Source organism: Notamacropus eugenii, chromosome 3, assembly GCF_028372415.1.
Source record: "Notamacropus eugenii isolate mMacEug1 chromosome 3, mMacEug1.pri_v2, whole genome shotgun sequence".
Lineage (NCBI taxonomy): Eukaryota > Metazoa > Chordata > Mammalia > Diprotodontia > Macropodidae > Notamacropus > Notamacropus eugenii.
In genome coordinates this window covers 480,440,094-480,728,451 of record NC_092874.1, presented here as the reverse complement: position 1 = coordinate 480,728,451, position 288,358 = coordinate 480,440,094, and the positions used below count along the sequence as shown (strand labels likewise).

The 288,358-nt window shown below is 41.2% G+C and overlaps 1 protein-coding gene across 1 annotated transcript; it reads right to left on the bottom strand.

Annotated features, from left to right (window-relative positions):
* Positions 1–45,893: 45,893 nt before the first annotated feature.
* On the bottom strand, positions 45,894–176,456 carry POU6F2 (POU class 6 homeobox 2). Its single transcript, XM_072650708.1, has 4 exons — positions 176,429–176,456; positions 175,653–175,747; positions 168,970–169,198; positions 45,894–46,375 (listed from the first exon to the last, which is right to left on the bottom strand). The coding sequence occupies exons 1-4, from the start codon at positions 176,454–176,456 to the stop codon at positions 45,894–45,896; spliced, it is 834 nt and encodes a 277-aa protein (XP_072506809.1).
* Positions 176,457–288,358: the final 111,902 nt, after the last annotated feature.

The window sequence follows — 288,358 nt, the reverse complement described above, 5'->3', positions numbered from 1 at the left end:
CCATCCTAGAGTCAGCGAGAGAGGAGAAATCATCTGGACTTAATTTGACATGAATCCAAGATTTGGGGGAAACCAGTTTCAAAGGGTTTGGAGGAAAGATAGGTATCCTATCAGGAGTGACATTAAAATGAATTTCTTAATGGAGGTGAGGATAGACAGCTGTTCTGCAAAGGATTTTCACCCACTGGAGTGGGCTACAAGTTCAACATGAGCCAGCAATGTGATGGGGAAGGACTAATGATGTGGGTAGAGAGGACTGAGAAGAGCGATGTGGTGGTGCCACCACTTTTTGTCTTATTTACAACCTCATCTGGAGCATTGTGTTCAGGGCATCCCAGTTTAAGAAGGATGCTGACAAGGTGGGAAACATACAGTAGAGGTTAAGGAGGATGGTGAAGAGCTCCTATGTCCTAGCATGAGAGGCTAAGTTGAAAGAATTGGGAATATTTAGCTTTCTCTAGAAGACTCAGAGGGATAATCACTTTGTTTGGATATTTGAAAGGTTGTCATATGGAGGGATTAGCTTTGTTGTATTTGGTTCTCGAAGGAAGAATCAGAAACAATGGTTAGAAACTGCACTTTGGGTTTCATGTGGGGGGGCATGTCCTAACCACTAGAGCCTCTCCAAAGTGGAATGGGGACCTTGTAAGGCTCTGGGGTTGAGCTGTCCCTTGGGCCTTCATGTGGAGGCTAAGTGACTCATTATAACTAAATAGTAATTGTTTCTCTTTTACCCAGGAACCCTGATGGTCTTTCCCTCCCAGTTTGATTTTTTTTTTTTTGATTAAAGGGGTCATCCCTCGAATAACTTAAAGAAGTCTATTAATTGAATGGGTGTATCTCATTCAAGATTGTGATTGTGATAAGACCTTAGCCTGAAAGGGTTAAGGTCTCACATTGCATCCTGGGCCATCTGAATATCAGGCCACTGGACCCAGATGGCTCAGGAGAAGAAATTGAGGTTGGTGACCTTGCCCTCCCTCACTCAAAGCAAAGTCAACTGCCAGTCTTGTCATCATCTTGATGTCATGGTCCTCTTTGAGAACAAAGGACAAATACAACCCATGAATGAGTAGCAGCTCCTCTCCTCTCCTCCCCTCCCCTCCCCTCTCCTCTCCTCTTCTCTCCTCTCTTCTCATCTCACATTTCATATCCACCTTGGACATCTTGCAATCTGTCTGCTTTTCCTAGCACATGCCATCCCCCTTCCCATCTCCCCCTCTTGCTTTGGGCATAGTAATCAAATCAATAGAGCCATTGCTTCTGGAAAGGGCATGTCAATCAATTACTCTTTCGATCCACTTACCATTCTTCCCTAGACTCCCTAGACAAAAACTTCCTTCCCTGGCCAGTCTTCCTTTTATGTGTTATCTCCCTCTCTTTCAGGCCCTTGGAGGCCAGGGTTCCTTCTTTCCTTCCTTCCTTCCTTCCTTCCTTCCTTCCTTCCTTCCTTCCTTCCTTCCTTCCTTCCTTCCTTCCTTCCTTCCTTCCTTCCTTCCTTCCTTGATATGAAGAGTGTAAGGTCTGAGTTTTGCGTGATTAGGAAGTTGCTGGTGACATTGGAGAGGCTTCAAGATGGTGATGAGGGAAGAGTCACACTGCAAGAGGCTGGTAATGTAAACTGTCTTTGGTTTGAGATAAAATGGATTGAAACTGCCTCTCCCCCTCCTGAAAAGATCCTAGTAAGAGGTAAGACAAGAAGCCATTTCTAATGGTACTTTGAAAGGGCCAGCAAATGAGGAATGTCTGTATATGCATATGCATAATAATAGTATTTTATTTTACTGTGTTATGAAAATGCTTGCTTTATTCCATAAAATAAAAATAAAATGATCATGAGGATTCCCTTTCATTGTCATTGTCTCTATATCCATATAGATACCTTTTACTATAACACAAGATACTTTCTAAAAAAAAGGGAAAGACGTACCTTTGTAGAGAAAGAGGGATTGAATCAAAGATAAAGAATGAAAAAAGGGGAAGGAGCCTCTGTGGTAGAATGCCCCAAGATCTAACACAGGTCTATATATCAGTGGCAAAAAGCCTAGCCCTACCCTCCTGCATCTTTATTGCCTTGTACTTGTCATTATTCAGCATGGATTTGTTGAAATTGGCCCGTGAAGTGCTGAGCATGGCAAAAAAAAATAAAGTCTGTTAAGACTTGAGTTTTCTTCAGTGGAAATGGAAGCATATCAGAACATATTTTAAATCCTCTCTTAAAACCTTGGTTGTACCAGTTCATAGAATCAGGAAGTACATTCTAATATATTTATAGCATTTCCTCCTCCATCTCCTCACCCCCATACTTCCAGCAGAAGCATATACATTAAAGATAACAAGCAAATGGGTTGGGGATCCTACAGAAATGAACATATATGGCTGTAGGAACTGTAGCAGTTGAGAACTGAATGGAAATCTAGAGGTCATCTAGCTTAACCCTCCAGGGAAAAGAAGATTAAGTGCATTGCCAAGATTACCTAAATGCAAGTGTTCTTTCATTACTCTGATTTCCATAAGACAAAGAATTAGATAATCACAGGATTAAAAAACAATAGCATCCTGGAAATACGAAAGATGGACCAGATTTGTGTGTAGGTATCCACTGTTTGTGACTCACTATTGCAATGCATAATGAGTACCTACACTTTCTATTTGAGTTCTGTCCAAGGTCCTATAAACCGCTTTGCCACGAACTACCGTAGTTCACAGATTTAAATAGGATGGGACTTCTGAAGATTATTGAGTTCAATACTCTCCTTTTACAGATGATGCTGAGAAAGACTTAATGACATCTCAGGGTCACACAACTATTAAATTCCTGGATCAGAGTTTGAATTCAGGCTTCCTGACTGCAGGTTCAGTGCCTTATTCATTATGCACACTGCCTCTAAATAGCTTTTAATTAAATCATACAATTAAAAGCCTGACTCTTAAAAAGGAACCATGACACATTTTACTCTGTCAGTGATATTACTGTTGAAGAAAATTGGATGAAAGCCATCACACTTGGCATTATTCTTCTGAAAAAGAAATTTATATAAAATATGAAGCAATTATGTATCCTTTTCTTTCCCTGTAAGCTTTCTGACTGCATGCATTTGAAATAGTAAACAAAAGAGGGAACTTTGTGCTTCGGTTCTTTGTCCCTATTACAGTTATCATCTCTAAGAATATGACTACCCAGGATGGATTTCTCTACAACCAACTTCTCCTCAAAAAAGGGGTCAATAATCTATTTGCTGTATGAAAGTTTATAAAATGTTCAATATAAAACAATAAAATTATGGGAAATAATTCCAGGAGATGCAGAGAAAATTGCATTCCATTTCAGAAATTCTTGAGGCAATCCTGTAATCTTCTGAAGATATTTTTTAATGCAATTCTCTTTGAAGAACTTTGTAAACTAGTATTCAAGCAGTAATAGTGCTGAACATTAGAAAACAGGTTATCTCAGAGAGAGATGGTTCCAGATTTAAGATTGGGTTCATGAACTAAGCACTGCTAATAATCATAGAGACCAAGTAGGCAAGAAAAAACTTTTCTAGAAGAGGAAGTCCTGGAAACTCAATGTATTCTACAGCAGGTGCCAGGAGCTTGTTGGCTGTTGTTATTCTCTCCCTTTCTTAACTTTTAGTTTCCACGTGATAGGAAGAAAAGTCATTATGGATGTAATGGATATTAGGCTGTTCTCAAAATCAAGGAGTTGGAGGCTCAGTTATGGCCCGCCTTAGGGCAGGAAGTCAGTCAACCTCCCTGAACCTCATGCCACTCTCTAAGAAGTATCTGCCACATTGTAGAAAGGATGCAATCTCTACTTTGCCTCTGCTGCTCTGTCTGGTTTCACATCCATGGAATAAGATGCACTGCCTCCTACCCCAAGGTTAAGCTTATCATATCATTACCATGCTGGGAACTCAAACCTTGGACACCACCTCCCTCATTCTTCTCTCCTCTCTGATTGGAGGGCTGGGGGAGGGAGGGAAGTACCAAATTCCTTCCAATACCTTACTTTATAGAGGGCAGAAGCTAGACTCACCTTACTCCACTTTTCATCTACTTCCATTGCTAGTTTCAACTCTTTGGAAGGAGTACTCCTTGTTGTCCCATCCTGCCTCCCTCCTTTGTGACTTCTTGTATGTTGCCTAATCTGCCCGTTTCCCACCCATTAAGTCCCTTGAGGACAGAGGCTATCTTTCCTTTTATTAATTGTATTCCTAGCACTTTTTACATGCCTGTAACTTACTACACACACACACACACACACACACACACACACACACACACACACATATATATATTTATTATCCTGGGCAAGTCAACTTACTTCTCAATGTTCTAGGCAACTTTCTAACATTCTAAGGTATAGAGCAGATGCTAAGTTGCATTAGTGGAGGAAGATTCTCATCTGGGAGTTCTCTGTCAGTGAAAGCACGCACACATATGTATATATTACAGTCCCTCTTCCTAATGACCCTACATATGTAAAATAATGTGTTTCATGGGTAGATTGCAACCTAAATTTGGACTCCATTTATTCACAGATTTCTCATGTGTTCGCTAATAACACACAAACAACAGACTGAAGGCTTGGAAACAAAGTTCCTTTCCAATATATTTATTGCTACGATGGTAAATTGCAACTCTGTCACTTATTGGCTGCATGATATTGGGCAGGTTGCATAGCTTTGATTAGATTCCATTTCTTCATCTGTAAAATGGAGCAATAATGAACACACTATTTACCTTGCAGGGTTATTGGGAAGTTCAGATGAGATAATGTGTGTAAAAGGGATTGCATAAGATGCATTGCCACATATGTCAAAATATTTGTAGCAACACTTTTGTCCTGGCTTCTAAGAACTAGAAACAAAGATGCCCATCAACTGGGGAATGACCAAATAAGTGCATAAGTATAATGTTATGTTACTGTGTTCTAAGAAAATATGTATACAAGGAATACAGAAAACTATGGGAAGGCTTGCATGAACAGATGCAAATCAAAGTAAGCAGAGCCAGGAAAACAGCAGACACCAGGGCTACAACAACATAAATGAAAAGAGAGGAAACGGCAAACTAAACCAAACTGAATGCTGGGAAATTTTAATGACAAAGTTTGACTTCCAAGAAGAGATATGAAAAGGCATCATCCCTCGCTTTTTTTGTGTGGATGAATGGTTAGTTTTGTTGAACTGTTTCTTATTCTCTTTAATTCTTTGTCATGAAAGATCACTGGGAAGGAAAGGGGGAAAATGTTTTGGAAATGTAGGTGATACAAAACCAAAAGGTGTTAATGACTTTTTAAATGGGAGATGCTTTGGAAGAGTAAACATTGTAAAAATGTTAAATTTCAACTGTTAATGAGTATAGGGTGAATTATTTCTTTAACTTCATTTCATCAATATGTCAACAGATTTCGGTGTGACTCCCCCTCCCCCTTGATTATATCTTTGTCTATAGCCATTGATATGGATTATTATTTTCATGCCTTAGTAGACAAGTTTCATGAGTTGCTGCTTTCCTCAGAATCTTGGTGGCCAGCTCTCTGGTGATAAATGTCTCTGACTTGTTCTGGCTTGTAGTGAGATGGTAGATCATTCATTTTCCTATCCCTGGTGCTGTATTGGAAGGCCTGAAGGTCATATATTCTTCTGCCCCTGGTCCTGAACTTTAAGGCTTTCTGGTTTTGGACCTGCTGGAGATGGTTTTCCTCATGGCTTTCATGAAGCTAAGGATATCTCCATGCTTCAATGAGTCATCCCAGGAGGACTTAAGCACAGGATTACCCCCATAATCCACATGTTTGCTCTTAGGCTAAGTATGGATAATAGCATTTCTGGGTTGATAGAGGATTCATAATATGGAAAACATGTTCTCTTGGAATCAGTAGCTCCTGCCAAATTTTTTCCTGATTCTTAATGGGACTTTCATGTGCTGATACTTATCTAGAATTTAACTCTGCACCTTAAAGAATTATTTTAAGCATGTCTAAATTATTCTGTCATTTTATATACAACTCCTTCTCCTCCTTTTATTAGAGGATGTTAAAGATGAGGTAAGAGGTGAGGGAGCCCTGAGTCATTCAGTTTAGTAAAGGACTTTCTTCTGGACACTCTACTTAGTACACAGAGACAAAGATACTGAGAAAAGGGGAGGAAAACTCAGAGGAAAGGGTGAAATGAATATCCACATGGGTTGTTTGCTGAACCCCAAAGAGCAGGATTTTTGGAAATACCCTGATAATTGGCTATTTCAAAGTTCATCCAGATGATTTGGTTAGTGACAACCTGGTCCACAATAGATGCCTGACTCTCAGTTTACTCTCAGTTTGAGAATTTTAGACTGGAAGGAACATTAGAGATCCTCAGCTTCTAGAACCTTGCAGTCTCATCTCAGAACTGGAGGAGATCTCAGTGTCAATGTAGTGAAACCCATATGTAAGCTTGGATTCTCTCTATAGCCTACCCCACAAATGGTCATCCAGTCTTGGCACAAAGACCTCCAAAGCCCTGATTTTATAGATGCAGAAATCGAGGTCTTAGGACCTGAAGTTAGGTTTCAGTCTCCAAGGCCATCACTTTCTTCACTCTACATGTTACCTCTTCTCACACTAAACTTTGGTCTCTTGTCAAGGCATTTGTGGGCTATCTAAGGAGCAGCTTGATTAAGGGAGATTCAGGATTTTGGGGAAATTGCAAGATAGCTTTTGGAGATTGACTAGTCCCCTTGATTTCTGGGCAGATATAACTATTTGCCTTATGTTCACCTGGGAGACAGAAATTTGTAATCAACTTGGAAACTCGGAGAATCACAAAATAAGTAGTGAAAGCTTTTTGTGTGTGTTTTGTCACTTAGTAATGGCTCTAGCAGGGTGATTTGTCAGTGTTACCATAAAGAGAGAACAACCCAGCCAGAATATGGGAGCCAAGCCCTGAAGCATTGGATCTGAACTGATTATAGGTATTCCTACAGATGAAACATCTATTGTTTTATGTGTCACAACTAATAAACTGTTTTTTCTTTCAATGCTCCTGGCCCAAATTAGAACCGTTGGGGATACTCTGGGTTTATTCTACCACTTTCTGACCTCTCACCAGACAGTGCCATGGATTATTGAACCAGCCTTGGGATCAAAGGTCTCTAGACTTTACTGTTTCTATGTTTTGCTACTATTTAAGATACATTTAAACAGTCTTATCTAATTATTTTGAGGCTCAAATTTTGTATTCTATTACAAAGGTTTTGGTGAAAGATGGACTGCAATTCTGTCTTTCTATAAACATGTTGGGAGAAAGGGATGGAAAACCAGGCCCCAGTTTGTCTGGGAACTCCCATGGTAGTTCCTCTATAACTACGAGAAGAACCCAGGGTGGCTGCATTGGTACGTTTCAGAAGAAGTAAGCAGGATGACTGGGCTCAAATCTCCACTTACCAAGGAAGCCTTTGATCCAGCTCTACCCTGTGTTCCATTTGAGGAATTCACAATCTCATAAGAAGCTAGAAAAAGTGCTGAAAGAAGCCTTAAAAGTCATCTTGTCTACCACGCTCATTTTATAGAGGAGGAATTACCACTAAGAGAGGTGATTAGATTCACCCAAGCTCACATAGGTTAGCAGTATCAAAACCAGGATTCAAATCCATGTCCATTGACTCCAAGTCCTGGGCTCTTTCCATGGAACCCGTTTGCTTACTTAGTCCAGTGTTAATTCAGCTAAGAATCTCTGACCAGTTCTGAGGTGAAAAGGCACTGAGGGAGGTTCTGGTGACTGACTGACCAAGGCTCAGGCTGCTTTGGTATGGACAGGCCCATTTTCCAGAGGTTGACCACCAGGGCATAATTTTTAGGTTACACCAATTCAGGAAGTCCAATAATATTGTTTTGTATTCAGTAGGTCCTTAGCAAATACTTTTGAAATGAATAAATGAATAATAAATATGTGGTATCCCAAAAGTCAGTACACTTTGAAACTATTAACATTTTGAAACAGTACTAAGACCTTCGGGACACCTAAATGTTGTTATTAGTAGCTAACATTTCTCAGACTTGGTTGAAAAATATTTCTTCTAGGTTTTTTTTTTTTTAAAGACAGCATCTTCAGCAGGGCCTGTTCCATCAACACCTCTACACTTTGGGAATACATGGGCAAAGAGGCAGGAAAGTGGGCTGAGTCTGATTAACATAGGCAGTGAAATTAATGGCCAAAAGGCCATTGGATATCTTGGATGTCTGAATGTGCCTCGTGTGACAGGGGATGACTCCAGACTCCAGGCCACATCCCAGATGAAGTCTCAGTGAATTCCCCCACTATAGCAGACTCTGGACTGATCCTGTAAATTATGTGGCATAGGGACAGCCCAGAGAGATACTCCCTCTACCAATGCAGCTGAGCTCCTTCTCAGTAACATCTAGTCTTATAGAGTTGCCTGGAGACAGATGTCTAATGGTGGGGCCCCAACATTCCCCAGGGCACTATAACAAAATAAATGAAGATACAGTACAACAGAGATAATGGCAATGTGTGGTTTTCAAAGGCAATATACAGCTGGCAAGGATCCTTACATATGGTTTACTGGATCCTGTTCTATTTGAGTTTAATGCCATGGGCCTAGAGCCTAGAGATGATGTGACTCATGAATGTATCAGATGCCAGCATGTGTCAGAAGCAACAAGTGGCCAGATCTCCCTGCTCCAAGGCCAGTTTTCCCTCCACTAGGCTGGGCTGCTTCTCTCCCCACCCTACTGAATATCATCATAATAACTGGAATTTCCATAGATTTTTTTAATAGTTGCAAATAGTTTTACACATATCACCTCATTTGATCCTCACAGCAACTCTGTGGAGACTAAAGGCCCGAAGCATCATTGTTCTCCTTTTACTCAAAAGGAAATCAAGTCTGAGAAAAGTGAAGTGATTTGCTCAGAACAGTCATCAGATGTGGAGAATGTATCCTAGTCCAGTGGGCTTCACAATGGGCCTGGGGCATCACCCTAAGGAGGCTGTGGCCAAGGAACATAGGACTCACCCCACACACATTCCTAGAGTCATTTCTAAGGCTCACTTCCAATACAACCACACCTACAGTTGTCTCTGAGTCTGCCCCACTCCCCTCCCCTGTACCCTTCCTCTGCTCATCAATTGCTAAACTTTCCCCTTTTGTACTCTGTATGGCTCCCTCCAGACAATCATCATGTGGGGAGTGGTCTTTGGGAAAATCCCAGCAAGTCTTCTTGCCCCCTAGTCAGGGCGAGGCTGCCACAGGGCTCCTTGGAGAGCAGTCTCTGAGAGGTAAAGACTCCACCTCCCCCACTGTCATTTGGGTGGAACAGACAGAATTTCGCCAGATGAACAGCTATGGGTGGATTGGGATTTGCATGTTGTGTTATCTTTTTTTTGTTATCTTTTCCTCTAATCCCAATGATCTTTCAGCTTCCCCTCCTTCCAGTCATGCAGGTTCCTGACATTATATCATAGTCTGTTTCATACTCTCCCTTAACCCATATCCATCAAATGAACCAGTTCCCAAATCTAAACTAGCTTCTGCCTCCACAGTTCTACGTGTCAGAGTGGGTAGAGTGCTGGGTCTGGAGTCAGGAAGACCTGAGTTCAAATGTGAACTCAGGCATTTACTAAGCAAGGCAGTGACCCTAGGCAAGTCACTGACAGATAGGTGAGCTGCTTAGCTAGAAGCTAATTGAGATTTGGGACCTGACTGGTTTGATGGATGTGGTTTGGGGGAGGGTGAAGAACTGAATGTGACAGCATGTCAGAAGCCTGAGTCACTAGAAGGATGGTCCTCAACCATAAAGGAGAAGTTTAAAGACAGGTAGGATTTAGGGTGGGGGGAGGGGAAGAGAATGTAAGATCTACAATACAAATCCCAACTTGTCCAAACTGCTCATCCTGTGTGACTTACTCTGAAAGAGGGGCTGTTATCCCCATTTTACACTTGAGTAAACTGAGTCAAATAGAGGTTAAGTGACTTGAAAATTCTGATTCTAACACTAAGTAAGCTATAGCTTAGTGCCTGGCACATAGTAGGCATTCAGTAAAATATGTGATCCTGTGCAAGTCACTTTACCTCCATAGGCCTCAGTTTCTTCAACTGTAAAATGGGGGGTATTACACTCAATGACCTTTAAAGTTCTTTCTGGCTCTAAACTGATGACTCTCTCAATCCCAGCATTGGAATTAAAACTGGAGCCAGCTTCTTCACTCCCTCCTCCATTTCTGAAATTAGAGTCTTTTAAAGCTTCAGGTATGTTGGCTTGCTTTTTCACAACTAGCTTCTTAGACGTCACCAAACAATATGAATAGTCCTGGGGTGTTGAGATTTTTTTCTACATCTCACCAGCTACTTTAGACTCCCATTTGCATATCTACAGTACAGATGATATGAGAGTTCACAATTCATAATTATTTTTGAAGATGGGGCAAGGGCAGAGAAGATGCTATTGACATACAGACCCCCAAGTGAGGATGAATAAATGATGACCCTGAATGGCAAATCAGAAAGGTCACTGACCTCTGCTCAAGGCTTTCTCCACTGATTCATTCCATCATTTCCTCTTAATTCTTGATTGACCCTTCACTTCCCCATGGGGAAGGATGAACTCAACCATCACTCCAGCTTCACAGTGGATTTAGGATGTGGACTCCCACAAGCCAGTCATGTAACTCAATTAAAGTATAATGCCAAAGAAGTTAACCTGTTCAAAAAGGAAGTCCTTGAATGGGATCTTCTTTACCTTGTGCCTGACTCACAAACCCTGAGATGGCTAGAGTGCCTTGTGTCAGCCGAGTTCTGGCCATTTAAAAATATTTCAATTATAGATAAGCAAATGTATTGAAATGGCATTTTGAAACTCTAGGTATCTATTCCAGAGACCAGGGGCTCCTAAACTATGTCTGTGGATATTTGGAACATGAAAATATGAATGCCTTCCATGCATAATCTTAAAACTGGGGGCTCCAAGAGGACTTTGGGAGCATTTAACCCCAATATTGCATTGAAAAGATAAGGAAATGGGGACCCAGCATCATTCAGTGACTCATCAGAGGTCACACAATTTTCTAGAAGCAGAAGTGAAACAAAGGCATCTGGTTTCTAGCCCCTGAGTGTGGCATTCTTTCTCCTTCAGGGCAGATTCCTTCTCTTTGTATCTGAAGGAAGGATAAACAACAAACAAGAGGCAGCTGGTATGGTGCCCAGTATACAGCAGGTATCAAATAAGTGCTTGCTGAATGGGATTAAATTGGACTTGAACCTCACCTCAGTGGCAGCTCCCCCAGAGCTCTATGCAGAAATGTTGGTGTAGTAGAGACCTAGAATGGGTTTCTGACAAAGGTGAACCACAGGAGTAAGGACAAAGGACCAGGGGACATACAGCTGGTGACTGGGCATCCCCATGTGTGCTTATTACACCTCTGCATTCCCTTACCAAGGAGGGAGAATGTGAGAATGTCCCCAGAAGCACTGGGGATGCACTACACACGCTTTGATTTTCAATGTCCTTTTTAGGCTGGTCTCGCTTAGGCTTACAGTTTGACTATGGAGGAGTAGCTACTTTCCCTTCTTTTTATTTAATTAAAGAATAGCTGTCCTTGGAGAAAGGAAATGCATTAAATATGAACCTTTACTTGTGACCATAAAAACACTATAAAAATTTGGAAAAAATTTGGATGAAAGCAATAGCCAAGAAACAAACCCAAACATCAGCTTCATTATCAGGGTAGATGACCAAGAGAACAGGAAGAAATGGTTCAGAAAGAAGGGCTCTTGGATGGTAAGATGGTAGCTGGGCTTTGGAAGTTCTGGGCATGCTGGGAAAACACATGTCCGTCATATCCTCCAAGGGCAGCAGAGAGGGGGCCAGGACATGCTTAGCCTTGTAATGAATTTTAAATTTCCTGACATCACTGTTCATCACCTGAGGAAGGGCTGGAGAGTAAATGAAGATAGCCATTCCCCAGGAGAAGAAATATTTATTCGTTTAATGGCTGAAACAAAATGCCATCTCTGTTGTGATAACCAAAGGTTTCGAGTGCATTACTGTCATTTCTCTACCCACTCACAGGCTGATGGCTGGGTCAGATGGCGCAACAGTCCATGTAATCTCCTGAATGGAAAAAAATTAGGCCCCGAGTGCCAAATAGATGCCCACAATAGAATACCAGGTAAAACAAGCATATTCCTTCTCTCCCCACCACCCCCTTTCCAACCCTCCCCAAACGTTAGAGAAATTCCAGTCATTTCTCATTACTGTGAAGGTCAGCCTAGCTGGGGAAATTGTTTCTGCTTTACAATTCCCCAAACTGTAGAAAGCAGTTAGACTTCTGGACAAAAACTAATGTTGCATTCACAGGGAAAAGAGGCTGAGACGGCAGGGCCGTGGTAATAAGAGAATTTTTTACTCTCTCCACTTCCCTGTGAACCTAATCAAGTGTGACATGAGAAAATATACTGGGCTCACCCAGCCAGAATCTGACTGCCACCTGAAAATGTCCTCAATACTCCACTGTTTGGGACTTTACAATGATCCTTCCGACATCAATTTTGGGCATGTACATCAAAATGCCATTAGAAATGCTTCCAAATACCTCCCCGAGGCTGGCGGGTCTGCACTTAGGCTCCAATCGAAGGCCAGCCGGAAAGACTCCCTGGCGATTGACAAAAGGTTTCTTTCGATTATTCATTTGAAAGCATTTGGTTATGGCCAGATGTCTGGGGAGGAACTGGGGGTCTCAGGATTTCTGGGCAGTTCTCTCCCCCAAGGATGCCTGAATGCTGTTAGAGGTGACAGTTATTGCAGAAGCAGTCAGAAGCTGCCTTAAACATTTAATTAATATTTGTTGACTTACTGAGTTCTCTGCTTTTCCCCCCAGATCCAGCTAATAGGTTAGCACCTGCCCAGGAAGATTGTACTTTGGCAAAGACACATAAACCAGAGTGAGAAACATAAACCAGTGTGTACATGTACAGGGTGTGTGTGTGTGTGTGTGTGTGTGTGTGTGTGTGTGTGTGTATGTGTGTGTGTGTGACATACCTTGCTTGTTTTATTATGGATACAACAAAGAGTAATAGGTTGTGCATACACGCCCACCCACATACATACTGGGGATCATATATCAGTTTTCACAAAGTTAAAATTGTCTTCTACACATATAGAGTATGTAATAGGTATGTTTCTCCAGGGGACTGCCTGGAATGCTCTTCCTCTTTACCCCTGCTTCTTGGGAACTCTAGCTTTCTTCAGAGCTCAGCTCAACTCCTTCCCCAAGCCCTACCCCAAGCCTTTCCTGGTCTTCCAGCTGTGAGTGATCTACCTCTTTCCTCCCCATCAGATTCTGTACATATTTTGTATGCTGTACGGTGTTGGGCAAATCCCTTAACCTCTCAGTACCCCAGGGAACTCTCTGAGACAGTAAATTGCAGAATTTGCATTGGTCACTGGAGTGAGGAATTCCCTACTCCAATCGAAGGCACAGGGCTAGTGAAAACAAAACAAAACAAATATATCTTCATGTTGTACACACAATATATACATATGCACAATATAATAGACACATAATATTTAGATATAATACTCACATGTGTTTGTATGGCATGCACATATATGTGTACACACATATATGTACATGCACACACATATACATATGCACATGTGCACTTCCTGCTAGAATGTACATTCAAGTGTTTCATTTGTGTCTCTTCACAATGTGTGGCATACAGTAAGTGTTTAATAGATGCTTGCTGATTGACTGATTGGTACCCATTTACCAGAACCATAAATAAAGAGGGGTAGCTGGGGCTCTATCCAGGGTATCAAATTTTGAGTGTACTGATAGTAATTTGAAATCCCTTTGCAGAGCTTAGCACCTAGCCTGCAGGGATTATGAGGTGAAATAGGAAGCGCCCAGGGAGTTGACTGAGGGAGTTCCTCCCCCATCCCAACCTGCTTAGGTTCCCTTCTTCCCCTTAAAGAGGCCATGGCAACAGGGCAAACACTTCATGTTGTCTGCCCCAGGTTCTTTGTCCTATTTGCCACAGGCACAAAAGTTCCTACTTATGGCTCTGTCATAGGCAGACTCACACATCCCTGTAGAAATGAGCAGTTTGGGGACCAATGCTTGGCATCGATAATGAAATTCTTGATGACAATTTCATTACTGTTCAGTGACAAAAAGCTGTATGAATCGAACATGACAGCCCTCAGTGGCATTATCATCCCCTTCCTTTGCCCTAATATTTACAGGAAATATTACAAGTGTTTGACATATAAATCCAGCATTTGACTGACTTTAATAACCATGTGATCAATAAGGAGTGATATTTTTATAGCCTCAGGTCAATATTTAAAGGGTCACGGGTGGCAAATCTTTATCAAAGCAATAAGGCAAAATCTTTTTATTTGGGGAATCCATAATTACTTTCTCATGTTCTATTTGAAATGGGTAGATTTAAGAGGCAAGATCTATTCTAGTATTGGGCAATGGTGCAATAGATATGGGCATCATAGGAGGGCAGGAGTATGAACATATTTCTCCATTTCTTCTTTTTAGAAATGTGAAGAAGAAATTCAGCAAAGACATTATAGGTGGACAATTTCATTAATGCAAATCTGAGAGCTGAGCTTTCATTTACTAAGCACATCAATTCCCAATCTCTTGGAAAAATCGTGACTTCTCTGTCCAACTCTCCTGGCTGGACTCAAGGTCTGGGCAGGCAGGTCTCTAGTCACTATGGTGCATTCAACTTCCATCCTGACAGTGAGTAAAGAAATTCACCAATCCTTGCTTCCCTCTCTTCTTCTCAAACTTGAGATCTGCCACCTAGGCCAAAATAAACAACATCTCAGGTCTAGCCTGTTGGTCAGCCATGAATTACAATCCCTCTTTAGAAGGTTGGGAATACAGCTCTTGGTCAAGTTGTAGAGAAGATTGGCCTGCCTTGACTTGGGGGGAGGGTAGAGAAGAGGGAGGAGGTCATTTCTCAGGTGGGGAGGGGGAGACACAGCTGTAACTTACAAATTTAGGACATGGCCTGGGGCTGTTGAGAAGTTAAGTAACAGACTCATGATCCCAGGGCCAAAATATCATAGTATGACCAGAGGCGGAGGACTGGAAGGGACCTTTGAGGTCATCTTGGCTAACCCCTCTTTTTTTTTTTTTATGAAGCTCAGAGATTGTGTGACTTGCCCAAGGTCATACAAGTTGTGACAGAGGAAGTCTTGAGTCTAAATCTTCTTCCTCCAAAGAGGGTCCCTTTGGCCTCTGGGGCATGCTTGTTTCCTATTTTCTTGCATGTGTCACATATGAAATGAATGTTTTTCCAGTTGGATTGGATTATCCTCCCAGGTATTCTGTGAGTGCTACTGGTGAGTGATGTTAGGGAGAGCTGTAGGGCAGAGTCCAGCCAAAAATCAGTCCAGGTTAAATAGTAGCTAATGAACTACACGTTAATGTAGAAGAGGCTGGGAAATGGAGAGAAAAAGAAAGCAGGTCAATGCTCTAGATCTAGATTGCCTCCAAAATCAGATTTGTGGAATTATGCCTTCTGCTCAGGAGTCCACAAAATGCCACTCGGATTTCCATAAAAAAAGCCTCATCCATTCTTTTCTCTGGGTTATGTGGCATATATTCATTCCCTTTCCTGTGTTCCATGGGACCAGAATCTACAGAGCCAAAGGTCCCTTTCTGTAGAGTTTTTGTAAACTCAAATTATCCTGTGTGTGAGAGATAAGAAGGGGAAGGAAGGAGGTAGAAGTGGCCTATACATTTTTATCAATAAACCTTGTACACCCTGAAGACAGATGAGCCCCAAGGTGAATAAGCGTATGGTCTGTATGATCTGCAATGTTTTTTCAAGAGACTGTGCCAGGTTTAGAGTGAGATTCTGGGTAGTGCCTCTTCCATTGGCAACTGTATCTAACCTTCATTTTACAAGGTGTTCCTAGAGTTGCTGCTTATAATGATGACCCAGAAAGGGCAGAAAGTACATAGAGTATTTTAGAACTCTTTCCACTTAACCCTCACTTCAGCATTTAGAGGGCTAACACCAAGTACCTGAAAATGGTGACTAGTCACATTCATTCACTCCCTCAGGTTCCACATAACTGAGCTTGTGTTGGCTGTGCCAGGCTCTCTTTAGCTGACTTTTTTTCCCACAGTAACATTCTTCGACTTTCAAACTATATTTATCTTCACTGATGGAGTTTTAGGAGACAAGTATACTTTGAGATTAAGTTAAATGCACCAACATTCTCATGTTGGGGGAACAAACTGAATCTAAAACTATGGCTCCTTCTGTAGTTTGAAACTTTGGAGGGACCCTGGGAGTGAGGAACCATGGAAACTTGGGGAATAGAGGAAGTCCCTCGGTGTCTCTGAGACTCAGTTTCCTAGAATGCAGAATGGGAGATAAGAATGATCACACTTGTGATCTCACAGGCTTCTCATGATAATCAAATGAGGTAATAGCTATAAAATGACTTGTAATAAATAAAAAACCCATGTATATCTTTCTCTACTGTCATTGCATAGGAATAGTCATTAGACAATAATTTCATTCGTATATGGAAGTCTTAGATGAAGAAACACCCCAGAGGTTGGCAGGTAGGGCACTGAGAAGTTAAGTGACTGACCCATGGTCACATGTACAGACCAGGGACAGGACCTGAACCCAGGTCTTCCTAGCTCCAAGATTGTCTTTCTATCCACTTTCTATTCACACCAATAGTTCTCAAACTTTGTAGTCTCAGGATCCCTTTATACTCTTAAAAATGATTGAGGACTCCCCACAGAGGTTTAGTTTATGTGGGTTCTATCTGTTGATATTTACTCTACTGGAAATCAAAATGTGTTAGTATTTTTATGAAAACAATTTGGATCTTGCATCCCCCCCAAAAGTGTCTGAAGAATTTGAGGGTCTGTGAACCACACTTTGAAGATCAGTACCATGCTGCTTCTTAAATTAGATTGAAATGTGTTATTACTGCCATATAACACGGTCAAAATAATGAACTAAAGGATAAAAATTGTGCCATAAATTGAATGGTAAAACTTTAAAAAGTCCTCTGATGGATGGGTGATGAGATCTGAGTTGGTTTTATGGCAGACACCCATTCTGTCTGGGCACTGAGTAGGTTTTCTTCCCTAGAGCTCTGTAATGGGTCTGGGAACAAGAGTTGTCTAACTGCTAGGCAGATTCCAGTGGGCCATGTCTCATTTCCCTCATACCTCATGTTCCACAGGCATCCCCACTTGCATATTTCCTTTTTACCCATTATTGATCACTTTAAATAGGAAATAAGAAAGCATTGCCACAGTGCATGATGCTTGAAATTTGGTCACGAATGAAAAACCAAGGTGCATTTGGGTTGGAAAGTGTTTTTCAAGCAATTCAAATCTCAATTATAATTTGGCATGAATTCACTGATAAAGCAGTTTTCTTTTCAGGATGATGGGATGAGGGGGAGGATTGGATTACCCTGGAACAGTTGACTGAGGAACAGGGGCTCCAAAGCTAGCCCCAGATATTTGTACAAGAAGGCCAGGTGACCACTGATGATGGACTGGCTAGCTCACTCTCTTCCTGCTCACTCCACCTCACCATGTGACCTGAGCATAGCTCTTGAAAATAGCCTGGATCACTCTTGAAGAAGCCAGGGCTAAAGCCATCCAGGAAGTCTGTTCTCTAAGGTTAGGGACTTAACATTTCCCTACTTCTGAGTTTCCAGATTATTGTTAAGTGGTTGTTAAGGTGAGAAAAATATATCTTTTGTTGCTATTCCCCGGAAATTAATGGAAGTTACTCCCAAAGAAAAAACCAAATTTTAAACTGTTTTCCCCCCCCTTCTTCTGACAGTTGCTGACTTGCTCAGTAATCTTTAGAAAATAGGTGCATGCTATGATTACAATAGGGGAAAAATGAATTAAATCAAAGTTCTCAATCTGACAAGTTGTCACTCCGTGATCTACTTCTGGAACCCCCAGGTGCCTCTAAATAGGACTCCAGGCTCCCTGCTTTGGGGGTGGGGGATGTGGAACAACATAGACTAATATCATCATGAAAAGAAATAGAGAATAACAAAGAGATTGACTTATGAGTTAGAAAAAAAGAAGCCAAAAGGAACTTTTTTTGTTTTGTTACTTTGAGCATGAGTGAGTTCTCTGCTTCTTTCTCAAAGCCCACCACAATGACAGGAGCCCAGATCCTGAGCAGGAAACGACTTCAGAGGTGATCTAAACCAATGACTTTATTTGACAGGAGGGGAAACTAAGCCCCAGAGAAGCTGAATGAGTTGCCCAATGTCACACCAGCAGAAAGGGGGAAAGTCAGAAAGGAAACCAGTACTTGGGACTCTTTTCCTTTCACTGAATAATCAGTTTTGAGAAAACTGCAAGGAGATGAATGCTTTTTAACAGTATTTGGGTAGAAAAGACTCTAGTTTAGATGTGATTTAGAATTAGGAGAGACCTTGCCTTAATAGAATGTCTTTTCCCAGGGACTATTTTGTTTTTGGCTGGTGGATAGCACAGTGCCTCTCACCTAGCAGGTCCAAGAATGGACAAATGAATGAATCTAGTTCAATTCCTGTAATGTAAATATAAGATTAATGGTGGGTGGGGAGGAAGAGTTAAGGATCTTCCCCATCTATTAATTGGCCTCAGATATCTTTTGTTAATTTCTAACAAGACCCCTGCTTAGGTGAGGTTTTACTTTGGGCTTATTTTTTGGAAGAAAGTTGGTGTGCCAGATGAGACTCTGGGTAGCTTCGGAGGAGTCCCTTGACTTTGAAAACCTAAATGTTGGTGCTTCTTTCTCTGGGAACGATGTATGTATTGTCTAAGGTCAGACAGCTGGAAGCCCTGTCTGTTGGTCTTTCTGTTTGTATTTTCTCTGAAGCTCAGGAGGCTGACTTTTTCCCCTGAACTAAGTGAAAGATATATGTGCTTGATTAAAGTAGACTGTTAACCCCTGAGAAGTTGTTTTCCTTTTAGAAAAGCAGATCTAAGAACCTGTGCAGCAGGTCCTCCTGTGTATGCCAGGGTGCTTACTGCTACAATTCCTCCCTCATTTTATAGAAAATGAAATTGAATCCTAAAGAAGGGAAGGACTTAGTCAAGGCCATCCAGGCACTAAACAACTACATGAATATCCCAACTGAGGTCCTCTTGGCTTTCAAATCAGCAATCTTTCCACTATACCACGACTATCATTAATGTAAGGATAATGACGGTGGTGGGAAAGAGTTAAAGATCTTCCCTGCTCATTAATAGGCCCCAATACCTTTTGTTAATTTCTATTGAGGCACTGAGTGAGAAGATAATTTCTTCCAGCTCTGAAAAGTGTATAAGTACTCTGAGGTGAGGTTTTACTTTGGGGCTTACTCATTGGAAGTGTTCCTTTGGCCAGATGAGACTCTGGGTAAGCTGTTAAGGAGCCCCCTGGCTTTGAAAACTCAGATGCTGGTGCTTCTCTCTCTTGTAACTATGTATGTATGTAATGGTCAGACAGTTGGATTTTTCTGTTGATCTGTGATGTATGTATTGCTTATGATCAGACAGTTGGAAGCTCTGTCTGTTGGTCTTTATTTCTCTGCTTGTATTTTCTCTGCTGGTATATGTGTTTGATTAAACTGATTGTTGACTCCTCAAAAGTTGCTTTCCTTTTAGAAAAGCAGATCTAAGAACCTGTACAGCAGACCCTCGTGTGTATGCTGGGTTCCTGGCTATTACACCATGTGGCTGGTTTGTGTTGATAGGAAAACAGGGAAAATAATTGGAACACATATCATATTTATAAACACTCTTAGGATCATAGATGCAGAACTATAGGGAATCTCAAAAATAATCTCATCCAATCCCTTCATTTCATTGATCAGAAAAGTGAGGCCCAGAGAGGTGGTGACTTGGCAGAAGAGGAGAGAAGTAAGGAGAATGTAAGTAGTAAGTTATAGTAACTAGACTTGAACCCAAGCTCTTCTACTCCAAATTCAATATTCTTTCCACTACAACCTGTTGTTTCACTATCAGGGGAAAATACAGGCATTACATAATGGCAGTATTGGCTCACTTAAAATAGGCAGAATGTCTAAGAAACAAAGAAGGGAGCTTCACACCAGGGCCTTGCTAGGCTCACCTTAGTTACTTCATTACAGCCAGTCCTTCCTTTCCAGGTGGATCTCTAAGTTCACACAGATCAAGAGAAGGAAGGAATCTTATCTCAGTTCTCTGATGAACTAAGAATGTTCAGGGTAAGGGAAAAAAAAAAATAACCCCACCCCACAGTTGGAAAACAATGTAATAATGAACACTATGGTCAATAATCTGTAACAGTGTAACAATAAATAGTATCTAGTATAGCTATAACAATGTAACAATGAATTACCTACTCTATATCTATAACAATGTAACAAATAATATAGAACAATATAACAATGTAACAATGGACAGAGCTGTTCCTGCATATAGTACAATCTCAGAAAGACACAATATTTCACAGTGGTAAGGGAGATAGAACCCAAAGCCCTGGGTTCATATTCTAGCTCTGCCACTACCTACCTAGCTGACCTTAGAGAAGTCACTTTTTTTCCCCTGGGTCTTTTTTGCCCTTTCTCTAAAATCAAGGGATTGCGCTCAATGCCTTATAAAGGCTCTTTCCTTTCTCTTGAAAATTCTAAGAAATATCACCTTCAATGTCTATAGGATTACATGTTTCTTGTAGTAATTAAAGTGGCTGCTTTATGGTACTTTCCACTCATCCATTCAAATCCATCCAAATAGAATTTGGGATACCTCCTATATGAAAGGCAATGTGAACCTCTAAATGTAAGCATTTAGAAAATGTTTCAGCCTTGGAAATACTTGATGAGGCCTGTTAAATATGAGTGAACTACAAAGAGAAGACAATTACATCAGGGCTTCATGTCAGAGACTTTCTTTTCTGGTTGATAATTCACATGTGGTTTATATATACATTTCTGGACTGGATCTATGATTTTAGATATAGATAAAGAACTGCCAATGAGGAAAATTCTACCAGGGCAGGGCTGACACCCTCCCTGCAACTTATGGTATAAGAGAGTTGTTCAAAGCACTGAGAAATTAAGTTACTTTGGCTACAGTCACATAGCAAGTATAAGTGAGAGGCAGGCTGGGAACTTCTGACTCTGAGGGCATTATACTAAACTCCCTCTTTATGTCTACATATAGTCATAAATACATGACAAAAATTCATTCACTCATTGCTAAAGCACTATGGGCCTATAAATGTGAGCATTAGTTTTTTCCCCTTCAAACTTTGTAGTATTTAATGAGTACGTTTAATGTGACTGAGTCCCATTTAAAAGATAGCTGCACTGGGGTGCTTCACGCCCTCCAAGAGCCTTTTCCTTTGCCTGAAAATTCACATGCATTTTAACATTAAGTAGACAATATCTGAAAATGCGATTTTAAATAAGGATGTCACCCACCCCTTGAGAAGTGGTTGAATACTTCAACGCAAATACATCTTGCATGTAAAATATAAAAGTCTTCGTGTTGCATTTGAAATCTGATAAATATTTATCATCAATGCTGTTTGCTTTTAATCTGTTCAAGAGATCATTCCTCCAGCTTTTTAGTAGTTAAACAAAAATGGCATTTACATTACAATATTGCTTGCCAACAATCTCATTTTCTGGTTTAGTCAGCAGCCCTTCATGCTTGATTAGTCTTTAATTATACAAATACCTACATATTTTTTTTTAAAAAAGTTTCCTTCTTTCCATACTTTGAGCATGTAATTATTTTCTCTTGCATGCAATAACCTTTAATTTTAGGATTAAGCAACTGATTCTCTTTAGTATGGATGGGCTTTTTCAAGTGTTAAAGTAAATTTGGTTATTGTATTATGAGGAGAAATATTAACTTTTGGGAAGCCTTTCATTAGAACATCTGTCAAGGTTCTGATCAGCAGCAGGCAGGGTTTTCACAACACCTACACAGCAGCTTTGAGTCGCTATCCCTCCAACTTTCTTCTTCGGTTCAGACCCAATTTTACCTCAGCAACAGATCTTGATGGGCCCATTTCCCATGTGGTTCCATAAAAAAAGTCAGAGCCCAGGGAAAAATATCACATTCTGTGCTTATAATAATTTCTTAAAACTGAACTTAAGAACAGAGAGAAAAGAAAGAAAGAAACATTGATTAGGAACCTACTTAGTGCCAGACACTGTGCTAAGTGCTTTACAATTATCATTTCATTTGCTCCTTGCAATAGCCTTGGGAGGAAGGTGCTGTTATGACCCCATTGTACAGATGGGGAAACTAAATCAGACAGAGATGAGGTGACTTGAGCTCATAAGTGTCTGAGTCTGGATTCAAACTCAGGTCTTCCTGACTCCAGGTTCAACACTCTATCCACGGTGATACTCGGCTGTCTTATTAAGGAATCTTTGATAGCATTTAGCCAAAATATCTCATTTTAAAAATGAGGACACTGATGCCCAGGGCAATGAGGTGAAAAAACAAATCCAAAAAGATAGAAGTCCCTAAGGCAGGGAGCTGAGCGGTGCAGCACTTTCTGAAAGTTCACCTTATTTGAGCAAGATGCCCCCTCCTTATCTGCCATTCAAGGAATCATTTCCTACCCAGTTCTTGTCCACAGAGGCCAGATCGCCTCTTCTGAGGAATTGCCAGGTAAAGAGAATGACGAATATTTGGAGTATGTTTATTCTTTCATTAAATTAGGAAAGCTGTGAAAAGTAAAATGGTCTAGTTGATGGACTGACCATCCCTCCATCTGTGGGGCAGCTCATGAATGAGTGGGTCTTTTTTATTTAATCCAATCCAACAAACCTACATTTACGACATCAGGGTTAGGTTTGAACTGAGCTCATCCAGGGCATCTCTGGAAGGCACAATAATTTGTTGTCCAAATGACAGTCTGCACTTAAAAAATGGAAATGTAAAAGCAGGTACAACACAGCCCTGAAGAAGGCTAGCCTAGGTGACAGGATTACCACTAGCTTCTAGGGCTAGCCCTCTAAAGAAGGGCAACGGGCCCTGTTATATGTCACTTGGCAGCATTGAAATAGAGTGCCAGATGTGGAGTAAGGAAGACCCTTGAGTACAAATGCAGTCTTAGATACCTTCTGGCTGAATGACCCTGGGCAAGTCACTCAATCTCTCTCTGCTTCATCTGTAAAATGGGGGTAGTAGTAGTACCTCCCTCCCAGGGTTGATGATCAAAGGAGAGATATCACATAAAGCACTTTGCAAACCTTAAAGTGCTATATATCAATGCTGACCTTTATTCTTAGGTCATTAACATGTGAATACATTGCACATATATATACATTACATGCAGGTATATTCAATATAAAAATATTTGACAAGCACTGTCAAGTTGGTGCTCACTGTAGTGGGATTTCTACCGTCCTTTTATGTTAGAGCTCAAGTATTTTTGATAAAGCTGTAGGCAGATGGAGAGACTAAGAGGGAGTTGCTAGGTCAGCTCTGCAGGTGGCTCTTACAGATGAAGGGGGGAATTTCAAAGTTTATCTTGAAATAAATCTTGCTTTAAAAAGGGCAAGTGGGTTTTATGATTTGTATAGAAGACAACATTTTTCAAGATTGGTGTTAAAAACACTGTTCATAATCCACACCGCCCAGGTAAAAGCAGGAAATTAGATGCACAGAATCTTTTGACTTGTGGGGAGGAGCTCAGACATCCTTTGGAGGAGAGCCAGCTGCTATCCTGGAAAAAATGCAGGACTGAAGCTGAGAAGACCTGGGTTCAAATCCTGTCTTTGCCACTTAACTAGCTGTATGATGGTGGGCAAGCCACTTAACCTGTCTGAGAGTCAGTTTCCTCATCTACAACATGGGGATGATGACAGCATGTGTAGCATCTCCCTCACAGGGCTGTCACGAGCCTCAGATGAGATAATGTATGTTAAGTACTCTGAAAATTTTAGGGCACCATGTAAGTATAAGTTATTATTTTTCATCAAAATCCTATAAGTCAAGGGTTCTAAATCTTTTTATATGTATCATAGACTCCTCTGGCATCACTCTGGGGAAGGCTGTATAAGGTCTTTGTCTCAGAATCATGTTTTTAAGTGAGGAAAACAAAATGCATAGGACTACAAAGGAAATCATTGAAATCATGAAAACATTGAAATACAGTAATCAAACTAATTTTTAAAAAAGTCCACAAACTCCAAATTTAGAACTCTCTGCTTAAAGTCTGAGATAGGGCTCATCTTATTGGGAATATATGATGGGTCTGGGAGCTTACATCACTAAGGAGGAGTGATGCCTGGACATTACATGCAAGGTCCCTCTATGTTGACCTGATTTTATAGGCAACTTGTCCTCTGCAAGGTGAAAAGTATGGGATGGCCTGGCCATGTCCCTCCCCTACTCCACACCTTGGAAACAAGTCCCCTCTATGTTCTGTTCAGTCATTTTTCAGTCACATCTGACTCATTGTGGCCCCATCTGGGGTGTTCTTGGCAGAGATACTGGAGTGGTTTGCCATTGCCAGCTCATTTTACACGTAAGGAAACTGAAGTCACGAGGATTAGATGAGTTGCCCAGGATCACACAACTACTAAGAGTCTGAGGGTGGATTTGAACTCAGGAAGATGAGTTTTCCTAACTTCAGGGCTGGTGCTCTATCCACTGTACCACCTAGTTGTCCTCCTTCCCCTCTAGCTACCTATAGAACAAAGGACAAGCTTCTTATCCTTGAAGCTAGGTGATGTAGTAGAGAGAGTGCTGGACCTGAAGTCAGGAAGACTCCTGAATTTTGCCTCAGAGACTCATGGTGTGAGCCTGAACAAGTTTATTTGCCATTCTAAGCCTCAGTTTCCTCATTTGTAAAATGGGGATACTAATAGTAGTAGCAATGTCACGGTGCTGTGAAGACCAGATGAGTTGTCCCTATTAAGTATTTTGCAAACCTGAAAGGAATTTATAAAAGTCAGCACGACAAGCATGATGGCATTTAAGGCCCTCTCCAATCTTACTTTTGCCTCCCTATCTAGTCTTCTTTCACCAGTACTCCCCTTCAGTCACTCTGCATTCCAGACACACTGGACTAGTGGCCATTCCCCACACTCCATTCTGCATCCCCCCTGCTGTGCTTTTCAGGAGTCAATCCCCTTAACTGATGCACTTCTTTCTCATCTCCACTCAGCTCAGGGGCTGTTACTCCATGAGGCCTTCTTCCCCCTCCACACCCAGGTCTTTGGTATTCTCTTTCCCTCAGTTTCTTTCTACTGGACTTATTTGTATGCTTGTACACAGAGTAGAAAATAGACTCTTCGAGAGCAAGGACTTTTTGGTTCTTGTCTTTGTATTACGAAGGCCGGGCACAGTGCCGGGTACGGAGTGAGTGCTACCCAAGGCACGCTGAATTGAATTGTGTCCTGAAGATGTAGAAAAGGAAGGTTATGTCCTAGAAACCTGAAAATTACCAGAAATGTTCAGAAAAATGTCAAATACTCAAAAGTGTAACAGAGCTGGCCATGAACCCACACTTCTACGCATATGTGTATGGGTGTATGTTTGGGTGGTAATCCTTATATGCGTTTATGTACACATGGGGGAGGATTCGTCTTATAGATGTGAATTTGTATATATACATATATCATCTTTTTGTGGAGGAAGGGTGTTCCAGATCTGTGACCTGATCAGTCTGGAAAATTCCCAGTATTCAAACTCCCTCTACCAAAGCAGGTCAGTGACCTGTCAGTAAGCAGTCTTAGAGGGTTGTTTGGGGACATTGGGAGATTGCATCATGGAGGCGTCCAAAGCAGAACTAAAATCAGGAGGGGGGAACCTGTGCCCTTGAGGCCACATGGCCCTCTGGGTCCTCAAATATGGCTCTTTGACTGAATCCAAACTCCACAGAACAAATCCCCTTTATAAACAGATTTGTTCTGTAAAACTTGGACTCAGTCACAAGATTGCACCCAAGGACCTACAGGGCCACATGTGGCCTTGAGGTGGAAGGTTCCCCACCCTTGACTTAAATGCAGGTCTTCTTGACTCTCAGCTTTCTCTCTTTTCTACTAGGCTTCTTCATATTATCACAGGGAACATCATTGATATTAGAACTTGAAGGGCACTATAGGCCATTGAGGTGAATCTCCCTATTTTATAGATGAGGAAACTGGCACTTCCCAGGGAGGTTAAGTGACTTTCTCAGGGTCACACCACTTGTGAGTATCCAAGACAGGATTCAAACTTAAGTCTTCCCAAGTGTCACTTCCTGACACTCTATGTGTCACACTAATAATTAGCATGGCATCCTCATGATCCTGTCATCTAGATACCCAGAAGAATAGTGGTATAGTACATAGAGAGCTGGGGCTGTCAGCCCTTTCTGGTTTGTGGCATCACTTATTGTGAGACAGCTTTTCCTTATGTAATATCCACTCATTCTTAGTTCTTCCCCCACTTCTCCCCACCCCAGGTCCAAATGGAACAAATCCCTTGGATGGAAGAGGCCCTGAACATGAGCAGATAGACATCCTAGGAAATCATGTAGCCATTTTTAGGATGACACAAGGTGAGGCTGAGCTGGAGAGGAGCTTAGAAAGGAGAATATGTGCCTCTTGGGAGTTTCCTACCTTAACTAATTCTTTCTAACTAGTTTCTGCATTACTTGAGGGAAAAGGTCTGTCAGAATATAAATACAACCAGTTTTTAAATTTTACAATCTTTTAAATTTACTCTTTGAAGTTTTTGGATCCTCTAAACTCCAGTGCCTAGGAACAAAGTCCACTTGCCTTGTCCTGATTATGGTAATGTCACCTGGGATTCTCACTTGGTAAGGATACAACCTAGGCCAGTGTACAGGATGTATTTCTTTGATTTATATGTGCAACTCTCGCTAAGATTGAAGGACTGTGACTTTCTATGATGGATCTGTGCTTTCTAGTGTCCAGGATTGCTGTCTTCTTGGCTGGGGCTTGTCTTCATACTAGCTGATGAGGGGGAACATTACTCTGAAATATACCCTGGGGAAGTGGGGTGGGTGAAGAGGATAAAATCTCTGAGACATGGGAAGAGGCAGAATACAGAACCAGGCCCAATGTACTACAGATGGTCCAATTAAGGGGATTCTCTGCCAGTTGCATGGTTGGATCTGAGGTTAATGTTTGGTTGGTTGTCCCACCCCCATGTCCCCCATGAAGTCCAATTAGCCAGCCCTTCATAATCCTTCTCCACAAAAGGGGTTCTTTCTACTCTCATCCCTTATGAGAAGAAGAAAGGTCAGCTTTAAAATTTAATCCTGGGGGATTTCTAATCCAATTCAAGTGAACCTAATTCAGTCCAATCCAACTCAACCCAACCTAATCTAGTCTGATCCAATCCAACCCAACCCAATCTAGTTTAATCCAATCTAAGTCAGTCCAGTTTAATCCAATCCAGTCCAATCCAGTCCAAGCCAAGAAGCACTAATTTAGCACCTATTATATGCAAAATCCTGTTCTGGGTTCTTCAGATACAAAGATAAACAAAAAAATGTTCCCGCCCTCAAGATGCTTATATTTTGCTATTGGGGAAATGACCAGGAAAAAGATGAACACATGTATGGTAGATAATTTGAGGTAGGAAACAAGTAGAGAGAGTTATCAGGAAAGGAGGAGGCACATGAACTGTAAGGTATGAACCTGAACCAAATCTTAAATAAACTTCTGAACTCTAAGAGGTAGAGGTGAAAAGGGAGAGCATTCCGGGCATTGGGCCTGGAACTAGGAGATGAAGCACTCAGTTGCCAGATCAGGATATTGGATGCCTAAATCCTATCTTTCACTTCAATTCTAGCGGAACTTCTTTAAGGATTAACCCTGTTTAGATGGTATCTCATGGTTGTTAGGAGAAATATGGATATTATTTTGTTTTGTAATTCACATGATCAGGTAGGAGACAATGACCAAATTTATGTTTATTTAAGAATGAACATTTATATAATGCTTACAGTATCCAAAGTACTTTAGAGACATTGTTCACTGTTCACAAGAACTCTATGAGGTCAGTGGTATCATTGGTCCCATTTTACAGCTGAAGAAACTGAGGCTCAGAGAATGACTCAGCTAGAGTGAGAACACTAGTAAGTATCTCAGGAAAGATTTGAGCCCTTGATTTTCTGACTCTATGTCTACTGCTCTATTTAATAATCAGACCCTGTTCTAAGTCCTGGGGATAAAAAAAAGAAAAAAAACCATTGGCCTGTATCTCAAGGAGACTTCCATTTTATTGGATGGAGGGAGGAGGCAACATATATCTTTATTAGTCTATGTAAATTACATAGAATACAAGATGATTTAGTCAGGAGAGACTGAAAAGCCATTCAAGGAGTAGGCAGTAAGCTTTGAGGGAAACTTGGGATTCTAAGAGACAGATATGAGAAGGGATGGAAACTTATATTGGGGATGGACTGTACTAGTGTACAGAGCTGGAAGATGGAAGGCTGTGTGAGGAACAGTTAAGAAAGCTGGACAATCAGCTTAGAAAGGTAGGTGAGAGATAGATTGTGAAGCTTTGAATGCACCCTCTCGCTTTGATTGTGAACTCCCTGAGGGCAGGCAGTATGCCTCTTCTGATATCACCAGGACAATGCTTAATAAAAAAACTAAGGAATTTCTATTTGATTCTAGGGATAAAAGGGAATTTATCCCAGGGGAGCCATATGGTCACTGTGCATTAGAAATAGAGCTATCCACTACCACTACACCTAGCTACAGTCCCTCTCAATTCTGTTTAATTAGACTCAATTCCATTCCATTAAACCAGCATTTATTAAGAGCTTCCAGTGGGTGGGCACCCTGCTAGGCACAGAGGAGTACAAAGACAAAAATGCAAAGAGGCCCAGCCTGCAAGGAACTTGCCCTTCTCTGCTCCGACTGCTCCGGTCTGCCCCCCAGGGGGAATTTGGGAAGGCTTCCGGTGGGAGGGGCACCCAAGCTGCCTTCTGGACTCCCAGCAGCAGTTTTCTCCCTGCTCTCTTGTGGCCTCTCGTTGGAGGGACAGGTTGGCTGCAGGAGACCCCCTCCCCTCCTTCCCCCTTCGCTGGGAACTAAATGTCTCGTCTTTTGACCTTTCAAGTCCCGCTGGCTTGGCACAAATCGTTAGGTCAGCTCCAGCCAAAAATACCAGGAGGTGAAGCAAAGAACAAACAATCAAAATTCCCCCCAGATCCCGCTGCCGGCTCAGTCTGAACGCTCCCCGGGGCCCCCGGGAGGACTTGGCTGAAGCAAAAGCGGAAAAAATTCTGGTCTTTGTCGGCGCTGCATTTGTGTCCCGGCGCGGCAGCGGCAGCGGCGGCGGGGTCAACCTAAGCCAGGGCATGAGTGGAGAGAGGCAGTGCCAGGCCGCCTGGAGCTGGCGGGGTCACGGATCAGCGTGGAAGCCGCTCCTGCCCTGCCTGGGCCGATGTAACTCACTGGAGTGGCAAATTACATCAGACCTACAGCTGTAACCCGCCATTATGATTAATTCGATCCGTAATTTCTCCTGTTTTTCATTTTAATCGGTGTGACCAGTCTGCTGTGGCAGGCCCTTCCGATCTCATTAAGATAAATTTCTGAGGAAAAGACTTGGCAGAATTTCCGAGTCAAATCCCAGCGTCAAGTGCGAAGGCCCGCGGCACCAGTCAATCAACTGCAGGCAGGACTGTGGGGGCTCCGGCTCGGGACCAACCCATTAGCACTTAGGCAAATTTCCGAATCTCTGGGGCTGCTTAGTCATTGTCTCCGAACAGCCTGGCGCCCAGAGAGAAAGGCAGGGGGCCAGCAAAAGCACACACAGTGGCGCGCTGGGCTGGCGCGCTGGGCTGGCATGCTGGCCTTGCCCACCAGGCTCACACTTCGCTGAGTTTCCCTGTACCAGCAAAGAGACCCTCCAAGTGAACACTTTACATAATCTCTGTTTGCCGTGTTTCTGAAAAGGGGTTTAAACTAACACACTAGTACACACACACACACACACACACACACACACACACACACACACACACACACACACACACACTAGATCTCGTCATAAAATAACAAAATAAATGATGAAGAAGTACACGTCCTCGCTCAAACATATTTCAAATAGCTCTTTGGCCTTGGTAAGCAGATGCGACCTGGTGCTTTTTCTTTTCATCTTTCTTTTTAATAGGCAACTCCTGATATCCCAGTGAGTGTTGTTTGTCCCCATTATTATAATAAGAAGTTTTTAACATTTTTTCTGTAGAGCAACAAACTTTGCAGAGGCCATCTCTCCATGGCTGGAATTCCCTTCCACTGTGTCTCTACCTCTTGGCCTCTCCCTTCCTCTCCAAGACTCAGTTCAAATGCTACCTTCTACACAAAGTCTTGTCTGATCCTCCGATTAGTGATTCCCCTGGAAACTGCTTTATAGTAAATATTTAATATTTACTGTCTATCTGTCTATCTACCTAGCATTTATTTATCCATCTGCCATTTATCCATTACTTATCTTTCTCTACCTCTGTCTCTCCACATAGGGTTTCCACAAAAGTCTTGAAGCAATTTTAGGTTATTAAATCTTATATACATATATGTGTATATGTATATGCATATGTGTTATGTGTGTACATACACAACACACACAAACACATACACATATAGTTTACCAAACTGTGCACAGGCAATTTTCATCCAATAGACTCTAACTTCTTTGAGAGAAGGAGTCATTTTCCCTATTTGTTTTTGTCTTCCTGGTCCACACTTAGGACAGTACCTGGCACACAGTAAAGGTCTGGTCACTGCTTGCTGAATTGGATGCTTCTCAGTCTTCAGGAGGCCCTTCAGTGAGACCTAGGAGGGACTTTCCCTTTCTGGGCCTTAATTTCCTTGTCTATAAAACGAGAAAATTGGACTGGATGAAGTCTGAGATCTCTTCCAGCTTGAAAACTAGACACCTGTGACCCTATGAATCACTGAAAACCTCTCAGCCCCCTGCCTACTTTGCTGTGTCTACAAATGCCTCTGGGCCAGGAAAAAGAGCCTTACAAGAGACCAAATACACACCTAGGTGGGGCAGGATAATTATAGGGCTTCAGCTGCTCTCATAAAGAAAACTCTGATTCCCACCAGGCGTCCCAGCTCCCCATTCTAACAGGAATTTTCTATTTCTGACAAGAAACCTGAGATTCAGGGAAATCTCATGAAATCAAAAGGATGGCTAGAAAGCCATGACCAAGAAGTCCCCTCCTTCCTGTGTCAGCTATCTTAATCTATCTGTCTTGATCTTGTCACATTCTAACTTGTATGTGAGTTTGTGTGCACATCTTTTGCCCCAACTAGAATGTGGGGGAGGGAGGGGGAGAAAAGGGAAAGTGAAGAAGGATTGGTTAAGCACCTTCTGTGTGCTTTACAAATATTATCTCATTTGATCCTCACAATAATCCTAGGAGGTGGTGCTCTTATCACGCCCATTTTACAGTTGAGTAAACTTAGGCAGACCAAGGTGATATGGTTTGCCCAGGGTCACAAAGCTAGTGTGTAAGCTCAGTTCTCCTGACTTCAACCGAACACTCTATTCACCAAGGTACATAACTGTAAGTCCCTTGAGTTCAGCCTGCCCTGCATGCCCAGAATTCACTCTTCTTTCCTGCTTCCACCTCTCAGTCTTGGCCTTCTGACAGGGTTCAGTTTAGGTGCTGCTTCCTATAGGAAATCTTTCCTGATTTTCCCCCACCCTGAGGCGATTAGTGCTTTCTCTTTGTTTAAATTACCTTGTTTTTACTTCTTCTGTTTATATTTTATATTTCTCTAAGGAATTCAAGCCTCTTGAGGGCAGGAATTTCACAATTTTTACTCCATACCTTTGGCACAATGCCTTCCATTTGGTAGATCTGTCATAAATGTTTATTGAACTGAAGTTTAATTTTTAACTCCTCATCATTAGAGTAAGGGAATTCTGAAGATCACCTGGAAGGATAAGGTACCAGACACAGAGGTCATTCCTCGAACTAAACTGCCAAGCACTCAGCCTTCAGACAGGGCCCCTCCGATTGGCTGGCCATGTTGTTTGAATGTAAAACACATGCTTGCCAAAAAGACTGTTTTATGGAGAACTCACATAGGGCAGGTGCTCACATGGAGGTCAGAAGAAGCCATACAAGGACACTCTCAAGGTTTCTCTCAAGAACTCTGGAATTGATTGTGTGACATGGGAGACACTGGCATAGGACCACTCAGCATGGCACACCCCCGTCAGAGAAGGTGCTGCTCTCTATGAGCAAAGCAGAAATGAAACAGCACAAAGGAAACATAGGATGTGCAAATTTGGAGCAACCACCCCCAACATTCACACGGACTGTCTGTGCCCCATCTGTGGGAGAGCGTTCTGAGCTTGAATTGATCTGATCAGTCACAGTCAGATGCACTGAAACTTGACTCTTGAATAGTGATGTCATTTTGGTCCTCTTCGAGAATGAAGGACAGCAACCAACCAACCAATGAGATTTCATAGTCCCTGAATGATGAAAGCTAAATGTTGCCTATGGCCAATGAAGAGGTAAATGGTGGGCTGGAATAGGCCACAGTACATTACCAAACAAGACTGGCATGACCAAAGTGGCACTGAGAGGCAGCCAGGTGACAAAGCACATGTCAGGAAGACCTAAGTCTGACTCTTGCTTCAGACATTAATCAGTTGTGAAAGTTGTTGCCTCAGTTTCCTCTTCTGAAAAATAGGGATAATAGCTTCTATATCACAGGGTGTTGGTGAAGGTCAAATGACAAATATGTAAAGGGCTTTGAAAACTTTAAAGCACTATATACATTTTGTTGAGGTGTTTTTCAGTTGTATCCAACTCTTTGAAAACCCATTTGGGCTTTTCTTGGCAAAGATACACAAGGGGAAAAGAGGCAAAGACGGTTAAGTGACTTGCCCAGGATCACACAGCTAGTAAGTGTTTGAGGCTGGATTTGAACTCAGGAAGACGAGTCTCCTGGCTTTTCTAGGCCCAGCACTCTATCCACTGCACCACCTATACAAATACTAGCTGTTAAAAGAAATGTCATCAGAAAGATGTCTGGCTGGAAAGGACTGTGAGAACAAGGAATGGGCAATAATCAGATAGATATTCCATTGGCATCCACTTAATGTCGAGAGATGTAGAGGACAATGCTCAGCACAGTGGATGGACCCCTTGGGGAGGATTTCTGGGAGTGCTTAATTTATGGGATGACAAGAGTCCCACAGGGTGAAGAAGAGCTGGGCTGCAATGTGCAAAGCTCAGGGAGTCTCCATCTTGTTCCTGAAGAGACCTCAGATCTGCTGAAGCATATACAAACATCCCCTGGCTCCCACAGTGTAATGCATGTAGTAGGTGCTTAATCGATATTTGTTGTTCCTATTTACAACTACTAAGGCTTGGGATCCGAAGTCTGTCAATCCTCTGCTTCACTCCAGCTTTCCTAATGAACTCACTGAGTTCTCCGAAAACTGGAAAGCCCCAGACAGATGTAATTTATCAATGCCATCAGCATCAGACAATTATTGGTTCAGTCTCTGACACAGGAGGTGGCCCTTTTCCCTTCTGAGCCTGAAGTCTTGAGACTGAAAGTCTCGCTGAAAGTCCTGAGAGTAGGTAGAGTCCACCAGTCCCTGGGACTTAACCCTACCCCTAAATGCACTCCAATGATATCTCAGGCCCTTGGCTTGTGGTGTGGCCCTGGGCAAAGTGCTTTGTTGTTTGGCCTCAGTTTGCACATCTGTAAAATAAGGGTATTAAACTCAGTGGAAGGCTCTAAAACCATGAGCCTGAGAGAGTCTCAGTTCCAGACAGGAAGCTCAACTGTCTATAAAATAAAATTCTCTTACCAATTTATCCACAGATACTAAGAGGATTTTGGATGGTCCCTTGGGGAGTTCTCTGCTCTTAAGTCCATTCTCTATGGAAGGATGCTCACCAGGGACTTGTTTCTGAGATCAGAAGTTGGGAAAGTTTTTTTTTTTTTAATAAAAATTTGAACAAAATTCTTCTAACAAGAGAAAAGAAGTGAGCTAAGCTCAGCGAGTATGAAGAAAAGAAGTAAGGATTGGTTTTGTTATTGGTCTAGAGATACCCTTTTAATTTTCAAAAGAGCAAAGAAGATAAAGGTTCATTCCCACTAGAGCAGCAATGAAATGGCCACCAAGGAAGCTCTGAGCAGGCCAACCATCCCCCAGGTTGTGGTGCTCATCTCGAGATCTGGCCATTTGGCCACTTAGGGAACAGTCGGTGGTCTCATACAGTGCCTTGTCTACTATCCAAAGGTCTCACGACCTTGGCCTCAGACTCCCAGGATCCAAAGGTCCCGTGACCTTGGCCTTATCCCCCATCTGGGAGTTGTGGTCAGATGCCTCTTGTAGGTCAAATTGCCCTATTCATGGTGGCATTGATCAGGATGGTTAATTTCTAGGTTGTTATAGAGAAAGTCAAGAGGCAGTCTTGCTTTGATTTTGAAATTCTTTGCTAACCGCAGCAGCTAGGCAGTGTTCCCTCTCCAGCAAATCTTCCTTAGGGACCCCAAAGGTGTCTTTTATACTCTCTCCTTTTTGAACCCTTAAACATGGCTTTGTTCCCTTTAAATGCAGTATTCAGAGCCTCACAATTGGAAGATCAAATGTTTCAATGCCAGAAATAGCAGCAAGTCTTTGGGAGGAGAAGGAGCCCTGCTGAGAAAAACAAGGGGATCCCTAACTGAACCTCTTTTCATGACAGACAAGTACTTTCTGGTATATAAAGCAGATGGTTGATGTGAGGCCACCACCATCAAGGATGCAGATTAGACAAAATGTGTCTGTTTAGAAAGGTGGCATTGATCAGAGCCCAGCCAGGCACCTCAGCCATCATAAAGGGCTGACTCTGAGGCATGACACAAATGCAACCTCTACCCTTGGCACTTGATCATCACTGTGCAGGCTGAGCCCACTGAGAGATGGGCCCAAGAAATGCTACTGCTCCATAAATTTGGATCAGTCATGGGCAGGCCAGGGCACCTTGCCAAGCTAGGACAAGGCATGCAGACACTTTAACCTTCAGAGCAGACTGGTCCCTGGAATGCTTTTACTTGTATCCATTTGTGCTTTCAGAGGCCCCATGGTCTGGCTTTGAAACTGGAAAGGTTAGATTTAATTACTAAATGCTGGGTACACATAGATGGGAAAAGAAACGTAACTTAGGACCAGTTTCTCAACAGGAAATGTGAGGAAGGATGGGACTGAGAGAAGTTCAGCATTCAGGCAGAACCCTTGGTTTTTTAAATCCTATGATCTGGTCAGAGTTCTCACTCTGGGTCTCAGAATAAGTCTTCTTGATTGGAATTCAAATTAAGGGAGCAAAAGGAAATCTCCAAATACAAATACCCCAGTGGGGGTAATGGAGAGAGAGAAAGAGAGAAAGAGAGAGAGAGACAGACAGACAGATGAAGAATGAGGAGGAGGAGGAGAGAGGGAGAGAGAGGGGAGGGAGGGGGAGAGACAGAGAGGAAGTGGGGAGATATGTAAGGGAAAGAAACTCCTTTCTACTTCACCCTCTTGCAGGTGAGGTGTGCCTCTAAATATCTTGTGATAAGATGGGAAAAGAGTAGGCAGCCTGGCACTGGGGACTCATACTATTCTCAGAGTGATGACCTCTTGGAAACTATATGGCCACAGAAGGGGCAGTCTTTCTGAAGTTGCCCAGCTGCATTTCCCAATACTAAAAGACTTTACTTGGGGCCAGTTGTGTTTGTCACAGATTAATCCCTTCTTCCTTTCTCCCCTCCTACCTTAGCCTGCTTGAGCCCCTTCCCTCTGTGGGGGGGGTGGGGTGGGGTGTCTTCTTTTTTCTCCATTTCCTCCTTTCAAGTCTTACCCATTCTCTAATTCTCTGGCTTGTTGATGTTTATTGTTACTGTCGCAGCTACTGTGGTTGTTGCCTTGTCTGAAGGACGTTTATTGGACGCTGCTTCTACCAAGGCAGGGATGAAGCACACCTGAGTCACCCTCCCTACAGTTTACTAACCAACCAGACTTCTCCCTTGTGCTCACGTGGGCGAGGACAGGGATCCCTCTGGATCCAATATCCCTTGGAAGCTGATCCCAAGTTGAGACTGCTCTTCATGTGCTCTTGCAAGGTTTCCATAAATCATGCTTGCCACTCCCTGGAAGGCTGCACTGCCCGGATAATTGATGGTAATGTCAGGGGAGGGTTTGTTTGGTGTCTTCTTTCTAAAACAGTCCAATTATCAGAATCAGAAGTGTCATGTTTTGAAGAATAAAATGTCAGAGTTGGAAAGGACTTGGAAGGCTCTATAGAAATAGTAATAATAACTTGTCCTTGTATAATTTCTTTAAGTTGTAACTTAGGTGGGGTGATTGGAGCTTTGTTCAGGGCACTGAGATTCAGGGGAGTGCTGATGCTCCTTCGAAGTGCTGAAATGACTTAATTTGTTACCTACTTTGCAAGAATAATTAATTAAAATAGGAAGCTACTGGATGGCTTAATTCAGCTTCTTGTCCAGGTTGCTACCATGTCTATCTGCCTGCCACCCACTCCAATTTGTACCTGAACAATTATTCCCTCTATAACACACACAACAATTAACATCCATGCTTTGTTTGAAGACCTCCAATGAGTCAAAGAGCCCACTGCCTCCAGAAGCATCTGATTCTATCTGAGAGAGCTAAAATTTCTGGGAAGTTTTTTCCTTAAGTCAAACCTAAATCCCTCTTTTTGTAACTCTTACCTAGTGCTTCTATGTCCTCCTGTCTCAGGCTAAACAAACAGCTTCAGAGATGTCTCCTTGTAAATGGAACCTGAAACCGTGTCTACAGAACAAAGAGTCATGGAAGGAATGCTGGCTTGGAGCTAGGAAACCTAGCTGTGAACCTTCCCTCTGACATAACAACTGGACAACCACCTCTTTGAGCCCCAAGTTCCTCACCTGGAAAATGAGGGTGACCATTTCCATGCCACTTGCCTCATAAGGTTGTCAGGAAGAAAGATAGCAAATGTCTGCAGATCACTCTAGAAATGTGAACTGGGATTTAATCCTGTTACCCCAGGCCCATTAAGGAACAAAGAGGCAACATAACCATCCTACCAGACTCTAAGATGATCTGCCTGTTGGGCCACCTGTCCAACTCTGTCAGGATGAGATAATGGTGAGGTCTGAAGTGCTCCTCCTTCTCCATCCCCTGATCACAGAAGCCATGAAGGTGGAAACACACACAACACACCTTGTGAGTGTGTCTGATGCTCTGCATGTTGCTTTGCCATGACCCAAACTTGGGGAAACTGGAACTTTGGGATGTCCCATTACATCTGTCCTCAGTATGGGCCTTGGGTCCTTTTGCCAGTTTCCATACTCAGTATCATGTGTCTATAGACTTGTTTTCCAGAGTCTTTTTCTAGAGCATTTGAATGACATTCTCAGCATCTAAGAATAATAAATCTCGGGCACGGTCCAAAGGAGCCACTCCTGGCATTCTCAATAAACTCTCTCCCCTCCCCATCACACTGAGAGTCATGGAATTCATATTTTGCTTTTCTTGGATTGCAAATGCTTGGAATACAGTTTTGAAAGGTAAGTACTGTTTAAATGAGACTTTAAAAAAGAGATTTCCACAGAGCCCAGCACACAGTAGGTGCTTCATAAAGACCTGTTGAATTGAAATACTGAATTGTCATCGTGACTCCCAAGTCTGGTTTGCGATCTCATGCCAAGTGTAGAATGGAGGCAGGGAGCCATCTCACTGAGATTTAGCCCACCTTGTCCTGGATTACTTGAAGAACAGTTATGATTGACAACTTAAAATATTTCTTCAATCATATCAAGTAATGGTTTTCTAAAATGCCACTTGTTATGCAATGGGAAAAAAAAACCACCTTACTCTGGAGATGGAATTCTTGTGTTGTGTCAATGGCCTAATGATCCACAAAGAAGCAGGTTCCAAAATGCCCCAATGGGTGTTCCACCATTTTGGATTCCATTGCCCAGGTTGATATATAAGAATAATAAATCTCCTTTTAGTTTGATTCCCTCCACTCCCCCATCCATAACCCTGAGAGATGTTTAGTATAGGTAAAGGGTTGAGTTCAATAGGATAGGGACAATCTCAGAGTTGAACCTCCCTGTACTAATGAACATCAGCAGCTCATCTATAATTAAGTCTTTTCTGGGGCCCACAGTAACAAAGTAACTTGCCCGTGGTCACACTGTCAGAATATGTCAATGATGGGACTTGAACCCTCATGTAGCTGATTCAAATACCAGTCTTCTATCACCAATGAGCTGGAGAAGGAAATGGCAAATCACTCCAGTACCTTTGCCAAGGAAACCCCAAATGAGGTCACAGAGAGTAGGACACAACCCGGAATTACTTAACAACAAAAATACACTATACTATGTTGCTTCTCATAGCAAGAATTATCACACCCATCTTACTGATGAGGAAATTGAGGCTCTAAGAGCTTAAATGACTTGCCTAAGATAGCATTGGTAGTGAGTGTCAGAGGAAGGATTCCAGTCCCAGTCTCTTGATGGGAAATCTCTTCTGCTGTCCACCCCTACTCTGGTCCCTCTCATGTTTGATTCTGTCTTCAGCATAACCACTCTTCCATGCTATCAGGGAATTGAACTATTTCTCCCCACCTATGTGAACTGAGACCCTATTGTAGGACAGCTAGAAGTGCTGTCTATATAACCTCTGATTATACCAGCTTTTGGACCAAAAAGATGGAGCAGTCCCATAACACTGGTTACCTTGGAGAAAATGAGCTTTTGGGATGGATGAATCTTTTAATTCAGCCAGAAGGCTTGATTTGCTATACTCTGATGTAGGCATAGCTTTAAATGTCTTAGATTCTGTGAGTTTTCTCCTGCCCCCTTCCCTCCCCCATCATCTGCCTTTCTAGAGAACAGCCATTTATGAACTCCTCAAGCTGAGCAGGGGATGCAAGATGCTTGGCAGATAGGTAGCTGGGAGAATCAGGACTGTCATGCTTCCCAGATGCCCAGGTAGAGTTTTATATTCCCTAGAAAATTGAGTGCGTGATTGGACATCTTTGTGCCTCCCTGGAAAGGTTGGGAAGACACTCATGGCACAGCATGAGATAAGAAAAGAAGGCAGGTCTTTAGCATTCTCACAGAGGTCACTGGCCACAGTAGCAATGCTCAGGTTTTGGATTGGAGCACTGGAGATTTCTGGAGATCTAAGAACTCTGAAGATCTAAGAACATCATTTGATTCAATCCCCTTCACCCCCACGCCCAGCTGCTGCCGCCTCATGTGGACAAAGCAAAGGAAGTACAGTGAGGTTAAATAATGGTTAATAGAAAGAGAAAATGGATAGGAAGAATGGGGAAGAATGGGGAAGGGGGCAGCAAGAAGGAGCCAGGGTTTGTGACTTCATATCTTTTGGTCTTTACGTGGGGAGTTCATGGATTGGAGCTCTTTTATTTTAAATGGGATAAAACACCATAGTGGCTTCCTGGTTCTCTGCAGTCCAAGGTGATTGCACAGAAGGAGCTGGACACAGATGAACTAGCCTTAGAGGCATGTCCCTAAGAGCTGGGAAAGAATACTCACAGAGCAGTGGATCTAGTGGGTGGGTGGCTTTGTACGGTCTGCACTGGCAGAGGGAGAAAGTCCAGGCACTAGTATTAGTCTAATTTCCTTGAACAATTGGCAGCAAGGTCTTTTCGCCATACGAACATCTATATGGGTGAAAACATGCATTTAAACTCTCTTCTGTGCAACTTTAGCTCTCAGGGGGTTTCAATGTCCCTCCTTCCTCCAAAGAAGAAAGAGAACTTTCTGACCTCAAAGGCTCTGGCAGGTGCTCTGCTTCCTATGTTTTATATTAAAATGGGCAAAGCATGCAGAGAGGAAGATTATCCTATTTCCCAAAGGCAAGGTGGTACCTAGACTGCTGGTGTTAAATGCAGCCTTGGGCATCTTAAGCTTCTCTACTGGGGAGCTTGGGGTTCCCTGGCTGAGTGAAGAGGCCACTTTTGGGGGGGGTCACCTAGTCCCTGCCTGGGTCCTCCTCCTCTGCCAAGGCAGTCAATGGCATAAATCTTGAGGAGGACTCGGGGACTCAGAGCAGTTGAACTCCTCTTCATGCCAAGACAACTCTAGTGGCCCACCCAGAGTTAGGTCCTGGAGTTCTAGAGCTGGAGGAAAACCCAGAAATAGCCTCATTGAATCCTTTCATTTAGCAGATAAGCCTTTGGTAGCCAGAGAGGGGAATACACTTGACCACAGTCACACAATGAATCGGACTAGAAAAGAGTGGATGACCAAATCAGCCAGTTAGAGCCAAAGGGGATCTTAGAGGTCAATCAATACAATCCCTTTACTTGGTCATTGATTGTTTGACACCTCAATGCTGTTAGTGCTAATATTTGGTAACAATTTCAGGAAGGTGGGTTTTTCCAGGGTTATTTCACCCTGCCCTCTCCCTGCATTCTTCTTTTCTAGGTGGACTTGTTTGCTATCTGGTTCCTGTATGTGATAATCTATCTCCTGATTTATGTATTTGCACACGTGGTGCCCATGACTGGAGTGTACCCCCTCCTCACCTTGGCCTATTAGAATCCCTAGCTTCCTTCCAGACACAGCTCAAGTCCCACTTCTGATTAGAGGCCTCTCCTAATTCTTCCTAGCTGAACTGCCAACATTCTCTCTTTGAAATTACTCTGATGTTTTCTCCATGTACTTTGCATTAATTGATCCGTATATGTGTTAAGTTCCCCAGTGGAAGACATGCTCCTTGAGAGCACATTTTATCTTTGTATTGCTATCACCTAACACAGGACTTTTCCTTTCTCTCCTCTCCTCTCCTCTCCTCTTTTCTCCTCTCCTCTCCTCGAACCCTTTCATTTAGTAGATAAGCCTTTGGTAGCCAGAGAGGGGAACACACTTGACCACAGTCACACAATGAGTTGGACTACAAAAGACTGACTGACCAAATCAGCCAGTTAGAGCCAAAGGGGACCTTAGAGGTCAATCAATCCAATCCCTCTACTTGGTCATTGATTGCTTGACACCTCAATGCTGTTAGTGCTAATATTTGGTAACAATTTCAGGAAGGTGGGTTTTTCCAGGGTTATTTCACCCTGGAAATCTTTTCCTTTCCTTTCCTTTTTCCTTTCCTTTCCTTTCCTTTCCTTTCCTTTCCTTTCCTTTCCTTTCCTTTCCTTTCCTTTCCTTTCCTTTCCTTTCCTTTCCTCTCCTTTCCTCTCCTTTCCTTTCCTTTCCCTTCCCTTCCCTTCCCTTTCCTTTCTCCTTTCTTTCCCTTTCCTTCCCTTCCCTTCCCTTCCCTTTCCTTTCCTTCCCTTCCCTTCCCTTCCCTTCCCTTCCCTTCCCTTTCCCTTTCCTTTCTCCTTTCCTTTCTCCTTTCCTTTCTCCTTTCTCCTTTCTCCTTTCTCCTTTCTCCTTTCCTTTCCTTTCCTTTCCTTTCCTTTCCTTTCCTTTCCTTTCCTTTCCTTTCCTTTCCTTTCCTTTCCTTTCCTTTCCTTTCCTTTCCTTTCCTTTCCTTTCCTTTCCTTTCCTTTCTCCTTGCCTTGCCCTTTTCTTTTCTTTCCTTTCTCCTTGCCTTGCCCTTTTCTTTCCCTTACACTTGTTATTTCACTGGCAGTCTCTAAAAACTCCCAATGTGGAAATTCTGTCCAATAATGACACTCAGCAACTCAGTTGTAACTTATAGTCTTTGAAGTTGGCTGGGGCATTCAGGGAAAGAACTACGGAGTTGGAAAGCAGAATGAAACTGATTGTTTTCTCTTTTGTTAAAAAAAAAAGAAAGTTGGCTGGTGCATGGAGAAGTTAAATGATTTGCCCAGGGTCACACAGTCAATACATATTATAAGCAGGGCTTGAATCCAGGGTTTTCAGATTCCAAGGCTAGCCCTCTATCTCCTATGTCATGCTGCCTCTCCTACATTTTGCACATGGCAGGTGCTAAATAAATATTTGTTGAAAGGATCACTTTCTTTCTAATGAAGTCCCACTGTTAGAAGGGGATCTGCCTGAGGCCTCATCTCCCATTCTAACTTGACCTTGTAAGGATGATAATACTGGAGGAAGAACACTCATCCATGGCCAGGGATTCTTAACTCTGTGTGTGTGTGTGTGTGTGTGATTGACCCCTGTAGCATTCTGGTGAAACCTACGAACGCCTTCTCAGAATCATGTTTTTTTTTTAAACTCATAATTGAAGAAAATACGAAATTTTAGTTACAGCTTAATGAAAACAAAGATGGGATTTTTTTTCCATTCAGGTTCACAAACCCCTTGAAATCTGTATATGACTTACACACTCCCAAGTGCTACTTCCCTGTAAATAATGTACCTCTCCAACTCCTAGAGATCAGAGGAACTGACTGAAACCATTCCCAAAGTGGAACCTTTTCTGAGGATACTGTGGTCTCCTCTCTGGCTCAAGAGCAAGAACCTAGCTTGGCAAACAGTCGAGCCAAAGAGCTAAACCAAAGTGCAGATAGCTGCACTGCTGAGAGCCCCGAGGACAACTCTGGTCATCCCCAGAAATATTATGAAGTTTTGTTCAGCTGGAGAAGCCACCCCACCTAGGTAAGCAAGTCACTTTCATTTAATTTCCTTCCTGAAGACATGACAGCATCTATAGATTTCAAGAAATAATTGTTGTTATCCTTCAGAGTTTTTGAAACAAATGCAATCATCCTTCTGAATTACTGCCTTTCCCTGACAATCTTTCCAACCTGCATTGTTCTAAACTAATATCTTTCAGACAGATTCTGAATAATGGAAGAGGAGAAAGCCCACATGAAAAATCCAGAATTCAGAGATGAAATCTAAGCTGTCAAATTTGAATTTAGTTGGTCTTTATTCCCTTAATAATCTTCAGACAAAAAACATTTCATTCGAGTTCATAAAGATCATTACCTTAGAGACTTCAATATCTTTGTATTTTGTTCCAAATAGTTTTTTTAAAGAAAAAGTTACACCAGACCCTGTATTTTCAAACGTAAAAGCCAGCAGCTGTTGTGTTGTAGAAAATACAATTTGCAACAAAGTGGTTGGCATTTCCACTGTGCTCGAGGGTACGTTTGCAGCAAACTAACTTAGACATGAATTTCCTTTCATGTATATTAAAAGGGGGTTTCTTCTTATTTCCCATGGCCCCCTCTCATTAAACCTTTGGTCACTTTTTACCAATCATCCTTCACTTAGCATGAACCAAAAGACAGGATGGAGGTAACCACTTGTCCCACTAAACTCACCCCCAGCCCTAGAGGTAGTTCATTTTATAAAACCATCCACTAGATACCAAGGACAGGAGAAAATCACATCCTTAAACTAACTTTATTTAAATTGTAAACTAAAATCCTAACAGCTCAAATGTGGGAAAATTCCATTTTTATGGGATTGCAATTTAGCTAAAGGCTTCATTCATTGTAAATAGAAACTGTATTCCTATAGGCTTTCTCTAGCACAGTAGCCCTGGAAGACAATATATCTGTGGGCAGTTTCAAGTCCAACCCATCTTAGGACATGTCAACACTTATTCAACCATCCTAGAAAAAGACTTGTCTACACTAGGCTTTTGCTGCTCAATAGAGATTTATAGGCTGCTGACAGTGCTTGGAAAAGGTTAATGTCCACCAGCACCTATGCTTTTACCTCCAAATGAAAGGAATATTGCACTCAGATTCAATGGCAAAAGACAAAGGAAAAGATTTCCATCCTTAGGGGGAGAAGATTTTTTCCCTCCTGGTCCTGGTATAGATTTCATTGTCAGAGGCAGAGGGAATGTTGGAACGTTGGAATCTTGGCATCTTTTGGAATGTGTATGTCTAACCTTAGCCCCATCAAGGTCTTAGCTAGACTTTCTTTCAGAATTAATTAGCTAAAGGATAATTCAAACCACCAAGAGTGCTGTAATGACCAAGGCTCATAGCATAGATTTCAGCCATGAAATGGATATGCCTGCCCTTTGGAGCAGATGTTTGCTTGATGCTAGATCCTTTGGGCCAACATCCATCCCAGTCCTATATGCTTGCAAGTTATGAGATCAGATATAGAAAACTCTCGTAAGCCTTAGCAAAAATGCTAGTTATCATTGTCATTATCATTACATAACTTTGAAGGTCAAAGTTAATCAGAAGACTCTCCAGCTCTGACTCCAGCAACATTGCAACATTTGGGAAGTGACATCAATGGTCATGAAAACATTCTAACTGTTTTTGCAAAGTTGCTTTCATTTTGCAGGAACAATGACTCCTAAGGGCCCTTCCAGCTTTCAACCTAGGCTCCAGTGGCCCTTTGGTTTGCCATAAGTACATCCTTCCACAAGAACCTTTACCCCATCCCCTCCTTGGCCAAAGCACCCCAAATGGTGAGAGTTCTTTTATGCCTAAGGAGCCAATCACTGAAGTCATTTTCAAGCACCAGCTGGTAACAGTGAATATGCTGACTCTTCCCCATGCCTTAAGGAAGGCAGTTAGGGATCTGATTAGCAAAGGGTCTTGCCATTCTATCATAAATTATTGGTTAGGATCATAGCATCAGGCCTAGAAGTACCTCAGCAACTATCTAGTCCACTTCCTCATTTTATAGATGAGGAAACTGAGGCCCAGGGGAGTTAACTGACTCACAAAAGATCATAATTTTGGAACATGTCCAAAGTCACCCAGGTAGTGACAGAAGAAGCATGGTCCTATTCCAGAACCAGCATCTTTTTCACTATCGTACACAAAAGTCTGTGTCTCTGAGGGGGGCAGAAGAGACACTCAGTTGATGAACTAGACTGGGCTAGAGTAGTTAAGGTAGCTAACACATGTGGGCAAACCCTAGGATCATGGAGCTAGAGTAGGAAGGGACTGTCCAGGTCATTGAATTCAACCCTCTTCATTTTATGGGTGAGGAAACCAGGGCTTGGAGGGGTGAAGGAATGTGCCCAAGGTCACACAGGTAGCAAGTAGAAGGTCTCTGATCTGAGTCTAGGTCCTCAGAGGCAAGCCTATCTTGTCTGTTGTGTTGGGGAGGTAGCCATAATCAAGGAGCTGATTGTGTTTATTAAGGGACATCTCATGAGAGAATTGCCTGAAATTCTAAGCTACAGAGAGACCTGAGACCTTCTTCTTAGCCCTGAAGACACTTGCAGTTAATGCTTCAATAAGGAGCTTCTTTTACCCTGAGGAATAACCACAGTTTCTTATGCTAAATGGAGGAAACTGAAGGGCTTCTCATTGGAATTTCTCCATGTCAGTGCTCCTTCTGAGCTTCTCTGTAATGCTAGTGCTCCTTCTGAGCTTCTCTATAATGCCAGAGCTCCTTCTGAGCTTCTCTATAATGCCAATGCTCCTTCTGAGCTTCTCTATAATGCCAGTGCTCCTTCTGAGCTTCTCTATGGGCGTTTCAGACCCACCATGCTTTGGTGAGATGGGCCAGAGAGCATCTGGGCTGGGACCCCAGTGCCCAACTCCCACAAACCGTGCAAGGCTTGGAGGAGAATGGCTCCTCCAGTGTACCAATTGTTTACACTAAGACCTGAGTGGATTCATAATGCAGACTAATAACCACTGTGCCCATTGGGCGGCCCACTGCAGCCTCTGCGGCCAACAGAGCTGGGCCAGTAATAATTTTAATTGGACACTCTCTTTGCTGCCTTTCAGAAAGTATCATAAAGTGGAATTATTGCATTCTACAAGTGCACTTACTGCGTGGGCCTCTCTAAGGAGAAGAGAGAGCCCATTTATCCTGGGGGGGGGGTTAAGGGGGAGGGAGCTTCCATGTGGGTCCAGTAGTTTGACTTGCATGCACTCCCAGGTGCACACTGCTTTCTTCCTCTTCCATATATCTAAGAGACCAGTTTGAATTAGACAACCCAGAGCTGGAGGCATGCCTAGAACTAGGAGGAATTTTATCTTTTAACCTCTCCAGAAGCAGATGCCCCCAGTTGGTGGCACGATGTCACTCTATCCTGCCAAGAAGAGCTTTCTGCTCCCCTGGGGGGTAGAAGGGGTGAGCATAGTGAGGAGCCTACCTGCAGTGGGTTTGATGGAGTGAGAGGTGATGGAAGACCATGACCGGGGGACTGATTGGGTTTCTGGGGAGAGCTGGAGGTCTGCTGGGCTGGAGACTGGTTTGATGTTGGAGTCTGGGTTTGGTTCTGCTGGGGTTGCTGAGATGGTGCTGGTGGCTGCGGGGGTTGCTGAGGTGGAGGTGGGGGTTGCTGGGGCGGAGGTGGCTGCGGCTGTGGCTGCGGCTGTGTCTGAGGCTGGGGTGGCTGCTGAGCTGCTGGTGGGTGCTGGTTGGTCTGCTGGGGTGGGGGTGGAGGCTGCTGCTGCTGGAGTTGCTGGAGATGCTGAAGCTGTTGGAGCTGGGAATTCAGGGATGAGGTAGCTACAAGCAAAGAGAAGGAAAAGGGATTAGCTTAAAGGAAACAAGCCATGGTGCTAAGTGTTTTACAAATAGTATTTTATTTGAGCCTTCATGAAGCCATCATATGAGGGAGGTGCTGTTTCTATTCCACTTCAGAGTTAAAGAAACCCAGGCCAGTAGGGGTGAAGTGACTTGTGTAGGGTCATACCACTATTAAGGTCTTTCTGACTCCAGGCTGCCTAGGCGTCCAGGGCCCCACCGGGGAGTGGATGGCCTGCCACTCTCAGGAAAACCTGAGCTCTGAGCTGTCCTCTTAAGTAAGCTTGGTGGAGGAAACTGAGTGCCAGAATAGATTCAGATCCTGACTCTGATGTACCCACCTGTGGCATCGGGGGTAAATGACTTTATATCCCTGAGGCTCTGTTTCCTCATCTGCCTTTCTGGGCTCTGAGGTCTCCTCTGATCCTACTAGATCTATGATCCTACTATGGGGTCCTATGTCACCAGTGACACTTCTTAGCTGGGTGACCATAGGCATGACCCTTAACCTGTCAGAGCCTCAGTTTCCTCATCTATAAAATGGGGGCAATGATACTTCTAGGACTACTTAACAGAGTAGTTGTCAACCTCCAATAAGAGAGTGCTTGGAAAGTGCTTTGCTGACTTTCTGGAACAGTTGAAATGTTACTGCTTATTATTTCATGGGTAGAGCTGAGGACCTGAGTTTGCTTTGAAGTTCATAGCAATTAGGGTCACAGGTCTAGAGATTTATAGCTGTTCAGTTCAGAGGCCATCTAACCTAACCCTTTTCTTTTATAGGTGAGGAGACTGAGGCCAGGTGAAGTTAAGTGAACTGCTTAAGGTCTTACAGCTTGTAAGTATTAAAGGCAGGCTTTGAAACCAGCTCCTTTGAACCCCAAGGCAGTGCATCTTCTCCTTCGGCTTCAGTTACTTTTCGAAGAGCTCAAGAGTTCGTGTGGTAGTATATGGGGAAGAAAGTTACTCAGCTCACAATCTAGGATACAAACCCCAGGGAGGGATTTCTGTACTCTGGGCCCTCTTTTCCACCTGCAGAATTACTTTACAGATAACACAACCAACCTTGGCCCACCCAGCCAGAGACAGTTAGCACGATTCTAACTTGGGTTGGCAATGGCTCAAGGGAAGACACTTCGAATATGGTGAGGCAAGGGTGAAAAGGTGAGCTGGACAGCAAGTATGATCTTGCTGGCAAAGTGGGGTGGCCCAGGCTTCCCTACCTCAGCCTCCATGGGGGCGAGGCCAGACTCATCCATCTCTCTTGGTGTGAAGGTAGCTTGGACTGCATGGTGACCTAAGCCAGCAAGGACCATGAAGTAAAGACCCTCTTAATTCTAGGAACTTCCCTCTAGTTTTTATTTCCCATTCATTCTACATATAGCTCTCATTGTATATGTTTGTTTGCATGTTGTCTCCCCATTAGGCTTGAAGCTCCTTGAGGACGGGTATTGTATTTTGCTTCTTTTTGTATCCTTAGAGCCTGGCACAGTGCCTGGGACATAGTGGGTCCTGAATAAATATTGGTTGATTGATCACATAAGACATGGGGGTGGTGGGCATTGGGAGAAGAACTTCCTAGAAATGAATTGGGCCTCTTGCCATGTGGACACTCTGGGAGAAAGTCTCATTTGTCCCATATTGTTTGTGGTGCTGCCCCCAGGTAGCCCAGAAGCGTATCGCTGAGACCCCTATTGGTCACTCCCTCACCACCTCTCTTCATTAAACTGAGACAATGCCATCTGTCATTCCAGTCTTTTCCTCCCCAAAAGAAGCACACTGGGTGTCACAAAGAAGATAATGATAAAGTGTATAGGCAAGCATGTGAGAGACAGTACAAATGCAAATAACCACTCAGTTCTGGCCTTCTATATACTCTCCTCCCACCCCTCCTGCCCCGCAAGGAACTAGGCTGAGTCTTCTCGTAGTTTCTGGCCAATCATTCACTTTCAATCTTATCTCCAGCCAGTGGGAGACACGTTGGTTTAGGACCTCGGTTCAAATCTCAGCTCCATTATTTACTGCCAATGTGATCCTAGGGGCAGCCATTTCTCCTCTAGCTCCCTGATCTACAAAATGAGGGAGCTGGCCCAATTGGCTCTGAGGTTTCTGCTAGCTCAGCATCTATGATCCTAATTACCCAGTTTTGAGCCAATGGATCTGGTTTAGAAAAACTACCAGTCAGAAGGCCATCCACTCTTAGATCTAGAATCCGAAGGGACTTCCACTGCCCCCTCATTTTATAGATTTTAGCTGTGTTTGGATGTGTTGGACTTAACTCCTTGAAATTAAGCTTCACCTTTTTTTTTGAGAGTCCTATAAGTGACTAATAGGAGTGGAAAGCAGTAAGAGAATGGTTTGTAATTTTTGATTATTCTCTCCATTTCCCTGGATCAAGTAGCTCTGGAGGCAGGGTCTGAGCCTCCAGAGATGTCTTGTAAACACAGCTCCCAGCTCCCCCTTTGGCTCAGCTCTAAAGCACTGGTCCCAATCCCCCAGCAGCTCTGCTGAGCCCTGGGAGAGAGCTAGCTAAATAGAATGGCTTAGCGCGGTGATGGGAATTGACCGTAATTCAGCAGTGCGCTTCCTCCTACTTCTCTGGAAGGCAGGAGCATGTATTAGCAGCCTCAAGGGCAGAGAAGGAATTGAAAGAATGAAATAATCTTTCAAGAGCTTCTTGTTCTATGAAAAGTAAGGATGGGCAGGAGAGGCCTTTGCAGCACTTGGCAAATTCAATTTTCTCAGCTGCCTCCTTGAAATGCTGCCCATTTTCCAAAGGAGGGAAGCCGCATAAAGTGGATGGCCTGGCTGAGGACCCTCAAGATGAGAATGTGGAACCTTTCTCCATAGAAATCTCAACCCAAGGGTCATTGTGAGGAACTTCTGGTAAAACAGAAGAACTCCAGAAGAGGCGACCTGGAGCAGGGCTGCAACTGTAAATTCTTTATCTGCTGTGGATGGGAAGGGCCATTTTACTCATTCCCGACACCTGCTCTGCATGCCACTATTATGTGGAATGGTGTGTAATAAAAAGTTTCAAAGTCACCTTGAATGCCTCTTCCTCTCTAGTAGTGTGGCACAGCTAGAGGGTAGGACTTTGGGGCAGGAGGACCCCTTAAAACAAAAAACTTTAAACACTCCAAAAAACCATTTGCTAGCTGTGTGATCACAGACAGATCCTAGAACCACAGATTTGGGGCTGGAAGCTTCAGGAGGGAGGAAGCAGAGAGAATGATGTCCCAGAGACCTAGGGGGACATGTGCGCAGAAGAGAAGGTGGTGATCGCCAGTGTCAAAGGTTAACGGCAGCCTTTCTGTGCAGCTGAGCAGTGCAAAGCATAGAGTACTGGACCTTGAGTCAAGAAGGCCCAAGTTCAAAACCTGCCTCAGATGTGTACTAGCTTTGTGGCTCTGGTCAATCCCTTCACCTTTCTGGGCCTCAGTTTCTTCATCTATAAAACTGAATCAGAGCTCCTATCTGATAGGGTAGGTGTGAGAATCAAGAAAAATTGTAACATGCTTTGCAGATCTCAAAATGCTATCTGTTAGAACAACTTCCTCATTTTGCAGATGTGAAAACTGAGGCCCAGAGAGGTGAAGGGATTTGCCAAGATCAGAAAGCTGTCAGTTGTTGTGCTAGGATTGGGCCCATGTTCTCATGCCTCCAAGTTCAGCCCTCCTCCCACTGCCCTCCCCACCAACCTCTTGGAGATGCTGTTTCTTCATATGGAAAATGGTGACAGCAATCATTGCTTCCACCCATCTCTCTGAAGTCTCAGTTGCCCTCACAGGTCAGTCTGAAACCACCTGCTATATGATCCTCTGCTTGTCCCATGAGCCCCAGCACCTAACACTGCACCATGAATACAGTAAGCACTTAAGGAAAGCTTAGTGATCCATGAAAATCTCTACCCACTGGGTTGTTGGGAGACTCAAATAAGCAGCAAAATGGTTAACATACCTTGAAGCCCTAGAGAAAGTCAGCTGCTCTTACCATTAATGATGATCATCTTGATTATTACACTACCTTGGGCATGGAGAAGGGATCTGGGCAAACCAACAGTTTATTGAGCAAAAAAAGGCTGCGTTTCTGTAGCTCTTTAAGGTTTGCAAGACATCATAAAAATATGCACATACACATACGTATGTGTATGGATATATATATATATATATATATATTCTACTAGGAACTCACTACAACACTTTAAGGTAAGTATCATAGGTATTGTGATCACCTCCATCTTACTGATGAAAAAATTAAGACTCAGGTTTAGGGACTTGTCCATGGTAGCACAGTCAGTATATGTAAGAGGCAGAATTTCAACTTAGGTCTTCCTAACTCCAGGGCCAATGTTCTACCTGTGCCAACATGCCACCTCCAAGAAAGAACTGTGGTCCAAATAAAGCATGCTTCCTATTCTTGGATTTCAGATAATTTTTGTTAATATAAAAGCCAACATGAAAATGGAGGCTGAATGAAGGGATTGCCAAGATGGCGGGTGACATGGATTTCACTTCCCATCCGAACCATTTCCTTTCCCTGCCTTTCAGACTTGGCTCTTTCTGCTGAATGTCTGCACAATGTAATGCAGCTCCACCATCATGCCTTGCTTGTAACACTGGAGGTAGCTTTTAAAGGACTTCAGATGAAAGATCACACACGAAGACTGCCAAAATAGCTTGGAAAGATTTGCATTTTGCAAGGGCAGAAACATATTTAGACACGAGGTGACACAATTCTAGGGAGAGAAGTGGGCTATCTTTATGAACAATGCAGTGCGTGTTTACTGACTCATGGGAACAACTGGCAGTGAATTCTTCATATACCTGCACAGAAATTCTAACTACTCCTCCAGGCTCCTCTTGGGTCATGTTTAACATGATCCTTTTGGTATAAGACAATACTCTGGGCAGTCTAACACCTCATAGCCTGGGAAAAAGGAATGGACTAAAGCATCACAGATGCTAAAAGTCACTCAAAATTGACCTTAATGGCTCAAAGTATATGTATATATGTATGCATGCATATAGACAGTTTGTATCTGCCTACTTATACTCTTAAGTCTGCATGTAAATCTACATGCATGTAAATCTACATACACCCAGATATGTACAATGCACACACATTATAGACATATACATGCATGTAAAACAATGTGTATATGTAATATAGACCTAGAGATTGAACACATACATGACACATACTACATGCATGTGTGCACCTAGTGCACACAAACACATATACATGTGTATATGTGTATACATGTCTGTGTATGCATGTGTATGCATGCCTATATATACATTTATATATGGAGATGCAGGTATAAGGAAGGGAGAGAGGCAGCATGGAGTAGTGGACAGAGAGCTAGCCTCGGAGTCAGGATGCCCTGGTTCAAGCCCCAGACTGGTTTGGTGACCTTGTCAGGGCCCTGGGCAAATGTCTAACACTTCAAGTTTCATAGAAAGTACCAACCTGCATTGAGAACAGTTTCCTCATGTGAAAGTTCACTTTGCTAGTGAAATCACATCTAGTTCCTATCCATATATGTATATGGATGTATACGTAATATATATGTGTATACACACATATACATACCTACAGACATGGAGAGCTAGGTGGCACAGTAGATAGACTGCCAGCCCTGGAGTCAGTAAGACTTGAGTTCAAATCTGGTCTCAGATACTTTACTAGCTATATGACCCTGGGCAAGTCACTTCACCCTGTTTGTCTCATTTTCCTCATCTGTAAAATGAGCTGGAAAAGTAGTCAAACTACTCCAGTATCTCTGCCAAGAAAACCCCAAATGAGGTCACATGACTGCAATGACTTGACAACAGCCAGCACAACATACGCACATATATACATATATGCAATATATATCTATTATATGTATGTATAAATATCAAGGCCTTTGAGTTAATGAAAATCCATTTATAGATACCACTTATACCAATACTGATTAGTTCCTGCTCTGCCATTTTGAGTCTGGGGTTTTACCTAGGACACTGAGAGGTGAAGGGACTTGTCCAGGGTCTTATTTAGCCAGAAAGTGTCAGAACTTGAAACCTCGTCAGCCTGACTCTGAGTAGTGCTGTCTGTTTGTCTGTCTATTGTCTCTATAGAATTTATAAGCATTGGATTATATTCAATCTTTTTAGTGTATATTATCTATGTTTTAATTTTTTAATGTATATTATCTATGTAATCATTTTAATGTATATTATTTATGTAAGATATAAATTTTATCAAGACCTTTTTCTTTCCAGTACTAAGTACAAATTCAAATTGAGAACTCTCCAGCCATAAATTCCAAATCAGTGAATACATCAGGCTTCCAATTTCCATCTTGAACCTGCCCTTGTAGATAGGTGGCCTGTTGCTTTCACCTTTGTAACATCTTTCTCTTCTCTGATGCTGCCCCAAGCCTGGTGCAGTGCCTCATCACCTCATGACTGGCCCACTGCAATAGTTGTTGGGTCTGATCATATCACATGTTACTCAATAAACTCGTGTCTCTTTGTAGTCTTCAGAAGCAAATGTAAAATGCTTTGTTTGGCATTCGAAGTCCTTCATAACCTCCTTCCCTCCTACCTTGCCAGTCTTCTTACACCTTACTTCCTGACATGTACTCTTTGATCCAGTGACACTGAACAAGACACTCCATCTGTCACTCTAGGTATCTCTCTGACTGTTCCCCCATGCCTGGGACACATCCCTCTTCCACCAGCCTACAGATCTCCCTGGATTACTTTAAATCTCAACTAAAATCCCACCTTCTGCAGGAAACCTTCCCTAAACCTCTTCATTCCTGAACCTCCCTTCTGTTAATTATTTCCTATTTATCCTGTCTAGAGCTTGCTGTGCATAGATTTGTTTGGTTGTCGTCTCCCCCTTAGAATGAAACCCCTTGAGGGCAAAGCCAGCATATTGTCTCTTTTTGTATCCTTAGCACTTAGCACGGTGCCTGCCAGGCACGTAGTGGGTGCCTAATAAATGTTTATTGATTCAGCACCTTCTGTAAATCTGTCCCATTAATATTTCCACAACCTACGGAATTGTGGGGAAAGCCCACAGACCACACAGCTTGTCGATGTTTACCAAGTACCTACTATGTGCAAGATATGTGCTGGCCATAGATGATACCAAGAGGAAATACTGCCTCCTCCCTGTAACACAGAACCTCCAAGGGACCACAGACAGAGGGCAAAGACACAGCAGATATATTCTACAAAGGCGACAACAGGAAACTATGACCAATCTCCCTAAGGAAAAAAAAAGAAGAGAGCTCTGTAGGTAGGAAGTAATCAGGGCAGGCTTCACGAAGGAGGTAGCATTTCATCGTTCCTTGAAGGACGAGAAAAATTTCTTTAAGAAGACAAGAACCGTTTCTAGGTTGGGGAGCAGCCCATAGGAATTCAATTCAACTCACTTGAACAAGCGTTTAAATATCTCTTTGGGGGACGCATTGTGCTAGGTGCCAAGGGTACAAAGAGGAACATAAAGAAATAAAAGGGAGAAGTCCTGTTCTCAAGGAGCTCAGAAGAGGCCAGACAGCACAGGGCAAGCTTGAGGAGGGTCTCCTGGCCTCATGGAGAGCATGCTAGAGACTCGGAGTAAGGGAAACTGAACTGAATCCTACCCTAGGCGCTGAGCAGCTTTGTGACCCTGGCCAAGTCCCTTCATTCCTTTCAGGCTCAGTTTTTTCATCTGTAACATGGAGATAGTAATAGCACTTACCCCACAGGGCTGTTGGGAGAATCAAATGAAAGCACTTAGAAAGCACTTTGCAAATGGCAGAATTCTATATAAATGCTATTTTGTCATCATCATGACCAATATTATTAATGTTGCTAATCCAATTTATTTTTTCATTTACTAAGTTTATTTGGGAAAGTATTTGGGATTCCAACTCTTCATGATCTCCTTACTCTCTATTCCCCTGGAAACTATTACAGGGCTTCTATTACCCTAGGAAACTGAGGCTTGGCATATACATCTATATGTATATGTATGTGTCTATATAAATAAGAATATGTGTATATAGTGCAGATATTTTAAAAGTTCACCAATATCGTCCCATCAATCCTCTCCTCATTCATGAGAGTTTAGGCCTGGGAATGACTTCACATTTTATAAAATGGTGAAAGGAAACAAGGCCAAACCATCCTGTTGTAGAGAGAGTGAAGGACCAAGGCAAGTCTAGCTTTGAAAGATGTCACCCATTGAGCCTCTTGACAAAGCGCAGGGGATCAGTAGATTGGATGAGATTGCTGGCATGGAGGGAAGGCGCTCTCCAGGGACCTGGCAGTACCTGATCAACCACATTGTACCCTTTTACATAAGGGTGAGTGTAGAACATTTTAATTAAGTGTGGCCAGAATGTAAGCTCCATGAGGCAGTCATTTAACTTTGGTCTTTGTATTTCCAGTACCAAACATGGGACCTGACCCACAGGAGCTTGATAAAGCTTGTTGATTACTTTGGAAAGAAACATTTTCTTTCCTTTCTCCTGAAAAAAGTACCTAGGATTCACTGAAAGAGAGGTTTAGAAAGTGCTGGCTGTAGAGCCAGAGAATCTTGTTTCAAATATTGGCTCTGAGTGAATTTGGACAAGACTTCACCTTCCAGGGCCTCTGCTCATCTGTAAAGTGAGACAATTGGACTAGTTGGCATCTCTCATGGCCTTTACAGCTTGAAACCTATGCACCTATGTGAAAGGGGAAAAAACCCATCCCCTCTCCAAAGTCATCTGTGAAATCACAAATATCTTAGACTCACTAAACAATGGAAAGCATTATCCTGCTTTCAAAGCATTGGTTTGTGTCCAACTGGAGCAATCTCTAAGAAGAAGCTGGCACTGGTCATCTCAGGGATATCAAACTGACTCAGGATTCTTCGAGACTCCAGTGACATGGGCTATTTCTGATTTTCATGGTTGGTTTAATTCATCTCCCCTGCTAGCACTCTGTCTGATTCAGTTTAATGAAAGTCAGGTGACAAGGCCATGGGTGCTGCTCTCAGATCAGATGTAGGGTACATATTGCTAGGACTCCTGGGATGAGGTTCTCCTGAGAACTTGCCTCTCTGGTTTATTTACCCCATGACACATATCAGCTATCCTTATCTATTGTAAGTTTTCAAAATCTCTGAATGTCCAACTTAATTTTTGTTCCCAAACTTCATTTTGGAGTTGCCAAAAAGACTTACAAGTTATACATCCTTTATCTTGGCATCCTAAGATGAGGAAACAGCCTATATTGGACCCTTCTTACCCACAGGGAAGCTCAGATTCATGGATTAGCAGAGGCTCACTGGACTCATGGATTCATTCCATGCCCTTGACAGAAAACCGTCATACTCCCTCTTCCAAAATCTCTTCTATTCTGTCCTTATATTTTGAGATTTATGAATCTTGAACAAAATGACTAGTTCGTACAATTGCAAGACTGGCTATCCCAAGGCAGATTCCCCAGTAACAGATGAAAGTGATTTTAATAGCACAACAAAAATGTTAGCGATGAAAATGTGCCCACCCATGTTCCACAGTAAATGTTATGACTTTGCCCATAAATTCAGAAGGGGATTCGCTCCACTGGTACTCTCCTTTTTCTCTTCTTTCTAATCTCTCTGTCCTCAAAGATTCCTTCCAATGACATAACAAATTTATTGCATGGGAAACCTGGTCATTTTGTATTGATATCTGCATGAAGCTTTCTATTAATTTAATTAATTTTAAAGATTTTTACACAGAATAAAATAAAAAAGGAAGACAGCATAATGACATATTAAAGTGATTAAGTGGGTAAATAATAAAATTCCAACAAGAGAAAATAGCTGTTGCTAGGAAGGATTGTGAACTCATAAGAACTCATAAGAAACAAGAAACTCCAAGTGATGCTATGCATTGGTGCTAGAATGACAGTCCCAAACTATGTGCCATGGTACCAATGGGCACCACAGCAAATTTGCAGAAATATTGTGGGACATTTCAAAATTTCAAACTATTTACTTAATGAACCAATATGTTAAATATTTATTTTTACCTAGAGACTGAGACACAAACTGCATCTCAAACCAAGAAAGTTTGGGGACCTCTGTGCTAGAGGGTAAATGAAACGTAAGTGCATGTTCTTTAGCTTGATGAGATTTCTGTCCATTGAAAGGATATCCAAGAAATCACAGTTGGGAGAACCCTTAGTGGCCAGCTACTCCCAAAACAAGAGTCCTTCTCAACATCATATCCCAAGTGGTGGTCATCTAGTGCTTGCTTGAAGATTTCCCCCATCTCTTTGCTCCCATGCCAATTCCACTTTGGGATAGATCATGTCTAATTGTTAGGAAGAGTTTTCCTTAGTTTAAATATGTATATATATTTGAATATTCCACTCACTGCTCCTAGTTCTAACCCCTATAGAAGCACAAAACAAAGCTAGTCCATCTTCCATGTGACAAGCCTTGAAATATATGAAGACACACCTGCCTTGCTCTCCCTTCCTTGCCACACCCCAAGTTATGTCTTCTCCAGTCCCTTCAATTTACTCCCACAGGGAACAGTTATACAGGTAGAGTTATCATCATCACAATCTGCAATAACATTGTTTTATGAAAGTCTCCTGAAAAATCAAGCTTAAATCTGTATTAATCAGTCAATCAATGAACAATTTACCTACTATTTGCCAGGCACTGTTCTAAACTCTGAGGATACAAAAAAACAAGCAAAAGTAGCCCCTGTTCTCAAGGAATTGACTATCTAATTGAGGAGACAACATGCAAACAACAATGTCCAAACAAGCTACATTTAAGATAAATTGGGATGACACTAACATTAAAGAGCATCAGGAAAGACTTCTTGTAGAAGGTGCCATCTTGATTAGGACTTGAAGGAAGTCAGGGAGTCAGGAAGCAGAGAGGAGGAGGGAGAGTGTTCCAGGCATGTGAGACAGTCAGGGAAAAATGTCCGAAGTTGGGATATGGAGTGTCTTGTTCAAGGAACAGTAAAGGAAGCAGTGTCACGAGATTGCATAGTACTTTCTCTCATGTTTTAGAAGATTGGAAAAGTAGGAAGAAGTCTGGCAATGAAGGACTTTCAAAAGAAGACATTTGATCTTGGAGATAATATGGAGACATCTGATTTTATTGGTTGGTTTGGTGGTGATATGGTCAGATCAAGTCTTTAGAAAGATCAGCCGGACATATGAGTAGAGCATGGATTACAGTGGGGGAGAGATTTAAGTCAGGGAGACCCTCAGGCTATTCTGATAGCCCAGGTATGAGACAGATGATAAGGTCCTGCACTGGGGTGAAGGCAATGTAGGTGGAGAAAAGGGGAGATTTTATGAACGTAGACAGGACTTGACAATATGAGTCATCAGAGATACAGACTGGGGGCTCTACCCATCTGAAATCTAATCACTTTGTAGCTCAGATGAACTCACAGAACAAGAGAAAAAGAGACACAGAAGCCAAGAAAATGAAGGAAAAAATAAAGACTCTTACAAAGGCGGGGTTAGAACTACCTTATCCCATATTTTAGTCTGATTCCTTAAATTAATGAGAATAATTTCAAATTAATCAACCAAAACACTTTATAATAAATTAAAAATTAAATGTAACAGAAAGACCTTAGATGAATTGTGAAAAGTCTCTGAAAGCCACTTGATGAAACAAAAGTCATCAGACAAGAGATCTATTCCAATTGGCTGTTGGATCATTTTCGGCTCTCTGGAACCATTCTAGAAGCACTGAGTTAGCTGGAATAAGAGATTACTCCAAAAACTGGAGCAAGTGTGACTTTTCAACATACCACTGAGGAGGAACTTGCTGGGGAGTGGGAGGAATTGATTCAACTGTGGTCAAGCTCCTCCCTCCAAGACCTTCCAACTTGGATGGGGCCAGAGGATGTTGGACTCTCCACCTTCCCCATGGATTGCCTACATGCCACCCCCAGATCAATTGGTGACCGTGTCTACCACAGGAACCAAGGACAAAGATGGACATGAATTCACCGTGCTTGGGGTCCATTTCTTGAGTGCCCCCCAATTGGGTGTAAAGGATTTCCAGCAAAGAGGAATTAGTTGCCCCTTTGAAATTTATGCTCTCTAAGTCTGAACCCGCCTTTCCTCAGACTCTGCATGTACTTGTGGGAAAGTATGTCCCAAATGTTTGGGAGGATGGCTTATATAAACTGTTCCACTGTACCACCTTAGTAAGAACCACTTTAAAAAACTACTTAAGGTGGGATGACTAAGTTGATTCTCACTAGATGGTCTAGGGAGCAGTGAACACTGTTTGGGGCTTGAGCCAAAGGCATCAAAGAATTACCTTTGACCTTTAAGAGAGACTTCTAGAATAATGAAGGGGAAGATTTGGCCAAGTTATGAGGACCCAACCCATCATTGAGAATAAAAGTAGGATTTGGCATAAGGATTTTCAGAGCTTGCATGCACTACACATTAATACATAATCAGAGTGAAAACTCATTCATGAAAGTCTCTGGAATTTCTTACAGGTCAAGTAGTCACTTAGCCACCTGAAGCTCCTCCAAATGCCTAGGACACTTTGAAATCAAAGGACATTAAGGAAGGGCATATTTAGGGAAAATTACTTACTTGAGGCAATCTTAATTTACCCATTAATGCAATACAAAATACTTGTCTGCCAACAGATGGTCAGTCCAAAAATGTAATTTAAAATCATCTTTTATAGCCCCCAAATGTAAATTAAAATAGCAGTGACATCTTTTTCATTTAAAAAAATCCTTTCTTTTGAACTCACATTCTTAATTTTGCTTTAGTTGACCATGCCAGATGCTTTGTAGTATGCTGGTAGGGCTTCCATATGTGCTTTTTCTGGGAAAAGAATAACTGAGAGGGGAAGAGAGGGGGGTGAACAAGTTTCTCATTTACCTGTCTGCTGCCTGTGAGTGACGATTAGCCCTTATTCTCTACAAATTTAGAAAAACTAAAACATAATAAGACACTGAAGTATAACCACACAAACTCTCTTACACTTGCTTAGTGTTTCCTTAAATTTTTGTAAATGGAATGAAATTCACTCAACCCAATTTTCCCATCCAGAAAGACTGTATTTTTGATTGTGTGTGTCTAGTACGGAAATCTGAATTCTTCTTTGTAAACTTTTGCAGAGGAGCTCACCATGTTGCTAAGTATCCTGGATTGTCCTAGATACTAGCCATTCTGGGTTGAAGTCTAAACTATCATGTTCCTGCTGCCTCAGTGCAGGGTAATGTCAGCCTTTTGTCAAAGGATCACACGACCCAGAGAGTACAATTCTCCCTACCCTTATCTTCCTTTTCTCCTACACAATCCTCTCTGAGGTCTTTTAGGGTCTTGTGCACTCAGAACCAAGAAACACAAGGAGAGAATTCAGCTTCATATGTGCATAACACAAGGTGATACACATAGGTGGGCATCTTATTTGTCAAGAAAGACTTCAAAGGCAAAATCTCATTTCTTAACAGTGTTTTAAGACAAGAGGTATTACAATAAGTTAAAACCACTGAGCTTTTCAGTAGAAACTAGTCAGGTTACATGTTTTTCCCCAACATATTTTTTTTTATAGGGGAATGGAATAAAAAGTTTGGTTGTACAAAAAATTGGAGAGAGAAGGAAAGGAGTGATTTGAGAACTTTTTTAAAATCCTTGTTGTAATTAAAACATGGACCTCAAAGGGCCACAATGTCTTCTTTTGTCTTTGGTATCTTTTGAATTCTTAATCAGGAAAATTAAAAATGAAAAGTGTGAATAGCATTGACATAACATTTTAAAACTGGGCCAGATTGGATAAAACAATAGAAGGGAAGATGAAAAATGTTAGCAAATATGGAAAAATCAGGGCACTAATGCATAGTTGGTGGAATTGTGAACTGAGCTAACCATTTTGGAGAGCAATCTGGAATGACACCCAAAGAGTTATTAAACTTTGACCCAGAAATACCACTACTTGGTCTATTTCTGAAGATAAATAGGGAAAAAGGGAAAGAACCTATATATTCTAAAATGTTTACAGCTGCTCTCTTTGTGGTGGCAAAGAATTGGAAATTGTATGGATGCCCATCAGTTGGAGAATGGCTGAACAAGTTGTGGTATATGATTGTGATGCAATATTACTGTCCTATAAGAAAAGAATGAGATCAATGATTTTAGAAAAACATGCAAATAAAGAGCAAAATGAACAGAACTGAGAGAACATTGTATACAGTAACAACAATATATTTTAAAGAATGACTTTGAATGAATAAGTTATTTTCACTATTATAAATACCCAAATTAACTACATAGGGCATATGAAGAAAGATATTATCTGCATACAGAGAAATAACTGGGAAAAAGAAGTATCTATTGAATAGTTTTATTTATTTGTGTCGAATGGTAGCCATCTCTAGAGTGGGGAGCAGGAAAAAAGAAATTTACATGATAATTTCAAAGGAATAGCAAGTTGTGAATAGTAGATTCACAATTTCATGCACAATCATCTTTTTTATTGTATTATATTATGGAAATGCTCATTTTATTCCACAAATTAAAAAAAATTAATAATGATTACAAAAAGACTTGGCCAGCCATCTCAGAAATAGTGCTTGCTGTGATCGCCAGAGTGGGTGTGAGTGAAGGAGAAGGCCAGTGATTAACTGATCTTACAAACAACTTTTTTAAAATTTAGAACCACTTGTACTTGGAGACCCCGAACTACCCAAGCAGATTATGCAGGAACTTAGCCAATATCCAGTTCTTGGTCTGAGCTGTGCCTGTTTGCCTGTGCTCTTTTTGGTATGAGATATTCTTATCCACAGCCCACATGTGTTCATACCCCTATGTATCTCATAGACACCATGGCATAGTGGATAGAGAGCTGCCCTCACTGTTGGGCATATCTTTTCTTACATACACTGGCCATGTGACTGTGGGCAAGTCATTTAACCTCTTCGTTCCGCAGGCAGCTCTTTAAGACTATGAGTTGCAGAGCAGGTGTTGATCTATATTAAGAGAGGGAATTACTCACTGAGAGTTTCCTACATGAAAATCCCAGGTTCAGATAAAAAATATGAATAATGACAATACCGGAATGGGCAGGATGTGGGGGAAACAGATGGGCTTGTTATGTAGTGAGAGTGAGAGAGGACCAATGGGCAGCCCATGGCCTCCACAGACATGCTGCCAGTGCCAAGTTCAGAGCAAGACGGTTTACATATTGGGTAGACCTCTACCAGTGAAATCATGGTCTAACCTGTCTGAGGTTTCCACAGGAGGGGTAGGCATAGAGGGGTTGTAATCTGCATTGCTGAAGATAGTAACCGGATCGATAAAATCAATGATCCTTCACAAAGACAACATACGGACACACACACATAAACAGAAGCATATATTTCCCCACAAATTTTTATTCTTTGGGCCTCAAACACAGATGAGGAAACTGAGGCAAACAGATTTTCACTGAGTCCAATTAGGATAGGGACTGAATCTGTAATTCCATTGGTTCAGGGAACTTCCAAATGAGGATACTTTCTCTACCCATGGAGGATAATACCTTTTCTGAAACATTCCCTTTTGAGATGACTTTCATTGTTTTGCTTGGGGATCTCCAGTGATGGCAGTCCACTCTGGGCAGAGGCATCTCAATTCTGCTTTCAGATGGCTCTCATCATTAGGAAGGTTTTACTGACTCCCAGAATAACTTGGCCTCCTTGCAATTTATAACCATTTCTCCTGGTCTTGCCCTTTGGAGCCAAGCAGAAGATTCCCCCTCTGCCATCCATGACACCCGAAGAGGGATAGCATGTCTCCCTCTACCTACTCTCTCTCTTCTCAATAGTTGTAGATACTTAGTATCTTATTCTAACAATGAAGGCCATCTTACCAAAGCAGTCTAGGGCCATGTTTATCTTTGTTCTTTTTCCTCTAGAAACATGACATGAAAATCACACATGTGCCAGTCTGGTGGCTCACACTTTAAGATTTTTAGTACATGGAATCAAATAAGTAAATAAATATTCACTCCCAGGTACCCATTTCCTGAAGTGTACCATTTGTTATTTTAAGTCAACTTCTTTTTTTTCCATGGTATATGTCAGAATCATTTACTCTCATTTCTAAGTTCAATAGAAGGAAAAGAGAAAAAAACAATATAGTGGCTTTTAAAAGTAATTGAGAGGGAGTTGGGAATTTTCTTAAAATATTGAACCAGGAAGTATAAACATTTTGATGGGCAGCTATCTGAGCACAGAGACAGCATGCTGTGGATGGAGTAGACTGGAACCAGGAAGACTGTGGCTCAAATTCTGTTGCAAAAGAAAACAAATGAATCCAGAGGGAGGATTAAATCCCTGGCTATGAATCTCAGCTTTGTCATCTTCTGCCTTCAGACCTTGGGGAAGCCATATAACTTTTCTAAGCTTTAGGCAACTCTCACAGATTTACCTGATTGGTTTTAAGTATTGTGGTGCAATGAGGCTTTCAAAACAAGGTGGTATAGTAGATAGATTGCTGGGCCTAAAGTTAGGAAGTTTAATCTTCTTGAGTTCAAATCTGGCCTCAGATTGGTGACCCTGGACAAGTCACTTAACCCTGGTTTCCTCACTTCTGCATCTGTAAAATGAGCTGGAGAAGGAAATGGTAAACCATTCCAGTATCTTTGCCAAGGAAACCTCATGTGGGGTCATGAAGAGTCACATATGACTGAAACATGACTGAACAAAAGCACTGAGTTTTATTCACCATCTGGAGATAGTTCCAAGTTTTTCCGCTTCTCAGTAAGAAACTTTCTTTTGTTTGGTTGTGTCCTGCTCTTGGTGACCTCTTTTGGGGTTTTCTCAGTAAAGATCCTGAAATAGTCTGCCATTCCATTTTCCAGCACATTTTACAGATCAGGAAACTGAGGCAAACAGGTTTAAGTGACTTGCCCAGCATCACACAAATAGCATCTGAGGTCAGATTTGAATTTAGGAAGATAAGTTTTCCTGACTCTAAGCCTAGCACCTAGGTGTCCCATGATGAGAGTTAAGCCTGATTCTGGCTGCTGAACTGGGCAACCCTGAGACATGATAAAGCTCCTGGATAGGGGCATGGAGGCTACATCTGCCTTGTGGCAGAAAGTTGGCCCAGAAAGAAGCTGCCTGAGGCAAGGAGCCTGGGGCTATGTCCTGGTATTTTTTCTCTTCCCACAGTAAGAATCCTTCTTAGCCTTTTCTGCCTGAGAGATCCTGTAAACAGCAAAGGATCTTCTAGAGCACACACATACACACACACATCATCATCACCATCATCATCATCATCATCATCATCACCATCATCATCATCATCATCATCATCATCTCCTCTCAGGGCTGCCCAGTTCAGCAGTCAGAGTCAGGCCTAACATTCTCTCTCTCTCTCTCTTTCTCTCTCATACACACACACACACACACACACACACACACACACACACACACACACACACACACACACACACATACACACACACATACACACCCCCCAAATATTGAAGTGGCACAATGTTATGGGCCTGGGGCTAGAAAGACTTGAGTTTAAATATGACCTCTGACACTTACTAGCTGTGTGACCCTAGGCAAGTCACTTAACCCTGTTTGCCTCAGTTTCTTCATCTGTAAAATGATCTGGAGAAGGAAATGACAAACCACTCCAATATCTTTGCCATGAAAACTCCAAAATGGAGTCACCAAGAGTCAAACATCACTGAAAAATGACTACCAACATATATATTGTCTCAGGTGAACCTGATAACAATGCTAAGTGCTATTATCTCCATTTTACAGATGAGAAAACCTGGATTTAGAGAGATTAACTTACTTGTCTAAGATCATAGCTAGTGAGAGTCTGAGACAAACTTTGAAATCAGGTTTTAACTGACTTGGGCTTCAGTTTCCTCATCTGCAACAGTAAGTCAGTTAGTTGGTAACCTATGTGCCAGGCCAGATGACCTCTGGGCTGCCTCATAACTCTAGGGTTATGATCTTTTGAAACAATGACTCCATGTTCAGCACTCTTTCTCTGATGATACCTACAGTACCGTTTGGTAGACGTGAATTAATTGAATGACCCAACCCAAAGACGACTCAACACCAACTGGGAAATCAGGCTTTAGTAGATAGCTCCAGAGATCTGTGTTTAGACTGGTGCTATTCAATACATCCATGCCTTTTTCTATGACTTGGATACAGGCATAGCTGGTGGGCTGACCAGCTAATGCCAGGTTGGCAATGAAGCCAGAGTTATAAGGATAAGAGAGTCACAATATCCCCGGATCTGGACAGGCTAGAATACCATGGCTAGTCCTCAGTACACAGGGCTAGATGAGTGAAATGAAATTCAGCAAGGAGAAATTTAACATCTTCTGCTTAGGCTTAAGAAATTACCTTCACAAACAGCAGCTCAGCGTGATGGAGTTAGGTCACCACTCATCTCTAAAAGATCTGGGGGTTTCAGATGGACTACAAACACAGAATGCATCAATAATACGACATGATGGCCCAAAGAGCTAATATTTATATTATACATAATTATATTTATTATATCCTATATTTTTTGTTATATTACATTATATATATGTTATATACACATGTGTGTGTGTGTATATATGAAATATAAGCTCCTGCTTGGCACATAAAGACCTTTATAACTTGGCCTCTTCCTCCGTTTCCAGTGTTTTCCCATATTACTCCCCTTGGCACATTCTACAGTCCATCCATGTCAGTTTTCTTTCTTTTCTTCACACATGCTTCTTCATCTCCAATCTCCATGTTCTGTGTCTAGAATGCTCTCTCTCTTCTTATCTCTGCCTCTTAGAATCAATCCCTGGCTTCCTTTAAAATGTGGCTCAAGGACCACATTCTGTAGGACACCTTTCCTGGTCCCCTTTTTCCTCTCTTTTCCCTCTAAGATTACCTTGAATTTACTTTGTATGTGTCTTGTATAAATATCTATATGTGCAAGTTGTCTGCCTCTATAGCATGGAACTCCTAGTGTACTACTTCACTTTGGTCTTTGTATCACCAGTGATTGGTATAGTGCTGATACACGGCAAACACTCAAGAAATGCTTCTTGATTTACTCACTAGCTTCAGAGGCTAGACTTTTAGTCTCTATTTCTTCCTTTTTCTCTCCCCTCCTCTCTCTTGGTCTGTCTCTTCTTTCAGTAATGCCCAAATTCATTTGATAGATGTCGATGGATAGAACTTAAACTAAAGATTAGGTGATTCCCATGGAAGAACAAGGTGGCCAGCTTTTCTCTAGCCTTTTTCTTATATCATTGGGTGATTTGTTTCTTTTTCTGGCGTTCAGGGCTTCCCTTCTTCTTACTTATTCCTCTGTCTGGAAGCTATAAACTTCAGCAGTCTTTCTGATAGCTTGCTATGTTATGTTTTAGAATGACAGAATCACAGGATCTTGGAATTGCAAGGGTCCTCTTTGGAATTCTACTCCAACCTATACTAGACATGCAGCTCTTAAAGTGTGGTTCAGGAATCTGAGAGTCTCCAAGACTCTTTCTAGGGGGTCCACGAGATCAAAACTATTTCCATAAATTAAGAGGTTTTCATTTCAAATATGGTAAATATTGATAGCTATAAAACTCACATAAACAAAAGTTCTTGGGGTCCTCAAAAATTTTTTGAGTGTAAAGGGGTCCTGAAATCAAAAGTTTGTGAACCACTGCACTAGACTAATTATTCCCGCCCCCCCCCCCCATAGCATCTTGAATAAGTGATAGTCCAGCCTCTGTTTGAAAGACTCTCTAATTAGGGAGACTCCCCCCATTTCCAGAAACAATGCATTCCACTTAGGAACACTGTTGTTAGAAAGGGTTTTCCTGACATTAAGATTACTCTGCCATTTGGATGTGTTGACATTCAGGCAGCCCAGCCCAGTTTAGCTCACTCTAGTCCAACCTTAATTTAGGCTGTAAAGATTGATTTTAAGCCTTTATGGAGTCTGAATTTTTGCTTTGAGAAAAATTTCCTTCATTGATAACAGTTTTTGGTGTTGAGCTGAACGTACTTTCCACAATTTTCTACAATGTTGCTTTGCTTATAATTTATTATCTTTTTTATAGAAACCAAGAGCATGCCGTATCTGGTGGGGGCGTGTCTGTACTTGAAAATCCATCAATGGTGGGGGTGGGGGGAGTAGAACCTGTTCCTTGCTTAATACCACTTCTTTAATACTACTAATATTGTGATTTCACTAGTCATCCTTCCACAGATGTAGATAAAAATCCTTTTACAACTTTGAGGATTAACATTAATCAATCAACAAACATTTATTAAGTAATTCCTACGTGCTAGATACAGTCTTTGGAAATCTTCTGTGGCTGGCAATTTTGTCCCACTTCGGCCAGAGAGGGAAAACACAGGGAGCCAGCTTGAACAAAGCTGGTGTTGAGCAAGCACTCTGCTGGATAAGGCTTCCTTTCTTTTGAAAATTTGTTCTAAAATAAAACTTCCATCAGGTCTGCAACATGTTCTCACTCTTGGACTTGGTGTCAGATCAAGCTCTTCACCCAACTAGCCCAAAAGACTTAGAAAAGTCACTTAACCTCTAGGTCTCAGTATCTCCATCTGTGAAGTGCAGACAATGATCCCTGCCCTACCTCTCTCACAGAGCTATTATGTGGATAAAATAAATGCTTTGAATGGAAAAAATGCTATAGCCATTCCAGGTCCTTTAAAATAAAGCTTCAGGAAGTGAGAGTCCCCTTCAATCTTGGTAAAAGTGATGCCAGCCTTTAGGACAAGGTCTTGGTCCCATGTTTGGATTTTTCATGGTCTTGAGCAGGGGTCCTTGTCCCAGTTTCCTGACACACAGCAGCTAACTCCTTCTCCACAAAGAGTTTAAGCCCCCAGCTCAGAGAGCTCACTAACGAACCTCACCGAACCAGGAGTGCTTAATTACCTCAGCTAAGACAGCTTCAAAAGTGTCGGTGAGAGGCCAGCGCAATGGGCAGGCAACAAAAGCCAATGAAGAAAGGAAAACACATTCACGAGGAATGAAGATGGGCCCCAAGTGGGCTTATTATATGAAGAGGCTGCAGGTAACTGCGGCTGTCAGCTGGGGCTCTTCATAAATCCTGTTGTCTCGTTAGGATGGTCAAGACCACTGACCTCACTTCCTCCTTTAATGAGGCTGCCCCCATTTTACTCTAGGACTTAAAGGAGACAGAGAAGCATAACCCAGACTAAAAGTATGAATGTCCTGTTGCCTCTCCCCTGTCGCTTCAGAGGCAAGGAGCTCATTGTTATCAGATGCAAGGGAAGTCAACCAGGGAGATCCAGAGAACCAGCTGGTCATCTAAAGGTAGCCAGACTAGGATGATGACGATGACAATGACAACAGACATTTCTAAAAGATTTTACATTCATTATATCATTTGCACCTTGAAACAACGCTTGGAGCTAGCGAGTCCTGGTACCCCAATTTCACCAGTGAGAAAACCAAATGAGGAGATGAAATGACTTGTCTACTGTCACACATCTAGAGTCAGCAGCACTTTGAAGTCAGCTGTTCCCAACACCAACTCCCCACTCTCTCTGTGACTCAACAGTAAAACAAAAGAAAGTGTTTAGATGTGTGATGTGAGAGAAGTCGGGCTCATCTACAGAAAAGGCAGCTGGAGGTAGATGGGGAGCTGCTATATGCTGGCTGGGGCTATTGTGGTTTGCTTACACAGTTTTTCCTCCTTAGTAAGACAAAAGTTGCTGCTGCTGACCATGATTTCTGTTTGCAAAAGAATTCCTGAGAATATAAAGCACAATTCTCTTCAATAGTGGCCCTAGGACCAGAAGACAAAAAGAGAGAATCTATGATGGTATCTGTGTTGGGTTCAAGTTGGTTATTGTTTAGTTGTTTCACCCATTTGGGGTCTTGTTGGCAAAGATACTGGAGTGGTTTGCCATTTGCTTCTCCAGCTTATTTTTCAGAATTGGAAACTGAGGTGAACAGGGTTAAGGTGAACTACCCAGAGTCACACAGCTAGTAAATGATTGAGGGTAGATTTGAACTCAGGAACATGATCAAGTTAACAACCATTAACTTAATGCTTACCATATACCAAGAGTTGAGGATACAAACAAAATATGATGGCCCCTGCACTCAAGGACCTTTATCCAATTCTACTGGGGAAAGGGGTAAGAGTGTAGGACACATTCAGAAGGAAATAAAACAAAGCAATTTCCAGAGTGTTAACAAGTAGGGGGCGGGGGCAGAGTGGGTTTAGGGAATCTGGAATGACCTTGGGTAGGAAGGCCTCAGATGAAGCCCTGGAATCTACAAGATGGAAAATGTGAGGAAAATAACAGAAATGTTCAAATGTTAGTGGGTGGACCAAGTGCTCTCCCTCACTGCTCTGTGAGCCTGGACCTTTTGCTAGAGTCTCCCTCACAGCCATGAAAAAGAATCTCAGGTCCATAAAGGTGAGAAAATGTCCCTGTGGTCAGTTTGTGTACTGGGTAAGCTACCATAAAGTTACACTTGCTGAGTAGCTGAGCCTTTTTTATGTCTCCAGGCAAAAATTCCAGGGAAAAAAAGAAGAGCTGTTGTTGAAGAGGACCTTATCTCTTATTCCTAAGGTGTTCTCCACTCACCCCCTCGGCTCCACTTTCTGCCTAGGCAGAATGATTCATGCCACACTCTCAGAATACACCAGGGTAGGCTCAACATAATACAAACTGCTTAGTATTGGCACTAACACCTTTAACAGATAATGAAAGCAGCTCGGTGGCCTAGACACATTGCCCTTTTACCAAAACCCACAATAGCCTACACCGCCATCCAGGATGGATAAGGACAACTAATAAAGTTCTTATGATTTCTCTAATGCTTTCTGGGGCTTTGGTAGGGAGGGGGAGCTTCGGGGGCTGGGAAAGCACCTTCAGAATGAGATTGAGTACTTCCTATAGAGAGGAGCACTAGGAGGAAGGATGTTTGGGGGTCATCCGTTATTTCCACTTTTTCTTTTGATCAGCCACATTAAAAACCCCTGACAGTTCTGAGATGCACATAGAAAGCTCTTTCTGTCTCTGTCTCTCTGTCTCTGTCTCTCTCCAGTATTTTCTTCTCCACTAGGCATCCCATATTTCCTATCCACTGGTACATACAACATAAACGTTTATCTTCTTAGACCATGCGTTCAGCAGGGAAAGAAGGTAAAGGGGATGGTAAGACTCCAGAGTCAAATGTGAGTGGCATAGCTATAATTCTTTATGAAGTAGCAGGTAAGATTGATTGTCAAAGGTCAAAAGGCTAGGTCAAACTCTGCTCATTCATCAGCTGAATGTCATTTTTGTTTTCCCTGTCACCAGATCGCTTTTAAAAAAATGGCAACTCCTCCCTCATTATCTGGGACTTGGCTCCATTCCTGCCATCCGGTATTAATGAAATCGTGCTTCAAGCCTGGCCTTCATCTTCTGAGACCCTCCTTCATGTCCTGCTTTCCTTCTCAAGCACTGCAGAGCAAGCCTGGGTTCAAAGGGCATCTCTTCACACAGCCTCACCGGGAAATTGCCACCAGAGTGAGGATGATTTGAAAACAGAAGCAGAGCATAAACGTTTGAATGAACAAAAATGTAATTAACTCATAGCGGGTCCAAAGCTCCGTGCTGGGGTAATTGAATCACAGCGATGACCCTGCGGCTCATAAAGGGAAAGGAGGACAAGATGGGAGGTCTGGACGCCATCTGAAATTAGGCAGCATAAATAAAAGAACAAATATGTTTCCCCCCCTTCTAATTACAAGCTGGACAGAAACAATATAATGTCAAGTCTGGAATAATCCATTGATTGGATGTGAGTCTGACATGTTGTCTACAGCAGGTCAGATGTAGGTTAAAACAATCCAATGATTTCAGCTCAAAGAGTAGCAAAAAACCATTCAATTAGCTCAAGTTTAATTATCTGAAAGTGGAAGGGAATGATGAATATTTATTTGGGAATGACTAGGTACATTTGAAAGTGTGGAGCTGCAAAATGTGATTGTAACATGTGAAAAGGAGTAACTGATGGAAGAATATAGTTGTGTCCACTGTGAGGTCGACACTGAAGATCGGACTGAGGAGTCAATTGTTTGTTTTGCATCATTAGAGAGGGAACCTGGATTCAAATCCTATCTCTGTCACTTCTGCCCTTGCCGAATCACTTCATATCCTCTGTAAAATAAGGGAGGTGGGAAAGGACTCTGAGGTCCTTTCCAGATATAGTTCTATGGGCCTCTGAAGAGTTGAGAGGATCTCAGAGACCTTATGCTCCAGCCCACATTTCAGTAAGAATCCTCTATAAAACAAAGAAACAAAAAACAAAAAGAAGTGGTCATTCAATTTGGAGAGCTCCACTTAATCAGATACTAGCTGTGTGACCTCAGGCAAGTCACTTAATTCTGCTTGCCTTAGTTTTCTTCTCTGTAAAATGAGCTGGTAAAGTAAATGGCAAACTACTCCAGTAACTTTGCCAAGAAAGCCTCAAATGGGGTAACAAAGCGTTGGACACAATTAAAAGTTATTGGACAAAGAACCTATCACCTCCTGAAGTAACTCATTCTATTTTGGGAAATTTTCTTTATATTGGGTGAAATCTGGCTCTCTTACGCTCCACCTGAAGCTTCTAGTTCTCTCCTCTGGGGCTAAACAGAAGAAATCTTATCGTTCTTCAGTAGGACAGTCCTTCAAAAGTTGAAGATGTTATGTCTGCCCTTAAATCTTCTCTTCTTCCAGCTAAATGTGTCCACCCCCACCAATTCTATATCTAATTTTCTAGTCCTCTCACCAGCCTGTGTGGCCTCTCGCGGACACTCTTCACTTTGTCTATTTGTTTCCTAAAAATAAAAAAAATTGACTGGAGCTGGCCATGGTACTGCAGTGCAGCAGGACTAGGACAGATTATATGGGGAGAGACTAAGCAATTTTCTGACCTCCTCTCTCTCCCCTGTAAGACTATAATTTTAATGAAACATGAGAGGCAATGTGGTGTGGTAGGTAGAGAGTCATTTTTTGGGTCAAGAAGATCTCAGTCTAAGTCTTGCCTCTGACTGCCATCAGTTATATGACTGGAAAAGCTCAGTTGATAAATTACAGATGAGTTGCCAATCTGGACCAGAGGAGGGAGCTTCCATACTGGGAGTATTCTATGCATTAAATGGCCACAGCTTACTAAGAGTATGTGTGTGAGGGGAAGGCTACCTTCGTTCTGATGATTAGCCACTTCATGGTGCTGTTGAGTCTATACTTCAATTCCCATATGAGTCAATTAGTTTAACTCTATTTCATGGTCCTGGACTTGGACCCCATAAGGCAGGCCTGCCATCTTAAAAAGTTGAGGTATTTATCTCAAAAGGTATGGCTCAAGAGGGTGTGGATAGATTATTACAAATCTATAACTAGTACAGTAATAACCACTCAAAGGACACACCTTACTGAAAGTGGGTCAGTCATGGCATGAAGTATAGACCATAATCTCTTCCCTAAAGGAAAAAAAAATCAAAGATTTCTACATGAAGAAATGTCTCTGCCTAAAATGGATAAATGAGAAACATTGACTATAACCTATTTTGATTCTGTATCAGAATAATTCAATTTCCTTAAAAAGCCACCTTGCAAAGCCATCCATCAGCTTCACCAGGTCCAGTTGAACTGCTCTGGGATCAAGAGAAACAAGTGATGTCACTATTGACCTCTAGGAGGTCTCAGCTGGGGAGAGACAAGATGCAAGCCAGATTCTAAGAGGGGAGACTTGCTCCAACTCCGAAACTCAGAGCCCTTTTCCAGATGTAAACTCCTAGGGAGAGGAAAAGGGGGACCAGGAACAATGACAAAAGACAGATTTTATTTGAAAATCAGGAACGCAATTGAAGAAGTTTTTGGAAAGAGGAGACTGGTGAGCCAGTCCCAGGCACATAGTAGGTGCTTATTTACTTGACTTGACCATGAAATCTTAATGGAATAGGACAAATGGACTTGGACAGATTAGAGCTAACCTGTGAAAGGCCATGTTGGACAGGCAAAGTGCAAATGAATTCACTCTAAGTTGAAGCTAAAAAAAAAAGATAGTCTCCCTCTTCCTCTTAGGAGAGGAAAATGGAATGGTATGGGTGGGGAGATTACCCAATAACTCTCCTTCACATATTTTATGTTCGATTCCATCTCCCATCTCTGTGTCTCATCCCTGGCTATCCCATACTCCTGGAAAAGCCCACTGACTTAACTCCATCTCTTAGTTTCTTTCCCTTCCTGCAAAACCCAACTCAGGCACAACCTCCCAAAAGAAAATTTTCCTGATCTGACTGGTTGTTGATGCTTTCCCCCAAACCCCAAACTCATATTTACTCTATATGAATGTGCATATACATACATATACACATATAAATACACATATATTTCATATGTATCATTTTTGTATCATATAAGTATATGCTAATTAAGACTTAAAAACTGCACAAAGATTTTTGTGACACCCTCCTACATACCTATGTACCTATACATATAAATAGGTACACATACATATTATATATGTATGTATATGTAAGTACATAAATACAACGTATCTACAAATAGCATATACACATATGTTGTGGCTATACATTTGCACCATATAGAGAAGCAGTATGACAATGTATAGAGAGCTGATGTGGGACTCAGGAAGACCTGGGTTCTCTGGCAAGTGACTTAATCTCTTGGTGCCCTCAGGAACTCCCTAAATGCTACAGGATGGGTACAAGTCCAACAGAAGGAGTTTTCTGTGCAGGAGCTCCCTGCATCCATGAAGTCACAGATCAAGGCCTCTTTTATACTATGTATGTGTGTATATGCCTGTGTATGGAGAAATATATGTAATGTATATACATACTACACATAGAAGCATTGGCATGCATGTGTCCACACACATACCATACATACAACATGCAATGTGGTATGTATGTGTATGTATATATGATATATGTATATATACACACATACAAATTCCATGTAAACAGACACACAGAAGACATACATACACATGCAATGCTTTTTTACATGCATATTGTTCCTTCTCCAGATAATGTCAGTTCCTAGAGGGCAAGGATGGTTTCATGTTTGCCTTAGTGCTCTTAACCCCTAGCTCTGTTCTTCGCACAAAAGAGGCACTTCAGAAATATTTCTTAAATTGGACTGAATACATGCATTGAAATAAATTTCAATGTAAACGGTTACATCTGGAGCAAGTGTAGTATTTGTGTTGGCATCAAATGTTTGCTCTGTTTAATATATTAAAAAAGAAAAGGAAAGCCAAATGCCCCTAAATCTACTTTGCTAATACACAGATTCATTATTTCCCTGGTATGGGGGCACTCCCCACCCCTGAAGGTTTGAACATGCCTCCATAATAATAGCTAACATTTATATATGTACCACCTACTGGGTTGTGCACTTTACAATTATTTTTTTCATTTGTGAATCAGGTGCAGTTATTACCCCCATTTTACAGATGAGGGAACTGAGGTAAACAGAGGTTAATTAACTTGTCCAAGGTCACAAAGCTAGGAAGTATATGAGGCTGTATTTGAATACAGCTCTTTTTGACTCCAGACCCACCGCCCTATCTATTATACCACCTAGGTAACTCCACAGATCTGCTTCAATGTCTCATAAGAGGAACTACTAAGAATACATCTGCTCTTATTATTGTTAGACAACGATCTAGCACTAAACAGTCTGCAAAGGGCTTTACCCACATTAATTCATTTGATCCTAATAATAAACCCTCAAAATCACAAAAAGTTGGCCATATCCAAACAGACAGAAAATAAGCTAACTAGTTGGATGGAGTCCTTTCAGAATCAGCTGTGGACAGCAAGACCATCCATGATTTTGAGCAAAAAGTCGATACTAAAATGGAAGCATAAAGATGAGAAGACACAAAGTGGAATCAGAGCAGCTCTCCCCCAACTTATCGAAACGTGATGATCACTGAAAAATGGGAAATGAATAAAGCTCAAAATATTGGCCTTGACTATCACCAAGTCCTACAGACGTTTTTAGATGTGAAGAGGTCTACAGAAAAAGGAGGTCAAAAACTCAAAAAACACTTGAGTTCTTGCCAAGTTGAGAGACAGCAGTGAGAAGGAAAGGAGAAAAAGGAGGAGAAGCAGAGCAAGAGAAAGGAGTCAGGAAAAGCAATAGTACTGGATGAAACAGAGCCACAAGGACTGTGCGCTGTAGGGGAAACAGTTTGGAAAGTGCACACAGGGAGATTTTCAAGGAATTTCAGAGAACTGAAAAGATGAAAAGAATGAAAAAATAATAGATGGTCATATCATCCTAAAATGGTGACCAGGAGAACATTATAAAGTACTAATCCATAGGCTTATTTTCTCATACTCATAATATCTTTATGAGAATCGTCTACACAAGTATTGACAGTTGATACCCTTAACAACATATGAGAAGAGAAATGGGGAGGTTTATATGTATATAATTTCCCTACAATAATCCATATCTTCACAGTTGCACAAGTGATTGAAGTACGTGGAGAATATAAATCCATCTGTCTTTGGTTTTTTTTTGTCAACGAAAATAAAAAGCATTTGATTGAGGAAATGAGGTGGCACAGTTGATAGAGTGTTGTACTTGGAGTCAGGAAGGCTTTGGATACTAGTTGTATAACTTGGTGCAAATCGTTTAAGTACTCTGTGCCTCAGTTTCCTCCTCTGCCAAACGAAGATAATAATAGCACCTGCCTCCCAGGGTTGCGAGGATAAAACAAGAAACATTTAAAAAGTCTTGCAAATCTTAATGTGATACATATTACTATCATTGTTGCTGTTGATGCAGACAAGCACAGCCTTGAAGGCTCTCTTCCAATAAACTGTGACTTCTGTGCAGGGATTAAGAAAATACGAGATTCCTTAAAGAATAAAATCATAATGTCAACTTGCTTGATTGCAGAATGGCTGAATAGCCAACTACTCCATCCTTCCATATTCCCCAAAGGTATCCAGAGGCAAAATTGTGAAGGGGTCATTTGCTTTCACTTCTGCGAGTTGATCATGGCTTCTTATGTGGAAGCTGGTGACTCAGTGAAGGCTTCTGGTTTCCTCCTGCATGCTTTAGATGCATACAAGAAAAACTACAGTCACCAAATGGTGATATTATACTCATGGTCTGGACAGGTAGCTTCCTGTGGGTATGGTTAACTGAGACAGAGAGAAGGGCAAAATGTTTCATTCAATTATATTTTTTAAGTCATTAAAAAACCTTTACTGAAAAAATAAACATAAACATTAAGCCCACTTGGGTTTTTTAACCCTGTTTAATGCTAGTTGGTCCACTGGTTTTTTGCATGTCATGGGCTAGATTGTGGGCTCTCTGGGAACAAAGACTGTCTTTTGTCCCTCAGGGATAGGCTAAGTGCAATTCCTAACACAGAGTAGGTACTTAACAAATGTTAATTGACTTGCTGGATGACTGAATAAGAACCATCATTTAGAGTAAGGATTAGAGAAGGCAACTTCCTTATCATTTACTGTTCTCAAGACCAACTTAATCTAACCCTAAAGTCTCCCCCTACCTTCCCCAATCCTCTACACCAAGTAAAATGAACTCTGCGTCTTTTCTTTGAAAGTTGGAATCACCAAGCTCTAAAGAGAATTTAGTTATTTTTAGGACTAGAAATAGGCCTGCTACTCCAGGTAGATGGGGTGATAATGGATGATGGTGAGAAGGATGAACTCTTCAGTTCTTATTTTGCCTCTGTTGTATCTTCCAAGAAGAATGACCATTGAAATGTGAAAGGTCAAACGAAAGTAATTAGCAGGGAGTAGAAACCCAAGACGAGATGGAAAGTAACTAGTTGTCTTTAATAAATTCAAGTCACCAGGCTCAGATGGACTGTGTTATTGAGAACTGAAAGAATTGGCAAAGGTCATCGTTGAGCCACTGTCAGTTACCTTTGAAAGACTGTGAAAAAATAGAAAGGGACACAGGGCTGGAGATGGAAACTGTATGCGTAGCTTTCAAAAAAGGGCAGGCTAAGAGCTAGAGGGTAGAGAGTTTAGTCCATACTCCCGGCAACATTTTTGAGCACAATCTTCATTGGGCAGGCAATTAGAAGGAAAGCAAGGACTGCAAAGAACTAACCTCGTTGCTTCAAGAATGGGTCATACCAGACTAATTTTATTTCCCTCACTACTTTTTTTTTTGGACAGAGATGTCTAAGATCTACTGAGCAGATAGATGAGGGGAATGCAGAAGATTAGATTAACCTATACCTTAACAAAGGATAAGACCAAGCCTCTCATGCTATTCTTTTGAATCAGGTAGAGAGCTGTGGGCTAGATAATGTAGAAATTCAATGAGGTGGAATTAGAACTGTTCAAATGACTAGACCCAAAGAATAACCACTAATGCATCATCAATCAGGAAGGAGATCTCCAGTGGGGTATCCCAGGTCTTTGTGTAGGACCCTGTTCAACACCTTTCTTAATAAGATGGAGGAATCCATTGAAGGTATTCTTATCAGATTTGAAGAAGACACAAAACTGGAGAAAATAATCAGCTTGGATGAGAGTCAGGATGACAGGACTATAGATTCGCAACTATTAGGGTCCTTAGAAGCCACTGACTCCAAATCTCTTATTTTGCATGTGAGAAAATTGGGGCGTAAAGAATTTAAGTGGTTTTCCTTAGGCCATACAGCTGCTAAGTGCCTGAGGCAGGATTCAAATCCTTGTCTTCCTGACTCCAAATTCAGTGATCTATTCACTATATGATGCTCCCTCCTAGAAGAAAGCAGTATTTGACCAGAAAGACCTTCCCACACTGAAGTTAAATACTTCCAGTTTATTCAACTGCTCCTCATGGGACATGATTTCTAGACTCCTCACTTTCTGCTGGACTCCCCAGGCAAATTCTGGCATGTCAAAATCCCACTTAAAGCATGACACTGAGAACTAAATACAAGTCTGCAGATTTTGTCTGATAAGTGCAGAATCCATTGAGATTATTCCTCATTTACTTTTGACCTTATTTATCCCTGTTTATTGCTTCAAAATCATAGTCATGAAATGGCAAACTCTCATTATTAGTAGTAAGGCAGTAGAAATTTGCTTTGATTGAAAGTCATGTTGCATGGTTAATTTATATTAAGCTTGTGGTCCACAGAAAATGGAGGATCTTTTTCACATGCTTTGTTTTTAAGCATTGTCTCCTCTGATCTATATAAAAGGGGTTTTTAAATTTCATGTGTGTGTGTATCATGGACCCCATTGGAAGTTTGGTACAGTCTATGGATTCTTTTCAGAATGATGTTTTTAAAAGCATGTATATGTATATATATGTATACATATACACATATACATATATATGTATACACACCACACATGTATATGTATATATGGAAATATATTAACAAGGAAATGTTCATGGACTACTTGTCAGCATTATTATATAATTCGTTGTTGATAAAAACCAAACATACTTTTAGGGATCAAATGAGGGAGTACAGATGCTAGGGACATTAGGTTCAGAATGCAAAGCCAGACTTCATTCTTGCCGTCACTTTTCTTTCAAGCTTTGGCTCCCATGAAGCCTCTAGACAAAAGCCCTGCTATTCATTGTCAGTGAGTCAGTCCTAGACAGACACATGGATAAAACTCATTTCTGAGGATGAAGGGATCCATTCCTGTCTTCCTGAAAGCAGTGAAGGAATTTGATTCATTGAACATCAAACAGACTAATTCCATGTGCCATGTCAGCATGCAAAGGATTGTAGCATGAATAAAAAGCAGTATGTAGTTCTCAAAGGGAGGTACCACATTTCTGTCCAGGTAGCTGTCTTACTGTTGTAGGGGAAGAAGATCAAATGAAATGTTTACTGCTGCAACCTGCTGTCAGTAAATTTATGAACGGTATATAATTCTATTTCTTTCAGAGAGACGGCTTGGTTGGTCATTTGTGCATGAATGTAGTCATAAAAACCTGTTAGCAGAAATTTCTTCAAAGTACATTCATTGGAGAAGAGCTTGTAGATAGTGTGCCACTTCTGAGGTTTGGCTGCTTTTCTCTGGTAAAAGGCTGCAAACATATAGAAAAAAGTAATGCAAAGGACCCAGTTTGTGAAGCAGAATGGTCAAAGGTTTATTTTTTCTTATAATCTTGCTCCCTACTCCAGAACATTTGGGTCATTTGTATGTCTATAAATACATGAAAAAATATACAGGAAACATCTGGTACATATTAATAGGCTCTATCAGGACTCCAAAGGGTGTACTGAGAATTTACCATCACAAAATGGGTATTAGAAATATTTCTGTCATTATTCAGCCACGATTTTTTGGGATACCTTTTCCTGTTTCATTTATGTTGAGAACTGATCCCTCCAAGCTTTCAGCTAAAATCCTACTTTCTGAAAGAAGCCTTTCCCAGTCCTCCTTAATCTCAATGCCTTCTCTCTGTGATTTTATACAATTTATCATGCATATGTCTTGTTTGTAGATGTTTACATGATGTCTCCCCCTTTAAATTGTGAGCTTCTTGAGGACAGAGACTGGTTTTTGTCTTGCTTTGTATCTCCAGGACTTAGCCCATAGTAAACACTTAGTAAATGCTTGTTGATTCACTTTTAAAATTGAGTCACCTCCAGCAGAGTTGTTCTGTGTGTGCTTAATCTAGTTCAGCCATGTTTCCCATCTCTTTCCCAATCTCTTTATCTGAGATTCCTTTTTGTTTCCTCTGGGAGCACATCAGATTCAGAGGTATTAGGATCCAAATATAGGGGTTTCATTGTCCTCAATTGGTACAATGAAGAGACCTGACTTAGGCTCCAACATTTCTGCTGTTGCTGCCTGGGTGCAGGCAGTCACTTGACCTCTCTGGGTCTCAGTTTCCATGTTAAATCAGGAGATTGGACTTGATGGCCTTTGAGGTTTCCTCCAGCTTTAAATCTATGATTATATGAATAGCAATGCTAGCAAGTCTGTCCTTTCTTCTGTTCATTTTTTGTCTTTTCAGTTTTATTTCTAAATGCTTTGGGGATTACTGGAGCAGCTGGGTCTCACTCCCAGCTTTCCACACATTCATTTGCTTACCTACTTACTTTGCTATCTTGTAGGACAATACTGCCTATAACCTTCCTCCGTAAATTTGAATTGTGATTTTTATTGGACGGCAAATATGCTACGTAGAATGGATCTGAGACGTAAAAAGCAGACTAAAAAAATAAGTCGCTAAATAAAATTTTAAAAAAACAAGTAACAATAGAAGGAAATGTGTTCTGATACGGGAAGGAAGGAAATGAGTACTTATTTAGTGACTACTGTATGCCAAACATATGCTAAGTGCTTCCTCACCACAATAGATAGCTGCTATTATGATTCCCATTTCACAGTTGAGAAAAGTGAGGCACATGAAGTTTCATGACTTGCCCAGGGTCACACAGTTAGTAAATCTCTGAGGTCAAATTTGAATTTGAGTCTTCCTGATTCCTGGCCCACAGCTGCCACCTAGCTGCCTCTTTGGGATCAGCAGCAGTACAAAAACTGCCTGCATGTTGTATAACACCCTCATTTTGCAACAGGCGACTTTAAGTGCCTACTGTTGACTAGCCATTAATAAGTCCATGCAGAGATACAACTCCCCACTTCAACCACAGATATTTCCTCATCTGATTCATTCCATCTACGTTTATACGAACAAAAGAGTTCGTATAGAGTAAGCCACATGCAACACAGTAATTGAATAATTTTCCAAATAAAGTTCCAAGACAATGATAATAGAAGAAAAGAAGCAAAAAGCATGGTGGACTAGAGTCCCATCACGATCCACCATTTCCTTTCAACTCATTTCATTGAATGGTGGTAGATAGATAGGGAGAAACCTTTCACAGATAAATTACAAAGAAAAGGCAAATACATTCTATACAAGAAACTGTTCTAAAAATTATTTTCATAGTTGGGGTCATCATTTGTACAAATCAGGTGACACAGGGGTAGAGTGCTGGGTCCAGAATTAGGAAAAATTGAGTTAAAATCTGTCCTCAGATACTAAGCTGGGTGATCTTGAACAGTCACTTAACCTCTGTTTGCTTCAGTTTCCTCAACTGTAAAATGGAACTTCATAGGGCTGTTGTGAGGATCAAATGAGATGACATATGTAAAGCCCTTAGAAAAGTGCCTAGCACATAGTAGGCACTTAATAATTGCTTGTTCCCTCCACCCTTTCCCATTCTCTAATTGACTTGATCATTACATCCACATCTGCTTCTCTCATCATTTTATCAATCTTTGATATGTCTCTCCAAGGTTTATCATCCCATCTGCTCTGCTAACAGAGCCATCGCCACCCTTATCAAACACAGAATGCTTCTGTAACTTCTTTTCTGGCTATATTTAAAATTTTTCTTGACATCACCAGAAATTCTGGAAAGTCACTTATGCCATTACCATCCAAATCTTCTGCATTAACCGCATCCTGTAATTCAGCTTCTGAGGGTTTTGCCTAAGTGATTCCATAATAACCCCCAAGTATTTGTTGTGGTGCTACCATTTCCATCTTTGTCAAATAGCGAATGGGCTCCTCTGAATTTTCAATCTGCTTTTCTCTCAACTGATGAGCCACACTGTAAGAGCTACTTGAGCTCAAGCTTTGATCAGATGCGCTCCACATTCTATGGCTTGAGCTCAGACTCATTCCGAAAATTTTGCAAATGAACTTATAGTATAAATTAGCACTGGCACTGATACCTCCACCTCTTTACTTGGTGAGGAGAACAACAATTTGCTAGATTAAATGGTTCATGAACTCTTTAGCATCTTCAATGTGGTCTACATAAAAATCAGTTAAACTGCAGAAACTGATAGCTAAATTATCTTTTCTTTTATCCATTTCCTATTTTTCATCCTCAAAAGCTTGTTTGAATAGGTCAGTTTGGAGCTGCTGTCTTTGTGCACTGTGTCTTCTTATCTTTAGTCTTTCTTCGATTTTGGTATTGATTTTGATATTTGTATAGTTAATGGTCTTACTGTATACAGAGAGATGATTCTGGAGTGACTTCTAAAGCAGCAATCGCTAATTTGATATCGGTTAAAATGTAGTCAGTTTTATGTTTTTTTGCGATGTTATTCAGTGCTTGTCACTCCCTGAGCACCTTCTAACTTTCTTCAACTAAAAGAGTATTTATGAGATGAGAGGGTGAGTCTTCTGAATCTTTACATCTTCACCTATGGAATTTCATTGTGTTAGATAAAGCCCGTCTTTCTAACCTGTCAAGATATTTCTGCTTACTGACACTGTCATTTGCAATATTTGCTTTCTCTTCTAGGTTTTTCATCTGCAAATTTGATAAGCATCATTTTTTTTGTAAGTTATGTGGTTGTAAAACAATGTAACCAAGAGGGAATAGACAAACAACTTTGTGATTTCAAATCACTTTGTGATTTCACTGGAACTCATAGCTTAAATACGGATAAAGAATACTGAATGAAGACATTTCATTTTTACCCCACCCAACAGGTATACCCTAATGAATGTCTATCACCTGGAGGCACTTACTGGAATCAAATCAATCAATTAATAACTCAGTCAATCATCAAGCATTTATTAGCTTCTACTATGTGCCAGGAACTGTGTTCGTTAATGAGGATCCAAAGAAAAAAATGAGATAAATGTTGTCCTTATGGAACATGAATTTTAATAGGTATATAGCCCATAAAAATGTAGGGGATCTGTATTTCAGCTTTCACTCACATGCTTGAACTTGGGTCATGGAGCAAGGCCATAACTCCTCCACAAGATTTGGGGGATATCCCATTAGGAATCAGGGGTGATGCTCCAGTGCCATTGATATGAATCCTACTGGCATCCTTCTCCTCAAGGTGATTAGTTAAGATTTAGTCAACCAACCTTAAATTGTTTTTGAGAAAGAGATTTTTACTTATGTGGGTGACATAGTTGGTACAAAACATCACCTCCCTTCCCCCTCACCTCTGGTCCTGTGGAAAATGGACTCAGGTTTAGAAATCACAAGTGGCAAAGGCATGACTCAATGGTTCTTGTGTGCTAGATATTTTTTTGTCACATTTTTAGAGGTATTCAAGAAATTCTCCTAGGCATGGGGAATTGGCATCTATCCATTGTTAGCTCCTGATACAGGCACTACCATCAACTGATCTGGTGACATGGGCAAGTCTCTTCAACCTATTCAAATGTGCTTCTTCTGCAAAGTCATTTTTTTCAGTCTGAAGTCTATGATTGGCTGGTCATCTTACCACTTACTTTAAGTGGTGTGAGGTGGATTGATTTACTCCATATTGGCGGATACAGCATATTCACAGATAGAAAGGACATATATCAAACAAATAAGGTACAAGGATTTGGACAGCAATAATTGGGCAAACCAATAAAGGTACTTTGAAACAGGTGATATCGCGAGTCCAGCCTTGAAGGGAGCTAGAGCCTCAGAGAAGGGAGGAAAAAGAGGATTGCAGGCATAAGGAACTGCCTAGAGCCACATGGAGCAACATCAACTTAGTGATGGAAACAATTTCAGCAGTCGCACAGTCCAATCCTTACCGGAATCATGAATTCTTATCTCAAAATCCTCAACAACTGATCACTGAGCTTCTACTTAAAGACTTCTATCAATGAATAAATAAGTAACCTGCCCCCAAACTGCCCATTCTATTTTGTTTGGGGTCATTTCTAACTGATAGGATGTTTTCCTTATCTGTTTCTCTGTAACTTTTCCTTATTGCTTCTAAGTGTGTCCTCTGGTTCAACAAAGCAGAGCTAGTCAAATTCCTTTTCTATATGATAACCTCTCAAGGAGTTAAAAACCACTCTTAAAGATCACACACCTTATTTTCTAGGCCAGACAATCACAGTACCTTCAACTGGTCTTTTAATGGCAGTGATTCAAGACCCTTTGCCATCCTGCTCATCCAGAAGAAGGCTCTAAGACTCCAAGTGGATGTGGAGATTCCCTGAATTTTATAAGGAAAAGGAAACAAATCTTAAGTATCAACCCCCCTTCTTCAATCATTGGTGAATATTCTCTCTGTCTCTGTCTCTCTGTGTCTGAAAAATATTTATAGCCCCATTTAGAATATGCTTTTATCTTAAGAATAAAAAAAATTGCTAAAGAAGACAGAAATGAGGAGCTATAGAGCATGATTAACTTTTCTACTGATTGATGGGTAATGTTGGGTTAGTTACTTTGCTTCAGCAAATGTGGGTAAGAATATCAAATATTAATGAAGGTCACTGAGGGCAGACCTAGAGGATTACTAATTCCTCTCCTCCTGTCAGGAGGACAATGTCAGGGGGCACAGGTATGGGGGAGGGGAAGCTGGGAGCCAATAACAATTTCTTAGGACCGTCCTTTATCCTGGACAGCAACCTTTTAGAAAAATATCATCCCTTCTGGATTGAAAAACAATGCACATCAAATTGCGCTAATGGTCCACTATATATATTGAACATTCAATCGATTTTCTAGATATGCCATTGGAAGGTTTAAGTATAAAACACTTTTGATCAAAAATTGGCTTGTAAAGATATAAGGCTGGGCTCCATACAGCATTTCTTTCCATACCTTTTAAAGGAAATATTTCAAAATAGGCCTAATTGGTTATTTGAGTGCTGCATGTAATTGGGTCAAATTGATGACCGGCTCAAAATCAGACCATGTATGGAAAGCACTTAGAAACCTTATGGAACAATATGAATGCTTAGCTGTTCTTAATATGTCTAGTGGGTGATGTCTGGAGCCCCTTTGGAGACAGTTATGTTGACCTAAATTCACTCCATAACAACAAAACAATTAATTGACTTATCTTTCAGTTTCAGAGTTTCCCGAGTATTTTCTAAGTCACCAACATATCAAAGCAGCAACATGATAGAGTGAAAAGTGAGAAATGGATTTTGAGTGAGAAGACTTGGGTTTTAATTCTACCTCTTCCTGCTTATTTTCTGTGTGGCTGGAGTCAAGCCCCTTAACCTCTCTGAGTTCAGTTCCTTCTGTAAAATGATGGTATTGGATAAGATGGCCTCCAAGATCCTTTCAGCCCTAGTTCTATGGGGTAGCATGGCAGAGTGGGTAGAGAGTTAGGCTTGGAGATGAGAAGGCACAATTTCAAATGCCACCTCTGACTCTTAGCAGCTGTGTGATCACAGGGAAGCCACTTCACCTCTTGGGGTCTCAGTTTCCTCACCTGTAATAATAATTATACCTGTACCACTTATCTCACAGGATTGCTGTGAGGCTCAGGTAAGTTAATCGAGGTAAGATGCTTTGCAAGATTTTAAAGACCTATATAAATGCCACGTACTATTACTATTTAAAATTCACTTTTTGCAGATGAATCTGTCATGAAAAAGCTTAAAAAAATTTCCCCCAAGAAGTACTTGATCCTTTGCATTCAGGTCTTTCAGGGAGAAGGCTACTCATGCAGTCCCTTTGGATCCTTTGGAAACAAGGCAGGAAGGAGGAAGGAAGGGAGGGAGGGGAATGGAAAAGAAGGGAGGGAGGGAGGAAGGAAGAAAGGAAAGAAGGAAGGCATATCAGCGTTCTGTTTGATCACAAGCCATCTGACCTGCTGTGTCTATTCCTGCATCAAACTGGGCTTGCTGAAAACATTTGCTTTTCTTAGGATTTGGGTTAAAAAAAACAACAACCAAAAGCAGAAGTGGGCTGACTGACTGACCTGCTCCCAACATCCCAGTAAATGATCACTTTGATTAGAGAGAAGGCTTGCTACTGAGAATTTAGGCCCTTCCCAAACTGAGTTCTGTGGCTCAAAAGCAGGCTCTCCACCTGGGAGAGGAAGGGGATTGGGGAGGCCTGGCTGTTGCCACCGTGTCTACCTGAGACTCCCTAGAGCATATACACTCACAGCATCCACTGTTGCAGCTAGACTGTGGGGCCTTCCATTATTCCTAACTATGGGGAACGGTCCATGCCCAGAAGGGCTTTCCATTTTGCTGAGCAGCTACAAAATTGTGCCTGATTTGTTTCTGTTTTTGAAATCTCATTAAACTGCAGCTGGAAAGTTCTCTTGTTGTTTTCTATGGTGTGTCATCAGGCTGTCTTCCTCAACCGGCCTCAAGAAAGACTTGGAAGTTCTTGTCAGGGAGAAGATCCTCCATATTGTCTCTCATGACTCCAAATCAAGGCTTCTTTCCTCTGTCATGATAACAGTTCATTTGCATAGCACTTTGAGGCTTACCAAATACTTTTGTTACAACACCAGCTGAGTCAGCAGAGACACTTGTTGGTGTGATGGGCTCATGAGTAGGGTCACTCATAAAAATGATGTCAGAATGAGCTAAGCATGTCAAGGGCCACCCTAGGATGGAAGTTACAACCTGATGAGTGGAGAGTACATAGTGATCTTTTATCTGATCTCCCTTAGCCTCTCTGTTCCTTGAGGTCCCCACCACATTCCTCCAGCCACCCAGAATCACAACATCCACACCATCCTAACTCTTCAGACTCAATCACAAACACAGTCATTTAACAAATCTTGTCATTTCTGCCTTCATAGTATCTCTTCTGTAATCTCCATTTTGTTACTCACCAAGTCAGCACCCTCATGAAAAGTTCTCATTACTTCTTACCTGAACTACCTCAATAACCTTCTTATCAGCCTACTTGTCTTGTTCCTCCCCACTCCAATTCATCCTCCATTCAATGACCCAGGTGATTTTCCTGAATAAAGTGTAGGTCATGTCCATGTCACACTCCCCTCTGTAAACTCTAGAAGCTCCTCATCCTCTCCAGGATGAGATCCAAAGTCCTCTCCCATTGAAGGCTCTTCATAATCTTGCCCCTTCCTGTCTTTCCAGGCTTCTTGCCCCTTGTCCACCTCCATGAACTTTTTGGTCTGGCCATTCTGGCCTGCTTGCTTTTCCTTGTACAAACATATTCTATCTCCCATCTTTGTGCCTTTGCATCAGCTCTCCTCTGTCCTTGGCTCTTTCTTTCTCTTCACCACCACATCTTAGAAACTCTGCTTTCCTTCAGTCCCAGTGTCTCTCTTGGCAGAAGGCCTTTCTCCATTCTCCCAGAGGTTAGAGTCTTCCTCTTTAAGGCTACCTTCCATCTACTCTCAAAGTATTTTGTATGTACCTTTGCCTGTTACACACCTCCATGTAAGGTTTTTGAGGACAGAGACTATGTTTTTGTCTTTCTTTGTATCCCCAGTACTTAGCATAGTGCCTGGCACAGAGTAAGTCAAAACTTGATGATGGATTGAAAAGTTTTCCCTTAAATCAAGTTTAAACATGTTTCCATTTAACTTCCATCCATCGTTCTTAGTTCTGCCATCAGGAGCCAAGAAAAACAAGCCAAATTCCTATTGTACCTGATTTCTCTTCAAATAAGAAAATGGTGCCTGAAAATGAAGTTTTAACTCCAGAATCTTACATCTTCCCCTCTCCTGGTTCCTTCTCTGTTGCCTTCAAACACATCCAAATCTTTTCCTATCCTTCATGTTAATTCCTTTATTAGCCCCAACCATCCTTTCAAAGTGTTATCTAATATTTCTCCTCCATATCTCAACCAAACACCTTGGAAAAAGCTGTCAACACTCACTGTATGCATTTTCTCTTCTCTCTACCACTCCTCATATTCTATAAGCTGGCTTCTGACCTCATCCCTCAACTGAAACTGCTCTCCCACAGTTACCAGTGATCTCTTAATTGTCAAATCAAATTGTCTTTTCATGCATATTATCCTTTTCTACCTACCTGCTACATTTGACCCTGTTGACTCCCATCTCTTCCTTGATACTGTCTCCCCTCTGGGTTTCTGTGACACTATCCTATCCTGGTTCTGCTAAATGTCTGACCATTCCTCAGTCTCCATGGTTGATTATCATCCATGTTCTGACCCTTACTGGTATGTTATCCAAAACTTTGCCCTAGGTTTTCTCCTTATTCTTTCTACCCTCTCTTGGTGACCAAGAGACTTACATGACTTATTCAATGCTTACTGGCTAACTGAAGTAGGAATTTTTTCATTCTTCACATTTTTATCCCTAGGATCTATTATCATGCTGTTGAATCCTGGGCCATCTCCAGTCATCCTGATGAATATCTGGTCACTGGATCCAGATGGCTCAGGAGGAGAAAGTGGGGCTGGTAACCTCCACATCCCTCCCTCACTCAAAACAAAATCACGTGAAGTCATGTCATCATTTCTCTGATGTCATGGTCTTCTTCGAAAACAAAGGACAAACATGACAACAATCATGCCTGACAAAGAGTAGATGCTCAAATACGATGTTTGATTGACTGAAGATAGAAGTTAGAATTTCTTCACATCCCGACACTCTTTACAACACCATCTTTGAGAGTTCCCCATTCTTTCTCCCACTTGCCCATTTGTATCAACATTTCATCAGTATTCATTTATCTATCTATTATTTATCTAATAAAGCTCTTTATTACCCCCCCCTCATTCCAGTGAATATTTAAGATATATTTAGCCAATTCATGCCACTGAAAATGGCATCAATGTATAAGCCATGACACTTGGAGTTCTGGACTTATATAGACTGCCCAATATTAGGGTGAGGTGGCTTTTGCCCTCATCCAAACTTCTCTCTGAAAAACCTCAGAATATAACTCATATTTTGATATATGTGGACCAAAGGGTCCCTAGATTCTATAGAATTACTCAAGGATATAATACATGTTGGGTAGGGACAGCTTTATTCTCCCCCTTACCCCCCTCACCCATGTGAGCCCCATCCCATCCTGAGAGTATCTTCTTATCAATGAAGGAGTTGACCTTTGAAGGGTTAAACAGCCTTGGGCCAACTGTGAAAGGAGAGTTCTTTCTTGAAGTTCCTTGGAGACAGTTGTAATTAATTTGATCTTCTGCAGTCATTAACTCAGATTCATTGTGAGCTCTCTGAGTGTGGCTGCTCAAGGAATTCACCGGAGATCAGTTTTCAGGTCTTCATTTACTTAAGCAATACCATTGGATTCACAAATCCTTAAAACTGGTAGTAATTGACATCTGTTGAGAGAAGCTTACTTTAATGGAGTCCCAGTGCAGACAACACTCAGGCAGGCTGAGATACTATCTTGCTATTTATAGAAAACCCGACTCAGGGATCATCTTAGTGAGTGCATGTGTAAGGAAGGCACTGGGCTGAGGTCTAGGAATATTCTCTTTCCCTCCATTGTCTCTGGCACAGATCCTGATTTCAAAGAGCTTCCATTCTAATGGGGATAGGGGGATGGAATGTACATTTATATGTAAAACACAGTAGAGGGTGATGAGAAAAATGAAAGATCCAGACAAAATGTTGGAGGCAGATTTGAGGAGGGAAAAAAGGTTTTTAGATGAGGAATTACAGAATTGGAGAGTTGGAAGGGCCCTTGGCAACCAACCATACACCAAGGAGTCCCAACTCTAGCAGAATCTTAAAAGTGGCTGTCCAGGCTCTGTCAGTTCTGTAGCAGTGAATTTCCCTTTTGTATGCTTCTTATAGCTAGGATGTTTTTCCTTACATCAAGCGTACCTTTGCCTCAGCAATTTAGGATCATAAGATAATAGCTAGCACTTTAAAGTTTGCAGAGAACTTTATAAATATTATCTCACAACAACCCTGAGACATAGCTGCTATTATTACCCCATTTTACATATAAAGAAATGGGGACAGACAGACATTAAGTTACTTGCCTAGGGTCCCAAAGCTTGAAAGAGAGTGAGACCAGATTTGAACTCATGTCTTCCTGACTCCAGGGCCTGTGTGCTATCCACTGTACCATCCAGTTGCCAGATTAAGAGATAGGGAAGAATTTAGAGATCATCTAGGTCAACCATGTCATTTCACAATTAAGGAAAGGGAGACCCAAAGAGGAGCCTTTTTCATAGTCATATGGGGGTATTAAGTAGCAGCCCTAGGAATGAAGCAGAGGCCTCTGATTCCAAATCCAGCCATTCTTCCTCCATTGAACACTCGCTCATCCTTGAGTTGTTGTCATTTCTCCATCCTGAAATGCGCCCCCCTCTTCTTTACACTTATTCAGATCCTATTAATCCTTCAATGTCCAACTCAAGGACAGTCCTTTCCATGGGTCTTTCCTCAATGATCTCAGCCCTCAACAATCTCTCACCCTATTTGCTATAGAAACAATAAGGAAAACACCAGCTGGGATTTGTCCAGCGCTTCCTACGTTTTCAAAATAAGATCATCATATCTTTTGAATTTCGCAGCAATCTTCCAATGTAGATAAGGTACCATTACTTCCATTTTTCTGAAGCTGAAGCTCAAGGTCCAAATAACTATGTAATGTATATGATATCACTATATGTGATATATAATTCAACATTCAACAACACTTTGCAAAACTGTAATGATTAATTTTAGTTTTGAAGAAAAGGTCTGGAAGTACCTGTCCCTTCTCTGCAGAAGGTGACTCTGGGTATAGATTGGAACGGAGAATGTCGTGTTGGTTAATGTGCTGTCCAGTTTTGCTGAACTGGTTATACACACTCATACATATGTGCACTCACCTATCCAGGCACACACATGCATGCACGCACATGTGCACACACACAATGGTTTTCTAGGAGATGATAGGAGTTGTATATGAAGAAATGCAGTTGATATTAAAAACAAAAGAAATCAAAAAAATTTAAAAATGACTTAAAGAAACTATTGCACTCCTTGTGTCTAGTAACCATGTGGTAATTATATAGTGACTTGCATTATCACCTTTCATATTGCTGTCCTATATTATTATTTCTTAGGATGCCAAACAACAATCAACAAGCACTTAATAAGTGCTCTCTCTTTTTCTCTCTCTCCTCTCTTCTTCTTCTTCTTCATCATCATCAGCAGCAGCATCTTCTTCTTCTTCTCCTCCTCCTCCTTCTTCTGTCTCTTCTCTCTGTCTCTCTCTTCTTCTCTGTCTGTCTCTGTCTGCCTGTCTTTCATTTCAGGCATGGACAAGAGATTTAGGAGAACTTGCCCACCATATTTGGTGGATTCCCTTTGGTTAACTTACAGGAGAACATAGACAAGAGTTGTGTCTGACTGGGTTGCAGTCTTTCAAAACGAAGGAAGCAGTCACACTGAAGTCTCACACTCATGCTCTTCTCTGTTCCAGTCGAACTGTCCCGTTGCCCGTGCTCTGTATAGAATGTTCCATTTCCCTGTACCTTTGCACAAGCTGTCTCCTTCTCCTGCAAGGCACTCTTTTCTTACTGCTGATTCTTAGAATCTCTTATTGCCTTCAAAGGAGAGTGGCCAAGTGCCAAATCTTACATGAAGCCTTTCATGATTTCCCCTGTCTTTAATTCTCTCTCCCTCTGGTGCATGTCATTTTGTATTCATTTATTCAAGTATCCCAATCCCCCTGATACAAGGTAAGCTCGTGGAAGGTTGTTGTTGTTCAGTTGTTTCAATCATGTCTGATTCTTTGTGATCCCATTTGGGGTTTTCTTGGCAAAGATACTGGAGTGGTTTGCCATTTCCTTCTCCAGCTCTTTAAGAAAAGGAAACTGAGGAAAACAGGGTGAAGTGACTTGTCCAGGGTCACATAGCTAGTAAGTGTCTGAGGCCAAATTTGAACTCACGAAGAGAAGTCTGCTGACTTCTGGCTTGGCTCCGTATCCAATGTGCCACCTAAGTTTGGGCTTTTTGTTTTTTGCCTTTGTATCTCTGAAGCCTGTAAAGGACCTTGCACATATTTGGGACCTAATACATATTTGTTCCACTGAATTGAATCATCTCCATAGAATCAGTGAAGAATTCATATTTAACTTTTCCTTTCTCAATGCCCTATTTCCCCTTCAGGAATTTAAGGATGGGGGCCTGTCTGTTCCTTCATGTTTTGGTGTGTCTGCTTATCAGTGTCATTCACAGAGTGGGGCCTCAACAAATCCTTGTTGAAATAATAAATGTGATACTGAACAGTGACCATTTCCTGAAAAAAACCCCATCATTAAGTCCTTTGTCTTCTGGACACCATGAAGTTGAACTTGAGGATTTTTTATGGATGATGAATGCTCAGGTGCCTGAGTAACTGAATGTTCTACAGCAGATTTTTCAAACAAACACATCGGATTTCCAGATTAGAAAATTTATTTTCAGAATCACAGAATCTCAAAGTGGGAAAGGAGCCCCAAAACCACCCAACCCAGTGTGGAGAGCATGCTGGACTCAGTGTCAGGAAGACCTGAATTTAAATCTCACCTCACACACTTAGTAGTTAGTTATGCAGCCTCAGGCAAATCACTTCACCTCTACTCCATTTGCCCATCCTTAAAATGGGGACATTGATAGCAGCTCCCTCCCAGAGCTGGTGTGAGAGTAAACTCAGATGATATTTAATAACTTTTGTAAATCAGATAATATTTGTAAAGTGCTTCACAAACTTTAACATGCTAAGTAAATGCTAGTTAGCTATAAGACTTCTAAGGCAAGGATTGTGAGCCTTTTTAGTATCATAGTCTCTTTTGGCAGTCTGTGAAACCCAATCCCTTCTCAAAATCATGCGTTTAGATGAATAAAAAAAGGTAAAGTGTCACAAGGGACAGCTAGATGGTGAGATGGATAGAGTGCCAGACCTGGAGGCAGGAACACTTATCTTCCTGAGTTCTAATTTAGGCTCAGGCACTTGCTAGGTGTGTGACCCTGGGAAAGTCACTTCACCCTGTTTGCCTCAGTTTCTTCATCTGTAAAATGAGCTGAAGGAGGAAATGGAAAACCATTTCAATATCTTTGCCAAGAAAACTCCAAATGGGACTGTGAATAGTTGGACATGATTGAACTAAATGAACCAAAATAGAGTTGCAAAGGAAATCAAGTATTGAAATACATTTCTCAAAAGTGAAATAAAAAACAATCAACTCCATGGTCCTCAGGTGAAGAGCCCCTTCCTAAAATCTGTTCTGTATCTTCACCGATGATCTTAGGAATTGCCTACGGAGGGCCCTGCCTAGGAGCAAGGGGCTGCCTTCTCTGCACTGAATTTGATCCAAGAATGATACTGGTTGGACCGAGTTGAGAAAAGGGTGAACAACAATGGACGTGAACATGTTAGAGAAGCAGACACTCTGAGAACCCGTAGCTGAATCTTTTCTGAGAATGTGCCCTTTTAGTCCAAGAGTAATGATGTGTTCTGTCCCCAGACGATGCTTCTAGGTTACCTCAGCATCTTCTTTGTTTTTCTGCTTGGGCTCTATGTGATCCCATCCTGGCATATACAATGCTTGAGCCTATGAAGGCCACTAGGGATCTGGGGCTCTGTATAATATGACTGTAGTTTACAGGGACACTGGGCACTTTCCAAACACCATGGGCAAATTGGCCCAATCTTCTTTAATGCCATCTCATACAAGATGAGTTCAACGCGGGACCTCAGGAAACCAATAGAAAACTTGACTGTTTTCAACCAAATAAAAGTGAGGTGGAAATGCAGGTCAGTGATTTTTCTGGGCAATCGCATTCTTGTCAGAAGAGAAGTGAAAGGCAGCCGGGCACCATTCACGGCAAATGCACTGGGTAATTTTGTTAAGTATATGTTATTTCTCTCAATGCATTTTAGCTTAAAAAAATGTCTATGATTCCTGGATGTTGGAAGAAGTCTACAGCTACAACCTAAATTTGATGCATACTGTAAAGTTAGAAAGTAGAGATGTTTATTCTTTCATAGGAGAATTACAGATTAACTGATGGATTTTTGACTGATCACTTAAAGGCAGGCTTTCTGACAGAGAAAGTGTGGTATAGTAGGAGGAGCAGGACGTTACAATGTAGCATGGGCCAATTGGCAGCCAGAGCCTAGGTGCAAATCCCACATTTACCTTTTACTACCTGCATAACCTGGGCCAAGGCCTTTCCCTTCTCTAGGTCTCAGTTTCCTCATCTGTAAAATGAGGGGATTAGATTAGCTGGCTTCTAAGCTCCCTTTAATTAGAAAGTTTTAGGATTTGATTAATGCACCTTTGTCATTTCTGCAAATATTTACAAGCAGACTATTAAAAATAAAAACATATCTAAGACCTCAGATTTTTCAGTGTGGGAGCTTCCTTGACCTAAACAATAATTTGTCATCTCAGAGAACTTCCCAAGGCACAGGGTCTTGTCCATAGAATTTGTCATAGGCAGTATGTGAACCACTGTCTTCTTGAATTTAGCAGCTCCCTATTGCCCCTTGAGTAAAATACAATACCTCCCTCTCTCTCCCTTCTTCAACCTGATATTTGAAGTTCTCTATGATCTAGCTAGGTGGCTCAGTGGATAGAGCGAAGGCCTGAAGGGGCAGCTAGGTGGTGCCATGATACATAGAGCCCCAGGCCTGGTGTCAGGAAGACTCATCTGGCCTTAGACATTTCCTAGTTGTGTGACTCCTGGGCAAGTCACTTCACCCTGTTTGCCTCAGTTTTCTCATCTGTAAAATGAACTGGAAAAAGAAATGGTGAACCACTGGTTGGGGTCACGAAGATTCAGACATGACTGAAAACAACTGAACAAGAAGTGATCTAGCTCCCACTGGCATATTATTTCCCTTCACACTCTTTTCCTTCTGGTCTAATTGGAACTTTCTAGTTACATGACACCCCATTTCCTGCTCCTATGTCTTTGCACAGTCTGTCCCCTCAGTCTAGAATGTACTCCCTCCCTCCTTGTTTTCTCTTCCTACAGTCACTAGGTTCATTCCAAGCACTTCTTGACTCCATCTCCCACCAAAGAGCTTTTTCCAATTCTTCTCATTGTTAAGGCTTTTTCCTTCTGGAAATTATTCTGTGCTGGTTTCTGCATACTTTGAATTTTCTTATTCAAATGTATAGTCATCTCCACAAATCAAGCATAAACTCCTTGAGGGCAAGGACTATTCCTTTCATGTCTTTACATCTTCTAAACTGAGCTCAGTGCTTTAAATACAGTAAAGTTGTTTAAGAGTTAAGACAAAGTCTATCACTATATTCACTAGGCTAGGCTCTTTGGTTCTATGATAGCTGGTGTGGGCATGACCATTTGGGAGGGGCAAAAAGGCAAATAGTTAGCTATCAATTCAATAAAGATCAGGAGACTTCAAGTCCAGTCCTCTACCCACTGAATGTAAAAGGAAAATCATGCAAGTTTGCCTGAAAAAAACAAACAAGGCTGGAAATTGGATAACAATGGAACAGCTACAGTTTTTGTAAAACTTATAGGAGCTTGTTTCTCAAATGGGAGAGTTAATATATATTGTGTACTTCCCAATTTCTGTTGAAGGACCTACTTTCTCTCAGTTACCCAGACTTTCAACCTTCAAGTCATCCTAGACTCTTTACCCTTGTCCCATAAATCCAATTAGTTGGCAAACTCATGATTCCACAACCATAACAGCTCTTGTCTTCATCCCTTCCTCTCCACACATCTGGCCATCTTAGACCCGACCTCATCACCTGTCTCAACCCAGATCTGTCCCCTTTCAGTCCATCCTTCACATAGCTGTCAAATCACAAATCTTATCACCTCCCTTCCCAGCTGAATAAATTCCAGTAGCTCCTTATTGCCTCTAGTATGAGACACATAAAGTCCTTCCCAATCTTGCTTGTCCAACTTTTCTCCAACCCTATTATAGATGACTTCTGTGAACCCTCTCTGGTCCAGGCTGACTGCTCTCATAGTTGACATTTTATCCCATGTATCTGTTTCCATAGGCCTATATTCCTCAATGGAATACCCTCCCTCCTCACCTCAGTTCACCTAGTGACATTGTGAGCTTTCTTCAAAACTCAGCTCAAGCACCATCTTCTACATGATTTCCCTCCTAACCAGCTTCCAGTGCCTCCCCCGAAGGTTACCTTATGTCTGTTTGGTATGTATTTAGAGTTGTATGTTAGGTTAGATTAGATAATTCATCAAGTGCTTGCCACGTGCCAGTCACTGTGTTAAGTGCTGGTAATGCACACACAAATAAAAGAAAAATAGTCCAGGCTCTCCAGGAGACGACTTGTAGAGGAGGAAGACAATGCATCCAAAGGAGCTGAGAGGTGGAGGAAAGCTATAATATGGGGTGGGATGGGATGGGGTGGGTTAGGGTGGGGTGGGCAAGGCTTCTGGTGACTAAGAGCCTAAACAGGTTAGGAAGGAGGATACCTGAGGAGGCTGCTTCCTCAGAGGGAGGTTTCTAAGGTGAACTTATCCACTGGTGGAGGAGGCAGCAAGAGCAGACATGTGGTCAGCGCGAGGAGGTCACTAGGGCAGCCCAGGGAGTCAGGGGCTGAGCTGGGTTAGGTCTTATCTCCCCTAAGAAAATGTAAGCCCCATGAGAGCAGAGACTCTTTTTCATTTTGGCCATTATTTCACTAGTGCTTAGTAAGTACCTTGAACATAGTAGGTCCATCATCAAGGCATGGTGGACTGACCCGTGAAATTCAGTCCTTTTCTTAAGACATCTAATGAGGAAAAAGCTATCTTCCAAGACAATTCACTGCAATTTGTGACAGCACTTATTTGTTTTCCTTTATATGCAGTCTAAACTTGTCTCTCTGTAACTTCCTCTAGAGGAGAGATTTTTCTTGGTGTCATGGACCTCTTTGTTAGTCTGAAGAAATTTCTGGACTCCTTCCTAGAATAATATTTTAATATGCATAAAAGAAAAATAGAGAGGATTACAAAGGAAATTAATTATAGTGAAATATAGACGCAAATTTTTTCCCATCAAAGTTCCTGGTCTTCCTGAAATTTCTTCTCAGACTCCTTGAGAATCAGTGGCCCAAGGTTAAAAGCCCATTCTCTAAATCATCTGGTACAGTTAAGGTGGGATACTCTGGCCATGCTCTTTTTTTGACTCTCTGTTATGACTAGCCTTGCCCACCACTTGAACTTCAGGTTTCAAGGGTACACCTTAAAGGACATTCCTGTTGCCAGGTCAACGCATCCAGGGGCAGCTGCTGGTTAGGTTAGGCTAAGTTCTGTCCTCAGGTATGTTTGTCTTTCATTACCAAAGAAGACCATGCCATCAGAGAAATGATGACATGACTTGCACTGACTTTGTTTTGAGTGAGGGAGGGCTGTGCAGGTCCCCAGCCTCACTTCTCGTCAGGAGCCATCTGAATCCAGTGGCCAAATATTCATCAGGATGACTGGAGATAACCCAGGATGCATTGGGAGACCCTGGGCCCTTTAGGCCAAGGTCTTTGCAGATACTCACTTAGGGTGAGGCAACACCCATTTGAATAGGCCTGTTTCAGAAGGAGCCAGGGCATGGCCCCTTTAATGAGGCCAAGAAAAAGAAAGACATCAGGCTGGGTGGGAAACAGCAACAGTTACTACTGATAATCACTAGAAAGCCAGGAGGGTCCAGAGGAGCCCTTAGGCAGGGGCCGTTGGGGTCCCATTTTCAAAGTGCAGTAAGTTTAAGGTTTTGGGAGAGGACAGGACAGGACAGGAGAAAGGAAAGGAAAAGAAAGAAAAAAAGGAAAGGAAAGAAAAGGAAGTCATTTGAACAAGGCCTGACCAATTTCCAAAGTGATGGCCATGATAAAGTACTTTTTTAATGATGATTTTGGGCATGGGAAGAAATAGAGAATTAGGTGAAAAAAATTCCTACTGTTTTATTCTTAAGTTAACAAAGGGTATTATTACTCAAACCTGCAGCAGACCTGTTAGCAGCAGATGAAATTCATAGACTGGAACATTCAGAATGAACAGCTCTGTCTTTATCAATCTACAGCCTTTTCAATATCCCTGTTTAATGCATCTCTGAGATAATCATCACCTTTTGATAGAGTGATTACCAGGTAATGTTATCAAATCACTCTAATGATTAAACAAGGTACAAGAGCCCTGGGGCAATGCTTGTGAAGCAGGAGTTTGTCCTTCAAGTGGCAAGAAAAGGTAAAGAATTTGAATCAGTTTAAGCTGAAGAATGAATTTGACTGGGAGGTGGGCACCATGTTTATATATGTCTAACAGGGAAAAATGTTTTCTAATTAGCTCCGTTGCCTCTCAGAGTCTTTCTTTTTCATTCATTCTTTTGTTTGCTTTAGGATGAGATGAGCAGTGAGAAGGTGATGGCTGTCATGGTGGCTTTCTACACGCCTGGGCTATTTCCCAACATTTCACATTTTCTATTCTTCGTCCACAGTGGAAATCTACAAATCAGCCAGAAAACAATTTGTGGCTATTTGTGAGTTTTACATCCAAGATGTCAAAAAAGCTGTTAAGCATAATTGGAGCCCAGACCCACGTATAATCCCATGGTTAAGGCTGAAGAATTAGCAATCAACTACAGTGTTACTGAACCACAGCACACGGGAAGGCAGATTGCCCTGTGGTAAGAAGAAGCTCCCCTACCAGCTGAAATGGCCAGAAAATAGGTGGCTTGCTCAGTTTATTACATATGATATATAAATAGAAGGCAAAGGAGTTCTTATTATGTGAAACTTTACTGATACATAACCACCAACTAAGGTAGATCTCTGGGACCAAGGAAAGCACCAATATAAGGCTATTACCCACATTTGGGATTCTTTCGCTAAATTCCAGGACTCCAGAACAAAGACTCTACAGAGGTTCCTATTTAGTTGATGGACTCCCATTACCCGCCCCTCTAAGATAGAAGTCAGGCCCCCTCCACCTCCAAATCTCATCAGATATAGTCGATTGCCAGAACTTCCGCCTAATTTTTTGTGCAGTTTGCTTGAAAAGAAAACATTTTAGTAAGAACAAAGTCATGACATTTCAGAGCTGGAAGAGACTGGAGAGATTAAGCAATCCAGCCTCTTCATTTTACAGATAAGGGAAGGATAATCTGGAAAGACGTAGGGTCCAGTCTAGATTCACACAGTGAGTTGGGTAAGCTAGGGAGAGAATGCAATCCTCTGGCTCCAAGCCCAAGGCTCTTTCTACACATGTAACTACTTGGTCTTTCTTATTCTGTGTACTCATAGTGTAGGACTGTTTTCCCTCAGAACTGGAAAGGACCTTAGGGAACATGAAAGTCAACCCCCTCATTTTATAGATAAGGAAAATTATTCCCAGAGGGGCTAAGGAACTTGTCTGGGGTCACACAACTAACAAATGTCTTAGGTGAGATTCGATCCCAGGTCTTCCTGACTTTAATTCTACATTCTATCTACTGTTCCATGCAGCTTCCCAATCATTTAATCCTTTTTCCATGTTTTGGAGCATTACATTCCCATTAATCCAATAAGCATCTATTGAATGCCTACTGTATGCAAAACACTATGCTAGGCTTTGGGAATACAAAATAATAGTGACTTTCTTTTTGAAGAATAGTGACAGTTCTTTTTGAACTGACTTATGTCATTTCATTTTCATTTTCATTATATGGAATATAATGTGTAAGTCAGATGGGCTATCTATTGTCAATCATCCTTTCTGTAAGAGCCATACAGCTTTTAAAGCAATCTTGTCCTGGTCACCACTGCTAAGAATTCTCTACTGATCCCTCCAGATTGATGTCCAGCCCTTTAGGCTGAGAGCCAGTAAACAGTGTGGCTTCTCACTGATGACAAGTGGAAGACGCTGTAGTTTGAGACACACACCTGAGCTACAGTTAGGGATAGGGCCTCCAATCAGTTAGAGTCAACTGAGAAGAGCCAGTAGAGCTTAAAAGAGCCAGAAATCAAGAGGGCATCTGGGGTATGTGAGCCTTCAAGCAGTCTAGATGATGGTCCAACTAACCATACCCCTCCTTAGCTGACCCTTCCATTGGATGCATAAGGTGCTTAAATGATGCAGTACCAGGATGTGACCTAACAGTAGGGACCCACTGTTCTCCTGGTACTTGCTTTCTCAGATTGTAGGGAAGGATTTCTGCCATAGCGGGAATGCTTTGTGATTCCTGTTGGGATGCTAATGAAAGAGATTTTAGCCCAAGCAGCCTCTTTCTTTGTAGTGTCCTGGATTCCTCCCTCAATCAGCCCTTGGTACAAATATATATGTCTTCCTCTGGGTCATGCCATTATGTACTGGAAAAAGGTCCCCATGTCTTATATAGCCTGTGGTTACCTTTGTGTATGTGCTGGTCAAGTTGCCTGGATGGTAGCAAACACTGGCAACTGGAATAAGACCAGGTTTCTCACACTCTTGTCTGAGAAAGGCTCTCAGATTTCCTCTGTGCCTACTTCAAAAAGAAAATATACAGGGAAGATGAGGGCACCCACTCTGTTTATTTCCTAGGGTGAAAATGAGGCCAATATGATGAAAGGTGAACACATTGGTGGGGATATTAATTTAGTTCCAAAATTATAGATCTTCATCCTCTTAGCTATTGATACGTTCATTTCTTTTTCATTTTGTTGCCTCTAGATAAGAGTTGAATATATAAAGAAACTGTTTCAATTAAAAAGATGTATATGTACTATATACCTTCTCTATATACATGAAGTGTCCAAACATATATGTTTATGTATAAATGTAATTTTATGTGTGAGTTTATGTTTTGAGAGAAAATGCTGGCAGGTAGGAATTGTTTCATGAATTTCATTTTGTGAAATTCACCAGTGCCTAGTAGAGTGCCTGGGACACAGGAGGTACTTAATAAATGTTCATTTGCTCACTTGCCTGAATTAGGCTCCAGACTCCTGGAGACTCAGGACTATCCTGATTTTGTATTTTCTACCTCCCATCTACCCTCTGTGCCCAATACAGAGTAAGCATTTAAAGCATTCTTTTTGATCAAGTGATTGACAAAGGTTAAATCAGCAGACCACAGGCTCTGGAAAGCTCAATGATTCTGGAAAGACTTTGAGGAAGACCCCAACAACAGTTCAAACCACCTTTTAAAGGAACTGCCTACCACCAGGAGGTTGGCCACTTGCTGGTAGATACTTTGGTTATGATAAGCCATGGAACAAAACAAAACCAAATTTATACAATCCAGTGTGCAATCTTACTTGTCTCCTTTCTGCTTCTGCAATGAGTGGATCAGAAGGCATTAAGATTCTTGGTGTTTTCAACCCATTTAAAAACGTTAACTTTTCTGGTGGTTGGGAAATAGTCTTGCAAGACAGGAAGGCATGGAATGAGTTGCAACCTGTATCTTTAGAGACATTATTCCCACATCAATCAGAAACAATTTACTGTAGGTAGTAATTTAAGATACTTTGAGATTTTATTTCAATGCCTAAGTATTATGCTTTTAATTTTAATTTGTATTTGGTTTGAGGTCAGCATTTAAAGGCACCATCTTGAGTTTCCTTTTCTTCCCTATTTAAACTTCTTTTTCTTCCCAGAGGATCCCATCTGGGAGCCTTGTCATATGCACATACTAACCATCATTGTGCACTTCACACAATCAAGAATGCTTGTGGGCATGCCATGGGGGATGGCGTTGGTTTTTAGAAAACTAAAGGAATGTTAATTATGGCCAAGAGGGATGTGTGTGACTTTTAGAAGGACAATAGAAAAAAACCAAAAGTGAAGAGTGGTGTCTAATCTCCCCCTCTCCTTTCCCTATCTCTTTTTCTGGTCCATATACTTTACTTGTTTGTTTGTTTATTTATTTAAAATAGCATTTTCCTCCCAATTACAAGTAAAGATAATTACTGATATTCATTTAAAAGTTTGAGTTCCAAATTTTCTCCCTCCTTCCGCCTTCCTTAAAAAGGTAAGAATTTTAAGTAGGTTATATATGTGCAGTGATGTAAAACATATTTCCATATTAGTCATGCTATTGAAGAAGAAACAGACCAAAAGCAAAAAAAATGTAAAGAAGAAAATAGCTTTGATCTGAATTCAGACTCCATCAGTTCTTTCTCTGGATGTGGAGAGCATTTTCCATCATGAGTCCTTTGGAATTGTCTCGAATTGTTGTCTTGCTAAGAAGAGCTGCATCCATAGTTGTTCATCATACAATATTGGTGTTACTATATGTAATGCTCTCCTAGTTCTGCTCACTTCACTTTGCATCAATTCATGTAAATCTTTCCAGGTTTTCTGAAATCTTCCTGTTCATCATTTCTTATTGCACAATAGTATTCCATTATATTCATATGCCAAATTTGTTGAGCCATTTCCCAATTGATGGGCATCCCTTCAATTTCCAATTCTTTGTCACCACAAAAAGAACTGCTACAAACATTTTTTTTTGTACACATGGGTCCTTTCCCCTTTTTGCGATCTCTTTGGCATACAAACCTAGTAATGGTATCTCTCGCTCAAAGGGTATACACAGTTTGATTACCCTTGGGATATCCAATTCCCTTTTGTTCCCCAAGCTGATTCCATCATACCTGGAAATTATGTGCAATAACTGCTCACTCCCAGAGAAGCACAGTCAGACTTTAGTCGGACTCGGGTGCTTTTTGAGAATAATCAGAAGTACCACAGGATCTCTTTCAGGTATTCTTGATTTTCAGGTACATACACTGGTCCTCCAAAGATACCAGGAAACAAGAGAAGAGACCTATCATCTGTCCTTTAAGTACTTCTGCATGCCAGTCCCAGAATCTGAATATGTTGAAAAGGTCCTGCCAGACCATTTAGTCACACATCCCCCCAAAAGAATTCTACTGCCACAAACCCAGTAAGTGGTCATCCAGCCCCTACTGAAAGACCTCCAATAAGTGGGAACTCACTATTTTCCAAACCATTATATTTTTCAATAAAATTGACTTCAGCTAAACAAGAAAAGTGCCTACTGTGTGGCTGAGATATAGGCAAATACAAACAATTCATATTCTTCTGGAAAGAAACAACTTATAGACATATATGTAGATATCGAATAAATGGAAAATAATTTGGGGGAAGCAGCACTAGTGTACGGGGTTTGGGAAATATCTAATGTAGGAGGTAATATTATAGGGATCCTATCAAACCCCAGAACACTGTAGAGCCTCCTAAATGACAATGATAATCACACAACCAACCACACTGGAAAAGCCAAGTGGATGACAAGTCTATCCTTAATTCTAGTAACTTCCCTCTGTTAACTATTTCCTATTTATTCTATGTATAGGATAAATTTATATCTATAACATCTATAGGATTTTGTTTGTACATAATTTGTTTGTTATTGCCTCTATTAGATTGTGAGCTCCGCATGGCAGAGGTTATCTTTTGCCTTTCTTTGTATCTCTAGTGCTTAGCACAATGTCTGCTACATCGTAGATGTGTTAAATGTTTATCGATTGACTGGATGACCATCATTTAGACTACGATATGTAATTGGATGAATGACCCAGAGAACTTACCCATGAGAGCACAGACCATGGACAGACACAATAGAAGGATTACAAGCTGTGACCACGGGTTAATTACAAAATTAACAAATTTGAATAGTGGTCATCTAACAGACAGTGACGGGGAGCTCACCTCCCCTTAAGGTGGCCCATTCTAATTTGGAGAAGTTCTAATGATTAAGAAGAGTTTCCTGGCATTGGGCCTAAGTGGGTCTTTTTTTTTTTTTTTTTAACAACTTCCCTACAATTTTCCTTCTGTGGTCACGCAGAACAAGTATAATCTCTCTTTCATGCACCAATCCTCCAAATGCTCAAACTCAGCTCTCATATCTTCCCCCAATCTTCTTTTGTTTCTACCTTTCTCTCAGTGATATTCTATAGCTGCAAGTTCTGGAGCACGAGAGTCTCTGAAGAATTAATGCTGAGGGCCACCCAAGGGAAATGGAGGAAGTGTGAAGAGGCTACAACTCAATCCGAACTAAGAGCTGCCTACAGGAAGCATCATGAAGTAGATTATCAGAGAAATGTGTGATCAGAAATGAAAGTAGGCTGGTCACCTGGGCAGAACAAGGGGCCAACAATAAGACAGCCTGGAGCATTAGAAAGAACCACGAGAATGTTGGGAGGATTTGGACAAGGATGGGCACATGGTGGCAGGAAGGGAAGGGGTGGCATCTGCATTGCTTCAGTGAGCAACCAACTGGATGAGAACATCCACAGAGGAAGCAAGGTAGGTGGAAAGCCAATGACAGCCACCACCACCACCATCACCACCACCATCACCGCCACAGAAACAAAAAGAAATCTGAGAGGCTTTCATGCAGGAGGGGAAAGGACAGCTGAGAGCTGAAGAATGCGGAGGTGAGTAAGAGAGCATTCTAGGCATGACAGGCAGCCTGTGTAGAGATGTGGAAGTGAAAGAAGGCAGTCTGAGTCTGCTCACTCCTAGGAGGGTGTTTTGGCCAGAATGTCAAGTGTACCAAGGGAAGAACTATTCAGAGGTGCTTGGGATGGCCTCTATTTTTCTTACCCTTCCCACTGCTTCCCTCATCCAGTTTAGTTTCCAGGCAAACTCTCCAAGGACCAAAAATGTAGAGTCGGCAAGTATAGCCTGGTATATTGAAACATTCTGATGTGAAAAAAATATAGGTGGGGAGTGATGGGAATTATTTCCATGAGGGCTGACTGAAGCATAGTCAAAACCTAAACAAGGCTGCCTAAACATTTCTCTTTGCAGCTCTATGCTCGTACCCAGACTGAGCCTTGCTCTGGTTTCCCTAGCTCCACTCTCGCCCACTAGCAGAGGCTCATCCAGCTTTGCTCTTCACTCCTACTTCCCCTTTCCTTCTGGATGCTAAGCTTTCAAGTCAGATTGGAGCCTTGTTTCAAACCACAGATTTGAGTGATGGGGGTACAGTAGATCAATTCTCCTTAACCTTTCTAATCTCTAAGTGTGTTGGCTCAAGGAATCCGAGAAAGCAGTGGCAAAAGGGAATAGACAGTCATGGTTCTTGCTCCTTCTTACCTAGGATACATTCAGAAACCCTAGATTAGATTTTTACCTGGAAGGAGGCTTAGAGGCCATCTCTCAGGTCTGAACCTCTCATTTTACTAATGAAAACACTAGAAGCCAGAGAGATGAGAGGATTTGCTCATTGATTCATTCCAGAAATAATCCTTGAGTCTCTTTGTCAGGATGCCAAACTCCGTGTTATGACAAGGACCCACAGATGTACCAGGCATGGTCTCTGCCCAGCAGCAGCTCACTCTACCTCCAGCAGGGGAGTAAGTTCTGACTTCAGGGCAAGAGAGTAAGCACTCAGTACTCTCTGGGCAGTGAAGGCAGGGCCTGGGAGAAGGAGAAGGAGCAGAGGCAGCAAGGATGATCGATCCGATTAGCCCTGTGCTGCAGCACCCGGGGTCAGCTGGGAATTCACAGGAACATCCCTGGAAGGACAGTAATCAACCCAGTCCTTTTAACCACTCAAGTCAATTAATCCTGCTCACTTTTCATCTCCTCCACATACAGAGCTTCCTGAGAGGGTAAAAGGGGGGCTCTCATGTTCACAAAAGATGGGGGAAAGGTTCCTTAAAGGAGACACACCATTTTCTTATTAACTGGCAAGAGAATTTTGCCCTGTTCTTCATAGGTTCCATTTCCCTGCTTTGTTACTGATCACTCCATTGCCACTGACTTTTGCCAGGGGTGAGCCTTGCCTTTTCCTGGTTAGTGGACTTACAGAGGTGCCACTTTTTGAAGATTCACGGTCATCGGTGGCCCTGGGCCATTCTGGTGGTACTCAAATCTATGCCTTCTTTCAGAGGGCTGAACTTGGTTAGCTATGGCCCACCCCCATGAATGGGTACACTTCTCATGTGTATACCCCTAATGCTCTCAAGTAGTCTTTACCTCCTGGGGCAGAAGCATCAGACAAGGCTTGGGCCCATATTACATTTGCCCTGGCTTCCTTACTAACAAGATGGTTTCATTTACCTGGCATCAGAAATCTGAGTTTTGAGACACGTCCCCAGTATTTCTGAGCTGCGCGTGTCCCTTCGTCTCTCAGGAGCTGACTTTCCTCTTTGGTAAAATTGATAAAAGTGGTTGGAATAGCTGACTCATAAGTATTGATGTAGTTATGGTTTGATTCATTTCTCTTTTTTTTATTAGACAGAATGAGCATATAAGAAATTATCTCCAGAAGAGCTGATGGCCTGCCCTTATTCCCATTCTCTCTTCTTTACAGACTCGTTAGATGCTCTCATGGTTGTCCATCCACCCAGATACACTCTGTGGTGGGGAAAATTCATATCACTGTTAGTTCTCCCGACGTTATCCAACCTGGCATTGTCCAAATGCAGATGGGCACGGGGGCATTGATCCAGGACCAACACGTACTCTGCTCCTTCCATTTCTTACACAAAAGCCATCACAATGCTACATGTCCAATTCTGAATGCATCATGTCCACCCTGGCACTACCCCTCCTCCTGGGATTGACTTCACCTTTTTACCCCAGTTGAAATTGCAGTGTTCTCTCTGATTCCTCCTTCTTTCCCTCATTTCCTACACCTAAGCCACCACCAAATCCTGTTAAGCTGACCTCCATAAGTTGTCTCCAGGTCTTCACTTGTCTTCACTTCACATGGTCCTAGTTAAGACTATTATAAATACCCCTTTAATTAGATTGCTTAAGGAAGGATCCATGTGTCTGATTTCTCTTTTGCAAACCCAGCTGACCATAAAAACCTCTGAGCATAGCATCTCTTAAGCAAAGGCTGTACCCTTAAGCAAAAATCTTCCAAGACTCCCTCCCAACAGCTGAATCAGGCCCAGGCTTCTTTTCTTGGGACTAAGGGCTCCTACCATCTGACTCCAAGCTTCCGTTCCAGTCTAATCTCATACAACTGACCATTTCTTGCCTCTGTTTTAATTGAATCAAGGTCTTTACTGTACCCTCATCTCTTCTGGCCCCCTCAGGTTTTAGTACAGGTCATGTTGTCCCCAAGTATGGAACTGATTCCCCAGTCCCCCTCCCCATCTAGGCTTAGTACAGGGGACAATTTTCCACCAAGTCTCCCCTGGCCTGACTGACCAGCTGGAAGTGAGATCTCCCTCAACTTATCTCCAAAAGGACTCTGGTGGGACCTCTCTTAGCCACTAACTAAAATAATAATGGTGATGAAAATGTCATTTCCAGGGCCCTCGAAAGTCTGGAAAGCCCTTGCATCATCTCATTTGAGCCTCTAACCAGCCCCATGAGGCAGATACCATGACTATTATTACACTTATTTTCTATATGAGGAAACTGAAGATAAGAGAAGCATCACATCTTTACTATGATCACAGCTAGTAAATTGCTGGTGGGGGACCTGCACCCAGGTCTCTCTTGACTTCCATGCTCTTAACCATCCTACTAGGCTGACTTTCTTAGCCTATGACCTCATTCCACTATTAGACTATAACCTCACTGATTATTAGAATATAACCTCACTGAGCCATGTCTGTTCTATCCCCAGCTCTGAAGAGAATTCATTACATGAACTGGATCCTTAAGCAAAAGTTGTTTAGTTTGCTATTTTGAACTGGAACTTTTTATGGGTTTGAGGAGGATCATGAGTTGGAATGAAATTAGTTTGTGGGGAAAAAGTTGGGGGTAAGAAAGACAGAAATAGAAAAAGAGAAAGATAGAATGAGGGAGGGATGGGGAGAGAAGAGAGAGAGACAGAGAGGCAGAAACAAAGATAGGGACAAAGAGGAACAGACATAGAGATAGAAACAAAGACAAAACAGATACAGAGAAATTCTGTTGCTGTGTTCTTGGACTATGATACCAATGCAAATCTCCAGCTCAGATGGCATATTGGCTACTCCTCCATCTCCAACATTCCATTTCCCTGCTCTGTGGCATGATGCCAAAGGCCCATACACTGATGTGCCACCAAGCTGACCACAGCAAGAAAGAGATAAGGCATGGTGGTTAGCCTCTACCTGATGACGGGTACTGAGTCAGTATATGTTGATTTGACATCACCAACATCATCCTCCATGGCTGACATTTCTAGAAGACTTTAAGGTTTGCCAAGCACTTTATACATATTTCATTTGATTCTCTCAATAACCTGGCAAAGCAGGTATTAATATTATCCCCCTTTTTTAGATGAGGACACTGAGGTTAGGAAGTAAAACATCTGGTCCAACTTTATAGAGCTGAAGCAGGCAGAAGCTGAACTCAGATCTCCCTAATTCTGTGTTCAGTACTCTGTACAATAAACCATCTGGCTGCCTCCAAGGAGCACTTAGTTGTGTTGCCTTCCTGGGGTGTGTACCTGGCACTCGTAACTTTCTAGGTCTTATTACCTGAGGACAGATGATATTACTAGAGGAGATCTGGAAGGCAGCTCTAGGAAAGATGAAATCCAAGGTGAAACAATGAGAATCTTAGGGATAAGAGTGTTTAGAAAAGACAGGAAATCGTAGTGGGGGAGAGGGGAAGAGGAAGGTGGTAGCATCATGTTCTGAATATGTTTAACTTTTTCCTTCCTCATGGATCATAAGAACATACATAGCTTTTTCTACCCTGCTTTTAATCTGACCAAGTGTGGAAGTTTGTTATCCTTCTTTCAGACCTGAATGACTGAGAGTTGGACTGTGTAATGATGAGACAGCTTCCTCTTGTGTGCAGAGCTAAAGATGTTAATGGCATACCGCATCACACACAACGATCAATATGTCCCTCCCTTGACCCTTCCTGTGAGTCAGTGTCATCTGCTGGGTGGGAAGAGGCAGTCATTATCTTCTCCTATCTTCCATTCTTGTGTCCCTGAATATATGGAGCCAGTGTTTCTTTTGTGTTTATTCTTTCCTGATTTTAGGTGAATGAATATCTGGAGACTGAATCAATCAGTTTATGGCTTTACAAACTGCAAAAGGTCAGAAGAGCCATCACATTCCTCCTGGCAAGTAGAGGCAGTGATAGATTCTAGAGCTGGTGGTCATGGCCAATGAGAAAGGAAGTACCCAGAAAGTTTGTCACCCAAGTATAGACAGGCCCAGGGATCTACTAGGGTGGAATACCAGCTATGGACTCTAGAAAAACATCAATTCCCAGGACCTACTTAAGAAGGCCATCATGAGGATGCCATAAAGAAGACAAGGTCTATGAAGGCTAGGAGACTCGATGTACCCTCTAGTCCTAGATGCTCTCAAAATATGTGCCTCATTACTACCATACTTTAAATTTAAGCCCACTATCCTTGGGGAACTTGTATGTGCGACAAAGCACATATCTTCAGTTGAGGGACAGCTACCTAACTTTCTAAAGTATTTAATTAAACCCTATGTGCTAGGCACTGTGCTACAGACAATACAAATTACAAGGAAAAGGAAAGACATTCCCTACTCTCCAAGGCAATTATAAAAGGGAAAGGAAAGGCATGGAGGAGAAGACAAAGGACTAACTTAAGCAAAAGGTGTCAAAGTCCTGAGTCAGGAGCAGAACTGGGTTAGAAGTGAGCATGGCTGCCTGGGCACATCTTCACGTGGAGTCTGCAGGAGAAGAAGAGGAGTAAGCCACCCAGGCATGTCCAGCTTGAGAAAGCAGCTGGGCTGGAGGCAGAGAGTCTTAAATGGAAGTTCTGTTCTGGACTTTTCCTGTCTTCTATTTTGGCTACACCTTCTCAGTAAATCCCCTTTTCTAGAAACTAGTAGAATTCTGCTGGCCGATTGATATTGAGGGGGCCCATCCGATAGGTCCTCAGGCTTGCCCCTGGAACTCTGAGGAGAGAAGTAGTCAGCTAACGTCTGATGACCCAACTTGCCAATCTGAGTGTGGGTGTGGGTGTGATTTGGGAGAGTGAGCCCAGAGAGAAGGCTACATGGGAAGTGGAGAGCTAGTTAAGAAGACTGTGTTGGAGAATTCAATTTGTATCAGATAAATGCAGCAGATAAAGGAATAATAAGCTTTTGGGTCAAGGATACATTGTTCCTAATAAAGGTCAATAAAGATGGATTTTCCTGGAGACTTGTGGATCTTTAGGGAAGACTTTGAAGAGGAAGGGGAGGAGAGGGACAGAAGTATCCATCCAGACAATGCAAAAAAGTGAACTAATAACAGACAATATAAAACATAGCAAGGATGAGATAGGAAGAAAAATAGTAGGAAAGGGGCCCAACAGTGAGTGTTGAAGAACCAGGTCAAGACTGTTCATGGCCTTTGATGTCTATGTACAAATGCAGAGCACAAATAATGAACACAGCAAGCTGGAGACATTAACTCAAGTCAATAAATCTGACCTCATCAGTGCCAATGAGATTTTTTTGGGGAGCGATTCATGTCTGGAAGATGGCAGTGGATGGGAATGCCTTATAAAAAAAGGGACAGAGGACATAAAAAGAGCTCAGTGACACACACCAACAGGGCATAATCTTCTGAGGGTATCTACAAACCAGGATAGAGAAGCATCAGGAAGATCATATGGGCGAGGACCAGTGTCTGGATAAAACAGAGTTGAAACTCTGGTAGGACAATAGACCACCTGGCCAGAAGGAGAAAATAAATGATGACTTAGATAAACAGATCACAAACTTGGCAGCAAGCCATGAAGCAATAATAATGACAGTTAGAATTTGTATAATACTTAAAGGTTTGCAAAGTATTTTTATCACTTTGCAATATCTCATTTAATCCTTACAACAACCATGGGAACTGAGTACTATTATTTTACAGAATTTTACAGAAAATAAACTGAGGAAGAGAGAGAATAAGCAATTTGCTCAAGGTCACATAGCTAATAAGGGCCTGAGGCAGGATTTGAACTCAGGGCTTTCAGACTCTGAGTGCAGAGCTCTAGTCATTGTACCAACATCTGAGGATCTTCTGGAATCCATTTTATGCTAATGGTAGAACAGCCCGTTTGTATCCCTCGCATCAATTGGCTTACATTTTCATTCTTCAAAAACAGAGGAAGTGATAAAGAACATGGAGATATGGCCCATTTTGCACACATGGGGACTTATTTTTTTACTTCTTTGGGCTACAGGCCTAGGAGTGGTACTATGTCCACTTGTGTGCAGTTTGGCATAGTTCCAGATTGCTTTCCAGACTGGTTTCATCAACAGTGCATTAGTGTGCGTCTTTTCTTCATCATGCATCGTTTTCATTTTTTCATAAACTTTGCTAATCTGAGGACTATAAGATTGACTGCAGAGTTGCTTTAAGTCACATTTCTCCAATTGTTAGTGATTTGGAGCATGCTTTCATATGGTTTTTGATAGCTTGGATTGCTATCATGCTGCAACAAAAGATGAAAGTGATGGTTTCAGAGAAACCTGGCAAGATCTGTAGGACATGATACAATGCAAAGTTAGCAGAACCAGGACTACAATGGACCGTACACAAAAAGAACAACATTGTAATTTTGAAAGACTTAAGAGATCTTATCGACACAATGATCAACTGGGGGACTGATGATGCAACGCACGACCCGCCTCCTGACAGAGAAGCTATGGGCCAGAGTGCAGAATAAGGCAAATCTATTTTGGACATGACCAATGCAGAATTTGTTTTGCTTAAGTATGGATATTTAATACAAGAGTTTTGCCTTTTTGCGTGCGTGTGTGCGTGTGTGTGTGTACGTGTGTGTGTGTGTGTGTGTGTAATGGAAGAGAGAGCAAATAGATTTTTCTTAATTAAAAAATAGTTTAGATTAAAAAGATGCCAGGAAACAGAAACAAGGGATCAAGTCATTTTTTAATTCAAGAGAGAGAAGAGAACAAATGGAGATGGTTTGGCTTGGATTTAAGAAAGGATTTGTAAAAGTTGAGGGAAAGAATGACTGGGTCCCATTCCCAAACTCTCCAAGAGTCCTTGAGAGGGATGTAATGTTTTCAGGAAAAAAGTTTGAGGATTTTCTTCCTTCAACATACCACCTAAGTTCCATCTTCTCTAGAGAGTCCTTGATGATCTCAGAAACTGCTCATGCGCTATCTCTCTCTCTCTCTCTCTCTCTCTCTCTCTCTCTCTCTCTCTCTCTCTCTCTCTCTCTCTCTCTCTCTCTCTCTCCAGCTACCTTCTATTAGCTATTTTCTATTTATTCTTTTTATGCCCACCTATACCATTATTGTTACTCCCATTAGAATATAGGCTCCTTCAGAATAGGGACTGCTTCCTTCTTGTATTTATGTCTCTAGCATCAAGTACAATGCCTAGCATATAGTAGGCACTTAATAAATGCCTATGGATTTATTAATTGATTGTCACAAGCCAGCTGATGTCAATGTGGAGAAAAGGAGGTGCTGTCAAAACATGCAGAAAATGTTACAGCTGCAATGGATTTCAGAGGCAAATATAAGCCCTGCATTTTACAGAAGAAACTGAGTTGATCATGATCACACAATAGGTTATGAGAGAGTTGGGATTTGAGTATGAGGCCAATGCTCTCTTTGCTACATGACAGATTCATGTAGCCTCATAGGAAATTCACCTATATATATATATATATATATATATATATATATATATACACACATACACATATATGTATATAAATCATATACACATATACCCTCAGTTTACCAATGAGGGGTGGGAGATCAGAGAGGCTAAGTAATTTGTCCAAGGTCAGACAGGTAATAAGAGCTGAAATTCAAATCCAGGTCCTCTGATCTCAGATCCAGTGTTCTTTCCCCTCCATCATACTCTTCTAAAGCTTAGAATGAATAGGAGTTATAATTCAAGCTATAGATGACAGATAATGCCCCCTTTAATTATGCTGGGCAGCTAGGTGGTGTAGTGGATAGAGTGCCAGGTCTAGTATCAGGAAGACTCATCTCCCAACTTCAAATCTGTCCTCAGACACTTACTAGCTGTTTGACCCTGGGCAAGTCACTTAACCCTATTTGCCTCAGTTTCCTCACTTGTAAAATGAACTGGAGAAGGAAATGGCAAACCACTCCAGTATCTTTGCCAAGAGAATCTCAAATGGGATCATGGAGAGTTGGATATGACTGATATTGACTGAAAAACAACAACTATGTTGGGGGCAAAAGGAAAATAAATGAAGGGATAGAACACTGCTTGGGGTGATAGGTTATAAAGGATGTCAGAGACAAGGCAGACCTGGTTAACCCTTATTTTGATTTTGATTCCTCTCTGGAACCCAAGATAGAAGGAAAGAGTAAGAGTGACTAGATGCTCTCAGTCTCTTTAAGTTCAAGCCTGCTGGCCCAGATAAAGTAGATCCCAGGGGAATTAAAGAGTAGGTGGATGTGACCACTGAGTAACTGAGGGAAATGACAGAGAAATGGATTTAGATTTGATGTCTGCAAAACCTTCACAACAATGGGAACTGTTCCAAAGTGGACTGAACCACCTTGGAGGACTCGGATCCCCTTCTCCCTCCCACCATCCCTGTAGGGCACCAAGTAGAGGCTGGATGCCTACTTGTTCAGAATATTGTGGTGCATATTTCTGTTCACATAGGCATTGTACTACATGGACCTCTGAGGTCTATTATAGCTTTGAAATTTGACAATTCCCTGCTGACTTCAGACATTACTCTGGTCCACTTGGGCAGCTAAAAGAACATCTCTGGTTGGAGGCAGCAACCATCTTCTGTACTGATGATAGAGAAAAAGAGAACACAGCAAGAGAACCATCACAGTGCCTTTCATATCTGTTCACAGACTCACACAAAGACTTCCAGGGAGAGAGACCTTGCCACCTTTCCAGGCAGTCCATTCAACTTGGGTCTAGCTCTCATCATTAGCGAGTTCTTTCTGACATCTAGACTAAATCCTCCTCTTTGTGACTTCCTCTCACCTATTTCTTCCCTCTGGGGTGATGTAGAATGAAGCTAAGCCCTTCATGTGATGAAGGCTTTCCCAGAACTGGGAAGATGAGATCTGCCTTCTGGAGGAGGCAGCCTTTGGTGGTGGACCTTGAAAGGCAGAGGGGATTTCAAGAGGTAGAGATGAAGGAAGAAAATTCCTGGCATAGAACATGGCGAGCCAAGATGTAGAACACATCTCAAAGTTGGTTTCATTCTTCTGTTTTCATTTTTCTAGTGTCCTTAGAGAAATGTGACCATTTGATAGAATGAACTGAGGAATGAAGATCCGGGCACCCTTTTTAGCTCTAACATGTTTTAGCTGTGTGACCTTAAACAAGTTACTTATCACCTTCTCCCCCTCCCCCCCCCCAACCCTAGGCAACTCTCTCAGAATAGGGTTTTTGATTTTGGCAATCTGCTCAAGCCTACGAATACTTTCTCAGAATGTTCATAAATGCATAAAACTATATAACAAAAGAAACTAATTATATTGAAATACAATTATCAAAATATGAAAATTTCCAAGTTCTTAAATGTCTTGAAATTTATCCACAGATCCCTGGGCTCTATCAACTCCATGTGAAGAACTCTTCCTCAAAAAAAATAATGAACAGAGAAATTGCTGGTCTTCATCCATGGAAGTAATTTCCATGCCTCAAGTTCCATATACTCAGATCCAGATCCCAAACAAAAAAATCCAAGAGTCATCTATTTCAACCAATCCATCCATCAATAAATATTTACTTCATACTTTTTGAATACCTACAAATCCTCCTGCCTATTTCCCCTAGCCTCCATTAGGAGGCTCAAGAGTGTAGTGGGAAAAAAAGGCTCATTTCACACTCATAGGACCTGGATTTGAATCTCAGCTTTCCCAATCACTATCTGTGTGACCTTGGGTCACACTTAATCTCTCTGGGCCTCAGTTCCAGCATCTGTAAGATGAGGTGCAGTGAGAGGAAGGGGTTGTTGGGCTAGATGACTTGCAAGCTCTTGTAGCTCTAAATCCATGAAAGCAAACAATTTCCTTCTTTTATATTTAGATGAATTCAATTGGGAAGAAACTGATGCCTCCCTGTTTTGTTTTGTTTTTTTTTTGGTTCTCAATGTATTTTCAATATTTTTAGAGTCTTGGCAAGAAAAAACACTATCTTCTTGTCCAATGCTTAAGGTTTCAGTAATCAAAGCAAATACGAAGAGGTAAAGATTACAGTGAGTGAATGATTTCCTCATTCCCTGCTCTCCTTAGGGTTCACCTTGGGGATTCTTTATCCCAGGAAGATCTGGTGAGGCCCAAAACAATCCCAAACCACCCCCATTTCTGAATCACAACTTAGTAAGTTCTTTGTATGTTCCAAGACTTATACTATGGGATGAGGATACCAAGTCTGAAGTACAATAAATAGTCTACTTCATGGAGTGCCCATTCTACAGGGGCTCAGGATCATAAGAACTGACTGTCATCTTTATAGTGCATTAGGATTGCAGAAGACTGTGCCTGTTATCCCATTTGATCGTCACAATCATCCTGTAAGGTAGGTGCTATAACTATCCACAGTTTATAGATAAGGAAACTGAGGCTGACAGATTAGCAACTTTCCTAGGATCCCAGACCTAGGAGTTGTTTAAGACAGCATTTGAACTCCAGATCTAACATTCTATCCACTTTGACACTTAGCTCCCTTAAAAACACAAATCAATCAACTGGCTAGCATTTATTAGATATCTACCAAGTGTTGGGCACTATACTAGGCACTGGAGATACAGTAAGAAATAAGAAAGTTACATGCTAATAGAATAGCCCCCAGGTGCCAGGACAGTGTCAGAGCTGATCCCAATGAGTTTTATGTCTTTTTGTACACTGCAAGGGGTTGTTCTGGGAGTAGGGAGGAAGATATCCAAAGATTGCTTTAACTTGTTCTTACACCTGGCACCAGACCAGCCTCTAGGGCTGTGGGACAGAAGGCCAGGTGAAATTCTGAGGGCAATACACATCTCATCTATAACCTCCTCCCAATACTCAAGGGGTAATTCGTGACAGGGAGCGTCCTTGCCCATTAGAAGCCTTATCCTTCTGTTGAAACTTGGGCAGAGGGAAAGAGGTGACAAAGAGAGCAAACACTAGGAAAGTGATGGAGATGGCCATCACACCTCAGACAGGCCATTGAATGGACAAGCACAATTTTCAGACACTCTCAACTCAGAGAGGGATTAATAATAAGAGACTCAGAAATAAACCACTGCCAATCCCTTTACCAGCCCCTTAGGTCTTCAAGTCTCCCTACAACTACATTTCCCTCCTACAGGCAGAGCAATATATCACAAGGGCATTGAGGCTAAAAAAAAAAAGAAAGAAAAGAAACCTCATCACAACACTCCCCAACCCTCTTAGTCTATTAAAACAGATTATTTTTTATGGTTCACTCTCTGTTAAATCCTAACTCATTTTATAGACTCTGGTCTTTTTTGGGTAGAATCTAGCCGGGTCTGAGATTCATGATTGCTTTGGCTCCATGTGAGAGAGGCGGCTGGCAAGTGTATCCTGAGCTCAGCTAAGGGTCCATTTGTTTTACTTTCCTATTTATTTATTTATTTCACCTTAAATGCCTTGTACATCTTTGCCCTTTTCCAACTGGAATCTTAGTTTGATTTAATGGGGAGAAACTGTAAGCAAGGTATATAGCTGAAGCAAGAGAATGCTTTCTCTTAAATGAAGTGAGGTTTTTTCCCCCCTTTTCCATAAAGGACAAACATAGCAGCCCTTCCCCTCTTCACTCCTTGCCCTTCTGAATAAGCTCTCCCCAGGCTTTGGTTCTTAAGGATCAGTTTGCTCATTGTCCCCAGCCCGAGCTCATCTTAGAGGACGTCATTTACTGTAATAGCTTTGGTTTTAAGTAGAAATATCTCCAGTGATGCCACCAACCGGAAATAAAAATAGTAATTTTCCAACGTCTCCCATCAGACAATGAGCGGCGGACCCAGAGCTGGCCGATAAACAGGCCAGCATCCCTGGATGAGGGGGGCCAAAATGCATGAAATGAACAACAGGACAATGGATGGATACATTTCTCCTTCCTACCCAGCAGGGGATTTCAGAGAAAGACCAGAACTACTTCCCTTTAAAAATATATCAAGAGCTCGCTCACACCAACCATAAGTTAATTTTGTCCATGTACATGAAGCTTAAACACTTAACTGGATATTGGGGGGGCGGGGGTGAGGTTGGCATCTCTTTTCCTACAGCAGTGTAGGGTTTATAAATGATTGTTACCCCAAGCGTCCACACCCAAGGGACAGAGAATAAGCCTCCTCTTGGCCCCCAGACTGTGATTTAAAACAACAACAAATGAGGTTCTCTTATTAAAATTGGTGATCAAGGATTATGTCATAAAGATAACTTTCCCTCCAGGTCAAATCATCTCAATCAATCAATTAAGCAAGCAAACTGTACTACACACCAGTCACTGTACTAGTACTGGGCACATAAAGAGAATATCACCTGCCCTGTCCTCAAGGAACATTCAAATGGAGAAGCACTATGTAAATAAATGAGCACATCCCGGATAGATACATACAGTAATTTTAGAGGAGAAAGTTGAAGTGACTGGAATGACTGGCAAGGCCTATGAGAGGTAGTTTGAGGTGAGTCTTCAAAGAAGCCAAGTCTGTGCCAAGAGGAGGAGGCAAGAGGGGAAAGTGAGCATCAAATTTTAAATGAATTACATATTGGCCCTGGAGCTAATCTCCTCCTCTCCTCCCCCCACTGTGGATCCCAGGATCATAGACTGGCTGCTGCAAGGGAGCTTGAATGCCTCCCAGTCTAACATCCTCATTTTACAGAGAAGCAAAATGAAATCCCGAGAGTTAGAGTGACTCGCCCATGATCACACAGTCAATCAATGTTCCAGCAAGTATTTATTAAGCTTCTACAGAATCCCAAGCACTGTGCTAAGGTCTGAGGATACAAATGAAAAACAACATCTTCTCATCCCAAATCCAGGTTCTTTTCACTGCACCTTTGGGAGGATGCCTTCAGGATAAGTAGGTGACTCTGGGCCATTGACAGTCTATCTTTGGTATTCAGTTTGCATATGTCGGGCATGTACTTATTTGTGCACTTGGGGGGTCCCCTGGCTGAGGTCTCCTGGAGTGCAGGGGCTGGTTGATGGTCTTAGTGCTTAGGACTGCACTTGGGGCACAGTAGATGTGGGGGCTCCACACATTATTGTGGATTGGGTGCATCTAGTTCCATTGACATAATCCTTGAGCAGTCCAACTGTATTTTTAACAGCACGTTTTCAAACAGCAATAACCTTATGGGTGAAAAGGAAAAAAACAGAAAACTAACAATGAAGGCAAGCAGCATTAGGGGCAGCAGGCCAGGCTGAATGGGAGGTGGCTATTAAGGAGCCTGTTTGCTTCTGCCTGTCTATCAAGGGGCCCCATCTTGAGATAAGGCTTTTCCAGCATGATCCGAGATGTTATCAAATAGTGTTGTACAAGATTCAGTCTCAAGGGCGGCCTTAAAAGAAATGGCATCAAGTACAAAGCAAAACATCAGTGAGAGGCAGAGGGAGAGAGAGAGAGAGAGAGAGAGAGAGAGAGAGAGAGAGAGAGAGAGAGAGAGAGAGAGAGAGAGAGAGAGAGAGATGAGAGGGGGGAGACAGAGACAGAGACACAGAGACAGAGACACAGAGAGACAGAGAGGAGAGCTGAGAGGAGAGGAAGAAGAGGGTAGGATAAGAGGGCTGTGAGGACACATTTCTGTTCAGGCATATGGGTGGGGGTTGCTAGGTGCATGCACATAGGTGTCTACAGGGGTGTGTGTGCATGTTTGAAGGCGGATGTAAGCAAAAGAGAAAGCTACAGACACCCAGAAGCAGACAAATATATGTGTGTATATATATCTCAAGAGAGACAGAGAGAGAGACAGACACACAGAAACAGATGCATACATACATGCATATATATATCTATACTATATGTGTGCTTGTATGTATATACAAATTCAGATAGAGAGACAGATAGGGACAGACACACACACACAAACACAGAGACACAGACACAGAAACAGATGAATGTGGGAATATTTTTGAATACACATACATACAGAGAGACAGAGACAAATACACGCAGAGACACAGAGAGACAGTTACCCAGAAACAGAGATAAAAAGATATGCGTGTGTATGTTGCTATGTGTATGGTGTTGTCTATATGTGTGTGTATACACACACCCACATACACATACACACACATATGCATACAGACTGAGACTGAAAGACACACATGGAGAGACCCAGAAACAGAGAGACGGAGACAGAGAGAAGAAAATTGAACAGCAAGACACACATGGAGAGACCCAGAAACAGAGAGACGGAGACAGAGAGAAGAAAATTGAACAGCAGCTGGCAAGATGGAAATGATACTTGTTTTTTCTCTTCCACCGGCAGAGCCGCCCCCTCTCCCCACCCGGCTTTTGTCCTTCAAAGCTGGGCGAGGCAGCTCCGTTTTCATGCCTGCAGGTTGACCACGCATTGTTATTATACAGTCTTCATGTTCCCATCATGTGTCATCTGACCAAAGTAGAGCCTACAAAGTGAAAGGCTCATGCAAAATTTATGCTTATATGGGCTGTTTCAGTCAGAGGAAAAATCAATAGGGTGGGTTCGCTGGCCAGGAGCGCTGGCGAGGGCTGAGTGACACTAACGACAGACGAGATGGAGAGGCGGCTTGGCGGGGCCGTCGCCCGGTGGATGGGGGCTCTCATAATGGTCTGCTCACCTTATATTAGCCTTTCCTGGGGATTATTTTTTGATAACAATTATGATTGCGGGGTTTAAGGCAATTACACGATTACGAAGAAAAAGCAGCTTTTTATGCCCCGTAAAGCTGTCATATATTTCACACCACAACTGCTTTCCAATTATTTTGCTACAATGCACTTTGGAAGCAAAATGTCCCAACTGATATATATTAGTCCTTTATGTTTTATAAATAAAAATCTAAGCTGTACTGTAATCCTTCAAAGGGTGCTTCTCCGGTTCCCCCCAGACGAGACTTTAAGGAGAGCAGAGAAGGAAAAAAGAAAAAGAGGCAATGGTGGGGGCGGGTATTTGGTGGGGGTGGCTGGGAGTTACAGATGTGGGTGTATGTGAGAGACAGCTAGGGAGGTGTAGACAGATCTAGTCAGAGATAATAGACAGACAGAGACAGACACACAAAGACAAATACAGACAGAAGCAAAGAGGGACTAAGAGAAAGAAAGAGACCCACAAAGAGACAATACAGAGACAGAGATTAAGGGAGAGACAGGAGCAAAAAAACCCCAAGAGACAGAGTGATAGATACACAGACAAATAAAAGGGACAAAGACAGAGCCAGAGATGGTGAGACAGAGATTGAGAGGGAGAGAGAGAGAGAGAGGGAGGGAGAAAAGGAGAGAGAGGGAGAGAGAGAGTGTGAGGGAGAGAGAGAGAGATAAAAGGCAGCTCTCATTTAAAATGCTAATGGAATTTGTTAAGTGGAGCTTTATGGATACTCACCAATAAGAATTTAATGATGAAGGAAACAATCCTTGAAATTAATTGAGTATGAATGAGGGTCACAGGCCTGTTGTGACAGCACATTAAATAGTCTGGGATAATGGGGCAAGGAAACAGTAGATGCCAGTGGCCAGATAGTGGTGGTTGCTGGAGGTGGGGGTGGGGACACTTTGGCTGGCCAGGGAAACAGGAGAGGAACTCCAAAATGAAAAGTCTTCCCTGAAAGGTGAGTAAAAATAAAGCTAATTTAATGAAAATCTAGATGCTAAATTGTGCCTCAAGGGCATGGTGTGCCAGTATAGTCGAAGCTAGGGAGAGACAAAGAGAGACCAAGAGTTGGAGAGATAGATGATAGAGAGACAGACAGACATAAAGAGAAACAGGGACTAAGAGATAGATAACAGAGAAATAGAGAGAGAACAAGAGAGAGTATGAGACAAGGATAGATCATAGATAAACAGATAGATGGAGAGAGACAGAGAAGCAGAGACCAAGAGATACACAGAAGATAACTAGATAGAGAAACAGAAGCTAAGCAACAGAGAGAAATCAAATGATAGAGAGACAGTAAAAGAGACAGAGAGAGCAAGAGATGAAAGAGATACAGAGAGTCATAGAAGAAAAAGAGATGTAGAGACAGAAAAACAGAGAGGTGGGCCTGATTATCACATCCAATCTTATATGTTCTCACAGGACACGTAGCCTCCTTTATCCTGTGTGCAGCTGGGACACCTTGTGAGAAGGGAGACGGGTTGGGCTGAGCGACTGCAGTAGCGTAAGTGGATGACCTAAGTGAGTACTGAAAGATTAAATGATAAAATATCTGATTCCACATGAAGAGAATTTGGAAAGAACACCCAAGTCTTCAGCCCATCTTTCCAATAGAATTAAGGACAGTTCAGAAGCCACAGCTTTAAAAACAGATGTCAAAATGTACTGAGGCTTCTGTCATGCACCATCCCAGCACACGAGAAGGTTTTATTCTTGCCAGGTTCTGAAAGGGAAGGCAAGTGTAAGGGAGCAGCGAAGAAGGAAAGGGAAATGATATTGGGAGTAGAACTTGGGCTCACAGTCTGGCACATCCGTCTTCATGGCTACGTGACCAGGTTTGGTCCTTAAGGTCTGTAGACAGGACCAAGGGAATTTTCACATTTCTGTAAATGAGGTTTTGATATGGCCCTATGATTTCACTGATAGCGGGAACTTCCACTGCAGAATTTCCCTGAGGAGCTATGTGGCACAGTAGATAGAGGACATTAGTACTGGGACTTAGGAAAATTTGAGTTCAAATCTGGTCTCAGAATTCAGTCGTGTGACTCTGGGCAAGCCACTTAACCTCTCTGTCTCTGCTTCCTCAACTGTAAGATAGGGATAATAATAGTCCCTATTTCACATGGCTTTTGTGAGCATCCAATGGGATATTTGCTAAGCGTTTAGCACATAGGAGTCACTTAATGAGTACTTACTTCTTCCTTCATCCTTCCAATGTAGATTAACAACTCCTGTATTAGAAAACTGCCAGAAATCACCACTGGAAAGGTAAAGAGATTTGTCCAGGTTTCTATAAGTGCTGTGTTGGGATTTGAACTCAGGTTTTTCTGAGTCCCAGGCTGGCCACTATGATGTTTTGCCTCACTGTGAACTTTTCTATGAGAGATATTTGTTCTTTTTTTTTTTTTTTAATTTGGCTTTTCTCCATATCTGGTAAAGTGCTTTGAACTCTGACATGTCTCTGGTGAGTAAGGAAAGGGCTTTTACTAACGCCCAGGCAGGACAAGCTGGGGAAGCTAAAGTACGGCAGAGAGTTAGCAGAAAAACTTGCGGAGAACCTCTGTGCTTCCTTAGCAAATCTCCTCACTTCAGGAGTTTCTTTATGACAGGGATGGTGGGCTCAGAAATAGGAGAAAATGCAAGCTAGGTAGGATTCACATGGCTGACATCAATTGCCATGATGTTTACACACCAGCGTTGGAGCCATAGTCCAGGATTTTTGGTCAGGTCCAAGGCCAAGGCCAAGGAATAAGAAATGACTTGTAGAAGGAGAGAAGAGCACTTGGCAAAGCTTCCGGTACTGAGTTCAGCCTTGTGTGGGATGCTGGAGACTCACAATAGCTTTGACTGTTCCAACACTTACTTTGACAAGGTTCTCTTGTACCATATATTTGACAAGTGGTTGGCCAGCTTTTATCTGAATATCTCCAATGCCCACTGGCTCCCAGGGGAGTCCTTTCCGCTCTGAAACTTGCCTCTTTATAACTGCCTATTTCATTCTTTGGAGCCAAATAAATCAAAACTTAACTCCCCTTGCCATTCAAAGACTTAAAGACAGGTTAAAGGATCCCTCTAGGAGCAGCTAGGTGGTACAGTAGATACAGTTTCTGGTCTGCAGTCAGGAAGACTCATCTTCTTGAGTTCAAATCCAGCTTCAGACACTTACTAGCTGTGTAACTCTGGGTAAGACACTTACCTCTGTTTGCTTCAGTCTTCTTATCTGTAAAACAAGCTAGAGAAGGAAATGACAAACTCCTCCAGTATCTCTCACAAGAAAACTCCAAATGGTACACAACTGAAAAATGACTCAACAATCAGAAAAATAATCCTTTGCTTTGACTTCCCTGACCAAAACACCTCACTGTCTCTAGCCACCACTCCTGTACATATACTGTTTTCCTCTGATAGAATGTGGGCTTCTTAAGGATTTTTGTATTTGCATTCTTTGCCCATAATTTAGTGCTCAGTACACTGTAAGGACTTAAATGTTTCTTCCTCCTTCTCTCCCTTCCTTCCTTCCTTCCTTCCTTCCTTCCTTCCTTCCTTCCTTCCTTCCTTCCTTCCTTCCTTCTTTCCTTCCTTCCTTCCTTCCATCCTTCCTGTTCTGCTGTATTTAGAATGTGGAGATTCTTGGAGGCTGTGTTGAGAAGGTTCCCAAGAAAGTCCTGGTAACAGACTATTTTCTGAATTGTCTATTTTCTGAAGACTAGTCTATCCAAATTCAGTAAAGTTCTTTGCTTAGCAGGTTGACTCCCAGCTAATATATAACTTTGGGTCACATCAATTACAGGAGACCCTTTGTGAAAGTGTGTAGGGTCTGCAGGCATTTTGTTGGCAGAGTATGTGCTTGTATGGGGGAAACCAAGGCTTTTAGGGAGTACTGAAGAACTTTGTCAAGTTCCTGATTTCCAATCAGCCATGGTTCATGTTTCTCTGACACCCCCCATTATTTGGTATTTCCTCTAACTTTTTTTTGTATTTACTTATTTATGTACCACAGAATGCAGTTCCCTGGGGGCAGAGATTATTTTGTTTTGGATTGCATTGCCAGTGCTTAACACACAATCTAGGTGCTTAAGAAATACATGCCAAATTGGATTGAATTTGACAGAATTCTGGTATTGGGTAACAATTTCCTATAATCATTAAGGACGAATTCTAAGAGTGAAGAGTTGATCATACATAAACTTGGAAGATAAGAATGGCTTTTCAAAATGGTAGACGTTCTACTTTGATGGTTCCAGAGGAGAAGTGAGGCTGGTGACCTGCACAGTCCTCTCTCACTCAAAACAAAGTCAAGTGCAAGTCATGTCATCATTTCTCTGATGGCAATGGTCTTCTTCAGCAACGGAGGATGAACACAACAACAACATATTTCTACTTTACTGACACCCAATCTGTCAATTTCACATTCTCTCTAGTGAGTCAATATCTAGATAACAATTCACAGAATGTCAGTGATAGAAGGAGCCTCAGAGACCATGCCATCTAATGAACACCTGAACAAGAATTCCCTGCGATGTTAGGCAAGGCTGGGAGACTTCCACCGATTGGAACCAACTCCCTCCTTTCCTTACCTATTACAATTTGGTACATGCCAATCATCAGGAATGGTTTTTTTTTTCCTATTTCAGATCTAAATCTGCCTCTTTACCATTGATTCTTCCCAACCATCCCTTCATTACTCCTAATTCTACCCCCTTGAGCCAAGAAATTCAATTCCACAAGCTTTTGTTGCTTACCTGACAGATAGTAAGTGCTAACCCAATGCTTGTCGACTGCCTATTATTTGCAAGGCATAGTTGGGGATACAATGACAAAAGTGCAAACCAGTCCCTGCAGACAAGGAGTTTCAATTCTTTGGAACAACTTGAATTCTTCTTCCATATCACAGCCCTCCAAGTACTTGATAATCACTGTCACATTCCCCCTGAAGCTTCTCTGCCTGAGGTTACACATCCACATGCCCTCCAACATCATTTCCTTCAGCCTGGGGGCTTGGCCTCATCATCCATGTTAGGATAACAGCGAAGAATGGTTCTGGAGCCAAGTACTGTAAAGGCCTCATTCCAGAACCATCACTTTAGGGATAAGCATTTAGAGCCAGGCCAGGTTATTATGAAGAGCAATGCCTAATTTGGAATGGACTTAAGTTTAACTGTCAATTTTAAATAATGGCAAAATGTCTAGTAGTCTGTTTCTCTAATTTCGAAATTTGTTCCTTTGATCTATAGGACTGATGTAGACAAATGCTTCAGTTAATGTCAAATCACTTAACTTAATTCTGAACATAAGAAATTCATGAGTCATACCTCACACTGGCTTTGAGGAAGAGTGTCTACATTGATAGGATTGAGATCTCCCTGGCTTTTCAAAGATTATGATGAGGGCTGAAAGCCCCTAACGTTCATTTCAATTCAATTCAGCAAGTATATAGTCAGCAACTGCTATGTACCTGGTAGAGGCAGCTAGATGGCTCAGTGGATAAAGAACTGGCTTGGAAATCAGGAAGACCTAAGTTCAAATTTGGCTTCAGACACTTATTAGCTATGTGACTCTGGGCAACTCATTTAACCACTGTTTGCTTTAATCCATTGGAGAAGAAAATGGCAAACCACTCCAGTACTGAAAACCCCATGGACAGTATGGTGGGGGGAGGTGTCACAGAGAGTCAGACACAACAGATGACAATAACAGTGTACCACATATTGAGTCCATGAAGCCAAAACCCTTCCCCCAACCCACCAGTTCATTTCAAAGAGAGTTGATGTTCTTTCAGGAAGTAAGAATACAACGTATACAGGCAAAACCAAATGATATCTAAAGCAAATTCTTTGTAATTTTGGAGTGTGTGTGTGTGTGTGTGTGTGTGTGTGTGTGTGTGTGTGTGTGTGCACTAACAAGAGGAGGAGTCAGGGTGGGCTTGTTGCAGAAGGCAACTCTCCCCCACAAAGCAGTTTGTGAAGCTAAAGGGCCAGACCCTGCTCTTGTGGACACCTTTATCAGCTCTGTTACACAAAGGAAACAGTTTTGCTCTGAGTGCCCCCTGTTGGCTGATGGAGGGGCAGCAGCTGCAGCTGGCATGGGTGTGTGTGTGTGTGTGTGTGTGTGTGTGGGGTGACAAGATCATAAATCCTTGGATTCTTTTGCTGTTGATTTCAGTTCAGCACCAAGGAAACTTTAATTAAAATGAACTAGTTTATACTCACACATTTGTATATATGCACATAACAGATTAACCAATATATAATACTATATAAAACCTATGTATGTATAGGTATTACATAGATACAGATACATGCAGATGTATAGATATATGTACAAGTATACGTATGTATGTGTATTGTTGTTCAGTCATTTCAGTTGTATCTAACTCTTCATGGTCCCATTTGAGGTTTTCTTGGCAAAGATACTGGAGCATTTGCTTCTCCAGCTCATTTTACAGACATGGAAACTGAGGCAAATAGAGTGAAGTGACTTGCCCAGGGTCACACAACTAATAAGTGTTTGAGGCTGAATTTGAATTCCGGTAACCCTGGCTCTACGTCTGGTGCTCTATCCACTGCACCACCTAGCTGCCCCATATATGTATGTATGTGTGTATGTGTATACGTACACACCACATATATAATATGCATATATGCAAATATATACACCCATACACAAATATATATATGTATACATTTACATATCTATGTGTGTGTGTGTGTGTATATATATACACATATGTATCTGAATTCTATGTGAGGAACTGTCCAAATACTGGGGTTACAGGGAAAGACAAAACAAGTACGTACCCTCCAAGAGCTCATATTCTAAAATCAGTAATCTTAACAAAATTGAAGCTAAATGTCGTAAGATGATCATGAGTAGGCTTGGCTCCCAAGAGGGATATGAACAGACCTCTTCTTTCTTTGCCCAGCTGGGAGGGGGATTGTAGTGAAGAACATTGAGTACAATGTTGGACTTGGCTGCTCTCTTAGTATTTTACCGAATGTTATTTTCTTCTCTTTATAATCTCTCCTATAAGGGATGGTTCCTCGGGAGATGGAGATTGGAAGGCCATACTGGAGAATGTAGGTAAGATATCAATGCAAAGTTCCCCCCAAAAAAGTCCCACCATGGAGATGTAGAATAATAAAGATAAATTTATGACTGAAAATAGTTATTAAATAAATTGAATTGAATGGAATTGAGAGCTACCACAATGAAGAAAAATCTTTCTTCAGTCCTACTAAATTGGAAAGGTTTTGCGCCTGGTCCAAGAAATATGTTAATTGTTCAAGAACCAACCCAGTCAAGTTCAGAGAGTCTCATTATTGGAGGGCTGGGTACCAGGTGATAAATTTTTTTAACTTTGTAAAATTGTTGAAAGTTGGGTTAGCTTTAAAATATGGATCATCTAGTGTTGACTACATAGTAGACACCTGATATTTGCAGAGCAAATATGATTTTTACAACTTCACTTAAGGGAATGGAAATTTAATTTATAATAGAGACTCACAAAGGCTACAGTCATTAAACAGCATTTCTTTTTATTCCAAATTCATTACTGTCTCCTCATCCCAAAAGTATATCTTGTGATGACTTGGCAACATGCAGGAGCACCAAAAATGTATGACTTTACAACTTCAGATAACTCACAAGTTTCATAATGTTGTTAGATCATGGGACATACATGATTCAATCTAATGTTTTTCCAAACTTCCAAAGGCAGGACAAAACTTTGGGTTATCTAAGGCCCATTTTTCTAGTTGTTGGAATTATCTAGACTGTTTTGGTTTTCCTATATTTTCTCATATCCTTCTCTGACTTTTCAGTATTTCCTTGCTCCAAAAACCTCAGCCATTAGGTGAGGAAGGAAATCAAGCTGTTTCATGCTGCTAATTAATAGATGGGAAGGAGGTCAAAATCAGCATCTCTGTCAAAGATCTGTTTGATCACAAATGAAAATGGTGAAGCCTGTTTTTTCAAGGTGCTCATTACAAATGAGACTGGGGACAAGCATTGCTTCTTTCTACAGAGGACTTCAAATGTCCAGAGCTTTAATCTGAGTTGACACAGCTTGTCGGCTTTAAAAAAATATTTTTTTTTCTTAAAAAACGCAAACCCACACTCAGGTAGACCCTCAGTGGTCATCAAAACTCCTCTCGACCTTTCAGAGAAAGTCTTACACACCTGCAAGGGCATGGCACATTTCTGATCTCAGCGGAACAAACAATAATCCAGGAATGTCATACAATCAAAGCCCTCTTGATAAGGACACACTTAGGAAATCCTCCTAGACTGAGTTGTCTTGTCTTTTCTTTTCTATCATAGGCAAACTCTGAACACAAGTCTTCCTGACTTCACAGATCTCTGCCATGCTCCCTATTATCTGTGTCTATATCTATATTTTAAGCCAATATTCATATATAAATAGCCCACCAGATGGGCTTCTTTTCCGAAGCAAGTGGCAGGATCCATATCCTTTATAGGGTCTTTAAAGTAAAAGAGAAAAAAAGCCCAATGGTGTAATTATTAACTGTGTTTCATGGATCCCCATTCTTGGAGAAGGACTCTAAAGAGTCTAAACACTGCTTAATGTAAATCAAGTTTTCTATTCAAAATTTTCAGTGCCCCACAGTGACAGGATGTAGATTCTTTTATGAGAGACATAAAACACAGCTGGTGGTGAAATATTGTAATGACTGGCCAAGGAAGAGCAGAAATCAATAGATGAAAAGTTAGTGATATTAGGGAATCCTGACCTATTGGAACTCACAAGGAAAACAAGTCTGAGGGAAAAGCTTTCTCAAAGCAAATCCACAAGGCTTTGTTTCTCTTGATCTTTATTTTTTCAGGTTTACCTTTCTTCTCCAACCTAATTCAAACTTTGAAAAATGTTGGTTATGACTTAGAGTGGCTCTCACTTAAGTTAACGTGAGGAAAATGGCCCAGTGGGTTCCCCCCTAGTGTGAGGTACTGGCCCTGGAGAACCCTAGAAACCCAGCTAGGATTCTCCCTGCCCTGATTTATTTCACAGTGTAATTCTATTATTGAAAATAGACAGCCTTTTTATATCTTTCAATTCTCTTAGATTCCAAATAACAAAAGGCAGATATTTTCTATTAGTGTTTGATAGCAGGTGGTTACCAGAACTATAAAAAAAATAAAGGGCACTTACAAGTTCAGGATAAACCATGATTAATTTTTATTAAGATGATGCATTTCTATATTAGAAACTGACAATTTATTTGAAGATCTTTTTTTCAAGAGTTTAGCCGTTTCCCTCTGTGCAGAATGCAGAATTGTATATGAGATATTTGAGTGTCTAAAACGATGTATGATAAATGAAGTGGCATGCTACTTATACGCTTATCATGTTCTCTGACTAGCAACAGGTTCAGCAAAGGGCACAGCCAGTAAATGAAATTTTCCACCAGGACAATATATCATCACGAGAAATGTATGCGCTGGAAACTTACAAGCTTGCTCAAGATGCGGACAAGGTGTGAAATGGTAAAAAATGAAAAGCAGAAACATCATACAGTAAATTTCAAATTCAGCCACATTTCCATATTGGCTGAGGCTAGCGCTTTAACCATTTATAGTCTTGGAGTCTGGAGATGATGCCAACACATGGGGCAGTCTGAAACTAGAGATGGGTTTCTTTCATGGATGAATTGATAAAAATCTCTTACCTTCTTTACTAAAGCTAGTAATAAAGGGAATGAGAAATTAACAGTATCTATTCTGGAGAGAATGTGTTGAAAAGGTATTTTTGGAATTATGGAGGTTATGCCCTGCTCACACCACATCTAGGGGATTGGATTCCATTTGGGGCACCATAATTTAGGAATAAGGATGAGTCTGTGTGTTGGATTTTAGCTGAAAGTTTCATCAGAGACACATTTGTGACCATTAGGTATGGAGAAGCAAGCAGATAAGGTTCATGGACTTTTAACTATGGACAAAATAAAACTTTTTACTGAATTCAACCCTAAATTGTAAGCAATGGGTCTCTTCCTGCCCTTCTCTCCCCTTCAATTAGAATGTGGATGCCTACAATACTAATTATTAATTTTTGCATTACAAAGAAAATCTTGATATTGTACAATTCCATACGATCAGGAAACTGACAAGGTGGAACAGGACCAAAAGAGGATAACTAGTGTGTTGCAAGGACTAGGAATCAGTTAATTGTGGAAACTGGTGACATCTGGCCAAGAGAAGAAAAAAGTTAAGGTTGAGAAGACATAAGAGCTATCTTCTAGTATCTGAAGGGATGTCATGTGGAAGAGAGATTTTATTTGATCTGCTTGGCCCTTTGAAAGGAGAACCAGGAATGAGTGGAATTTGCAAGAGAGACCAGTTTTAGCTTGATGTGGAGAAAAGAGCTGTCTCAAAGTGGAATAAGCCACTTTAGGAGGCGGTAGATTTCCTCTTACTGGAGGTCTTCAAGCAGAAGCTAGATGACCATTCGTCAACAGTCTCATGTGAGAGGGAATTCTTCACTAAGAGTAGATTGGATTAGGTCAGGGGTGGGGAACCTGTGACCTTGAGACCACATGTAGCCTAGGTCCTTGGGTGCTGTGTTTTGACTGAGTCCAAGTTTTAAGAACAAATCTTTTTTTATTAAAGGGATTTGTTTTTGAAGTTTGGAGTCCGTCAAAGGGCTGCACTTATGAACCCAGAGGGCCACATGTGACCTCAAGGCTGCAGGTTGAGTTCCCAACCCCTGGACTAGGCAGCTTTTGGACTCTCCTCCAATTTTGATAATCTGTGATTCAGGACAATGGGTGGTTACATTGGATCAACTGAGACCGGGGAGCTGATTTTCTATGGTTGATATTTGCACAAATGGCAAGGTTCTTTCCTAAGAGAAATAATGTAGGTATAAAATCTATGGAATCAGGCTTCAATATTCCAAGAATTCCTCTTTTTGTCTCTACAGATATTGCAGAAGCACCAAATCTCAGAACTGGAAGGGACCTCAGTAGTCAGTTGAATGGATACCTGAGTAACAATCCCTTGATCTACAAATGTGCCTGTAGTCTTTGCTTGGAGATTTTTAATGAGCAAGACCTTTTACTTCCTAGTCCACTTTGAGACCATTCCTTTTAGGAAGTTTTGTGGGCATTAAGCATATTTTTCCCTCTTTTTTTTGCAATTTATATTCATTGGTCCTACCTTTGTGATCCAAGGACAAGCAAAATACATGGACTTTTTCTTGTTCGTTTTGCAGCCCTTTGAATACATTAACAGAGTTCTCATTCCTTCCCCCCCCCCCCCAAACCTGAAGACTTCTTTTCTCTAGGCTTTAGATCCTTCAACTGATCATATAAGGAATCAACTTGACTCCCTTCACCATCCTGGCTGACCATAACAAGATTCTCTCTAGCTTATTCATATCATTCTTAAAATGTGGCACCAAGATACTGCAGATGTAGTCCAACCATGGCAAAAAATAGCAGGGATATCATGTCCTTAGTCTTGGAAGCTCCTTGTCTCTTAAAACAGCCTAACATTGCATTACCTTTCTTGGATTTCACAGTATTGACTCATAGTAACCTTGGAATTCATTAAAACTCCTAGACATTTTTCAGATGACTTGCCAGAAGCGTGCATGGTACAGAAGAGGCATCATGGTGAGGTGAAAAGAAAACTGGACTCAGAGTCAAGAAAAACTATATTCACATCCTTGAATACTGACTGACTCTGTGACCAGGGATAGATGGCTTTACTTGTCTAAGCTTCAAATTCTCATCTGTAAAATGAGGAAGCTGGACTGAATAATAGCCTCTATTGTCATTCCCAGCCCTAATTTTATAATCCTATGCTCTTGTACTTGGAAAGCTGAATTATTGGAGCGCAAGTGGGATATTTTCCATCTATCCCTATTAAAATATGTTCCCTCTGTACCTTAGTTGTCTGCTTATATTTTGCTTTAGAAAAAAATCATCGAATTGTAGGCATCTTAGCTAAGCTGATCCCTGCACAACAGATGTACAACTTATCAGTTCATCTAAACTCAAAGTCTTTCTATTGCGGGAGAATCTACCAAAAACATGGGATCCATCAGTATACTCTACAAGAACTCATTATGCTTCCATGACACAAAAGGGCATCACAAAAAAGATCCAGTACAGAGAGAAACAGAACCATTCCTTAAAGAATTCCCCTCGTTAGTTTGCTCTAGTGACAGTGTAAATCGACAGTTCCCAAGGGTGAATTAGCTGTAATACCATGTCAATAAGTGTAAATTGTTATAAGTGCCACTGACAGCACTACCATAGGTCCAGTGGAGCAATAAAAGACACAATAGGGGACAAGAGAAGGAGAAGCTGAGGAATCATTTGGGAAAATGGAGTATAATCTAAATTCAACTTTCAATGTCATTGAGAGACAATGGGTTAAACACTGTGGAGGAAATCTAAATGACCTGGGGGAAAAATGAAAGTGACTATTTTTCACATTCAACTGTGGTGGATTCTGGCTGCTATTGGGTCCCTCTGGTGTTGCCTTGTGGTCAATCTTTTTAAATAGGTGAAAATGTGGGTAGGCAGCAAAGAGAAAGAAGTCTTTAAGAGGAGGAGAAGTGAGTAAGAAGGTCTAAATTCCAGAAAGGAAAGGATTAAGTTAAATTCAACAATTAAAGTTAAGAAGAATGGAAAAGTCTTCCAGCGAGAGGTTGAAAAATGCTCTTCACCCAGATGATGTGCTATAAGCCACAACATAGTAGAAGACACTGAAGCATTTGAAATAACTAGGACTAGAGCACTTCTTTTCTGACTTTAAGTCAAGAGTTCCTTCCACAACATCATGGTTAATATGGGTCTATTAGCTAGGGTGGCAAAAATTGAATAAAAGTGTAATTTTCTATCAGTCACTATAATACTGCCATCTTCTTTTTCTTCCCTCCTCCTAATTTGAATTTTTTTAAACATCCCCTAATTTTGAAGTTGTAAGATGAACTTATTTCATAACTAATAACAGTACTAAACTAAGCCTTTGTTAAAGTGTATATAATCAACAACTCCAGGTTTTAGTTTATTCTTTTCCCTTGATATAAGGCAATGAGGTGGCACAATGCATATAGTACTGGGTCTGGTGTCAGGGAAAGCTGAGTTTAAATCTATCCTCAAACACTAGCTATGTGACCTTGGGCACATCACTGAATCTCTTTACTTCAGTTTCCTAAACTGTAAAATATGGATTATAACATCATTCACCTCCCAGGGTTGCTATGAGGATCAAATGAGAAAATATTTGTAAAGCACTTAGCACAATGTCTATCATCATCATTGTCGCCATCACCATCACCATCACCATCATCATCATATTGACCATAGCACACGTAGGCATCTTTTATTCTTTTCTCTTGTTATGATTGGCCATAGCATACTCAGGTGCGATTTTCATGTTAAATGGATGAATTCCAAAGAAAAGAAAGAATGGACATATGAGTAAGTAAGAGAAGGCTGAGTTGACAGGTAAAACAGTGAAGAACAACAACAGTATCTCCATCATGTTCTGTCACTAAAAATATGTCAGAGATCATTGTCATTTAGCATCAAAATGGCAAGAGATGATTAAGTAAGTATGTCTCACAAAACTTTGAAAATAGAATCTCTCAAGTCCTTAAACCCTGGACTAAAGGTACCTGGAATGTATACAATTTACAGTGAAGTTAAAATGCTAAGGACCCAGAAACTAGATCTGACCTTTTTCCATGCTCAAAATTTAACCATTCAGTATTCTAGAGTGCCATCCTAATTTAGCCTTTTGAATGGAAGGATTTCTCTTTAAATGGGAAATGTGCATGTCATTCTACAGATAAAACACAATGTCCTTGATTTATTTTCTAAAGAACTGAGCTCTTTTAGCATATACTAAAGATGTAGCTTCCACGAAATTTATTTTAAAACATGAAACACATATGCATAGGCAGAAGAATATTAAAGATTCAACGTTGACTTCCACGGCATTGAATGTTATTTAATGCAAACTCTCAGGGGATATGTCCCTGAGCCCCTCTTTCTAAGACCCTCTTTCTAAGACCAAGAGTCTGAAGAAGAGAGTGATTCAAGGGAAATGCAATCAATTGATTGATATAATTAAAGTTATTGCCAAATAATAACACAAACACACACAATATAACCCCATGCTCAGTTACTGAAGAGAAAATCATCAAGGTCATGCAGCAAGATAGTGACACATGGAGTGAAACTCAAATTCTTAATTCATTTGGGATTAGGAATCAGAGGACCTCCTACTTACTATCTGTGTTATCTCAAGTAAGTCATTTTCTTTCTCTAGGTCTCAGTTTCCTGAACTGTAAAATGAGAGAGTTCAACTTAATGCTTCCCAAAGCTCTTCTTGCTCTAATTTTCTGAACCTACAGAAAAACACTCAACAGAAATAACCACCATGTAGGACTAGAGCACTGACCTGGCTGCCAGGTGCAGATTCTCATTAGCTGTGGGATCTTGGGCAACTTCCGACCTCTCTGGGAATCCATTTCCCCACCTGTAAAAGGAGGGGAAGTGGGTAGCTAGAGTAAATGACATAGATGATCCCCTCGAACACTGGTGTTCTATGATTCTAGGGAGCAAATAAAAGAAATAATGGAAGAAATTGTTCTTGGAGAATGCATTTCTAAGCGAGTCATGAACTATGCTATTGACAGTATTGACACATTAATTAAGGAGGTGGTTAGTGTTAATGTTAGGAAAGATGGCAGGTTTTCAATTTAGGCTGACACTTTTAAAGACCGAGGGTTGAGCAAGAGTACAGAGCAATGCCACAGCATCTAGGAGAGGCTATCTGCTGTCTTTAATAAGATTTAATTCAAGCACCTGGGAAAAAATCCTCTCCAAATCAGGGATTTTTAACCTTTCTGTTGTCATGGATATCTTTGGCAGTCTGGTGACCCTCTAGACACCTTTTTAAAATAATGTTTACTCTACATTCATAAAATAAAATATGTAAGATTACGAAGGAGATCAATTATATTAAATAGAGTGATATTGACATGTGTGGCTATATATGTATATATAGATACATTTCACTATATTTGGATATAGTTTGTCTTTAGATCCCCAGTGCTTATGCATGTATATACACATATAATATAAATTCCCAGAGCCCAGGCCAAGAATCCTCACCCTAGATTATTACAGGTGCTTTCAGTTCCAACCATTTTTCTGATTGAGTTCTAAACCTGAAAGCAGAGTCTAAAGAGCTAATTCCACTATAAGTTACAGCTGCTTTGTGGTCCGGTATCTGGTCCCACCACTTAACATATTCTGTTCTCTCCAAAGGTACCAATCATGTCTTAACTGCTCAGTTTAATGACCTTTCGGCAGTCTTCATTTCTCAATCTCTTTACAGATGTTGACACTGTTTACAAATCCATCCTCTTCCTGGACTCTCTTTTCCTTCAGCTTCTGTGACACTTTTTTCTTGGTCCTCTAACTTTCTGGGCTGTTCCTTCTCAATTGCCTTTACTATATCACTATCTTTTTCCTGCCTATTATTTGTAGGGATCACCCAAGACAGTCTTTGAGTCTCTTTCTTTACTGTTTCTACTTTGAAAATCTCAATAACCCTTATAAGATTCAATTCTCATCTCTATCTAAATGACTCCTTCATTTACATATCAAGCTCTAGTTTTCCCCTCTGACTCTAGGGCTGCATCATCAGATTTCTGCTAGGTGTCTCCACCTGGGTGTGCCATCAGTCTCTCTTACTCAACATATGCCATGAGACTCATTACTACTAACCTGCCTCCTCCATTTCTCCTCATATTTGCTGGCGGTAGCACCACACTAGTTACCAAGGTGCACAATGCCAGTATCATCCTTGACTCTTCACTCTCCCTTACCACCGTATCCAGCCAGCCTCCAAGTCTCATCAATCCAATTTCACAACATGTCTTAATCTAATCCATCCTTTCCATGTACACAGCCTCTTTTCTGTTTCAAGTCCTCACCACCTTTTGACTGGACATTGCAATAGTCTTCTAAATGGTCTCATTGCTCTAGGCTTTCTGTTGTCCAATAAATTCCACAGAATCACCAAATAGATGTTTAACCATGTATATATGGATATATGTCATTCCCCTCTCCTGCTCAAGAACTTCAGTGGCTCCTTGTTCTCTCTAGGATAAAATATCTGTTACTTAGCCTGGCATTGAACACCCTCCACAAGGTGACTCCTAGCTTATTTTGTTTTACGTCCCTTCATCTACTTTCTGCTCCAGCCAAACTGACTTGTTTTTGTTCCCTTCTACGACATTCTATCTCTGGCCACTGCACCATCCCACAGATCTGGAATGTACACCCATCTCATCTTCTCTCAGGGAATTCTTGGTTTCTTTCAAAGCACAGCGCAGGTGCCCCCTTCTAGTTGTAAATCTGTGATTCTATGAGCTGTGAATGTGTTGTATTTTCAAGGTAGAAAGAAAACTTCTCAGAGGTAGGGACCAATTTAGTTTTGTCATTGGATTTCCACTCCCTGGGTCTTTAATAAATGCTTGTTGAATTACATTACATTGAGTTGGTCTGTCAACAGACCATTAGACTTGGCATCAGGAAGAGCTGGGTTTGGATACTTCTGCAAACAGTAATTTACTGTGTGACCCTAGGCAAATCACTTAACTTGCCTGAGCTTTCGTTTTCTCATCTGTAAAACCGAGATAATAATCATACCTACATCTCTGTCAGGATTACTGTGGGAATCAAATGGGATAATGTATTTAAAGTGTTTTGCAAACTTTAAAGTGCTCAGTAATTCAGTTATTATTAAAATATCGGGAATAGGAGAGGGGATAATGGGAGCCGCTATTTACATTTTTAAGGAGCCATTATGCATTTTTTCATAGAGTTACATCATAGAATATATATGTGAACTGAAAACTGGGGACAACTCACTGAAGAGTGATACCTTTGAGAGAAAAAGGACTTGCAGACCTTACCTTTCTTCCGGTGACATGACCTGAAATGCCAAAGTCGACTACATTCCAATATTTAGTATTTGGGAGCAGATGATACAAGCGGCCAAAAGGAATCACCAGGAATAAATTGGGTAACCCTATTTGATGCTCTGTTGTTTCAGAAAATGTTTAGAGCCAACAGGTCATCTAGCAGGAGGCTGCAGACAAGTGTCATGGAGACATTAGGAAGTGAGAGGATGGTTTCAGAAACAATGAAAATATTACATGAAGAGTCAAGGAATTTGACTGATGTCCTTGAGGGAGCACAAAACTCCATTTCATGGGCAAATCAAGAGCTTAACACCAAGCAAATTGATGTCATGCTGGAAGGTTCCCTCCAGCAGGTGCAAGACCCAAGGAGAGAAAGGATCTCCATCCAAGCACATCCCTCCTTCACTGGGGGCAGTCAACTGAAAATGCAGAGAAATCTTGGCTTTAATTACAGAGAAACTGTCCAAGTCGTTGGCAGCCAGAGGCCATATGAGAATTGTTAGCAACTTAAGATGTGGAGGTGGAAGCAGGTTGCTATAAGAAAGGGAGAACTGCACTTGGAATTAGGGGGTCTGAGTTTGAATCCTGTTTCAGCAACATATTATCTGTGTAATGCTGGCCAATCAATCAACTGGCCAATCTCTCATCCAACATTTAAGTAGCTACTCAGTGCCAGACACTGGGCTAAGCTCTGGGGATTCCTGCCCTCCCATGAAGAATTTTATTGGGTTTCACTCCTTAGCTACTTCATATTTCTGAGCTTTTCAAGATGGGAAAGGAACAGAAATGATGTCTCAGGTGCCATTCAGCTCTGAACTGATGAGCCTATGCCCTCTTTACACTTCAGTTTCCTCATTTGTAAACTGAAGGGGATGGATCAGATGATTTCAAAGGCTCTCTCCAGGTCTGACACTCTGTTATCCAATGCATTTATTATTTCCACTTCTTGGGGGGAAGGAATTGATTTATAAAATAGAAGAGCAGAAATGGTATTGCTTATGAGTGAGACCATGTAACTCTAAGCAGGTGGAAGTGTGGAATTCATAGCATTAGACCTGGTTTATCCACTGCAGCTGGGTGGACTCTGATGGGAGGTCTCCACTAAAGTTTTTCAGAGCTCATTACTTCAAATACAAGTCTTTTAGTTTCCATAGAAAGGCCCACTCTTCACAACAGTAGCCTATCTCAAACCCAAGGAAAGCAAAAGGTTAAAAAAGGGTTTAGGAAGCTCTCTCTTCCAGGCTTTAAGTAGGGGGGATTTGGATGCAAATGGAGCTTTCTTTAGACCTCTACTTTCCTTTCTGTTTGTTTGTTCTTTCAAAATCCAGAGCTGAGATCACAAGAGAGTTTATCATTGTCTTTGACCAGCCAGTGCCCCTTCCTTGGGTGGAATAAAACTCCCATTTTGAAAAAGTATCAAGAGATCATTTGGGAAAAGGAATCCAATGCTATCTGTAATTGGAATTTTGTTGTGGGGAGGGAAGTAACTCCAGGTAACAAACTATGAAAATATCCTGAAATAATTACGAAAGCTTTCTTTTTTCATAGACTGACAAGCACAAGGACAGACTCTCAGTCTTGGTGGCAGTTCATCAGACTTAGTTGACATTTCATTTTCTTTTGCCAAATTCATTGATTCACTCATTCATTCACTCACACATTCATTCACTCATTCAAGCATTCATTCACTCACTCATTCACGTCTTCATTTTCTCAGGATACTATGATTTAGAGCTACACTAGGGCTTAGAGACAATCTGGTCCAACACCCTCATTTTATACAGGAGAACACAACAGCCCATTTCACTCATCCAACCAAAAAATCATTACGTTTACTATATGCAATGCATTATTTCTACCCTTAAGGAGTTTGTGTCTAACAGGGGCTCAAAAGGTACAAACATATCAAATGATACAAAATGTTGGGATATGAGAGGAACACAAGCAGCACAGTCATGGTAATGACAACATACATTTATACAATCCATTATAGCTTCCAAATTTCTTTCCTCACAAAAACACTAAAAGGAGGAGGAAAAATATTATGCCCTAAAGAATATCTATTACTTATACCCTAAAGAGTAGAGCAGCTATGTAGTGTAGTGTACAGAATCCCAGGTCTGAAGTCAGGAAGACTCATCTCCGAGTTCAAGTCCAGCCTCACACACTTGCCAGCTGTGTGACTCTGGGCAAGTCACTTCACCCTGTTTGCCTCAGTTTCCACATCTGTAAAATAAACTGGAGAAGGAAGTGGCAAACCACTCCAGTTTCTCTGCCAAGAAAATCCCCAAATAGGATCAAGAAGAGTTAGACCAACTAAAACATATCATCAACGACAACAAAGAATCTTCTTAGCCTTGGAAGAGGCCTCACAGGCTACTGAATCCAGCCCATGCCTGACTAAGAATTTCCCCTACCACACTCCCAGCAAATGGTCCTCCAGCCTTCACTCAAAGGCCCCAGGTGAGCAGGAGCCAGTTATTCTACATTCTTAGCACATAACCCCTGACAGAAGGAGCAACAGCTGCCTTTTAATGATGTCCTCCCATTGGTCCTAGTTCCACCTTCCTCACGAAGCAGAATGACAGGAGTGCTTTTTGCCCTCCTCCACCTCTTGGAGACACTATACTTTCCCTAAGTGGTGATTCATTGGCTTCTCTTCTCCGGACTAACCTGTCCTATTCCTTCAACCCAACCTCCTCTGCCATGGCCCCTTTACTTCCCAGTTCTACTTTCTCATGTTGTGCTCTCATCTGTCAGTATTTTTCCAAAGATACTGTCCTCCTCCAGATGTAGTCTGAGCAGGGTACAGAGCAGGAGGACTGTCCCTTCCTCTCCAGGACCACGACTCCCTTCATTCAAACTATCATGAAGGAGTTGCTTTTATGAGATAGACTGGTTTTCACCAAGTTATTGGGATCAGATTCTGTGGCTCCAGGATGTTGAGAGCAAAATGCAGCTGGGTAAAGAAATCTACTCTACTCCCAGCACCACGTATTGGTATAGTTATTCCGAATCCCAAAGCCCCTTTAAGCAGGGTTATCATAAGCCTTGAGTTTATGACACCTCTGGATGTCTCGTTTATCTCTAGGAGATCCTGGGATACTCTCTTCCCCATGCCACCCAATTCAGTTATAAAATACACTTCAGTTTAAAAAACTACATGCCATATATCACTCTTCCTAGTAACAGACTTGGAAACAAAGTCGTTGCTGATTGATTGGGGAATGACTAAGCAAGGAGTGGTACATGAATGTAATAGAATATTATTTCACTGTAAGTAGTAATCCATATGAAGAACTCAGAGAAGTACAGAAGGAATCACAGGAGTAGATGCAAAGTGAAGTAAGTAGGATAAGGAAACCGCTAAATCAATGGCAACCACACCACAATAAAAACCGAAATAACAACAGCAAACCTGAACTGCAGGAAGTTATAATCCAGCAATTAATTAATCTATAAATATTTACTAATAGCTGCTATGTGTCAGATACTCTGTTGTGTGCTGGGTGTAGGAAAGACACTAATTTAACAAGAGTTATGACCAGGTTTGGTCCTGGAGAAGTTTGAGAAAATAGCCTTCCCACCCTATTGAGCACTGGTGCAGATCTTGGGGAAGGAGTTTGAATGTTCTTTTATTAGACACATTCCATTTGTGGGTTACTTAGTTGATTGCTTAATTTTTTAATTTTGTATTCTTTGTTACAAGGAGTGGCTCACTGGGTGGGGGAAGGGGAAGGATATTCTCAAATAAGAGTGAAAAGAAAATATGTCAATAAAATTAGACTTTAAATTTTAAAAAGGAATTGTCATAGAGAAGAGAAGCATGTGTGGGGTAGTGGCTAGAGCTGGCCTTGGAAGAGGAAGCCCAGGGTTCACGTCCGACTTCTCCACATACTGTCCTGTGACTCTGGGTAGCTCTCTTCAGCTCTTAGTGACCTGGGCAGCTCTCTAAGGCTGTAGGTTACAGAGAAGGTGCCTAAAGCTCCATCATCATTGTTGCAAATAACGAATTACCCTCAACTGGCCCAATGTGTTCAAATTTGCACTATTCAAAGTATAATTATGTGAAATGTGGCAATTCATTCCAACTCAGTGAAAATATGCAGTGAAAATTCAAATAATTTGAATAACAACCTCCATTTTAGGGGATTTGCCATCCACTAATCAATAACTAACCCTCTAATTGGGCCCTAGTTGATTTAGTAGAGGAGCTCTTGATTTCAAAGAAAACACATCGAGCTCTGATTCCTCTGCCACAGAGAACTTTTTTTGGGGAAAAGAGAGGTTAAAGGAGGTATTCTAAAGAATTGGAATCATAATTAGAATTATTTTCTTTAAAAAAATCTCAATATCACATTTCACTCATCTTAGTTTAAACCTCCACCTCTTGGAGACACTATACTTTCCCTAAGTGGTGATTCAGTGATTCTGGTTTAAAATATTCATGATTACTTTAATACTTCCATGGATCTGTGAGCTCACCAATGGGGGTAAGGTTTTCTTCGGTGAGCAAGAGCTCTGGTATTGCTATTACTATCACTTAAGCCCCTCTGGGTACCCCTGCCTCCTCTTGATCAAATTTTAGATTTTTGTCTCTAGATGAAAAGTCCTGGGGAGAGGAGCCACAGATGCCTGACTAATGGTATGAGCTTGCTTGGGGCAGATGGGTTTTCCATGCACAAGGAAGGGTTGTATAACCTATCAAGAGAGAGGCTCACCTTTCCCAAGTGCACATAAATTTTCCATGTGCTACATTCATTGCATGCCAATAATATATGCACTGCTGAAGCCTAGACACTGACTAGCAGCCAGTAGCTCTTTGAAATTATGCTTTAGAGATGGAAAGGATGGAGGTGCCAGGGGCTGAAGAGAGAGTCAGCATTAGCCAAATACAGCCAGCCCAAGGGCTGCCTCTGTGCAGTGGATTGGGTGCACAAGAACAGAGATGAAATCTCAGCTCAGCATCTGCTACTTTTCCAAGCGTGGACACATCATATAAACTCTCTTGGCCTCATTTTCCTCACTAGATGACTGCTGTAGTCTGTTCTAGATCTGATACTATGATCCTTCTTCCTTTCCTCTATCATATACCCTGATCATCTTGTAGAAACCTAAAATTCCCAAAGAGGGTTTCATTCATTGGACTTAAAACTTGTTATGGCAGATTAAATGCAAATATAATGGAAAGAAGAATATTGTAAGCTGTCAGTCATTTAGAACTCAGGTTCTTCAAGCAGATCAGTATTTCCTGAGTTTTAATGAAGGCGAATCTGACCAGTGAGTAATCTACTGCCTTTAGATGCTGTTCTGCTGGTGCCTCTGCACTGTTACCCTCACAGCCGAGGTGTAATCCTTTCTCACATCAACCTCATGGCATCCCCACTTTGTTCAAAGTAGAGTTCAGGTGCTTCCTTATACAAAAGGCCCTTCCCAATCTCTTACTTGTTGGTGCCTACTCCTCCTTGAAGGGCAGCTAGGTGGTGCCATGCATAGTATGCCAGGTCTGAAGTCAAGAAGACTTCATGAGTTCAAATCCAGGCTGAGACACTTACTAGATGCATGGCCCTGGGAGAGTAACTTAACCCTATTTGCTTCAGTTTCCTCATTTGTAAAAAGAACTAGAGAAGGAAATGGCAAGTCACTTCAGTGTTTTTGCCAAGAAAACCTCAAATGGGGTCATAGAGAGTGGGACATGATTCAAAGCTGCTTCTTGAGATTGCTATGTATTTCTTTTTATTTCCATTGTACTTAGTTTTTTTTTTTTCCACTAGCAGCATCTCTCTAGTTGGATGTAATCTTGCTTAGGACAAGAATTGGCTTGCTTTTAGGTTTTTTACCCCCAGAACATAGCACAGTGTTCTCAAAGAGCATTTCTTAATTCTTCTGGAATTGACCTGAATTGAAAGTACACTAGGACCCTGGAACAGTGTGGGAAGGAGACCTGGGAGCACCATAGACCTTGGTCAACTTGTTGAACCTCTGTGGTTATAAGATTGTAGATGTAGAACTAGACAGACCCTTGAGGCTATTTAATCTGATCCCTTTATTTTATAGTGGAGGAAACTAAGGTCACTAGTGATTTAGTGCCTTATCTAAAGTCCCATAGTTGTAAGAAGCAGAGCCAAGATGAAGATCCAAGTTCTCTGTAGAAATCCAGCCCACTTTACACTAGACATGGGGAAGGGGATTGGACCTGCTGACCTCTGAGGTTCTAGTCTAGCTCTAAATCTAGGATCCTATGAGATCCCTCTCTGGACCTCAGTTTCCTCACCTGTAAAATGAGGATCTGGTACTCAATGACTTATAAGGTCCCTTCAAATTCACTACCTAAGACCCTTGAGTGGAGAAGGGGTTGAAGGAAGGGAAGCCAGGGGTTTTGAAATCAAATTTCCTTCTATCTGCCTAGGGCCAGTGCCTCCTTTTCCAGATTAGTTGCAGTAGCAGAGAAGAAAGATTCCATTCTAAAAGTGTCTAAAGGAAATGTAATCAGGCATCCCTTTTCTCCCCCTGCCTCCTCCTGAGGTCTTGCCCCTTTCCGGTTGCCATCAATCTGAAGATCCCCATATTTAAGACTGTCTTGGCTAAGCACAAGCTTGGTGCTGAAAGTCAACACATCATTGTCTTGCCTCAAATCCTGCTTTTCACTTTGTGGTCTGTGGGGACATTATCTAATCAGCCAGTGATGTACTTGCGGTCAGTACAAAATGGGGGCTGTGAGGGCTTTGGGAGCTGCAGCATCTCCCAGGGGCCCTCTTACCCTGCTGACACTTTCTGCAAATCTGCCAAAAACACACTCCCAGACCAGTGATCATTAACTCCTGCATGGGACAGGAGCAAGGGTCCCAGGTTTGCAGCAATTAATTAGGGTAATTATTCCCAGGGCTGCAATCACAAATCAAAGGATCCATTTAGCATCTCCTCTCAACCCTTGTGGTCCTGTGATACTAACAGTCCTCCCAGAACCATCTCCTGCCATTTCCCGATTACATTTACTATAGGCTAATGTTTCAGATGGTTGGGGTGGGAAGCTGATACGTGATGTTGACCTCTGTAGCAATCTGTGATTACCCATGCCATTCCTGCTGTCATTAGCCACCCAGCTGTTTTGTCTGAGTGCTACCTGCACTTTGTAGGACCCAGTCATGACCTCCCCCAAAACATTTACGACCTGAAGACATTTATAGCAGAGATGAGTTGTCAGACATTTGTCTAATGCTACATCAGACTCTGCCTTGATATAAAAAAGGTACATTATAGATATTGTGGTTATTCAGTTGTGTCTAACTCTTTGTGATCTCATTTGGGGCTTTCTTGGCAAAGACACTGCAGTGGTTTGCCATTTCTTTCTCTAGTTCATTTTACAGATGAAGAAACTAAGGCAAACAGGGTTAAGTGACTTGCCCAGGGTCACACAGCTAGTAAGTGTTTGAGACCAGAAGATTTGAACTCAGGTCTTCCTGACTCCAGTTCTGGTGCTCTATACACTGTGCCACCTAGTTGCTAATTATAGATAAAGCGATTCCAAAAGATGGGCTGAGGAGGGAGAATATTCCAGGCATATTCATATAGAGATCAAAAGAAGGAACCAGGAATATTTAGCATAGAGAAGAAAAGATTCAGGGGACATAGGAAATCCCTCTCCAAGTATTTCAATAGCCGATATATAGAAGATGGCTTGGACTTTATTTGGCCTTGGAAAATCTATCTAGGAGAACTTAATGGAAAGTTTTTTGACACCATACAAAAGCATGGAGTTGGGAAATTGAATGCCTCTATTTCCATGACCCACCCATAAGAGTAACTTGACTGGAACTTGCCCTTAAGTTCTAAGTGGTGAATAAAACCTTCCCTTATCAGAGGAGATGACATAACCATTCTTCTATATTTAGGGCATATTCTCAAAATGGAAGAAGAAAATTCCAGTCACTTAAGTAAAAACAGTAAAGCTCTTAGGGATAGCTGTTGCAGATACTTGTCTTCCTTCACTCTGTTAAATATTTGGATACTATTGAATTCAGCCATTATTTATCTATTCATAAAGTTCTTCCCATCTCGATTTCCTTCATTTCCTATTGCTCTGTGGGAAAACTTCATTATTTGATTAAAAAAAAAAGCATGTAGGATTGCCATGTCAGAGAGACAACCTGCAATTCTAATTGAAGACATCAGACAGTGCAATATCTTGGTAGAGCTAGCATTAGGAGTATAGGGTGAATAGCCCTTGCATAGACCAGCAATTATAATAGTCATACCTTTTTTTTTTGACTTGTGATTACTTCACTGGTGGGAACTAGTAATGAGAAAACCCCATTTCCTAATGCAAATCTGCAATCATTCTGTAATTTCTAGTCCTAGAGAACTTCCTGGGACGTTGGGAGGTTAAGCAATTTGCCTTGGGTCACACCGCCTGTATGCGCCCCCTAATGAAAATAACAAGTCCCATCTACATAGAGCGTCAAGGGTTACACTGTTTTCCTTTATACAGCCTTGTGACCAAGACTCCTTTTGGACTCCTACTCATGGACACTGGACAGTTTCAGGGCACATAACAAATGGCAAGAGCTTGGAATCAATGTCCTATCGCTGCAAGCTCTCTTAGATGGGAGGTTATTTGAATTGCAACCCCCTCTGTTTAGGGCAGCACACTCAGAACAACCTGCCTTGTGTGATTTTGTTGATGCCACTTTTACAACTGAGAGATGCTTGGGTAATATGAGGACAACACAGATAGAGCAGAGAGGCTGCATCTATTTTTCAGTTGTGCTCAAGTAAGGAAACTCTATCAATACATATTAGGTCCTTGTCTGTAACTTGAGGCTTTTTGTCCTGAGTACAGAGAGATTGAATGATTTGATGAGGGATGTGTGTGTGTGTGTGTGTGTGTGCGTGTGTGTGTGTGTGTGTGTTCATCCTTCTTTGCCAAAGAAGACCATGCCATCAGAGAAATAGTGCCACGATTTGCACTTGACTTTGTTTTTTGAGTGAGGGAGGGGTGTGCAGGTCACCAGCCTCACTTCTCTTCCAGATCCATCTGATTCCAGTAGCCAAATAAAAGTTCTTCTTCATGTCATTAATAATAAGAGAAATGCAGAGCAAAATAACGCAGATGTCTCCCTTTATGCCCATCCAAAGGTAAAATGAACAAAGGTGGAAATCATCATCGCTGGAGGGCTGTAGAAAGATAGGCATAGAATGTTGATGGAGCTCTGAATTGGTCTCACCATTGTAGAAAGAAATTTGTATTGGTGCTGCAAAAGTTGACACCATTTGATTCAGACATCTCATTGCTAGGCATATATAGTGCCATAAGCATATCAATGGCATATAAAAGGTCTCACATATAATAACAGCAAATAATAAAATAAAAAAAGCAAAGCTCTTAATAAAAGCAAATAATAAAATAAAAAAAGCAAAGCTCTTAACAAAAGCAAAGATTTTGGTGGCAAAAAACCCCCCAAAACTAGAAACATAGTGAGTGCCCATTGATTAGGGAATAGCCAAAGAAATTGTGGCACATGAATTTAACGGAATATTATTGGCTAAATAAAATGATGAATGGGAGGAATTTAGAAAAACTTGAAAAAACTTGACTGAACTGATGCAGAGTAAAGCAAAACTCCTATGCACAGCATGCACAGTGACTACAATAATGCAAATATAAATGCTAGGTAATTCTATGCCAATCTTGTCTCCTTTCTCCCTTGAACAAATGAGGAAATTCACTGCTCCCTGTCTTCCTTATAGATGTGGGGGCCTATGGATGCAGAATGTTGCCTTCAGAGTCATATGTGGTTGCTGCATTGGTTGGTCTTGATCAACTTTTTTCTTCCTTCTTACAAGGGAAGGTGTACACTGAATGAGTTTGGAAGAGGGAAAGAGTATAGTTGAAAGAACTGTAAAAATAAAAGGCATCAACAAAATTTTAATTTTGTTTGTACAAAAGAGGGTAAGGAAAGACGAGGGTTATATGACAGCAAAGGAGTAAATGGTGGAGCTTGTTGACAAAGATTTGACTCCACCCCTGATACTCTGTCTCTCTTAACTCCTTGACATGCAATGGCTTTTTCCATTATAAAAACATACCTGAATGTCTGTTCTATGGTTAGAAGATCAGAAATGCCATTTTTGCACACACAGAATGGTAGGGGATTCACATTCTATCCTAAGTGGATAGTCTAAGTGGAAAGCTCATTGTCCACCATGAAAGTCTCATGTGTTACTGTGCCAAGGCAGGGTCTGATAAAGCATTAAACAAGTATTTGGCCATGATCCCTGCTATCTTCCTTTAATCCACAAAAGATAATGGATGGGTTCTAGATAGTGCAGGTGGCAGTTGAGCAAAACAGCCAATGGTTAATAACAACAGGCATGGCCTGGGTAACCATAGATTGCCACAGAGGTTGATCATGACTCAAAGTTTCTCCTTTAGACCTTCAATATTAGGAGTCCATATCTGGTACATCAGTGGATTGGTTTATTTTTTCCCCAACAGAATGCAACAATAATAATCTTCATCATTATATAGATCTTTAAGATGTTCAAAACACTTTACAAATAATATCTCATTTGGCCCTCACAATGAACCTGACAAGTGGTAAGAGATATTATTATGATACCCAGTTTAGAGATGAGGAAACTCAATGTGCTTAACAGATGATACAGACTCCTTGAGAGCAGGGGCTGTCTTCTTGTTCTTTCCAGCCATTGAATAAAATCCTTATCTATTCGAATTGAAAGAGAAGAAAGAAGATACATGTAAAAGTGGATTTTGATGCTTTAGGTCAGATAATGTCAATCAAGGTATTTAAATTACATCATCTTTTAAGAACAGTAATTCAGAAATCATACATTCAAGTAGCCAGGAATATTGGTGAAAAAATGATGCAGGAAAATGAAGACTGGAGGAAAAGAAGTGAAGCCCACTAGCCCTAACCCTTTGCAAATTTTCATTGCTGCTCTAACTTCCATCTAGTAAAGAAGAAAGGGGGTAGGATTAGCATCTCATTCTTTGTGTAGAGACTCTCAGAGGTGGGAGGGCCCTCAGAGGCCACCTACTCTAACCTGTACCTGAAGCAGAATCCCTTTTCCATGGGGGTCATCTCCAGCCATCCCGGACCCACATAACTTCAAAGGAGAGTGTGAGGCTGGTGGCTTTGCAAAGCTTTGTCTCTCTCAAATCCAATTCACTTGCATGTCATGGCATCACCTTCCTGATGTCATGATCCTCTTCCAGAATGAGGGCAAAAAACAGGAAGCAACCTCTCCCACATACCTGAGGAGTCAGTCAGTCAGTCAACAAGCATTTATTGAGGACTTACTATGCGCTAAGCACTGTGCTAAGAATGACTGGTCCTTCAGCATCTGCTTGACCTCTAGAGAGGGCAAATCTCCCAAGCCTGGAGGCAGTCCCTTCTGTTTTGGGGATAGCCATGCATCTAATTAATATTAAGCTCCATCACAAGCCTAAACTGGCTTCCAGGAACCTTCCATCTAGTGCTCCTCATTGGACCCTCCAGGGCCAAAGAGAAGTCCAACCCATCTTCTGTGTGTCAGCTGTTCAAATACTTGAAGAGTGATTTCCTATGACCTTTGAGTCTTCTTTTCTGTGTTAAACATTTTCAGTTCCTTCAACTGATCCCCATGTGATTCTGATGAAAAGTTTCCTTTGCTCCTCTTTGTTCATTCTGTAAGAATCTGGTAACAGCAGCAATGAGGGCTGCTCCAGCTTAAGATCACATTCAGGAGATGGGGATCTTATAAGGGCATGATAAAGCATTCTAAAGACTGACTATAAGGTAGCATGGAGTAGTGGGTGGCACCGGACTTGGAGGCTCTTGCATTTCTTATATGATCTTAGGATTATAGGTTTAGAACTGAAATGGACCTTGGATACCATTAAATCAATCCCTTTAATTTTGTTAGTGAAGTTAGGCACAGACAGATTAGGCGATTTGCCCAGGATCACATAGCTAGTGCCCGAGGTAGGATTTGAACTTACAGTTTCCTGTGTCTAGGTAGTACTATTGTGCATAGAGTGCAGGGCCTGAAGTCAGGAAGTCTCATCTTCCTGAGTTCAAATCTGGCCTCAGCTGTGTGACCCTGCGCAAGTCACTTCACCCTGTTTGTCTCAGTTTCCTCATCTGTAAAATGAGCTAGAGAAGGAAATATAAAAATCAGTCCAGTATCTTTGCCAAGAAAATCCCAAATGGGGTCACAAAGAATCAGACACCAATGAAAATCAACTGAACAACAAAATTCCTGATTCCAATCTGCTGCTTTACTAGCTGTGAGAACACAGGCAATTGGCTTAAATGCTGAAATCCTCCTTATCTGTAAAATCAGGCATTGGACTGGATGTCCTTTATTAAGGATCCTTCCAGCTCTCACTCTATGTGTACTCTACGATCCTATGTCCCTGGTTTCTTTTGCTGTTAGCATCACACACTTACATCGGCTTGAGGTAGAATTCTGAAACAGGCATGCCTGGGCCAAAGCCACTGTCTCCAATAAGGTCCCTTCCATGGTAGGATCCATTTTGAAGGTGCTTTCTTGGGTGCCTGCCTAGACAATGCAGAAGTAAGTGCGAGCCGTGGCAAAGGCTTTTCAGTGTGCTGTGAGATACTCTTTGGGAGCATCTGATGTTCTTCTCTAATGGCCTCCAGTAAAAGGCTGAATAGCTCCGACTATAGACGCTGAAAAAAGAGCAATGAGTCATATTATGTGAAAATGGAGCCGAGGATGTGCCCACCCCGCGCACTGAGTACAATCCTATATTGTCGGCAATCTGTGATAACACCCTTTTCATTTCAGCTCAGTCCCATAAAATTACCCCTAACATTACAGCTCATGCAGAACACAGATAAATGTAAAAATGTCACAGAATTCTTCCAGATGGGACTTTTAGTTCCACTAGATCACCATCTACTTTTTTACTTGTCTAATATTTCATTACAACCTTCCATAAGTTAATTTTCTTTCCACTGACCATGTAAATCACAAATCAATTTTCATTTAAAATGCCTGAGTACAGATTGCTCCTGAAAGCCCAAGGCATATGCTTCAGTGAGCCCCTCCGCTGCTCTTAATGTACATTAGAAAAATGTTGGGGTTGTGCTAGTGGCTGGGTTTTTTTTCCCTCAAAATCTTTTTAAAGGAATTAATTTTACATTAAGACTAGCCATAGGAGCTGGGCCACTGCTGTCTCTTCCCTCGAAAATGTAGATGTAGTTTTGAGGCATGAAATCACATGGCCAGATATGGCCCTGTTGTAAGCAGACTTCTTCAGAAACCAAAGAAAGGTTGTTCTGGACTGAAGTTCAGCAAGGTAGATGTAACTGCTTAATATGGGCTTATAAAAGGTCTGTCACTATAAATGTAAATCATGCACTCCACTGGCATTGTCTTGATGTCATGAGACAATAAGGAGGGTCTCTGCAAGTAGAGAGAGCTTATGGGAGGAAATAGATGAGAGTCACACAAGATGGGCAGGCATGGATGGGTTGAGATCTACATTGGTGGAGGGGCTACCCACACCAGGGAGATCCTAGCTGCACTGGAAAACCATAAATGAGAGTCTGTACACAAGTCTCATCTACAGTAGTTTAAAAATTTAAAAAATATAGTAAAAAAAATTTTAAAAAAGGTTGTCTTTTGCACTGGAAAACATTTGGTGGTATTATGAAGAGTGGCAATCTTGTCTCTAAACATCAATTTGGGAACAAGCATTAGAGTCTTTGGTTGCTAACACTGCCCAGCCTTCCATGATCATGAATTGGATTCCATTCATTTGATACCACAGCTATGTACAGTCTCCCTGTAAAGTCTCATTTCATTCTTCACATTGCATGACTAGCTTACCTGGTTGAATATTTGGAGTTTAGAAGACTTAGGCTATATTCAGAATATTAATTTACAACAAATTCAGAATATTAATTTACAATAAATAACAACAGTTATTTATTAAGCACCTGTAATGTGTGAGACACTGTGCTAAGTCCTAGGGATGCAAAGACAATACATGAAACAATTTTCACTTATGAGCAACTCACAGTTTACTGGTACAGTCAATGGGTACAAGTAGAAGTATATAGAGATTGAACAAAGAAAAAATAAGTGCAAATAAATGCAAAGTAGGAAAATACAATGGGCAGGTAGGTGCACAGAGTGCTGGACCTAGAGTCAGGAAGACTCATCTTTCTGAGTTCAAATCCAGTCTCAGATATTTACTAACTGTGTGACTCTGGGCAAGTCACTTAATTCTGCTCGCTTCATTTACCAAGAGAAGGAAATGGTCAAGTACTCCAGTGTTTTTGCCAAGAAAACCCTTCGTGGAGTCACGAAGAATCAGACGTGACCGAAATGACTGAAGAACAGAAGGCAGATGTAAAATAATTTGGGAGGGAGGGATCATAAAAATCTTCACATAGAAGGTGATCAAAGGAAGAGAGGGAATCCCCTGTCTCTCTCTGGGTCTCTGTGTCTCTCTTTTTCCAAATTATTTCCTTATTTGTGCATGCCTGGTACTGGGAGGAACCTGATGTAAGCTCTTTAGGGGCAAGGACCAATGTGCTCTTCTCTTTGTGTCCCCAATGCCTTGCACATCACAGATGATTAATACAGGTTGTTGATCAGAAGAATTCTTAGCCATCATCCACTGTGATCATAAAGACACAGAATTCCAGAGCTCAAAGGAATCTCAGAGGTCATTATGTTAACAAACTAAAAACTGAATAGGAATCTCTTCCAAACATCATTCAAATGATTGTCCAGTCTGTTCTTGGAGACTTCTGGTGATGGGGAATTCACTCTCATTCGAGACAACCTATTTCAATCTTAAGCAGCTGTACCTGTCAGCAAGTTGTTTTTCACATTGAGCCCAAATTCTCCTCTTTGTAACTTCAAGCCATTATTTGCAGTTCTGACTTTAAGGGACAAACAAGCAAATCTAATTCATAGGGAGATGGCACCATGAATTGAGTGTTGGAGGTCACATCAGTAAGACTTGAGCTTGAATCTAGCCTCAGACACTGACTAGCTGTGTGATCCTGGGCAAGTCACTTAACTTTTGTCAGCTTCTGTCTTCAATATCTGTAAAACAGGATTACCAAAATAACCCCTATTTTAAAGGGTTGTTGGGAGGATGAAATGAGATAGCATACGTAAAGGTCTTCAAAATGTATGGTGCTATACAGAGGTTAGCTAGTCTTGAGGCTCATTCGCCATGTGAAGATTCCTATCACCCCTCCCCCCAAGTCTTCTCTTCTCCATGTTAAACATTTCTAGTGCCTGCATCTCCTCTGCTGTAGCATGGTATCCAGTCTCCTCTCATTGGGGCTGCCTTCTTGGGGACCCATTCTCAATCATCCATGTTTTTCCTCCAATGTGTTGCCCAGAACTAAAGCCAACAGAACTGAAAAGGAGCAGTCAGAGAGGGGGGAAGAGAACCAGAAGAGAGGGATGTCATGAAGACATAGACAGAGGAGAGTATCCAGGAGGAGAGAGTGACCCACAGGGTCACAGGCTGCAGAGAGGTCAAGGAATATGAACATTCAGACAAGGACACTGGATTGGGTTCTGAAGGGATCATCAGGAATTTTGAAGAGCCGCTCTGGCTGAGTGATGCATCTGTCCAGAGTTCAGAGAAGGGAAATGGATTAGGGGATAGTGGGAGAGGAATTTCTCATGGGCCCTTTCTACAGTATTCTCCTGACCTTCTGGCTTCCTCTCTATGTCAGTTCCCCAAATCTCATCCCCAATTTCCCCCATTTATCATTTAAAGCCATCACAGTCAAGTCTAGCTTTCTAGGATTACCATCACTCCCTTCCAAGTCCTTGACCTTCCTGCCAAACTGGCCAACTTGCTGTTCCCCAAGAAGCCACTAGGTGGTGCAGTGGTTAGAGTGTTGGGCTTGGAGTAGGGATACCTGAGTTCAAATCGTGTTTCAGACACCTACTCAACCTCTGACTCATTTTCCTCAACTGCAAAATGGGGATAATAACAGTTCCGACTTCAAAGAGTTGTTCTCAGGATCAAATGAGAAAATATTTGTCAACATGCTTAGTACAGAGCTTGGCACATAGCTACCTAAATGCTTATTCCCTTGTCTTTCCTTTTCCTTTCTTGTACCAGTCCATCCTGCATTTCTTGCATGCATCATCTCCCATAACTGGAATGCTTGTCCTCTATTCTTCACTCTTTTAGTGTCCCCATTTTTCTTCAAGACTTTGCTAAAGTACCCCTGCATACATGATCCATGACTCCACTAGCTGGGACTTTCCATGTTGAAATCACTTTCTTTTATTTTGTACATATTTGTATTTATTTATCAGTCAACACACTGTTCCACACCCAATTTAATATAAGCTCCTTGAAAGTCGGATCCGTTTCATTTTTTGTCCTTATTTTCCTGGAGTCTTATATGGTCCCTAGGAGTTGCTTGAATGAATGAATTTTGAAAGAATGATAGAACAGAATGGACTAGAATAAATAGGAAGCCACTCATTTCCCCACTGGTGATGTCATGAGCTATTGCCCACACAACAATCGGAGCTGAGGAAATCTAGGGATCTACCTACCTGCCTATCTGGATATATGTATGTGTGTATCTAGACACATATCTATCTGTATCTCTCTCTCTGTATACACATACATACATATGTGTGTATGTATGTAGCTAATTTTTGAAAATGCCCACCCACATTTGCTCTGAAAATAGTCACTTGCCCTTTAAACTTAAGATAAAATGCTACAGCAGAAGCAGGGTAGAAAGGGGAGTAGGATACATATTTCTTTTTTAAAAGAAGGGAAAAAGGAAAGATTAAAATAATTTAGCTTTTGATGTCATGGCTGTCTGTCCCAGATCCCATCACTAGTTTCCATCACTGGAGTATTTGATGCACTTCCAATTCTCTCTTCCATAAATGCCACCCTCATTGTGGTGACGTTGGGTCCCTTTCATGATTATATAATAAGCTGGAAGTGAGTAATGATGCCCTATAAAAAGAAATGAAATTCCATTCCATGTTGCTGCTGCTGCTACCGGGCTACCTTTTCTGACTGTGGCTCTGATAGTATTTCATCTGTGCTGGCACCTTTCACTCTCAATTATTTTGCTGCTGTCAAAACAAATCAATCAAATTAGAGCTCTGTGTCTTCCCTTGTAAAGGGCTGCATTCGCTTTGAAATATAGGGATGGATACATTTTATCTTGATTATTTATTTAATGTAACTTTGTCCCTTGGGAATTATCTCCCCAATGTAGCCCAACTCAAATGATCTTTCAGCAACTGTTGTATATGTACATATATATGTATATACATACATTTACATGCATATACGTATGCAAACATATATATATATACACACATATATGTTACATATTTAGATAGTAACAGCTTACAAAGGAAGCAAATGCAGTAGCATGTTTGGTAATGGATCCCCATGTTTTTGCTAATCCTTTTCCTGCAGTGAATGAATGGCAAATAAAATGGGGCGGGTATTAGGGGTGTTACTGCACCAGGCTAAAAGCCTGGAGCTTTGAGTCACACCAGATAAACGTAATTTAGGAAGATATTACTCTCCATCACCACCCTGCCTCTCTGACTCAAAGGATAAAGCAATGTGGAACCAAAAGGGTTTAGCAAATCAATTTTCTTTGCTGCAAGCTGATTGTACCTAATTCAGAAGTGGGAAAAAATGGAAAAATTAAGCTACTTTATTTAAGAAACACTTTCCACCCCTGCCCTTTTCCAGAACCAAGGGGATGAATCTTCTTGTTTAAGGAAGGTCTCAGGTTCTGCTCCATCCCCCTTGTAGCTACTCATTCTCTTGTTGGGAGCACTGATAGTGACATGTCTACATGGATACACAAGAGACAGTAGGTGTGGCAGAAATGGCACTGGACTTGGCGTTAGGAACCTTAGACCCTTATTGCCACTCTGACACTTCCTAACTTTGTGGTTGTACATGAGTCACCTTCTCTGAGCTTGTTTCCTTATCCATAAATGTGAATTAGAGTATGGTAAGAGGGGGAGAAGCACTGGCTTTGGAGTCAGAGGACCCGGGTTCAGATTCATCTTCTGACAATCATTAAGCAATTCATTTAGCCCCTGTAAGTCTTAGGTTTCTTCCCTGTAAAGGGAGGGGGTTTGAACTTGATGGCTTCTGAGGTCCCTTTCAGTTCTAGGTTCGGATCCCATAATCCTCCTGGGCTGTGATAAGGTAGCACTGAATAAACTTGAAGCAATATCAATATGAATAGGGACTGATGAGTGATTTCTTTGGTACTGGGGAGCTCCTAGGAAAAGAAACTCCCTCCATAAGTGCAAGTTAATAACTTCTCTGCAGCTTAGGGAGCTGATTAGATCGCTGAAAGGTTAAATGACTTGCCCTAGGTCACATAGTATGGGTCAAGAGTCACCCTGGAAGCTGGGTCTGGGTCATTTTGAGGCAATCATGTTAGTTGCTATGCCAGGGTGCTTATGCGTCCAAGAAGTGGGGGAGAGAATCAGAAAAGTGAAGTTTGAGACCCTCAGTCCACAACTCATGTAATAAAAGATGCCCACTGAAATTCATTTACCTGATTTTTAGGAAAAGACCAGGTATTACTAGTACTTCAAATACATGAGATCTTGAAACAGGCTTCTCTTACATGAACACATGTTGTAACTTTCTTTAAAAAGGCAAGTTCAGTAACAGGAAGACCTGGGTTCAAGTCTCCACTCTGATAAATAATGGCTACGTGATTCTTGGTAAGTCCTTTAGTTTCTTAATGCCCTGTTCCATTCAGGCTTTTATCTATGGAAAAGTTGGTAATTTGAATTGGATGGAGGAATTTTCTTAATAGGGGTCTCCTACAGAAATGAAATAATCAATCTAGACCAAAAAGAATCCCAAAACAAAGAAACAAAAGAGACCTAACGGGTTAGTGCTGACCTCTGCCCTGTTGGACCTTAGATGGGTTAGATATACTACAAAGATGCCAAGAAAAGGCTCCCTTTGAACATGGCTCCCATGCTTAGGTAATCTATGTGGAAGTTCAACAGAAGAAAGAGTCTGAGAAACACATAGGTTGAACCAAGTTGAAGGGCACAGACACATCGGACTAAGATACTATACAAATGTGAGCTAATCTTGTCACGTGATTGCTATTACTATTTTAGTATCATTATTTGGTAGGGTTACTAGCCTCACTGGAAGGGGGCCTATGGATTTACTTTGAAGTTATTTCTTGTCTACACTTTTAATTCTCCTTCCCCAAACTTCAAAAACCACCCCTTAGCTAACTCAAGACCTTACCTCATTGCTGATGTGGTCCAGCATTTGAAGGCTCTGCAGTTTCCATCCCATATTTTACTGAATGGTTAATGGTGGTTAATGGGTAATGTTGCAGTGCTTGGATATTTGGAGACTCCCTCTCAAAGCCCCTCCATCCTTTCATGTCTTTTTAAACTCTTGTCCATGCCCTCAATACATTCACCACAGGGACTCCACCAAACTGGAGGCCTCCAAAGAGATTTCCTCCCGTTGTTAGAATATTGGGTATGTTGTTCACTTATCTTTCATTCTTCCTTCCTGGCCAGTCCTTCTCCAGCTAGGTGACAGTATGTGGTTCATTGGACAGACTGCCTGGCCTGGAGTCTGGAAGACCTGAGTTTAAATCTGGTCTCAGTCACAACCAGCTATGTGACCCTGGGCAAGTCACATAATATTTGCCTCATTTGCAAAATGATCTGGAGAAGGAAATGGCAAACCATTCTAGTATCTCTGCCAAGAAAACCTGAGATGAGATCATAAAGAATGGGACATGGCTGAACAGTAACAAATCTCCAGTTCATTTTACAGATGAGGAAACTGAGGCAAACAGGGTTAGGTGATGTGCCCACAGTTACACAACTAGTAAATGTCTGAGGCCAGATTTGAACTCAGAAAGATTAGTCTTCCTGGTTCTATCTATGCACTGTACCACCTAGTTGCTTCAATAGACAATGTGACCATAAAAGTAGGCAAGGAGAGAGAGAAGCCAGGTAGCATTGATTTAAATGGGTGAAACCTTTCAGTTGCTTACGTCTGTATTATGTAGAGGGAAATAATAACAGTGGATAAAGGGACATTAGTCATATTTGCAAGATGCACATAGAAGATCCAACAAAATACTTTGAATTGCCCAAAGATAGAATGCAGCCCTGTGTTTAGAAAAGCCTCACCTCATTCTCCATACAGCTTGATCGTACATGACCAGATGACCTGCTGCTGGGGACGCTGTCCCTCCTCCTCACCCTCGGTACCCACCAATGTCATATTTGGCTATACTACATGAATGGGCCTTGCCTTGTCTGATTTTAGAAGTTCATCAGGGTCGGATCTGGTTAACATTTGAATGGGAGACCACCTGGGAATGTTTGGCATGGCTTATATTAAGACAGAATGGCATGTGGTGCATGGACTATTAGACTTGAAGATACTTACCACCTGTGTGACCTTAAGCAAGTCACTTACTCTTTTGGGGGCTCAGTTTCTTTTTCTGTTAAATGAGGGGACTGGACTCAAAGGCATCTAAGGTCCCTTCCATCTGTAAACCTATGATACTATGTTAAAGCTTCCGATAGGATACATCTCCCAAGACAAAAGCCCTCAATCTCTGCCTTCCTAACACAGAAGGTGGTGAGGGCTTCCAGGAAGATAGAAGCATGTCCTCTGAAGTGATGTGAGCATGGGTAGCTCTGGAATGGAATTAAGCTTATTAATTAGCCACCAAATGGCCTCTCAGCCTCTTCTTGCTAGATGACTACGTATCCGGCAGTGGCAGCAGTCACGTTGGGAACTGGCCAATGTAGAGCAAGATCCTTTCTGACTACAGGACAGCGTCCACTCCCCATGGTGGCTGCCTCTTCACATGTCTTCAAAGGCCCTGACAGATTTCTAGTCTCATGTGTGTGACTAATCCAGCCCCACCTTCTGCTGCTTTCAGAGCTGACATTTATGTGCTGGTTGGAGACCATTGTCCTGAGATGGTGGCTTTATCCCATTGATGATGTCTCTAAAGTGCCTGGGGGTGTGGGCAGTAATGGCCAGGCTCCTCATTCAAGTGCTTCTGATCTTATGTATGAATATATGTATTGTATTTTATGTTTAATTTATGGAAAAAAATGAGCATTTCTGTAACATAATATAATAAAAAAGCTGATTGCACGTGAAATTGGTTTTAATTGATGCCCCCAGTACTGTGGCATGGTGCACTTCAAGAATAAAGTACTGAGGAGTGTGCCTGCTCATTGGTTATTTTAATCACAGCAAACAAACATCTTGGAGACATCAAGGTTTGAAAAATAAGCAAAATATAATGCAGTAAAAAGATATTTTTGAGCTTTTTAACCAACAGTGAGTTGGTTATCATGGGCCTGCTTGGCAAATGAGGTTCTTCAGGAAAATGGCTTGAATGTTAATTGATGCCTTGGGGGCTTCTAACAATCACCTTGACAATCCTCACATAACCGTCAGTTCGTGTGACATCAATGCCTCCTGCCCAAATCCTGCCTTCCAAACACCTGCCCACAGCCAGGACCAGAATAAGCTCTCTGCTACAAGGGTCCCCTTTGAGCTGTGGTGCCAGTGGCCTGTGCTGCTGCCTTCTGTGGGCATGTGGACCATTGGAAGATCATCAGATCATGTCAGGCCCTGACCCTTCCATGTCACCTTTACTAAGAATAGAGCCCAAAGCTTTGTCAACACCCCTTCTTCCCCACATTTTCTTCTCTGATCAATAAAACACGGTCAAGCAGATTTAAAGGCAATTTCATTTAAAATAAACACTGCTTCTAGGCAGAGCATGTGCAGCTGTGTGGTCAAATGTTTTTCATTTGAGAATTAAGGCAGTCAAGGCCTAGAGAAACTTATAAAAAAATACGAGACTATCCCTGAATGGGGAGCCAAGGTAGGCCTTTTGTGTGAGCATCATCACTAACTCTACTATTTGACCCCAACTTCTTGTCCAGCCTGATGTCATAACCACCCCCTTTCATTCATCGAGTCCTTTGGCCAGATTGGACTGGATTTTCCCCTGTTTTCATTCTTTTTCTTTAGTCATTTGCAGAGGCTGTTCCCATGTCTGAGAAAATCACTGGGCCTTGGTTTACTCATTTATAAAAGGAGGGATCAAACAACGTGACCTTCAATGACAGAAGTTGTCTTAGAGTTTGCTTCTGACTGCACCCTTCGGCCGTCTTCTACCCCTAGCACATCCTTTCCTCTGCCTCTATTTCTGTTATTAACTTTTGGTATGGCTCAGCTCCCATTCCTTCCAAGTTAACAGATCTCCCTTATCCTGGCCCACCACAACCCCTCTCCTTCACCTCCAGCGCCAGGAGCGGTAGCAATGATAACTGGCTCCTTTCTCTTTGTGCAGCTGTGTGGCACAGTGTATAAAGCTCTCAAGTCAGGGAGAATGGAGTCCAAATCCAGCCTCAGACACCTACTAAGTATATGGGCAAGTCACTTGACCTTTGCCTACTCAGTCTCCTCCTCAGTGAGATGGTTAATAATAGTACCTCTCTCACAGGTTTGTTGTAGGATAAAATGAGATAATATATGTAAAATGCTTTGTAAACCTTAAAATTACACATACACACATGTCAGGTAGTAAAATCCATATGGAGAAAACTTGTAACATTCTAGTACAATAAGGTGGAGATAAAATTCACGGGTTTATTTGTTTACTATACATAACATAGCAAATATGCTATATTCTATAATATGCTATTTGCTATATATATGTATCTATACATATATACATGCATAATACACACATATATATACATACATATATGTTTTATACACACATACACACACTCTTATTATTATCTCCTCTGACCCTCCTAACAACCCTAGGCACGAGGTAATGAACACCTGTATTCTTTCCTGAGCTGGCTGGGGCAGTTCACTTCAGTAAATTGGACCTCTGAGAGAAGCACAAACTGACCCAGTAAAGGGAAGGTAATGAAGGAAACTAGACTTTCACTCTCGGCATGGCTTGTATGAATACTGGGTCATATGCTTTGGCTTTTGTGAAGTCCCTACAATTCTTCAGAGGTTCTGGACCTCCTGGGCCTCAGCAGTAGTGATTTCTGTCTATAGCATTATCCCAGAATCCCAGGACCTCAACCAATCAGAACATGTGTTCTCACTTTCCTCCAAGGGCTGCCAAAGTACTGTCAAAGTACAGACTGGAGACATGCCACCTGGAGGGCATGTTTGGGTGAGATGCATCATCTCTGGAACTTCCCTTCCTTCTTTTTATTGGAGAGGTGGGGGCCTATGGGTATGATATGTTGCAGATACAGTCAAATGAGCTTGCTGGGTTGGATGGCTTTGCTGAACTTTGTCTTCATCACAAGGATGGCTCATTGCCTGAGTGGTATGAAGAGGAAGGATATCCAGAAATGACCATGACATAAGAACAAAAGGTATTGATGAAGAATTAAACAAGTACCCAAAGAAATATTGAAATGTCATCTCCATCTTGCTGCACTAGTCTGTGGATATGAATTTTGCTGTCGAATATATTAACTCTCTATCATTAGCATCCTCTTTGTGGCCCCTTCACTGAAATCATTGCTAAGAGTGCTGACCAGGACATTCTCCTGCCGACCTTCCTGAAGGCTGACAAAAATCCATTAAGCAGCTTGCTTGGGATCCAGTTACTGCAACCAGTTCTGAACTTAATTGTGGTGTTATCTGGATCTTGCTCTTGTCTCCAACATAAGAAAAATCAAATCTAACCAAGAAGTTCTATTTTCAGATTTTTTGGAAGTCTCATTTCATGCAGGGATCCAATTGGCCTGAAAGCACTCTTACTTAACTTTGCCAGTCTTGTACAATAAGCAGCATGATGTGGTGGATAGGGCACTGGACATGGAGTCAGGTAAATCTAGGTTTGAATCCTGTCTTAGGAACTTACCAGCTCTGTGCTTCTGGGTTTATGCCTCAGTTTCCTCATCTGCAAAATGAGTGTCATCATCATGCCTACCTCACAAAGCTCTTGTGATGATCAAGTGAGCTAAGCTACGTAAGGCACCAGGGCAGCTAAATGGTACGGTGGATAGGGTGGTAGGCCTGGAGTCAGGAAGACCTGAGTTCAAATCTGGCCTCAAACACTTATGAGCTGTGTGACCTGGAGCAGATCATTTAACCCTGTTTGCCTCAGTTTCCTCATCTGTAAAATGAGCTAGAGAAATAAATGGCAAACCAGTCCAGTATCTTGGCCAAGAAAACCCAGATGGCATCACATAACTGGAATGACCAAGTAACAACAGCGATGTAAGGCACTGGACAAATCTCAAAGAGATACATATATATATATATATATATATATGTCATCATTGTCATCATCATTGTTGCTGTTAATTACAGATGGAACAGAAGGCAACAAAATAGAGGAGAAAGTAGAGAAAGAGCTTTGCAAGTTAGGGGCAGGTCAGCTAGCTCTGTGAAATCACACTAGCCTCTTTGGTGGCTGCCCCTCGGTTTCCTCCTCCTCAGGATGCATTGTAGTCTCAGCACTAGGATTCTTAATCCTTGAGAGTTGTCCATCCCTCTTGAGTTGACTTCCCACTTAGAGGCTCAGGTTGAATTCTCTGAAATAAGTGCTCCTAGAAGCTCAAGTCCAGCTCGAATCAGGCCTGTTCTTCGCTGATGTCTCCTGTTTCCTCCCAAGGGTCCCATCCTCTCTGCATCACCTCTCACTTTTTCCCTATTGGTCAGAATATGTTCAGAATTCCCTCATCACTTTCTCCCTCTTTTAAGAGGTGACATCATCAGCAAGGCGAGAATGGTTTAGAGGGGGAATAGGTAAGGGTGGGCCAGCCAGACTTGGCCTTGATTCTTTGGCTTTGGACCTAATGGCTTTTCCCTGTTCAAGTTAAGCAGCATCTCTCTAATGCATTCTTGGGCCATTAATTTAAAGATTATGCATGACTAAACTTAATGGTTCATACTTTAAAATAAAACCTCTCCTTAAGTTTTTTTTAAACTTTCTGTCGATGCTGCCCCATGGTAGAAATGGGTTCTCATCTTGGTCTGCAGATGCCTGATTCCTCCAGCCTGGCTTCAGAAACAACTGCCTGATGAACACGCACTATTTTACTCTCTGGGTCTCTAGCTTCAGTTATATTTTTTGTAATTCCTGCCAGTGAAGTTAAGAAGAAAAGACTTGTCACTTTGTTTCATGAACTCAATAAACAGAGTATCACTAACTGTTTCTATGTCTTGGGAGGTAAGAGCACTCATGTACTCTGCCCAGGTCAGCCCATATCCGCGGTACTAGGTTCATTACGGGGCTTCAAATATCAGGAAGGACAGTGATAAGCTGAAAAAGAGCCAGAGAAACAACTAGGACGATGAAGGGCCTGGAGCCCACGCCGCATGAGAAATGGTTGAAGAAACAAGGTGCTTATTCTGGAGAAGAGAAGTCTCAGGACTTGTGGCAGCTATTGCCAAGCATTTGAAAGGCCATTCCAGGGAACAGAGATGAAATACGTTCTGTTTGGACCTGGATGATGGAGAGCAAGAAGTGGAAATATCAGAGCAGCCAATTTAGATTTGAAGTCAGGAAAAAAAGAAAGAAATCTTCCTATCAATGAGAGTGGCCCCAAAGTGGAGAGGGCCACCTCGGCAAGGATTTGAGTATTTTTGCACTTCTAGAAGGAGGTCTTAAAGCAAATGTTGAAAGACCACTTGTTGAGCATGTTGGAATGGGGGGGCATTTCAGGGGATAGGTTGTGGGGGTCACATGGGTGTGAACTTAATGAACCTTGGTCACAGGGTCCAGGGGTGGGGAACATGCCACCTCGGGGCCGCACATGACCCTCTAGGTCCTCAAGTGTGGCCCTTTGATGGAATCTAAACTTCACAGAACAAATTCTTTTCTTAAGAGAATTTGTTCTGTGAAATTTGGATTCGGTCAAAGGGCCACACTTGAGGAGACCTAGAGAGGACCACAGGCACTAGATGGCTACTGAGGTCCCTTCTGACTCACAACTGCTGCCATTTTGAGGTACTTTGATGCAAAGACAGACAAGAAAATGAGGAAACCCAGAAAGATGAGGTGACTTGTGATAATGTGAGTCCTTATCACTGGCAACAGAAGCTGGGAAACAACTGGAAAGAAACAAATCTTCTAAGTGAAATACTATTCTGATTATTACTGACATCGGTGCTCATTAAAATACATGGGTGATGGGGTGACTTTTCTGCAAGCTCTGAAAGCCATTTCATAGTCCTTAAAGAGGAATGTAAATAAATGGGCCCTGGATCACTTTAGGTAAAAGGGAAGAATATTTGAAGACTAGCATCTGGAATATACATTATTAAGAGACGGAGGTGAGCATCTCTTAGTTTCCGTGCCTGATTTGTGGCTTTTGATCTGGGGAGCAGGGAGGTGGGTGGGGCTGGGAAGGAGACTAGGAGTGCAGGAGAATACAGAGACAAGTTGGCAGGAAGAACCTGCTTTTTTATATATTCAGTCTATTAAGATTCTTTTCAGGGCTCAGCTACTACAAAAAATGCCTCTTAACAGGGAAAGCTTTCTAGAAGGAAAGGAAAAATAATAGACATATATCCAGGACCAAAACCAATCAGAATTCATTGTATGAATGGTCTGAAAACAAGTCCTATTTCAGTCCCAGGGGGTTGTTTAAACTTTAAAACCCACATCAGTACATTAACTAAGAAAATCTTCTCCTTGGTACAGTACCTTGGAGGGGAGGTAAACTTACAGATGGTTGCTAGAAATCTCTCAGAGTAGCATGTTCCAGTCGAGCTGCAGTCATAGTCTGTGAAGCTGGGGAGCAGAGGAAGGCATGCTCTTGCCCCTGGAAATGTTTGAGAGGGAGCCACTGTCGTAGGTGCAGCGGAAGGATGACTGTCCTGGGTTCAAGTTCCACATTTGAATTTCTATGTGAACTTGAACAAGTTACAACTTCCCTGGGCCTCAGCTTCATCATCTATAAAATGAAGGTGCTAGACTATACGGCTAATGAGGCTTTTTTTTTCAGCTCCAAAGCTGAATTCCTATCACATTATGACTGAATTCATTCATTTCAACAAGTATTTATCAGGCACCTATTACTTACTAAGCCCTGGGGATAAACAAGGGACTTGCATTCTACCAGGTAAAAAAAACATATTCACAGATAATAATAAATACAAAATATATAAATAATCAGTGGGGGGTGGGAGGAGGTAAGCAAAGCTCTTCTTTAGGAGGTGGCAATCAAATGAAGGCCTTCTTTGTGTCTCCAGAGGGAGAATGAGCCTTTGGGTATTGGCCTATGTACAGGTCTAAGGCTCTTAGTTAATGGCTTTCCTTTTGTCCTTTCAGTGTGTGGTTCACTCTTTCATGGCAAACACTCCGCAGAATATAATGAGCATCCTCTTATCTTCTTACCTTTATCTGGAGACAAAGCCCATCATAACAATTTGGACAACAAATAGAAATTCCCAGGGGTAAGTGATGTCAGTTTACCAGCAGTGATAAGGTAAGTCAGGGGAAGGAAATGGAGAAGAGATAAATTCCCCAGGTCCCAGGAGTAGGGACAGAGAAATGGCAGAATTCTGTTCTGGCAGATTACTGTCTTCTGAGGCAGGTCAGTGAGTCAGTCAATACTCTAATTGATCCTGATTATATTCAGTTGATCAGTGCCCTCCCTTCATTTGCGATTGGATGGCTACAAATGCTGGCTAGCACTCACACCTCTGGCACCTCTCCTCTCTCTAAGGTCTTCCACCCTATGCAGTTCCTGTTTCCCATCATCCTTCAGTCCTTCCTTCCGGTTGGGAAACTACACTTCTCTTTGGTTTCCTTGATGATAAGAGCAAGGAGAGACCATTTCAGCCGTCAAGGGGACAGTCTATGCAGAGATATAGATAGCGTTGGGCGACAGAGAGTCACCTATGGAGATGAGTAAGAATCATACCACTAGCATCATCAGCGTTGCTAGAATTTTAATGGCACATTAAGATTGACAAAGCACTTTGCTTACATTATCTCCTTTGATCCTCCGATCGACCCTATGACATTGTTGCTATTACTAATTTCCATTTTAGAGATGACCAAATTAAGGTTTATAGAGTTAAGTGATTTGCCCAGGATCACACAGTTAGCAAGCAGCAAGTGTTCCTGTCTCCAACTCCTGAACTCTACCTATGTTGTCACAAGACTTATAAATGAGCAAGGTCTTAGAAACCATAGCCACTGCTTCTCACCAACTAGCTGGAGTAGAGAGCTCCGATAGCATTTGCTGCCCAAGTTCTCCTCAGGTTTGAATGCTGGCTCTATTGTTTATTAGCTCTGGGACCTTGGATGAATCACTTCACCACTGTTAGCCTTGTTCTCCTCATCCACAATATGGGGATAACCATATCTGCAGCCCTTATGTCCCAGGGTCATCGTGAGGGAAGCTCTTTGTAAGCCACAAAGCGTCATTCAAAGACGAGGTCTTGTTTTCATTCTCCTACATCAGGTTGCTTCTTATCTCCACGAGAAACTTCATTTGAACAGGTCACTCCTCTGGGGACGTCCAAATGACCAAAGTGATATTAATGTGTCAAGGCAACAAGAGCCCACACAGTTGCCAGAACTAGAGCAAACTCGTTTCCTAGCTCTGCCTGCCATGGAGGGCTGAGCAAGGCAGAATGAATTCATGACTTCGGAGTTGTGGGAGCTTATGTTTATTTATAATTCTCAGGATCCCCATAAGCACAACTGCTCCAAATGGAAAGATGCATTTTTATAATGTCCCTTTCTTCATTAAGATTTCATCACCCACCTATGTTAAAAAGCCTCTCCCTTCACTTGGAGGGGTCGGCCTCCACCTTGGACAGCTCCTGCATTCTTTTCCTAATCTCAAACTGGCTGCTTTCCACGCACACCACATTTGTGCATTACTGAGTTCTGTACATCCATGATTTATGAATGCAAGTTTCTGGACACAATTGAATGGTAAGAGAAAGACATTGTTGGAAACATTAATAGGAAAATCATTTAAAATGCAGCCAAGGCAAAATAAGAAGTCACACCAACAGGTATGTAGATGGAGCACTAAGTGGATGTAAAAACATTTACTTGATGTGGTAAGTGGTTCTCCTTTGATCTATCTGTGGAAAACAAGGCTTTAAATAATCTGATAAGTCATGAAGTGAACTGGAATTTAACTTCAATCATGAGACATTTATTAAGTGCTCACTATAAGCACTGCGAAACATACAAATTTAGATAAGATATAGTCTCAGCTCTCATAGATTTTGCTGTCTAATAGGCAAATAAGATAGGGCTCCCTGATCAATGTGACCAACTCGCCAGTGGGTGAGTCTTTGTGGGAAACTTTTGATACATAAGAGAGGGGGCAGCAGGGTAGTTCCCAAGCAAATTGGTAACTTTACAGAGCTGTTAGTCTTCAGTTGCATCTCCCTTTAAAGGAGGTGGGCATGTCCCTAGGCTCCTCTGAAAGCCTGATATCAATGCTAAGGGAATGTCACAAGATGAGTTGGCTTGGACCCTTGGGAGAACAGAATATTCCTTTAGAACTCAGGCTTCTTTTCTTCCAAAGAGCTCTTGAGCAGAGCAGCAGGTATGTGTGAATGAGGAAGGGGAAACTGCCCACATGGCTCCTCCCCTCATCTGTAGGATCCATAAGAGACCAAAGGCACAAGACAGGAGAACAAACTAATCCCAGACACTATTCTTTGCTATTGAGTTCTCTGGACGGGCAAGTATAATGGAAGGAAAATGGCTTGTTAAGAAACTTCAAAATATGTTTTCCTTCTGAGGGAAGTCCAAGACATCAGAAGGGCCTCTATGGGGTATAAGAGGGGGTCACTAGAATTTCAGAGTGGTGCCTGTCTAGAAGTCTGAATAAATTCCCTTCTAGGAAATCCAAACCACAGGGTAGTACTATGAACCTGGTGGAGGTTCTGTAGAGGATTTTGGACCCAACAGAAAGTAAAGAGAATTGTATTGATTATTCACAATCTGAATTCCTTATTGGGTATGGTTTTAAATATTTGTCTGTGGACTTTCACATTTTCTATATGGAGTGATAAAGGCTGAAATGCATGTATTTAACAGGGATGTTATCTTGAGTGCTTATATGGAAATTGGAAATCCTCTGATTGGCATTTATAGAAACAGACATAGCAATACACAAATTCAAGTAACCTTTGGGGGCTGGGTGACAAAATGATCCAGAGAGGATAATTTTTAGGTTAGTTCTCAAGACTGAATCTCATTTTACAAAGGGTAGAGTCAGGTCCTAACTATGAATGACACAGATAACTGTAGGTGAGACTCAGATCTGTGATTTCATCATATAGGGAACTCTTGGAGAAGAGATTCCCTTCCCCCCATATAGACTGGCAACTGCTCTTCAGTTTATAGACTTAGACTTGTTTTATACAAAATACATTAGAGAGGTGAAAACAAAGTGCTATCTTCCTTGGGAAGGTCATTATTAACCAGGAATACTTCATGGAGGGGGTAGCATGGGAGTGGGGCAGGAAGTAAGTGGGGAAGACAGTTCAGACACAGGTAAAGATGAGCAAAGGCACAGCTATGGAAAAGCAATGGGAAGTTAGGGGTTACAGACACTAGTCCACTTTGGCTGGAGCACAGAGTGTCCTCTAAAAACATTTAGAAGGATTAAACTAGATATTGACTTATACCAAGGTCCCTCAATAAACTTGGGCAATGACAAACCCTCACCACAACAAAAGGAAGGGTTCAGAAGTTAAGAGCATGGTTGTCGATGACTTTGTGGCACAGATTCAACTTGCTCAGTGTTCACTGAGCCACAAATCTCATTTTGCAGCACAACCTGGCACATATGACTTCTCCCAAAGACACAGAGAACAAAGGCAAATACAAACACACGTTCCTGGAAAAAGTCACCCAAGAACACCTGCCTGCCTTGACTCCATTACTCAAAGCGTTCTCCCTTCTTTGTGGACTGCAAGGAGCAGCAGCAGCAGCAGCAGCAGCAGCAGCAGCAGCAGCAGCAGCAGCAGTAGAGTGTGTGGCAGCCTAAGGCAACACCCGAGAGTGGGCTTCTGGATGTCTTTATCTACTGCTTCAGAGTGGCAAAGAAGCTTCTGCCATGGGGGAGGTGACTGGCAGCTGCTACTTGGTGTCCCTACAGTTCAGCTGCCCTCAGGTCCTGTGGTGACAACTTTATGAAACTCTTACCCTTCTTTCTCCAATTCCATTAAAATTCTTATTCTTCTTGTTTTCCCCACTTTCCTCCTCTCCTCCTTGTCATCCTTGTCCTTGTTCTCTCTCTCTCTCTCTCTCTCTCTCTCTCTCTCTCTCTCTCTCTCTCTCTCTCTCTCTCTCTCTGTCTCTCTCTCTGTCTCTCTCTCTGTCTTTCTCTCTCTCTTTCTCTGTCTCTCTCTGTATCTATCTCTTTCTCCTCTCTCTCTTTCTGTCTCTCTGTCTCTGTCTCTCTCTCTCTGCTTCCCTGTTTCTGTCTTTGTCTCTCAATGATAACAATGGTGAGAAATCAGGTGAATTGGTCTCTGTCATGGGTTCTCTATAATGTGATGATCTGAAATGACTAAGGAAACAAAGGTTTAAGCTACCAAGGGTATTGATTTATTAAGTGATGCATGCCAATTTCATAACAAATTGGGACCAGGCCTTCTCAGCTTGACACTGGGCCCCAAATACAGGGGGATACAGATTTTTACACATTAAAATAAAACAATTTTAATAAGATATAAGCCAGGATATACAACTAGGTAACATGATTTCTAATTGGAGGAATGACTAGGGGCTTTCCAAATTGTGATGGGGGAGAGTGAACAGATGCTATTCAGAAAATCAGAAAATGAGGTCTCACTCCCCACCCCAAGTGTCTGTACTCAATAAAAAGAACGAAGAAACAGTAACTGATTGGTCTGGCCAGTTTTCGGATAAGACAGATATATTGCTTGAGATGTATAATTGTGAGAAAACTTCTTGCATCAGTCTTTGGATCTGACAGGGTTTTTGGTCAACAAAACCTATGTCCTTTTGCTAAGTGTATCTAAGCAGCAGATAGAGGTGGTCCAGCTTCTTGGTCACACAGGACTAGGTTCAAAAAATTCAATTTCTGTGTTACAAGACAGAAATTGGACTAAACCCATAATTGAATGGAAAGGGAACTGAGCTAGATGCAGAACTGAGTCACAAGATGGAGTCAGTGTGGTTCTCTCAGTTCTGACTCTTCCCCCCCATCTTTTTGTTGAAAGAGGAATCATGAACTTGTTATTTCATGATGATAAGCATGGCATATAGGCACATTTAACAACATATGTTCTATTTCTAAGTGAAGTTACCTTCTCTCTAATGCTAACTTCATTCAATAAGGCAAAGAAGTAATGTGTCATGTCCTTGACACAGCAGATGATCAAGCTCCCTTCCATGGCATTTCTGTTATACTAAAAAGGGTAGAAATAACAACTAGTGACACTTGGCAATAAGACTGGTCTGAACAGCGTCAAGACCCTTTGCTCCAGACTTCCAAGTACTTTCCTCTACTTCACAGATGAGCAAAATGCAGCCCCATCGGCATGAGTACCCAGACCCTCCCATAAGAATTGCTATGTATAAAGCAGACACACTCTTAGGCATAGCTGCCAATGGATGTCTCTGGCAGCTGTAATAGCTTAAAATAGCCATCACCTAGATTTTTGTGCTCAAGGCAAGTGCCAGAATTAGGGTATGAGATAAGAGGCAGGAAGCTTGTCCTCACTTGAGGAGCTAGAACCCTAGGACCCTGACATGAAGTTCCAAGAGGAGATTGTCACATGGCCCAGTGGAGCAGGGGAGAAGCTCATGGTAATCCACCATCTGGTACCCTCCTGCTTTAATTTTTCTTATTAACTGTGTTAAGCTCTATTGTTTCTATGCTGCTGAAGAAATACAATTGCTGTCAGCACTGCTTCAGTTTGCCCTCCTCTAAATTTGCTGCCTGCAGTAAAATCTTGGCTTGTCCACCTTAGTTACAACTCAGATCTCAGAGACTTGATCCTTAGTATGTAAGTGGCTAGGATTCATACATAAATCTTGCTACTTGAACAATGCCAAGTTACTCTCCTAGAAATAAGGAGCAACTTCTCTTCTGTGTGCAAGTTCCATGTTTGTCATCTGGGAACAAATATAGACTCCCTCTGATATGTGGAACACTAACCCCCAGCCTTCAGATAATTCTCACTAAAGGCAGTTCTGCACATTGGACAACCCTGCTCCCATGAGAAAAGACAACAGATAGATGAGGTTTACCTTGGAGATTTTGCAATGGCAAAGTCATGATGCCTCCCGCAGCTGCAGCTGCAACGAGCCCTTGGATGTTGGTGAGATTGGCAGTAGGCAGGGTGAGGACCAGTCCTTGTTGACCACCCAGCTGTCCTGCCATGTTGAAAGGAATAAGGATGGGCTGGTTGAGGGCTGGTGTGCCTCCTGGCATCACCCCGGCCACGGCAGAGGCCAGCTGTTGTGCGGTCAGCAGCGGCTACAATGAACAAACAGAAACAACTGCTTTACTAGCACAGGAAGAGTCAAAGCACGGCCAGTTACAGATACAACAGAATAATGGAGCTTGTCCAGTTGGGTCTCTAGCAAATTCTGCCTTTCCTTAGCTGCCCGAGACATGTCTGAATATATCACTTCCTTGCTCAAGAAACTTCAGATACTTCCTCTTTCGTTTAGTATAAAATATTAACCAAATCCCTCAGCTTGGCATTTATAATTTTTCCAATGCAACTCCTACCATGTTGGCAGACATTTTTTGTGTGTTCCTCCTTTTCAGACGTCCTTGATTCTGGCCAAACTCTTCCATTTGACATTCCCTGAACTCAACATTCTATCTTCAGTGTCTAAGTCATTGCCTCAGATTGTTCTGCCTGTAATGCCCTCCCTTCTCACCTTAACCTCTTATAATCCCTAGTTTGTGCCTGATTGCCAATTCTCTCTCCCCACCCCCCCCTCTCTCTTTCTCCTTCCCTCTCTCCCTTCCCCCTCTTTCCCCTCCCCACCTTGCATTGTCATGTATAGAGATGTTTCTTTGTTCATGTTATATTCTCACACAGAGGGATGGGATTTCCTGGTGGGCTGATTGCTTTTTGTTTTGTCTGTGTAACCCCAGGGCTCAGCATGGTACCCAGGCACCCAGCAAGTATTTCAAATTTGCATCTTGAATGACCTGGTATAGAGCAGACTCTACCATGACCAGTACATGATCTGAGCAAGAGATATACCAGTAGGTAGGCTGGCAGAAAGTGTTGCTGAAGTGTGTGTGTGTGTGTGTGTGTGTGTATGCATGCATGATGTCTTATTCTCTGCAAGAGCTAATTAGACTCTGGGTCTTCTTATGAGGGTCTTGAACCCTTCTAAGTGAGACACCTCAAGTTTCTGAAGCTGTATCCTATTGAGGCTGCATAGCATACCAGATCAAAAGCTCCCTTTGCAGTCAGGACAGCTTGGTTCAAATCTGATCTCTGACAATAGCTGTGCAGCCCTGGACAAGTACCTTTATCTTTATGTGCCTTAGGTAACTCCCTAGGATTTATCTGCTAAATTACTGGCAGGTTGTGATTGCCATCAGAAAAGGGAATTCCCACACTGGAAGTTCTGCTACATTGTTATGATACAATTATATTTCTTTTTCTTGGTCTTATTAAAGGGGCCATGGCCTGGCTACTTCTTAAACAGGCCTATTCAACGAATGGACATTGCCTCACCTTAAGTCAGTACCTGCAAAGACCTTGACCGAAAGGGCCCAAGGTCTCCCAGTGCATCCTGGGTCATCTCCAGTTATCCTGATGAATATCTGGTCCCTGGATTCAGATGGCTCTGGAGGAGAAGTGAGACCAATGACCTGCATAGCCCTCCCTTACTCAAAACAAAGTCATGTGCAAGCCATGTCATCATTTCTCTGATGGCATGGTCTTCTTTGGCAATGAAAGAAGAACACAACAATTTGTGGTGCCATTATGTAGAGAATGGCAGTATGGTATAATGGATAAAAAGGTGGCTTCAGTGTCAGGAAGACCTAGTTCATGTCCTGCTTTGAACATATCCTGCTTGTGTGACCCTGAGTGGGGATCTAGGCTGCTCTCTCAGACTACAAGTTGCAGAGAAGGTACTGACCTGTATTGGTAAAGGGAGTTTCCTCATTTGTGAGTTCCTTAGACTAATTTAGATTGGTCTAGATCCCTAGATTAGATCTGCAAAATCAGTTGCCTATCCCAACTGATCTGGCAGACCAGTTAAAATCATGGGGCAGCAGATTTTGACTCAGTGTAAGGAGAACTTTTTAGCAACTACCACTGAATGTCTTGTTTGATGAGGTCATGAGTTTTTTCTCATTGCAAGGATGGCCACCTCTTCACAATGTGGTGAAATAAGTAAGCATTGCTTGGGAGGCTAAGATTCTTTCTGAGGCCCTTTCTGGCTTGGATATGTGGAGATTCTATTACATATTTATGATATCATCTTTACCTTTGCCTTTCTTGGAAGCAAGAAGGGCAGGCATTATCACCTCCATTTTACAAATGGAGGAATTGAGGCACAGAGAGTTTCAGTGACCAACCCAAGATCACACAGAAGCTTAGATCCTTGAGAGCAGGGACCCTCCCTTCCTTCCTTCCTTCCTTCCTTCCTTCCTTCCTTCCTTCCTTCCTTCCTTCCTTTTTTTCATTTCCTTCCTTCCTTTCTTCAATTCCTTCCTTTCTTCCTTTCTTTCTTTCTTCCTTCCTTCCTTCCTTCCTTCCTTCCTTCCTTCCTTCCTTCCTTCCTTCCTTGATTCTTTCCTTCCTTCCTTCCTTGATTCTTTCCTTCCTTCCTTCCTTCCTTCCTTCCTTCCTTCCTTCCTTCCTTCCTTCCTTCCTTCCTTCCTTCCTTTCCTTCTTTCTTTCTGTCCCTAGCAATTAGTATAGTGCCTGACACATAGTAGACATTTACATGCTTCTTGACTTGACACTACATCAACAGTTGGTCTAGGGCTAGAATTGACATCTTCTCACTTCCAGCCTTATAATCTATCTCTAAACCAGTGATTATCAACTTCTGGTTCTGATTGCTGGTTCATCTTCATGAGGTTATGATTGGGAAGAAACTGGAGTTATCCTAGCACTATTGCCTGGAATGAAAAGTTGACTGAGATGTGGCTTTGACTTAATGAGTCTTCCCTCTACCCAAAATGCCCCCTTAACTCCCACCCAGCTTCATGTTTGGCTAAGACAATTGCTGCTCATCTTCCATGATGCTTCTCTAGATTTTTGGTGATCTGATTTTGTTGGTGACATTCATTGAGAAATCAGAAGTCCTAAAGACTTGAAGATATTTAAGATGGGTCTTTGAATTCATCTAGTCCAATCTCTTCTCTTAACAAATGAGGTGGATCAGCCCCACTGAGGCAGAAGTTGACCAAAGTCCCACTGGTAGAAGGGCAGAATGAGGAGTAGCACCCGGGTCTTGAAGGCCAAGTCCAGGGCTCTTCACACTTTACCACACTCTCTCTCCTCTGGCAGCAAAGTAGCTGGGTAATACCAGAGTCAGGAAGACCTGAGTTTTTTTTCAGCCTCAACTCCTTGCTAGCTATGTAACCTTGGACAAGTCCCACCAAATTTCTCAGCCTGTTTTCTCATGTATAAAAGGAGGATTATAATATATAATAACCAATAATAATAATAACCAACCTGACAAGGATGTTGTGAGGCTCAAATGAGAACTTTCAAACCTTAAAGTGCTATATAATTCTAGCTATTATTACACTGCTACCTACATATTGGACTGACATGACTGATACTTACATTCTCTCCCTACAGAATGGCATTATTATAAAAAGGTATTATTCCTCATTTAATGGAATACAAAGGAGAAATGCAAACATAGGACATATAATTCAAGGAGGCTGTGTTTGGGAAGGGGGGGGTCAAGAAGAGAGTAGAGTAGGCAAATGACAGGCCAGTAAGCTGAAATTTGATTCCTAGGAAAATTCTAATTGTTGTTGTCCTTTCCTCAAAGAAGACCAGTGACATCTGGAGGGTGATGTTTCAACTTGCAAATGAATTGGATTTAAGTGAGGCAGGGCTGTGCAAAGTCATCAGCTTCACACTCTCCTCCAGAGTCATCTCGGTCCAGTGGCAAGACATAGATCAAGATGACTGACGATGGCCCTAGATACAGTGGGAGACCTTGGTCTTATAAAGCTAAGGCATTTCCAGGTCTCAGTTTGCCTGAGGCAACACCCATTCAGCAATTTAAGGCTAGATAAGAAATGAGACTGTGTTTGAGCACGCCTACTCAAAAAATTCTAAAATATGCTATCAAAGGGTTGGTCAGTGAACGTGCAGAAAAGAAAGCAGTGATCACAAGGAACCACTGTGGCTCCAGCTCCCCAACTCCTGGAAGAGAAATAATTTAAGAAGCAGAGCAAGACATAGGTTTTAGTACATGGCCAATGAGGATGTTTGGCTTGTGTTAATATATATATATATTTGGTACAAAGGTGTTGTTTTTCTTTTATTCCCCAATGCGGGGTGGTGGGAAGGGGTAACAAATGCTTATTAATTGAAGAAAAAGAAAGAACAAGTCATGTTAGATTAACCTGTTATTGTTCAGCTGTTTTTCAGTAATGTGCAACTCTTTGTGTGACCTCTTTGGGGGGTTTTCTTGGCAAAAATATTAGAATGATTTGACATTTCTTTCTCCAGCTCATTTTACAGATGAGGAAACTGAAGCAAACAAGGTAAAGTGACTTGCCCAGGATCACATGGCTAGTAAGTGTCTGAGGCCAGATTTGAACTTAAGAAGATGGGTATTCCTGACTTCAGTTGGGACACTCTATCCACTGTGACACCTTGTAGAAAACCAATAATAATAATTACTAGCATTTATATGGTACGTTATGGTTTACAAATATTATCTCATTCAATCCATACAATAACCCCACAAGGTCAGTGCTTTTATTACCTTATTTTTTTTTGTTATCAGTCTATTTTCAGTCTTTTCAATTGTGCCTGACTCCTCATGACCCCATTTGAGATTTTCTTGGCAAAGGAGTTGAAGTTGTTTGCGATGTCCTTTTCTAGCTCATTTTACAGATGAGGAAACTTGAGGCAAACAAGGTTAAGGACTTGCCCAAGGTCATAAACCTAATGAGTGTCTCAGTTCTGATCTGAACTTAGGTCTTCTTAACTCGATGCCAGGTGTTCTATCCATTGTGCCAGCTAGCTGCCATGTCCTATTTTTATGGATGAGGAAACTGAAATAGAGACTAAGTGATTTGCTCAGGGTCACATTGCTAAGTGAGCATCTATGACTACATTTGAACTCAGGTATTCCTGACACCAGACTCAGCATTTTATCAATTGTACCACCTAGTGGCTTTTGTTCTTGGGAATGCTGTTGATGTGATTTACCTGGACTTTAGTCAAGTCTCTCATGTTATCATTCTGGAGAGGGTAGAGGAATGTGGTGTAGACCGGAAGTTCTCAAAGTATGGGATGCCAATCCCACAGGGATCTAAAAGTGTTGCAAGGATTCTGTGAAGCCATGTTGTCTGAAGAAGGAAATCTCTGACACCCCCATGTGGAATTAGTTGTCAAGTAAATGCTGTGTAAATGTTATTGGGCTCATTAAAATGCAAATTCAGATCAAAATAAAAGACAAAAATCTGTCTCCTAAGCCAGGATCTGGTTGGAGGAGTATTTGGACTTTTGACTTCTGTTTTTGTAACCGTCAATCATGCAGCACCACAAATGTGGCACAATTCTGTGGTGAGTCATGTGGCAGGGTTAGAGTTAACAAGTATGCTGGACTTGGCTTCACAGGACTAGGATTAAAAGTTGACATTGCTATTACTACTTGTGTGACCACAGGCAACACCTTTCCCTCTGTGGAGGGATTTCTGGTTCCACACTTGTAAATTGAGGTTATTAGATAGTCTCTAAAGTTCAGTCTCCCTTGATATCTATGATTTTATGAACCAGAGGCTGGGGAGACTGCTCCTGTACCTTCAAACTCGGGCTACATCTATACCCTTGAAAATGCATTGGGAGTCTTCCTTAACTTTTAAAAGCAAAGGCTCTGATGACGCCAGTAAGCCGAGAGCCATGTCAGGGAAAGAGATGCTACAAATAAGGTTCTGTAATGATGGGGGCAGCCCAGTTCAGGCCAATCCAATCACAAACCTGAAGATTTTTCAAACCTTGAATTGCTGACCTCCTAGTATATGCCAGATGATTAATTCTAGGAACAATAATGCTAGTAAAAGGGGAACCGGATGGTTCTGCTACAAACAGGGTGGAAGGATCTTTCCCCTTTCCAAGAGTGTGAGGTGAGCACTGGAAGCCCCAAACCAAATGACAAGGGAGAAGAGTCTAGCCTTTTATAGTTGGGTTATTCCCACCAGACTGCAAATAAGACAAACAAACAAGAAAAGAAAACCAAACAAAACCCTTCCACCCTCCCCCTAAATATTGGGCTTTAAAAAATCATGACTACATTTCTTTATTAATGCAGGAGCTGCATATGATGTACAGTATTGTCAAACCCAATAAGCCACACTTGCATTAAAATTGCATTAACTTTTTCTATTAAATCATGTCATATTTCAAAAATGGCCAGGGGAACATTGAAACAAGTCAATTGTATTCACACTCAGGCCATTAAAGTTCTACTCTCTGGAAAGCTGTAAAGGAGCCGAGCAGCCCACTTGTGGGGGGTCCAGCAAAAACAAGTCCAGAAGGTCTCATCATTCAGAAGGGTGGATTTCTTGAAAAGGTGCACATCCCTTCTTCATCCCCTTAATAAATGATGAGGCTCTCATGCAGCTTCCCAAACAATAATTCATCACCAACTTTACTCCGCTGGAGTTAATTGGTTTTCACTCATTATTATTTATTTACATATTTAGTCTTGTTAGATAGCCTCCTCTCCCCAAGCATGAGAAATACACTGACCTGGGGCCCAACAGGGAAGGCTGTTGGGTGAGCCTGGGTGGATGGGAGTTGATCAGCAGTGCTCGTATCGGTGGGTGCTGGGTTTCCTCTGGCCCCTGGCAATCAAAAGAGAAGTCTTCCCTTAATATCCAGTCTCCAAACTCTCCATTTCCCTTTTGCAGTGATGTCACAAGACCCCAAGTCCAATATGACAAGCCAAAGACATCATTCACTTCAGGACTCTAATTGTTCTCAGCGGCATCAGTTATGCTCACCCTCATTCAGGTTGGCCAGCTCATTCAGAGAGATCCAGTGAACTGACAGCGGGGACACTCAAGCCCTCGTCAGCTTGCCTAATGTGGTTTATATTAGACATCACTTTACTTGGAACACAAGCCCTCCCTTCCCAGGTGGGAGCTGCATTTCTTCAGCTGTGATGAGCAGCAGCATTTCTAATTCCACAAAGCGAAAAAATTATTGGAGATGTGAACAAGTCACATCTCCTGGGTCTCTCTTTAATCAAGTGTTCCCCGGGTCTCTCTCCGACCTGCCTCCCATACAAGACACAATTAGACTTTAATTCATTACTATGTACAAGTTCTTCAAAAAAACCCTTTGCTAAACCTCACTTCAAACAATTATCTAAACAGAAGCAGAGACAAGGATTCTTGGGTGCTAAGAGAAACAATCAAGCTGGAACCCAAGGTGTTGCCTCAGCCCTGCTGTGCACAGCTCTCACTTTTAGCTCAGGGAGTCCCTACCTTTATTTAAAGTACAATCCAGGCACTACCTCTCACCCAAGGCCACTCCTGAGCCACCCGTCATCAGCACCCACTTCCTCATCAAATAACATTTGACTTTGTACAAACACTGACCATACATTGCATTAACATGGTATACCCACCACAGTATACTGGCAAGCTCCTAGAGCTAGGCACCTATGGTGAAGACAGAGTAGGGTGGGGTGTGGAGGTGGGATTAATGCATAGGAGCTTAGTTCTACACTCGCTCCTATGCATTAACCACACCTCCACACCCCCGAGGGCACCTCACAGCTATGTCATCAAATTCAACCACTTCATTTTATAGATGAGTAAAATGAGGCCCAGGGAGGTTAAGTATTCTTGCCTAGGGCCCCAGAGCTCACAAGAATCTAAGGCAAAATTTGAAAAGACGGCAGGGACATTGAGCTTTTTATTTTTGTATCTTCAGTTTTTAGCACAGTCAGACAATCAGCCAACTAGTATATATTAAGTGACTACTATGTGCCAGTCATTGTGTTTAGTGCTGAGGGTACAAAGAAATATGGGAAAAAGTCTCTGCTCTAAAGAGCTCACAATCTAATGGAGGAGACAGCTTGCAGCCATTTCTGTATAAACAAGACCAGAGTCAGGGTAAACTGGAGATAATCCACAATGGGAAAGTACTAGAATGAAGGGGGATCAGGGAAAATTTCAATGAGATATGAAGGAAGCCAGGAGAACTGGAAGATGTAAATGAGGAGGGTATGGGTGCAGTTAGAGAACATGCTCAGAGTGACAAAAATCTTGCCAAAGAGGATGATGTCAATACAGCCAAGTTCTTCCCAAATGTATATTTTATGTCTGGATGATTTTTAGTAAGGATCAAGGGAAGGAAGAAATAGTAATGAGAATAGTGGATGGAAAACCAGCTGTGGAATCCAAATGTCCTGTTTTGGACACATATTGGCTGTGTGACCCTGGGCAAGTCTCTTAACATCTCAGATCCCTAGTTGTTGAACAATTTATTATTTGTAGGGGAAAAGGAGATTTCCTCTGCTCTGCCCTCCATAAAAGAAAGGAAATAAAGAAACAAAGAAGGAAGGAAGGTAGGACAGAAAGAAAAAAACAAAGAAGGAAGGAAGGTAGGACAGAAAGAAACAAAGAAAGAAGAAAAGGCAGAAAGAAGTAAGGAAGAAAAGAAGGAAGAAAAAGAAGGGGGGAAGGAAGGAAAGAATGAAGGAAGAGAGAAAAACAGGAAGGAAACAAGGAAGGCAGGAGCTTCTATTGGCATTTTTCTCGTGAGTGGTTGGAATCCAATTCTATGTAGACCTGAACAATCCCTTCTCTTCCATGGTTTGAACGAGGAATAGCAAGTCGAAGACAATTCAGACCTGTTTATTGGCACACCATGAGCTGCCAAGAGAAAAGGGGGGCATGATTCTGTCATACTTATAAATTTTAAAGAAGGTATTATCGGCTCATTTAAAACAAATTCTTCTCTATATTCTCTAAAGGGACAGACTTATAAATAATGGAAATGTGGCAAAAATACTGCAGCACATTAAACTACAAATAAAATTGAGTGCTACACATTATTCAATTGACTTCTATCTCCACTGCGATGTGTCAATCATAACCACATTGGATAATGAGATTACGCAATCAGCGAGCCAGGCCATTATGCAGAAACCTGGAAATCTGATTAATTTGTAATATTTCTTAGTGGTGAAAGTCTGAAATGGACATTGCTCAGGGAATACTTACAAGTATTCTATTGAAATTCCTAAATTGATTTGGAACAAACTAATAAAAACACAGACTTGCTGACATTTTATAAAGTGAATTCTGTCAAAGTACGTTTGGCATTTTAATGATTGCCGTCATTTAATAACAAGGGTGAGATGACCTATCGTAATAGGCGGAGGTGCCAGCAATTCCCCAGGAAGCTTCAAGAGAAGACCTCGACTTTCTGGGTTTTATTTTTTTTTAATGTTTGATTAACTTATCTTTCAAAAACAGGAAAGTTTGGTTATTTTTTAAAAGAATGCAAATAGTGAGACATTGTGTAAAGTCCCCATCTGAATCCTTTTCTCTCCCAGTGTCTTGGCTTCTCTACATTTCTTCTGTGGCCTTAAAGAGCCATCCAGCTGGTCAGCACCTTGGACAGATGTCTGCATTCTATGAACACCTCTAATTCCCTCCCACTGAAAATCAAAGCTGGTCCGTTTTCCTTCTTTTACTGCTCTTATTTTTGCTTTAGTCCATACTTATTTGCTGACCGTCCTTTGGAGGGATATGGATGAGCTGGAGAAAATATAGAGGAAGGCAGTTAGGGTGACGCAGGACCTTGAGTAGAAGTCATGTAAGGATTCATGAAGAATTTGGCAAGGAAGTGAGGTGCAATGAAAAGAAAATGTGTTTGGAGTCAAGAGGCCTGGATTCAAATATCAGCTCTGACACAAAAGTGACTTTGGGTAGATCACAACCTTTTTGAGCCTGTTTCCTCATCTGTAAAATGAGAAATTTAGACTTGATGACCTCTAAAGTTCTTTTCAGCTTGAGATCCATGATCTTATGTTGGATCAAGAGAAGATTTCACAGGCATATAAAATCTGTCTTCCAGAATTTAAAGGACTGTAGAAAATGAGGATTATTTTAGAGGCACTTAGATGGTCCAATGGATAGATAACAGCCTGGATACTGAAAGGTTTGAGTTTAGACCCTTTTGAACTATCTCACTCTAGGCAAGTCATTTAACCTCTGTCTATCTCAGTTTCCTCATCTGTAAAGTGTGACTGGTAACAAGAACACATCTCCCAGGATTGTTGTGAGGGTCAATGGAGAGAATCCTTGTAAAAAGGACTTAGCATAGGGCCTGGCACAATAGTAGGTGCTTAACAAGTGTTTGTTTTCTTTCTTCTTTCCTTCCTTCCTGATTGGTGCTAGAGCAGAGAATTAGGAACAAGGTGCAAAGAAACAAATCTGGAAGTTACTGCTTGTCAGAAAGAGGAGTTTCCTGACCATTAGAGCTATCCCAAAGGGCCATGGAATTTTGGGGGGAAGTCATAGGATCAAAGATTTTGAGCTGGAAAGATTTTGACCTCAGGAAACTTTACTGGAATGAAACTTCACTCCATCATTTTACAGATGAAGAAACTCAGTCAATAAACATCAATGAGTACCTACTACTCAAATTTACACACAGAGAGACAGCAATCCTCACTAGCTAGCTTTGAATCCAGGTCTTCTGACTTTGGGGCTGATGCTTTTCCCACTGAGCCATCTGTCTCCCCACAAAGGCTGGTCATCCACTTTCCAGGGCAGCTGCAAAGAGGATACTTTTCCAGCTATAGGCTGGATTCGATGCCTGTGAGGGCCTTTCCAGCCCTGCCATTCTGTGGCTCTGCTTGGAAGTCCTAGACTGGTGTTCAAAAGGCATGAAGACCTTTCCCACTACTTTAAAAATTCCTAACCTCTCCATCCACACTATGCCTTGGAGTATATGTATGTGTGTGTGTGTGTGTGTGTGTGTGTGTGTATGCCATATACAGCATATATAATATGGAGTATACTTTCTACACTATACATTATTGTGTGTATACACACATATCTCTGTGTAATCTCTTAGCCTCTCTGAACTACAGACACAAGTTCACAGGCTCTAAGTTCCACTCTGAAGAAGAGAGATCTCATTAAGTACATCACACATCATGGAAGCACTTTGATGTCAGTTACTGTTCCAGTTTGATCTTTGACTCCCTAGTACCTAGGGCAGCCTCTCACATTTATCTGATTCTTAACAAATGCTTCTTGATTGGTTGATTAACAGAGGCAGCCAGGTAGTGAAGTGCATAGAACTCCAGGCTTGGAGTAAGGAAGATGAGTTTGAATCTTGCCTCAGACTATTACGGACTACGTGGCTGTATTGTATTACCTCTCTGGGTCTCAATTCCCTCACCTGTAAAATGGAGGTGATTCCGAGTTGTTGTGAGGCTATGAAATAACGTATGTACAATACTTTATAAACTTTGAAGCAGTATATGAGGTATCCATGAAGTCTTAAGCTGTTTTTATTTTGTTTTAAGTTTAAGTTGTTTATTTTAAGTTGTTATTTTCCTCCTTCTCCTCACTATATAAAAGAGATATTTTAGTGAACATTTTCATGTGCCAGGTATTATTAGGTACTAATACAAAAATGAAGCTGTCCCTATGCTCAAAAAGCTTGTTTTCTTTGAAGGGAGATTATAATTAACACATTATTAATTAATATGATTAATTAAATATTAACATTATTATATGCATGTGTGTGCATACGTAGATGTATAAAAATATATACCTAATAAACAATACTATAAAATACTAAATGTACATATGGGGGGGGTGTGCAATATACCTTATGGCAGAGGGATGACGGAGGTACTCCTAACCAGAGATGGTTAAAAGGAGCCTAAAGAATGTAGCCTGTAAGGGAGCTGGCACTTGGGTTGAGTCTTGGAGACAGTCAGGATTTCCTTTCTCTTACTAGACTATAAGCTTCCTGAGGGAAGGACATCATCTTTCTCATCTTTGTACTTCTGTACCATTGCATTGCATTGATAGACTCTGCAAGCACTTGTTGAGCTCATTTTGATGTCTAAACAAGTTCAGAAGCCAAACCTCCAGCAGCTTCCCTGGTCCTGTGGTCTTAGGGAATACCGCTTGTTCCACGCTGTTCCTGCAGTTTCCCCGGGGCACATGTGTGGACTCTCTTTCAGCCAGTGTCTTCAGCTCTGGCTGTAAGTCTTAAGTCCCTTTGGCTACTTGCAGCAACCCAAGCAGAGACTTTCCTGTTTCTTCAGGAGGTGCCCAGTTCTGGCTCCTTGATGTAAAGACTGCTTGCATTTTATCTGAATTTCCCCCACAACACTTAGGAGCTGTCCATGTATTTCTTAAGGTTTCAGAGAGGACTGATTATAGTAACAGACACAGAGCCCTTCAAAGTCTGCAAAATTGTCCCTTATTAGCCTCATGGCAACCCTGTGATGAAGATAGTACATATATCATTAATCCAACTTTACAGAGAAGGAATCCAAGGGTCAGAGAGGTTAGGTAACATATTCATAACCACACAGTTCAAAAGGGTCAGAGGCAGAATTCAAACCCAAGCCTTCCTAATTCCAAGTCTAGCACTCTTTCCTCTACACTAAGACTGGGAGATGCCTGTTACATGAGTCTGGAAGTACTATGGATGAAGAAGAACAGGCAAAGGGAACTGGGAGGTCACTAGTACTCTTAGAGAAAATGTTTATGTGACGTCCTGAACAAAAGGCTATTCAGAAAATTAATCGCACCCTTCAGCCTCACAGTGAAGGCAGTCCAAATTTACCTCTACATTGTCAAGGCAATGGCTTATTGGAGAATATTTAAATCACTTACTTGTTAACAGAATTGCTATAGTACTCACACCAAGCCTACCTAGAATAGTCCAGTGAAACACTGTCTCACCATTTTCTTTTCTTTCATCCCATCAGCCCAACTATTTGTTTAATTCCAAATATTTCTTCCACTGGTAAACAAGTCTCAAAATGGAAACCACTCTTCTATTACTACCAAGTAGTCCACACCTTTATTTTGGTTAGGCTATAGCCTAGTGATTGCTTCTAGAACTAGCCATGAACTTACGCTAAACCAAAGGTCTTCTAAGCTGGAAGTAACTTGTAGCTCTTAGGATTGATTACCTTCTGATTTTCTCTAGATCTACACATAAATGCTTATCCTAACTCATGCCAGTTAGCTTAAGCATGGCCAGTCAGTTACATAATCTTCTATCCATGGTGAGAACCCAACCCCTAATTCATAAGGGGATGTATTTTATTCACTTAATTTGCTGACAAGTTTCAGGGTCTCTCTCCTACGTCTGCTGACAATCTCAAGAAAGCCTGAAGTCCACACTGATCATTTGTGGTTGATGGGCATTTGTAGCTCTAGGACCTTCCATATCTGGTCAAGATAGAGAGCCTGATAATGAACCCAGTCAGCTGGGGCTTCTGCCCCACCTCCCTATGTCTGGTGGGGTTGGTGTTGGTGGTGGCTATGCTGCTGCTGCTGCTACCACAATAATGATGGTAGCCAGTATGTTTTAAGTCCACAAAGTGCTTTACACACATTACATTATTTGATTCCATTGGTCCCACTGCCTCAGAAAACTTGAGAGAAATGACTAGCCACTATCTATATTGACAGGAACTTTTGAGCAGAGTGAAAGTGATCCCTCCAAGTGACAGTCATGCTAGCCTGGGGGAGGACTAAGAACACTGAGTTTGGAATCAGGAGAACCAACCTGGTACTCCCACTCTGCCACTTATATATACAGGGGACCCTGAATGAGTTACTTCCCCTGTCTAGGTCTCATTTGCCTCAGATGTAAAATGAAAGGGCTGAACTAGCTGCCTGCTAATCACTATGGCTCTTCAGCAGTGGAGAATTATTCCATTAGCTTCAGTACAGGGGCAATGAAGATGATGGAGAAATGGTTGGTATTGCTTTTGAACAGGCGAACTCAGGCCCTGGTGTGTTAGATTTCTTCTGAGTGATCTTGGACTGGGATCCCTCCCAGTGTGCTGATGGATGCCTGATCACCATGTACAGTTACATCTCTTTTTCATGTACCAGATCAGTAGTTCTCAAAGTATGGTCTAGATATTTCCAGGAGTATTCAAAACCTTTTCAGGGGGTCTTTGAGGTCAGAACAATTTTTAGAATAACTCCAATATAGTATACTTTCTAACAGCAAATATTGATAGATATAACCCATGTTAATGAAAGTTCATTTGAGGAAGGCAGAATACTCAACAATCTTTAAGAGAAAAAGGGGATTTCAAGATCAAAATGTTTGAGAATCAGTGATCTATTTGAAAGAATCAGGACTCAAAAAGATCCTAAGAGGCTGGAACATTGGACCAAATCTAATAAGATGAAATGTGGCTGGGGCAAAGTTCATGGCTATTTCTAGAAGCAAAGAAGTCAAAGATGGGAGAAATGTTGCTGGACAGTGATTCATTTGAGAAAGATCTGAGGATTTTACTGGACCTCCAGCTCAATATGAGTGAATCATGTGATATGCAGGCAAGCAGGCTGTTAGGATCTTGGGCTACATGGAAAGTCAGAGCTTCCCAGAACAGGGAAGGAAATAAGCATTTATATAATATCTACTACATGACAGGCACTGTACTAAGTGCTTCACAAGATTACTTCATTTGATCCCCATGACAACCCCGTGAGGCATGGGGGTAATCATCCTGTTGTACTATCTCCTGGTCGGATGAAATGTGTTCTCTTTCAGTTGTCTCATGTTAGAAAGGGCATTAATAAGCTGGAGAGCATAGGAGGCAGCTAGGGGATGCCATAGTGCATGGAGTCCTAGACTTGGAATCAGAAAGACCTGAGTTCAAATGTGGGCTCTGACACTTACTAGCTGTGTGACTCTGCACAAGTCACTTAACCTCTGTCTGCCTCAGTTTCTCTATCTACAAAATGTGGATTATAATAATACATATTGTCCAAGGTTATTGTGAGGATAAAGTGAGATAATATTTGTAAAGCATTTTAAATTAAAAGCAATATATAAATGTTATTATTGTTACTATTACCAAGAGGATGGAAAATCAAGAAGACTCTTGAGTTCATTCCAAGTGAGGATTAGTTGAAGGTCCTAGGAACATTTATTCTGGACAAGTCATTAAGTTTTCCAGGGCCTTAGTTTCCCCATCATTGAAATAGGGGGTGGGTAGATTATAGGGCTTCTGAGGCCCTTTTCACCTCAACATTTGTGACACTGTGATCTCCACATCTTTGAAGAGCCATTACGTAAGAAGATTGGAAATATAACCTCAGGGCAGAATTCGAGCCCTACTTGGGAATCTCACAGACTCCACTCAAGCCTGTTAGTTTCAGACAACACTCTGACCTATGCTCAATTAGAATGGGCTGCCTCAAGGGCTCCCTTCTAATTGGAGGGCTTCAAACAGGGTGGACAGGCACTTGTCCGATATGCTTGTCAAGGGTTGGACTCCATGGCCTCCGAGATCCCTTCTTATTCTGAGATCCATTGATTCCTGATCTTCTCTTGGAAAAGTAGTAAATACACGGATTCATTGTTAAGATTCAAAGGGAAATCACTATATGAACACACCATCTGGTGAGTGATTATGCAAAATGAGAAATACAGGCATAAAATGGCTTCTTCCATCCTCATGTGTCTATTTTGAAAGTTCTCATTTCTGAATGTTGAGTTTTCTTTGAATGGAGTATGCTGGTATTACTTGATAAATATGCTTTCCCTTCAAATTATCCCATCTTCTCAACTTTCTTATAGTCAAGGGCACCACGATCCACTGCCACCCACACTCTCAACCATGTGGTGATCCTTGACTTTGCATATCTCACTTAGTGTATCCAATCTGTGTGAAAGTATTGTAATTTTAAATTTCACAAGAATAATAGCTAGCTAGCATTTATACAGCACTCTCATGTTTGCAAAGTACTCTACAAATATTATCTAAACTTGTCCTCATCACAACCCAGGGATTCAGGAGCTATTATTATCACCCCTCAGACAGACTGAGAAAGGTTAAGGATTATGTGGATTGTAAGTGTCTGAGGACAGATTTGAACTCAGGTCTTCCTGACTACAGGTCTTATGTTCCATCTACTGTGCCATCCAACTGCATCTGAATGCCTGCTCACATGGTCTTCATCCTGGTTCAAGCCCTCATCCCCTCATGAGTGGACTTTCATAATAGTCTTCTACTCCGCTTTTCTGCCTTGAGTCTCTCCTCTCCAATCTATATTCCACTCGCTTGCCACGATGAGATTTTGAAAGGCCTAGACTGACTGTCTCCTCTTCCCCACTACACCCACTCCATTATCTCCATTATCTCCAGGACCATTTAAAACCCTTTTCAATTTAACCCCTTTTTGTCTTTCTAGTCCTCTTAGACTTTTTCTTTCCTTCCCTCCCACTGGCTTACCTGTGTTCCATGTCTTTGCACTAGCTATGCCCCATGCCTACAACTCTCTCCTCACTTCTGCCTCCTGGCTCCTATGGCTTCCTCCACTTCTCAGCTCCAATCTCACCTTCTGCAAAAGGCCTTTCCCAGTTTCTCTTCCACACCTCTCCCAAGGTAGTGCCTTCCCTTTGGGGTCACCTTCGATCTCCTTTGTCTACACTTTCTCAATACTTGGTACTTTCCACAGTGTCTCCCACATTAGAATGTGAGTTCCCTGAGGAGAAGGACTGTGTTTCTGCCTTTCTCTGTATTCTCATTCCTTAGCATAGTCCAGCAAAGATTAAATGCCAAGAATACACCACAACTTTGGAATTCCAGAATGAAACCAAACCCAGTGAGTTCTGCATTTACTCATGACAGAATTGAGCCTTTCCACTAAGTCTTATTAAGAAACAAAAATATCGGGTATTTAGAGGGTATAACATGTTCTGGTGTCTTCTCTTCCTTTCTAAAGAGTACATGGGAGAAACCACAGAGAAGAGAGAGAAATCCATTCACCATCACGAATCCCTGCTCCCCACTCCCTGTGAAAGCCTCCCACCCCTGTAATGACCCAGGCAGCTTTTATAACTCAGGCCCTTCCTTCATCTCAAGAGGTCAGATTCCACTCCATGCATTAGCACAAACATAATCACATTAAGGTCACTGAGAACTCAGATGCTTTATCTGATATTCTGACATCCCTCCTTTCCTGTTTGCTGTTAGCACCTGAGAAGGAGAAAATGGGAAAGGTTACTGATTACCAGATGAGTGGTGGAATGTACTGCTCACTCATGGCAGCCCATTGATGCCAGCTTTGTGTTTTTCTACCTTCACCTGGCTTTTCTTTCTATTTTTTCAAACTTCACTAAATGCCAAAAGAGAAGTGAAAATAGTCGTGAAAATCTTTTTGGAGCTACTCCAACTGTTGAGCACTTTTTATTCTTACCAAGATTTTAAAAAATTGATGACTGTCTACAGATCATCTATCCATCTATCATCTATCTATCCATCTATCTCTGTATCCATCTCTGTCTCTTTAGTTATCCATATATTATCCACCTCTCTATCCATCAACGGTCAAGCATTTATCCATTATCTATCTCTTCAACCATATCTACCTGTAATTATATCTACCTATGTCTATCTATCCATTATCTCCATAATCATCTCTTATAGCTATCTCTTTTCAATCATCATATATCTATCTGTCCTGTATATGTGTCCATTCATGATTTATACTTTTATCTATCCAGATACTAGATGTCTGTCTGTCCATATCTATCTATCTATCTATCTATCTATCTATCTATCTATCTATCTATCTATCTATCTATCTATCTATCTATCTATCTGTCTGTCTGTCTGTCTGTCTGTCTGTCTGTCTGTCTGTCTGTCTGTCTGTCTGTCTGTCCGTCCATCCATCTGTCTCTCTGTCTGTCTGTCTATCTTTCTATCTGTCCATCCAGTGATTTATCCTTTTATCGACCTAATTATTTGCTTGTTATCTATTTTTCTTTCTACCTATCCATCCAGTAATTCATCCTTTTATTTATCCAGTTATCTGCTTGTATCTATCTATCTGTCCATTATCCTTCTTTCTACCTATCCATCCAGTGATTTATACTTTTACCTATCTAGTTATTTGCTTGTTTTATCTATCTTTTTTCTTTCTTTCTACTTATCCATCCAGTGATTTATCCTTTTGTCTATCTAGTTATCTGCTTATCTATCTATCTATCCATCCATCTATCTACCTATCTTTTATTTATTTGTCTATCTGCCCTCAGACACTTTGTTTGCCTCAGTTTCCTCATCCATAAAATGAGCTGGAGAAGGAAATGCAAACCACTCCAGCATCTTGCCAAGAAAACCCTAAATGGGGGTCATGAATAATCAGAAACTACTGAAAATGACCAAAAAACAAAAATATGTACATATGTATACATACATACATATACATACATATGTATGTGTGTGTGTGTATTACGAAGTAATTTCTTTTTGGTGAGGGGAGGTATTAATAGCTTAAATGCACATACCTATATAATAGTTCATAGCTAGCATTTGTGTAGAGCTTTTAGGTTTGCCAAGCACTGTACAAATATCTCATTTTGCTCTCACAACCCTGGGAGGTAGAAGCTATCATGATTTTATTTTTGCAAATGAGAAGACAAGGCAGAGAGAGGTTAAGTGACTTACTTGGGGTCACACAATAAGTGTCAGAGGCTAGATTTGAACTCAGGTATCCTAACTCTAGAGCCGGTTCTATCCACTGGATCACTCAGTTGCCTATATATAGTCACAGAATGGTTAAACAAACTATGGTGTGTGAGAATAATAAACAGTAACGATGGAGAATCCAGATGAGCATGAGAAGGATTATATGAACCAAATACAGAGTAAAGTGCTTAGAATCCAAAAAACAATCTACATGGTAACTACAGCCCTGCAAATGGACAGAATGATAAAACTGAACTGAATAGGGGATGATTGCAATAAAACCAGCTTCTCCCTGCAGAAGAATTGAGAAAAATTCAGTTTTCTCCCTTCTTTACATGTCTCCACACATGCACAGTTGCAGAGTCTCTGAAATGGTTGTGGTTATGGTGAAACTGTTTTGTCTTTCTTTTTTCTCCTTTGTTAGAAGGAGTGACTCTCCAGGGAAGAGGGAGGAAGAAGGATATGTTCAAGAAATGAAAGGTATGTAAAAAAGACAAAGCTTTTAAACAACTTTTTAAAAGGAAGAAATATATATAAGAAACCTTCCCCCTCTTTCTGTCCTTGACTCCTTGAGAACTTCCATAGAAAGTTCCTCTGCAATGAGGCAGATGGATAATTGGACCTTCACAGCAAGATTGAACTGAGAGTTGACATCGGAGAAGTCCTTATTCCAGTGGAAAGTGATGGTATCTGGATCCTGTGGTCCCTCTGATAAATGCTGCAAGAGCTCAAATGCATCTGACAGAAATCATCTGATGATTATGCCTTAACTGCTACAAGCAAGAGAACTGGAGTCTAGGGAAAGGAGGTGGTCCCTTACACCATCTGCTTTGAAAGGTGGCTGGTGGCTGTCCCTCACTCAGCTCAAAGCATCAACCTTACTCAGCTCAAAGCATCAACCTTACCCAAATTCATCTGCCACCTAATCATCCCTTTAAGGCAGTCTCTCTCCTCTGCATTCTCTCTTTGCCTAACATGCTAATGTTTCTGAGCCACACCAGAGTATAAAGAGACTTATCAGCTTTTTCCAGTGGGAGGTTCTTCTGTAACTTCAGAGCACTAGATACAAGATGGGGGTGGATGCTAAAAGTGAGCAAAGGTGAGGAAGATGTGTAGGAAAACACTTTTCTAACTTCAAAATTTTGCCTTGGGTTGGCCCTACTTATAACCCCATCCTGACTATCTGGGCTAGAGGCACTAGCAGATGGGGGAACAGAAAACATCTCATCTGGAAGGTGATCTTGAACTGAGCCTTGAAGGAAACTAGGGATTCTGAGAGGCAGTAGTAAGGAGGGAGCACATTCCAGGCGTGAAGAATAACCAGTACAAAGATGGGGAGGTGGGAAAGGAATAGCAAGGTTAATTTGTCTGGATGCCAGTGCAAATTGAGAGGAGTCTTGTTCAAGAAATATAGAACTGAAATTTAGGGTGAAATTGTGAAAGGCTTTAAATGTCAAAAGAGTTTATATTTGAAAATGGAGGTAATAAATACTGGACTCTATTGAGTAAGAGGGTGACATGGTCAGATGTGTATGTTAGGAAAATCTCTTGGGTCAGAAGGATTGGAGAGTGAAGAGACTCGGGCAGGGGTGCCCATTCTGGAGGCCACTGTAATGGTGTAGTCAAGACTGAACTGGGTGGTGACTGGGTGACCAGAGGGGAGAACAAGGATATGGGAGATGATGAGGGGATTCTCGTTCATATGGGGCTTGAAATAGGTGGCAACTGAAGTCCTTTCCAGCTCTAAGATTCTGTGATACTGTGGAAACTTGTCTCCTTGATTAGAGTGTTTAGAAACTTGTGATGGGGGAACAGAAGTGGTTGAGGGCCAAGGGTTGTATTCTTGGTTCAAATAAACAGCAGAAGATGTAATGAGAGACACGATGTTCTTCACTATGACGTAAGAGAAAATGAAAAAGAAAGCTAATCAACAAAACTTGGGCAGCAATTCAAAGTTCCCTGCCAACCTCCCACCTTTACTCAGGCTCTTTGTAGTGGACTTTTTTGGTTTCACTTCACATTACCTATTCCCCCAAATGGGAGGGGGGAGTGAGAACGTGGAAAGAGGAAATGGTTAAGTGAAAAACACTCAATCAAAATAATACCACTGGAGCACTTCTCACCCCGATGTAACTCTTTGGGAGAGCTCCCACTGAGGAGAGATGCACAGCTAGGGGAGAGTTGGTGCTACATTCTTAATGGGAAACATATTTATCCTTCTTACAGCACAACAAAAATGATGCCAAATCTGGCTCCGTATTATTGCTCTGTGATTTATGGCAATTTCCTGACCACTTTTCCTTTCCATATCCATACCTTTGCTCATCTATTTGTGGGGATCCATGGAGCTAAGAGGCTGGCTGATCCATTTTACTGATTTACTTTCAGAGCTCCCCACTCACTGCAAAAGCATCTCATGCACTAGTTTCAGGGGGGAAAGAGGATAAAAATCAACGAGTCCCCCAAATATAAAATCCATTAAAGTTGAGATACAGCCATGAGTCTATAGGGATCCTTCAATAGGGCGGATGCTTCTTGTAAGCAACTCAAGGCTAGGGAGTAAAGTCAAATTCACATCACTTAAAGATCTGCAAAAGCCAAGGAGGAGAGACCCTTCCCTCCCTCCCCTCCCCCCCATCATGACGCTGACAATCACAATAGTGACCACACCTGGTGATAGCTCATAAGCATCTCAGTCTTTTAGTTTTGTTGTTGTGTGGGCAGCTAGGTGGTGCAATGGATAGAGTATCTGGTCTTAAGTCAGGAAGACCTCGGATGCTTCCTAGTTGTGTGATCCTGGGCAAGTCATTTAACCTTGTCTGGGCCTCAGTTTCCTCATTTGTAGAACAAGCTGGAGAAGGAAATGGAAAACTACTCCAGTATCCTTGCCAAGAATACCCCAAGAACAAGGGGTTCATGAAATGTTGGACACAAGTGAAAATGAATAAAAGTCAGCAACAACTTCTCCCTTAATTCAACCCTGGACGCGGCCTCATGATAATAGCATAATGCAGCACCAAAGAGTGCCAGCCACCAAGGTGCTGCCAGCCTTCTTAGATCAGTCCCCACAGGTGACGGAACCCCCTGAAAGTGGGAGAGGCAGAGGATGGAGGTTAGAATCAATCCATCAACAAGCATCTCTTAAGCGCACTCTATGTGGCAGACCCTATGCTAGGCAGAAGGGAACTAGTAATAGAAATGACAGTCATCCCCTCAAGGAGCATACTTATTGGGAGATACAACATGCACACATACAATGTATATTACCATCAAACATAAGGTGAATACAAGATAGCTTTGGGAGAGCGATGTATTAACAGCTAGGGTAAAGAAAGGGAGGATCTGGGAAGGTCTTTGAGGGAATTGCAATAGCCAAACTGGAGTGACCACTCAGCCAAGCCATCAGGAACCGAAAACAATTTTTTTCAGGGTACCGGGGAGACAGAGTTATTTTCTAAAAATTGAACCAATTTTATATATTACCAGCCATTTTTCATCATTTGGTTTGTTTATTTGTTTTCAGTATTGCCATAATTGAAAAATATCTCCCACTAAAGGATGCTCTTAATGTAAAAGCCTTCATGGGTCTTCCAGCACTAACAGATCAGTTATGTTCTTTCACCCTCTTTAGAAAGCATGACATTCTTGTGCTCTCAGACCTCAGAGTTTATTGTCCCCTTAAAGTGAGGACTTGGCAGAACTCTAACATGTTGGGGTTCATTCTTTCTTGGGGGACCATTATTTAACTCAGTCACAAAATAATATCAAATCATCCATTGCTCAGATTGCTTACTTTGAGGTCTATGACAAATATCATATTTCAAAATTATGTAAAATTAATCGAGATTTAGGTCAGAATTCAATCCAATTCAGTTCAACAAAGTACGCATGAATAAAGGTCTGAGCCTGGAACCATTGGGCCTGAGTACAAATCCTTCCTCTGTGACTTTAATTAAGATATTCAAGTAAAAGTCTGTAAAGGATATTTTAGTGGAGTTGTCTATACTGGGAATGGGGTTATTATAGATGACTTTAGAGCAGCTAGGTAAGCACCGTAGTGTACAGAGCTCCAGGCCCGCAATCAGGAAGACTTGAGTTAAATTCCAGTCTCTGACACTGACTAGCTGTGTGACTCTGAGCAAGTCACTTAACCCTGTTTGCCTCAGTTTCCTCATTTGTAAAATGAGCTGGAGAAGGGAATGGCAAATCACTCTAATATCTTTGCCAAGAAAACCCCAAATGGCATTGTGAAGAGTCAGACGGGACTGAAAAAATGAATGAAAAACAACACCAGATGACTTTGGCCAACATTCTCATTATTTGTCATTGGCACAACTATTTATCCTCAGACAATCCTTTAAAATTTTCAAAGCACTTTACAGATATTATATCCCTCCAATAATCCTGTGACACAAATATGAGAAGAAATTCTCACATTTTACAGATAAGTACGCTGAGACTCAAGGAGGTACCTGGAATTAACAGCTAATAAGTATTGGAGCTCTCAAGAGGCAGCAAGGAACAGTGGACAAAATACATGGACTTGGCATCAAAGGAGCTAGATACAGAACCTAGATCTGTCAACTTAAGGCTGTGAGACCTTGGGCAAGTCATTTAACTTCTTAGGGCCTCAGTTTCCTTATCTGTAAAAAATGAAGGTAGGGTTTAGACTAGATCATCTCAGAGAACCCTTCCAACTTTAAACCTATGATCACATGGCTCCCCAAATTCTCTCCAAATCTGAACTTTATGATTCAAAGGAATTTAAGCAATTATTAATGTATGAGACTTACCAACGGCCAATAGTGTTATAATATTATACAGCAATAAACAACAAATAATACGTAATGTTGAAGAGAGAAGGAGAGAAATACGATGCCTTGGATAAGGGAAATTTCTCAAACGTTTAGGATCAATATCTATTTCACCTGATTCAGTGCCCCACCTTGGAGTAAAGCAGGCACATGAAATGAGATGATTTGATGTTCAGTCTCTATATGAACCTTTTTAGGTTTTCCTGGTCTAGATTCCTATACTCAGGAAGACCTCAGTGATCCTGAACTCAGCGCATGAGCCAGGGATGTAGGTCGATGCATCTTGTAGCCTGGCTAATCCCTCAATGAATAAACACTAGAGGAAGGTAAGCCAAGACCAGAGTTCTCATCAGAATGCCTTTACTTCAGTGATACCTGGGTCTCTTGGCCAGCTTGAGCTAAAAGACAAATGGGCCTGCAGCTCCATTCTCTTCATTCCTCTAGAGCAAGTGTTCTTATCCTGGGATCCATGAACTTCAAAAAAAGTTTTGGTAAGTATTTCAGTATAATTGGTCTCTTTTGTAACCCTATTTTATCTTATTTTTTTGAATTTAAAAAACATAGTTCTGAAAATAGACCCATCCATAGTATATATACCAGACTGCCAAAAGGGTCCACAACACAAAAAAGTTAAGGACCCCTGATCTAGAGTTAGAGTCAGTGAGAGGATTTCTTAGAAAACAGGTTGACATGCTTCCTTCATGTGTTCAGTTCTTACACTAGAAGGCTTTTAAGGTTCCACTTCCAGTTTTCCATCTAGGGTTCCATGACTGCCTTATGCTCTTGGACTTGGGGGCAAAAGATAAAAGAACAGCCCCGTATGAGGAGCACTGTATAATGAGCCAACCATAAGGAATCACCAGATCTGGGCTCAAGTCCCTCTTGCCTTCTTGAACACTGATAGCCGAGTCATTTTCCTCCCTGATCTCAAGTTCTTTATCTATAAAATGAAGAAACAGGACAAAATAGCCTATGCATATCCTTCCACTTCTATCTCTAACTCCTCTTCCCCTCCGTCCCCTCTTATAGGCACTACTACCTTCAAAGCAGATATTAGAGATCATGCTGGAAGTAGAACCATATAGCTCTGAGTTTGAATCTTGCTACAAACCCTTAGTAGTAGCCATGTGACCCTGCATAAGTGATTCAATTTTTCTCAGACTCAATTTCCTCCTCTGTAAAATAGAGATAATAATAGTATTACCTCACAGAGTTCTTGTGACTATCAAATGAGTTAACACATGTAAAGCATTAGGAAATCCATGAAGCACCATATAAATGCTAGCAATTGTTATCACATTCCCCCCTCTTCCAGCCTGCCCCTCCCTCTTCCTCCAGGACTCGGAAGATCATATTTAAGAATTAATAGGGCAAAAATGCTTATCACCCTTCTGACACCCAGGCAACGAGCCTCTCTCTCGCTGTCTCTCTCTGTCTCTGTCTCTCTCTCCGTCTTTCTGTCTCTGTCTCTGTCTCTCTCTCCGTCTCTCTCTGTCTCTCTCTCTCATCTTCACTTAGGTTGTCCAAAGACACCACACATACTTAGTCAGAACTTTTCCATTCGGGATGAACCTACCAGAATCTGAGCTCTTCTGGTGGGCTCTTGCAGAGCCCGGGGTTATAGTCACCCCACAATTAGGCACTGGGAAAGGGTTTCAAAGAAGCAAGGGATACCCCACTGATTTTGGTTTCAATCTCACCTATGACTGCACAGGCAGAGAAAGAGACTCGTTCTTCCGATGCAGGTCTGCATCTCTCTGTAATTTAGAGAGCACCCAAAGGGCAGAGGTGTGAAGTGTCTTGTTCCAGGGTCACCCAGAATATATGTCAGGGCCAATGCTTGAGCCTCAGTCTTCCTGTCTCCAAGTTTGGCTCTTTATTCACCATGCTAGCCTGCCTCATGTACAGAAGAAAAATCATGAACATCGGTGCTAATTGCCTGGACAAGAAGTCCTTTAACCTAAGTCACTTAATTGTTCACCTTTCTGGCTGTAAACTCAATGAGGAAATGGCCAGCAGCAGGAGCAGGGAGTCACTGGCATCCCCCAGAGCACTGCTTCCATCGTAGGCTGAGCGAGTCCATCCTTTGTACAGTGTTGCTTGTTTCCTCCCTGCCTCTCTCCTTCCCTTAGCTCTCCTCCTGCATAGAACAAATGCTGTTCTAATGACTTTTCTCAGAGGTGTAGCTGTGGACACCAGACGGCTTCCTAAGGTAACAATGGGTAAAGATCAGCTTGACAAATTCCAGGTCTATATTATTTATGAAGCTGCAATTCTCCTGTAAATAACCCAGTTGTTAAAATGATATGTATCTGTGTAATTGAGTCCTCTGTATACAAATAAATAAGGCTTTATTGCCATGTCAGAAGTTAACAGACCAGTCAATAAAATCAATAACTCACTTTTTCTTGCTTATATGTCTAACTTCTCTCCACCTTTCTGGTGTCCTCTGTTAGTTCTGGTTACAGATTACCACTCCAATGGATATATAGCCCTTGTACTATTGTTTATTAAACGGAAGGCAGGGAGAAGAAACAAGAAATGCCACGTCAGCAAGCCCTGTTGTTCCTGCACGTTTTGGGCATCGTCATGTTTCGTTTGTGCTTGTCCAGTGGCCCCAAGGAAGAGAGACGACGTCTTGTTCTAGATATCAGCATGCAAGATGGCTTAAATAGGAATGTCCATATGAGTAAATCAGGGCCAGGTGGAAGCCCTCAGCTTGAAGGGTCTGTATTGCACTAGCCTACGAGTGCCGTCAAAACTGCCTGTAGTGGGAGAGGCTCTCAGGTGTTCCCGCTGACACCTAAAAGGCTCGGTCAGAATTCCCCTCCCAAGTTCGCACTTCTCAGAAGTTTGAAATCCAACTTTGAAAAAAAGAAAAGAAAGGCAAACTGTTCTGGTATAAGACTCAGCAAAATAAGTCTCCTCTGGAAAAGAAAGTCTGGGTCTATTTTTCTTTTGAAGCAATTTGCTTAATTGATTTGGTCCTCATTAAGCTTATTTTTTTGAGAGCTTAAAAGGTCTATTTGATATTTTTTTTGCATTTGTATTTTTAAAAATCCAATTAAAAGAACTGACACAGGCCCATTCCCCTCCTAAATCCAAAGGAAACTTATCCAAGTTATGGCAAAAGAGAAATTAGTTGTTCCAGTTATTGTGCTTTTCCTGAGGGTTCCTCAAGCTTATTTCAATGCTGCTCTGCAAATAAGGCTGTTAAGATTTACTAGTCCTTTGATAGGAGGTAGGTTGTTTGACCTACAAAATTTCCATTAGGAAAATTAATAGAAAGATAGTTTTTCACAGCCTACAGAGAAAAATGACTTACCCTTGGCCAGAGGTCATATCCAAGTTCAGAAGGCTGCCCAGAGGCCAAGAACTCAGCCAAGAACCTCTGACCTCCAGACTCCAATCTGTTAGGTCTTCATTGGTTCAAGGCCAGGTAATCTCCCTGAGGACAGGGAACCTTTCTCATTATTTACTTTGGCTCCTCATCATTTAGGATAGTGTCTGGCATACAGTAGGTGCTTAACAAATGATTGCTGAACTGGATTGAATTGGTCCACTGAGAGAGATTACACTAGCTAGATATTGTGGCCAATTTGACTTTTAAACTCCTACTTGGATGGAGTTGACCTGGCCGGACGTGGCCTAGCTCTTGGCTCAGCTCACTCTAAAACAACCCTTTCAAAACCAACCCAATTAACTCTCTCACTCTTAATCATCGCTACCAGATGCAGCAGTTGTTGCTAACAGAACATTTATATAGAGCGTTGAGATTTGCAAAGCGTTTCTTACACATTAACTCCTTTGAGCTCCCACTATTGGCCAAGCTAAACAGAAACAGCCACGATTGAACAGAGACACAAACCCTTTATTTTGTCTTCAGCCAGCAGTCTCGGAGGTAGCAGATCCTCACTGGGAGTTTTTAACAGGCTGAATGACCATTTAAGTTTAGAAGGAATTTTTATTAGGTTCAAGCCAGACTAGAAGGATTCTAAAATCCCTTTCATCTTGGAGGAAGATAGTGAAGTAAAAAAAAGTCACTCCCAATCCCAAGAGAGCATCAAATAGTCACAAGCCCCAAAGAGTTCTTAGATCCAGTCATTTTCTACTCTGATTCCTTCTTCCTTCTGGGGCACACTCCCCCTGTCCAAGTATTACTTGAGTTACTACAACTGTGGGTTCTAGGAGTATAGACTTGTATGGTCAGAAATCTAGTGAACACTTGACAAGGAAACTCTCTCTGTCACAGAAGATTCCCACCTGCTACGTAACTCAGAGCTGCCTGAGAGGCAAAGACCACACTCTGTGTCAGAAGCTGGGCTTGAATGGGGTGTTGACCTTCCAAACTCCAAGGATAGCTCTCCAGCTATCTTTCTGCTTCTCCTCAGAGTTGTTTTGGTTGTAGTGGTGTGGCTACTAAGAGGAGTGGTAGTGGTAGTAATATAAGGAGTATGATGGACTTGGGATTTCCTTGTTAGGAGTCATTGGTATGCAGAATCTTCCCTCCATCAATATACACTGATGTAGCTTCACTTCCCTATTCTCTGTCTCTGTTTACTATCTGTGGTTGCTTGCCACTCTAATGATGATGAGGAATTCATATGCATATGGAGATGTTGACGTGTACCAGCCTAAGTAATTACTCCTATATCATACTCTGCACGAATACACCAAACATAGCTTTAGAAAAATACTTAGAATTGCTTTGAAAGTCGATGAGCCATAAGGCTGAAGAATCACTTGGTTGTTTCTTTTTGGAGAACTCATGATGAACTCGGTCCATACCCAGGGACAGTTTTACAACACTGATGAAATCAATCCCGTTGGGGCAATGCTGACCGACTTCTACCTGGAGAGATGCCAACGAATCAATTCCCCTTGGCTTTAGCTGAGAAGGACACATTGTCTGCATTTATATAATTCATTCATTCCACAAACATTCGTTGATCAGAGCCTCCTGGGTCATGACAAAAACATCCTTCTTGAACTTTCAACGTTCACATTAGCCTGTTATGAGCACAAACTGTTTCGTTTGACTTAGTAATATCAACATTTTGTTCTTTCAGAGTAAGATTTCTTCAGAACCAGGTAACTTCCCAAGGAGAGAAAAAGCTATGCACATAGAGGATATTTTGAAACTGTTAGTCCCATAAAAGTACAGGTTAGGATTAGCAGAAGTGTTGGGATGCTTTATTGGGGTGGGAGGGATAACAGATGGTTGGTCTGCCATGATGATTTTATCATATGGGAAATACTTAGCAAAGACGTTCCCTTTACTACTACTGCTGCTACCATCACCCCCACCATCATACAGCTTCTACTCCTGCTGCTACCACCACCATATCACTACCACTGCTGCTGTTGCTGCTGCTGCTGCTACCACTACCATACTACTACTACTTCTACTACTACAACTACATAGCATTTAAATAGAACTTAAAGGTTTGTAAAGCACTTTACATATTTTAATTCTGGGCAGATTAGTCCCTGCTCTGTACCCTATAGGTTGAGACAATTACCATGAGCACTGAGAGGTTCAGTGATTTCTCCAGGGTCACACAGCTGCAATGGGTCAGAGGTGGGGATTAATTCCAGCTTGGCTTGATTCTAAAGCCTGATTTTTCTCTACCACAGCATGCTGCTCTCTGCAGTATTTTTTAAAAAAAATTATTATGATTATTTGTGGCGATAATACTACATACTGGTGATTTTATTTTTTGTTGGGAATTCCTGCCCTATGGAAAATGTCCTCCATGAATGCTGATTTCAACCTATCTTCAATTTATGGCCTTAGAGATCTTCCTGGAGGGACTGAGAAGTAAAACTTGAACCTAGGCCTTTTTGACTCCCAAGTCATTAAACCATTACTAAACAATTGGAAGAATAACCATAAAAAGCTGGCTTAAAATCTGGGGGCAATTTTTGCGTCTTCTTGCCTGTTCACCTCACTGATATCACCACAGGGATCCAACCCTGGGACCACAATGCTATATGGACAACTCAATGTTATTATTAAATAGACCCAGTTCACAAGGATGAACTCATCATTCAGACGTCATCCAGGATTTTCAGTCTCATTTTTAATGCATAAGATACAATTTTATAATCTCCACACCTGGAATTCTATCCAAAGTCAAATAATGAGGAATGATTGGATACTTTTATATCTCTCCTCATTGTCAACACAGAGATTCTACTCTAATCCTTCAGAATTTGTGACTTTTGGAGTGAGGCATCCTCCCACAGGGACCTCCCTGCTGTTGTCCACAAAGGATAACCCACTTTCTTCCTTTGGCAAAGGTGGTCCTCCATATCCCTATGCTTCCTGAAATCACTAGCACCATTCAAAGGTCAGCTCTTTCATATGTCTGACAGCCAGCATAGAGAGGCATGGCACAATGGAAAGATAGATAGAGTATGCTTATTAAGTGCTTACTGCGGGCAAAACCCTGTACTGAACTCCAGGGATACGAGTATAAAAAAATAGTCCCTCACCTCAAGGAGTTTACACTCAAATGGGAGAAGAAAATTTCTAAAAAGGAGTTTGAAGTGATAAGGGATGGGAAGGGGCAAAGTTACTGAGGAGGAGGGAGGTGGAAAAGTCTGGAGAGGGAGGAAATCCAGGAGCTCTGGATTCCACCACTACCACTATCTGGAAATGGTTTGGGATTTTTGGAATATATTTTGTTTTTACTTATCTGTGTACATATCATTTCCTTTCAACAGAATAAATGCCTTGAAGGTTGTAATAGGTCTTCTTGCCTCAAGTCTTTCCCTGTGACAATCCCAACTCTATACAGCCACCACAGGAACTTTTTCTGAAGCACAGCACAGACTGTGTCATTCCTCTCCCCTTCCTCATTCAATGAACTCTAGAGCTCCCTCCTAGGAGCTACTCTAGGGTCAAAAAAAAAATTCCCCTATTTGGCATTTAAAGCCCTTCCCAATGTGGATAAAACAAACCTTTCCAGACTCAGTGTATATATAAGGTATATCCCAAAGTCTTAGTGAAGTTTGAAGGTTAAATAAACAATGCACTCTGTGATTCACACAAACTGGTCTCTGGCTGTTCCTCACACCACTGCTTCTCATCACTATACTTTTGCACAGGTGTCTTCAGTGCCTGGAATGCACTTCTTCCTCACCTTTGCCTCTTAGAATTTCTAGTTTTCTTCAAAACTCAGCTCCCATCTCATCCTCTACAAGAGGGCTTTCCTGATTACCCCGAGATGCTAGGGCTTCTACCCCCAAATGATTTTGGATATGTCTACATGTACACATCCACATATGTGTATATTATACATGCACATATACATGCATACATACATACTGTCTCTCCTCTACTAGAACATAAGTCCCATTAGGTCAGGGCCTGTTTCTTTTTTGTCTTTGTATCATCTAGCATAGTATCATTGGCACATGGTAATAATAATATCAGCTAACAATTACACAGCACTTTAAGGTATATGTAGCGTCTGTCACCTACCAATTATCTATCTATATCTACATCCATTCATCTCTGTGTGTCTATATTATCATCTATCCATCTCCTGTGATCCTCACATCCCTATGAGTTAGGTTCTTGTATTAGCCTTATTTTGCAGATTAGGAAACTGAGGCAGAAAGCGGTTAAGTAACTTGTCCAGGGTCACATAGGAAATGTCTGAAACAGTATTTGAACTCAGGCCTTGTTGACTCCAAGGTCAGCTTTCTAGTCACCATGCCACGCCCTGCAGACCCCTAAGAAATACTTGTTGATTGAATAAGATTGAATAAGAATACATTGACTGATTTTGCCTTTGTTCTGGCAGCGACTAGCAGAGTACCAGGCAAGCATTTAAGAAATACATGGGGTTCATTTAATGGCTGAATGGAACCCTACCTACGATATTTATTGGCTGTGTGACTCAGCAATTCAAGAGGCTTAGGCCACTCTCTGATCTATTTGTGCAGTTACAGGTGGGATTATATCTTTATCACCCATGGTACAATTGAAAAAGCTCTGGATTTGGAGCAGAACTTGTTTTCAAATTCTGTCTTTGCTCCTTGCCATCTATGTGACTCTGTTCAAGCCGCTTAATCTACTTAGGCCTAGTTTCCTCATATGTAAATTGAGGTTAGCAAAGTGGCCGCTAAGGTCCTTAGTTCGCTCTATGATGATGGTGGTAATGACTGGTTGAGGCAGTTGCTACCTTGAGGAAATCAGACTGTTGACATGGACCTGCTAACCTGTGCTAGACCTTGAAGAGGTTACACAGTTTAATAAGAGCTTGCAGTAAGGAGCAGAGGATTACTCTTGGTCTTTGATTAAAGACTGCTCTACAACCCCCATCCTTACAACATCACTGGGAGAAGATGGGCCATTGTTTAGGTTCTCTCAAATAAGTGCAGCTCTAGAAGGCCAACCCAGTCTATTCTTCCCCTTGTTAAATTTTAGGGCTACATCAGTGTCCATATGGAGTGCTTGTTCAAAATTTATATGGATAATCATACATTGTCTATTCAGTTGCATATCATAGGGTTCTTCATCTACTTGGTTTTTCCTGTGTTGATAAATAGACCAAACTTTGTTGGAGTGACTTGGATCTCATTTAGAAGGCTTAATGCAATGATCAAAATGTTATTTAGAAATAGAAGCAACTGGAAGACCTTAAATTTCACAAGGAATATATTTTTGACTTGAACTCTACATTGAGTTTCATTCTTGACAGGGGCAAACACTTTTAGTGATTTCCCTATTCAGTACCTTACTTCATATTAATGATCAGAGGTTCATCAAATGAGCTAATCTCTATTTTACATGTTTTCAGGATTTTCTGTATAATGTTGAGATGTATACAGGGGACACCTTGTTGGAGGCCAGCCTTTAAAGTGTTTTGCTCTACTGAGTTTGATGGAGTCTTTATAATAAACTTACAATAATTACAGTGGGTTTTAGCATTGCCTACATCTCCCAGTTAATTATGTGATGGCAAACCTGTGGTTTCTCATGGAATATCATTTGAGAAAGGATGCCCAAGCCTTTCCCCTGAAGTATTATACTCAGTTTTGCTGGGTAGGTGGTTCTTGGTTTTATTCCTAGTTCCTTTGACTTCTGTAATATCATATTCCACACCCTTCGATCCCTTAATGTAGAAAATGCTAGATCTTGTGTTATCCTGATTGTATTTCCACAATATTTGAATTGTTTCTTTCTAGCAGGTTGTAATATTTTCTCCTTGACCTGGGAACTCTGGAATTTGGCTACAATGTTCCTGGGATCTCTTTTGGATCTCTTTCAGGAGGTGATTGGTGGATTCTTTCAATATTCATTTTGCCCTCTGGTTCTAGAATATCAGGGCAGTTTTCCTTGATAATTTCATGAAAGATGATGTCTAGGCTCTTTTTTTGATCATGGCTTTCATGTAACCCCATAATTTTTGAATTGTCTCTCCTGGATCTATTTTCCAGGTTGGTTGTTTTTCCAATGAGGTATTACACATTATCTTCCATTTTTTCATTCTTTTGGTTTTGTTTTGTAATTTCTTGGTTTCTCATAAAGTCATTAGCCTCCATTTGTTCCATTCTAATTTTTAAAGAACTGTTTTCTTCAGTGAGCTTTTGAACCTCCTTTTCCATTTTGCTAATTCTGCTTTTTAAAGTATTCTTCACTTCACCGGCTTTTTGGACCTCTTTTGCCAGTTGAGTTAGCCTATTTTTAAAGGTGTTATTTTCTTCAGCAATTTTTTGTGTCTCCTTTAACAAGCTGCTTTTCTTTCATCTCTCTCATTTCTCTTCCCAATTTTCCTCCACCTCTCTTACTTGATTTTCAAAATCCTTTTTGAGTTCTTCCAAGGCCTGAGACCATTGAATATTTATTTTGGATGTTTGGGAAGCAGAAACCTTGACTTTTATGTCTTCCCCTGATGGTAAGCATTGTTCTTCCTCATCTGAAAGAATGGGAGAAGATATCTGTTCACCAAGAAAGTAACCTCCTATAGTCTTATTTTTCCCCTTTTTTGGGCATTTTCCCAACCAGTTAATTGACTTTTGGGTCCTTTGTCAAGAATAGGGTATACTCTGGGGACCTGTAAGTTCTCAGTTCCTCCAAGGTGGCACAATCAAGGGAGAGGAGTTTACTCCCAGGCACAGCTATGATTCAGATCAGCTGTTCAATTCCCCCAGTGGCTTTAAGCTGTGTGCTCCAACAATGGAGGCTGGCTGCTGCCTGCTGCAGCCACCATAGCCACCGTCCACTGCTGCTACTGCTCCTGCTCCTGCTACTGCTGGGGCTAGGGGAGGATCCTGTTCTCTTGTAATGGAGGTGAAAAAGCCCTCTCACTGACCTTTGAAGCTGCCTTTGGCACCTGTGGGTTGAGGGATGTGAGAACTTCTGCTGCTTCCAGGAATTCCACCCTCGAGGCCTGCTCTGATCCTGCTCCTCCTGGTGCTGCATGGCCCAGGCGGGGCTGAGCTCCCCTCTGTGCCCAGTGTGACAGACCTTTCCTGTTGGCCTTCCAGGTCACCCTGGGCTGGAAATCTTCTCCACTCCATTGTTCTGTGGCTTCTGCTGCTCTAGAATTTGTTGAGAGTCATTCTTTACAGGTATTTTGTGGGCTGTGGGGGAAGAGCTAGAGTCTCAAGCCTTTCTAATATGCTCATAAAGGTTACTCTTGATATATGTGTATATTATTCTCAAAAATGTGTATGAATGAGAAAAAGGTAAAACAGGATAAGTAATACTATTTCCATTTCTAGAAGTCCATCTGGGGCTGTTCTACTAACTTAGATGAGGGACTCCACTGTCCTTGACAGTGAAAGGAGTTCTTTACAAAAATCTTTTCCATCTTTTGCCTGTTTGTTTTACCTCTTCCAGTTTCATCTTTCAATGCCCTCAGAATGACTTTGCCGAGGTGCTTCTCTTGTCATGCTTTCTTTAAATTGCTCTTTTCCTCCATGGCTTCTTGCTGTTCAATCAGGCAGCATTGCTCATAATCTTCTACCATCTTTCTCGATAAGATTTTACAAATAATTTTCTATTCTAAACTTGCACTGCCTTAGGCTTCTGAGTATTTCCACTTGGAAAGGAAGGAAAGTGTTTGCTGACTGAGCTAAATTTTAGTTTCTTTTGACTTCTTCCTTAAGGCAGATTTAAAGGAGTTAAATTTCTGTACAAAATTGTTATAATTGGTGTCAATGTCCTTTCATCCATCCATTTCCCATGTCTCAGTGTCAATTATTTATTTAAATAGGTCAGGTTGGAGGTATTAAAATGGAGGTACCTAGTGCCTTTTTCCATATTTTTAGTCTTCTGGCTTTGTGTAACTTATGATCTTTGTCCGTAAGTTAATGGCTTTATTTTTAGGAACAGTTGATATAGAAATGAAGTCCAGCAATAATGAACTATTTCCTTTCTCTGACATTGATTAATTTCATTTTGTGATGTTATTCAGTGTTTATTATGTACTCCTTTCCTCTTCTCCAGAGAGTGTATAGTGTATAGGCATCAAAGCTTCTGGGGAATGTGCACATTGTTGGCCTCTCTCATTCTTTTTTCTTAATTATATTTATTTTCCAACATTTTTTCCATCTTTACCTATGCCCAATTTGTATTGAAGTTATCCAGAATCAAAGTAAATTTTGACTTACCTTGAACTTAATTTCTCCATAGAATTTCTGTCTTAAGCTTCTGAAGCACCTATTAATGCATAAGCTACATTTAGTTTTTAAGGGCGATATATTTTTTTCTTTTTAGAAAATACTATCACTTGAATACAAGATGATATCTCTAAAAATGATATTTCTTGTAGCCTTTAGACCCTACAATAAGCCAGTTCTGCCTTTTTTTGTTCTCTCCAATGAGAACCTGTGGTCCGACCTTCAATTGAGCTGCAACTTCTTCTATTTTCTGGTTTCATTCACAGAGAGAATATTAAGATTGAGATCATTTAGTATTGTATCCAATTATTTGTCATTGGGCAAGGCAATTCAGAATTAGAATAGGTGACATTTAGAATACCAATAGCTAAGTTAATGCTTATAGATGGTTTTTAAAAAGTTGTTCTTCATCCAACATGGCTCCCTTCTACTTGTGCAGTGATGGTGGCAGAGTGTTGGAAAAAAAGACAGAGAGCTAAGAATGGGGTCTGAAGCCTCCCCACTAGGGTAGAACCTGCCTAAAAGAGTTCTTCTGGAATTGCCTTTAAGAACACAGGGTCACCTCCATACCATGATGAAGTATCAAGATCCTATTATAGACCAGTGGTTTGTGAGCTCTGGACCATTGATCCTTAGGGAGCCACAGAGCTACAGTAAAGATGACAAGAATCTATATACGTACCAAGAACAATCATTTTACAGATGAACAGATACTATATACATAAACATACATACATGCATATGTGTATATTTGTGTATAGACACACACACACACACACATCTATGTATATGTATATGTAGTTGGTTGGTTGTTGTCCTTCGTTCTTGAAGAGGACCACAATGACATCACCGTGATAAAGTGAAGTTTCAGTGTGTCCAGCTGTGGCTGATCAGACCAACACAAGCTTGGAATGCTCTACCACAGGTTGGGCACAGATAATCCAGGGAATATTTGGGGCAGATACTCCAAATCTGCACATCCTGTGTTTCCTTTGTACTCCTTCAATTCTGCTTCTCTCAAAGAGCACAGCACCTTTTCTGATGTGGGCACGCCATGCTGAGCAGTCCTATGCCAGTGTCTCCCACGTCACACAATCAAATCCAAAGTTCTTGAGAGAGACCTTGAGAGTGTCCATGTATTGCTTCTTCTGACCTCCATATGACTGCCTGCCCATGTGAGTTCTCCAAGAAATAAATTTTTTTGGCAAGTGTACATTTTGCATTTCAACAACATGGCCAGTCCTTCAGAGTCGTGCTCTCTGAAGCACAATTTGAATGCCTGGCAGTTTAGTTTGAGCAAGGACTTCAGCGTCTGATACCTTATCCTGCCAGGTAATCCTCAGAATCTTCCTCAGACAGTTCAAATGGAAGCAATTCAGTTTCCTGGCATGGCGCTGGCAGACTGTTCACGTTTCGCAGGCATACAACAATGAGATGAGCACAGCAGCTCTGTAGACCTTGTTTGGTAGTCAGTCTAATACCTCTTCTCTCTCAAACTTTTCTTTGGAGTCCCAAAACATTCACATATATGTATATATATGTATATAAAAATATGTCTAGGGTAATGCAGTGGATAGAGTACTGGAATTTTAGTTAGGAAGACCTGAGTTCAAATACTACTTCAGACACTTAACTGTGGGACCTTGGGCAAGTCATTTAAGCTTCTGAAGCTCAGCCTTAATTTTCTTTTGTAAAATAAAATTAATAACATTTACCTCACCAGGTTATTGTGAAGATCAAATGAGGTGATATATGGAAAGCTCTTTGCAAACCTTAACATGCTCTATAAATGCTAGCTATAATTTTTTATGATTGCTTTTAAATGTGTGTGCATGATTTCTGGTGAATAAGACAGAAATTTATTTAAAATATGATAGACTACTTTTCAGCACATGTTTTCACAATCAATAGATACTAAAAGTGCATCCAGAGAAATACCTATGGCAAAGGGACCAGGGATTTATCCCAGCTTACTAATATATATACATGGGAAGGGGGGAGGAAGGGAAGATGCATATTTCATTCTGCCTTTGCCATCTATATGTTCCATTTTCCTGCCACCTTGCCTAGCCCTGAGATAACTTCTACACTTTCCTTCTCCCAGAGACTGCCTTTCTGACTGCCCATAAGTTGTCACCATTTCCAGCTCCCCTCCTTCCAGGAATAACAGGATTGAGAATTCTTGGCTGTACTATAAGGGGTCAGGTAGCATTCCTAGTGCTCAAGTGCTGTGGGAGTAGGGAGAAAATGACCACCTTCACTCTGGTTATAATTATATCCAACTTCAGCAGACCACCCTCTGATAATTCCTACATTCCCCCACTCCCATTCCTCCCACCCCACCCCTGCCAATGGAATTTTTCCAGGCATAAGAATTCCTAGTTCCAGCTCAGAGGGTAACAACTATCATGGGGGAAACTTCACAGTTTTTAAACATAGAGACATCTTGGTATTCCAACAGGTTTGGACCCCCTCAGAGGTAACAGACTTCCTAGGGTAAAACACTTTGTGAAATAGCTCTGAAAATCTCATTTTATTTCCTAGCTTGTGAGCATTTTCTGAAAAGTATCTTGAACTGGTCAGGACTTTATTCTGAACATTAGAAGGTTGGCAGATTAATGAATAGTGAATCTACATGGTGCTTTATGATTTGCAAGTCCCATTGTCTGACTTCTACATTCATGTTCTTAAGTCTACATAGATTGATCCCTATTGCAAGCCCATGAGGTGGATCTTCAGATTAAATAAATATATAAAATGACCTCCCTTTTATAGATAAGAAAGGTTGAGAGGTTAAGTGAGTGGCTGATGGTCACATAGCTACGCAGAAGTGGCATGGGCACCCACAGTTAATCCAGGACTTGACTGTAAATCCAGGACTCTTTGTTGCCTCAGCAAGATGAAGTTTAGAGAAGACTTCATTAGTCCACTGTCTACATTGAAGCTAACATATGACTGACTGAATGCAGAGAAGATGCTGATACCATAATGAGGTGGCCAATCCAAATTCGTCTTACCTGGTGATAGAACCTCATCCATCTTAGGTAGAATCTATCACCTTGACAGACTATTTGGAATCTGAGTAGATTGCAAAGGATTCTGGGAAAGATGGATTCTGCATTTCAGCTCAACGTTTCTTTGAAAGAAAGAAATTCTGAGAGAAGAGTACACATTTTGACCCACTTAACCAACTAATGTGCAAAGTCAAACACTACACTCACAGCTATGGAGATATGAATTGGACAAACAGGACACACCCTTAGCCATGAAAAGATCAAACAGAATCTGTTCAAATTTCAATCACATGAAAAGTAACATCACATCCTCCACAGAATAACCTTCCTGCCAAAAGAATGCCTACTGGGACCTTGACAAACACCCAGCAGGTTGTAGAGGGAATTGGGGCTTGTTTGGGGGTGTTGCAACTGTCAAGATCAAGGAAAATCAGAAAAAGCATCATTCTACATGGATACTTTAGTCTTTTAAAATTCTTTGTAGCAAAGTCCTTGTAATGACCGCAAACTTCTACCTGAAACAATGGCCCATCTTTTTAGCACTAACATTTTTCTAAGTACAAATCATGGTATACATCCATCTCCAAAGAATTAAGAAACACGCAGAGGATCATGGAGAAGCACATGGTAGATGTGATCTGCTGAAATACATTACAAATGAGAAATTCTTGGGAGAAGTTGCATAAAGGAATTCTTCTGAGAAATGGATAATCATAAAACTCAATGGGTCAGTCACACAGAGAAAGCAAAGGATAACCACTGGACTGCTGGAATTCTCCACAGGTGTCTTTGAAATGTCAATAGGTCTAGAGGAAAGCCCCCAGCATGTTGGATGTACCCTCAGTGGTGAACTTATGGGAACACATGGATACGAGTTAAACAGGGTAGAAAGGTATGCCCAGGTTTCATTCTTCATCTTCAGGAGGAATGCTCCCCTGGTTGAGATTACGATGCTTTTGGGATATTGGGATGTTCCTGGTGCAAGTGAGAGTCTGGATGTTAGAGTGCTCATATGGCCTAGAGCCATGCTTCTTTATTTTCCAGTTCTCATGCTCCCAAGAGTTCTCTGGTTATCTGAGAAGAAGCCCAGGACTCTAAAAAAGTGGATGATAGTTTGGAAAAATCAGCCTCCGAAGGATATCTCACAAACTATGAACTGAAGAGGAATTCTAAAAATGTTATCCAGCAGTGGAAGTTGACTTTCACTCAGTGACAGGTAAGAAAGAGAGCTGTTGTTATGAATACAATGAAATAACAAATAGAAAAGCAAATGGTAAACTCATGGTAACTTTGTAGGGCAATTTTCTTTTCACCAGGAATAAAATCTCCAGTGTAGAATCTCAGAATTGGATCAGACCCCAGAGCATCAAGTTTAACTGAGGCTTAAACAAGATTCCCCTCCACAACATTGCTTACAAGTGGGCATCCAGTGCTAGTAAGAGGGAGTTCCTGCCTTCCTGCAGCAGTTTATGCCACTTTGGGACACCTCTGTTTCTTACAAATCATCCTCTTTTCAATTCAATTCAATAAAAGCATTTGTTAAGCACCTCCTACGTGCCAGGGGCTCTGTTAGGTGCCGGGGATGAAAACTAAAAAATGAAATAATTCCTACCCTCAAAGAACTTCACATTCTCTCAGGGAGAAATAAAACATATTGATAAATAAGCTTGAAATACATACTAAAAATGGGGGCAAGGTAGGGGAGGGGAGGAAGTAACCAATAACTGTCATCAATCCTCTTCTGCGTGCCGGGGACTGAGGATGCAAAGATGAACATGATGTGACCCCTGTCCTCAAAGAGCTTATGGTAGGGACAGATGGCATGGACCTAGAGAAGTAAACATCAAATGTACATATATATATATTTGATATATCTTATATATCATATATAAATGTGTAAATGTACACACATTTATACTTTATAGCTTTTCAGAAGTTTTTGTATAATGTTGGCACATATACAGCGGATACTTTGTTGGAGGTCTTTAAAGTGGTATTTTGCTCTCCTGAGTCAAATGAGTCTTTATAATCACAGTGGAATATTATATATATATATATATCAATATTATACACACACATATGTAAATGGGGTGGGGCCTCCAGAATAATAGCATTTGTGGAGCACATTAAGGTTGGAAAAGAACTTTACAATGATTATCTTGTTTGATTCTCACAACAACCCTGGGAAGTAGGTGCTATGATTATTCCCATTTTACAGTGGAGGAAACAGAGACAAATAGATAGTCACAGAGCTAGTAAATGTCTGAGATCAGATTTGAACTCAGATCTTTTTGACTTCAGGCCTGTCACTCTGTCCACTACCTATAACAAACTGTCATTGAAGGTATAGTATGTGCCCAGCACAGTGCTGGGTACTAGGGATCCAAAGAAAAGAACGGAATAACAAAAACACAAAGAGCTTTCCCTCAAAGAGCCCATGATCTACCGAGGAGCATAGAACAAGGACCCAGACAGGTCAGTACAGAGGGTTTACATCCAGTCTAAATCTGCCTCTTTATAACTTTCACCTGGTGCTCCTGGTTCTGACTGGTATAGATGAACAGAATGAGTCTAATCCCTCTAAAAAAAAAAAATAAAGAATCAGTAACACCTGAAAGAAATTAGTGAATGAAATCAGCAAAAACTAGCAAGAGTTCTCTGTCTCTCTCTGTCTCTGTCTCTCTCTGTCTTTCTCTCTGTCTCTGTCTCTCTGTCTCTTTTTCTGTCTCTCTCTCTGTCTCTGTGTCTGTCTGTCTGTCTGTCTCTCTCGTGGCTTCACCAGAAGACTCAAGGTTTGTTTGTCTGGCCCTCTCCATAAATGCCCTGCTTGCCACATTGGTAGCATTTGCTCACTTTTCATAGAGCTGATCTTCTTTAAGGAGACCTCTGAATGGCCAACCTGGCTAATTCTTTGATGCAGTATTATTCAATATAAAATAATGCACTAAGAGACAGTGTCATGCTATCCATCATTGTAGACAACTGGGAACAGAAAGAAAAGCCCTGCATTTTCTGAGTAAAATGAAATAGAATGGTCATCACCTTGGAATGGATCAATCGGCCTCCAAAGGAGCAGCTGCAGGAGCATTCAAAGCAGCAATCACTGGGGCTGGGGTGGGGGTGGGGGGCCCTCTTCCCAATGCCGTCTCATTTTTATCTCTTCTGAAAATGACCCTAAAAAAAGCCCAGTACCATGAAGGAGAGAAATGTCGGGCTTGTCTTTCAGGATCCTCTCGATTGCGTTAACCACTCTCAATGGGACCAGCAATTTTCTACCTCCTTGTATTAAGAATCGTACAGGCACAATCTGCCCCACAGCCACTAATAGCCTCATATGGTAACAGCCATCAGAGACCCCATTTGTCAGCGGGTTCATCGCTCAGCTACGGACCTCAGTAGCAGGCCAAAGATCGGTGGAAAGAGTTGGGCTCAAGGATCTTAGAAAATCAATACTGAAATTTCTTTTTTCTATTTATCTTTTTTCCCCTCAGGTCATGAAAGGGGCATTGCCTTTGGGAAATTGTTCAATGCTTTTAATGACCCTGGGCTTCTCCTAAAATCAAGGGCCAACTTTTTAACACCATTATTTTAGTGACTATATGGCTATGAGTCAATAGGAAACCATAGTTCCCCCAAAATCAAAGTTTCAGGCAACTTGATAATAAGGTACATTGAGAAAATGGGTAGACTAGGACACATTTCCAATGAAAAGCTGCAGAAGAGAAGTGGTGAGGAAAGATGATTAGAGAAATGTATGACTGAGAAAAGAAACTGGTCTGACATGTCATGAGAGTGAGGGATGGACAACCCATATTCCCTACTGGTATTCACATAATGTCAAAAGAACCAGATAAAGGCCCCAGCACACTGGAGGCCCCTCCCTTGAGGATTTATGAGAAGAATCTATCAAGGGTGCACAGGAGGCACAGGTGTGGATGGGTTGGGGACTGTGCTCTCAGAGGGAGTCACCACATCTGTGAGTTCACAGATCCTTTGAAGCAAAAACACTCTGAGGTAAAGAGAGGGGTGGAAAGGAACTCACCTAAGCAATCAAAAGCATGAAGGACAGAACTCATGAGTTTTTCCCTTTTGTTATGACTAGATCTGTCATGTTTTTCTCTTAGAAAAGAGAAAATGCTTGACCCGATAGTTAAAGTGAAAATCAGTCATGGGTTGGGAGTCAGATCTTCTGGATTCTTAAGTTCTCTTGCTAAAGATCTGGTTGACTTTACTCCAGTGTCTTGATCTTTTGGTGCTTTAGATTTCTCATAGGTAAGACAGAAATAATTAAACTGGTTAAAGGAAATAATTCTGGTTTATATTTAGAGTACTTTGGAGTCACAGAATTTTGGTGAAAGATAGATTGAAAGGTGAAAGGCTGTTGAGTCCAACTCATATGTGAAAAGGGATCTCCACTAGGACATGCCCTCCCTACTCCACCCCCATGGTGGCCATCTAGTCTCTGCTTGAAACCTCCAGTGGACGGGAGTCTACCGCCTCCCCGGGAAGTCCACTCCATTTTGGATCAGCTCTCCTTGCTGGGAAGTTAACAGGCAGTCTAAATTTGCCTCTTTGTAGCTTCTACAGAAATGTTGCTCCTGGTTCTTCTTCCTGGAGACCAGCAGAATAAGACTGGTCCCTCTTCTGTTTTATATCCTTTTAAATACTTGATGGCAGCTTTACTGTATCCTTTCCTGAGTCCTTTCTCCTTCAGGTGAAGCATCCCCATTTCCTGCAGCTTATGGACTTAAGGATAGTGATGCTCACAGGGTCTCTAAGCCTGTGCTGGGTAGATAGTAAGTCCTCGATAAATATTCGTTGATTAGAATCACAGCAGTTCCAAGTTGGAAGGTACCAGAGTCCATCTAGTATGATCTAGGCTTGGACAAGAATCCCCTCTGTGCCAGCCCTGACAGGTGACCATTTGGCCATTGTTTGAATATCTCCACGGGGGGGCCTCTGACCTCTCAAAGCAGCCCATTCCACTTTGGGGGAGCTCTACTTGTTAAGATATTTTCCCTGACATTGATAGGAAATTGGTCTTTCTGCAACATCTCAACATTTCTCCTAGATCTGCACTCTTGGGCCAAGTAGAACAAAGCTAATATTCTTCATATACTTAAAGACAGCTATCTTGTTGCCAAAGAGCTTCTCTCTCTGAGCTAACCATTCCTACTTCCCTCAGATGATCCATACACGAAATATGTTGCATTAATGAGCAATTAAAAAAGGAGAAAATCAATTTTTTTATTGGAGGCCAGCACAGATAAGATATGAGCGAATTGATATGGCCTTATTTATGTTAATAAACTCACCAGGTCACGGAGCAAGGGCTGTATAGATAGAAAGTCATACCTCAGAAGAACAAATGAAATTACTTTCCCCTGTCCTCAAAAACTTCCTTGAGTTGGTCATTCAGAAGAATGTAATTAGAAGAATAAAAATAAGATTATCATGCTATTATTGGGAGCCATTTGTAAGAATACCAGCAAATCCCAGGATCACATTCCCATATAAGCCATTATGACAATATCCATTTATAAGCTCAGAGAAATTTAGAGACTGATTTAAGGTCCCCCAGGTGGTATTAGAGGCAGAATTTGAACCCAGGTCATTTGCACCAGGGCTGTTGTTCTGTAGAAGGTAACTTCAGATATAGGTATAATGGAAAAGACAGAAACAGTGGACCAGAGTTGGACAGTCAGAAAAATTAGGTTCTAGACTAAGCACTCTCCCAGATTGGCCATGGAAACCCCCTTTTCTCTGGGCTTGAAGTCTTTTACCATCTGGCTACATCCCACCTTTCCTACACACTCATGTCCTTCCTATGCTCTATATGACAATAAAACTGGTCTACTTTTTGACCCTCACAAATAACATGCTTTCTCCCGTCTCTTCATAAGCTGTTCCCAACTCAGAATGCTCTCCCTTCTGTTCTGCACCTTTTAGAATCTCTAGCTATCCCCATGGCTCAGTGAAAGTGCCATCTCCGACATAAAGCCTATCTCGTCCTTCCTCCATCCAACTCACTAGTGCCTTCTCTTTGGCTGAAATTTCTTTCCCAGTTCCACTTTGCTCATTTGTAAAATGGGGATATATCATCTCCCTCACAAGGTCATTGTGATGATCAAATGAGATCACATATATAAAATGTTTTGTAAATCTTAAAATTACTATTATTTCTATTTACTATGTACACACTGTGTATTTAATTATTGGTATACATTTTCTCCAAACAATAACAATGACTGGTATTTACATAGTGTGTCAGGGGTTTTTAAAGTGTCTTACAAATATTATCTTATTTTATGGTCATGATATCCTTGGGAGGTAGGTGCTATTTTACATTTTACAGCTGAGGAAACTGAGGTAGACAGAGGTTAAATGACTTTCCCAGAATCATACAAGTAGAAAGTATCTGAGGCAGGATTCTAATCCAGGTCTTCCTGACTCCAAGTCTAGCACTCTATCCACTGGAGGGTATAGGCAGATAATATAATTATAAATATACATATATATATTCATCTTTGCATCCCCAGAATCTGATATGTGCTGATTTTTTTTTGTAAGTGAATGAATGTGCTTAGTTCCCTCACCTACAAAAAGAGGAGTTGGGTATGTGATCACAAATGTCCTTTTCAGCTAGAAAATGGAATGTGCCCTAAAACACAGACAATATCCACAGTAAAAGGTGGTATAATAAAGTTACTGAGTAAGGGATGGAATATTCAGACTCCTTTATTAAAAGAAGTTCTGCTATATTTTAATCAAGGACGTTAGACAGAGATGAAAAATTCCTATTGAGTCCCTGAATGTGTCCATCAATCAGAACTGGCTCTAATCTCTGGAGAGAGGGGACACTGTAATTGATCCCTAGTGAAGTTGTAATCTTAGGAAATACAAACCCTTTGCATAATTAAAATAAATGGGTCAAAGATGACTTCAAAGAAATAGAAATAATGACTGGCATGGTGATTAATATTTATGAGAGGAAAGATCAGGACTATGGCTAATGGAGACCTGAAAGAGGTTGAAAAACACCCATCTGACGTACTGTGGGATAAACAGCTATTATTTACTCTTCTATCCAAAGGCAAAAATCAAGTTCCCTTTTTTATTTCAGCAACAGGCTTGCATTTTTCTCCCTCATTCTCAGATTCTATCATCACCATCGTCACCACCATCATCATCATCATCCAACAAGAATATATTAAGTACTAATGTGCCAGACTTTTTGCTAGACACCAGAGATGCAAAGAGAAAATTGAAACAGTGACTACTCAACAAACTTATGTTCTAGTGATTGAAATAATATATTTGTATCCTTCTAAGTAGATTCTATCCCTATTTGTCTGTCTATCCACCTATCCACCTATCTATCTATCTATCTATCTATCTATCTATCTATCTATCTATCTATCTATCTATCTATCTATCTCTGTATCATGTATATATCTATCTACCTTTCAGTCTGGTTTCTATGATTCTAACTAAAGGCACCTAGGGGGTGCAATGGATGGAGTGTTGGACTTGAAGCCTGGAAGACCTGAGTTCAAATTTGGTTTTAGACACTTACTAGCTGTGTGATCCTGAGCTAATCACTTAATGTATACCTGCCTCAATTTCTTCAATTATAAAATGGGGGTAGTAATAACACATTTCTCACATGGTTTTTTGAATATTAAGTGAAATAATATTTGAAAGGCTCTTAACATAGTACCAGGCACATGGCTGGCCCTTAATAAATGATTCTTTTCTCCCCTACTACTTTATAGAGAACTTAGTAATTTACGTCAGTGAAGGAAACCATACTGAGTATTCACTACTCGGAAAAATCATTGACGATGATGATGAAAGTCATTGATGATGAGGATGAAAATAATAACAGGAGTGAATGAAGAAAATTATTCAGCACTTAACTTGTGCCAAACATGTTCTGAGCGCTGGGAATGGGAATACAAGTGAACAAACAGCCTTTGCCCTCACAGAACTTTTATTCTATTGGAGGAAACAACCCATGAAGGGGAATGGAAGGAGTGGGGGTTATGGGTACATTGACATAATTTGGAAATGCCCAAGAAGGGATATGGAGGCCATATCCTCCACTCCTTTCCTCCAATCTCAATTCGTTATCTATAGTGGGAGGCGGTAAACAAGGAAATATCAATCTGCATAATCTTTAGGTGAAATTTCATGGGCTAGTTGGACGCTAGTGCTATTAATAATTCACTCAGCACCCAGAAATTGCTAGTAAAATTAAAAGAATAGAGTGGCTTAGGATTTCAGGCTGGATCTACTCAAATCCATTATGAAGATCAGCTTGACATGGAGGAGTGATCAGAATGACCACTACTCCACCTTTTGGTACCACAAGAAGGCAAGGTACACTAGAAGGAACCAGAACTACAAACATTCCACCCCTGGAAATTCTTTACGGGCAAATCATTCCGAGGAGGAACAATACCATGACAGGGCAATGTCTTGATTTGAAGGTGAACTGGATTTAAGTATGGCAGAGTGGCACATAATTGTCATTCTCACTCTCTCTTCCAGAAGCATCGAAGCCCGGTGGCAAGATAAAAGTGAAGACTACTGGAAAAATGACCCAGGATGCAGTAGATGACCTTGGCACCTTCAATGTCTGACCAAGATCTAAGTGCTCCACAGTGCCTGAAGCAACCATCTTCCTGGATCATTGGAACAATTGTTCTCATCTGCCTGTTCTTCACATGCTTAAGGTAGGCACACTCTAACTCACTTTTCCCTGTGGCTGTTGCATATGCTACAGCTTCTTGGAGCCATAGGTGAGAATTGGGTGAAAGGTGGACACCAAAGGTGGATGGGCAGCCCTGAAAAGGGCTCAGCAAGACCCCATGGCAGAGGTGCTAGTCCTCCTAACCACCCCATACAACCCTGGACAAATTATAAGTGTATGTCAAATGAACTGAAAACCCGAATACTTCCATTATCCATCAATATTACATCATAACAAAAATGATTTACCTTTGGATAATGCATATAAGCAGCTAAGGTCTAGGAGGGTGATATAAAAGCTCTCTGTGGATGATGTCATCATGAACTTGGCCATGTATATGTGAACCAAGTAGTATCAAACAAACAGTTTAGTCAAGGAGATTTGGTAACCGATTGAAGAAGGGTTTATGAGGCAATTCAGGACCAAGTTAATGCCAACAGAAACTAAAACGGATTATCCATAAGGACCTTATGTTTGGTGGCCAATATGTATTATGCAAGGAAAATGGAAGAAACTGAAATATGGAACAGCAGAAGACAAAAATTTAGAGCCTACTGAATCTTTAACAAGTCCTAAGTTGGCTAGAATTATAGCTAAAATGCACTTGAAGAATGTACATGGACGGAATATGTGCTGAAAGCTGACAAATCACCATCCTACAAATGTGATTAAACAAACCAGTATTTACTAAGCACTTTGATGTGCCTAGCACTTTGCTAAGCTCTGGGGATACAAAGGAAATATGAAACCAGTTTCTGCCCCTCAAGGGACTCCCATCCAAAAGGGAAGGTAACACATAGAAGATAATGAGTAGATGAAAGGTAACAACGTTAGACATAATGGCACTAGCTGCTGGAGTTGGGAGGGCAGGAAGGCCTCCTGAAGATCCTGCTGCTTGAGATGAGCCTTAAAGGAAGCCAGAGATTCCAGGAAACAGAAGGAAGGAAAATGGACATCTCAGGAATGGGAGACAGCTCATGCAAAGGGATATGAAGGGTCATGTGTAAGTAACAGCAAGCAGAACTGTATTGCTAGACCATGGAGGGGGTGGAAGATTGGAGGATGTAAGAAGTCTGGGAAGGCTGGAAATGACCAGACTGTGAAGAGCTTGAATACTATACAAAGGACTTTTTATTTGATGCTGGAAGAAATGAGAAGTGACTGAAACTCACTGAGCTGAATGTGTGTGGTTGTAGGGGTGACATATATATATATATATATATATATATATATATATATATATATATATATATATATATATATATATATATATATATATATGTATGTATATATATATAAATAGAGAGAGAGAGAGAGAGAGAGAGAGAGAGAGAGAGAGAGAGAGAGAGAGAGAGAGAGAGAGAATGATGCCAAGATTGAAGACCTGGGTTCCTGATGTTATGGTGGTATCAAAGAAGGGAAGCTTGGAGGAGATTGGTTTTGGGGCAAGGTGGGAGGAAGATAGTGAGTTCTGTTTTTTACATGCTGAGTTTGAAATGAAATCTATCAATAAGCATTTATTAGGAACTTTCAGTGTACAATGTTGTTCAAAGTACTTGGGACACAAAGAAAGATAAAAACACTGCCCTTGCCCTCAAGGGGCTTACATTCTAATGGTGGAGACAGCTTGCAAATGAAAAAATTGTACATGACGTATGGATTCTGTGTAAATGGAAAATTATTTCAGAGGGCTGTCCAAGTCAAAGTATGCAAAGGCAGTTGGAAATGCAAGACTGGTGCTCAAGAAAGAGACTAGGGCTGGATATAAACATCTGAGATTTGCCAGCAAAGAGGTCATAAGGGAACCCATGGGAGTTGATGAGATCATCAAGTGAAATTGTGAAGAACATCCAGGAGAGAGCCTTGGAGAGAAAGGCTCCCATGATTACAGGGTATCTTGGATGAAGGTCCAGCAAGAAAGGACTGAAAAAGATACATTGAAAAAGCAGGAGGAGAACCAAGAGAAAGCAGAATCCTGAAAATCCAGAGAGGAGAGGACAGAATAATCTACCATGATGAATGCTTTAGAGACACCAAGACAGATGAGGACTAGGAAAAGGCCATGGCATTAAGGAATCAGGAGATTACTGGCAACTTTGGAGTAGGTGATTTCAGTTGTAGGTCAGAGTCAGAGCACATGCTCTGCATTTTTGAAGCCTGAGTTCAATTCCTGTAATCTCCACTTGCTTAGGTAATGAGGCAACATAGTGGATGGAGTGCTGGAATTGAAGTCCAGAAGATCAGAATTATTAGTGCCTCAGAGATGCACTAGCTGTACAACATTGTACAATCACTTCTTCTTTCTTTGCCTGTTTCCTCATCCATAAAATGATGGCATTGGACTCTATCACCTCTGAGCTCCCTTCGAGCTCAAAGTATATGACTCCAGGAGTCTACAATCATATGAATGTTGAGGTCGCAAATTGGATTGAAGAGAGTTCAGAGGGGAAAGGAGAGGGAATGGAAATCATGATTATAGATGGCTTTTCAGATGGTTTGGCCAAGAAGATGAGGAGACCTATAGGTTGATAGTTGGTGGGCATGGCATGATCTAATGAGATTTTTTTTAAATGGGGAGACTTGAATCTGGTTTTTGCAGCAGAGGAGGAACTGATAAATGGGGAAAGGATGAAGATTAGAGAAAAATGGGGATGATGGTAGAAGCAATCTGTTGGAGAAGATGTGAGGGGATGGAATCAAGGGAACATACAGAGGGCTTGACCTTACAAAGCAGAAGAGTCAAGTCATCATCAGAGACTGGTGTGAAGGAGATAATTGGGAATGATGTGAGACAAGGAAGAAGAAAATACTTCAAAATGTCCTTGAGAACTTAGTCAATAGGACCTAGTGAAACCAGGGCATTATTGCAGGTTGAACTGACGCCCAGAGTCGAGTGCCAGATATAACTTTGATCCATAAAAACTGAGAACCAATGTTTTTGATAGATGTTGTCATATCAAATACTCATAATATGAAAGCTACATGGCTAAAAAGGCTTTCAAAATGCAGAGACCTAGCAAAAGCAATGGAAATGATCATGGGGTTGAAAGCAGCCTCATCATCCTGCCTGCCACTGGAATCATGCCAAAGACACTTTTCATGAGCCTATAGAGGATAAGCTTCAGTCACAATACTCTGATTCAACTATAACAAGAAGTGATTTTGTCTATCAGCCCCAGAACATCCAATGAAAAGGAGTAGTAATGGGGTAGGGACTCTGTCCAGCACAACTTCTCTGGAGAGCAACAGACAAGAATATTTTCTCCATAACCATGATGAGGACAGCAGCAGCTCCTGGGAGAGGGGTGGTGATGGGGGCAGAAACACTATCCTTAGCCTCAGATGACTTGTGGGCAATTTTTGGCTTTGGCTTTTGCCAACTGTGAGATTCTGGGCAGTCATATGATCTCACTGAGTCCGAGTTTTCTCATTTGTAAATGATGGGTAATCCTTGAACACTCCAACACCCTTTATAAATCTTACAAACTCCTAGATCTGTGGACTTTGATGATAAATTTTCTATTGTTTTATGGTTCATGAAGCACTTTTCTCACAACTAGGGGTAGTTTCTAATTCAAACATTATTATCTCCATTTTACAAATCAGGAAACTGAGTCTCCAAGAGGTTAAGCTTAAGGACAAATGGCTAATTATTGCCAAAGCCAGGATTCCAAGTAACTCTTTTGTTGCCAAGTTTGGTGCTCTCCCCAGCTGACCACCAGATGAAAAGACCCAGGCCTAGTCACTTAATTTAAAGAGGCTTTGGTATAAGACTATAGAGTAAGACCAGACAGCAGTACAGATGGTGTTAGCTTTCAACATCAACCCCTTGGCTAGGGTCAGAGATCCAGGTCTGGAAGGGACAATAGAAGCCATCTAGTCTAACCGTCTCATTTTACAGATGAGAAAACTGAGGCTTAGAGAGGGTAAATAAAGAGACTGGGGTCACATAACTAGACCAGCTTTCTGTTCATTGAACCACCTAACTGTAACTTCTAAAAATTCAAGCAGACCTACCAAGCAGTTAGCTGTTACCATACACCAAAGAAGAAGAAAAAAAAGGAATCTTTTTCACACCAGCATTCTTTCTTCCCAGTGACATTTGCACCTACATCCTTCTGAGTTCAAGTTCAGTTTACTGACTATTATGATCCCCTTGGTTCTCCAGTTTGGTGGAGGATTTTCATATTTTTGTTCTGGTGGCAGAATACATTTTAATCATATTTTGATAAAAGCTATCATAAATTAATCTTTTAAAATTCACAAAGACAAAAGATACATTTTCAGATCTTTAAAGAATTCTCAACTGAACAATATTACAAACAATTCAGTGAGAAGGATATACTCATTTTATATTGAAAAGTGTTTTAAGATTACACATGACATTCGGTAGGATAACTCACCCGGATAGGCCTGTGATTGAATCAGTTAGGGCTCTTCTTTCACACACAATCCATCCATCCATGCTTTCTCATCCTATGCTATTCTGGTCCATCTAATAATAAAACCTCTACAGACACCACAAAGACTAACTAGAGACCTTCATCTGGTTTTTGTAATACTCTGTGGTGACTGTGCTACACTTAGGCTGCCCAGCTGGCATTCCTCACTCCAACAACCTGTCTGACTCAGGCCCTTTGGAAACCCAGGCTTCATGATACTCTTTGTGCTACTTCCCAAGTGTTAACCCTTAGAGGAGATTTGGTCACCATGGGCCTCCCCATCGATTTTGCTCTTTCAGTTTTTGGAGATCATATTTCATAATGCACAGGCATGGCATGTCTGGGAAGAAAGAATGCTGATGTATTGGTGTGTGGTAACTAACGAACTGCTTGGTAGGTCTGTTTGAATTTTTAAAAGATATAGTTAGGTGGTACAATACACAGAAAGCTGGCCTTGGAGTTAGGAAGACCTGAGTTTGAAACTTTCCTCAGATACTTCCTATCTGTGTGACCCTGGGAAAATCATTTCACCTCTGGCCTTAGTTCCCTCATCTATAAAATGGGAATAAGAATAGCTTCTACTTTCCAGGGTCATTGTGAAGACTGAATGTGGTAACGTGTGAAGGACTTTTCAAACTTAAAATAAACACTATTATTATATAGCTCATGATGGCAAATATATGTATGTATATATATGTATATACACGTATATGTATATATACATATACGTGTATATATACACACACACACACATATGTGTATATACATGTGAAGGAAGCAGAGCAGAGGTGCAATGGAACAGGGCTGGCAGTAGACCAAAATGGCATGTGGATGGTTGACAGACAGAAAGGAAGAGATCTCCTATCAAAATACTGACACCCTGGAAAAAGGGCCCCCTGACCCTACCTTAGTTAAATTCTTTGCAAGGACAAACATTGTTCTTACCCTTTTTAGTCACTATGGGACTAAGTCAAGCAAAGCCTGAGTGTTCTGGCTTTCAGGGCATGACAGATAGCTCCTCAGTCTGCGGAGGCCATTCCAATTCCAACTGGGCTGCCTGACTAACAAATACCTTAACCTTCCCATGCCCTGATTTCCTCATCTCTAAAGGAGGATAGCAATATGAACCTACCTCATGAAGTTGATACTCAGACTAACAGATTGGTCACATAACTCTGTTTGGGCCAGAATGAAAGCAAGAAGAAATACTGAATCTTAGCGCTAAGAATCTATTAGATTTTGCAAAAATGATAGCAAGTTAGCACAAGGCAGATAGGGTGACTGAGTGGCAAAGGGGCTGATTGTAGAGTGACCTTTGAGGACAGAATTAACATGAACAGAATTAAAGTCTTCTTCCATGACGGCATCAGAACTATAACTAGGGTAGGGCGAATGGGGCTTTGTTCAAGAGCAATAAATTCAGAGGATACTGACAGTACTTTTCCTTTACCAGCATATAACACAGTAGAATTTGTCACCTAATTAGCAAAAACAACTAACTAATATAGGAAGCCATTGAATGCTTTCTCTACTTTCATCACATTTACACTAGGTGAATCCCTTCCCCACCAGAGATCTCTTTTGCACTTCTTTTCCTGACTTCCACCATGCTATCCTAGAGTATCCCTCTCCCAAATGGATTTGTCCTAGAAAATTGATTTGTGGGCACATTTAATACCACTTATTGTGGGTGCAGTGCTTACTCTCAAAGAAAAAAAGTGCTTGTTTCAGCTCTACAGGTCTCTCTAAGCCACCCATGAGAGTGACTAATTTCGAAGAGCTGAACAAGGACCATGAAATGCTGGGAGATGATAGAGAACTAGTGTAGGCAACTCAATAGTTGCTTTGCTATTTCTTGCTTGCCATTCTCTCTTCAGATGGATAACTCTCTCTCTGTCTCTCTCTCTCTGTCTCTCTCTCTGTCTCTCTCTCTGTCTCTCTCTCTCTCTGTCTCTCTCTCTCTCTGTCTCTCTCTCTCTCTCTCTCTCTCTCTCTCTCTCTGTCTCTCTCTGTCTCTCTCTCTCTCTCTCTCTCTCTCTCTCTCTCATTTCACACACACATCCAAACACAAAGCCCAGAAACAGGTGAAAGCTTGATGGGAGTGAGGTGTGAGCTGAAGATTTCCATGGTAGTCCTATTTGTACATTTAGCAAGATTCACCAAGGCCTGGGATCAGGCTCTGCCTCTGCCCCATGCTATTTGTGTGACCACAGGCTGGTCACTGAATCTCTTGGTGCCTTAGGCAGCGACAGACTACAGAGCTCAGTGGACCGAATTCCCACACCATAAAGTTCTGCTGAAATCATAGACCTGGACCAGAAGAGAACAAAGAGAAAAATGTGCCAGCCTCTGGAGAAACAAAACAAAAGCCCAGACTGTTCCCCCTTTCAGAGGAGCGTTCCTGCATTCATTCTTTGTGCCACCTGAACTGGATCCCCAGAATTTGTTTCTGCTTTCCACTCTCATCTCTTAACAGCCTCCTTCACTTCTTTCAAGACTTAGCTCGAGCCATGTTCTACACAAAGTCTGGCATCTGCTGGCATCTCCCCCCAAATGGTCTGTGGACCATTTTAATTTATTTATCATATATATACCATATATATTCTGCAGACACGTATCTGTGTACACACAGCCTCCTCCGATGGAACAGAAGCTCCTCAAGGGCAGGGGCTCTTTCAATTTTGTCTTTCTATTCTCAGTGCCTCACACAACGCCTGGCACAAAACTTGCTTGATAAATGTCTGTCCATTCATTGAGTCTATCCTTTCAAATGGAAAGCAATTAAATAAAGGTTCTAACCAACTGCAGCCTAAATAAAATTTGAAAAAGATAGTAAAGTAGACAACTGCAGAATTATTGTCAGAAAACTTTAAAAGTACAAATTATCAGGGGAGCTCAGTAATTACATCACAGTTCTTTCCTGGGACATAGATTGTAAGAATGCCTTTGATTTTTTGGTGAGCACTCAATATCTGCTCAGTGTGTTTTCATCTGATCCTAACAACGGACAACAATCAGCTAAGCATTGGCTGCAAAGAAACAGAGATGAGGAGCCACAGGGGAGAGGGGACTGTTATGTCTGAGAGAGCCACAAGACTCTGGAATCCACCCAGCAATAATAGCCCCATGCCAGCTTGTCTGAATTCACCAAATCTGGCTGGTAGTCAGTGCTTTTTGCATTGTTTGTTCTATCTAACTCCCACCAAGTCAAAACAACATGGGAGAATCTGGAGTAGGTTATGGGACAGAGAAAACAATCAAGAAACTATTTAGGGCTCACTGAAGATCTGTGCCCTTTGCCTTAGGCATTGGCATGGGACTTTCAACAGTCTGGGTCTCCTTCTGCAGCCCTAGGGCTGTCTTTGTGTAGCCCAAAATGTTCCTAGAGCAGGAGAGAATCATTGTGCAATTCCAGCCAAGCCAACCATCAAAAAGATACCTTGTAAATATGCATCATGGCCAACAAAGAAAGCCAAACTATGAAAAGGTTTTATTTGCAAATTAAAAGCATCTGTCAATTAATTTCTGTAATCACCATTCATTAATATTTAATATATTTGTATGAGGGATATCACTTCTCAATTCCCCATACATTTTGGCATTTAATAATGTAGAAACAGCTTATCTTCGTCAACCCACAGAGGCTAGATTTGCAATAACGAGGAATGCAAAATGTATTTTAAAAAAATCAATAATAAATAAATGCATAAGCACTTCCCTCTAGAATGCTCCTGATGTTATTTACAAAATTAAAAAAAAACAATGATGGCCTAGCAAGGGACTTCATAACCATTTCATTACTGCCCTCCTAATTGTCTATGGTGGAACTGCGTAATCTGTTTATTGAAATTGAAATCTCTGGAACTGATCCTCCCCAAAGACATTAACAATGAGCATCCGGTGCAATAACAGAGCAGTTAATGTAATATTAACGTTATATGCACCAGGCCTGAGCCGCTCTCAGCTTTCCCCACTGGAATTGAACATTTTTTTTAACACTCTGTGTTCTGCCTTGGCATTCAATCACATATCTAATTTACTGCCTGTAAAACACAATATTCGTAGATTAAAATAAATAAAGAGGAGATAAATTCTGAGCACACGCATGGTAGTGAGTGGGATGAGTAAGGCAGCATTTAATAAAGCAGAAATAAAGAGTCCTATACTTGGGCTGATTCAATGGTTGGATGATGGAGGGAAGTATTCCTGTCTCTGAGTAACATTCGGGCAGAGTAACTTGTCAATATCATCTGTGCAACATCTATTGGCTTCATATGAAACTCAGACAGAGGCTTCTACTATTCTAGCTTAACCTCCACATCTGTCTCTGGTTCTTGCTACAATCCAACACACAGTATACACTGACAACTATGTGGCCATTTTAGAGAATCGAGCCAGGGATGGTAATTAAAATAAAGTAATAATGATACAGCGATGCTGCTGCTGCTCTCTAGTTTCCAAAGAAGTTTAAATAAATTATATCAACTATTCTTCACCATAGCCCTATGTACTGCAAGTGTTCTTTATTATCTTTGCTTTGTACATTGGAAAGCCAAAGCTAAGAGAGCTTGAGTAATTTGCTAGGGGAGTTCTCTTGTTGAGATAACATTTTTAGTAAAGTGTATAGTTAGAGGATTTCTTGTAGTATAATGGTAATGATGGTGATTAATAGCTAATATTTACATATATTTTAAAGTTTGCAAAGTGCTTTACAAATATTTTCTTATTTGCGGGATCCAAGATGGTACAGGAATGAGAGCCAATGCGACATCATTCATCCCAGAATCTCTAAGTTGTAAGAATCTTCAGACGTTGCCAGATTGAACCAATATCTGGCCAAGAATCTATTGTATAATTTCCCTTGATGATATATGGACCATATCTAGCCTCCACTTGAAATCTTCCAGTGATGGGACAGTAAGATCTGCTTTTGGACAGCTCTAACTAAGGAAACTTACTTTATGTTCAACTGAAAAACTGAACTCACTACGGCTTTCCCCTGCTGGTAGCCTTACTAATAAGCCCCAGTGAATACTTGTAGACCAACTAACTTGGGCAAGACTTCATGATGGGAGAAGGGGCTAGAGAAAAGCATTAAGCACGTTCAGACTTCTGTCTGCCCTGTAAGTCCCTGAAGGGATTGGGGATTACAATTGGGAGTTGCTTGGTGACTGAGCAGAAACCTGGAATTCCTTTGGATCAGATGGTCTCTACTCTTGCCATTTGAGAGTTACATCTATGGAAAGGTTACAATACACACACCAATGTCATCAAAGGAAGTACTAACCATCTTATTACTTCTAGAGAAAATGCAACCCCTCCTGTCCAGTATATAGTATCTTTTACTCAGTCCTCACATACTCTTTGTTTGAGTCAAGTTATTTTGTACTGGGCTTGGAGCCAGGAAGACCTGGGTTTAAATCCCATCTCAGATTCTCACTACCTACATACCTCGAAGTGGGTCACTTCATTTCTGAGCCTCAGTTTCCTCATATGTGTGGGAAACAAGGAAATTCTGTTTCCACAGTTATGACCTAGCATGGTCAGGTGGAGATCAGAAATTACTGTGCAACCCTGATGAGGTATTTGAGGAAAAACCTATCAGAGAGGAGAACATGAAGTCATGTGGCAATGGACAGTGGGGTGGAAGGTTCAAAACTCGGAAAACAGTGTAAGAAGCTTCATTTTTCTGACCGTGTTGTAGTCATCCTATAACCTTACTGGGGAGGCTACCCACCTGTTCAGGGGGAACGGATGTAAAGATCAATAAAGGCTTTCCTGACTTCACAACAGGGATTGTTCTTTGTTTAAGGTGAGCATGTTTCTCACAGTTGGGGGCTTGTTAGAGGGGCTCATTTCTCACATAAGCAAAATGAAAATAATAATGCCTACCTGAAAGAATTTTTTCTGCTATCCAGTGAGATAATGGAGGTAAAATGATGTGCAAACCTCAAAGTACTATGTGAATGTTATCTACTGCCTCCACCTTTTGCAGTGCCATTGCTGTTGCTATTTTACAGCTCCTACCTCCATGCCTTTGCATAGGTGGTCTCGCATAGGGCATATACTCTCCTTACGTTTACTTCTTAGAACCTGTAGCTTCTCTCTATGAACAACTCAGATTCTGTAATGGCAAGTAAAGTAGGATCTTTTGCTGTTTTTGTTTTCATATGATCAAGAAGTATGATGCCTCTATTCAAATATGACTGGGGAGGATCTTTTCTAAGAAGGTCTACGCCTTTTGTTAATGAGGCACTGGTTCTCAAGGGATGTGATGCCCTCTGGCTCTAAAAAGTGTATAAAGACTCTGAGGTGCAAGTTTTATTTTTAGGTTTGGTTACTGTAAGGGTGTTTGGCCAGATGAGGACTCTGGGAAGACACAAAGAAGTCCCCTGGCTTTGAGAATCAAGATGTCATGCTTCCCTCTCTGCTAACTATGGTCAGGCAATTGGGGTCCAACTGTCTGTTGAATTCAGGCAGAGGAAGCCATGTCTGTTGACTTTTTATTTCCCTTCATTTTCTTTGAAGTTCAGGAGGCTGACTCCCCTGAAATAGGTGAATGATATATGTACTTGGTTAAAGGAATGATACATGTGCTTGATTAAAGTGATTGTTAACCCCTCAAAAGTTGCCTTTCCTTTTATGAATGAAGATCTAAGAACTTGTCGTAGCAGGTCCCCCTGTGTATGTTGGGATGCTTACTGATACAGATGCCACTTCCTATGTGATGCCTTTCCTGACCTTCCCATTCTCCAAAGCAATTTTCCCCTCTTATGATTACTTTAAGGGCAACTAAGTAATGAAGTCAAGAGAGTGCTGGGTCTGGGGTCTGGGGTCTTGAGTTCAAATGTGACCTCAGATACACATTAGCTGTGTGACTCTCAACAGGTCATTTAACTATTTGCCTCAGTTCTTCATTTGTAAAATGAGCTGGAGAAGGAAATGGCAAACCATTCCAGTATCTTTGGCAAGAGTATCCCAAATGGGATCATGAAGAGTCAGACACGATCGAAAATGACTGAAATAATTACTTAGCATAAAATGATATATATCTTATATTAATTATGTGCAAACTTAGGGCATTCCTCCAGTATAAGCTCACTGAAGATAGGGATGCTTCTGTTATTTGTGCTTCTATATTTAATGGCTTGCACATAGTAGGTACTTAATATATACTCAACATTGAATTGAATTGAAATTACCTTCCCCACCCCACCAACTCTACCACCTTGTTGTAAGTACTATGTACATGATTGCTGAATTATGTGAGTTGTCCAATAATCCAAAGGACCAGGCTTCAGGCGGAAGTTCCTCATTTCCCTAGGATCTTATGTCTTGTACTGAGTGGGGTAGTGGATAGGGCGCTGAACTTTTAGCCACATGAAATAGGTTCAGATCCTGACACAGACTTTTATTTGCTATGTGAACCTGGGCAAATAGCTTATCATCTCTGAGCCTTAGTTTCTTCATCAGTCAAATGGTGCTAAAAGCAGCATCTGTCTCATGGGACTATTATGAGGAACAAATCTGATACTGGAGGTAAAGTATTCTCACAACCAAGTTCTATACAAAGGTCAACTATGATGACAACAGCAACAGCAATAGCGTCTCACCTTGCACAGAGCAGACAGAATGAACGTTTGGTGAACTGAAGAATGATGATGATGATGATGATGATCATGATCATGATGATGATCATGATGATGATCATGATGATGATCATGATGATGATACTTCAATGCTCTATGAGCCCATGCAATGTCCTCTCCTGCACAGTTTCTGCCTATAGCTCAGAGCCAACATGCTCTTTGCTATAATAAGCCCCATGAAGCATTGAAATTCCAGTGGCTGAAACCAACCCCATCTTCATCAAAGTCCAAATGAACACGTCTATGATATGAAGATGGTCCCACTAGGATCTTGGGTTGGCAAGGTCACAGATCTGGAGGTCAGAGGACCTCAGAGCCATTTTGTCCATCCTCCCCACCTCATTCTCCAAATAAGGAAACTAAGGTCAATAGTCACAGAGGTAACAAACATCGGGCAGGATGTGAACCCTCTCAGACATGTTACGTTTGCTTTGGCTTTCAAAAGGCTTCAAAGGTGATGCTCGACTTCAGAACTGGGGCTCTGCAGGGAGACAAGCTTTTTCTAGAATCGCCCTCTAGGGATGATGATGATGATTATGTTTAAGATGAAAAATACTGTGCCAACTTCTCATCACAGCACAATGCAAACGTAAAGCAAATGACTGAGAGACAACATTTTATCAAAAGGAAAGGAAACCCCAACTCCAACTCCCTCCTGCCAATATTCTCCAGAATGGAACTCTTCAAAAATCAAGAACAGCCAGAGAAATATTGGCCTGGAACCATAGTTCCTTTCCCTAAGTTGTTCTGTGGCTTGCAAACCTCTAAATACTTTATCTTTCTGTTGATCTGGCTATGCCCACCTGCATCCATGCTGCTCTGGGACGCAGTGTGCCACATCCACTTTCACAGCTAGAGCTTAGCAAACTTGCTGAGTCCATGGAACCTGTCCATGCAGCTATTCACACTCACAAGTCAGCACCATTTTGCCTGGCTAAGCAAAGGGGCATGAGTAATCCAGGGTCCAGGAAGCCTGGGCTGTTTCTCTGGATTTTTGAGTTGTATAGGACCTTTCATCAGACATGACCATTAAGTCCACAATATACCTGAACAAGATTCCTCAATGTTCATCCAGGTTTTAAATGAAGTCCTCTAGAAAGATGGGAGCCATGGCAGTTCATTCCACCTAGGGACAGTTATAATCAGCAGCAGGCTTTCGTGCCTAAACTGGTTTCTGCAGCTCACTCTTATTGCTCCTGGTTCTACCCTCTAGGGCTCAACAGGACAAGTCTAATTCCTCCTCAATATAAAAACTATTCAGATGCTTGAAAATAGCTATCATGTCCCCCATAACCCTTTTCTTTTCTGGGTAAAATTTATCCAGTTCTATCATCTGATCCTCATGGTCTCCCTATCTAGTACATTGAGAGCTGGACCTGGAGTTGGGAAGACCTGAGTTCAAATCCTACCTCAGATACTTAAAAGCTATATGGATCTTGACTTTAACTTTTCTCAGCCTCAGTTTCCTCATCTGTAAAATGGGGATTACAACAGACCTACCTCCCAAGGTGGTTGTGAGAAACAAAAGATAACATGTGTAAAGCCCTTTGCAAACCTTCAAGGCTGTAGAAATATTAGCCATGATGATGATGAATAGATATTAACTTTGAGAACATAGGCCATTCACTTAACCTTTCTGAGACTGTTTCCTTATTTGTTAAAATCATGGGGTTGAAAGACTTAACTCTGAACAATGCAATGTCCAACCATGACTCACCCCAGAGGACAGATAATAAGCGTTGCTACCCATCTGTTGACCAAGAGGGGACAGATTCAAGGTGACAAATGGGATGTACATTCTCAGACATGGTCAAGGTTTGCATGTGCTTTATTAGACTACGCTGATTTGTCACAAGGGTGTGGGATTGACTAATTTTTGCTTTTATGTAATTGTATTGATCTCTTTGTTTCATTACAGTACAAATATTTCCCAATGTATCCCTTCTTTTCCCTTCCAAAGAATTCTCCCATAATAAAGAACAAAAAAGGGAAAAAACAAAAAAGAACAGCTACCAAGCTTAACCTCTTCTTATCTCTTCTTTGAGGTCAAGCTTGATCATTACCCTTCTGTGGTATTCACTTTCAATCATTTGGGGCTAGTTGTTCTGCTTGTGTTGCTGTAGTTATTGTGTACACTGATCTTAGATCTACTCCCTTCACTATACATCAGTTCATATGTCTTCCCATACTTCTCTGTATTCATCAGCCATCATTTCTTACAGCACAATAATTTTCCTTTATATTCAGGCTCCATCCTGGATTAGCCATTCCTGAAATCAGGAACATCAATTAGATTGGGAACTCCTTGAGGGCAGGGACTAATTTTGCCTTTCTTTTTGCTCCCAGTACTTGGCCCAGTGACATCTACATAGTAAGTACTTAATAGATGCTAGCAGAATGACTGGACAGCTAGATGGCTCAACGGATAGAGTGATGAGCTTGAAGTCAGGAAGATTCATCTTTCTGAGTTCAAATCTGACTGTGTGGCTGTGGGCAAGTCACTTAATCCTGTCGGCTTCAGTTTTCTCATTTCTAAAATGAGCTAGAGATGGAAATGGCAAGTCACTCCAGTATCTTTGCTGGAAAGCTAAAAATAGATTCAAGAAGAATAGAAAATGACCAACCAACAACAAAAGTTGACTGTCTGCCATACTTTGTTTCCAGATCTTTGCTACTATATAAAGTAGATCTTCCTGTCTCTCTTACCTATCTTAAAACCTATGAGCTTTGTGGGCTGCCTCTTCCTTCTGCTAACTCATGTTGGACATGCTGTCCACTCAAACTCCCAGATCTTTTTCAGATGAGTTGCTAGCTATGCTTCCCCATCTTGTCGTTATAAAGTCAATTTCTTTTTATTTTATTTTATTTTTTTTTATTTTGTAATGTTTAACAATCACTGCCATACAATTGTGATTTTATCCCCCCCACATAACCCCCACTCTCCCCCTCCCTCCCCACGACTGCATACAATTCTGTATAGATTCTACATATACTTTCCTATTGAGTATATTTTCACTATAGTCATGCTATGTAGTCAGACTAAGATAAATGAAAGAAATCGTATAACAAATCAGAACATGATACACAAACACATACACATACACAAACATGATCTGCTACAATATGTGAGTGACTTCCATATTTCTCTCTCTGAGTGTGGCAGGCATTTTGCCTTGAGATCCTCCACTGGGATTTTTTTTTTTTTGTAAGAAGTTCTTGTGTTATTACAAAAATCTAAGTCTACCAGAAAAAACTCTCACACACTGTGGTTGTTTCTGTGCATAAAGTTCTCCTGGTTCTGCTCCTTTCACTCAGCATCAGGTCATATAAGTCCTTCCAGGCCTCTCTGAAGTCTTCTTGTTCATCATTTCTTATGGCACAATAGTACTCCATTACATTCATATACCATAATTTATTCAGCCATTCCCCAATTGATGGACATCCCCTTGACTTCCAGTTTTTGGCAACTACATAGAGTGCTGCTATAAATATTTTTGTACATGTGGGACCCTTTCCCATTTTTATGATCTCTTGGGGATATAGTCCTAGTAGCGATATTGCTGGGTCAAAGGGTATGCACATTTTTGTAGCCCTTTGGGCATAGTTCCAAATTGCTTTCCAGAATGGTTGGATGCGCTCGCAGCTCCACCAACAATGAATTAGTGTTCCAACTTTCCCACATCCTCTCCAGCATTTATCATTTTCTTGTTCTGTCATGTTTGCCAATCTTATAGGTGTGATGTGGTACCTCAGAGTTGTTTTGATTTGCATCTCTCTAACCAATAGTGATTTAGAGCATTTTTTCATATGATTATAGATAGCCTTAACCTCTTCCTCTGAAAATTGCCTGTTCATATCCTTTGACCATTTATCAATTGGGGAATGACTTGTATGATTATACATTTGGATCACTTCTCTATAAATTCTAGAAATGAGGCCTTTATCCCCGAGCTTAGCTGTAAAAATTCTTTCCCAATTTACTACATCCCTCCGGATTTTGGTTGCATTGGGTTTGGTTGTGCAAAAACTTCTCAGTTTAATGTAATCAAAGTTATCCATTTTGCATTTCATAATGCATTCTATCTCTCCTTTAGTAAAGAATTCTTCCCTTCTCCATAGATCTGATAAATACACTATTCCTTGCTTCTCCAGTTTATTCATGGTATCAATCTTTATACCTAAATCATGTACCCATTTGGACTTTATTCTTGTGTACGGTGTCAGATATGGGTCTATGCCTAATTTCCGCCACACTGTTATCCAGTTTTCCCAGCAATTTTTGTCAAACAATGAGTTCTTATCCCAGAAGCTGGGGTCCTTGGGTTTATCAAACAGAAGGTTGCTATATTCCTTGCCTACTGCATCTTGAGTGCCAAGTCTATTCCACTTGTCTACCTCTCTGTTTCTTAGCCAATACCAAGTGGTTTTGATAATTGCTGCTTTATAGTACAGTTTGAGGTCTGGTAGCGCTAGGCCACCTTCCCAAGCATTTCTTTTCATTAGTCCCTTTGATATTCTGGACCTTTTGTTTTTCCAAATGAATTTTGATATTATTTTGTCCAGCTCTAGAAAGTAATTGTCTGATAGTTTAATTGGTATGGCACTAAATAAGTATATTAATTTGGGTAGAATTGTCATTTTTATTATATTAGCATGGCCTATCCATGAGCAACTAATGTTTTTCCACTTACTTAAATCTGACTTTATTTGTGCAAAAAGTGTCTTGTAATTGTGTTCATATAATCCCTGGGTTTGTTTTGGCAGGTAGACTCCTAAGTATTTTATACTGTCTACCGTAACTTTAAATGGGATTTCTCTTTCTATCTCTTGCTGTTGGACTTTGTTGCTAATATATAGGAATGCAGAAGATTTGTGTGGGTTTATTTTGTACCCTGCAACTTTGCCAAAGTTGTTTATTAATTCTAGTAATTTTTTACTTGAATCTCTGGGATTCTCTAGGTAAATCATCATATCATCTGCAAAGAGTGATAACTTAGTTTCTTCTTTGGCTATTTTAATTCCTTGGATATCTTTATCTTGTCTAATTGCTACAGCTAACATTTCTAGTACCATATTAAATAATAGTGGTGATAATGGACAACCTTGTTTCACCCCTGATCTTATTGGGAATGCATCTAGCTTATCCCCATTGCATATAATGCTTGCTGAAGGTTTTAGATAGATACTGCTTATTATTTTATGGAAAGTTCCCTTTATTCCTACATTCTCCAATGTTTTTAGTAGGAATGGATGTTGTATTTTGTCAAAAGCTTTTTCTGCATCTATTGAGATAATCATGTGGTTTTTGTTAGCTTTGTTGTTGATGTGATCGATAATGCTAATAGTTTTCCTAATATTGAACCAGCCCTGTAGTCCTGGTATGAATCCTACCTGATCATAATGTATTAATCTCGTGATAAGATGCTGTATTCGTTTTGCTAGAATCTTATTTAAAATTTTTGCATCTATATTCATTAGGGAAATTGATCTATAATTTTCTTTCTCTGTTTTGTCTCTTCCTGGTTTGGGTATCAAAACCATATTTGTATCATAGAAAGAATTTGGGAGGACTCCTTCTTCCCCAGTTTTCAAGAATAGTGTATGTAGTATTGGAATTAACTGTTCTTTAAATGTTTGATAGAATTCACTTGTGAATCCATCTGGCCCTGGAGATTTTTTCCTAGGGAGTTCATTGATGGCTTGTTCAATTTCTTTTTCTGAGATGGGGTTGTTTAAGTATTCAACTTCCTCTTCTGTTAATCTGGGCAATTTGTATTTTTTAAAATATTCATCCATCTCACTTAGATTATCGAATTTGTGGGCATAAAGTTGGGCAAAGTAGTTTCTAATTATTGTTTTAATTTCCTCCTCATTGGAGGTGAGTTCACCCCTTTCATTTTTAATATGAGTAATTTGGTTTTCTTCTTTCTTTTTTTTAATCAGATTGACCAAAGGTTTATCAATTTTATTAGTTTTTTCATAAAACCAACTATTGGTTTTATTTATTAATTCAATAGTTTTCTTAATTTCAATTTTATTAATCTCTCCTTTGGTTTTCAGTATTTCTAATTTGGTATTTACTTGGGGATTTTCAATTTGTTCTTTTTCTAGCTTTTTCAACTGCAAGCCTAAGTCATTGATCTCCTCTTTCTCTCTATTTTATTTATGTAAGCATTCAAAGATATAAAACTTCCCCTAATAACTGCTTTTGCAGTATCCCATAAGTTTTGGTATGTTGTCTCACTATTGTCATTCTCTTGAATGAAATTGTTGATTGTTTCTATGATTTCTTCTTTAACCCAACCCTTCTTTAGCATTAGATTATTTAGTTTCCAATTGATTTTTGGTTTCTCTTTCCATGGCCTTTTATTACATGTAATTTTTAATGCATTATGATCTGAAAAGGATGCATTGATTATCTCTACCTTTCTGCACTGGATTGTGAGATTTTTATGTCCTAGTACATGGTCAATTTTTGTAAATGTTCCATGTACCGCTGAGAAAAAAGTATATTCCTTTCTATTCCCATTTAATTTTCTCCAAAGATCTATCATATCTACCTTATCCAGAGTTTTATTTACCTCCTTAACCTCTTTCTTGTTTATTTTGAGGTTGGATTTATCGAGTTCAGAGAGGGGGAGGTTGAGGTCCCCCACTAGTATAGTTTTGCTATCAATTTCTTCCTTCAACTCCCCCAACCTCTCCTCTAAGAATCTGGATGCTATACCACTTGGAGCATATATGTTTAGTAATGATATTGCTTCATTGTCTATGGTGCCTTTTAGCAGGATATAGTTTCCAACCCTATCCCTTTTGATTAGATCTATTTCTGCTTTTGCTTTGTCTGAGATTAGGATTGCTACTCCTGCCTTTCTTACATGAGCTGAAGCACAATATATTCTGCTCCATCCTTTGACCTTTATCCTATGTGTATCCCCCCATTTCAAATGTGTTTCTTGTAAGCAGCATATTATTGGATTATGGCTTTTAATCCATTCTGCTATCCGTCTCTGTTTTATGGGAGAGTTCATTCCATTCACATTCACAGTTATGATTACAATCTGTGTATTTCCCTCCAACCTCTTTCCCACCATTTGTGCTTTTAGCTCTCCCGTCTCCCTTCCCCTCCTCAATGGTATTCACTTTTCTCCCCCTCCTCCTGCAGCCTTCCCCTCCTTCTTTTGACCCCCCTCCCTTTTAGTCCCCTTTACTCTTATTGCTTCTTTCCTCCCTTTTAGCCACCCTCCCCTTTCTTCCCCCTTCCCCTCCTACTACCTATAGAGCTAGTTAGGCTTATCTACTTAAGATTATTGTTCCCTCTTTTGAACAAATCAGATGAGAGTACCTCTCAAACAATGCTCATCTCCCTCCCCTCCTTCCCTCTACTATAGTTTTGTACTTCTTCCTGTGATATAATTTGCCATTTTCTGCTTCCCCCTTTCCACACCTCCTATTACATTCCCTTCTCATACTTAAATCATATTTTTGACATGACATCATTTACTTTATGCCCGTTCCCTCTACATATATCCCTTTTATCATAATAGCTGCACAGTTCTCAAGATTAACAGGTATCATCTTCCCTTATAGGGAGGTAAACAGTTTGCCCTAATTGAGTAGCAAGTTTTTGTTTTTGTTTTTTCCCCTCTGTTTACCTTTTTATGATTCTCTGGAGACCTGCATTTGAAGATCAAATTGTCTATTGAGTTCTGGTGTTTTGGTCAGGAAGCTCTGGAAATCCCTTATTTCGTTGAATAAAGTCAATTTCTTGAACCCAATTATAAGCCTTTACATTGATCAGCATTATTTCAGCAAATTAGTAAATTTCATCTCATTAAATTCATCATACTACTCTAGCCTGTTAGTATCTTTATGAGTTTTATTATCCTCTGTGTTAGCTCTCCTGCCTGACATCTAAATAACTGAGAAACATACCATCTCTACATTTATCTGAATGATTGATAGAAGTGTTAAGTACTATGGTAGAGATGAGGAGGAAGAGAGAAGCACAGATCCCTGGGGCTCTCTACTGGAGACCTCCCTTTGTTTGGAATCATGAGTCAGCACTTGGCTGGGAAAGGAAGAAAGGCATGTCATTCTCCCATTATCACCCTCCTAGCTGCTATGGGAATGGGCAGATACCTTCTGCTTTTTCCATAGCTTTTTCCTAGCTGCTATTAGCTTTTTCTACAACTGAGAAAATGAGGTTTTTAAGAGTCCAGTACCTTCAGACTGCCCTCAGTGCACCAATCATTTTACATCTGAAGTATCTTCCTTCCAAGGAAGGATGCTTCCATTGCTTTCCATTGACACCAAGCCAGGAGGTCCTCTCTCCAAGGTGCTGAAACAGCCTCCATCCTGGAGATAGCCCACTACTGTATGCTTTACCTATGGTCCAGCAGTCCAGAAGAATGAGTGCTGGCTTCAGAGGCAAAAGACTGCCACCACCAGTTAGAACCTGTGTGACCTTGGGTAAACTGCTTAACCTTTCTCAGCATCAGTTTTTTTGTCTATAAAATTTAGGGGTTGGACTCTGTGATCTGATCTCAAGGCCTTATTTCAGCTTTAAAGCCATACTCCTCTGAACCCTTTAAGGCAAAATGGTGTTCTTTGAAGCGATATTTGCATTCTTAGACCTTTCTGACTGAGTTGAAAGCAAATGCATAGCCATAGTATCTACTTAACGATAGTAATGATAATAATAATTATAAGAGCTAGGATTTCACTGGGTTTTAAGGTTTGCAAAGGGCTTTATAAATAATATCTCATTTTAGCCTCATAGCAATCCAGAGAGGTAGTGCTCTTATTATCCCCATTTTACAGCAGATAAGTAAAGTAAGGCAGATAAAGGCTAAGTGATTTGCCCAGGGTCATACAGCAAGTAAGAATCTGAGGCAAGAGCTTAACTCAGGTCTTCCTGACTCCAGGGCTAGTACTCCTCCTCCTCCTCCTCATCCCAGGAGAATCAACTTAAGAGCTGGAAGGCATCTTAGAAATCAACTAGTCAACCTCCTTCATTTGAAAGTAGAGGAACAGAAGGCCAGAGATGGGATGTCAATGGCCCAAGGCCACAATTTCACATACGCAGAGAAGAAAAACCTGTTTTGTAACCCATATCTTCTGATTCCAAAACAGCCTCTACTTTTCTCACCTGTTTCCCATGTTTTCTCCCTATTTCTCACAAAATTAGCAATCTGCATTATTTTCCAAAAGCCTGTCCCATCATAGCCAGATACCCAACATATTTATCCTGTTGTGGTCACAGATTTCCTGTAAGTTATAAAATGTGCTAAATTCTCAGGATATTTCTTATGTATATAATAGGCATTTCACCAGTAAGTGTTTGATTGAATTTTTCAGTCAGAAAATGTTCCCATTTCTTTCCTCCCCTGTCTGTTTTGCTCCTAGTCCTTGCAGAAGCCTGGCCAATTCATGAGCCCAAGATTAATGTTACCATTGTTCTTAATTATAGTTTCCCCAATGGCAGTTACTATGACTTAGCTTGCTCTCCCAGTCTGGGAAATCAACCCCCTAAGAGGAATGTAGGAATCAGAATTGTTCCATTTTACAGTTGGAAGAGATGTCTAATCCAACCCATATCCCTAAAAAAAAAACTTGCAGCATACCCTATGAGTTGTCTTGGAAGCAGTATGCTTCTGTGAAAAGAGGATTAAACCAGAGTCATGAGTTCAAATGCCAGCTTGGCCAACATCTGCCTCGGTATTTTTAGGCAATATATTTAGCTGTTCTAGATCTCAAGGTCTTCATCTGTAAAATAACAGGGGCTGAACTAGAGATCTTCTTATAATCTTGAGGACCTACATAAGAGGAAGGGTGGTACAGGGGACAAACATTTGCATAGCACCTACTATGTGCCAGGTACTGTGTTGAGTGCTTCACAAATATTGTCTCATTTGATCCTTCTTTAGGAAGTTGGTGCTATTATTATCCTGGGTTTACAAGGGGATCCCATATTCTCTAGAGACTTTGTTATGAGTCTGATTATTTGGAAAGTTTTCTTGGCATGAAGCCCTAATTTGCCTCTTTGGAACTTCCAACCATCTCTCTTAGTTCTGCCATAAGGAGCCAAACGAAACCAGCCATTTTCCTCTTCCCTAGGCCTTCCCTTCCAGTGCTTCAGGACAGCTAATTTGTGTCTACCCCACTCTGGTTTTCTTTACTCCATACTAAGTCCTAGAGATGTAGAACTAGAAGGACCTTAGAGTGCATCTAGTCTCTCTTGTTTGAAAGATGAGGAAACTGAGGGCCAGAAAGCTGAATTTACTTGCCTAGGGTCACCACAGTAGTAAGTACTAAAGCTAAGATTTGAACTTACCCCAGTTACTTCAACCACTCCTTATAGGACATGAGCTCCAGGTCCATCACCATCCTGCTTTCCCTTCTCTGGATGTGCTTCACTTTATTGGTGTTTTTTCCTAACCTATAGTTCCTAGAACTGAGCACAAGACTCAAAATGAGGCTGGTTTAGGGCAGAGGACACAAGGACCAGGTTCTCCTCATTCCTGGATGTTACATCTCTCTTAACCAAGTTCAGATTGTATTGGCTTTTGTGGTTGTCAAAAAGTTTGGAAACCAGACACCACTTTGTTCAATCCCAGCACCTATTCCAGTCTTGACATCCTAATATTCAACAAAATGAAAAATTTTGATGCCTGGGGTCTCATTGTCCTCTACATCAGGAGAGGTCTTTTCATGTTCAGTAGACTGGGACCCTTGAAGGAAACTTCTGGACTTCAAACTGATCATTCCAGTTGGGTTTGCCCTATTTTCTGAGAGTCAGAGGCACCACAGCTGACACAGGGTAAGGAGGGCTGCTGAGCAGCAGAAAGTAGCTACAAAAAACCCTACTATTAGAATAACTCTCATAGCCAGGGAAATCCTATGAGGGCTCGGAATAACAATCCCATCTGAAAGTCCAGACACAACTAATCAATTTCAAATAGAAACCCAATTATTTAAAAGAAATAAAAACAAACAAAAAAACTGTTGTCCTTGGTTTTGAAGCCAGAGGACAGCTAGCAGTGTTAGCCAGAGGGATTTTAAAAATTTGCTCATTCCCAACCCGAGAGCCTGAAGGTCTAAATCCCAAACCTGCTGTAGGGTTCTTTTGCTGTTGGTGGTAGAGTGGGAAGAGCCCTACTCTCAACCCATGAAGATCTGAGTTCCAATTCTACTTTGGACACTTAGCTGTGTGACTTCTGGAAAGTCTCTTCACCTGTTTCTTTCATTTTAAGTGGAGATGATAAAAATAAGATGTACCTTACAAGGTTATTGTGAGAATCAAGGGAGATGATGTATGTACTACATAGCACTTTGCAACACTAGAACCTTACATAAATGTCAGTTTTTCGTCTTGCCTTAAAAAATCCCTTCTTGTTGATTAGAAATATTTCTGGTTATATATTAGAAATATTTCTGGTTAAGCATAAATTGTCCCTCAGTGCTCCCTGCTCCCAATGGGAGAGAAGTTCAGGAAGGAGGGAGTTGTCTTTTCTAATTTGGATGATTAAATCCTGAATAAAATCAGGGAAAGGTAAGTTTGAAACACCCATTTTACCAAGCTGTCAGTTTTCCAGAGGCCATGGCATCAGAATCTTTTCTAAGTAAACTAGGAAATGATTTGGATTACAGGCCATTTAAACCCCAGTCTCCCCAGAATATAGACATGAATGACTGAAAAATGGGTCTTGTATCAAACTCCGAAATTAAAGTGTCCCTAGTCTGTCTGCCCAGTTACGGAAGACTACATGATCTAATGAATAGAGAAGCAAATGGAGACCCAGGGGATGCAGCATCTACTTTCAACTCTGCCACTGAGCGACCTTGGAAAAGAAAGACTTTGAGCTGCCTGTAGGAGAAGAAATAGAGAGGGGGCTGTCCCAAGGAAACAGAGGTAGTGGAAGAGGAAGAACAGGGAGCCCAGAGTTTTACCGGCCCCTTAGAAGGCAGCAGGAGTAGCCTGAGTATATAGAGTCAGCCTTCACCTTGCACCCATTATCTATGTGCCCCCACCCCCGCCTGTTGGCAATCTCTTCCTAAAAAGTCTTCAGGAGTTGTGGGGAGCACCTCAGAGGTCAGCTAAGCCAAAGCTTGGTGATGAAATGGCTCCAGAGGGAGGAAACAACTTGTCTAAGGTCATAAGGTACTTAGCTTTATGAGGAATGATGAGGTACTCTTTATAAGAGGGCTGTAATATGCTAAAAGGAGTCATGTATCATTAACACTTTGCAACTCCCTTGGCCATAAGGAAGGCAAGATGACGAGAACTTGGCTCCAGAGTGCCTAAATGTAGAGAGTGCTGAAAACTACAGTTCTTTCAATGAGTAGAAACACTTGAGCTTAGCATCTTATTAGTAAAAAGAATTAGTTCGATTATGAAAAGAAAGGTCCCAATGGCCTTTTCCTTACTTATCTGATAGAAAAGTGCATAAGAATTCTCAAGCACTGCACCCTTAGGAAAAAACTGAATACACTAGAAGAACAAGGTGGCACAGCAGGGGATACAGAACTTTGGATTTGATTGTGTGACATGGGAGACACTGCGCAGGATCGCTCAGTATGCTGTGCCCACATCAGAAAGCGTGTTGTGCTTTATGAGCAAAGCAGCATTGAAACAGTACAAAGGAAACATAGGATGCGCAAATTTGGAGTATCCACCTCAAATATTCAAACAGACTATCTGTACCCAATCTGGGGTAGAGCATTCCGAGCTTGTACTGGTCTGATCAGCCACAGTTGGACACATTGAAACTTAACTTTATCATGGTGATGTCATTTTGGTTGTCTTTGAGAACGAAGGACCAACCAACCAATATACCATATATATGTGTGGGTATGTATATATCTATATATCTATATATATCTATACACACACAAATATAGTGTATGTACCATTGTATATATATATATATATATATATATATGTATATATACACACACACATATATACATATGTATGTATATATACACATACACATATATATGTATATATGTGTATATATGCATATATATGTATGTATGTATGTATATGTATATATACATACATATATATGTATGTATGTATGTATATGTATATATACCATAGTGGATATATAGTCCAGAAGACCTGAGTTGAAATTTTGCCTCAGCTACTTACAAGCTGTGTGACCCTGAGCAAGTCACTTAACCTCTTCTAACCTCTGTTTTCTCATTTGTAAAACAGATAACAATAACATCTGCTTTGGGGGTTGTTGGGAGGATCAAATAAAATATTAAAGCAATATGAAGATGCGAGTGTTATTCCCTCCTCATTTGATGGTCTTCCTTCCTCTGTCCATACATGCCCTTCCCTCCAGTCGGGCACAGGTCCGTCAGTCAACAAGCCTATTTCAAGGACTTTCTGTCAGCTGAGAACTGTGCTAAAAGCCTGGACATACAAAGAATACAAATGAAAAGCAAAATGAAAAATGAAACTAAATAACCCTGTCCTCAAGAAAGTCACATTCTCATGGACAAGAAAATATGGAAACAGCCAGGTACCGAGCAGATACATACAGAATAGAGAAGAGATAGTTTCAGAAGGGAGGGCACTAGCAGCTGAGAGACTGAGAAAGGCCTCCCAAAGATGGTGGGATTTGAGCTGAGTCTTAAAGACAAAGAAATGAAGAAACAGAGTTGAGGAGTGGGCACAATCCAGGCATGGGAGACTGCCAAGGCAAAGATAAGGAGATGGGTGATGAAGTGTCAAGGAATATTGAACAGGCTGGTGTGATTGCACTGAATTGTGGAATGCTAGTGGACAGAGCCACAAGGAGGGCAAGGTGACTGGAACTTGACTCCAGGGCTCCTAAATGAAGAGGGTGATGACAATTTCCATTCTTTTAATGAGTAGAAACACTTGCAGTTAGCATTTTATTAGTAAGAAGAATTCATTCAATAAAAAAATTCGCAGGTGATTCTCCAAGATGAGCTCAAGGCCCAGTTCCTGGCATCTTTCCTTCCATGGTGACCTTGCCTTTGACTTGAATTTGTCTTGTCTGAGAGCCAGGGGTGAAGGGAATAGAAGGCTGGCCTTAGTATCAGGGAGATTTGTGTTCAGGTCCTGCTTCAGATTATCCTGACTGTGAGATTCTCGGGAAACCATTAAACTTTCAGTGTCCCAGGCAACTCTCAAAGACTGTAAGTTACCCAGAGTACTGGTGGAGGGAGTTGCTCTATATATGGAAAAATGTGCAAGTCTGGTCAATAAATAAATCTACAAATGTTACCTGCAATAGCCACCTCACAGGTAGTTTTAAAAGAGAATTCTGCAAACATGGAGATGTGAGTTACTATATGGCAGTGCCTGATGGTCCATGAAAACACCTATATACAAACCTATGGAAGAATCAGTCCAAGGAAATCTTTACAAAGCCAGGGATCTGGCAGGATTAAAGGAAGCTAGGAGGCACAGTGGATAGACTGCTATTTCTAGAGTCAGGAATATCTGAATTCAAATCCAGCCTAGACACTTACTAGCTGTGCCAACCTAAGTATGTCAATTAGCCTCTGTCTGCCTTAATTTCCTCATCTGTAAAATGAAGATAATAATAATAGCCCTTATCTCCCAGAGTTGTAAGGATCAAATGAGATAATAAATGTAAAGCACTCAGCACAGTGCCTAGTACATAGTAAAGGCTACATAAATATTAACTATTATTATCATTCTGTTGGGGGTCCAAGAGTGGGGAGAATTGACTATAATCAGGTGGAGGCCTTTCTTTTTTAAGAAAAAACGTGCCATGAGAACTTTTACTGATGGTGAAGAGCAGAGTAGGAACCTCCCTCACATCCATATTTGTGATGTTCAATTTATCTGCTTCAGAAGAATCCTGGGCTCCATCAGCCCACCTGGGATCTGAACTTGTGGTCCCAGAGATGAAAGAAAGCTGATAGCTGAGAACTAAGTCATCCCTAATGGTTAATGGCTCCACAGAGAGAACACATGTGGTCAGGAGACTCTATTGATTAATGTTGACCTTTAAGACAAATTTAGGACAGACTTTGGAAAGATAAAACCACCTTTATTGTGCACCAGTTGAGGGTGATGTGACTTCATTCCTGTAAATCTGTGTATATGGCTGGAATCAGTGCCTAGTTCCCAAAGCTTACAGATGTGAAGCTGAGGCAAAGATGGTTGAGAAGACAGAAAACAAATTAAACACCAAAGCAAATAATCATGCTTAGGGGTAACATGAAGACTAGTGTACCAGAGGTGACACAAAAGACATTGTGGAGGGTGAGTATATGTGGAAATGGAGGTGCGCTGGTCAGATAACAGAGTGAGCCCAAACACTCTCTAGAGTGCATGAAATATGAAAAGGACTCTGCGGACAGTAAGCATTCATTAGGGAGATAGATCATGGAATGTTAACATAAATATTCATCTTCAAGGGGCTCCAGAGGGTTCATTTTTCAAGAAGTGCCAGCTGCCTCTGCCCCAAGGTGAAGAGACTAACGTCTTTTCCTTCTATCTTCATTTGACCAGAGGAGGACCTTCCAGCTTGGCAGGAGGCAGGCTGCGGAAGGAGAGTCTGGAGGATATTGGACTTCCCACCTTCTCTTCAATTCACTAAATTGTGTCTCTGGGTCATTGTTTCTACTACTTTCTCCATTTGGTCAATTCTGCTTTTTAAGGAGTTCTTCTCTTCCGTGAATATTTGTGCCTCTTTTACTGTTTGTTTTTAAGATGTTATTTTCTTCAGGATTTTTTGTGTGCTTTTTTTCTTTTAGCATGCTGCTGATTCTTTTCACAATTTTCTTGCATCACTCTCATTTCTTTCCCCAATTTTTCCTCTTTCTCTCTTTTTTATTTTAAAAATCCTTCTAAAAATTCTTCCAAGGGGACAGAGAGAAGATGGTGGAGTAGAAAGACACACATACTCTAGCTCTTCCCCCACAGCCCATAAAATACCTGTAAAAAATGACTCTCAACAAATTCTAGAGCAGCAGAAGCCACAGAATGTCAGAGTGAAAGAGTTTTCCAGCCAAAGGTAACCTGGAAGGCCGACAGGAAAGGTCTATCCCATGGGACGCTGAGTGGAGAGGAGCCCAGCCCTGGCTGTGTGGCACTGGGAGGAACAGGACTGGAACAGGTCTCTAGGGAAGAATCCCCAGCAGGGAGGGTCTCAGATCCCTCAACCCACAAGTGCCAAAGAAAGTTTCAAAGGTCAGTGAGAGGGCTTTCCCACCTGGGCGAGAGGGGAACAGGCTCCCCTCCAACATGGGCCCCAGGCAGTGACAGCAGCAGCAGCAGTGGGTTGGTAGTGCTGCATGGCAGTGGCTGAGTCAGGCAGCAGCTTCTGGAGTGGCTCAGCTTAATGCCCCTGGGGAAATTGAGCAGCTGATCTGAATCTCAGCCCTGAGCACAGTTCTGGGGTGAGGAGGAGCACTAGGACCCTCCTCTTGACAAAGGATTCAGAAGTCAAGTAACTAGCTGGGAAAATACCCAAAAAAGGGGAAAAAAATAAGACCATAGAAGGTTACTTTCTTGGTGAACAGGTATTTCCTTCCATCCTTTCAGATGAGGAAGAACAATGCATACTTTCAGAGAAAGTCAAAGTTTCTGCATCCTGTACCTCCAAAATGAATATACAATGGTCTCAGGCCATGGAAGAGCTTTAAAAGTGAGTCAACAGCTTGCTAAAGGAGACCCAAAAAATGCTGAAGAAAATAACACTTTTAAAAATAAGCTAACTCAATTGGAAAAAGAGACCCAAAAAGTCATTGAGGAGAAGAAGGCATTAAAAAGCAGAATCAACCCAATGGAAAAGGAGGTTCAAAAGCTCATTGAAGAAAATAGTTCTTTAAAAATGAGAGTGGAGCTGAGGGAAGTTAATGACTATATGATAAACCAAGAAATCACAAAACAAAACCAAAAGAATGAAAAATTAGAAGATAATGTAACATATCTCATTGGAAAAACAACTGACCTGGAAAATAGATCCAGGAGAGACAATTTAAAAATTATGGGACTACCTGAAAGCCACGATCAAAGAAAGAGCCTAGATATTATCTTTCATGAAATTATTAAGGAAAACTGCCCTGATATTCTAGAACCAGAGGGCAAAATAAATACTGAAAGAATCCACCCAGCACCTCCTGAAAGAAACTCGAAAAGAGAAACTCCTAGGAATATTGTGGCCAAATTTCAGAGTTCCCAGGTCAAGGAGAAAATATTGCAAGCAGCTAGAAAGAAACAATTCTAGTATTGTGGAAATATAATCAGGATAACACAGGATCTGGTAGCTTCTACATTAAGGGATTGAAGGGCTTGGAATAGGATATTCCAGAAGTCAAAGAAACTGGGATTAAAACCAAGAATCACTTACCCAGCAAAACTGAGCATAATACTTCAAAGTAAAAAATGGTCATTCAATGATATAGAGGACTTTCAAGCGTTCCTGATGAAAAAACCAGAACTGAAGAGAAAATTTGACTTTCAAACACAAGAATCAAGAGAAGCATAAAAAGGTAAATAGGAAAGAAAAACCATAAAGGACTTTCTGGAGCTGAACTGTTTACATTCCTTCATGGAAAGATAATATTTGTAACTCTTGAGACTTTTCTGCAGTATTTGGATAGGTGGAGGGATTATACTCATGTATACACACACATATAGACAGAGAGCACAGGTTGAGTTGAATCAGAAGGGATGATATCTATAAAAAAATAAAATCAAGGGGTGAGAGAGGTATATATTGGGAGGAAAAATGGAGAAATGGAATGGGGCAAATTATCTCTCATAAGAGAGATAAGAAAAATCTGTTTCAATGGAGGAGAAAAGGGAGGAGGTGAGAGGGGAAAAGTGAAGCTTACTCTCTTCACATATGGTTTAAGGAGGGAATAACATGCTCACTAAATTTGGTATGAAAATCTATCTTACACTACAGGAAAGTTGGGGAGAAGGGGACAAATGGGAAGAGAGGGATGATAGAAGAGAGGGCAAATGGGGGAAGGGAGTAACTAGAAGTAAACACTTTTGGGAAGGGACAAGGTCAAATGAGAGAACAGAATAAAGAGGGGACAGGGTAGGATGGAGGGCAATATAGTTAGTCTTACAAAACATGACTATTATGGAAGTCTTTTGCAAAGTGACACATATATAGCCTGTATTGAATTGCTTGCCTTCTCAGTGGGGATGGGTGGGGAGGGAGGAAGGGAGAGAAGTTGGAATTCAAAGTATTAGAAATGAATGTTGAGAATTGTTATTGCATATAACTGGGAAATAAGAAATGCAGGTAATGGGGTATAGAAATCTATCTTGCCCTACAAGAAAAGAGAGAAGATGGGGATAAAGGAAGGGTGGGGTGTGATAGAAGGGAGGGCACGTTGAGGAAAGGGGTAATCAGAATGCAAGGTGTTATGGGGCAGGAGAGGGGAGAGATGGGGAAAATTGGAACTCAAAATTTTATGGAAATGAATGTCATAATCTAAAAATAAATAAAAAACAATTAAAAATTTTTTTTTCCAGGAATTCTTGTTGGGCCTGTGTTTAATTCACATTTTTCCTTTGAAGTTTTGTGTTAGTTTTTTTGACAATAATATCTTGTTCTGGTGATAGATCTTCCCTGTCATCATAGTAGATTTTTTTATGGTTAAGTTTTTTGTTGTTGTTTGCTCATTTTTTCCAAGTCTATTTCTTGACTTTTAACTTTATGTTTAAGTTGGGTTCTGCTGTTGGAGTGGAAAGGACGCTGTTCCAAGCTTCAGGTTTCTTTGTGCTGCTGTTTTGAGACCTAGTTCTAGAGGTCTGTATGTTTTTAGTGCTACAAAGGTGTGTGATCCAAAGAAAGATGTGGTCATTTCCCTCCTGGTCTGTGCTCATTTCTTTACCCAGGAAGGGACCTTGATCCCCTGCGGTCACAAGTGCTAAACCTCCCCTTGGCCCTGGAACTGTGACCATGAGGGGCAATGCAACAGGTCCTGAGCCCAGTGCCTGCAAAAGGTCTCCTGTAATTCCTTTCTAACCTGTTGTCTGTCTCCCTTACCATCTATGTACTGAGCACTCCCAAATCTGCTGCTGCTGCTTTCACTATCAGGGCCACTTCCAAGGTCCACTGCTGGTATTGCCACCCCATTTGCTCCACTCTGGACTGCCCCCTACTCTGATGTCATAGACTTCTTCCTTCCTCTCTCCCTCCTTTCTTTTCTCTCTTCTTTCTCCCTCACTTCTTACCTTCTTCCTCCCTCATTCCTTCCTTCCTACCTCTTCAACAAATTGACCTTTTTATAAAGCTATTTAAATATGTCTTGACTAATTATTTCTCAACTAATTATCCTAGGGGATGCTCACCAGTGGGGACTTCAGCCATTACATACTCACTGCTGACCCACAGAACACAAAGAAGGAGGTAGATCCAAGATCTGGAAACCCATTTCATTGATGGGAATGAGAACTGGGAAAAGAATACTTTAAAGGTTAGATGGGCTACATTAAGATCATTGATTCCTTGAGCTAAATCTAGAGTCACTCTGAAGGGACATTTAGTCCAACCCACTTATTTTACAGATTAAGACATTGAGGTCCAAGGAGATTAAGTGACTTACCCAAGGTCATGCAAAGTAGCATCAGAGTTGAGATCCAAATACAAGTCCTCTTACTCTAGTTGCTACATAGTTGTTTTTCAGTTACACCTGACTCTTCATGACCCCATTTGGAATTTTCTTGGCAAGGATATTGAAGAGATTTGCTATTTCCTTCTGCAGCTCATTTTACAGATGATAGAACCGAGGAAAAAGGATGAAGTGACAGGGTCACACTGCTAGGAAGTATTTGAAGCCACATTTGAACTCATGTCTTCCTGACTCCAGACCTGGCACTCTATCCACTGCACCACCTGACTGCCCTTCTTATTCCAGAGCTAGGGCTATTTCCACATTATTAAAATGTCTCAATGTCTTAAGTAAAATTTTTTTGTAGAGAGGTAAAATTGAATCGAGTATGAATGCTAGGAAGTGAAATAATACTTTGGATTGACAATTTTAGATTTATCATCCTAAACCGTGAGCTACTCACAAGAGATGTATATGTACATGGAGGAGGGTAAATGGAGAGGGTAGCAATAATTTCTTCATTCTGCCAGTCTCTCCCTATTCTTCTGTCTTCCTCTCTCCCCTCCCCCTCCACTTTGCTTCCCTTCCCTTGCCCTGCCTTGCCTCCCCACAAGATTGTGAGCTCCTTGAGGGCAGGCCTATGTTTTTATTTCTTTGTATGTCCAATATTTTGCATAATTCCACAGTAAGTGCTTGTCAAGTACTTATTGACGGACAAAGACAGTGTAAGCATTTCCAACCTGGGTGGGTCTCTTTGACTTTTGCAAACATGGACAGCCAAGCGTGAAGAGTTTCTCTGCCTTTCAGAAGTGGGCCACGCATGTGCAAATGAGCCCTCCTTCTTCAGTAAGTGGGGGGCCGCATGGGCTGAGAGCTTTGAAAATCTGTCTCCCTAGTACACAGAAAAAGGCTGACACTTTTCACCCTTGTTAATGTCTTTGACCCTTTCCCTACAAACACATGCGTACTCACTCCTGAAAGTCTGTGATATTTGCTGTTGCTTCTCCACACAACTACACACTGTATCACAAAGGAGCTCATACTGCATGTGTTAATTAGCTGATCCAAGAGAGGATACTTAGCATTCTTGGGCTGCTGATGCATTGTTCTGACATTAAAACACACACACACACACACACACACACACACATATACAACCTTAACAAATGGATAGCAACTGGTTCCCTCTTGCTCTTGAAGAAATAAAAGTATGTGGAGGGAAGTCTGAAGATTGTGGGGCTCGAGCCAAGACATGCAGTGAAAGTTATTGAGGCTTGTAGATGGAGTCTATACAACCTTCAGAAGGTGTTTTTGTCAAGTTTCGTGATTGTCAAGTGAACTATCCACGTGGTGCATATGCATGTGTGTGTGAATGCATGTGTGCATGTCTGCACATGTACGTGTGCTTCGTGCATGTGTGTGTGTGTTTGCAGTGACATCACACTGGCAGCAGGCTCCAATAATGACATTCACTAAAAGTCTCCACACAAAAGCCCCCCATCACATCTGAATTCTTCTGAAAGCCTGGTGGAGACACTGAAGTCCACATGGTTTCTTAACTTTGCACAAGGACTCACAGAAGGATTTCTTTAAGTAAATAAAACATCTGCTCATCAACATCCATCCCCCTGCACTCAAAAGTCTGTTTGTAGCTGTTTAGATGCTTGATGGAGTCTGAGGAATTGCACCTTCACAACCTCATTCTTCCACCCTCTTTTCTCCAATTACCTCTCTGCCTTTGTGTTCAGAACCTAATCACCTCACACCTACCTTACTGCAGCACCACCCTAGGCAGTGAGGTGGCGCTGCTGGGCCTGAAGTCACAAAGTCCTCAGTTCAAATGTGGCCTCATACACTTCCAAACTCTGTGTCCTGGTCAAGTGACTTAAACTCTGCCTCAGTTTCCTCAACTGTGAAACTGGGGTTTGTTGTGAGGATCAAATGAGATCTTTGTAAATTGCTTAGCACAGTGTCCAACATATAGTTGTTTGTCCTTCATTTCAAAGAAGATCAGTGACATTAGAGGGTAATATCTTGGCATGAATTGGATTTAAGTGAGGAAGAGATGCACAGAGTGGTCGGCCTCACTCTCGCTTCCTGAGTCACTGAAATCCGATGGCAGGACAAAATTAAAAACAATTGGTGATGACTCACCTTGGCATCTTCAACATCTAACTCAACTCCAAGTGCTCTACAGTACCTGCTTCAGCAGCCTTCATGGCCAGTGGCACAAGTTTGTTCTCATCTGCCCATTCCCAGGAGTGGAGTAGACATTCCCCTAACTCACTCTACAGATTCGAGGCGTGTTAGTTGCCTGTTTCAGCTTGTTTGCCAAGCTGGCTTTACCAGGGTCAGGGTGTGGCTGCCCTGCCTGCTACAGTTTCTTAGAACCATAAGTGAGAGTTGGGTGAAACCCAACACTGAAGGTGGTTGAGCAGCCCTGAAAACGATGTGGCAGCCCTCATATCAGAGGTCCTCCCCTAAACATATGCCCTCTGGCAATACTAGGTGCTCCGTAAAGGCTTGTTCCTTACCCACATATCTGATAATAAAGCTAACATTTATAAGCAGTTTGCAAATATTACCCAATCTTATTCCCACAACAGCCCTGGGAGATAAGGGGATTTTTGAGGCTCATTTTACAGTTAAGGAAACCGAGACAGAGGTAAATACACAGAGGTAAAGTGACTCACCCAGGATCATGCAGCTACTACTTGATTGAGGCCTGATTTGAATTCGTCTTCCTGACTTTAGGGCTAGTACTCAAACCACTGAGCCCCCAGTGGCCTCTTTGTTCTTGGCTGGTCTCCCTGCCTCACCTCTCCTTTCAATCCATCCACTGCCCAATGGCTACCATGATGTTCCTAAAGCACAGCTCTGCCTACATCCCTCTTCTGTTCAAGATTCTTCAATCATTCCCTAGAGCCTCTAAAATAAAATGCAATCTCCCTTCTTGGGAATTTAAAGCCCTTCCTGTTCTGCCTCTTACCTACCTTTCTCGACTAATTCACACCTCTACCTTCTAACCAAACAGGACTACTCGCCTCTCCCTCCATACAATATCCCATCTACCTCCATGTGTTTGCCCAAGCTCTCTCCCATGCCTGGAATATTCTCTTTCCTCTCCTCCACTTCTGGGGATCCAATTGCTTTTCAGGACTTACATCCAGTGGTCCCTCTTACAAATGGCCTTTCCTGAGAACTGCCCCCCACCCCTGTTATATAAACATAGTATTTTACTTCTCCATATGTTCTAGTTCCTCCTTGAAAGACAGCAGGGCTCTTTCATTTTTGTTTGTGCACCCTGCATAGGGCAGAGCACACAGCAGGTACTTAACAAAGTACTTGAAAGTGACCTGAAAATTAGAGAAGTAGTTATGATCATTCTCTCTTCCATGATCTTGTATTTACGCATTTATTTTGCAGGCATTAACATGAATATAATTTGCCTCCCCAACAGAATAAGCTTCTGGAGAACAGAGATGGTTTCGTAGTTTGTCTCCCCAGTGCACGACACAGTCCCTGGCACACAGTAAGTGCTTAATAAATGCTTAACTGATTTATTGAGGAGAGTCAGAGTCAGGAGCCACTGACAGCTGAAGATGAGTCAGACATGAAGAAAACTGTCCGTCTCCAAGACGATACTCAAATCTCTCTCTGGTTGGGTTTTCCAAGCTTGGGTTTGCACATGATTGCTCAGGAATGTCTGGATGTGCAAACTGAGCTTCTCTTCTACTTAACAGACTCCTAAGGCTTTCTGAGGTTCATGACACAGCTAGGCTTTAAGAAAGAAAGGCTGTCCATACCTGTATTGAATGGGTCTCCTCCTGTAGGAGGCCTTCCCTGTTTCTCCCCTCTCTCCCTAATTCTCCTAGTGCTTTGGTTTCTGAGAAAACCTTCTAGCTCCTCTTTCTCTCCACCCCCCCACTCTCTCTCCTCTCTCTCTCTCTCTCTCTCTCTCTCTCTCTCTCTCTCTCTCTCTCTCTCTCTCTCTCTCTCTCTCTCTCTCATCTATCTGCATATATCTCTCTGGTTTACAGGGAGTGATTTCCATTAGAATGGGAGCTCCTTGAGGGACAGGCTTGTTCCCACCTTTCTTTGTATCCCAGCATTTACTTAGCACAGTGCCTGGCACATAGTACATACTTAATAATGCATGTTGACTGACTGACTGCTGGAATGCTTTGTTTAGAATCATGGCACAGAACCTTTAAAAACAAATGATTCTCTTTTAAATATATCTTTCCTACCTTTCTGACCTTTGCTGGGCTAGGAACAATCAATCCCACATTTGATGAGTTCTAGGCACATTGGCCTCTCCTCATTTGACGACTGAACTTGATCTATTACAATCTAACTTTGGGAACACTTTCAAGATCCTCACAGTCAGAGGAACTTCACTGGCACAACGATAGTGAACTTTGAGGAATAATAGGGTAGTGGAGAGAGTGACTCAGTACATCTATGAGGCTGGTTATTCCTCTTTGTAGAACTTGAGAACCTACAAATCTCTGGCTCCTGAGCTAGCAGCCAAGGTCTTCTGATCACTCCCATCCTAAGGTTCTAGTTTGAAAGGCAAAGTGGGGCAGTGTGCAGGGCCCAGCTAGACCCAGAATAAGGAGAGACCTGGGGCTGAATTCTACCTCTGATACTTAATACTTCTACCACCAAAGGCAAATTACATAACTTTGCAAAGTCTTAGCTTCTTTAGCTAATAAAATGCCAGTCACCCCTAAATCATGAAATAGTTGGAAGAATTAAATCCAACTATACACACACGTATAATCTGATTTAATTAATCATATGTATTTTGATTATATAGTTAATGATATTTTATTAATTAAATATTTAATTTATTAAGGATACATTCTATAACTATATATCATTGTTAATTATATATTATTTACTTATTAATTATATATCTATATTATATATTAATTTTACATTCCAATTCTATATAATTGTTAATTATATATATTTTAAAATAAAGAGTGACTGTGTGGCTTAGTGTATAGTTGGCTGGTTTCAGATTCAGGAAGACCTGGGTTCACATCCCACCTCTGACACATTCTGGCTGTGTGTCCCTAGGCAAGTCACTTAACTTTTCACTATCCCAAGCAACTCTCTCAAACTCCAAGTTGTTGATTAGTTTCATTGGTGGGGGTATTTTTCTCCCTCTGAATTCCATACAACAATGAAATCAAGGTTGAGGAGGAAAAATGCATGTGAATCATTTGTAATGTTTAAAATGCCACAAAGGTGTCAGTTATTTCCAGTAGAATGGAAACTCCTTGAGGCCAGAAATTGTCTCACTTTGTCTTCATATCCCAAATTCCTTGCACACAGTTGGTGCTTAATAATTGAACTGTGTTCTTACCAATTCCAATGACTCTCCCCTCTGCTCTAGGCAAGACCAGCTGCTTGAACTGCATTCTCATTTGATAACTTTCTGAGTTGCTTGGTAATTGTCTTCTGATTCATTCATTCATGCATTTTCTCATTCATTCATGCATTCAGTAAATGATAGTTACAGGGCTGGAAGGACCTTGGAGATGATTTAGTACCAGACCCTCATGTTATAGATGAATGAACCTGAGCGTTAGAGAAATTAGGTGACTTGCCTAAGGTCACACAAATATGAAGCATCAGCGGTAATATTTGGACCCACGTCTTGACCACTGTTTTTCCTAATGTACATGTCTCCATCCGCATCTCTCTTCATTTAACAAGCATATGCACCATGATGTACCCACTATGTGCTAGGCTCTATGCTAGGTGCTATGGATATAAAACCGAAAATGAAACAATACCTTCCCTGAAGGAGTTTCCACATTTTGTGTGTGCATTTTCTTTTACTCAACTAGACCCATCTTGTTTATTTCTTTTGTATACTCCTCCCTGCTCCCTATGCCTACCAGGACTGGGTTTCATAAACTGTAGGCATTCCATCTTTTCTCCCTAACTAATGCATTTCCCTTTGGCTGATCCACTTCTAATGCACACTTAGATCACTTGTAACTCTAGAAGAATCCATTAGGGAACTATTGTAGATAAGAGAAATACAGAAACCTCCATAAAGCCTGAAACTCCTCAAGTACTCTTGGTGTATGAAGTATTCATCTCATGTCCCTTCTTCAGACCAGAGAATGTCAAGATCTTAAGATTTTTCTTGAGGAAAAAAAGACATAAGCAGAACTCAAGGCCTGGCACCTTGCATGTAACATGTGCCCAGTAATTAGCAAGTTGTTTAATACATGGAAAGAATTGTAACCTTCTACACCCCCCCCCCCCCACTTAAATCAGTACTAGGCATGGAGTGATGTAGCTAGGCTGTCTTGCCATTTGTGATCATGTATCTATTATCCATAACTCTTTGTGAGAAGCCCTCCTGATCAAGAAAGTAGCCAAGTTAAAAGAATCAACAATACTGGTTTGTCAGACGCAACATAAACTTAAGACTTCATGAAAAGGAAGACCTAGGGAAAGTCCTCTCAGCTCCCCTCCCTCCCTCTCATTAGGAGAACTGCTCACAAGTTTCCAGGACACCAAACTCTCTCTGGGAGGGCTCAGTTGGATATTTTTGTAATTCTTCACATTTCACTGAATCTGGGATCCTACCCATGTGGGCAGAGCTAGAACCAGGCTGAGGTTACTGGGGCTTTCAACCAGAGTGCTGCCTCTAGAGAGCACTTACAGAACTTCAGCAATATAGAAAAAGAATTGAACTTAGCACCTAGGTAGCGATCATAACCAATTAAAGTAGGAAGCTACCAGGTAGGGGCCCAGAAGTGAGGGTAGGGATGACTCCTCCTGTTACCTGCGCTACTCCTTTTCTTGACTCCCACCAAGCTTCCTCCCTAACATAGGATTTATACAGCCATGTCCCCTTCACCCCCATGATTCAGAGTGTGCTCTTTGCTGCTCACTCAAGGCTCAATTTGAGGCTCGTGCAAAGACTGATAGTTACAACTCTGGGGAGGAGTAAATTCCAGAAATGGCACCTTCTCATGCTGTGCAATTCTGACCCACATCCTTCCATATAAGATGGAAGCTAGGTGGTGCTGTGGTGGATAGAGCACTGGATCTGGAGTCAAGAGGAACTGAGTTCAAATTTGGCCCCAGGCACTTACTAGCTGTGGAACTCTGGGAAAGTCATTTGACTTCTTCCCGCCCCAGTTTCCACATCTGTAAAAAGTAGATAAGAATTGAAGCTACTTCCCAGGGTTGCTGTGAGGATAAAATGAGACAACAGTTATAGAGCCCTTTGTAAATTTTAAAGAACCAGATAAATGCTAGCTTTTATTATTCTCACATATTATACACATGATATACATTCACAATCTGCATTCTATTTACGGCCAGTGTGCATTGTCCCATTCTCATGGGCCACCTATAATTTTGGTTCTTTACAGAATTGTGGTCCCCAGTTCATAGCCATACCACATTATCAGAAGAATAATGGTATTAGAAAGTTAGGTTTTTGTGTCACGGCCAGGCTGGGATCATTGAAAGTGTCACATAACTTCCCAAAGACAATCCATCCTGCTCTCCTCTTCTTAAATCAGTTCTGGACCCATCTATAGATTCTGTCTTGGACAAGTTTTCTAATGGACCAAAAGATGCCCAGTCAAACACAGCTGATAATTAAATAACATTAGTTTTGAGAAACATTTGGCATAGTTTATTTGACTCAATCGTACATCAAGAGTATGAAACTCTGTACTGATAATGACGGATAAAAATAAGGGTCAGGTAAAGAAATTCAATTAAGGACATGTAATGTAACTTTAAGGTGAATTTAACTGGAATATACGACAAAATATTTAAAAAATGAACTTTTATAAAAGAATACCACAATCCTTTCTTTAATTTAGCCTTAATTCTTTTTTTCATTTCTGTTAAAATAGGCTTTCAGATAAATGAATCACTGAATTTAGATATGCTTATAATGATTTGGGAAGTCCTCTACCCCACAGTACTATAGAGGGTGTTATAAAGAGGCAATAAAACAAAGGACATAAACAATCTTTTCTATTGGCCCAGGAGAAAAGGTGACTGAAGATTCCATGCAGGCTCCCAGCTATCTGCAAGGCTGTTATAAGTTCATGACAAATAGTGCAACTGGCAAACCATTTAGTAATCATCGTCCATTTGCCACAAAAGATGAAATGTCAACCATCTCTTCTGGGTTGATGGATTAGGAGACACTTGGGTGTACTGCACAGAGAGAATGCTTTTATTTGCCATTAGGGCATTTTTTTCACAGACTTTTAGAGATGGAAGGGAACTCAGAGACCATCTATTCCATCCCATACCCAGCCCCATCATGGCCTCTAGAATATACCAGGCAGTGAATGAATGAAAATGCATTTATGTGCAAAGCACTGTGATAAGTACTTGGGATATAAATAGAAGACTGAGATAATCCTTGTTCTTGAGAAGCTCTCACTTCATGTTGAGGGAAACAATGTAAATGGGAGAGTTTAGCTGCAAGTCACATAAAAAGGCAGCATTGGTGATGGTAATTACAATTTCTTTTGAGACAGAAGACAAACATTGCCAATTCTACGCTTTTCTCAGGTGCTGCTTGGGAGCTGCTTTGAGAGCTGGCCAGGGGTGAACTGCCATTCAAGCCTTTCCTAGGCTTGTCTTATTTTGTCTGGGTGTTCTAGAACAGAACTCCATCCACAAATGCCTTGGATTACTGGGAGATAAGATACAGGCGATTTCATCCTCTAAACATCCTCCTAACTAATGGATCATGGAGCATTCCCGTGCCTGCCCAGGGTAATCTGAAAGACCTTAAAGTCATTGAGGGTCTGGCTGAACCAAAGGATCCCAGGGAGACATCAGAGGTCATCTAGTTCCGCGCTTCCCTAGACCAGAAGGCCCTCTATGATAGAGATTCTTAACATGGCATCCACAGACCCCCAGGGGAGTCCGTGGCCTTCAATGGGAAAATGACGTCTTTAATTTCTATATAGTTGGTTTCCTTTGTAATCCCATGTGTTTTACTGCACACACTTAAGCACATAATTCTGAGGAAGGGTCCACTGGTTTCACCAACCTGCCTGCCAAAGGGGGAAAAGGATCAGGACACGCAAAAAAGGGAAGAAGCCCTGCTTCATAACATATTCAGCAAATGGTCATCTGGTCTCTGCTTACAGACTGCCAGTCTTCAGTGAATAACAAATCACTGCTCACTGGCTGGCTTATGGCTAATTGTCTTGGCTAGTATTTCCTATAAAAGACTTGTCCAGATCTTCCTACCCCAATATTTATTTGAATTTACTCTGCATGTATTTTGTACTTACTAATATGAGTACATGTTTTCTAACCTGATAGAATATAAGCTCCTTGAGGGCAGGAAGTGTTAAGTTTGTTTTTGTAGGCTTAGAACATAGTAGGTATTTAATACTTAATGCTCGTTGACCAACTGATTTCAGGATTACAGCAAGAGTTGTACAACATCTGGTTGCCCAGGAAACCTAATGACATGAATGCATACTTATGCAAAAAGTTTAAATAAAATCCTGGCAAAGAGACTATTGAAGATTATAGCAATAGATTTTAAAATCATTCACTATGATAAAGTTGGCATTATGCCAGGGATGAAAGGATGTTGTGACATTATGAAAACAATGACCATAATTAATCCTGTTAAAAGCAAAACATCCACAAAGATAGCACCATGGGAATAGATGCAGAAAAAGCCTTTGATAAGTATAACTCTTATTAATACATGGAAATAAACCTAGAAGGCAACAGCAAGGAAATATCTTTTAAAAGATAATATATTTATGCCTGAGCCTATATATGTGTGTGTATACACACACATATACACACACTTTTACATGTCAAAAGCTATAATTAAATTAAATGACGAAATGCTAGGATCTTTCCCAATCACTCAAGGAGTAAAGCAAAGTTGCCTCCTCCCATCCCCAATGCTCCTTCATTTTACCCTAGAAATCCTAGCAATAGCAATAAGGCAAGCAAAAGAAATTAGAGGCGTCAACATAAGCAAAGAGAGATCAAATGATCTCATGCCTACCATGCACAAGGTATTACACAGGGCGCAAAGATGGATCTGAATGTGTCCTTTTTATGTCAATCTAATCTTCATTTCTACAAAGGGGTGGATTTTGTCCCCAGATAATATGGATGAGGCTCTAAAGAGCTCCTGCCATTCTCCTCCTGGCTCAGCTTCTTACTTTTTTGGATCTCCCCTCCACGCCTCAGCCACTTTCTTCCCCTGCATATGCCTTCCCTTTGCTGCTCCCCTTTTCCCATTGCTAAGTTCCTCCCTGAGCCTCCCTTTTGGAACGGGGCCACCTTGCATCCCCTCTAACTCTCGGCATTTTGCCACCATGCCATGATCCTCTTCTGTTCCCTTTTGGTGCTGTCCTCCTTGTTAGAATGGATGGTCCCTGGGGCAGTGTCTGTGTTTCTTTTGGCTTGTATTTGAATCCCCAGCACTTAGTACAGTGTCTGGAACACAGTAAGCACTTAATGAAGGTTTACTGTCTTGTTGCTTACCAGTTTTATGCAAGCCTTAGGCTTGTCTGATTTCTCAACAATCCTGGTTTCTAGTATCCTCCTCTTCACCAGGACATATGTTCTAAGTATTTCCTCCTTAAGGGGAAAGTCCTTGAACTAATTATTGTCTTTTAATCTAGGAAAGATAAGCTTCATGAGGCTGGTACTCAAGGAAAGAGTTTCCATCTTGACTTATTCCCAGGTCACATTCTTAAGTCAATTAGGTAACAAGCATTTATTCAGCACTGTCTTCTGTGCCAAGTACTCAGGCAGGTTCTTGGCATGCAAAGACAAGGGAGGAACTGATCCCTACTCCTAAGGTACCAATTTGCCTCATAACGTTCCTGATTTCCTCCAAGTAGAACCCATGAGAGCTTGCCTTGGCTCCCCTGATCAGAACATTGTACCTGCCCTTCAAGGTCCCAACCCCTCTGAAGATTTTATCTCCTGCCATAGTGTCTCATCTGATGACCAAGGCTTATAAACTGACTTTCTGGGTACTCCTGCCTAATGTGGCTTCTCTACTAAATACTCTTCAACATTCCATTTTGAGTTTCTGTGATTCCATCTCTGTTGATGAGATCATAGGGTCCTGTTTGGTCCTTGGGGAGGGCACTGAGGTTAAGCCAGTAGAGACTTAGCTAAGGTCAAACAGATAAGCCAGGACTCTAAGCCAAGACACTGAGCTCAGAGTTCAGTTCTCTTTGCCCTGAATCACCCTGCTGCTTTCTTTTGTATAAAACACAAATAAATGCTTGGCTTTCTATCTGTTTTCATTCAGTTACTCCAGTTTGGACTTGAGACTTCTCTCACCATAAGGCTACAGCTAAGCACCTGGCCAACTGAGTCCATTCCTGAACATAAACGCAGGGCCAGTAGGGATGAGTCTACTCGCCAATACATGAGAGCTCCCAGCCTACGTGGCATGTGCACCGTGACACTTCCCATCTGCCATGGGCTAGGCAGGCTCATTGCAGCAGCGTGTCCCCTGATCCAAAGAAATCCCCTTCTGTTTGCACACTAAAGTGCGCATCCAAAAAACTTCCCAGCAAAACACAACCTGATTTTCTTTTTCATGTCATGACAGCAACAGAGACAAAATCCAAATTCCCAGAATGTCCCCAAATGTGTCAGTGTCATGGGGATACATGAACGCAACTGATCATATCACCACACTCTTGCTGTAGCTTAGATACAAACTATCCATTCTTCATTTTCTTTTGTAACAACATAACTGTTAGCATTTAAAGCACCTTACAAATATTGTTACATTTGATCCTTCCAATAGTCTTGGGAGGTGGATACTATAATTAGTCTCATTTTACACATGAGGAAAATGAGGCAAGTGACTTGCTCAAGGTCACACAGCTAGCTAGTGGCCAAGGCAGGAACAGAACACACGTCTTCTTCAGAATCCTACTCCTAACCTGCCTCTATATAATGAGGTAACATAAATATTAATTTGAATAATTATGGTAAGAGCAGAGCCTTCACAGGCACAGGACAAGTGGAGCTTTGTACCAAGATGCCCATATACAAAAGGTGGGCTCTCCATCTTAGGGGAGAGGTGCAATTTCCTCCCTTAGAAGGCCCACTTGGGATGTTCTCCCTCCCTCCTCTACCTCTCTATCCCTGGTCCTCTTCCCAACTTGGTCTGCAAGCTGCCTCCTGTAGGGAGTCTTTCCTGTTTCTGCTCTGTTATGGTTACTTGCCTTCTCCTCAAAAGCCACCTTCCATCTTCTCGGTTAGTATTCTGGGTATGACTGTTCATCATATACCTTATCTTCCCTCTTAGAATGTAAGTTCCTTGAGGAAAAGGACTGGTTTTTCAGGCTAAGGGGGAGCCTATACCTGTTGGCATTGTAGTTCTCCACTCCTTTCCCCGAACCCCCCCCCCCCACGTGAAAATCAGAATCTGACTTGGACCACCTGGAGATGGTCCCTCTACTTCAGCTCACAAGTCAATATTTAAATGGGCTGCTTGGGACCATAAGGAAATTGTGATGGGTCCAAATCTCTTCAAGACTCAGGGGTCTGCTTCCTCCACCATCCTGCACAAGGACAGTGTCTTTTAGCAATTGCCAAAACATTCTCCTTTCTTGATCCTCCAGCAGCTGACACCTCGCCCCTCCCCCAATTGCTTCCTTTTTATTTTGTATCTACTTAATAAGTACTTGGAGGTGGTCATGTCATCTCCCCTGAGAAAATGCCAGCTCCTTCTGGGCTGAACATACGTCACTGTTTGCTTCATGTCCCAAGTGCACAGCATGATGCCTGGTGCTTAACAACGGCTTGTTGACTACCTGGTAACATCATTTCACAAATGTCACTTCAGGGACCTGACCCTAACTTTGATCTCCTAGTTCTGATGCCAAGTCATTCAGAAATTCAAATGTCTGATTTCCTCTTGTTCATTGTTCTGGTCCCGGTCCATATCGATGATTATCACCATGTCTGGCACATAGTGGGCACTATAGAAATACTGTTATGAAATAATTAATCCAACAGGACCCTTTTCCAAGCAGCTATGTGCTTCCTTAGAACAAGGAGTACTGAGGAGAGCAGGTTCATGGGCAGCAATGAAGACCTGATCAGGAAGGAAGTGCCAAGCTCCCTTGGTCGCTCAAGCTTACTGTATCACTTAGCAGCCTCTAGACAATGGCCAATGTCATCTGAGGGGATCGCTGCCCTTCCAATGGGACAAATTGGTAATAGCAGTAGAATGTCTCACTGTCTTGGTTTGGCTTTGACCATGGCACTCTACAGGATTCCCCATGCCAAAGGCCCCTGGAATTCATTTGCAGAGCTGGTCCATCAGCTCAGTTCCAAATCTCGGCTCTTAAAGAGCCTTCATTTGCTTCTGTCAGGTTCCCTGTGGCCAGGCAGTTAAAGTTCTGAAAGTAGTTTCCAGAATGAGGGACAGTACCTAGTCAGTGAGAAGAATAATAATAAAAAGATGACGTTTGAAGCCAATGGAGCAAATAATCTCTCCCCCAACCCTGGCTCTATGAACACAGAGCCAAAGGCTCTCAGCCACTTTGAGCCTGGGGTATGTTTTTGTCAGATCAATGACAAGTCACGTTAGCAGCAGTGCTGAATTCTATCAATATGTGACCAATTGTGTTAGATCGTTTGGCCATTGATTTCACTTAGTGCTACAGAGCAGCTCTGAAAGGAACTGTTTTCCTGGTGTTACCTCACATGGTGACAAATACCAAGTATGGCCAGTGGCAGCTCCATGCACAGATTCTCAATGGTTAGCTCCCCTATCAGGGATGGCAGCAGGTTACCAAGAGAATTTCTGAAATCACAGGTCATTGTGATTGGTCATGAGACAGTACAGGGACATGTAAGAAAAGGAAGGAAGGGAGGGAGGGAAAGAGGGGAGGAGAGGAAGGAGGGATAGAAGGAAGGAAAGGAGAGAGGAAGAAGGAGAGGGAGGGAGGGAAGGAGGGAGAAAGGAAGGGAGGAGTAGGAGGGAAGAAGGGAGGGAGTAAAGAAAAGAGGAAGAAAAAAGGAATGACAGAAGGGAGGGAATGGAGGGAGGGAAGAAAAGGAGAAAGGGAGGAAGGATAGAGGTAATGATTAGGCTCATCAAAAACAATTGGCAGCCTTCAAATGGTGAGCATCATTTATCCTCAGACATACATATACACACATATGTACATGCATGTACATACAGAGACATCCCACAGCTGCCTATATTCATAGATTTTACCTTTCCTTTCCACCGTCCAACCCCAACAAATGTGTAAAGATCAGCCTGCAGTCTTTCCAGATAAGAAAAGAAAGGCCTTTGTGTTTTGGGGAAATTCTTCATTCCAAAGTCAAAACAGGTTTCAAGAAAAGACAAAGTAAACAATTTTCCAGTTTCCAGGCCTCAAGCTGCTGAGTCAGTGAATCCAAATTGAAGTTTCTTTATTAGCGATGAGAATTTTCTGGAATGCAAACCATGCAATTCGTGGGACTGAGATCATGCATCCAATGGAATTAACTCTTCCACAAAAGCGGGAGATGGCACCTGTACCAGCAAAAGAGATGGCAAGGCTGGAGTTCTTTGATGTCCTTGCACCCAAGCCCCAGGCCACGAGTCTATCTCACCAGAGACCCGAGAGCCAGTCCGGCATTGATCGGGTCCCGAGGACGGAGCGATCCCCAGATCTGCATCTCTGAGCATCTCAGCCCAACGTAGCCGGGGGGCCTCCTGTGCCAGGGCTCCAACCTCCAGCCCCCATGCACCGTTCCAGCACTCAGCTTATCAATTTACTTGCAAATGGCTCCCTGAAGTATTAACCCAGGTTAATTATTCGTCAAATATGATTATGCAGTGGTAATGTAAAAAATCGGAAATGCCGGATGGAATTTTTCACTCCAGCGGCTTGGCAATTGTGGCAGCTGGCGGAGGGGCTGGAGTAATTACGGGCCCATTCCAGCTGGTGGATCAGCATTCTGGAACAGGAGGCGGAGGGAGAAAAGCAATAAAGAACCGGGGGCCCGGGAATCCGAGCCTTGCAGGGCGCGTGGGGGAAATTTCACAGCTGCTGGTGGTGATAAATGAGAAACGGTGGCCCGGCTTCTAATCAATACATGTAAATGCTACTCATTACAGCTTTTATACACACTTCTCAATTAGCCTCTCCTCCCCCTGGTAACGAGGAATGTCATGCTTTCTGGACTGTGAAAGTGGTTGCGCTCCGAGCTCACCTGCATCTGTAAGACCCCTGGCACTCGCGGCTCCGGGCTCAGCCTGGCAGCAGGTGGGAGCAGGCTACGCCAAATGCCTTTTGAAATGCGAACGCAGTGAAGCCCCCAGCAGGAGCATTTAATTACATAGGGATGTCTGCTGGGGGGAGAGGGATATCTGGAGACACTGCGTCCTTTGCCTTATGTAGGGCTGACCATCTTACCTAGACCCTATTTAGCGCGCACACACACATTTAGTTTAGGGGCTCTACAGGGATAAAAATTCATTTTTTCCCCTTTACTTAGAAAGGTCTGACTGGGGAAAAAAATAAATATACCCATAGCCTTTTAAGGTCCGCAAAGTACTCTCCATCTTAACTCATTGGATTCTCAACAGTCATGTGAAGTAGGCGCCATTATTATCCCCATTTTACAGAAGGGGAACTGAGAGAGCTCAAGCTCAAGCTACTTGCCCAGGGTCACACAGCTAGTAACTGTTTAAGGGAGGAGTAGATCTGAGGTCTTTCTGACTCAAAGTCCCACACTCTCTTGACTGTGTCCCCTAGCTTCCAGAGAGAGTGGGTCATTGTGAGAGCAAGGAATAGCTTATCTCTCTCCCTGACATTGCTATTGACCCATCCTCTTCTACACTTGGCAGATTTAACACCGGAAGGGACCTTAGAGACCATCCAGTCTAAGCCACTCATTTCAGGAGTAACTGAGACTGGTGCAGATGTGCAGTGGCTTGCCCATGGTCACACATATAGTAAGTTTTGCTGTCATCCAGCAGTTTACTCAAGTCTGACTCTTCGTGACTGTCTTCTGTCCCTTACCTCTACTGCCAAACCAAGAGGGAATGCCTGCTAGAATCTGCCTACTTCCCAGCCCATCCCTCACCCCCCATTTCCCACCCCCGGACTTGAAAGGAATACCATAGTCACACATCCTGGCCAATCATGCCCAGCTCCTCCTTTCCCTCCACCTCCAACCACTGCTAATGACATGAAACCATTTCCCTTGGATCTTACTCTGTCTATAAGCTACTTCAGTTCAGAGATGGTTTTTCACTGTTTTTCTTTGAATTCTCCAGCACTTTTCACAGAGCCTGGCACATAGTAGGCACTAAGGACTGATTCATTGATTCTGAACGTTTCCTCAGCTCCTTGCAGCAAAAAGAGCTGGTCCTTTAGAAAGGGGTGATATAATTAGAGCCTTTTTCCTTTTGGGTTTCTCAAATAAATCTTACCTAAGTCAATACCATGAGAAAGACCAAATAAAATGAGAATGTTGCACTTTTATGTGTCATCACTCAATCAGTCACTCAGTGAACATTTATTAAGTGCCTGCTGTTAAGGGCAAAATGAGTATAGAAAGGAGCAAAGCTTTACTTCGGTGCCAGTTCGCTAGCAATCTGTTTACATTTTCCTATCCAGCCCCAAGTTAAGATTATTGTTTGTTGAAGACTGTGCAAGTCCCCTCCCCATTTATATTAAGCCATGTCATACACTAAGTCACTCCTATGCTCATGTTCTAGTGGCTTCTTCTGGAGCATAAAGAACAAAGCTCTGAACTTGAAGGCAAAGAAGATCATGGCTGGATTCTCATTTCAAACATACACAAGTTATAAGATTGTGGATAAGTATTTGAACTTCTCTGAATCTTAGTTTTTTCATCTCTAAAATGGGGATAATCATAACACCTTTTTAGAGGCTTGTTGTAAGGATCATATGAGAAAATATGTAGAGTATTTTGCAAACCTTAAAATGTTTTGTAAATGTCACCTATTAGTACCGTGGGCAACACTATTAATCCATCAGCCAATCATTCAATTAGTCAATCCACAAGCATTTACTAAGCACTACTATGCACTAAATTTACCATCTAATCTTAATATGATGAGCTCTGGACAAGGGATCAAAAGGTCAAGGGTTAAGTCCTAGCTCCATCCCTTTAGGGGTTCTATGCCCTCGGGTAAGTCACTCAGCTTCTCTTTAACCTCAGTTTCCTCATCTGGAAAATAAGGATAACACCAGATCTGCCCACCTCACAGGGTCATGACGAGGCTCTAAAGTATTCATGTATGAGGAGTCATTTTGTAAAGTGTAATGAAAAGATTCTACATATTATCATCACCATTGTCATTAAAATTGGTCCAGTCCTGTGAATTTTCCAGTGTGGAAATGCCCTTTACTTATTCAATTCAGTAATTCCTTGGTAACTTAGAGTCCTAGAAAATTGCCTGATTGTGCTTAAAGGTAATGATAGGCAGCTGTCCTGCAGAGGACTGAGTTCAAGGTCACATCCACCAGCACTCTCTTTGTGAATGATAATACATACATAAGCAAAATAAAAAGATTCACATGGATATGATGCAAATGAAAAGTCAATATGCCCATAGCTAGTCCTACTAAAAGCCACTTGATTTCCACCCCTGAATTCTGCTCTCCATTCTAGAGTGTTAAATTATCCTCATGGGTCTTTGTCCATGTTCTGAGGATATTTCTTCTCCTCTACTGTCTCCAGCTAGATGGCACAGTGGATGGAGTACTGAGCCTGAAGTCAGGAAGACCTGAATTCAAATGCAGCCCCAGGCACTGGGTCACGTAACCTCTTTCTGCCTCAGTTTCCTCAACTGTAAAATGGGGATAATAGCATCCTACACACACGGTTGTTGTGAGGATCAATGAAGTAGTATTTGTTAAGAACTTAGCACAGTGCCTGACACATAGTAGGTGTTTAATAAGATCTTGTTCCTTATCACCCCTCCATTTCAGTGTCTATTATCTTCAATACTAGTCCTACTTCTGACTTAGACAATCGTATTCCACTCAGGTAATGATGTCTGTGTATACGATATTCATTCATTCATTCACTTCACAAGTATTTGCCAACCATCTGTAATGTACAAATCATTGTGCCCAGTGCTAAAAAAAACAAAACAAAAACAAAGAATAAGCCAGAATCCTTGCCCTGGCAGAAGTTAACATACAGTATTTAGATGAGACTAGACTAGATAAGCCCAGAAAGGTCTTTAGCATATGTACATACCAAGTCAGAGATAGCCAGTTTTAGCTTTCTCATGAATAGCCAAGTCTTTCCCCACCATCATTTTCTTCCCTCAGAGACCTGGCTAAAAGACTAGACTGCAGGGTTACCTCTGATGTGGCCCTTGACCTTTTGATCCCTTGTCCATAGCTCACCATATTAAGATTAGATGGTAGATTTAGTGCATAGAAGTGCTTAGTAAATGCTTGTGGATTGACTAATTGAATGATTGGCTGATTGATTAATAGTGCTGCCCATGCTAATAATAGGTGACATTTATAAAACATTTTAAGGTTTGCAAAATACTTTACATATTTTCTCATTTGATCCTTACAACAACAACAGTTTTGGATGGATGTAGGGGTAATGTTTCCTAAACAGCAGAAGTTTTGACCAGCAGAGACTGAGCCTCCCTAGAAATATAGGGAATATCTTGGGTTATGTGATGGTTCCTCAAGGCTGTAGGAAGGAACACAAAGGTCAGGAAATACAGTGAACTGGGGCTCAAGTGGAAAACTACAGATCTTAGACGTGACAGAAAGTTAACAGACTTGGAGAGAAAATTGGAGGGGGTAGGAGAAGAGAGGGAGCGAGAGAAAGAAAGAGGGAAAGAGAGAGAAGTAAAGAGGGAAAGAGAGAGGAGAAGGAGAGAAGCAGAGGGAGAGAAGGAAAGAGGGAGGTAGGGAGGGAGAGAGAGAAAGAGAGAGATTTATCAGTTCTAGAAAAGATGTTTCTGGATATTAAACAAACTTGAATTCTCTTTAACTTGGTTTCCTTAAAAGTGTGTTTCTCAAGAAGGGCCTAAAAAGTGGGTCAACAATGTCCTCTTCCATTTTCTCTTGATGCTTTCTGCTGTAACATTTATTACATCTGTGATTGAACTATTTCATCACTTATTGAAGGGAGAATTCAAAAGGCAGGAACATGCATTTTGGGCCCAGCCCTCAAAGAGAGATTGGGCCCTCCATCCTCTGTGAAAGCTAGGCCTAAGCTGGACGGACTTGGAGTCTGCCTTGTAGTATTGTCTCAGAGTCCTTGGTCCAGCAGAAGGAAATCAGAAATTCCCTGTGACCCTGGACCTACTTTTAGTCAGGAATGCTTGGGAGGGATGGAGACTACTCAGAAACCCAGAGCCTGGCAAGATTCTCTGGTCTTCTGGGGTTCTGCCACAAAGGCTGTTTCCTGTCCCACTTTTTTGGTGCCCAGTAAGCACTGAGGAATTGCTAGATTTTATCTTTTAGGTCCATCCATCACCTACATAGTGAGGAGGGAAAAATGCTCTCTCAATAAACTCATTAAAATGATCATTGTTGTATACAGTGTTCAAGATGTGTCAAGCATCTTATATGCATTATCTCATTTGAACCTACCTACAAGATGGGAAAGCAAAGCACTTACCCATATGTAGATTGTGCATGTCTAGATGGAAAAAGCAGAGAGATAATGCACATGTGTCAGTGCATACACAATAAATACGTATGCATATAGATGTATGTGTAGGTGCATGTGTGAGGTGAGAGAGACCTTATAATACAATGAATATCAAATTTTCTGCATATTCTCCTTTGAAGACAGGCTGCTCAAAATGAATGAGAAGAGCCAACCCTATGCTGACTCTTCCTTTGAGCTCAATGTAGATATTTTCACAGAGAGTCACCAAATAGATGCCTCAATCTTGGAGTTTCAAAAGCTGCCGAATCAGGCAGAAGGACAGAAGGTTACAGATTAGTACTGGTCACTGCTCAAAGAGTATGGGGCTATAAATAATAAAGGAGGAAAGAGGGAAGGACACTCAAATATAACTGGAGGCCCGCAACAGAATAATCAAAGCACGGAATCTAATCAGCTTTAAAACTACCAGTCTGCATCACATCTGAGGAGGGGGGTTGTTGTTGCTGAATACCACCACGGCTCCAGCCTTTACATCTGTTTGGAAGTCTCCAGATAATCAGGGTGCCAAGTATATGATTTCCAGAAGTGCCAGATTATAAAATGTTGCCATTTGCCAATAGAACAAAAATACCTTGGAAACAAAGGCAGAGCTGAAATTAGGCTGAAGGGAGAGACTGGAAAAGAGTATGACGAGCTAGAGTTGGCATTGGAGTGGCAGTATACCCTGGGTTCAATATCAGCTGAAATCAGTCAAGGTGTCAGGATCCCATGGTGAGAGCGAGTGGGGGTGTTCTTTGGTGGACAGGGCTGGCACAAAGGGCCCACACACTGTCTGGCCCTGCTGGTCAACCATTCACAGTGGTGATTGCCCATTCTGGCCATGCCAACTTGCTTCACCATGATGGTGGTACAAGTTCATGTCTTTAAAAATATTATTGTTCAAAATATTGTTCCTGTTTTAATCTGGCTTAGTCTTCTGATGCAACAGCATCGAGGATCTAGATTCAAATCCTATCACCTTTGAGGTTTGCTTCCTTGGTGACTCCACAAATTAATTCGTTTCACTTTCTTGATTCCCCTTAATGCTAGTACCTTCCCTCTGGTGATTACCTCTCGTTGAGTCTGCATACAGCTTGTTTGTCCATAGTTGTCTGCATGGTGTCTCACCCTTCAGACTGTGAGCTCCTCAAGGACAGAGACTTATCTTTTACTTTTCTTTGTATCCGCAGAGCTTGGCACGATGACTGGCACATAGCTGGCATTTAGTACATGATGACTGACTGACTGATGGAACCACAGACTCAGAGCTATCTAATATTTTGGCTGGACAGATCCTGGGATTATACACAAACATGTCCTTAAAGTGTGGCTTATTTTAGAGAACCTACTTGCATATATTTTTTAAAAATGTATGTAATATCCAAGAAATTACTGTAATGATAATAATGATAGTAACTTGCATTTTAGTAGTACTTTAAAGTTTACAAGGTCCTTTGTTCATGTCACCTCATTTGACCTTCAAACCTGAGGCTTAGGTGATATTATTATACTGGTTTTTTTCTTGTTCAGTTGTTTTCAGTCATGTCTGGCAATTCATAACCCCCTTTGTGGTTTTCTTGGTGAAAATACTTCAGTGGTTTATCATTTCCTTCTCCAGCTCATTTTATAGATGAGGAAACTAAGGTAAACAGGACTTAGTGACTTGCCCAGGATCACACAGCTAGTAAGCGTCTGAGGTCAGACACCTATTGTACAGATGATGAAACCAAGGCAGACAACAGTTAAACATCTTGTCCAGGGTCACACAGCTATTAAGGATCTGAAACAGGGTTTGAATTCAAGTCTTCATGAGTCCAAGTCCAGAGGTCTAGTCACTGCATTATATCTCTGATGTCTCCAAGAGAAAACTTTCCATAGCATGAAGTAAGTGATAACCAAAGAAAATAGGGCAGTAGTGTTAGCAGTGGCAGCAGGGGTTCCAGGGCAATGAAGGGTGGAGGTGATAATAGTTCAAGTCTTTCTTCCTCCTTCCACATTTCTTCAAAGGCATCTTCGTGAGCCCAATATTACAGGAGCTTTATATTGCCTGGCAGAAAAAGGATTAGAATTTTCTGGACTGTTACTATTTTAATGCTGACATTCTGAATTTCTCCACTTCACATTTCCTCAAAAATTTATGGCAAAATACTCCATGGGCACAGTCTAGAATCCTAGAACAGGCCTGAGTTCCTTTTGGTGGAATGAATGACCACTGATAGTTATTATGGGTTTTTTCATTTCAAAATGTCTACAAATCATAATTTCATCCATGTAAGCACTTTCTGAAATGACCAAGTTCATGGCCTGGAGCTGGACTTTGCTTAACTGGGTCTCTTGCCAAGCTATTCTTAAATTTGTTTTTTCCTCACTACTTCTTGCCACTTAATTACATGCTCATAGTCTTCCTCTATACTCCTCCATGAAATCTTAAGGCCCTCTTTAAAAACAAGGGACAAAAAACCTAGATGAGTTTAATTTCTAAAATGGTGCTTCCCTTGGTTGCCATATTTTTCCACTTGGCAAAGGGCATCAACTACTTGCTGGTTGAGGATATGCTTAGGATATTTATGTCCTCAAAGGGGTGGGGGTGGAGGTTGCGAGAGAACTGAGAGATTACAAGACTTGCCCAAAGTTGCAGAGCCAGGATGTTTCAGAGTCTGGATTGAACCTAGGTCCTCCTGGTTCTGAAGCTGGCTTTCTATCCATTTCCACCATCTTTCTGCTTTTCCTAATGTCAAATAGTTTGCATGAACTACACACCATTTGGAAAGAATGACAGTTTGTGCTGACATCTGTTTTTTATCCATTTCTTACTTTTCAGGGTCAGCAATTTATTTTAATAGGTCAGGTTTGAGTGGCCCCCAATTGTGTGCTGTATCTTCTCTTCTTATTACTTATTCTGAATTGATGTTGATTTTGAACTTTTCTGTTATGATAACAGCTGATTTAGCACTGGAGCAAAGCAGCATTCAGATAGCTAATTCAGAGATGACTCCCCCATCAATAACCAGCCAGTTTCTGTCTGTTAAAATATAATCAGTCTGATTTTTTGTGATGTTATTTGGTGTTCACCAGGTTCACTGCCTCTCAACTCTTTTTTACAAAGAATAATGAACGCTGACCTTAAAAAGATGGACTTGAAATCAATGTTTTTACCTTGTTACCCAATGGCAATAAGAAACATCAAACTGTGGGATATGTGATCATCCTGCCAATTTGCCAGTCACCATGAATATAAGCAAGAAGACCGCCAGGAAGAGAATTATTCCTTTTGAAGGTATAACACACTTGGTGACTTCAGTGCAAAGAGATGACAGATAGGAGAGGACGGCAACAGACATGTTGGAAAATGTAACTCAGAGTGAAGAAACCAAAGGGGTCAAAAGTTTCCGAATTTCCCTGACCACCAAACCCATTACAGATAGTAAATACTTATTTTCAATAAGAGAGTTTGAAGATATTGGGGATGGAAACACACATGCGCACACATATAAATAATACCACATCATGGTCTGGGGTGCTGTATGAGAAAGCTGAAATGTCCATGATGAAGAAGAATCAGGAAAAACATCTGTCTCAGCTCACTGAGTGCAGGAAAAAAAATCTGAGCAGGAGATGAAATCCTAGAAATCACTAAAATCACTGGGGATAAATATCCATCTAAGAGGCAGAATGGAGGAATGGAGAGGAAGTCAGATAAGGGCCAGTCAGGCCCAGCTCTAAGTCTCATCTTGGCACCTAACTACATGACTCTGGGCAAGGCACTTCACAGCACTGGCCCAGGAAATCCTCAAAGACCAAAAGGGAAGGTTTCACCTGCATTGGGAGTGGGAATTCCTCCCTAGGAGCTTCTTACACTGATGAAATCACAGGTATGGCTACATACACATGTCTAGCCACATGTATACTTACATACATATACATGTGGGTATGTTTGTATACATATTTATAAATATGTACATATTCATAAGCAGTCATGCAAATATTTTAAATTATATTCTATTTTTTCATTTAGCATTGCTTCTCCCCTAAAAGAAAAAACCAAACAACAAAATCCTTGTCACATATATGAATAGTAAAAGAAAACAAATTCCTACATTAGCCATATCCCAAAATGCACACATGCAATGTATATAAACATATTTAATGGATTTACAAATATAATGTACAATGTAGGTATCTGTATATATGTATGCATGTGTATATATTTGCGTATGTGCATATATACATATATATATACATACACACATATATATATATACATATACACACATATACACACATGTATACCCACACAAATAATAAATTCATTCCTCTCCTAAATTTCCAAACAAAAGCTCCTGGACTTTTCTCCTTGACATGTGTGAAGTCATTCAAATGTCAGTATATGTAACTGCAAATAAAATAAAGAATGAGAAGTAGAATAAAGGTCAAGAAAAGGAAGGCTGAGTTTCACTCTCCCACAAACCCGGAGTCATTACTAAGGCCTGCATGGTTATAATAGGTACCTTCAAAGTGCCCCAGACTTCTGGAGAATGAGAGACATAATAGAAAGATGATTATTGTACTTTAACTCCTGCGCAAGTCAGAAATGAAAACAGAAAGGCTCGCCCAAAGTTTGGAGAATTGAGGGAGAAAGTAAACAATGGCTTATTCTCCAATAACCAAGGAAACTATGCCCAACATGGGCATTTTATCCCAATGCTTAGAAAAGTCAGCTGAAAGGAGACATGGGATGGGGCTCAATGTGTCAATGAAAATCAATGCCTTCCCTATTTCATACCAAGTTTCTCAAAGCAGCAAGGAAAGAATCGTATTCCCTAAAGAGGTCATGAGCCTCAAAAGTAGACCTGATTGAAGTTCCTAGGACCTCAATTCCTGTAAGACTGTGTACCTAGAGGAAAGGATGATTACAGGAGACTGACAGATGTTGAGGAGAAGATCCATTTCGATAATGACATCCAAGGCAGAAGAACAGGAAGGGGACCAGATCAGTTTGGAGGAAAGGTTTTTCTTTTTGGAAGGGAGTCCACTCCTATAGCATCTTGATCTCCACTATCTGTAGTTCTTTGTTATCTCTGTCAAAGCAGGAAGTCTGTCTGTCTGTCTGTTGACTTCCAGAAGTTGCTGACAAGATGGTAGATTAGCTGTCACCTTTGTTCCTGAACCAAACACCAGATAATGAATGAATGATATATTAAGTGCTTACCAGGTGAAAAGTACTTAAGCTTTGGGGATAAAAATAGAAAAGTAGGATAATTCTTGCTTTTGAAGAGCTCACATTCCAATAGGAGAGACAACACATATTGGAAGGTTTCAGCTACAAATCATGTGGAAAAGGCCCATTGTCCTGAGGGTGCCACATCAAGTCAATTGGTCATATCTATTTAATGTCATTTTTAGTGATAAAATCAAACCAGTTTCTGATGTTGAATCATCTGACATGGCCAATGGCTTTGGTGGTAAGAACTATTTTTGATGGGGGCGGGAGGAAGTTCAATAGATGTAGCCTTGACACCTGTGGGAGTAGTCATCAGACTGCCTTTTTACAGGCCTTACTTCCCAGAATGAGGACTGGGGACATGGGGCTAGAAGCAAGACAATTCCTACAGCCCTTGGGGTTTGAGGTCCAAGGCTGTTTCCATCAGACTCCAAGGAGTTGGTGATCAAAATGGTGTTGGTAGTCATTTGATATGCCTGGTAGATGCTGCCTCCTGGCCACTGTCATGTAGCAAGTGGAAGAGTCAAGGTCTGAAGCTGAGTTCTCTGCCTTCAAATCTAGGACTCTTTCTACCAAGTCACATTGCTTCAATCATGGAAGAAATGAGACAGGGTCACAGGAGAAAATATTTGTAAGGAGTTTTGCAAACCTTGAAGGACCATATGAACACTAAATTCTCCTCCTCCTCATCTCTTTGTGTCTAGAGGAGAACCAAGATGATGAAGGCCCTCAAGCTAATGCTCTAGGAAGTTCAGCTGAAGAAACTTTGACCTAGACAGGAAGATTGAGGTGAGGGCATGATAGCTGTCTTCAAGTATTTGGAAGGCTGTCACCTGGAAAAGGAATGAGACTTGTCTTGCTTGCTTCCAGAGGGCCAAACCTATAAGTGATGGCTATAAGTTATAAAGGGACATGTTTAGGTTTGACTTGGAACAATCAGAGTTATCGAAAAAAGAAATGTCTTGATTCAGAAGGTAGTGAGTTCACTATCATTGGAGATCTTCAGATAGAACCACTTATAGGTTAGATTATATAGAGGATTCTTGTTCAGGTCTGGATTGGACTAGTTGGACTCTGAGGTTCCTTTGCAACTCTTAGATTATGGGGTATCTGTTATATAGGTTAAAGGCCGGGGGAAGAACAGTGCATTGGGTATGCATACTGGCTAATAGATCAACTTGCAAGTTTCTGATGGACACACAATATTACATTTGTTTGTATTATTCTATAGCTTTTGCAAAAGTCCTTCTCCTTCATGTGAAATAAGACCTTAGGTTCTCACAGTCTCCACCCCATGGAACCCAAGCTATGGCAGGTACTACTAGGTTAGAAATGCTTCAAGGAGAAGCCTGTAATGAACTTGGACTGAGGTCTGCCATCCAAGGACCAGAGCAGCTATGGCTGTAGAAGCTCATCACCAGGAAGATTGACCAGTAAGTGAGGAATTCTTTCAGTCACAGCAACTCGTAAAAGCCAGTAGAGCTATTTAAGGGCTGCAATCAACATTAATGGAAGGTTTGGCTATGCTAATAAAACAGATCCTTGAAGCTTGAGGAAGCTTTATATTATCAGCTTGCTGAATTCAGAGATGAATTTTGCATTTTTTCCCATAAAGGGGGAATGACACTTGGTTTTCTTTTAAAGTTGGTTCTATCATAGGTGCACCTATGAATAGGTTCAATGTATCTAATTTGCATTTCTTAAGTAGACAGAATCCTGGGTAAGAGGTCTCATGTCACAGCACTATATATGAATGTTTCAAAAATAAATTTGAACCCAATATAGTAGAAACACTGAAAAAACCATTTATTGGCTGCATGAATATTCAACTGAGGCTTGATGTTTACTTTATTGTCAATGATGCTGAATGCTTGGGGCATTTCTGTCCTCGATATTGGAAGCTTAGCTTTGGAGTTAGATCACTTGAAAATACTATGAAAATTAAGAAGTAGAATGCAATTCTGCTCAGGAAATGTAATGTGGACTGCTGGTCAACCATGTTTATAGTGGCAACATTTTACAAATGATGGTCATTAAAAGGAACCTTAAATTAGCCTGGCTTTAAAAAATACATGGGGAATGTTCAGATGTCTAGAAAAGGGCAAACAGGATAGTAAGAGAATGTCAGGTTCTTGGTTTGTAAAATCTAGTAAAATAACCTGGGAATATTTAAACTGGAGTAGTAGTTAGTAATAGTATTAGCATCAACACAGAACTTCAAAAAGATTATCTCATTTGATTCTCATAAATACCCTGGAGAGAGGTGAGGTTAATTATCGCTATTTGACAGATGGAGAAACTAAGTTTGGAAGGGGCTGTGTCTTGCCTAGTGTCACACAGCTCATGAGTGTGGTTGAATTTGAACTCAGGTCTTCCTGAACTCCAAGTCCAGGGCTCTTCCTCATGTACCACATAGCTGCAAGGAGAAGAAAAGACTTGGAGGTATTTGATGTCAGTATTCAATCATTGGAAAGGTTGTCTTGTGAAAGAAAGATTAAATTGTTCTATTTGGTCCCAGACAACAGAACTACTAGCAAAAGGTAGAAGGTTAAGAGGAGCAGATTTAATTTCCATGTAAGAAAAACATTCCTTAACAATTAGAGCAGTCTCAAAGTGGAGTTGACCCACTTTGGGAGGGTGGGCTTTCCTCCCACATAAGGTCTTGAAACCAATGCTAGTTGACTATTTGGTGAGTATATTGTGAAGGGAGCTTTTGTTCAGGAGTAGGTCAGACTACCCAGGAGGTCCTTTCTAGCGTGAAGGTTCTGAGATTCTCTCCTCAGTAACCCTTCAAGTAAGATTCAGTACCCCCTTTTAATTTTGCCAAGGGCTAGAGATTTTCCATTCAGAAGTTTACTTCTATGTAGTACCTTGGAGTGGTCCCATGTATAGTATTAAAGTTATTCTCCAAGCCTCTCTGAAGGATTGGCAGGTATTGTTCTGCCATCTGGAGGCATGGAGCTATGAGAAAAGAGAGGACCTTTAAGCCTTTAAACTATGAACTGGTCAGAAAGTGGAGATTCATTTCAGATTTTATTCCACTAATGGCTCCATTCCCATTGTCACTTATCCAACGCTTAGCACAGTATCTGGAAATAGTAAGAGCTTAATAAATGTTTATTGACTGAGCGATTATCCTGTCACTTTGTTATAAGGATCGTAGTATCCCTTGCTTTTCTTAAAAGGAAGGAAATTCAATCTCATCTGTTCAGATGATCAAGGTATTTTGGTCTAACTTATTTTGACCACCACTGCCAAAGCCAAGATTCATTGTGATAAGAATTTAGTCTTAATGGATACCAGATGATCAAGGCCACTGAGTGACCTTTCAGGAACACTGAGTTGTATTCTCTGGAAAAAAAAGACTTATTTCTCAAAGTCACACCTCAGAAGGCCAGTGAAGATGAGCATTATTTAGCAGCCATTCTCAAAAAGATAAATGTTCCTTAATGAGAAGCTTCTACAAACTGGCTTCTTGTGTGGGCAGAGCCAGCAACGCCTAACTGCTCAGATTGCAGAGGTCACAGGAAAATCCCTACAACTTCCTCTAAATCCCACCCCAACAGCCGATACCTTAAACTCCATTCTCAGACACTCGTTCATTTAACTAAAGCCTTTACTCTGTTATTGTGGATGTGACACATGCAATAGATTGTGAAATTAGCTGTCCTGTGTTTAGAACATTGAAAATATAAACCAAAAGCTGAAGGCAACTAAGGATCATTTGGCTTAATATAAAAGACATAACAAACCACATTATTTCTTGGCATAAAAAAAATTTCAACACCTTAACCATTTAGACACTGGTTAGGAGTTGGTGGAGAGGAAAATCATTCCTACAGTTCAAGAAAAAATCAACCTCTCTTATAACACCATTATGTAACAAAGTTGGGGTGATGCTTTCCATCTAAATGGCCTGGTTTATCTGCACTTACCCCTCCCACCCATGGCCTTATTTCTGCTAAGAAATAGAGAGTGTGACTGGGAGCCTTTAAAGGCAAGGAAAAAGTTCTATTAGAATAATTTTTCCCTAAAGAGTCTTTAAGACTAACCTACCCACTGACCCATGAAGGATAAATGCTAAATTCCTACAGCCAAATATTCATTCTAACCCTTTGAAAGAGATGGATGAGCTGGGCGCTTCTTTAAATTACTGTGAGATGGATAAGATTTTTAGTAGCAGCTGAAAAGTGAAAATGATCATCATTACTAGACAGTAGATCAGAGGACACCATCAGCATAGGGGATCCAGACTTCAGAAAAGCACTGGATCAAGTCTTTCACTCCTCTGCTCAAGATGGAAAAATGTGGGCTGAAAAAGAGGACAATGAGTTGGACTGGGAGCTAGCAGAATGACTAAACCCAAAAAATGGAGATTAGTGAATTGATATCAGTGGGAATGGGGAAGGGGAATTTTCTGGTGGATTGCCCTGGGAGCTCTCTGTGGTCCTGCTATGCTTGAGATTTTTAGCAATGACTTAGATGGGGGCAAAGATAGAAAGCTTATCAAAATTGTAGACACTATGAAGATAGGAGGGCTAGTGAACACCACTGGATGGCAGAACTATAATCCCAAAAGAACTTGACAGATGAGAATAAGGGGATGACTTGAAAACAATTCTCACAACTAGAAAAGAACTAAAATCTCTAAATTTAGCTTTGGGATCCGTCCATTATAAAACCTCTGGCTTCTTTTAATATTCAGTTCAAATAACGCCTTCTGCAGGAGTCCATTGACAGTCCCCCCGGCTGCTACTACCTTTTTCTCTAAGCTTACCTTCCATCTAATGTATATTTGTCTTATATGTATGTATCTGAGTGCATGGCGTCCCTCCCAGTAGAATGCCAGTTCTTTGAGGAAGATGTGGTTTTAATTTTCCTGCGTATCTTTTCTGCTGAGGACAGTGATCAGCTCATATTAAAGGATTAATAAATACTTAGAAATTGATTGGTTGACTGATGTTCAGGATATACAATCAAGCCACAAGATCTTAGTGGACTGTAAGATGGAACATTTGCCAGCAGTGTGGGGTAGAAGCAAAGATAACAACCACAAAACATAACTGTTTTAGGGATGAAAACAGAGACCTATCCTGTGATTTCATGAGTATAAGGATCTCCCTGGATAAGGAAACTCCCTCTCCCAATGGAGCTCAAGACTGCAGCTTTCATCAGATCCCCAGATCACTTGGAGGTTAAATGACATAGCCAAGGTCACACAGGCAGTAGGAGTCAAAGCATAACTTGAATCCAGGTCTTCCTGTTTCCTAAACTGTCTCTCCATCAAGTACACAAAGTTACCTCTAATGCTATTAACTGTATCAATAGTAGCATAGTGTTCCAAATAAGGCAGGTGATTGCTCTCCTTCACTCTGGCCACACTGTATCAGGAGTCCTTTGTCCAGCTCTCATTTCCGTGTTTATAAAAGACACTAACAAGCTGGATTGCCTCCAGAGAAAAGGAACTGATACGATAAAGGAGTGGGAGAGCAGGAAATTCAAGAGTTGATTGAAGGGCCTGAAGAAATTCAGGACAGGAAGACATTATGGGCATAATAGTTGGGCTAGTATCTGGAAGCAGATTACAGTTATTCCTTCCACATTGTAGAGTTTAGGGGTATGGTGCCCCCACAGTCTGGAAAATCTGCATCACATTTTTTGGCCCTCTCTTGGTACCAGAGAAGAAGTCTGAATTTTTTCTTTTTCTTTTATGGGATGTTTACAGTACCTTATTATAATATTTTGGATATTATGCCAAATTTTACATATATTTTGTGCACTTCTGAGTTTCTAAACTTTTTCTCTGTTATCTACTGGCCTTTGTGTGTCATCTGGAACTTCTGCAAAACTACCTCAAAATCCCAATCAATTTCTTATGACAACTTGTGATATATTGAAACACAATGGGGAAAGCCGTGATGTGGAAGGGATAATTGTATCCTCATTTTTCTTTTTAACTTAAAAGGACAGAACTAGGAATGATGGGTAGTAGTTGGGGAGAGACACTGCCCTACCCCAGAGAAGCATCTGACCAGTAAAAGACAACCTTTTCACAAAAAATTAAAGAGACTCTTCTGAGAAGTATGTGTGTGTGTGCATCTGCTTATGTGTGTACATATGTGTGCATGTCTATATGTGTATTTGCATGTTTGTGTGCCTTAATTCCAATGAAATTAGTCCCCCATTCAAACATCCCCCAGATTTCCCTTGTGTGGAGGTTCCACTGGTTTCTTGAAGGTTCTACTAGGGGAGGGGCAGATCTTGATGCTCTTACCAAATTGGAAGGAATCCAAGAACTAGTGTCACTGAGTTCAGAGAGTCTCATTACCAGGTTTGTGATAGTGTGAGGAAATTTTTAGCCATATCAATTCTAAAAGATGAGCCATCATCCATGAAATATTCAATCAATCAATCACTCAGCACTTATTATGCACCTACTTTATATGTTAGGCACTGCATTGGGTCCTGGGGATACAAGGACAAGAAGCCAAATAGTCCTACAGAGCTTGCATTCTACTAGAGGTAGTGCTTTTACAACATGTGATCAATTCATCAACAGACATTTGTTATGTGACTACCGTGTACCAGAAAAGTGAGATGGTCTCTGCTCACGAGGAGCTTAAACTCAAGTGACGGCAAAGTTTTGAAATACATAGAAAACATATAAAAAGTCTTTATATTTTAAGTTTTAATTTTTTTCATTTTCATTCAGAATTTAAATGCAAAGAAGAGCATTCCTATACACACAGAATACAAAGAAGGTTGTATACGAAACCATGAGTCATCATTTCATACCACTCGCTTCTTTTAAAAAAAGTAAATGTGACTTTCAGAACTGTCCTGCTTCTCTGCACTCCCTTCTAAACTCCCTTTTGTTCTCTCCTGTGCTTTAAATTTTTACAGCATTTTTATTTAAAACATTGAATTCCAAATTCTATCCTTTTCTCTCTTCCTTCCACCATGGTAACCAATCAGATATATGTTCTACATGGGAATGATATAAAACCTCTCCATATTAGTCATTTTGTGCAAAATTCAAGAGAAAAATGAAAAGAAAGTGAAAAATAGCCTGCTTCAGTCTGAATTCGATCAATATCAGTTCTTTCTCTGGAGGTGGATAGTCTGCATCACCATTAGTCCTTTGGGATTTTCTTGGAACACTGCATTGATGAGAATTTAAGTCATTCACAATTTATTGAAGAATACTATTATTTCTGTGTATAATGTTCCCCTAGTTCTGTTCACTTCACTATGCCTCAGTTCACATAAGTCTTTCTAGCTTTTTCTGAAATTAGATCGCTTGTCCTTTCTTACAGTACAATAATATTCAGTTACAATTATATAACACAGCCCGTTTAGCCATTCCTCAATTGACAGGCCTCCCTTTGATTTCCAATTTTTAGCTACTACAAAAAAGGCTGCTAAAATTTTTTCGTAACTAACTTCTGTAACTTTTGTAAATAACTCCTTTTACCTTTTTTGGGGGGGGATACCTTATCTTTGGGATACAGACCTAGTAGTGGTATTGCTAGAACAAAGGGTATGCACATTTTTATAGCCCTTTGAGCATAGTTCCAAACTGTCCTTCAAAATGGTCGAATCAGTTCACAACTCCACCAACAGGACATTAATGTCCCAGTTTTCCTGTATCCTCTCCAACACTTAACATTTTCCTTTTTTTTTGTCATATTAACCAATCTGATAGGTGTGAAGTGGCACCTCAGAATTGTTTTAATTTGCATTTCTCTAATCCACGGTGATTTAGAACATTTTTTTCCCATATGACTATAGATAGCTTTGATTTTGAAAACTGCTTGCTCCTATCCTCTGACAATTTGTCCAGGTGCATCTTAAGAACCATATTTACTTGTATTGGTTGTTGCTTTGTACATTCTCCCCTCCCACACCATTTGTTTTTCTTTAGAAAACACCTAGAGAGTTTTTGCCTCTCCCATTATATCGCTGTTCCCCCAGGTGCACTGCCACTGTCAATAGCATCCACAAACCTCTGAAGGCAGAAAACAAGAGGCTACAATTTCTGGGAAGGCTTTTGACAGCATATCCTGGCAAGGTTTCCTCATTTCTCGACTCTTTAACTGTTATTTGCTCCTCCTGCTAGTTCAGGGAGAAAGCAAAGCCTTTGATCACCGTGCTTTCTGCAAACTGTGGTGATGCCTTTTCACAACAGTTGACAAACAGTTACTATTCTGTCCTGTTCCTGATATGTGAATTCATGGAAATGGCCAGTTTCCAGTGCTATTTTTCTGTTTCTCTCTATTTTAGGACAGGTCAAGACAAAGATACTAGATTTGACAGAATAAATTCTAGTATATATGTATATTAAAATAACATTTTTGCCAAAAGAAAAGAGGAATATAAATACAACCCATGGTCCAATGCTCTAGATTTACACAGGGCAAGTTCAGTCTTGAAGGTTTCAGACCAAATTATATCTCTTGACTTGTTCTGCAACAGCATTTCCTTGGACAACTCAGACTATAGTTCTGTCATTATAAAGGTCCCCAGGTTCCATACAAGCACTCAAGGTAACAATGAATATTAGATACAGGAAAGCCTTTTTTCATCTGATGGAAATTTGCAGAAAACCCAAAGGACTTTCAGTAGCCCCTCAAAAACTAATAAAATTCTTCTCTTTCTGGTGAATCCTACTTTTACCCCAAGGATCTATGTGGACCCCTAGCCCCCAGAAAATGAAACAAACTAAGGTTCTAGAGAGGCAACACTCCTCATCTGATCTGAATCATACAAATCATTCACAAGAGGCTAAATTCCAGGTTTTTGCTGTCACATAGCATGGCTTGGTTCCTTTCTGCTCTAGGCAGATCAGCCCTAGGGTCAAGTGTTCTCAAAGGGGCTGGCTCCATCCATGAACTTTCTTCTCTCTAAAAGACTCAGCACTGGCAGTCTCACAATCTTGGCATTGTCCAAGGAATTTCCCCCTCCCCAGCCTGGGTGACATAGTAGCATCCTCTCCTGGCTGAGAGGCTCTGCCCCTGTCATCTGCTGCCACCTCTCAGGCCACACAAGGGAGAACACATCAAATGAATTAAGACTCGATGGCTTCCATATTCCCTTCAGCTCTATTGCTCGTTGAGTCTATGGGATAACTGTTTCTGCTGCTACTTGAAGAAATCTGGTTTCTACATTTATTACAGGATTAAAATGAAAATGTTTTGAACTCCTGACTCTGCCTGGTCCAAGTCTAGACCAACCTCTAGAGGTTAAATGTGGTACCTTTTCTCTGGAATGTAGAAAGTATAATCCTATCATATCAATCCTATCAGAGCTTTCCACATCCTTTGAAATTCTGATTAACTCTGTTAATCAACACAGATCCTTTCAGCACAAAGCTATTAAGGAACTAAGCTTAATTAATATTCCAACATGCCAGGCAAATCTCATTTTTGCTCACTGTTTGATGAACTTTTTTTTCCAACTAAAACACAGATCTCTTTTACCTAATTACATCCTAGTGAGGATAATGTATAAATTCAGCACAAACACTTTCCCTACAACAACTGTTAACACTTCATCCACAGTTCCTTCCAGCTGGGAAGCTCAATGCCTCTAATTACCAGCCGTAATACTACTGTCGGGGACATCACTGAGTACTTTTCCTCTCTGCTCCTCCCCTCCCCATTTTAGCTGTAAAAAAAAGCTAGGGTTAAAGGGAACATTGGAGAACTATTTGAGAAAACTGAGCACCAAAAGCAGATGATAAGGTACTTTCATCACAGAGAAAGGTTGTTTAATTGGCAGGGAACAGAGAATGCTGTTGTTGTATAGGATTATCTACTGTTAATAAACCACAGACTCCATTGTTATATGCCACTCTTTGGAAAATCGGAATGTTTGTTATAAAGAAAACTTTTTTGTAAAGATATTTACCATAAAAAGATTTCACATATATTATATATACATATACATTGTTGTCTATGTATTGTTCTTGGGGGGTAATGTTTGCAAGTAGGGATTATTTTAGTAGTAGTAGTAGTGGTAGTAGTAGTGGTGGTAGTAGTAAGAGTAGTAGTGTTAGTAGTAGTATGTGTATGTGTGTTTGTGTTCTTCCTTCATTGCCAAAGAAGACCATGCCATCAGAGAAATAATGACATGACTTGCACTTGACTTTGTTTTGAGGGAGGGAGGGCTGTTCAGGTCACCAGCCTCACTTCTCCTCCAGAGCCATCTGAATCCAGTGACCAGATATTCATCAGGATGACTGGAGATGACCCAGGATGAGGCAATTGGGGTTAAGTGACTTGTCTGAGGTCACACAGCTAGTGAGTGTCAAGTGTCTGAGGTGAGATTTAAACTCAGGTCCTCCTGACTCCTGCACTGGTGCTCTATCCACTGCACCACCTAGCTACTCCAGTAGTAGTAGTAGTAGCAGTATTGACAACAGTAACAGTAACAATCCTAGCTAGCACTTACATGGGTGGTGCAATAGATAGAGCTCCAAGTCTGTAGTATGGAAAGCCTACATCCAAATGCAGTCACTGTGTGACTCTGGACAAGTCGCTTAGTCTCTGTTTGCCTCGGTTTCCTCATCTGTAAAATGGAGATGATAATAGTACCTACCTCCCATGGTTGTTGTGAGGATCAAATAAGATAATATTTATAAAATATGAAGTTGATCAAACATTACAGTGCCCGGCATGTGGTAAGCACCACATACATGTTGGCTGTTTTGCCGTTATTTAGCACTTCAAATTTTCCGAATAATTTACAAATATTATCTTATTTCATTATTCATTGAATTCATAGCCCCAGTGCTTGGCACATCCTAGCTACTTAATAATGGCTTGTTGACTGATTAACAGAGAGGCACAGAAGACTAGGAACTGGACTCAAGAAGACTTTTCTAGATCCTGCCTTTGATATTCACTAGCTGAGTGATGAGAGGCAGTAAGGCTGCCTCTGAGAACCTCATGCAATGCTGTTGGTTCCCACACTGGTATTTTCTACAGCAAAGAAACTAAAAGTCCATGGCATATCAACATCTGTTGCTCTTAAAGTATACTTTTCGGGGCAAGGAGATTGTGTCTCAGGAAGACAGATATCAGTAAAATACAAGGAAGAAATTCTGAACAAATAGAGCCATCCACAACATGGGATAGGGGAAATCAAGTGAGGGCTTGACCACAAGTTGGCCAAGAGGAATCCCTACTTCAAGGAATGGGGTGATCTCTGAGGGCTCTTCTAAAGATGAGGCACAGTATGGTGGAGACAGGAAGAACACTGGATCTGGTGTGTGGAGAAAGACAGAGACCTGTATTCACTTGCTCCTCTGATCCTTATTTAATGTCTGATCATGGATAAGTCATGAGATCCCAGACTTAGAATTGTTAAGGACCTCAGAAGCCTTCTAGTCCACCTTCTTCCTTTTACTGATAAGGAAACTGAGGGTCAAGGTCACACAGAGAGCAAAGGGCAAAGGTGGATTTTGAACCTGGTCTTCCGATTCCAAATTCAGTGTACCAAGCCAATCAATCAGCACTTATTAAGTGCCTACTGTGTGCCAGGCACTGTGTTAGGTGCTAGAGATACATTTCCTACCTTCAAGGAGTTTATATTCTTTCAGGTGATACAATATGTACACAAAGGAATACATTCAAAATAATTATACAAGAATTTTGGGGTAGAGGAGGCACATAAGTCATTTAATGTTTGTGATCCTCAGCTCCTCATCTGCAAAACTAGGATGATTCCTTTAGTATCTGTCTCATATGATTTTCATGAATGTGGAAAAGTAATTAATATAAACCATTAGATATGTAATTCAAGAATGAACTAATATTTCATCAACATAGTCATATTCCAGTGTGAAAACTCCCTTAACAAATACAAGTTACCTGGCCAGTGGTGTGCTGGTAAATATTTAACAGCTAGATCTCATAATTTAAGAATTGACTCTCCTGTTCTGGTTCCGCGCCCCCCCCCCCAATTCCTGATTCCCTCTAAGACTAAGATGGCTAGGAAATGAAGTAAATATTGCTTTGTACTTGAAATATGAAAGATGAGCTGGAATCTAGTCTCAAAGACTTACCCAGATGTGTGACTCTGGGTAAGCCACTTAACCTCTTAGCCTCATTTTTCTTATCTATTAAATAAGGATAATAACAGTCACTATCCTTAAACTGTTTTAAGGATCTAATAAGATATTATTTCTGGAGTGCTTTCTTTGCAAACAATATGATGGTTAGCATTTATATAGAAATGGTAGCAGTGAAGAGGATGGTGAAAGAGAAAGACAGAGAGACAGAGACAGAGAGACGTGAGACAGAGAGAATTTAGCAAGCACTTTTAAGTGCTAGGAATTGTGTTGAGTGCTGGGGATACAAATACAAGCTAGTAAAACAGTCTCTGACCTCAAGGAGCTTATGTTCTAATGGAGAATAACAACCTTTGAGAGAGAATTGGAGAAGCAAGGTGGAAGCAGGATAGAAGCATGACTTTGTGCAGAGCTGAGACAAGATGGAGAGATCTGGGTCTCTGTGAGGCAAAAGCCGACCTATCAGAGCCAAAAGACCTGAGGCAGATATTGTCTCCAGATGGGGAGGAGGTGGAGATAATGGTCTGAGTAGAATCAGCCTGGCATAGAAGGGGGACAGAGACATGATGCAACATAGAGAATTAATCCTAAATCATTGCCTATGGCACACATAAGTTAATGGACTTGGTCACAAGAAAGTGTCACATGTGAGATCTGAACCCATTTCTCTGATTCCAAGTCTAACTTTCTATTAACTATTTTAAGCTCCCTCTGTAAATAGCACATAAGTCTTAGTTCTTCATTCTTTTTTATCAACTTAGTAAATATTCATTTAGACTTTTAAGAATTTTATTAAGATGATCACTGGGAAATCTGCCAGTTTACAGATGGTTCGGTCCATTTGCAAATGGGTCAATGCCTTTACATGGGTCTTAATAGCTAACATTTATATAGCATTTTAAGTTTTGCAAAGCACTTTATAAATATCATCTTATTTGATCCTCACAACTCTGGGAGGTAGGTACTATTATTATCTCATTTTATAGATAAGGAAACTAAGGCAGACAGAGGTAAAGTTACTTGCCCAAAGTCACAAATTTAGTGTCAGAGGTTGAATTTGAATTTGAGGAGTGGGTACAGTGCTTGACTGGGAATCAGGAAGATCAATCGTTTCTTCCTTAACATACATATAAGAAGCTGGTTCTCTCTCTCTCTCTCTCTCTCTCTCTCTCTCTCTCTCTCTCTCTCTCTCTCTCTCTTTCTGTAGAGAGAGAGTTTGCATCAACACCCCCTCCCCATGCATACACACATAATTCCCTCAGCAACTCATCTTTCCAATTTTTTCCCTTTATAATTATTCTCAGGTAAAATGATGATAATTACAGGTAGTGTGGTTATGTCAATCTAAGAGGCATCATCCCTAATTTTAATCTTTGCTGCTTTCTTAATGAGGAAAGAGCCAAATGAATGTGCAACTGAGCAGAAAGTGCTTTCCATTCCCACTTTCACAAGAGAACACATTTCAAATGTCAACTTCACAACCTCCAGAAATCCAAGAAGTGAGAGCATTTGCAATCTAGCTTCCTCTTTGACAAATCAGAGGAACAACTTGGCTTAAAGCCATAAGGCAAAAGTTTATGAAGTAGAATCTTACTTTCCAAACCATTGATGATACTTTTAAAAATACTCTTCATCTTTGAGAATAGAGAAAGCCTCTTCCATACTTGATGGGCTATCCCTCCAGTCACACAGATAGAAGATCATCCATACTTTCTCATCCTATGTGATTTGGCCACACCATCTGTAAATCGCCCTTAGGTAAGGTGGGGCAGATGTCCATTCAATCTGGTAGAGACCTTCTCAGTCTCTGGCTAGTGTGTGAGTACCAAGCAAGGCCATCCAGCCTCTAAGTTCTCTAATTCATCTGGTAGCCTTATTCTTAATGTGCGAACAACTCACCTCCTTTACAAGGCATATATTTCTAAAGTTATTTTTTCAGCCACTTTTTGAGTGAAACTTAGCCATGGTTATACTCCGAAGACTCCTCTCTCTTTTATAACCTTTGCTTTGCATCTCTTCATTTCCTTACAGGTAATTTATCATTTGTTAGAGATTATGAAATTCCATGGTTTACAAATATGTAGCATCACTAGAAGAATACTCGTTTTAAATGACAGTGTTTTCTCCCAGGAGAAGCTTGAGATTGTTGGTCACAACTTCTGAGAAGTAATCCTTCATGTTCACCTTCACTGGACAGAGTTTGTTGTTGACCAAGAAGAAAAGAAAGTGCTTGCCACCAAAGTCCTTGGTTCTTCAGATAGTTCAACATCAGAGATTCATATAATTTTATCAGTGGAAATGACATTAAAGAAGAGATATGATCATTAGCTTTGCTACTACACCCTAAGGCCCATGGGTTCCCTCCAGCTGCCAACCAGCTGAAACCTTCCCTAATGTCATCTCCTCCATTAGAATGTGAGCTCCTTAACAGCAGGGACTGCCTTCCCTTTCTATTTGTAGCCCCAGAACTTTGCACAGAGCTATGTGTATGCACAAATGTTTCATAAATGTTTTATTCATTCATTTACCTTCAATGCAGTTCAAGGTTTAATTCTGAATGCACTGTATGGGTTTCTTTGATTTACGTTGAGTTCTCTCTCCAACAAGGTCTTCCAGTAAAAGTTGGACGATCTCTTGTCAGGCATGTTATTTTCAGGATCCTTTCTTAGATATGGGTTGAACTGGATGGACATTGAGGTCTCTTCCCACTCTTGAATTTTGTGATTCTGTAACTGTCCATCCAATTTTCATGTCATAGTCTCAACAGCAAGCATTCTTCATCTTCCTTTTCCCATGAAGATAATTAGCTTGAACTCTGGAGTAACTATGGATTGGATTTAGGAGGCTCTGAAATGCCATCAATACATTGTCACCCAGGAAAAGGAACAGCTGGAGAATTTCAGAAACACTTAGGGAGTCTCTCTTTCATTTGGATTCTGAGCTCAGCACACTCTGTGCTAGTGGCAGATACACCTTTGGTGAAGCCACATGTCTGTTTCAGGTCTTGTTTGGTATTAGTCATTAGAGGGACACCAAATGTTGTTACTGTTTTGTTGTCACATCTCACAAGGACTCAAATACGATCTGACATATACCATGCTGCTGGAACAATGCCGTTAAGGCAACATCTTGCTCTACTGGATCAAATGTTTGGTTATAGCTGGCAAATAATTGGTATAGTAGGACCATGTGCTCTCTGCCCCTTTCAGTCCACTGAAGGACTGGGACCTTGAAGATACCACCTGTGTAGCCTTTCTGTGCCCTTTTCATAAATTCATCAAGGATACTCTTGATAAAAGGTGAACTACACTAGACCAAGTACATTTTTCCCAAGGAGAAATCTGGTTTTTAAAAATGTTTTATTTTTGCTAATCTTTTATGTTCACTAAGGTTTGGTAGAGGATGAGATGGGGAGGTCAGACAGTGAAGTCCTTGAGCTAAGTGTGGGAGTGAGTAGGGGATGGATGTATAGGAGAAATTAGGAATGTGGCCACCAGCTACTCCCACAATCATAGACTTACAGTGTTACAAAGACGCCATCCAGCCAATCTGTATTGGGACAGGAACTGCCTCTCCACCTGGGAATCCCATTATGCCTTAGGTGAATAGTTTGGTATCATCTGATTTGGATGCCAGACAGAGATATAGGGAAGGCCGTCAACAGACATGTTTAATTGGATTTATGTGAAGATGTCAGGATGCTCCTATGAGGCTGGTGATGGTTGGACATAGATGGTAAACTGCTCTAGGGCAAGGATTGTTTGGATTTGGTCTTTGTGTTCCCAGCACCCAGTACCCAGTGAGTGGTTCATAGCATCTGCTTTATAAATTTTGGG

Coding starts and splice junctions, on each gene's coding strand:
- POU6F2 (XM_072650708.1), bottom strand. CDS start 176,456: ATGACGGGTGGCTCAGGAGTGGCCTTGG. Junction 175,748..176,428: donor TGGCTCAGGAGTGGCCTTGG/GTGAGAGGTAGT, acceptor TTTGATTGCCAG/GGGCCAGAGGAAACCCAGCA. Junction 46,376..168,969: donor GCCATTGCAAAATCTCCAAG/GTAAACCTCATC, acceptor CTTTGCTTGTAG/CTACCTCATCCCTGAATTCC.